This window comes from Ptychodera flava, chromosome 11 (assembly GCF_041260155.1).
Source record: "Ptychodera flava strain L36383 chromosome 11, AS_Pfla_20210202, whole genome shotgun sequence".
NCBI lineage: Eukaryota > Metazoa > Hemichordata > Enteropneusta > Ptychoderidae > Ptychodera > Ptychodera flava.
Genome location: NC_091938.1, coordinates 42547009 through 42799311, shown reverse-complemented (window position 1 = coordinate 42799311; position 252303 = coordinate 42547009). Strand labels below are relative to the sequence as shown.

Below are 252303 nucleotides of genomic sequence, written 5' to 3'. Positions count from 1 at the left end.
TTTGCATAATTAATGATTTTAGAAAAAAAAACGTGTACATTGAGAACAGCTGCACACAATTTTGTGAGATTAACTACAAATGTTGATCACAACAAGATATATCAGCCGTGAAAGACATTAAGGCGTGACATGAAAGATAATTACCAATTTACATATTTAATCAACTTTCCTACCTAGGGATATCTGAATTGACTCTATCAAAATTGACGAAATTTGGTATGTATATTTGAGATACTGTGATTTAACATTATTGAAAGTAAAAAAGCATTTTACCTCAGCCAAATCCCAATTTGCATATTTAATTAACTATCCTACTTAGGGATATATAATTGGATTGACTTGATCAAAGTTGGCAAAACATGCTATGCACATTGATGATTATACCAGGTTATTACAATATTGAAAGTCATTTCGCATTTTCATGTCAGCTAATTTATAATTTGCATATTCAATGAGCTGTGACATTTTGGCATATATAGTTTGAAGGACTTGAGCAAAGGTAATTTTATTTGCTTTATAAAGACTTGAGCAAAGGTAATTTTACTTGCTTTATAAAGAGATGATACAATGACAGCAGTCAAAGACATTAAGTATTTTTATTTCAGCTAGTTACATACTTGAATACTTAATGACCTTTAGCTCTGGTGAATACTTTCAATGAAGTTGCAAACATTTGGCAAAGGTTTCAAATTTACACATAACTGCAATATACAACATGAGCAGTTTCAGTTCATACCTGGTCGAAAAGTGAGTTTCAGATGCCTAGATAGTAAGTAAAATGTCACACAGATTTCTGGAAATCTACTACTATTTTCCCCACTATTGTGAATTGTTTACTATTAAAACACATAAGTTAGTTTTGAGAGTTTTCATAGCACTGCAACAAAATCATTTTGTTATGCGAGTCCAACTTTATCTTGTCAAATTTGAATGCTCAATCGCCACATCAGGTATGCAAATACTACTGTTAATTTCAAAATAGTGTGGCACTTTGTCTGCTCAGCAAATCAAATGACCATCTTTAGTGACAACAGAGTTAGATTGTGAGGGCATTCAATACAGTTCCCAGTATGTCTTATCAGATATCCTGTCCAAAGTTCAGGATTAAAAGTATTTTGGTGCAACTTTTTTTCCCCTTTGCCATAAGCACTAAGCTACAAGTCTCTGCAGTGGGAAAGGCTCTATGGTGTGTCAACATTAAGTTTTTCCATCTATTTTCCCCAACCATTTTGTTTATCCTTGCAAAGAGTGCATAGCCCATTCTGCATGGAAATATTGTGATGGCAGATAGCATAACATTTTGTAATTTATGACATTCCTCGATGTGAGTGTAAATCAGTGCATTGATGTGGATAGGAACATCCGGGGAGTTAGCAGGCCATGAGAACGATGTACTGACCATTTTCCATAGTTACCCAGTCAAGTGAAGCCCTTCAGTGTTTTCAAAGTAGACTTTCCAAAGTCTACTTGTAACACTAGATGTAAAATATCCATGCACCCACTGCTATTTTGACTTACGTTAAAATCTGTGTGAAGCTGGTCAAAAATGGTAAAATTGTTTGAGAATGCCCTGCACGTAACTAAATGTCATATAGCATTAACTGTGAAGTGGCATGTAATAAAAATATTATTGCCTGACTACATTGGTTTATGTGCCCTCACAGCAGGGGAGTATTTCGAAGTATCAAAACGGAGGAGTGAGGGACAAAGTGCGGGACACGCAAACTGTAATTTATGGCACTCTGAGGGACGTCCCGCACTGTGTAAAATATGGGACTCTGAGGGAACGTCCCGCAGAGAGTTAAAACTGGACTCTGAGGGACGAGGGGCGCCCCCAACAATGTGAATTGGTCCGGTACGCGCCGACGGGTTACTTTTCAGTTTGGCATTTTCGTTTGCGATGGATCGCCAACAGCGTCGTCGACATTTTGAATCCTGCCAACAGAACGTGAAAAGAAAGATGCAGCTACGCCAGGAAATCGCTCCAAAGGTTTATTTCGTTTATTTCGTTTTTAGCAAAATCATTAGAAGAAAATATAACTTTCTATGTAGCCCATTCTTCACGATGTCCTGTCTGATGTGGCGCTTGGATTGCCACCACTGTCATGGCGAGAAATGGTATAAGTTCTATAACATCACAAGCAGATCGTGCCTCAAAGTTTATCGAAATGCTTGTACGTAAAATCTGTCTGGAGACGTAATTTCCCGTGTGAGCAGATTATGACATACTAGGTTAACCTCAGTCCCTAAACTTTATAGCCCTGCGTACAATGCTGTGTGTTCCCGGCGTTATGGCCTCTCACATGTATAACGTCGGGAACACACAGCACGGTATGCAGGGCTATCTCTCAACCCACTTATAGAAATGGTGAAAAAAGACTATCGATTGTCCATCAATATCGATAGGTAGTAATAGTAGTCCTCGTTTGTGTACGTTGCACAGGCAGACTCACTTTCTCTGTTATTAGACACACACGTTTGGATTATTTGTCCCGAATTTACTGTGCTGTCTGGAACCCAGCTGATAAGTGCTGACAAATTCTGCGGTGTAACCACGGCACTCGAAGACATTGATTTGGTTGATTAAATGTGACATTGTTGTCGGGTTTCTTCGACTAGGCTTTGACGTGATTTTGACTGAAAAGTTTATCGTCATTTCGTTATGTTTACTTAAGTCATGTGCATGTTATAAAAAGGGTACTTATAAGAACATCGGACTATCGTCAAACCAGAGGCGTCTTACTTATTTCTTTTCCGCATACACGTTGTTAGTTGGAACCTGATTAAAAACACCGTATAGTCACGGTAAAACCAGCAGAATACAGCTTAGAGTAACTCTTCAAACAAATGTCCCGACGCGATCATATCATCTACCGTTGATCTGAGTCAACATCTAAGGGAAAATTTCGATGACAGATTTGAGGTCACACCATCAACTTAACAAAAATCGGTTGAGGAAAGACAAGTATGTCTGATGATTCTGCAAGCTACGACTCGACACAGGGACATTTTACAGAGAAAACTGCTTATGTAAACGTCCAGAGTTAAACATCAGCTCAACATTTGACTCTTGCTGATTACAAAAGCTATCGAGGAAATTGCATTGCGGTAATTTTTTTGGGCAACAGACTCTCGAGGATCTAAAATTATAAAGCGATCATTGCAGCTATGAAGTCAGTGTACTGGCTCACAAAAGACGATGTGGCAATGTTGAAATACGAATCACTGTTTAACCCTTTCACCCCCAGTTCCCTGTATACAGGTCCAACTTTACCATAGAAAACAATGGATTTGGGACAAACCATGGTGGTGAAAGGGTTAAAACTGTTTGAAACTCTAGAGAGTGGATACATCACGGGATAATCTACGATCAGACAGAGGCAGAAATGTGAGATGCAATATGATCGTTCATTAAAAGCAAGCAGTAAACCAGCTCTGTGGAAGTGAATTAAGTGCCCTCTCAGAAAAAAAGCACAGATATTTCTGCAGTCAAGAAACTAATCATTTGTCACAGTCATCGTCGATTACTGTACTCCATGCCACAGAGGCATAACTTCAGTAGCCTGTCAAGGTGAGGGATAGCAAGGCTGAGAACGCTGCTATAACTTTTTAAGTAAACGTCCTTGCGCGTAGCAGCGGACACCTAGTTTCTCCCAGTTTCTCTTGAGCAGTTTATCCGCTTCGAAAGCAACGGCATGAGCGTAATGACCGACAAGAAAAATCAAGTTTGAGTACGACTAAGACGTGAAATAAATCTGTACACTATTTGCCGTTATGTACATGTCAGGGTGCCGATATCGTGGTGTACTTGAATAAATACAAAAAACCTAATTGGTATGTGATTATGTGGCAGTGACACTGATAGACATTATGGAACATTCAAATGCCCTGATATTGCTGTACATAATATCGAGTGTATTAAAACTTGGAACCGTGATTCGATTGTAAAAGTTATCCAACATTAGATATGATTTACTTACCTTAAGTCCAAGTGCATTTCTTGTGTTCAGAGAAACTATTTCGTTCTCTAATTGTTTATTTATTATTTGTATGTTTATTTATCGAAATTTTGACTTTTCTAGTCTTGGGACACAATGTCCCCACCTTCGTGAAAGCTGGCTGCAAGACTGCCCATAGCCTACAGCCCCAACACGGGGAACACGCAACTCTCTTCACCTACACGCCTTTCGATAAATTTTTCACGTAGTACATGCAGTTTCAGCGACCTGCAGTGCAATGTTTAGTAAGCCCGATCCATGGGCCCGATCGTGATTTTGTGCTATACCAATGCACATCGTTGGGGCGCCCCCGTCCCTCAGAGTCCAGTTTTCCCGGTGGTGGCAGTCCCCGGGTTGGTGGGTAGCCATGCGCGCTACCAAATTCACGGAAAAGGGGGTGTTTTTTTTCAGTCATCTCGGAGATTCTAGGTCCGTGAAATCGAGAAAAAGGGGTACTTTTTCAGAGTAACCTCCGAGATTAGGGATAGTCCTTCGTAATCTCCCTAGGACACTAAATCTGGTCTAGTCTCACTCACAAAGAAAATGAAAAACAGTACCGTACGTTTGTATGTACATATGACGTATACATGCCCATCACTTGGGGTCCATCCCCTAGATTGTGAAAATAAGGGTATGTTTTTTACAGCTAATTTCTCCCAGATTTGCCACAAATAGGGGGTGTTTTTCTCAGAAATATTCTAGGAAAGGGGGTACTTTCAAACTTGGGTAACAAGCATGGGTACCCACCAACCCGGGGACTGCCACCGCCAGGCCAGTTTTTAACTCTCTGCGGGACGTTCCCTCAGAGTCCCATAGTTTACACAGTGCGGGACGTCCCTCAGAGTGCCATAAATTACAGTTTGCGTGTCCCGCACTTTGTCCCTCACTCTCCTTTTTTGACACCTCGAAATACCTGGAGGAGGGGACAATTTGCCCTCCCTGCATCCAGCAAATTGTCACCTGCCAGGTATGTAAGGGTAGCTCAAACCCCTAACTGGGACCGCCAACTTGGACTCCCAGTTGGCTTAAAATGCACTCTGGGACCGGTCTTAGTTTGCTTCTTGGACCGGTCCCAGAAATGAACTGGGACCGGTCCTAGAAGCGAACTGGGACCAGTCCCAGTTGGCGTCTAGGACTGGTCCCAGAAGCGAAATGGGACTGGTCCCAATCCTGACGAATACTCCCCGGTCTGATCCTCTACCATTGTCTTCCGCGGTAAACCAGAGCCCAGCAAAATTCTTACAAGCGACTGAACGTTCGCCTACCGTTCCAGCTTCCAGTACTCCGAACGCGTACGCTAACCGGTACCTGAGTCATTCAGATGAATCGAGAGAGAGTCCTTCGCGTCGTGGCAGCGTTGATGAAGCTGTTAATAGGACGAGTTCTACATATCGCCGGACACAGTCTCGCATATCGGGTCCGCATCGTCCACGATTCATTAGAGATGACGGTCGTAACATGAACTGTAATGTCCTCGTATTAGGTGATTCGATTACTAAGTACATTAACACTAGATTGTTATATAAGAATAAGCGTTCTGTTAAGCTTAGAGCTTCAAATATTGATGAAGCTTTTTCATGTCTGAGAAATGTCAATAATATTGATGCAGAGATTGTAATCTTGCATATAGGGTCGAATGATGTTGGTTACTTACGTGATGATGTAATAATTGATGGAATAATTTCACTGTGTAATGAAGTTAAATCATAGACCCTAAATCGTTTTTAGGGTCTATGGTTAAATATGTCTGTCCTAAAGCAATGATTGTTGTGTCGGGTATCTTACCTTTCCATGGTGAATACTCCATTCTAAATAATCAATCCAGTATATTAATGAGAGGGTTAGGAATGCATGTTCTGATATAAATCACTGCGTCTTTGTAGATCATAATAGATTAGGTAACAATAGTTACCTTTATCACAGTGATGGAATTCATATAAATTCACGTGGCACAAGTTTATTGGTGAGTGATATTAAATGGGGTGTCAGAGGATCAAAGAGGAGCAGTGTGATCACTCATTCTCATACATATAGATCCCCGTCAAATTTTAGACGGATGGATAGTAGTGATTCTTTCCAAGTAAATAGGCCCTACAATAGAAGGCCATACTATAATTATGGCAATGGTGTATACACTAGTAGATATGACCATGGTGATCGAAACCAGATTTAGATTGTGACCAGCATATGTTGATGTGCTTTGTTTCTTTTCGTGTTGTTTGTTTGTTTTTAATGTCCTGGAACGTTCTGGATACAGCCACTATGGCTACAATGTTACACTGTGCTTCAATAGAGTTGAGTATCTATTAACATTTGTCAAGGTAGTGCGTAATTTAGCACACCTGTTGTTCTGGCTACTTTTTTCTATTTCTATTTGTAGTCAGCTGTTCATCAAGTTTTCCTTTAATTTATCCAGTTCTGTTAGTCAGCTTTTACACTGCCATGTGTTTTACTTCGCGGAGACAGAGTACTGCTGCTTTAAGAAGAAATTTTAAGCGTTCTTTCTTACGTATTGGAAGTTGGAACATCCGAGGTGGTTTATCAAAAAAATGTGATGATGAAGATTTTCTATCAATTGTTAACCAATTTGATATTATGTGTACTCAAGAAACGTGGCTTTCGAAGACAAACACTTTTGCATTAGATAGTTATAGTTATTTTCGATCTGATAGAAGTTTACAACATAAACGTAGTAAACGTGCTGCTGGGGGATCTGTTGTTGTATTTAAGTCATGCCTTAAGACAGGTATTCATAAGATAAATTCAAAAATTTCTGACTTGCTCTGGGTAAAACTTGATAAGGATTTTTTCTCATTGAGTAGTGATGTTTTTATGTGTTGTGTATATTTACCTCCACAAGGGTCTGTAATGCATGTAAATAATGATTATTTTGAAACTCTTCATTCTGAGATTCTTGAATTTTCTAGTTTGGGAGACATAATGTTAGTAGGAGACTTTAATGCCAGGACAGGTAATTTGCAAGATTATATTCAACATGATAACATAAATCACTGTCCTACACCTAATGATTATATTCCTGACTCTGTACACAATAGAATTTCAATGGATAATGGTAGTTGTAATATCAATTCCTTTGGGAGACAACTTATTGATCTTTGCATTCAAAACGGCTTACAGATTTTAAATGGTAGAACTGCAGGGATCTTTATGGAAAACCAACTTGTTACAAGGGAAATGGATTTAGTACAGTAGATTATGGTATTGTTACAAAGAATTTGGTGAACCGTATAGATTATTTCAAAGTTTATGCTTTTACACATTACTCTGATCATTGTCCAATAGGTTTTTTCTATGAATATAAATAATATTGTGAAGCAGTCAGTTGATGTAGAATGTAAACCATGTTCAAGTAAATATTTGTGGAATGATAATGCTAAACAAGATTTCTTAAATACTCTGCAAAGTTCATCAATTCAAGAAGACTTTAGAAATTTTAATATTGCGTGTCATAGTTCCCATTCTTGTGATAATATTGTAAAAGTATTTGAAGGTATTATTCACAAAGTTTCAGATGGCTGTTTACGTAAGGTTACGCCGAAATTGAAAAAGAAGAAATCAAAACGTGTTTTTCAGCCTTGTTTGATAAGTCTTGTTTTTCACTTCGTAGAGATCTTAAAGATTGCTGTAAATTGTTGAATTGCTATCCAAATGATCCACATATTAGAGGGAGATGTTTCTCTTTAAAAAGAGAATACAAAAAATTGTTAAAATATAAACGGTCAACTTTCAGAGAGAGTCAATTAAGGAAATTAGAAAGGGTTTATTCCGAAGACCGTAATGATTACTGGAAATTGTGGAAGGATATTTCAGGGAGTCGTGTGTGTAAGAAAATTGACTCATCTATCTCTCCTGCTGAATGGTTTTATCACTTTAAGCAGTTAGGTGATTTTTCTTGTGAAGAAACTGATAATGTTTCTAAACGTATCATATCTGAATTAACAAAAATGGAAGCTGCCAATGAATATGATGTGAATTTTATTCTTAATTCCACATTTAGAGAATCAGAAATATTTAAGGCTTTGCGTAAATTAAAATCTGGGAAATCCCAGGTGTCGATGGTATTTTAAACGAAATGCTAAAATATGGTGGTTCTTCCATACTTACTCCATTTTGTTCATTATTCAATGTCATCCTCAGATCAGGAACATTTCCAAATGCTTGGAAAAAAGCATATTTGGTCCCTGTGTTCAAATCAGGTGATACATGTGATCCGTCAAATTACAGAGGGATTTCTATAAATAGTTGCCTTGCAAAACTGTTTACCTCTGTGTTGAATAATAGGCTTATAAACTTTCTTAATAGCAATGGTATTCTTTCACCATTTCAGTCTGGTTTCAGAGCAAAGAGGAGAACTGCAGATAATCTTCTTGTTTTGCGTTCTGCTATCGATCAACATGTCTATGCGAAATTTTCTCAGTCAAGCTGTAGTCCCAGTCGTAGGTACCTTTATTGTTGTTTTGTAGATTTTCAGAAAGCATTTGACAGGGTTTGGCGTACAGGTTTACTTTGGAAATTACAGAAATATGGCATTAATGGTAATTTTTATAGCTTAATTAAGTCCATGTACGACAACATTAAGTATTGTGTGAAAAGTAACAACTGCTTTACTGAAGAATTTGACTCCAATTTAGGAGTTAAGCAAGGGTGTAACTTAAGTCCAACTTTGTTTAATATTTTTATAAATGATCTTCTCCCAGTACATATGGTTCCAGTCAGGACTGTCCTATCAAACTTGGTAAACTCCTTATCAATTGTCTAATGTATGCTGATGATCTTTTATTGATTTCAGAATCTGAAACAGGCTTACAAAGCTGCTTAGATAAACTTCATAGTTTTTGTCGTGAATGGAAATTGTCTATTAATATAAAGAAGACGAAAGTTATTGTGTTTAACAAAAGTAATCATCTTGTAAAAGGAGTTACACTCACTTACAATGGAGTGACTCTTGACTTAGTGAAAGAGTACTGTTACCTTGGTTTTGTCATTACCCCGAAGGGTTAAATTCAAAGGTAATTTTCATAATCTTAAATTGAAGGCAATGAAAGCTCTTTTCAGCCTTCGTAAGGGCCTTCAAAATGGTTCACTTTCTGTAAAAGTTGCATTATCACTCTTTGATAGTTTAATTGTTCCTATTATGACATATGGCTGTGAAATATGGGGACATGAAATTAATGACAAATGTAACTTTCTCAATGATGTTAGTATATCTTTTTATAGATTTATCCTAGGAGTCTCTAAACATGCACCGTCTGATGGTGTTGTTGGAGAGCTGGGTAGATATCCAATTCACTTTCTGGTGATAAAGCACATGCTCAAATACTGGCATAGATTAGTTTTATCAGATGACATCTTACTGAGATCTGCTTATACATCCAGGTTGAATTCAGATTGGTCTAATTATATACAAAGCATTTTGAACTCTTACAGTGGGAGTGATATATGGTCTTGTGTTTGCAATATCAATTCCACAGTTAATAATGTATATGATAGTTTATGTGAAACTTATGATCAAACATGGTTGAGAAATATTCATAATGATACAAGGAAGTGTGGAATGCAGAGGAATAAGCTCCGAACTTACAGACTATTTAAGACAAAATTTGAATTTGAAAGTTACTTGCTAGATATAAGATCTTTTACCTATAGGAGGTGGCTGACAAAACTAAGAATTTCGGATCACAACCTAGAAATAGAATGGGTAGAAGGTCAATTCCAAAAGTTCCTGCAAATGAAAGATTCTGCAAGCATTGTAAGTCTTTAGTTGAGGATGAATTTCACTTTGGAATAGAATGTCCAAAATACAGAGCTTATCGAGATAGTCTATTTTCATCCACTAGTTTGTATAATCCTGGCTTTCATGATTTGAATGATAGAGAAAAGTTCATGTATATCTTTACTCACGAAAACAAATTACCTCTTGCCAAATTTATTTCTTGTACGTTAGTTCCTCCCCCAGCAGCAGCTTCATCCAGTGTTTGCGGAGGTTTGTAATTTTTGCCTTACCGCACTCCTTGAGTGTGTTGTTGAGCAATAAAGTAAAGTAAAGTTGATTAAAGGCCAAAGTAATTTAATTCTTTGTTTTGCATCTGTGTGCACAAACTAGGGTTTTTTCTACTGCCAGTGGCTTGAATAGGATTTTACTGAGTAGCTTTCCTGTTTACAAAATTTCACATCTTGTAGTATAACTTATGATGATCGCAATGAAAGGAAGTTTCTGATGATTTTTGTATAGACACTTATGTTGTTACATGGAAATAATCAAGAAAATATAACGTGTGTTTTGATTTTCTTGAATGTGTTTTAGTGCTGCCTTCCCGCTCATGTTTCGAAACATTTGAGTGGGCGCTAAACAAAGAATTTGATTACTTTGGCCCTACTGCGATGTACTCATTCTTAGCACTAGTAAGTCCTGTGCTATGGTGTGTGTTGAAATCTTACTGCACGGATCACGTTGATAGAGAGACTGTGTACTGAATCCACAGGCGTGATGTTTACTGGGTAGTTTGTATACATGTAAGGGTAGTGCTACGCTCCGACGTTCTCTTCCGTAGCCTAATCACCAGATTAGGCTACGGAAGAGAACGTCGGAGCGTAGCATAAACTACACTTATACAAACTACCCAGTAAACATCACGCCTGTGACTGAATCAGATGAAAAGGAGATGAAAATAACTGTGCAAGACTAGCAATTAACTCATCAAGGCTTTCATTACATTAACCAGATATGAACTGAATATGCTCACGTGTTTTACAAAAGGTTCATCAATAGTAGTACGCTTCACAGAACAATGAGATATATGTTATCACTATATGTAGCAGGTTTTTTTTCAACTTCGCACAGTACTCTCAGAGTTTAATCACTAATTACAAAACTTTATTTAATATGCAAATGAGCTGTTAATTAACTTGACACAGCTCAATGCTTTATGGGACAATTAGATATCCATCAGATCAACATTTGTAGCACGTTTTATTTAATTTAATACTGTAATTTTAGAGTAATGTCACTCATTACAAAGTTCATTAAATATGCAAATAAACCCTAAATTAACTTGACACTGTTCAATGATTCATAGCACAATTAAATATTTATCAAATCAATATCTGTAGCACGTTTCACAAAATTTTGGTGCCGAAATTTCAGAGTTATATACCTAATTACAAAGTTTATTAAATATGCAAATGAACCCTTAATTAACTTTACACTACTAAATGCTTTACAACACAGTTAGATATCTGTCGTTCATTAAATATGCAAATGAACCCTTAATTAATTTCACACTGCTTAATGCTTTAGACTACAGTTAGATATCAGTCGGATCAGTATCTGCAGCAGATTTCATCACCTTAGGTGAAGTTATATCAGAGTTATATGACTAATTACAAACCTTCATAAAATATGCAAATGAGCTATTTATTAACTTGACACTGCCTAATGCTTCTAAGTATAATTAGATACATATCAGATCAATATTTGTTGCAAGTATCATCAAGTTTGGTGCAGGAATTTCAGAGTTATCTCACTAATTACAAAAGTTCATTAAATATGCAAATGAGATGATAATTGACATGACACTCACAGTATCATCATAATGTTCTTAGATTGTCATCTGTGAAAAGTTTCATCAAATTTTGTGCAGCATTTCTTGATATATGTCTTCACTGTCATTACCGTCTCCATAGGGAAACCATTGTACGGAAAAAAACGATATTGCATAACTCCATTAATATGCAAGCCATACTAACCAAAATCTAATCAGTTCTTGCAAGTAGCATATGGTACCTGTGTACCAAATCTGACTTGAATCCGTTCAGGCGTTTTTGAGTTATCATGTAAACAGACAGACAGACAGACAGACACACACACACACACACACGGACAGACTGACAGACATCGCCATGACATTAGCCCACGTGTTTACACACGTGAGCTAAAAACAGCAAACAAAACATTTAAAGAAAACCCGCTGTGTTTTAATAGCATTGCAATTCATTTGCAGTATATGACTGATATCTTAATTTGGACCTAGTTATATTTCTGAACAGATAGACATAGGAGAGGGGCAACCATTAGTGCGTGCATGTACTGGTACAGCAGAATTATTTCATTGTTATGCTTCAAAACTTCAGTGACAGCTAGTAGCTATGTAGTGTATGCTGTCTCAGTGTTTTCTATTTCAGTCTGTATGTCTGTCATAACTCTATGGAGCTACGAGTCCCAGAATTGAAATGAGACCCGACTGTCCTGGATGAAACAGGGAGATGTTAGCTTTCACACACAAAAACATAGTAATTTTCACAACAGCACAGAGAATATGAATAAAACAAGTGCTACAAAAGGCACATAGTGGGATGAAACTTCTTTCCCATTAATATTATGGTTTCGTCATTACAGCATGGAGGTACCTTACCTCCATGGAACAGTTCATTTGATACAAGTGTGTTTCCCCGCAATCATAATGGTCCCAGTTACGTCAAGCTAGTACGCTTCTGGGACCGGTCCTAGAGGCCAACTGGGACCAGTCCCAGTTCGCTTCTGGAACCGGTCCCAGAAGCGAACTGGGACCGGTCCCAGAGTGCATTTTAAGCCAACTGGGAGTCCCAGTTGGCGGTCCCAGTTGGGGGTTTGAGCTACCCTTACATACCTCCACCTGCTCTTGGGCAGATAAACCTATGTATTCAGGTGATAGTATATAGAATCAATGGATTTGTTTTAATTCAGCATGTGACCAATTTAGTTGTATAGTGTAAGGGTAAATCTTTATCAGTGATGCCAATATATGTTTACACTGACACCTCTATACATCCTGTTTCAAAGGCTGTGAACATAATTTTGTCATATTGGGTATCAATTTGTAGTAAAATTTGATCCAGAAACAAAGCTGAGGTTATTTTTTTCATTGTGGAACAATTTTTGCAACTTTTCCATGTAAGATACACAATACCTGAAGAGAAATTTGTATCCAGGATAATTCCAGATGTCATAATCACCCCCAACAATGGAAGGCATTTCACTATCTGTAACCAACTTTAAAAGTGCTGTTTACATTCGAATGATAGCACTCACAAGATTAATTAACAAATTCCCAAGGTTGTAAATACATTTCCTGCCATCTGGCCACTGTCGCTCTTTATGTAAACATGGTAAATACCAAGGGGTGGAACATATGATATTCAGGAGGGGCAGGATCTAGAAGATTGATGAGGTAGCATTACTTTTTTACCAGATCCTTTGTACATTTTTTCTCCACTCTCCAATCTTAGTTTTCTTTTTGTTAAACCTTTCTCTTGCTGATATTTTTGTTGACATTTGTTTATGTATTTAGGATCTGCTTGTCCCATTGCTATAGAAGTTGATATGCATGTTCCTAAAGATGACCTCCAGTATCTTAGTTGCTGACCTTATTTGCTTTTTTCATGCTTGTTTTTCTGGCTTAAATATTTCTTGAATGGACCAATGCAAACCAAATGAGAGCACTAGTGTCCTTGACAGTACCATATTTTTTGTTGTTTATAATAAAGCTTTTCACCTTTTTCTTATAAATACATTCAATAAGGTCTTCTGTGGACAAAGGAAAATAGCTGGCCACACGGTTTTTAGCCTCCGTTTGCCATTGCAACAGAAGCTATAGGTGTAGTAGCTGTCAAATGTCCATAGTCTATCTGTCTGTATCTATGCATGCATGTATATATGTATGTCATTCTGTCCATTCATTCAGTCACGACGTTTTGGAAACTCTGGCACTTGTCTGCTTGAAAATTTGGTGTTTTTGTATATTATGGATTGAAGATGGAAATTCTAAGAACTTAATGTCAGTGCTCCAAAAAATTGCAAGTAAGCTCAATAAATACAAAATTATGATAACAACTCATCGTTGATGACACAGTCCCCACTTGTTAATGGGTACTTCAATTACAAGTCCTCGGAGAGGATAGTCCTGTTCATTAATTAGGTCTGTGATTAAAAATACTGCGATACAGATGGGGCTTAACCCTTTTCCTGCCAGACAGTATCACCTCCCCATCAGCCAAGTCAGTCAAAAGCGGTATTGAGCCCAAACATGACGTACTTTCACCCACTTGGCTTGGTATGTTATAGTATCTTTAGTCCAAAAAAATCAACATTACAGTATTTATCGTTTCAACAGCTTTCAAATATACACCATTATGTTAAATTACACCATATGGAATATGTTGTGTTTCATTAATTTTAACCATCTTGACCTGATGGTGAAATATGGACTTGGCAGCAAAAGGGTTAATGGCCAAGAATGAATTCCATGGTGGTGAAAACATAAAACCAATGTAGGTTGCAATCCTAATTAGAAAAGGTCATTAAATGAGTCAATTAGTAATTAATCGACAGGATGTTGCCAAACATTTTTGCATCCTATCATAACACTGACAGATTATCGCTGGTACCATATTTCATAAAGTTTGATGCAGTGCTTCTGGACATTCACTCTAAAAACAAATACTCGTCATGTAAATGCAAATTAGCAATTAATTTAAATGATACTGCTAAGTGTCATTGAATTGTATTTACAACACTATGAGATCAACATCTGTACCAAGTTCATCAAATTTGATGCAGTATTTGTGGACATATCACTCTAATTAGGAAAGTTCATTACATATGCAATTACAAATGAATTAACATGACTCTGATAAATGTCTTTATTCACTATTAAAGCAATGTGAGCTTAACATGTGTACCAAGTTTCATGAAATTGATGCAGTATTTCCTGACATATTAGCCTAATTAAGAAAATTCAATAATTGACATGATACTGCTACATTTTGTGAAACAAATTGATGTGCATATGTATGATGTAGGTAAATGTCCTTGTACCCATACAATGGTTTCAACCGGGCTTGAACCCACAACGCACGGCATCCAATCACCTAGCGCAGAGGCCAACAGACAAAACTGCTCGGCTAAATCCCCAATCTCAAAAAGATTGGTTAAATAACTGTGAATGATATTGGTGGAAATATGTCTAAGTTATGGCTCTGTATGTGAAAAAAACATAACTAAATGGCCACCAGGCAGCCATATTGCATTTGATTGTGAAACCAATTGATATGCATATCTATTACATAATATGACAATACGTCAATGTCCTTGTACCAACTTTGAATAAAATCGGTTGATACATCCCTTAATTATGGCTGCGGACATGAAAAAATTGTAACATAATGGCCGCCACGCAGCCATTGTATTTGATCACACCGTAAAAAAATCAAAGTGCCTATGTATGACATTAGTCAATGTCCTTGTACCATTTTGAATAAAATCGGTTGAGAGGTGTCTGAGTTATGGCTCTGGACATGGAAAAAAAGCGAAACAAAATGGCCACCACACAGCCATATTGAATCCTATCATTAAACAAATTCACATGCATATATATGACATAGGTCAGTATCCTTGTACCAACTTTGAATAAAATCAGTTGAGACAAGCCTAAATTATGGCTCAGGACATGAAAAAATTGTAACAAAATGGCCACCATGTGGCCATATTGGATCATATCGTGAACCAAATTGATGTACATTTGTATGACATAAGTTAATAATCCTTGTACCAGCTTTGAAGAAAATCTGTTGATACATGTCTCAGTTATGGTTCTGGACATAAAAAAAATTATTACAAAATGGCCGCCACGCGGCCATATTGAATCTTATCGTGAAACACATTAACGTGCATATGTATGCCGAAGGTTGAGATCCGTGTACCAACTTTCTCAGGCCATGACAGGATCAATTTTTTTTCCTTCTATCTCACCTGGTGACAATTCTTTTTTCCTCAAAAAAACTTTCTCAAAATCATATTTTTCATCTACACAACAAATATCAAATCAGTAAGTACTGCAGTTCTCAAGATATTTGAGTGGACGGACGCCTTACAAATGGACATACATACATACATACATACATACAGACTGACGCCGGACGGATACCCATCCCAATAGCTTCTATAGACTATACTCTATAGTAGCTAAAAATGAAAGATGAATAAGTATATTTAGTAAGAGTACATAACTACTTCCAAAGAGAAATCAGGTTTAGTATAATATGGAGACCTTTGACACATGATAATAAGCCGTATGAGTGGGTTTTAAAGGTTTATTTTTTTCAAAAAACCTGACTGTAATGGCTATGGAACCAAACTTTGTTCCTACGTTGCCAGCTAAACCATCAATGGTAGTTTTCTAAATACATAAACAGTCAATATGCTAACTTATTGAATACATAAACAGCTGGCTGGGCTTGACATTTCTTCAAGGCTTATCCTTACACTTTGACAAAGTTAAAATGGGTGAAATTCTAGTCTAATGCACTTCTCTTCATCATCACCACGCCTAAGAGTCCTGAGAAAAATTGGAGAAATACACATACTCCAAATGAAGTTCAGATCAACACTGTGGTGTCCATGCATTCCTTTGGTATTTACTGTTAGTATCCCAGCAATCTACTGATGTCATTGCACAGCTTATAAGGTCACAATAAATGTGAAATGCCAAATGGTAGCTGATACACGAATGTGAACATCCTGTGTGCCCCAATCATAACAGAACAATCTGTAAAATCAAAATTGAAGACAAAGAGATATGTCAATGATTGCAAGGTTGTATCAGTGTTCAATGGAATATATCATGGATGATCAGTGACATTTCACATCATGTCAACAGTCCCCAATGGATGGTAATTAACCCTTTGAGCACCAAAGTCAATTTTTGTCACCTTTGGAAAATATACCAAAGTCAATTTTTTTCAGATTGTTGTCAAAAGTTTGATAACAAACTGTAGCCAATGAAATGTGATGTCCATTTGGTCCAAAATTGTCAAAAAATTACAGATAAGTTCATAAAAATTGGTAAAAACGTTGCACTAAAATTTTGGCGGGAAATTATTACAGCACTCAGAGGGATAATAAAAGCCCTACAGATGTAGAGAAACCGCTTAGAATACTATTTTGAGATAAACAATATAGAATAATATTCTTGGACATAACTGAATGTCTTATCATTGATGAGGACACAATAAATTGTATTGTCCACAAATTGTGATGGAAGTGTTGTAAGTGAATTATGGCGAGAAATTTTTAACCATGGAGAGAAAAGGCCAGGGATTTGGCTGGGTGTTAATATGGCTAGATTCTGCATAATTAGTATGAGTAATAAAAACAAAGTTCATGGAAAAAAATAAAGGTAACTAAGTAAGAATAAATAAAACATTGTGTCATTGACACTGTGCTCCCATTTTACAGAAGTACTAAGTACTACTACATACATTCCTACAGAATGATTACTAAGAAAATTCCATTGCAAGTGCAAATCAATCTTATACCTCAGCAATAAGAAATGATCCACTGCATAATGATCTTTGCATCTACTTTTAAAGTGATGGGATGAAGTTTCAGAGAAGACTTTTTGACCAAAAATGGCAGAAATCACCCAAAAATACAAATATGCAAATTTCACCATGATTTCAGTGGATCCTATAGTCATTCTTGGAAACCAATTTTTAAAGCAATAGGACCATTGCTTTTAGGTAATTTTTTTGACAAGTCATTGACGATGACATAGTCCCCACTTGTAATAGGAGTATTAGTCTTGGTGGGGTAGGGAAATGTGGTCATTAAGAAGTATCACTGGAGTGCATATGTTGAGATCTATGGGCTCATAGGTCTATGTCGTTGTTCCCAATTTGAAACACATGAGGCATGTCTAAGTTATGGTTCTAAATCGGGAAGAAAGATCAGACCGCAAGCTGTATTGGCCAGCCATGAAATACATATGTGCATAATAAATGATGTACAAGATGTGTCATCTTAAGGTCTAATATCCTATCAAAATTGGAGGATATAGAACTTATGGTTACTGAGTTATGTATATATATGTATAATCAAGGTCAATGGTCATTGAGGTCACGTGACATTTTGAAAAAAAAATTGTATTGCTAATTAATTCATATATGCCAAAAATCAGACCTCTAGTTCTATTCGCTTGCCCAGAATTAGATGTGTGCATAATTAACGAGCTAAAGCATGTGTTGTCATAAGGTCTCCCATCCTACTAAAAATGAAGGACATAGCACTTGTGGTTACTTATTTATTGACATAAACGTATATTTGAGTTCAAAGGTCATCGAGGTCACATGACATTTTGTCAAAAAACTTCTATCCTATAGTTATCCTTATATACCAAACATCAGACATCCAGCTCTATTGGCTTGCTCAGAAGTAGATATGCGCAAAATTAATGAGGTACAGTATGTGGAATCATAAGGTCTCCCATCATACCAAATATGAAGGGTGTACCACTTGTGGTTACTGAGTTATGGACAAATATGTATATTTCAGGTCAAAGGTCATTGAGGTCACGTGACATTTTGTCAAAAAAATTGTATTGCTAAGTTATCCCTATACCAAAAATCAGACCTCTAGCTGTATCGGCTTACTCAAAATTAGATATGCACATAATTAATGAGGTACAATATGTGGCGTCATAAGGTATTCCATCATACCATACATGAAGGGTGTAGCACTTGTGGTTACTGAGTTATGGACAAATATGTATATTTCAGGTCAAAGGTCACCGAGGTCACGTGACATGTCAAAATATCTGAGATATCTGCGTGAACTGATGGACGAACGGACGGACATGACCAAATCTATAAGCCCCCTGGACTTCATCCGTTGGGACTAAAAACTGTGTCACTGCATCCTTTTTGCAATATGAATACGATGAGATTTTGATGGCCTTATACATGGGAGTCTATGGAGATCTGCCTTATACATGGGAGTCTATGGACGTGTAAACTAAAAATATGCAAATTTCACCACGATTTGCCCAAATTTGGGAAAGGTCACTCCTATGCACTTCCATACCAAGTTTCAAATCAATCGGACTTGTGGTTTCAGACAAGAAGATTTTTTGACCAAAAATGGGAGAAAATTACAAAAAAAATCATGAAAAATAGCAAGTCCAAGATACTGATCCAAGATGTGTACAATCATTTCATGTCAGCCCAAAGTACTTACATACTAATTTTTCATGTAATCTGCTCAGTGGTTATTGAGTTTTTTCAATTTTGACTGTTTTTACATTTTTTCACTTAATTTGCATATTTTTGGCAATGACAACTTCATTTGAACAAAATCTCATCTACAGCCCATCATCCATGTACACACCAAATATCAAGATGAAATGTACAGCGGTTTTGGAGTTTTTGATGTTGACGGACAGACATACAGACATACAGACATACATACATACATACAGACATTTCCCTAGCCTATAAGAATAGCTTCCATTGCCATATATACATATGGCGATGGGAGCTAAAAATTACCTCAACTTTGTTTTCTGGATCAAATTTCACTACAAATTGATATTAAATATGACAAAATTGGTTCACAGCCTTCGAAACTCTCTCACAACATATCCTGGGTTGGTGTTGGTCACAAACTGAGACATTACCTAAAATATAAAATTTGGGGTTTCCCAACACTTTGAGCAGAAAATTTATCTAATAACATCCCTCGGGACTTTTGTACCAAATTACAAAGCTATCAAGACAAGTAATTTTGAGAACAAGTTTTCCTGACCAAAAATGACAAAATTGTCCTAAAAATACAAATTTGTATATTTCAGGACAATGTCCACATATCTAACTATTGTCATCCCTGGACAACTGTACACCAAATATAAAAGCTGTCTGTCAAGGGGCTTTAAAAAGAAAATATTTTTTAAGATTTTTTGACCAAAAATGACAAAAATTGCCCCAAAACAGTAATATTTCCAATTTTCTTGTAATTTCAACAATTAGGAGGGCAACAACATTGCAAACATCCAATCCAAATTTGAGAGCAATTGGGCTAGCGGTTTCAGAGAAGAATAAATTTTACTTAAAATGAGAAAAACTAGAAAGCATTTGCAAGCAAAAGCGAAGTTCCAGAGACCAGAGCAGCAGAAGAAACAAGAGAATGTGTGACGAAGATAGGTGCAGAATGAAAGAGTGCTTGGGATGTTAATATGCAAGCACGTACCTATAGTTAGGGCTGATAGCGGTAACAACAGAATAGAACTAAAAGCAAGGCAGTCCGGGGAGTACACAGATTACAAATGCCTCCAAATGCCTACATGTACGGTAAAAACGCAACAGATACATACGGGGGCGACAACGCACGGAAATGTATATCAGATGAGAGGAGACATCGGACCTAGGCTGTTGAAATTGAAAACCGAGGCCACATGCATTTTCATTTGATTAAAAGCACTGACTAAAACAATTTTCATTGGTATGTCGCTGTTTTCAAAAGAAACCGACTGTTTGATCTTGGAAAGTTGAGTTGCTTTTACGTGCAGCCAACGCATGCCGGTGTGGTGACAGACAGTTCACTATGCTATACCTAGCTCTGCAAGGCAGGGCTGTGTGTTACCGACGTTAAACGGCCTCCCTCCACAGCCCTGCAGACTGATATAGAAAAAACCACTGGTGGCTCCTCAGAAATACGGCGGGCAGTTTCTCCGCCGAAAACAGCCGATTTTTAATCCAAAACTTGCATTGATCTTTGTTTTCGAGCACATCCACCTCGCCTAGGTACACGATGTGCCCAGCCGCGCTTGTAAACTTACGCAAAGCCTACTTTTCTCTCTCTATGCGAGGGAAGCGTTCGTATCCGCCGCCATTGTTAATCTCATTCAACCCATGAGCACTCGGGCGAAAACCAGCGGTCTAAACCATATGGAAGGCGTATGACATTACAGTATAGCACCACGTACGGCGAGTATTTAGAGAAAAATAAAAATCAAAAAGCTACAAAAAACAAGCGACCTAGCGGCCGATATAGCTCCGCTGTGTTTATGTACAGAATAACTATTTTTGACACATGTTGATAAAGAAGGTGGAAATCTTTGATAACTCAATGCAGTGGCCAGAAAAAAGTGGCTAAAATAAGGTGCAAAAATACAAAATTGAAGATTTCATCATACTTTGAATATATCACATCCGATCATCCCTAAGAATATGTCAACCAAAGCTATCTGATGAGTAGTTTTTTGAGAATAAAATAGTTTGACCAACAATGGCAACAATTGCCCCCAAAAATAAAAATTGCAGATTTCATCATAATTTCAAAAGATCACACTTAGTTCATATATAGAAACCTGTATACCAAATTTCAAAGCTGTTAGACCAGTACTTTTTGAGAAGCGCATTTTTTGACCAAAAATGGGAAAAATTGCCCCAAAAATTCAAAATTGCAGATGTCATCATTATTTCAATAAATATCATTTAGTTCATCTGTAGAAACCTGTATACCAAATTTCAAAGCTATCAGATAAGTAGTTTTGGAAATAAACATTTTTTGACCAAAAATGGCAAAAATTGCCCAAAAAATAAAAAATTACAGATTTCATCAGAAATTCAATATATATTACTAAGCTTATCTGTAGACACCTGTATACCAAATTTCAAAGCTATCAGACCAGTACTTTATGAGAAACACATTTTTTGACCAAAAATGGCAAAAATTGCCCCAAAATTACAAAATTGCAGATTTCATCATTATTTCCATAAATATCATTTAGTTCATCTGAAGAAACCTCTATACCAAATTTCAAAGCTATCAGATGAGTAATTTTGGAAATACACATTTTTTGACCAAAAATGGCAAAAATTGCCTTAAAAATGCAAATTTGCATATTTCTGCACAATTTGAACAAATCTGAAATAGATCATCCCTAGGGACATATGTACCAAATAAAAAAGCTATCTGACCAGTAGGTTTGAAGAAGAAGATTTTTAAAGATTTTTTTACCAAAAATGACAAAAATTGCCTTAAAAATACAAATATGCAAATTTCACCACCATTTGAACAAATCTGATTTAAGTCACCCTAAGCAAACTGCATATCAAATTTCAAAGCAATCGGACGAGCGGTTTCGGAGAAGAAGATTTTTTACCAAAAACACCAAAAAATGCCCCAAAAATACAAATATGCAAATTTCACCATGATTTGAACAAACTGAAGTGAGGTCACCCCAAGTGAACTGCATATAAAATTTCAAAGCAATTGGACTTGTGGTTTCAGAGGAGAAGGCAATTGTTGACGGACGACGACGGACGACGACGGATAATTAACCTATTTGATAAGCTCCGCGTCGCTGACAGCGGAGCTAACAAAGCGAAAGAAAGCTAGAATTATTAATAGCTGAACGCAATATGCTAGTTGTGCAATGCAAAATAAAAAATAAATAAATAAACAAACAAGAAATGCCCGTAAAACCCGTCCGAGCAGAGCTATGACGTCATAAGCGTGTCGCAATGCATTCTGGGTAATTAAGGTAAAATTTGTGTATAGCATGTTCTATGGTAGTAATAGTCGCGCCAGCGGCTTACTGACTACGCATGCGCTTATTCATAATATACTATGCGACTAACCGGAAGTGTACCCGTCTTTCATGGGCGCCGCCATGTTTTTTTTTTGAGTACACGTAAATAAACAAAAACGAAACAATTACTATTATATAACATGCCTTTTATAAATATACCTCTTTTATTAGCCAGTAAATGTTATTATGCACCTTGTCGCTGATACAAAATATCGTTAATATAGATAAAGGGAGAAAACTGTCGTGCATATGAACGGGGGCATACGCAAAGAATGCTGGGATTGAATTAAAGAAGAGCGCCCCCTGTGTCAATAATTAGATTCAAAAATTGCCAGTTTTAGATGGAACGCTATAGTTTTCAGCTTGCAAGTGGAAGGTGGGCAGTGCGGTTACCATTGCAATGATAATGATTGCATAATACGGCCCTTGTTTATTGCAATAGGCTATTATCATTGTAAAATTGCCAATTTTTGTCCAAAATTTTTACACGCAACAGAAAATCTATACCTGCCCTGCTGCAGGGTTTGACGTCGTGTACGTACGTGAACTGCTTTCATCAGAGGGAAACTGGGCATAGTTGTCATATAAACGTATGAAGTAACAATTACAGTTAATACAAATAACATTGCCAGTTCTTAATAACCCCTGGCGCGACACCAAGGGCTGAGCCCTATATAATATTACCTGAAATAGAGAAAGAAAGAAAGAAAGAAGGAAAGTGAGCAAAAACTAACAGTTCCAGAGCTGGTCTCTGGAACTAATACCAAAAAATTCAGCAAAAAATACAAAATTCGAGATATCTTCACAATATTCATAAAACTGATTTTAATCAACCTAAGGAACCTGTATACCAAATATCAAAGCTACCAGATAAGTAGTTTTTGAATACAAACAATTTTGACCGAAAATTCGGAAAATTGCCCCAAAATTACAAATATGAAAATTTCAATTCAATTTGTATAAAATTGACTGAGGTCATCCTGAGGAACATGTATACCACTTTCAAAGCAATCAGATGAGCGGTTTCAGAGAAAAACATTTTTTTAACTAAAAACTGAAAAAATTCCCCCAAAAATAGAAACATGCAAATTTCATCCTAAATTTTAAAGACCTAATTGAAAATACCCAAAGGAACCTGCACACCAAGTTTCAACCCAATCTAACCAACGTTTACAGAGTTCTAGCAATTTGCAGTGTTTTTTCTTTTTTTCCCCTCATTTGCATATTTTTGACACTGATAAGTTCATTTGAACAAATTCACATTTCCATCCCTAGGTGCACCTGCACACCAAATACTAAGACAGTAGGTGCTGCAGTTTAGGCGTTTTATATGTGGACAGACATACATACATACATACATAGAGACATGCAAATCGGATGCAAATGAACTGATTCAGCTTATACGAGAACCTCACATTGGTATACTAAATGTTAGCTAATAATGGGCAATCGTCACCTTCCACTGTTAATGAAGCTGCCACACCTACATGATAATGGAATGTCCCAAACTGCCACCAAGTTAAACAAACATTGCAGTGACATAGACAAATAGGGAAACTTCCAAACAAAAACATATAGCAAGAAGCCTGAAGCATCAGATATGTACATCTGTTTTAAAGCTATTCTACCCGACTTTCAAAGCATCAAACCAGGGATTTGTGTAGAAGCCATTACTTGACTTACACAGACAAGCAAAATAATCGCAATCATACCAATCCATAATCCAATGACAGTAGGTCAGAATTTGTAAGACAATAGTAACAGAACAGACAGTAGATAGACGGTACACAAACACAGTCATATTCATGAAAGAAAGATATATGGACCTCTGGCCAGAAGACCAAGAAGTGATGTCAGGTGTTTCGAAAATAGTAAGCGCATCCTGCCCCACATGTGGCACCCGCCATATATCAATCTATAAGTCAGATAGGTAGTGGTCACTAACTAAGGCCCAATGTCACCGATGCCATCAGTGATCATTTGTCGAAGAGAGATATTGTATTTATCTACCAGCTTGTGATACCTGCCAAAAAAGCATTTGAATGTAGAGACAGGTCTTGCTTTGGTGTAACCTTGATTTAACAGTTTGTAAGAGAGATGGCCATGTCTCTCTACAAAATCACCATATGAACTGCATGCTCTAGCATATCGAATAAGCTGGGAAATGTATACCCCAATAAGCTGGTGAGAGTGGAATATTACTTATGAGGTGTGGAAAATTGATGATACTAAAGTTAAAATCATCTCTCTTGTCATATAGCCTAGTAGAAAGGTGACCATTAGAGTCGAATTCAAGTAAAATGTCAAGATATGAAGCAGAAAAGACCGTTTCTGTAGTTTCTTTAATCTCCAATTCTGGAGGATAAATCATAGCGAGATATTTACTGAATTCAGAGTTATTCATTGAAATATCATCGTCTATGTATCTATATGTTAGATTGAAAGTTCGAGCTACAGAGACCTTTTTCTGTTTGATTAGGTTCTGGATAAATTCTGCCTAAAATAAATGTAAAATATGACAATAATATGACAATATTTCAATAAATGTACAATATGACAATGGCAAAAAACAAAATCCTTTCAAATCAAAGTTGGAACATTTTTTCACCCTAAATTGTCATATTTACATCCACTGTTGTAAAAGTTTGTAACTCATAACCTAACCTTGTTGGATTAAGCAGCAAAGTTTACTGACTATACAGATGACACTTATCATGAATATAATTATATTGTCCTGCATCTTGAAAATTAAAGACTGGTTGTAAAAAAGATCTGTATACCATAACTTCTTTTAGATTCACTCATAGCGACTTCCACGCAACACTTTTTGTACTATGTGATATGTTAGCTGCCTTGCCAAGATACTCTGACCAATGTTTATTCACTAACTTTTCACTTTTGTTGCTCAGTTAGCATTTTAGTAACCCTGACTTCATTTGAACAAATACTAATTTACAGTTGAGCATGTACGCCTACAAGATTCCATGGGATTATAGATAATCATCTAAGCATTCCGAAGCTGGCCACATTTAATATTGAAATTATTCAGTTATGAGATCCGCAAACTTGGTCTACAGAAAGACTGGCAAATGGATTGACATACAGACAGACTGACATACACAGACTGGCTATGATGACATTGGCTTCTCAGTGTGCTTTGGCCCATTGAGAGTGATAAAGATATAAAAAACAGCTGGATGTAATGATAAAATAGTTATATATACAGGCACACTCAGGATGAATATTATACATCAATTTGATTAGTTTCTTGTCCTCTTTCTACTAAGTATGTGATAATGTTTAAGACAATCAACCCACAAGACAGTTATGTGTTGGCAAAACTTAACGTCATTTTTCTGTCATATGCAAAAATAAATGTTTCTCAGCATTATCGGCAAGAACAATGAAATAAAACCTGCTAGTGTTATTATGCATACAAAAAGTCACACTAGTCCTTATGAATTTATGGCTCAGACTACAAGCTGCAACAATGATCACGCATGTAATGACAAAATTTGTCCGAATTTGAGGCAGCGGTGTCCGAAGTCGCGTGTGCTGGTATATGAAGGATATCAGGCATCAGGAGCCAGTGGCTAGAGCAGTGGGCGCACGATCATATTCACAGGTAGCTGTGGGTCCATAGCTGTGATGTTTTCAGACGGGATTCCTGCCTTTTACGGGCTGGTTTTGACTTTTACGATTTTAACCCCGCGTTAAAATCGTAAAAGTCAAAACAAGCCCGTAAAAGGCAGGAATTCCGTCTGAAAATGCCACGGCTATGGACCCACAGCTAATTCACAGGATGGTGAGTTCGAGCCCTGGCATGGCCGTGGTGTTGTGTCCTCGAGCAAGGCACTTTATTCCTCATTGCTTCTCCCCACCGAGGAGTGATGGGTACCTGGTAGAACAGTGGTTGTAATGAGGGCGTTTAGCTCTGCCGTGCTGATTGGCTGCAAATGTGAGCTCTTGTTTGCTCCCCAGGGAGTTGAGTTGTATCATATTAGGTCCAGTGACCAGGGGTAATAATAATTGTAAAGCGCCTTGAGCACATATACTTGTCGATATGTGCACTATATAAGAATACATTGTTATTATTATTATTTATTTAGTAACAAACCTGACATCAAGATCAGCGCAATTGGAATTAGGCTAAAAAAGAAGTTGATACACAAAATTCAGAATAAATAGCCTTTAAAGTTACAGCTGATGGAGCATTTAACTAACAGAAACAGTGCTCAGGACCAGCATTATTTGAAAATTTAAAAGGAGGATTTGTACTCAAGGCTGTTATGATTTGTTCAGCTAACCACTCTTCTTACTGCAAAAATTGTAATTGTATGGAAGAGATAGTAGTTTCACCTTTTACCAAGATGTTTAGCATTTGTTTTCTGAGTGACAACTACATACTTTGTTACACTCATGCAGTAACTTTTGCAGTTTAATATTTGGAATTATCAGGTTTTGCAAGAACACCTTTTTGTTCTAATATGACATTAAACTGGTCCGATAATCATTTTCATTCATGGTAATACATAACCAGGTCCATGGGACATTTGAGATTTACAAATTTAAGTAGGACCATCCTGAACCACTGATAGTTAGTGGTGGTACCAGGTGTCCGGAATGGGTAAGCTTACCCCAACATGTTGAAATTCATCGTGTACAGTTGTCAAAACAAGTGTTACAACTCGTTTTTTCTCGTATTATCTCATAACCTCATCTTGGGAGCATAAGAAACACTGCATTGTACATGTAACAGATGACTTTTCACACTTGTGACCCATAAACTGATGGGAAAGTTTATGCGATTAATCATGTTGGTTTTTTTTCTATGTTTTTTTTTGCTGGCTGGCTGGTAGGTTTTTCAAAAATCCAAGGACGGCAAACAAAGAATTTTCCTTACACGGCCTAATAGAAAAAACAATGCTGGAAAAACACAGGAAATATTCAATCTTGTGATAAAAATTTGCAAACAGCGTATATACTGCAGTACTTCCAGTCGCTCAGAGAAAGAGTTGTTAACGCGATCTGCCTGACCTCTGATCTGTGCACAGTATGGCATAGTATCTTGTACAACACGCTGAAGTCATTGTCGTTGTCGAGTGTAGCTACTGTCATGCAAATTATGAGTTTGTCTTGTCTTTTCATTACCGGATCAGATCTTGATTTGATACATGACTTGAATTGGGCACAACAACGTTTCATGATCAACGCGATGCAGCGCAGCGAGTTATTAGATCAAAGTGAGACTTGAGTGGACGCCGTGGGTCATTAGTATGTATTAGGGATATGGTGCAGTGGCAAAGAATGTGAAATTTTCAGAAGAGTACTTTCAGAATGTGCTTTGGAATACAATTCAGAATAACATTCAGACACTCACTATGTGAGATAATATTCTGTATATTCCAGAAGAGTACTTTCAGAATGTGCTTTGGAATTAACCAAACTTACTAAACTTTTACCATAGTTATGCTATAGGGTAACAAGTCATTGACAATGACATAGTCCCCACTTGTAATAGGAGTATTAGTCTTGATGGGGCAGGGAAATGAGGTCATTAAGAAGTATCACTGGAGTGTATATGTTCAGATCTATGGACACATAGGTCTATGTCATTGTTCCCAATTTGAAACAAGAGGCATGTCTAAGTTATGGTTCTAAATCGGGAAAAAAGATCAGACCTCTAGCTGTATTGGCCAGCCAAGAAATACATATGTACATAATAAATGAGGTACAAGATGTGACATCTTAAGGTCTATTATCCTATCAAAATTGAAGCGTAAAGAACTTGTGGTTACTGAGTTATGCACATATATGCATATTCAAGGTCAAAGGTCATCAAGGTCACGTGACATTTTGAAAATAAAACATTGTATTGCTAATTAATCCATATATGCCAAAATTCAGACCTCTAGCTCTATTGGCTTGTCCACAATTATATATGGGCATAATTAACGAGGTAAAGCATGTGTTGTCATAAGGTCTCCCATCCTACTAAATATAAAGGACATAGCACTTGTGGTTACTTATTTATTGACATAATCGTGTATTTTAGGTAAAAGATTATCGAGGTCACATGACATTTTGTCAAAAAATTTCTATCCTATAGTCTATCCCTATATACTAAAAATCATATATTTACCTCTATTGGCTTGTTCAAAATTAGATATGCACATAATTAATGAGGTACAATATGTGGCATCATAAGGTGTCCCATCATACCAAAAATGAAGGGTGTAGCACTTGTGGTTACTGAGCTTTGGACAAATATGTATATTTGAGGTCCAAGGTCTTCAAGGTCACGTGACATTTTGTCAAAAAAATTCTATTGCTAAGTTATCCCTATATACCAAAAATCAGACCTCTAGCTCTATTGGCTCGCTCAAAATTAGATATGTGCATAATTAATGAGGAACAATATGTGGCGTCATAAGGTGTCCCATCATACCAAATATGAAGGGTGTAGCACTTGTGGTTACTGAGTTTTGGACAAATATGTATATTTGAGGTCAAAGGTCACCAAGGTCAGGTGACATTTTTTCAAAATAATTGTATTGCTAAGTTATCCCTATATACCAAAAATCAGACCTCTAGCTCTATTGGCTTGCTCAAAATTAGATATGTGCATAATTAATGAGGAACAATATGTGGCGTCATAAGGTGTCCAATCATACCAAATATGAAGGGTGTAGCATTAGTGATTACTGAGTTATGGACAAATATGTATATTTGAGGTCAAAGGTCACCAAGGTCACATGACATTTTGTCAAAAAAAATTGTATTGCTAAGTTATCCATATATACCAAAAATCAGACCTCTAGCTCCATTGGCTTGCTCAAAATTAGAAATGCACATAATTAATGAGGTACAATATGTGGCGTCATAAGGTGTCCCATCATACCATATATGAAAGGTTTAGCACTTGTGGTTACTGAGTTATGGACAAATATGTATATTCGAGGTCACCAAGGTCACGTGACATTTTGTCAAAGCGTCCGAGATGTCTGCGTGAACGGATGGACTAACGGACTGACATGACCCAATCTATGAGCCCCCTGGACTTTATCTGTGGGGACTAAAAACTGTGTCACTGCATCCTTTTTGCAATATGAATACGATGAGAAACTAAATTTTTATTTTTCTTGGCCTTATACATGGGAGTCTATGGACTGCCTTATACATGGGAGTCTATGGACTGCCTTATACATGGGAGTCTATGGAGGTGAAAACTAAAAAGTCCTCTAACACGGCCAAATTTGATCGCATTGTGAAACAAATCGACGTGCACCTGTATGAGGTAGAGTACTATCCTTGTACCAAGTTTGAACGAAATCGCTCCAGGCGTCTCTGAGATATCTGCGTGAACGGACGGACGGACGGACGGACGGACGGACGGACGGACTTACGGACATGACCAAACCTATAAGTCCCCCCGGACGGTGTCCGTGGGGACTAATTAAGTATGTGTACAGTCACATCAAATTTGGTTCAATATTTCTTGAGATATGGCAAAAAAGTCATAAAATATGCAAATGAGCAATTAATTAATAAGCCACACCCACCAAAATCTTATCAGATCTAAGTCTCATCATGATAATACCAAATACCAAATTGCATGACATTGGACCTAAGGGTTCTTAAGTTATGAGTGGAACAAAATCTGTCTACGGACGGACGGACAGACGGACACACACACAGACATTGTGGCGACAAAGGACACCTTTGGTGCTTCGCACCACGGTGTCCAAAAATGGAAGCCATAATTGAATGACCTGTCGACGTGTGACGTCATGGCCTTGGTTTGCTAGCGTGGCGAGGCCATGATAGACTTTCCAAGCATTTTAGGCATATTTATGTCTTGATAAAATAATTAAACTAATAATTTTTCAAAATAAAATGAGTACAGTGTGCTCGTGTATGGCATGAACCGAGTGCGAGTGACCACTTGGTCGTAAATAATGACCCGACTTGACCTGTGATGTTATGTATTGATTTCGCTACTTGAACGATTGTGTGATATCGGACTGAGTAACTGGCTGGACTTGCTTAAGTTTACTGGTTTTACCCTAAATGTTACGTCTAAGTCATCTTTCAAAAAACTTTGCCGCCGGCCGTGGCAGTAGCTTGCTTCTGAGGGTAAAATCACGGTCCCTCCTTGTGGAGGGACCGTGGTTAAATATACATTGCGCAACAGATTACAAGACATCATGAAATTGAATAAACTTTTAGCTCCGCTATCAGCGACGCGGAGCTTATCAAATAGGTTGATTTTCCGTCGTTGTCCGTCGTCGTCGTCCGTCTGTCAACAATTGCCTTCTCCTCTGAAACCGCAAGACGGATTGCTTTGAAATTTAACATGCAGTTTACTTGGAGTGACCTCACTTAAGTTTGTTCAAATCGTGGTGAAATTTGCATATTTGTATTTTGGGGCATTTTTTTGCTGTTCTTGGTAAAAAAATATTTAAAAATCTTCTACTTTAAAACTACAAGTCAGATAGCTTTGATATTTGGTACATAGGTACCTAGGGATAATCTATTTCAAACTTGTTCAAATTGTGCAGAAATATGCAAATTTGCATTTTTAAGGCAATTTTTGCCAATTTTGGTCAAAAAATGTATTTCTCAAAAAGTACTGGTCTGAAAGCTTTGAAATTTTGTATACAGGTTTCTATAGATGAGCTTAGTAATTTATGTTGAATTTCTGATGAAATCTGTAAATCTGTATTTTTGGGGCAATTTTTGCCATTTTTGGTAAAAAATGTGTATTTCCAAAACTACCATCTGATAGCTTTGAAATTTCGTATACAGGTTTCTATAGATGAACTTAATGATATTTATTGAAATTACGATAAAATTGCAATATTATTTAATTTTTGAAGCAATTTTTGCCATTTTTGGTCAAATAATTTGTTTCTCAAAACCTGCAAGTTGATAGCTTTGTTATTTGGTATACAAGTTCCAAGGGATTATATTAATATATGATATATTGAAATTATGGTGAAATCTACAATTTTTACTTGGGGGCAATTTTTGCCATTTTTGGTCAGAAAATTTCATTCTCAAAAAACTACTTGTCAGGTAGCTTTGGTTTACATGTTCTCAGGGATGCTACAATGTGATATATTCAAATTATGATGAAATCTTCAATTGTGTATTTTTGCAGCTATTTTAGTCACTTTTTTCTGGCCACTGAAATGAGCTATCAAAGATTTCCACCTTCTTCATCAACATGTGTCAAAAATAGTTATTGTCTCCATAAAACACAGCGGAGCTATATCGGCTGTTAGGTCGCTTGTTTTTTTCAAAAGAGCAGATTTTCGACTTATCGATCCGCGCTAGCCGTAAACTCTGTAAGTAATAAAATACTTTTTTTTCGACAGATCGTTTCTTGTCCGGCATGGCAAAATATGCATTTCTAGGAACACGTATTACTCGGCGTATATTCAAGTCCGAGTAGGCCATGTACTCGGAGTATACAAGTCCGAGTAAGCAGTGTTACTCGGAGTATGCAAGTCCGAGTACAAGTCCGACTCGGTTTTGAAGTATGGTTTGAGATACTACTACATACCTGAAAATAAATTGAACCGCATATATATGCCATAGTACTATATCTGTGTACTAACATTGAACAAAATCAGTTAAGAGATAGTTGAGTTATTATTCAAATACATGAAAAATTCGCAACAAAATGGCCGCCTGGCACAGTACTTTATCATTTGCACACAGTTTGAAGAAAATCGGCTGAGGGGTGACAGAGAAACTGCTATGGGTGGACGGACGGACAGGACCAAATCAATAAGTCCCCGCGGGACACCAATGGTGCATCAGCAAGCAACAGATAACATCACTTGGTGATATGGTGAAAAATTCAAATGTGTTAATGGTGTCATAATACTTACATCAGACAGATCATCTTCTTGATTGCATTGCAATTTAAAATCACATTGCTCTGAGTTTATATTCTGTAAGGAAATAGAATTCGCATGATACTGATAAGTTTCTTTGTTATCTTATGTGAGACTATGCGCTAAAGATCTGTACCAAGTTTCATCAAATTTGCTACGGTATTTCTAGATATATCAGCCCAATTAAAACCAGAAATGAACTGACAATGCTAACGTTTCATTATTATTGCAGTTATGTGTAAATTTGAACCTTTGGCACATGCTTGCAACTTCATTGAAAGTATTATGATCAACATAATGAACAATATTCACCGCCTATTAACTCTAAAAGATCATGATGATGTATACAAATACCTAATTAGCTAGAATAAAAATACCTTCTTTGACTGCTGTCATTATACCACCACTTTATATAGCAAGTGTAATTACCTTTAGCCAAGTCCTTCAAACCATATATGCCAAACTGTGAAAGCTCATTAGATATGCAAATTATAAATTAGCTGACATGAAAATGTGAAATGACTTTCAATATTGTTTTAACCTGGTATAATCATCAATGTACACAGCATGTTTTGCCAACTTTGATCAAGTAAATCCCAGTATATATCCCTAATTAGAAAAGATCATTGAAAATGCAAATTAGAAATTGGCTGAAGGAAAAATGCTTAATGACTTTCAATAATGTTGTATCATAGTATCTTTAATGTATATAGCAAGTTTCATCAACTTTGGTCCAGTCAATTCAGATATATATCCCTAATTAGCAAAGTTCATTAAATATTTAAATTAGGAATTGGCTGAAGTAAAAATGCTTAACGATTTTCAATAATGTTGTATCATAGTATCTCCAATACATGTAGCAAGTTTTGTCAACTTTGGTCCCGTCAATTCAGATATATATCCCTAATTAGGAAAGTTCATTAAATATGCAAATTAGGAATTGGCTGAAGAGAAAATGCTTAATGACTTTCAATAATATTGTATTATAGTGTCTTTAATGTACATAGCAAGTTTCATCAATTTTGATCAAGTCAATTCAGATATATATATCTAATTATGAAAATTCATTTGATATGCAAATTAGGAATTGGCCGAAGTAAAAATGTCTTTTGACTTTCAATAATGTTATATCACAGTATCTTTGATGTATACAGCAAGTTTCGACCACTACAATCAATTTAATTCAGATATATATCCCTAATTAGCAAAGTTCATTAAATATTTAAATTAGGAATTGGCTGAAGTAAAAATGCTTAACGATTTTCAATAATGTTGTATCATAGTATCTCCAATACATGTAGCAAGTTTTGTCAACTTTGGTCCCGTCAATTCAGATATATATCCCTAATTAGGAAAGTTCATTAAATATGCAAATTAGGAATTGGCTGAAGAGAAAATGCTTAATGACTTTCAATAATATTGTATTATAGTGTCTTTAATGTACATAGCAAGTTTCATCAATTTTGATCAAGTCAATTCAGATATATATATCTAATTATGAAAATTCATTTGATATGCAAATTAGGAATTGGCCGAAGTAAAAATGTCTTTTGACTTTCAATAATGTTATATCACAGTATCTTTGATGTATACAGCAAGTTTCGACCACTACAATCAATTTAATTCAGATATATATCCCTAATTAGGAAAGTTCATTAAATATGCAAATTAGGAATTGGCTGACGTAAAACTGCTAAATGACTTTAATAATGTTATTTCATGGTATCTTTAATGTATATAGCACGTTTCATCAATTTTGGTCAAGTCACTTCAGATATATATCCCTAATTAGGAAAGTTCATTAAATATGTAAATTAGGAATTGGCTGAAGTAAAAATGCTTAATGATTTTCAATAATGTTGTATCATAATATCTCCAATACATGTAGCAAGTTTTGTCAACTTTGGTCAAGTCAATTCAGATATATATCTCTAATTATGAAAATTCATTTAATATGCAAATTAGGAATTTGCCGAAGTAAAAATGTCATTTGACTTTCAATAATGTTGTTTAATGGTATCTTTAACCCCTTGACTACCTATGGCGCCGAATATATCCGGCGCCATATTGAATTACCATATACCTTGAGTGCCGGAAATATCCGGCACTCAAGGTATTCACTTACTTTCAACACTCTCTATGTGACCTGATGTAACCGTCTGACCAGTATTGCTTGTTTTTGATGATGCATATATTGTAGTGTTTAATCAATGACATTTGCAATGCATTTAAGGTAGTGACTCAGGTTTGTTGGTCAATTTTAGCGATTTTGTGATTATTTCATATTCTGAACCCCTGAAATATGATCTTTGTACTAGAGAAAAGCGACCTAGCGGCCGATATAGCTCCGCTGTGTTTATGTAGAGAATATCTATTTTTGACACATGTTGATGAAGAAGGAGGAAATCTTTGATAGCTCAATGCAGTGGCCAGAAAAAAGTGGCTAAAATAAGCTGCAAAAATACACAATTGAAGATTTCATCATACTTTGAATATATCACATCGGATCATCCCTAGGAACATGTCAACCAAGCTATCTGATGAGTAGTGTTTTGAGAATAAAATTTTCTGACCAAAAATGGCAACAATTGCCCCCAAAATAAAAATTGCAGATTTCATCATAATTTCAAAAGATCAAATTTAGTTCATCTATAGAAACCTGTATACCAAATTTCAAAGCTGTTAGACCAGTACTTTTTGAGAAACACATATTTTGACCAAAAATGGGAAAAATTGCCCCAAAATTCAAAATTGCAGATTTCATCATTATTTCAATAAATATCATTTAGTTCATCTATGGAAACCTGTATACCAAATTTCAAAGCTATCAGATGAGCAGTTTTTGAAATACACATTTTTTGACCTAAAATTGCAAAAATTGCCCCCAAAATACAAAACAACAGATTTCAAGAGAAATTAAATATATATTACTTAGCTCATCTGTACATGTGTATACCAAATTTCAAAGCTATCAGACCAGTACTTTTGAGAAACACGTTTTTTGTGACCAAAAATGGCAAAATTGCCCCAAAATTACAAAATTGCAGATTTCATCATAATTTCTACAAATATCATTAAGGTGATCTGTAGGAACCTGTTACTAAATTTCAAAGCTATCAGATGAGTACTTTTGGAAATACACATTTTTTGACCAAAAATGGCAAAATTGCCCCAAAAATACAAAATTGCAGATTTCATCATAATTTCAATGCATATCATTTAGTTCATGTGTAGGAACCTCTATACTAAATTTCAAAGCTATCAGATGAGTAGTTTTGGAAATACACATTTTTTGACCAAAAATGGCAAAATTTGCCCCAAAAATACAAAATTACAGATTTCATCAGAAATTCAATATATTACTTAGTGCATCTATAGAAACCTGTATACCAAATTTCAAAACTATCAGACCAGTACTTTTTGAGAAATACATTTTTGACCAAAAATGGCAAAAATTGCCTTAAAAATGCAAATTTGCATATTTCTTCACAATTTGAACAAATCTGAAATAGATCATCCCTAGGGACATATGTACCAAATTTCAAAGCTATCTGACTGGTAGTTTTGAAGAAGAAGATTTTTAAAGATTTTTTTACCAAAAATGACAAAAATTGCCTAAAAATACAAATATGCAAATTTCACCACGATTTGAACAAATCTGACTGAAGTCACCCTAAGTAAACTGCATTTTAAATTTCAAAGCAATCGGACAAGCGGTTTAAGAGAAGAAGATTTTTTTACCAAAAACACCAAAAAATGCCCCAAAAATACAAATATGCAAATTTCACCACGATTTGAACAAACTTAAGTGAGGTTACCCAAAGTGAACTGCATATAAAATTTCAAAGCAATTGGACTTGCGGTTTCAGAGGAGAAGACAATTGTTGACGGACGACGACGACGACGACGACGACGGACGACGGACGACGGACGACGGACGACGACGGAAAATCAACCTATTTGATAAGCTCCGCGTCGCTGACAGCGAGCTAAAAACTGTGAGGTAACATTGTACTGGGAAATGTCTGAAATTTTAGTGAAAACATGGCCTTCTAACCACTGCCCGAGTTATTATTTTCTTTTTGTTTTAATGGTCCGGATTACTGTCAGCCTTATCGTAATACCTTGAAGGAGATTATGTAAATTTTTACGCACTACGTTGCGCATGAGCGCACGTCTTCATAAGAGACGCAATTCCAACATGGCTGACGACAGCCGGCAGTATAAGCGGTCTAGAAAACGTAAACGGGGGCCAAAGAGACTCTATTTAATCTTCACTGGAAAATATGGTTCTAAAACAGCAGCCCATGTTTTGGACTTAGTCTTTAACTTGTCAATCCGACACTGTTATGTCGGTCTAGAGCACAGCAACGTACGCGAAATGTTGCTTCACGATCGGTGCCGGTCTATTTCCATCTGTGGTCAAAAGAGTGTCGCTGGGTGTTGCGACACGTCGCCGTTTCAGTTATACAATCAGTGAATCTGTCGAGTATCGCCTCAGTCGTTTATTTTAAGTCATGAAGAATCGCTTTTACGTGTAACTGAAGTTGATTTTGGTTTCATACCCGGGGCCATAATAGTACATGTCACAGTCAAAAGAGAAATAGCGCACGAAAAACCCGGTATCATTCCTGGTGGTGAGCAAAAAGACTGCAGCAGATCACATGTGAAAACTACAAAAACAAGTGCGACTTACTCGCATTCCTTGAACTTCTCAACTACAGAATTTTTTAGAGCATCGTGAGTTGGTCGTCTCATCTTCGAAAGCAAGCAAGCAAGTGACGCCCTGTACTATAGGCACAAAAATCGGCGCTAAAATGAACTTGACAACCATTTCACTCTTGGTTCGTGCATAAATTAGGGGCTATGAGACAGGAAGTCGAGCGCTTGCAAGCAAGCGAACGTGCGTCGTCGGCAGAACACAGACCTGTAAACCATTCCGGCTGTATTTTTTGAAACTTTTCTAGTTTTGTAACAAGACTCTAACCGTTACCAAACAGTGTACAGTTAATATAATAATAAGCTAGATACGTATTTGACAAACAGATTATGCCCTGAATGATCTTTCTAGTGTTTATCGTGTAAATAGTACCCACCGCCTACGCTGAAAAGCCTCACGTTTCTACGCACAATTTTCATCATTATTAGGCGAACTTGTGTTCAGGACTTGTCAGAAATTCTCTAATCTGATGCCCAATATTTAACCTAGACCCAGATTGAATGAACTTTTTTGTAAACGCGCAAAAATCTGACTTTTTCGGTGATTTTGTGTGAAAAATTGGACGTTTACACAAATCGTCGATTTTCTCAGTTCTGATTGTTGCTATGTATGCGCACCTTCAAATGAGTGTAAGTCGGCGACGCGTGGGCGGATTTCCCCAATTCTTCGCATGCTAACACTTCATGATTGGACCTGAAAAACCGTGTTTTAGATTTTTGATAAACCCCCCTGATGGGACGATAACTTGACAAACGTGAACAAAAGCCGTTAATTTATGCAAAAATCCGGCAGTTCACACTTCGAAGGCTCACTGTGCAGAAACAAAAGCGAATTTCAAAAATCCAAACACCGGTTTTCCCCCAGTATATCCAGCTGTCTAGTGCCGTTAACAGATCACTTAGTGGTGCTGCCAATTCTTACTTGCCAATTCTTTTAGGGTTGGAAGCAGTGGCCGACTGGTTTTGTGTGAGGCCTATCAGCTAGGCGATGTTGCCGTGAGTGTGTGGGGGTTCGAATCCCGTTTGGGTTATAGTAAAAAATTTATATTTATAAATTTATATTACTTATACTTTTTTAAGTGAAAAAACTCAAAATCACACATTTTTGACTTAAACAAACATACGAATGCATGTTTTGACAATTAAACAAAATTTTTACCTTCTTCAAATATAGACCTAACAGAAAATGTACCACATGTTGGGTGTGAGACCCCGTTTTTTATGTGAAACGTTTGATTGAAAATATGTGTCCACGAACCTGAGTCACTACCTTAATCAGCATACCATTGTCCAGACCAACACAGTTCACATCTTCATTATCATTTGTATTTCCTGCTTTGATATTTCCCACAAGTCTTCTTTTCTTCCTAACATTACAAATACAATCACTTTGTTCATTATTGTTTTCTCTCTTTCTCTTCACAGTTTGTCTGTCCGACCTTACTTGACCTGGTTTACAATCTTGATGTCTTCCTTTAATACTAAGACTCTGCCATCTATGAGGTATACCAGTGATTTCTCTGTCAGGAGGTCTGGAATACCTATTACAATCCAGGCCCTGTAAAACACATAAGGCAGACTGAAGACTCACATTGCAATTACAAACAAGGGACCTATACTAACAGCTAACGAGGGACCTATACTAACAGCTGATATAACTCTGATGTGAGCTGTTGCTGAATACAACAGCAAAATCAGAATCACTGACAACTGAAATAGGCTTTTATCATATACCTAGATTCACATGCCTGTGTAATTAAGCTATAGGGTAAAGTGCCCTCACATCCGTGCATCTTTTTAACATATCTTACCGCAGCCCAGTGCCAAAATTTGGATGAACAAGTTGAATTCCAGACCTACTTTTGTATTGAGAACATTTTACCGTAAACAATTAACTGCCCAAGATTCAAAACTTACAGTAAGGCACACTGCGTCCAAATATGGGCAATCATGTTCGTTTCTGAACTACCTCCACTCTGGTTACTATGCGCGTTGCTATCTACAAACATTCCGTTTATACAAAAATAGTGACAATGTCACTGTTTGCTCCCATTTAGTTATCAAAACCAGCCAACAATTGTATGAAACATGGACATACATACACACAGACTGACATACACAGACTGGCACAGAGTGATGGCATTGGCCCTCAAGTGTGCCTTGGCCATGGAGAGTGATAAAGATATAACAAACAGTTGAATGTAATGATAAAATAGTTAAACATGGGCCTACAGGCACTGAGGGTGAATATGTTACAGCAATTTGATTATTCTTTTCCTTTTCTACTTCTGTGATTATTTTTAAGACAATCAATCTGCAAGGCAGTTTATGTACTGACAAATATGTTATCTTTTACAAGCACACAGCAAATTGTTCTTGATTTTTCATTTACAATATTTGACATAGACTGAATTACATAACATGCAACCAATGTTTACATTTTACCCATACACCAGATACATCGAGAGATTTCAACATACAATCATTAACTCAGAAACCCTACAGGGAAAAGTAAACATTGTTTTCTTCCAGAACAACTAGTGCATCCACATCTGGAACAACTTACAAACTTAACAAATTAAACAAGGATGATGACACAAGAGATAAAGTTAAGAAATTTAACTGTGGTGAACTTGACTATTCCTTTCAAATCCTTACCTAACTTAACATCTTAAACTAAAATACACTGCATGGTTAATTACGCACAAAAATGCATCAGGGGTTGACCATTTGATAAAGGGGGTGGTGCCTGGAAGATTGATAAGGTACATGATCTTTTTTATCCGATCCATTGTACATTCTTTTTCCCACTCTCCCACCTTTTCTTTGTGTCAAACCTTCTCTGGCTGATTTTTTTACTGACATTTGTTTGGAATTTATTCAAAATCTGCCAGGAACCCCCAGGATATTAAATGATCCATCCCTTTGTATCACCATAGACCCTTGAGAAAAATCGGGACAGGCAACTGCGATAGAGAACAAAGGGTCTATGGGATTAGCAGCGTGCGATCCTACTTGAAATAATTAAGAGGTGTTAATGGGTCGGGGACGGAATGAAGCTGGACCCGATCAACTGCACAACGTGCGGTTCATAGACACACGCATGCGGGTATACGGTAATAATGTTTTCGAATTACAAGTTATTTCTGATTACCCGCAAGTCTATTTTTAGAATATTTTTAGAGAAGAATTCGTGAAAATGGTTTTAAAGTACTTTTTACATATTGGTAGCGAGATTCGATGCAACTAGAAGTCTGCAGGGAGTTAGTATGTTGCTGTAAAGTGACAAAGTTTTGAATGGAAATCCGAAACACATATCGCTGCAGTTCCAGACTTGACAGCAGTTGACATCACAGAGTAGTTTACATTCTCCTATCGTCCGTGTATCTCCGAATTTTCCCTCGTTTTTGCAGTTTTTTAACCCTCGGAATATTTTCTGTGCGAGGAGTGCTCCATGATTTGGTAAAGTATGTATGTTAACTACTGAAATGTTGTTGTTTGAAAACTGTGAACGGCCAAATTTACAAGGACAGCGGTCAGCTTTGTGTAAGTGCATGTCTACCTTACCGCTTCTGACTCCACCAACCGTTGGAGAGTCCCGATTTATCGCAAAGTTTCTTCTGACAGCGAAAGTCAGTGTTACAAATGTATTTTCTAGTACTTTGCGGATGTAGACATGTGTAGCTTATCCGAACTTTGGTGTTTCTTTAGGCTAAAACAGTACCAAAATGTTAGAGGTCGTATTTGAGCTGTATTTGAGTAGTCATTTTTTGTGTACCCTGATTTTTGTCAAATGTTGTGTGACAGATGAAATAAAGGTCAGATTTTCGTTTTTCAGGACTGGGGAAGTGTAGACCTGTCTAACTTGTAAATGTTTGTTGTTATCGGAGATTTTTATGGTAGGGAATGTAAACTTATATTGTCAATACCTAGCAAGAGTTTTCTGTAGGGTCTACGGCTAAATGTACACTGATTTTATCGTCTGGTTTTTAGCTCCCATAGCCATATGTATATATGGCAATGGAAGCTATTCTTATAGGCTAGGAAAATGTCTGTATGTCTGTATGTCTGTATGTCTGTCCGTCAACATCAAAAACTCCAAAACCGCTGCACATTTCATCTTGATATTTGGTGTGTACATGGATGATGGGCTGTAGATGAGATTTTGTTCAAATGAAGTTGTCATTGCCAAAAATATGCAAATTAGTGCCAAAAAAGGCGTTTTTGGTAAAAAATCTCCTTCTTCATAACCGCTGGTCAGACAGCTTTGATATTTGGTATACAGGTCCCTAGGGATAACCCAACTTGGATTTGTTCAAATTGTGATGAAATATGCAAATCTGTATTTTTAAGGAATTTTTTTGTCATTTTTGGTCAAAAATTTATTTCATCAAAACGCTTGTCTGACAGCTTTGATATTTGGTATACAGGTCCCTAGGGATAGCCCAACTTGGATTTGTTCAAATTGTAATGAAATAAGCAAATCTGTATTTTTAAGGAATTTTTTTGTCATTTTTGGTCAAAAATTTATTTCATCAAAACCGCTCGTCTGACAGCTTTGATATTTGGTATACAGGTCCCTAGGGATAGTCCAACTTGGATTTGTTCAATTGTAATGAAATAAGCCAATCTGTATTTTAGGAATTTTTCTGTCATTTTTGGTCAAAATTTATTTCATCAAAACCGCTCGTCTGACAGCTTTGATATTTGGTATACAGGTCCCTAGGGATAGCCCAACTTGGATTTGTTCAAATTGTGATGAAATAAGCAAATCTGTATTTTTAAGGAATTTTTTTGTCATTTTTGGTCAAAAATTATTTCATCAAAACCGCTCGTCTGACAGCTTTGATATTTGGTATACAGGTTCCTACAGAAACTAAATATGATATACAGAATATATGATGAAATCTGCAATTTTGTATTTTTGGTGCAATTTTTGCCATTTTTGGTCAAAAAATGTGTTTCTCAAAAACTACTTGTCTGATGCCTTTGATATTTGGTATACAGGTTCCTGGGGGTTCTCTTAGTGTGATATAGTGAAATTTGATGAAATCTACAATTTTTGTATTTTTGGGTCAGTTTTTGCCGTTTTTGGTCAAAATATTTGTTTCTCAAAAGTTACTCATGTGATAGCTTTGATATTTGGTATACATTTTTATACATAATTATGATGAAATCATCAATTTTGTATTTTTGCAGCTAATTTTGCCATTTTAGGTCAGGCCATCCTGAAATGAGCTGTCAAAGATCTCAACCTTCTTCATCAATACATATGTCACAAAACGTTGCTCTCTTCATAACACAGCAGAGCTCTGTCGACCATTGGGTCGTTTGTTGTTAGCTCCCATAGCCATATGTACATATGTTTACAAGTTTACATTTTATTGAAAATCTCAATAGCCACTGAGCAGATTAGATGAAAAATTAGCATGTAAGTACTTTGGGCTGACCTGAAATGATTGTGCACATCTTGGGTCAGTATCTTGGACTTGCTATTTTTCATGAATTTTTTTGTAATTTTCTCCCATTTTTGGTCAAAAAATCTTCTTCTCTGAAACCACAAGTCTGATTGATTTGAAACTTGGTATGGAAGTGCATAGGAGTGACCTTTCTCAATCTGGGCAAATCGTGGTGAAATTTGCATATTTGCATTTTTTGGCTATTTTTTTCATTTTTGATCAAAAATTTTTTTTAACTCTGAAACCACACGTCCGATTGAGTTGAAACTTAGTGTAGAGGTTTTTACGGGTGACGTCAGTAAGATTTGATCAAATTCTGGTGAAATTTGTATAATTTTATTTTATTGGGGGAATTGTTTCTATTTGTGATAAAAAAATCTTTTAGCTTGATTTTAGCTTGTTTTGATAACTATATGGGAGCGACCAGTGACATTGTCACTATTTTTTCCCGTTGGCTTCAGCTGGTATCCAAAATGTGATCTTCATCGTTACCAGAACATTCACCATGACTAGTATAAAAAAACCCTCAAATTCTCTGTGTCATTACTCGGAACGTGCCATGCAAGAGCAAAGTGTACATATTAAGAACGTCAGTTTGATCGTTAATGAGATTCAGTGTTAAGTAAGAAGTATTGTTGTCGGGGTCGACCGCTTGGCAAATAAACTTTAATATATTCCAAGATAGATCGCACAAAGAAACCTCAGCAGTTGCCTGTCCCGTTTTTCTCGAGGGTCTATGGTATCACCAATCTTTGCATGAGATATACAATGACCAAATGGCAGGAAGTATATGAACTATTTACAACCTTGATACTCTTAAACATTGAAAAAATTTTGGAATATATTTGTTGGAAGCCAAACCTGCTAAAATCACCTCAGCTATGTTTCTAATGATTTTTTTACCGCATTTCAACACCAACTGCTTACTAAATCACCACATTATATACTCTTAGTTCCAGCAGGTATAAAATTACGTTAAAAAAATCTTTAAAATACAAAATGAAAGATATCCCTGTAAAATTGATAGTTTCGCAGAGTTGCCCCAAAAATTCAAAATTCATTACGGGAAAGCTTCATTAAAGGAATAGTCAACGCAAAATATAATCAGCCTTATACAGGTTTATATTTATATCATAAAAGCATTTATCATTACTTTTTGCTCAGAAACAGCGATTTGTTGAAGTTATCTATGAAAATAAGTATCAAAATCAGGCAATATGGAGACCTTTTTAGCCGACTGTGCGCAGCCATATTGTCTACTTCCTTCGCAAAGCATGCCGGGAATAATGCCCGGATGATGACGTAAAGTTTTCGTGTTTTGGTGCATTGGCTAGGGGCTCTGATCTTGGGAGTCTCATTAAAAGCTTATGCCTGCCTGTAAGTGTTACGGATGAACTATCGTGCGTGTGATTCGAGAAGGCATTCTGCATGATTCGAAACCAGAGGCGAAAACACCGCCTCTTGAAATTGTTGCTGGTAAAGATTGGCACTGACATAAATTTTCAAAATTATAAGCACAGTGCATGTTTTTACGTATGCGAATGCCGTTTCCAAGAGAAGGACTTCGTCGGCAGTTTGACGATCCCTAATCAAATTGGGATTAGGAAAAGACTTCAAGATGATGCTGTACCACAAAATTACACTGGAAAGCAAATGCATTGGTGGAAAGGAGTACATCAAGGGCGATTGTGGGAGAGACTTTCCATAAAAGAAATATGACATTAAACTGGTCCAATAATCATTTTCATTCAAGGTAATACATTACTAGGTCCATGGGACATTTGAGATTTACAAATTTAAGTAGGACCATCCTGAACCACTGATAGTTAGTGGTGGTACCAGGTGTCGGGAATGGGTAAGCGTACCCTGCTAGCATGCTACACCCGTCAGGATTGGTCCCAAAATTGTCTAATATTGTATGAAGTGATACAGTATATGAATCACTGTTATAAGTCAAAGCCGGGAATGCTGTCGCTAATCATTTGAGTGACCGAGGTGTCATATTTGGCCACAATGTCATCATATTGACCGTAGAACTTTTTGAAAGTCCTCACGAGTCTTTTGGATGTATATCCCTGTCTCACTAGTTTTGATACTAATAAGCTGTGTCTCATTTGAAAATCCACGTAGGAATCACAAGCCCTACAATATCTGAGAAGTTGAGACACATACACACCATAAAGAGGTTAATGGTTTAAATATTTATGATTTTTCTGAACCGCCGGAGAGTTTTTTGGGATCATCTTTCCTATAAATAGTTTACTAGTCTTATTATTCTTGTTATTTTGATGACATCGCATTTGTATTTAAACATAATAAAGTTTGCGTGATCAGTTGAAATCAGAAAGTTTTATTTTTGCTCAGGAATGTTTAACCGCATCGACGCAACTAGCACCCATGCGTCACGTCACCGGAAACGATCCGTATGTTGAGCGTTATCTGGAACCAAGAATTGGTGCAAAAGAGTTCGAGAAAGAAGGAGATACGTTGATGACAACTTTCATTGATGTCGGATTTCAGACATAAGCCTTTTCTTCCTTTTAAAAAAAACAGGCACGTCAAAGTAAACTTTATTATTGGACATTCGTGCTGTGAGTTGAATTTGTCTACGATACCACGGCAACAAGCCATATTTTTGTGGCGTCGAAAAAAATAATGAGCAATTTGCCACCAAATTGGTTAAAACATAGGGCCAAAGTCCCTGAAGCTACTACAGACATGGATACAAAATTAAGTATTTCCTGACTGTATGAAATTATCTCACTAAGGTCATCCTAGGGACCTGTAAACCAAATATTAAAGCTGTCTGACCAGCGGTTTTGAAAAAACAAGCGACTCAACAGTTGACAGAGCTCTGCTGTGTTATGTAGAGAATAACCTTTTGTGACTCATGTATTGATGAAGAAGGTGGATATCTTTGATAGCTCATTTCAGGATGGCCTGACCAAAAATGGAAAAAAAAAAATTCCGTAAAAATACAGATTTGCATATTTCATCACAATTTTAACAATCTATGTTGGGTTATCCTAGGGACCTGTATACCAAATAACATTGTAAGTTCTGTTGAATAAGTTGAGACTGTACGTACTCAGAGAAAGCACACTGAAGAGACAAATTTTTGAAACTTAACAAGTTCAAGGTCATCAAAAGCATTATATGGAATCATGTTACACTTTCATTGCACTGTTTACACTGATTGCATAATTGCTATAAATAGCACATGAGGAATGTTACAGCCCAGCTTTACCATAAAAACCCTATCACTTTGACCACTCTTTTAATTGACCACTCTATTTTTTTCCTCAAAAAGTAATCTTATTTTATCCTTACCAAGTCAACCATAATTGGAAATTAGAACTTTCTGTATCTTTATTTATTTGACCACCCTATCATGACAAACTATTATGCGCAATTTCTTTTAGATAACATAAATGGTGGTTCAGAATATATCAAAGTTGGGATTCAGGAAAGTTGCCTTTACATGTTTTAATCCTCAATTCACTATGAACTGTCAAAAAAAGTTGAACTTTCTGATAATTCCACACTAAAATTATTTGGCTTTGATGATTTCCTAATTAATTCAATTATTTAAAATCATATTAATTATTTTTTTCTGGGTGAATTGATACGGTTTATACAGTACAAGAATAACATACAATGTAAGTCAAACTTTGACCAAAAATGACAAAAAAATTCCTTAAAAATACACATTTGCATATTTCATCACAATTTGAACAAATCTACGTTGGGTTTGTCCCTAGGGACCTGTATACCAAATAACAAAGCTGTCTGACCAGCGGTTATGAAGAAGAAGATTTTTTACCAAAACGCCTTTTTGGCATTAATTTGCCTATTTTCAACGATATCAAAAAATTAAAAAAATAGTTTCTCAAAATCATATTTTTCATCTACACAACAAATATCAAATCAGTAAGTACTGCAGTTCTCAAGATATTTGAGTGGACGGACGCCTCACAAACGGACATACATACATACATACATACATACATACAGACTGACGACGGACGCCGGACGGATACCCATCCCAATAGCTTCTATAGACTATGGTCTATAGTAGCTAATAAAAACAAGAAGCAGTAAGTGAAGTTAATTACTTCGTTGCTAGTGCAGAATTACAAGGGATTTTCCAGAAATAACTAATCACATGGATTTCATAAAATGGTCCAAATGAACCAACATTTTATATAAGCACGCTACAAGACTGGTCGTACAACCATGTTGGATTGTAGTGAAAATGAGGCTCTCTGTTGTAAGGTTTCTAGAAATTTCCACGTAATTACGCCGCGCCAAAGATAAGAGTGCATCGTATCATAATTCAAACACGCCACTCAACCTCAGCAGCACTTATAATAACATCATTTAGCTAAAGCCTGAAAACTTGAAGTTCCAGAGTGGAAAAATGGAATCAGATACTCAATATGTATGATCGAATATATTTTACGTTTCTCAGTCAGGCTAATCAGACACCATTACTCTTGTAGCGTAGAGTAACCAGATTCAGATTTTTTTTTCTCAGAGCTGCTTTCTCTCAGTACTGCTATATAATAGTACATGACTTTTTAATTTTGCCATCTTCCCGCTCCCGATCTGTCGAAGTAGTTTATTTCATTCCTTTTTTCTGTAATTTTTCTCTACGACCGGTCGCGAGGTCACGTTCGTGGCTGTAACTTTTTAGTGTTGAATTTTTGCAAACATTTTTCTCTGAGACCGACTGCGAGGTTATGGCTTTCAGGTTTTAGACTTTTTCCACTAATTTTTCTCCACGACCGTGAAGAAGTGGCTTTCAAGTTAATGACTGTTTTTTTTTTATTTTCTCTCCACGATCTGTCGCCAGGTTGTGGCATTTAAGTGCCATTGATCGTTTTTACAATTTTTCTCCACAAGACCGGTTGTGAGGTCGTGATTTTCAGATATAGACGTTTGTCAGTAATTTTTCTCCACAACGGGTCACTAGGTCAAGGCTTTCAGTTGTTTTAGTTTTTTTTCTTTTTGTTTTTTTATGACCGGTCGCCAGTTCATAAATGTAAAGTGTTGAATTTTTTCTGACTATATTGTCCGCGACCGGTGGTGAAGTCGGGGTCAACTTTCACGCTTGTGATTTTTTTTGGTTGCTGTCCACGACCTGTCGCCCGGACGTTGCTGTAAAGTGTTGAATTTTTCCCAAAGGTTTTCCAAATAACTGGTCGTGAGGTCATGGCTTTCAGATTGTGACAATTTTCAATTATTTTTTCGAAGACTGCACCAAGTTTACAGCAGAAAACGGCTACTCGGATTCGCGATCTCTTCCTACCTCCATGGCGGTTTCTAAATACCGGTAACTTACGTTTGAAGTAACCAGACTGTTCAATGTGAGTTGTGAGAATGGGAAAATTTCAGTGTGTTTTATGACTGTACTTTGAAAGGATACATTGAAATTTCATTTAGTGCCCCGAGAACATGAAAGTGTGTTTGAAGATTAATTTAGTGCCCCTCTAACATCTTTGTTAGATGAAGGACACTCCATTTAGAGTCGGACAGATGAGTCGTTTCCGGTCGTCCGCTTTGTCTCTCCTCCCTCTCCAATGGGGAACGGTGCTTGGAATTACCTCGCCATTCGTTCATTCTTTTTCTATATGTAACTGAAAAACTTGCACTTTGAATTGGCAATTTTCGATAACCGTTCTTTGTCATAAAAAGAGTTAACCGTATTTTAAAATCAGCGTTGTAATGGCTAAATAGGCGGAGCAATGTCGTCATACAGTTTTCTTTGGGTGTTTAAAATCCAACATCTTTTTTTTCAAGTGATAGCAGCCAGGTTGCAATGCTGATCAAAATGTTTTGCCCAAATATATAATCATTTTGGCTAAGTTGAGTTTGTTTTGTCACCAGGCGATATTGAAGATGTGTTCAGCCACGGTGGGGGACAGCTCCAAACATGGCCTCCTGTAACGTTGTTACTTATAATGGAGCTATCAAAAGAGCCATGCTTATACAGCTTCCTTCGGTAACTGGTGGAGCCACGTGCCCTTCTTTTACTTCTGAATTTATCGATGTGTCCGTGTATTCGTCGGAAACACCAAGTTCAAAATCCTAGAGTTTGGTAATGCTGAATTCCGGTTCAAAGGTATAAGGTTGGAGGCAAAGTGTATCCATGGGGCAGCAGCTCAATACAAACATACGGTAGCCCGTAACTTCCTCAACCAAACACGAAAACTTTACATCATCAAATGTCAAGCCTCTCTGAGGAATTCCGATAGGTGGCGCTTCCATATCGCTAAAATGGCGTCATACACATCATTTAATAAAACATTAATTTCTAGGAGAATGAACAGCACATTTTTCATCATTTCATCATAAATGCTACAAAAATAATCCTCTTCAACTTTTAAAGGCAGGTTGATATTTGGGTGGACTATCCCTTTAACTCTGGAATACCCTACTTCTCTACTTAGTTATCAGAGGATCAATTTCACAGACCTGCCTTTCCCACAATGGCACCAGCTGGATTAGATAAACATAACAATGGAACATTCACACCTTGGGGCATTAAAAGTCTTCTGTTTGTCACCCGAGTTGGTCAGGCAAGGACCCGGGTTTCAGGTACCATGAAAGTTAATGCAGTCTTTCCCTAATGTCAGATTTCAACCTAATTTTAATATACCATATTAACATAAGCCCTAAGAACAGTCCGGGTCAGCTCCAAATTGGAGACTCATTATGATAATGTATTCCGGCATTCAGCCAATCATCGACCAGATTACATCATTAATAAAGTACAGGTCACGCTGGGTCACAAATTACCCACCAAGTGTGATCGGCAGTTTTGGGCCGCTTATTAAGCCCCTGTCTTGTGAATTTCAACGAATTTCGACAGTCAACATAATCCACGTGTTCTGCAGAAGGTCATGTCCAACAAGGAGTCCGATTAGTGACAAATATTCGAAATATTGACGATTCATTTCTACCCCCAGTTTATCGATTTCGCTCAAGTACCGAGAATCATTTTGTGGATGTTCGTCATCTCTATTAGAAATACTGTTATAAAGGTTATTTGTGTAGGTACGCGTATAACATTTTGCAAGAAAGAAGAGCAATGTCAGAGCTTTAAAACGATACCTGTTTTGTAGTTGTCAAACGCAGACTAAAAATGGTACGCGATTTTGAAAATGTGTTGACAGAGTGGCCACACAACTGTTCCCCATACGGTAGAATTTGTATAGCTGCCATCTCCGATACAAATGGGGTATTCTGAACGATCTGTGTAGGTACACGATTTATATTTCGCAGGACTTCAAGCCAGAGTCTAGGAATCACAGCGATATATGGGGTTTGGTTGTCTTAGCCAGAATAAAACTGGTACGCGATTTTGAAATTGTGTTTTGACAGAGTGGCCACACAACTGTTCGACATTATGACAGAATACGGCGCGGGAGTTCGACACAGTATGGCGTACGTAACGAAGGACGCATGTGGAGGTTGCCAGGAAATACAATTTTACTGATGGCGCGCTGGCCGCTGATTGGCTAATGAGAGGGGGAAAATATTATGGTATAGCGTCTCCAATTTTGGAGCTGACCCGGACTGAAGAACCTGTTTACTAAATATCAAAGCAATCAGACTGGTGAATTTTTAGAAACAAATTTTTTTACAAAAAATGAGAAAATTGCCCCCAAAATACAAAATTGCGAATTTCATCCTAATTTCAATATATCGTATTTACATAAACCCTAGGAATCTGTACACTAAATATCAAAGCTACTATATCAGTACCCTTAGGAGAAAATTTTTTTTGACCAAAAAAAGGCAAAATTGCCCAAAAAGTAAAAAAAATTGCCAGTTTCAACCTAACTTCAATACATTATATCGTCATAAATCTTAGATACCTGTATACCAAATGTCAAAGCTATCAGATCAGTAGTTTTGGATAAAAAAATTTTTGACCAAAAATTAGGAAAATTGCCCCAAAATTACAAATTGACAATATCAATACAATTTTTACGAACTTGACTGAGGTCATCATAAGGAAAATGAATATTGACTGTCAGAGCGATCAGACAAGCGATTTCAGAGAACAAGATTTTTTGACTGAAAACGAAAAAAATTCCCTAAAAATACAAACGTCCAAACTTCACCCCAATTTCTGCACACATACCGGGGGGTAATTTAGAATACGTAAAGGAATCTGCATACTAAGTTTCAACCCAATCTGACCAATGCTTACAGAGTTTTAGCCATTTGTAGGATTACCTTTGTTCCCCTCATTTGCATATTTTTGGCACAGACATGTTCATTTGAACAAATTCACATCTCCACCTCTGGGTGCACCTGTACATAAAATACTAATATGTCAGCCGTTGCAGTTCAGGAGTTTTTGATCTGGGCGGACGAACAGACATACATACACACAGACGCCATTTTGCCACCTTATAAGAATACCTCCCATTTGCATATATACATATGCAAATATAGGGAGCTAAAAAGCAAGCGTCAAATCAGGAAAACGTCTGCTCGCTCAGATAAGTACCGTGATATTTCTGAATGCAAGTGAAATCCAGCATATACTAAGTGCGTGCCTGTTCAGTGTTATTACAATAACTTATATCACGCTTTTGTCCTTCTGAAACTATGATTTCAGCCTGGATCTCTGTTGGTCACATCTGTTGCTTTGAGTGTTCTAGAATTCTGAAGGTAAACAAATGACATTGTTATGTATGTCAATCCACAACGGGCAGTGGCCATCGCTTTTCTGAAAAACTGACTCCAATGTTGATGTATTTTTGATTTTGCACACATTTTTATCTCCAAAACAATGATGAATATTATATGTTAACTACATATTGAAGTGTTCTTATCAGCCTTTCTTACGTGGTTGGTAGTTGAAGCCACCTTAGCGTCAATGTACACGGTGTACATAGACGCCGCCTGAAATTTCTTATTCAGTGCTATCATCCAAAGAGATATAGTATTAAGGCTCACTCGATGCTTTTCGATGTCCAGGTCAGTTTTGTAAAGCTGTTGCTGAATCTGGCTCAGCATCATGCCGCAGTTTCCTGTAGTTTCCCGTCTTCAATAGTGTGCAGCCGGCAGAAAAATCTGTGATTTTCAGCCATACAGCACCTTCATGTCTACCCCCTTGCTTTCGCTTGACTTTGCTTTCTTCGGTGGCATCAGGATTGGTTACCCCAAAGGCAAGATTCAGGGCCCTGATAAGGACCGACGGAGGAAAAATTCTCCGTAATTTCTGAACTGCTAGGGACAAATAACCAATCAGAGGATGGACCAGGGCTTGTTAACCTCAAAGCAAGATTCAGGGCCGTAAAAAGGGCCAATGGAGAATAAATTCTTCGTACTTTCTGAACTACTTGGGGTGAACAACCAACTAGTACTGTGCGACGCCATTGCTGGAACTCAAATGAAAATTTTCCTTTAGTAGCCAGCGTATATGTCAATATATTTACATATGAAAGAAAACAATTAGCAAGTTCAGATTCCATCATATCGCTGTATATTGAGTAAATTTCCTGTTTGAAATGCATCTATTTCACCAACTTTACTCTACCCATATGGCTACAGTAATTTCACTGTCACTGATGTAGAAGACATTTTCGGGTTTATATTATTTTCAAGGCGAGTAAAGTGAAATTTTACAAATTTACCGTCCTTGCGTACTTTACAATGATAGTCATATCAGAACATTGTTGGGTTTGTGTAGTTGGGAAAGGGGTGGTCAAATAACACATAAGACGTAATTTTTACTGTCATTTATGATCATAGTTGTACCTGCTTTCTAATTTACATTTGGAAACCAGTGAAACCACATTTTTGCCGTTCTTCAAATTTCGTATTTTACATTCACTGAGGCCAGTATGAAGTAAGCTGATTTTTTCGCAAAGTTTACCGAGGGGACGCGTAAAATAAAAAATAGTGACAACATCATTGTTCGCTCCCATATAGTTTTCAAAACAAGTCAGCAATTGTATGAAACATGGACATACATATACAGACAGACTGACATACACAGACTGGCACAGAGTGATGACATTGACCCCAAGTGTGCCTTGGCCCATGGAGAGTGATAAAGATATAACAACAGCTGAATGTAATGATAAAATAGTTAAGTATAGGCCTATACAGGCACTGAGAGTGAATATGTTACAGCAATTTGATTAGTTTCTTTTCCTTTTCTACTTCTGTGATAATCTTTAAGACAATCAATCTGCAAGTATGTATTGACAAATATGTTATCTTTTACATGCACACAGTAAACTGTTCTTGATTTTTCATTTACAATATTTGACATAGACTGAAATACATAACATGCAACCAATGTTTACACTTTGCCCTTACACTAAAAGAAATTTCAACATACAATCATCAACTCAGAAACCCTACAGGAAAAGTAAACATTGTTTTCTTCCAGAACAGCTGGTGCATCCACATCTGGAACAACTTACAAACTCAACCAATTACACAAGGATGATGACACAAGAGATAAAGTTAAACTGTGGTGAACTTGACTATTCCTTTCAAATCCTTACTGAACTTGACTAAAATACACTGCATGGTTAATTGCGCACAAAAATACATCGGGGTGGACCATTTGATAAGGGACGGTGTCTGGAAGATTGATGAGGTACATTATCTTTTTTATCCGATCCATTGTACATTGTGTTCCCCATTCTCCCACCTTTTCTTTTTGTCAAACCTTCTCTGGCTGAATTTTTTATTGGCATTTGTTTGGAATTTTTTCAAAATCTGCCAGGATTTTTTTACCGCATTTCAACACCAAATACAGTTTACCATATCAAATGCTTACTAAATCACCACATTATATACTCTTAGTTCCAGAAGGCATAAAATTACAAAAAGAAATCTTAAAAATACAAAATGAAAGATATCCCAGTAAAACTGACAGTTTCGCAAAGCTGCCCCAAAAATTCAAAATTCCGGATTTCAACTTAATTTCAATATATCTTATTTACAAAATCCTAAGAACTGGTTTACTAAATATCAAAGCAATCAGACTGGTAAATTTTGAGAAACAAATTTTTTGACCAAAAATGAGAAAAATTGCCCCAAAATACAAAATTGCAGATTTCATCCTAATTTTGAATATATCTAATTAACATAAACCCTAGGAACCTGTACACTAGATATCAAAGCTACCAGTCTGAGTCAGAAGTTTTAGGAGAAAAAAATTTTGACCAAAAAAGGCAAAATTGCCCCCAAAATAAAAAAAATTGCCAGTTTCAACATACCTTCAATACATTATATTGAGATTAATCTTAAATACCTGTATACCAAATATCAAAGCTATTAAATCAGTAGTTTTTGGATAAAAAAATGTTTTATCAAAAACTGGGAAAATTGCCCCAAAATTACAAATATGACAATATCAATACAATTTGTACAAGCATGACTGAGGTCATCCTGAGGAACATTAAGTTTCATAGCAATCAGACGAGCGATTTCAGAGAACAAGATTTTTTGACTAAAAAACGGAAAAAATACCCTAAAAATACAAACATGCAAATTTCATCCCAATTTTTGCACACATAATTTAGAATACCTAAAGAAATCTGCATATTAAGTTTCAACCCAATCTGACCAATGCTTACTGAGTTTTAGCCATTTGCAGGATTTTTCCTTTTTTTCCCCTCATTTGCATATTTTTGGCACTGACATGTTCATTTGAACAAACTCACATCTCCATCCCTAGGTGCACCTGTACACCAAATACTAAGACAGTAGGTGCTACGGTTTAGGAGTTTTTGATGTGGACGGACATACATACATACATACATACATACATACATACAGACGACATTTTTCCACCTTATACGAATACCTCCCATTTGCATATATACATATGCATATATGGGAGCTAAAAAGGCACTATTTACAGCCAACCATATGTAGACGTACCTGGGCCCATTTTCATGGACGTAAAAGTTTTAATAAGAGACGTCAATGCCGCGTAATTGTTGAAATATAGTGTAGATAAAGTCGTGCCTACCACAATATACTATACAGAGTGATGACTTAGAATACACCATAGACTCAGCGTAATTTTGTCGGAGAGAGAGAGACAGAGAGAGACAGAGAATCATAAGGGAGAGTTCAGTTATGACAGCCAGGGGTGGGCCGGCAAAATCCAGGGGGGGGAGGGGTCACCTTAAACTGCAAATGGGGGGTCATGTATTTTTCAAACAGCTTAGAGGGGGCTACTTAATTTTCATAAGTATCCGTCCCGTCAAAAGGCAGTTTCAGTGTTCAGAAATATTCTGGGAGATAAAAATGATTCGTTGCATGATTTCATTCTCTGAAGTTATTCAACTGTAAATCTGAACAAAAGTATAATTATCTGTCACATGAACATCTTTACTTGGCAACTCTTAGGCTTCTCCTATTGCAAATCGAACTCACTGACTGAGGGCAATGAACAATTCCTATTACTTACATATTAGAGATATAGCAAGTTTTGTCAGGGAAATTATTTAACAGTTACCTGTACTGAGACTACTAGTACCATGAAAAGTTAAATAATACTTTTAGGTGAAATTCCAATATCATAATTGTTGTCTACATCTGAATTTTCAAATACTCTATTTAAATCAAGTACATTTGTATCAATTGTCAAACACCTATAAAAGCACAGATTATGTTAGTTTAGCATTAGAAAAAAAATTATTCATAGTTTTCTCACAGACTCTAGTGTATGGTGAATCAACATTTCGGTGAAATTCCTAAATCCAATTTCTTGCACACATATCATCTTTTAACCATCCTATCTAATCATGTACTTTAAAATTAATTATTAAATGTGTATAAATATACAGATTTAGCTAGTTTTTTATTAGAAAAAAAATATTCATAGTTTCCTCATAGAGTACCATGTACAGTGATCTATATTTGGGTGAAATTCCAAAATCCAATTTCTTGCATCCACATCCATTTGTAACCACACTAGTCTAATCAATTACTTTAAAATGAATATACAAATGTCTATAAATATACAGATTTAGCTTGTTTTGTATTGGAAAAAAAATATTCATAGTTTCCTCATAGACTCCCATGTATAGTGGACAAACATTTTTAGTGAAATTCCAAAACCAAATTTCTTGTACACATAATATGCACCTGTAACCATCATATTCTAATCAAGTAAAATTATGTTAATCATCAAATGTCTTTATATGCACAAGTATAGCAAGTTTTTCATTGGAAAAAATTATTCAGAGTTTTATCATAGACGCCCATGTATAGTCGATGAACATTTTTCATGAAATTCCAAAGTCAAACTTTTTGTACACATACCAGTTTAACAACCCTATTCCAATTAAGTACATTTATGTTAATTATCAAATGTTTATAAAGGCAGAGATATTGCTAGTTTTGTATTGAAAAAGTATTACATAGTTTTCTCATAGACTACCATGTAAAGTGAATCAACATTATCCACAGCTCATTATCAATTGATCCAAATATCAAAATTTTGTACACACATGCTTGCGCAAAGAAATTGCGATCCACCTGTTACCATTTCTGTCATTTCTGAGGGGTGATTTCAAAATTATAGCAAGTTAGAAGAGGAAATTTGAATGCTAACACATTTTTCATTTGTAATGGGGGGGTCATTCGAAAAAATCTGAGAATATTTTTTTTGGATTCCATTGCAAACCCCCCCCCCCCCTCAGAGGTGTTTGTGTTTGCAGCTTTGGAAAGCTATTCGGGAAGGGGGGTGTCATGAAATTTTTTTCATCTTAAAAGGAGGGGTCATCAACTTTTTGGTGCAATGGGTAAGGGTGTTTCATTTATTTTGACTTATTCACATATGAGCTAAAATCAATCGCCTAAGGGGGCTTCAAGGTATATCTGGCTGAGCGCCTTCAATGCCGTGATGCATGTCTTGTACATGATCGTTGAGCAGCCTAATGACTTTATGTTCAAAGAAGATACTTTCTGACTACGAAATTAGTGTTTTGAAAGGGCCAACAAAGAGCAGATACTGGTCAAAGTCAAACGGGATCTCAAGAATGCAACCACGACAGAATCTAAATTGTCATCCGTAAACACTTTCCAAGTAATATTCAATGTAATGACCATTGACTGTATGGTTTACTAACAACGTAAACTCGAATGATTCTCGAATTTTTGCATCTGTAGTGTCATTGTCTGTACAGAACTAATTGACATGACACTTTTGTGATGATGAAATATAATGTTGCATAAAGAGTTGTGGTCCGCTAAAGTCTAAAATATTGCAATATCATGATAAAAGTCACTTGCAAGCAGGTGCATATGTTCAATTTTTGTCCTGCATTGAACCACGTTCAGGCAATGTAGTGCGGGCCAAGTATGTCCATGTCATGGGGCAGCATTTCTCAATACGTATTATTTTACACAGTCGTGATTTGTTTTTGCGAATTTCAGAACAATTTTGCGTAAAATACGCAGGAACTTGCGTTAACGGAAACGGCTGTAGTGAGTAGTGAGACATGCATTTATTTCATGTGTGTGCTGCACAATATCTGATGTGCTGAAGTTAGTTTGTAGGTCACGTTCTAGCTCCTACGTTGACAGTTGACCTATGCATAGTGATATTTGTTACTCGCCGGGTTCAATCATGGCGGTTGGTTCAAATCACGTAGACCCCCTTACCAACATTAAACCTTGTTATAAAGAGCAAGGTGGCTTAACATATCCTTAAAGCCATCCATGGTCACTATGAGGGTCTCCTATCGATTTGACCGGGGATTTTAGTGATGCAAAAATGAAACAAATGTCAAAAGATAGCAATAATGTCCCTTTAAGTTTGCTGACATGTTTATTTTAACAACGCCACATCTACATCATAAATAGCACCACTAGACCAAAAATCAGCTTAACCCATGCAGCTGTTCTCAAGATTTTACTGTGGATGGACATAAATACAGACATGCACATACATATATACAGTGCATACGTACATACATGCATGCATGCATACGTACATACATACATATATTTTTACAACTTTAAATCTCCTACAGCATACCAACCTATAAATATCAGCTTGTTCAACTTGATACTGCTGCTGATAATAATATAAACAAGAGTTAATTACATTCTAATTAAAGTAAACATGCCTTGCTTATTAATCTCACATCATAAGTAAAACGGCATGTCTGTCAGGTTACACAGAAACTTTCGCTGTCACTAATTTTTTCCACGGTATTTTCATTCTATTTACCAAGCATGTTTTTACCATTACTATTTTTTCACAAACTTAGTAAGTCCTGATGAATAAGTTGAGACTCTAGGTAATCAGAGAAAGCATACTGAAGAGACAAATGTTTGCAACTTAAGAAGTTCAAGTTCATCAAAAGTATCATAAAAAATATGTACTGTTGATTGACCAATCAGAGTGCTCAATTCAGGGTGTTTTATTTACTCGTAAAGCCTTGGTCACCAAATTCCAGAAACGAATGACAGCGCTGTAGTAAAGTACTGTCCAATCAAAGTGAACATGTCATATTCTGTAGACATCTGGTACGTTTTAATATTTAAATTTGGTAACACCAGCGGAAAACCAGCTGCAACACAAAATCTGCTGTGCCCTAGGGCATTTATATAATGTGCCCTAGGGCATTTATAGGATGTTCCATTACATTGGAAGGCTATTTCACAAATAAAAGTTTTAATTCATATCCTAAACATGTTACATTGACAAAGGGACGATTGACGTAAACACATTGAAAACGAAATTATATCAGTTAGGGGCGATAGTTTTTAAGTCGGATAAAACCCTCGTACTCGGGCTCTTCTGGTATATAAAGTCCAACCCTACGTAAAAATGTCTCGGCCTGCGGCCTCGACATTTTATCGTTGGGTTGGACTTTATATACCAGAAGAGCCCTCGTACTCGGGCTTTATCCTATACATAAAGAATCATGTAACATTTTCATTGCACTTTTTACACAGGTTGCATCTATTGCGGCTGTCATAGGATCGTGGGGTAGCGACATTGATATAGCGGCCAGTTGAACATTGTCGGTGTCCTTTGTTCAGGTGTGAATTGTTAGTTTGTTCATATCACGGAGTGTCACAAAGAAACTCATCACGTTTCCAGACTGGTGGATAGAGGGACTGTGGAAAAAGGTAAAAGTATCAAGATTTTGGGAAACGTGTCTGGAAGATGTCAGTAAACCTAGTGGATGCTTATATATTCATGCTTTGTGTAAACAGACACTGCTCATTATTCAAAAGTAAACGTTATGTTGAATTTGCTCGAACAGCGGAACAACTGTTTGATTTTTAGTGTTTTTCTGAGAAAGTGTGTCAAGATCATGCAAAGTTACGGCAACTCATTTTGATTGAGGAAATTAAAAGGTGCATTTTAAGTGTAAAGACGTTTATCAATGAATAAAAGGCAGATATGTCAGAGGTTGCTTCACAGTGTTGGCTGATTATTATTCATTGACCCATAAAACTTCATTTGTCAGCAAACCATTCAAGTTCTTTTCATACCGAAAGAGTGAAGGGAAATTTAACTCCTCCTTTTCATCTCAGAAAAAAGCGCTAAGCTTGATGCTTGCATCACGTGATATGGCAGGGCCAATCTTCTGCTGAGCATGGCATTTTCCACTCTATCACTTTCACACCAGGCTGTGTGTCTTTGCATAACATATAAACAATGCAAATGCACAAAGTCTGGTGTGAATGTGACTGGCAATGCCATACCTATCGGAAGATGATCTTTGCCATATCACGTGATAAAAGCGCCAAGATATTCAAAATACAATCCAATCTGAAATTTAAAAGTAGGTCATTACCTTAAGTTCAGTGCCTCCTTTGTTTGCAGGGTTGTCATATGAAATATCATATTGTAATTTCAGTTTCGGACGTATTATAGGACCACTGCCTCCACTCTCACAGGATTGGCCATCACTATCTTCTTGATCTGATTCAAACTTCATTCCAGGTGCACCTCTCTTTTCATCTTGAATTCCACTATACTTTGCATCAGCAGGTGTACTTAATGCTTTGACCTTTCTTCCTCGTCTTTCCTTACAATTTTGTTTTTCAGGTGGATGAACAGTCCTGTTTCCAGTCCCGTTTCTGCTTTGTTTTCTCTTAAACCCTGTACCTGGTTTTGATTTCATAAGACTCCATTGGATATTCCATTTAGCTTTATCCTCACAGCTATCATTCTTGTATCTCATTTGTTTTAGTCTCTTTGAGCTTGACTTAGTAGTACCCAGTGCACATTGTCGATTTGGACATTTCTGCTGTTCAAAGTCATTGATAATTCTGCTATTTTTGTTCACTATGTATGACTGAGATTCCTGTAACTTTATGGTTTCTTCACATTCAGTTATACATGTTTCATGGCAGTTTTCAAAGTTGCTGCATCGTCTGTTCTGTTGTTGTCCTCCCTCCTGCATGTGAGTACACTGTTTGAAATGTTGAATTTCCCCTTTTGCTTTACAGCTGTGTAAATGTTTCTCAGTATTTCTGCCTTCTACAGCCTTGGTCCTTCTTGTATCATATGCAGTGTCTTGCAAATCTTCATTGCAGGCAAGTTCTTTTGATGGACGAAAGTCACTTTGTCTGTGAACACCACAAGCATAGCTATTCAAACTTGAGATTTCATGCATTGATTCCATCATCATGTCTGACTTTTCATTTTCAAATATTACACTGTTTTTAGTGGAACTGTTGACACAGTCAATACTGTGCTGTGATGATCCATTATCATAATATTCCTTTCTTTGAGAGTTCTTCAGCTTGTGGTTGTATTTCCTATTAGAAAAATCATGGATGTTGTGGATTCCAGAGCGTTCCTTTTCCATTTGAAGATCAACTTCCCTAAAAGTCTGCTCATTGTCATCAGATATACAGCTTCGTATTGATTTCTTGTCTCTTTTTATCTTGCAATTGGTCTGGGCACAATTTTTGCTACCCAATCCATTCTTGATGGTTTGCTCAGTGCCAAACATTTGATTTATACAGTTGATGTTTCTTGGCACTGGAAGATATGAGTTTATGTTCATAATTTCCATAGGATATGTAACTGCAGAATTTACTGTCTTGGCAGTTGTGGTTTGCTGGTGTAATATTTCCCTGTTTTCATTAAGATTCACGTAATCATTTGCTGTGTTTGCTGACAAAGACTCATTTGATGTCATTGTAGTAAATTTCCAATCATTTGCTGACATTTCTTTCTTTGATTCTGTAATTTTCAACTGACTGAGGACTTTAACATCTTGGTATTTCCTTTGTAGATGTTTGTTATGATCAGACTTGATTTGATCATGAGTTTGTGAGATCATTGCACAGACTGTTGTTGGCTTGATGACGTTGCACTTAGTACCACGCCGTAATAATTGTACAGAGGACAAATTGTGCCTTCGGACATCATCACTGACAAATGGTGAAACGTTTTGACAGTATTCCTTTTCTGCTACATTTTGTTGTACTCTCCCTGCAATAGATACATAAAAAAAATGTTAGTTACTTATCTCTGTGAGTTAGCTTTGATATCAGTTCAGTTCAATACGAAGGAAGAATAAGATATCCGGTTAGGATAATTTTTACATTCCTTTGGCATAATTGTGGCGCTCATATTGTTGTTTGAAAGCATTTACTGACTTGGCATTTACGATGGCAGGCAGGCTGTTCCATTTATCCACAATCCTGGATAAATCATATATTCTATATCCAGAGCAGTGTTTAATTTGACATGAATTGCACTTTACAAAAAGATAAAATCTACCTTTAAGTCTAGCTTTAGCATGGTGTATGTTAAGAGGTATATGTAGGTTGTCTATATGATAAGTAACAAATCAACATCGGAAGGACAAACAGTCGTCTATCTACATTAGAACGTTGATTATTCGAACACTTAAGGGGTCATGGTATTCGTTCGGATATGCAAACAGTTCTGATATGCGATCTTAGGAGGTATGGGTCTATTGCCGGACTCACAAAAAACACATCCACACAATACAGTCACACCATAAACCATGCACACACGTACGTTCACGAACACATCACACAAAACTCATCTTACGCATTAGAGTTTCTTTATTTCTTCAACAAAATTGAAGAAATCTGCTTACAAAAATACAGAAAACAAGAGACCTAGCAGCCGATATAGCTCTGCTGTGTGTATGTAGAGAATAACTATTTTTGACACATGTTGATGAAGAAGGTGGAAATCTTTGAAAATCTTCTATTGTAGATATGGAGATGTTGTATCAAAATATGACCTGTTTGTTTCTCGAATGATGAGTGACAGCATACCAAATTTTGACTCACAAAAGTAATTTGGTGAATTCACCAAATAACAATGGATTTATTACTTTGGGTCAATCTACGGGTGCGGCTAGCTGGCAGGGTACGCTTACTCATTCCAGACACCTGGTACCACCACTATATCGTGGTTCAAGATGACCTCATTGCCTTTGTCATCATCTATATGTTCCTTGGACCTGGTAAATTTCATAGTTACCTTGAATGATAACGATTATTAGACCTGATTAGATGTCTATTGATAGCTCAATGCAGTGGCCAGAAAAAAGTGGCTAAAATAGCAGCAAAAATACAAAATTGAAGATTTCATCATACTTTGAATATATCACATCGGATCATCCCTAAGAACATGTCAACCAAAGCTATCTGATGAGTAGTTTTTTGAGAATAAAATTTTCTGACCAAAAATGGCAACAATGGCCCCCAAAAATAAAAATTGCAAATTTCATCATAATTTCAAAAGATCAAATTTTGTTCATCTATAGAAACCTGTATACCAAATTTCAAAGCTGTTGGACCAGTACTTTTTGAAAAACAAATTTTTTGACCAAAAATGGAAAAAATTGCCCCAAAAATACAAAATTGCAAATTTCATCATAATTTCAATAAATATCATTTAGTTCATCTATAGAAACCTGTATACCAAATTTCAAAGCTGTTAGACCAGTACTTTTTGAAAAACAAATTTTTTGACCAAAAATGGAAAAAATTGCCCCCAAAATACAAAATTGCAGATTTCATCATAATTTCAATAAATATCATTTAGTTCATCTATAGAAACCTGTATACCAAATTTCAAAGCTGTTAAACCAGTACTTTTTGAGTAACACATTTTTTGACCAAAAATTGCAAAAAACGCCCCAAATTTACAAAATTGCAATTTTCATCATAATTTCAATAAATGTCATTAAGGTGATCTGTAGGAACCTGTATACGAATTGCAAAGCAATCAGATGAGTAGTTTTGGAATACACATTTTTTGACCAAAAATGGCAAAAATTGCCCAAAAATACAAAATTGCAGATTTCATCATACCCATAATTAGGAATTGGCTGAAGTAAAAATGTCTTTTGACTTTCAATAATGTTATATCACAATATCTTTAATGTATATAGCAGGTTTCAACAACTACAATCAAGTTAATTCAGGTATATATCCCTAATTAGGAAAGTTCATTAAATATGCAAATTAGCAACTATCTTTCATGTCACCTCTTAAAGGCATACTGTCACCTGTTCCAATTTTGCCACAGTTACCATGGAAAGAGAAAATCTAACCAATCACCGATTTTAAGCGGGTGGCCACTTTAAAAACAGCGCCCTCACATGGGTATTTTGAATACCAGGGAATGCCCCTTTGACTATATATGGGAATATTAAGATTACAGGTGACTGTATACCTTTAATGGTTCCCACTGCTGATATATCTTGGTGTGATCAACATTTGTGGCAAATCTCATCAAATTGTGTGTTGTCATTTTTTGCTCACGTGTTTACACACGTGAGCATATGTCGCAGCGATGTCTGTCTGTCTGTCTGTCTGTCCGTCTGTCTGTGTGTGTGTGTGTGTGTGTCTGTCTGTCTGTCTGTTGGTCCGATATCTCAAAAATGGCTTATCAGATCGGGTCCAGCTTCATTCCTTCCCCGACCCATTAACACCTCTTAATTATTCCAAGTAGGATTGCACGCTGCTAGTCCAATAGACCCTTGGTTCTCTATCGCAGTTGCCTGTCCCGTTTTTCTCGAGGGTCTATTGTTTCAACAACTACAATCAAGTTAATTCAGATATATATCCCTAATTGGGAAAGTTCACTAAATATGCAAATTAGCATTTATCTTTCATGTCACCCCTTAATGGTTCCCACTGCTGATATATCTTGGTGTGATCAACATTTGTAGTAAATCTCATCAAATTGTGTGTAGATGTTTTTAATGTATAATCTGTTTTTTCTAAAATCATTAATTATGCGAATGAGCAAAAAAGTATACAAGCCACACCCACCAAAAACTAATAAGTTCTTGCCATTTGCAAACTGAATATATGTACCAGATTTGATTCTGATCTGATAAGCCGCTTTTGAGATATCGGACCAACAGACAGACAGACAGACAGACACACACACAGACAGACATCGCTGCAACATATGCTCACGTGTGTAAACACGTGAGCAAATAAAAATCAAAACACAACAAAAAACAAAGCGAAAGAAAGCTAGAATTATTAATAGCTGAACGCAATTTGATATTTGTGCAATGCAAAATTAAAAAAAATAAATAAACGAACAAGAAATGCCTGTGAAACCCGTCCGAGCTGAGCGATGACATCATAAGCGTGTCGCAATGCATTCTGGGTAATGAAGGTAAAATTTGTATATAGCATGCTCTATGGTAGAAATCCGAGAAATAGAGAAAGAAAGAAAGAAAGAAAGAAAGAAAGAAAGAAGGAAAGTGAGCAAAAACTAACAGTACCAGAGCTGGTCTCTGGAACTAACTAAAAGCAAGGCAGTCCAGGGAATTACAGTACACAGATTACAAATGCCTATATGTACGGTAAAAGACGCAACATCAGTTCACTGCCACCACTCCTGCAAATTTGCAGGATTTCCCTTTTTCTTACCTCATTTGCACATTTTTGACACTGACGTGTTCATTTGAACAAATTCACATCTCAACCCCTACATCTACCTGTACACCAAATACTGAGACGGAAGCTTTGGCGGTATGGGAGCCTTTGTGTGTGACGGACATACATCCGCACATACATACCCACAAATATACAGACATACAGACGCCACCGACTCATCATATAAGCTCTTTTTGGTATTTATATATAAAACCAAATATGAGCTAAAAACCAAGCAACCAACAGTTGACAGAGCTCTGTTGTGTTATGTAGAGAATAACTTTTTGTGACACATGTATTGATGAAGAAGGTGGATATCTTTGATAGCTCATCTCAGGATGGCCTGACCAAAAATGGCAAAATTAGCTGCAAAAATACAAAATTGATGATTTCATCATAATTTCAATACATTACATTAAGATAAAGCCTAGGAACCTGTATACCTAATATTACAGCTATCAGATGAGTATCTTTTGAGAAACAAACATTTTGACCAAAAATGGCAAAAATTGACCTTAAAATACAGAAATTGAAGATTCATCAAATTTCAATATATCACACTGAGACAACCCCTAGGAACCATGTAATTGGAACAGCACAATGTTTTTTTTGGCCTTAAGCTCCAGGTGTGGCCCTTACAATATACCCAATTTTTTAATAAATGCCATGGGCCCATTATCAGAAAACACCGGCACAGCATCCAGTCACCAAATTACTGGCAAAGCATAATGTATAAACTAGTGAAGCATATATGCATGTTGCAGAAACTGGTGAATACATCTGTAAATGGAACTACAGATGTGGATGGAATCATGATTTTGTCTTTTATTTTGAACACAGTCATTGAAATTACAAAGTCCATGCGTAAAAGCAGGCAGCTACAGTGGAGTTACCCAAAAACAACGATCCTAACAACTATCACAACTATTTTACTGTGTGAAAATCTGCAGATATATCACATAAAATAAAAGACAAGTTCTGCAGTAGTTTTTAAATGTGAAGACACCACTGATTACTATGGACAATTACAATGATATATACTTGAAATGCATCACTGACAGTTGATGTTACATATTACATACCTGGCTGCACTGGTATCAAGAATCCAACATTTATTTCTGGAGCAATAAAAGGATGTTGAAAAGCCTCCCAGGGAGTCATTCTAGTCTCTGTAATTGAATTAAAAAGCACAGAACAACAAATGTTCAAATTATTCCTAGGATTCCTAAGGTGAAAAAGGACTGCTTTCATCTCACTTTCATCTTACTTAAAATGTAAAGACAATGTCAGATATCAGAGTCAGAGTACTCAGTCTATTAATATGTCAGATATCAGAGTCTGAGTACTCAGTCTAGTTACCATGTCAGATATCAGAGTCTGAGTACTCAGTCTATTATCATGTCAGATATCAGAGTCTGAGTACTCAGTCTAGTTACCATGTCAGATATCAGAGTCTGAGTACTCAGTCTATTATCATGTCAGATATCAGAGTCTGAGTACTCAGTCTATTATCATGTCAGATATCAGAGTCTGAGTACTCAGTCTATTACCATGTCAGATATCAGAGTCTGAGTACTCAGTCTAGTTACCATGTCAGATATCAGAGTCTGAGTACTCAGTCTAGTTACCATGTCAGATATCAGAGTCTGAGTACTCAGTCTAGTTACCATGTCAGATATCAGAGTCTGAGTACTCAGTCTATTATCATGTCAGATATCAGAGTCTGAGTACTCAGTCTATTATCATGTCAGATATCAGAGTCTGAGTACTCAGTCTAGTTACCATGTCAGATATCAGAGTCTGAGTACTCAGTCTATTATCATGTCAGATATCAGAGTCTGAGTACTCAGTCTATTATCATGTCAGATATCAGAGTCTGAGTACTCAGTCTAGTTACCATGTCAGATATCAGAATCTGAGTCTATTATCATGTCAGATATCAGAGTCTGAGTACTCAGTCTAGTTACCATGTCAGATATCAGAGTCTGAGTACTCAGTCTATTATCATGTCAGATATCAGAGTCTGAGTACTCAGTCTATTATCATGTCAGATATCAGAGTCTGAGTACTCAGTCTAGTTACCATGTCAGATATCAGAGTCTGAGTACTCAGTCTATTATCATGTCAGATATCAGAGTCTGAGTACTCAGTCTAGTTACCATGTCAGATATCAGAGTCTGAGTACTCAGTCTATTATCATGTCAGATATCAGAGTCTGAGTACTCAGTCTAGTTACCATGTCAGATATCAGAGTCTGAGTACTCAGTCTATTATCATGTCAGATATCAGAGTCTGAGTACTCAGTCTATTATCATGTCAGATATCAGAGTCTGAGTACTCAGTCTATTACCATGTCAGATATCAGAGTCTGATTACTCAGTCTATTATCATATCAGATATCATGGTTTGTAATAAGCCTGGCACTAGTACTGGTAGAAAATGTCAGATATCAGTGTCTGAATACTCAACTCAGCAAAGAGCATGTGTCAGAGCATGGCAGATATATCAGAGTTTGTACTCGGTCTAACACTGTCCGACCATGTAAAATACTAGATTCTGAATACTAAGTAAAGCACTGATAGGCCATGTTAGATATCATAGTTTCAGTCTAATGTTGTCAGACCATGTCAGATATTAGACACTGAGTACAACGTCTAACAATGTCAAGCCATGTTGACAGGCGTATTATTCACTTCAAAATAAGTTGCAAACATTCAGGACAACTGTTTCTGGAAAACATAAAAGATAGTTATAAGTTTCAAAAACAAAACACATGAGTGAATAAAATGGCAAGATAAATAGTTGAATTTACAATACAATGTCTGTGTGCCAAGTATGAACGAAATCTGTTCAGGGATAGTTGAGATATGGTTTAACAAGTCATTGAGAATGACACAGTCCCCACTTGTTAATGGGAACTTTAACCCTTTTCCTGCTAGACAGTATCACTTCCCCATCAGCCAAGTCAGTAAAAAGCGGTATTGAGCCAAAACATGACGTATTTTCACCCACTTGGCTTGGTATTTTATAGCATCTTTAGTCCAAAAAAAAATCAAGTTAAGAGTATTTATGTTTTCAACAGCCTTCAAATGTACAGTATTATGTTAAAATACACCATATGGAATATGTTGTGTTTCATTAATTTTAACCATCTTGACCTGGTGGTGAAATATGTTTTTGGCAGAAAAAAGGGTTAATTACAAGTCCTCTGAGGGGAAAGAGTCCTCTTCATTAATTAGGTCTGTGATTAAAGCAATGTGAGCTTAACATCTGTACCAAGTTTCATGAAATTCGATGCAGTATTTCTTGACATATCAGACTAATTACAAAATTCAACATTGACATGATACTGCTACATGCCGTTAAAGAAACTGATGTGCATATGTATGACATGGGTCAATGTCCTTGTGCCAACTTTGAATGATACTGGTGAAATATGTCTGAGTTATATAGCTCAGTACATGAAAAAATAGTAACAAAATGGCCACCAGGCAGCCATTATATTGCATTAGACTGTGAAACCAATAGACATGCATATTTATTACATGATAGGTCAATGTCCTTGTACCAACTTTGAATGATACTGGTGGAATATGTCTGAGTTATAGCTCTGTACATGAAAAAATCGCAACAAAATGGCCACCAGGCAGCCATTATATTGCATCGGATTGTGAAACCAATAGACATGCATATTTATGACATGATAGGTCAATGTCCTTGTACCAACTTTTAAAACATAGCGCCAAAGTCAACATAGCACGACTGACGGTATTCCGGAGTATTAATTTGATGGGAGTTTAGCACAAAGGCATGGAAAAGTTGCAATGCAAGCACATTAAAGGGACAAAGTCGCTCATTTTTGACATTATTTTGGTGATTTTAATTTCAGTTGGAATATTATTGATGTTGTTGTGCTAACTGAAGTATGCTTACTCACTAGTTGTTATGGTGCAACTCACTCAAAGCAGAGCATTACGAATATTTTACAAGAAACTTTATTTTTGGTGTAGTAAACCTTGGTACGTAACAAACTTTGGTCATTTTGATGCTCCCCTGAGTAATATGTAACAGAAAAATTAGAATTTCGATAAAATTATTAATATGTAGCTTGCATGAATGAAAAGGTGACAAGTTTTGGTCATTTGGTAACTAAACTTCTGTATCAAATTTGACTGAAATCCATGTAGCCGTTCTTTATATATTGTTATACTATAGACAAACTGCCAGAGTAATGGCCTCTGTTACGTCCGATATTGGAACGGGTTTGTATAATAAAAGCTAAAATGACAAAACTGATCTGCCTAGCAACAAGTAAAAGGGCAGTCTATAACGTCAAATTTCAAGTATTGTGCACATCCATGATCCATGTTTTCTAAAGCTGAACAGTAAATTGTTGAATGAACATTCAAATCAAAACCTCCACAAATAATGGGTAATTCACATTAATATAATGAAAATTTCCTGTCTGTAGACCACGGGGGCCAGGGAGGTAAAAAACAAACAAACAAACAAATAAATAAATAAGCAAATAAATAATCAATATATAACAAACATACAAAAAATACTGTCAAGGACAGTGTGCTCACATTCGGTTTGAATCGGTCCTCTCAAGAAATATTTAAACCAGAAAAACAAGAATGACAAAAGCAAATAAGGTCTGCAACTTAGGTACTGGAGGTTATCTTTAGGAACATGCATATCAACTTCTATGGCAATAGGACAAGCAGATTCTACATACATAAGCAAATGTCAACAAAAAAATCAGGCTTGACAAGAAAAAAAGGTTGGAAGAGTGGGGAAAAAATAAAGAGTGGGAAAAAATGTACAAGGAATCTGGTAAAATAATCGCAATCATACCAATCCATAATCCAATGACAGTAGGTCAGAATTCGTAAGACAATAGTTGTAAACATTGACACAAAACAGCACAGAACAGACCCTACCCCCTCCTGAATATGAAGTGTAAAAGTTCAACATGTAAAATGAATGTGCGATCAAAAAGAAAGCAATTTTCAAGTGATTTCTGAAATCGTGTTGATACCATTTCTTCTGGTTTCTGCTCTTCTGCATGAGGAGTTTAAAACGCCCGGGTCACTGTGTTGTCCGTTGAGCTACACCAATCCTTTGAAATCGCATATGGGGCAATCACGTAATCCGTATCGCGCTAAATGAGTCGATCAACTCTGCTAGTCATGTGTGCTTTGATTTAAACACTGTTTGGTTGCTTTTAGAGAAAGGAAAGGACACCTCACAACCTTCTGTTTATTACTAATCCAACACAACCAAACTGAATTTAATGGGCTTAAATTTAGTTGTCTGCAACAATATTAACAATGCACTTGAGAGTGATTGACTCATATTCAAACTGAATATTGAGTGTTTGAACACGCTTGAGAAGAAACTATGGTTGATACACAGATGAAAAACGATTTATGTATTATCAGTTGCTACAGCTACTGTCCCTTTAATATCATTTTATTTTCAATTTCAAAATGCTACGCGTGCAGACAAACACAGTGCACGGCAGTAACAGTAGCAGCAACATGTGTATCTTTCCTATATTTGTCACTGAAGGTACTCCTTCTGCCATCCTTTGTCTGGACATTTTTTCCAATAGCAAAATCATCTGGCAGTCGATCTACCGGTTCTACAATTAAACAGATCAATCACAAATAACATTGGCACAAAAATGGAGTGATGAAAAAATAACATTAATAGTGCTAAAACAGCCACTCAAACCCTAGTTACTCTATATGCAACAACAAAACAAAATCTTTGGGTATGGAAATTGATATATCTGCATGCGAAAGAAATTTAGTTTGACAACTGTTTGTTCATCACAAGTTATGCCTTCAGCTAGTGGGCTATGCCTAACTCTCAGTAACGTCACTACGTTGTAGTACGTAGGTACCGTCACTCCATCAATTCGACCAGAAAAAAAATAAACATGATTTATGAAAAGACGAACTGACAGAAGAAGTAAAAATTACGAAAACCTGGCCGGTCGAACTGAACGAGTATTTTTTCAACGGTCATAAATTTGCATGGCAAGGATTGTATGTACATTCAGCATGTAGTTTAGGTGACATTTATGATAAACTTTGACTGTTTAAGATGGGGCACCTGTACCTTTTTGTGTGCTCGCTATGGGTGTGTTTTCGATCTTTCCCTTGACTTTTGAGGAAACGCTCGGCACACATTTCAGAAATGCGGAGAGACGTCAAAAACAAGTCACGCAATCAGCGCGTCCAATGACGACACCAATATGCAAATTAGGTAGCCAAAAGTTTAAAACCCTAAGGCTTTTTAAATAATTACATTTGAACCAAAATACCTGCCCTGGGTGTTATTAAGTGAACCCGGCTAGGGCTTGACGCATTCATTTTTTGACCGGAATGATTTGATGTTTTTTTCACTGGGGCACTACACCCCTGCAAAAATCACTGATTTTGAGCATTTTGGGACCTACATTTTTCTTGTTTATCCTTGTTAGAGAGTGCAAGTCCAAAATACGATCCATCAACATGGAGATACATTGACCGTCTTTACTGCTCGAAAAAATCAGTAACATTCGTTGGCTATGAGTAAAGCCTTAGGGATTTAGTGTTGACCACCTAATGTTGGTGAACGAAATCACCAAATTTCTTGCATTTGGTAGAGTTTCCTTGGTTACTGAGCGCCATGGACGTCGTGGAATCGCAGAAGGCCATGCTGAACATACGGACGGCGCCATCTTGACAATGATAGTACTCGAAGCCGGGCGACGTTGGACACGCTGACATTGACTACAAGTCAAATATTGAGCGTCATTATTCAGTTTCACTTGTAAAGATAAGGAAAGTTTGATGATGTTGCTACTTTAGAGGGACAAAGTCGGCCATTTTTCGTAAATTTTGTTTGATACAAGATACTACTTATTGTTTGACATGTTAACAGATACTGAATAAATTGTTGACCATGCGTATATTTGACCCCGGTTTTAGACACGATACATGAAACGATGGCGAAATGATCATGTCCATTAATTCATTTTCGCGATCGTTTCATTGATCGTGTATAAAACTGAGGTCAAATATATGCATGGTCACCATTCATTCAATATCATTCAACATGTCCAACAATTATAAGAAGTATCTTGTATCAAACAAGATTCATGAAAAATGGGCGACTTCATCCCTTTAAATTAATAGATGAGTGTTTTCGATGTGCCTACTAGAAGTTCGGAACACGTACGAATTTCACATCCGAAGTTGTCCAGTGTTTTTACTTCATTTTACCATAAACATAGAATTGCTCCAAGTCTGAGGGCATATAAATATCAAAACAGAATAAATTTGGAATGAACCTCAGCAGATTGAAAGGCTATGTGCCAGCACAGTCCCTGGATAGAGGGATTGTGGAGCAAGGCTGGTGCTTAGATCGTGGAGTGAACACCTTGGCCGGACAATATCTACTAATAAGGGGAAAACAAGCCAAGAGACTGGGGGCCAGTCTACCATAGACAGTCTTCCCCTCTACTGTCTTTAATTTTACTTGTGTGCTGTTGTGTAGTATGATATAACTCCATTGCCACGTTGAGGTCAACTCGGTGACCAGACTCAATATCTGATGATAATCCGAATCACCTTGGGATGGCTGATGTGCCAGGGCTGTGACACGTTATGCTGATAAGCATTGCTATGAGGATGTCTTGGTCGTAAGCGGGGATAAATTGCCGTATATAACCAAATCTGACAGAATATATGTACTTTTCGATATCGAATTGTAAAGTAAAACATTTGAATCAACCTCAGTTTAGATTTTAATTTGCACTACTACACACATGTTGATATGGAAACACAAATGAGTACACAAGTCAAAGTTTTGATGCACCATTGTCCTAATTTGCAATTACATTTCCTATGCAGATAAAATTGTGCAGAAGGAATCAATTTCTTTTTTTAGATTTTTTAAATCAAAATGTTACTGTATGGTAATGGACAATGTGTTTTCCAAGTCATATTCAGCAATATTCTTGTTTTTTACAAATTTCAGATGCAGCTGGCTTAATCATTTCTCATGATCAAGATCATTTCATCACAGCTGCAGAAGAGTATGATACCAGTAAGTTGTACACATTTTATATTTCTTTCTATAAACATGAACTTTATTTTCTGCACTATACAAATGATTGCTGGCTTTTCTTCTGTTATGCTCTAAGCTTATTATAATATGATATAATGATTTGATTGTATTCAACATGTTCCAGCTCCTAAAGTTCCCACTTTAAATTGAATCAACCACAAAAAGACAAAATTTTTAAATTCAGGTCTAGATATTCTGAGTTATCTGACCTAAAATTACTATTTCACAAACACTAATACTACAATGGATTATGAAGTATATAATTATGTGAATTTCTACTCATGGAGAAAGATGTACATAAAATTTAATTTGTAAGTATTTGAAGTTGTTCAGACAAGGATAGCATATATTACTATAAAACTGTAAGGAGTCAGTAAAATATGGAACATGGACAAAAGATGTGGATGTTGTCCTTATTTTCTGATAAACAAAATCAAGAATTTCTGTCATTATTTTGCAGATATATGATGCATATTGGAGTTAACCTTGAAATCTACAGGAGTATCAAAAATTATCTGCCGTATCAGGAAGCTTCAGATCTTGTTCAAACCGGACAGCCTACCAATTGCCCCATAAGATATTTATGTTGATGCTTTGAAACATAGACCCGAGGGTCTATGTTTGAAATTATAATTTTGTTTTATTTTGTAATTACAAAAGAACACATTATCTGAATGTATGAGAGGCATGTGAATAAACAAGTAGGGTATCATTTACAAAAGAGTAATATACATTTGTGACAGAGCCTTTTGTTCCTATAAGCTTACTCAATGTGGATTCAACTCATTGCTACTACATAACACACAGGTAAAATTGTTTGAAGTCTGCTAGTATTATGATGTAAATAAAGCATTCTCAATTCAAAATATTCACTTTTTTCAGTTCTATACGACCTGAAGTTGTTTGTGGAAGTGAGTTTTGTTAATCTCCATTCTGAAACCTGCCGCTGTTTTTCTGAAGATAGAATTCTACAGAATGAAAGTTTTTGTAAATAGTTATGATACAAAACACGAATGATAAGACTAGGTGACCAGCAAACACATTCGTAAATACTATCACAGAAAAAATAACAAAGAAAATATTTTCACCTTTATTACATTTTACTATTAAAGATAGTTGGCTCGTTCATAAGTATAGACTGAATTTCAGGATTCACAAAAATTGAAATAGAAGGAACGAAAAAAATTGAATGTGAAAGTAACTTTGAATGGCTACTAGAGGGAGAAAGGACATCTTATGAAATAAATTGTGTAATGAATCTAAAAATTGACCTCTGGATCATAAAACATGTAAGTTTTCTTGAGAGAGAAAAAGAGAGAGAGAGAGACAGAGAGATTTCAACAATTCTTGTATGCCATTCATGTCAGATAATGTGCTGCATAGTTGTTTTCTGGTTTCGAAGAAAAACTCACCCCTGTCAAAAAGCTGCTGCAATGTCTAAATGTTACAAAAGATCAGTTTATTTCTAGGTGCCCTGCCTGGTATGTGACCATGATCAGGTCGAGGTCTGTGTTCCCGGCGTTATACGGCCTCCACCACAGGCCGTATAATGCCCAGAACACTCAGACCTGTACGCAGGGCTACCGCCAAAGTTGGGAAATAATAGTAAAATTGTGTCACAGCCGCGGTAATGAGGAAAATTTGGTTGGTAAATTGACTCCATGTTCATCTCAAATTTTCGTAGATGAAACGTCAAAATACATTTTACATAGTTTGTGGCAAAAAAAAAGGGAAACATACCATGGCATAATCAGGAAAAACAGTCGACACTCGGTGGACAGTCCTCTCACCGTGCACTACCAAGTGTAATGGCAGAGTAATGATCTGGATGATCCTGAAGCTGGGCCCATAAACTTCGCTGTGAACCAATTAGCTCTGCGTACAGGTCTGTGTGTTCCCGGCGTTATACGGCCATAACGCCGTACGCAGGGCTATGAACCAATGTAAGTACCACAAAGGGGCATGCCATAAAATATTCACTAAAGTCCCATAGCAACGGGGAGGCTTCGATGAAGGCGATTTGTAGAGTTATGTACTGTACAGTTTGTCGTATCTTAAAGTAATTGCGTATCCTGCTCTCCACCGCCGATGTACGGCCAGGATAGGGGAGTACTCAAAAATAAGCCTTCTGTTTAAAGTCAAGTTTCGAGGAAAATCTATACCGCCATCACTCATACTAACTCTCTAGTCGACTCTTGATCCAAGCATTTAATGGGATTTATCGCTAACCTGTACAGCATAGACTTCCACAAAGTACAAACAATACATGCCACAATGTCGGCACCGCTCGGTATTCCGAAAAGACGATGGATCAAACATGATCGATAACGGCCAATCTTTAGTAATTGGCTCGAAATATGGACAATCAAAATCCTGACAGAAGAGTATGAAATTAAATAAGAATTGTACAAATAAAACAGAGCCGAGCATGCAAGCAAGCAGACGGAACTTCTAATGCGAAGGAGAGCATGAAAACAAAGTTGTCATCATATGCATTTGTTGTCCCGTTTGGAATGTTTACAGTGGTGCGCGCCGGGCATGCATGTTCTTCGAACGCCTTTCTCGCAAATGACGTGATATTTTAGCGAGCGCAGCGAGAGCGGCCGAAGGCTGCTCGCAAAGCGAACATTAAGACTAACGTGTGTACAAGAAATTTAGAATGGAATCTCTATATACCTACGAGTTTGAAAAGAGAGCACTTCCATGGAGGCGGCCATTTTGAATACTTTTACACGGATTACGTGAAATTAAAGATATCATCTACCACAAAAACTACTCGACAATGTGTATTGCCGACAAAAGAATCTCTCTGTTCCAAAGAAAGTGTGAAATTTGTTTCAAAATTACTATTTTCAATCACTTTTGAAGGCCCGGATCAGTCATCACTAGGCGCCGCCAATTTGAAACAAGCCTATTCTCGCGAGAACGAACGGTCAACTCACACGAGAATTAAAAATAGTGTGCTGAGAGCTAGCTACCGACGGGAATATCAAGTACGTGTTTTACATTAGACTGCCTCTGTTCCCGCCCCTGTTTAATATAATAAAGTGATCGGAATCATATAATTTACCAGTTTTAAATAATTTTCGTTAGTGAACTTGGTATTTCCGAGTTAAATTGCTATAAATATTATAAGAAAACAATTGACAACAATTCAACCTCAAGGAGTCAATGGCTAAGTTATGCATCATGCATCAAACACAGAAATTAGCATGCTATTGCCTGAAAACATCAATGACGATATACTACGCTGCGCTCGCTCTCAGGTCAGACCTGTTACATATTAGTTCCTGTTGCAAACGTGATTATGCAAATTTTATGCTAATATCACTAAGGCAGAGATACCGGTGCCCCATCTTAAGGTAAAACAGAATAAAATAAGTTAGTTCCAAATACTACCTTAGAAGGTCCAGGCTGCAGATTTTATCTTTAGAAATACATGATGGCGACAGAAAAACACTTGTACATCAAAGACATGACAGCATCGCTTATGCAGGCCGCCATGTTTGCTTGGATATTCATACCATAGAGGGAGCTAGATATATGGAAAATGAACCTCTCCAGTTTTAGAACTCGAAGCCGTACTCTGAGCAAAGGGGAACTTTCTTAATGTCAGGAGAAGATGCCGACGGAGGAAGATGGTAACAGAAAATAAAACAAATAAATGAAAAATATAATTGTCTTTTCTGTTTCTTTACTTGCATTAAACTTGGGTTGCATGAAAGTTATGAAGTCACGTGGTAGGTCTATGACTAAGGGGTGTCCCTGGCAAAATTCATTAAGCATGGATACCGGATCACCAAACTTTTTCGAATGAAATTTTTATGGTTTACAGACACGGCTTTTGTATTTTTTATCTCATTTCCAAATTGCATTTATCATGATGATATTCAAAACGCTATAAATGTTTATCAAAACTTTAATTCTTTCAGAATTTTGTTTTGTTAGTCTAGTGACAGGTCTTTAAGTGTCTCCCTTAGCAGAATTTATTATGCACCCCACCACCAAACTTTACAGAAATGGATATTTTTATTGTTTATCGACACAGCTATTGTTTTTTTTATCTCTTTTTCAAGTGGCATTTATCTTCATGATATTTAAAATGCTGTAAAAGTTTATCAAAACTATCATTATTTCAGAATTTCGTTTGGTTAGTCTAGTGGCAGGTCTATGACTAGAGGTCTTCCCTGGCAGAATTTATTAAGCATGGATCAACCAAACTTTACGGAATGACATTTTTACTGTTTATGGACAAATCTATTGTTTTTTATATCTCTTGTTTTATCATGATGATATTTAAAATACTATACAAGTTTATAAAAACTTTGATAATTTCAGAATTCATTTTGTATTCATATATTTCCTGTCGTACTAAATGCGATAGAAAAACTGTTCCAATCTTCTGATTTCATTTGGCTTTGACATATTAAAACATAAAAGTACATGAAATCAGGCCCTATTTTACTGTTTTCGGTCGTATTTAATTTGGAAGAGAAACTGTTTCAATTGTCGGATTCCTACATCAGAATCAGACCTTATGTTACTGTTTATGGCCATACTAAATTCAGAGAAAAACTTTTAATTGTCGGATTCTGGCAGGCTTTGACATTAAGATGAAAAAGTACCTCAGAATCGGGCCTTATTTTACTGTTACAATGTTACCGTTACCTTGATACAATGCCAACACACTTGTGGTCGAATTATAGAGGAAAAGAAAATCATGCAGTTAAACACTGGTCGAACAAGTGGAGGTTGTAAAATAATTAATTATCCGAAAAATAATGGTTGTCGAATTAATGGAGCAGTCAAACTGATTGAGTGTCCGATCCTACTACAAACTTCTTGACTGAATTCTAGCAGATGATGTGCCACTTTATGCTATAAAACGTGTAAATCAATTACTATTAAATGATCTCAAACGTGTAAATTTGGCGAGAATATTGACTGACGTATCTCACAAATGTTTTGAAAATTCGGTGAATATATCGATACTAACTCGCAAGTTACCGTGTTGCTGACTTTGTCGTAAGTGAAATGTTCCAACTGTCGTCTGCCATGAAGTCAAAAAACGTCCCCTACCATGCCAGCTCTTTGTTTAGTAGTGGATTCGGGATCACTTTATTATCTGTCGCGACACTTTGAACTTCATCTTGGTCATTTGAAGGGCTCATGAGATACGCCTGATTGCCTCACAGGGCAGCCCCTGGCCAAATCCATTCGTGAATACGTATATGCTGATTTATAGAGGTACATAGTCACAACGTACAATTGTTAACTTTGGTGGCAACTGCGCCGCCAACGGGCACTAAAATCGAAACGCAGAAGTAACATCGTTTAAATTCGCGTTGAGATCGCACATTTTGCCATGAGTTATCGTTTCCAAAACTAATACCAATCGAAATGACTGACACTAAAGCATCTAAAGTTGCGCAAAACATGAAATTTTACTGCGAGAGCAGTCGGAGACACTGCGCAACTAGCGCGCAAATAAGCCTTAGCGGGAACACTGATCAGGTGCCAAACCCGCCTTGGCCTTCATCAGAAACAATAATGTGCATCATCATGTACACGTCCGCGCTGTCGATTGCGGCTAGACACGCGTTTTTGCTCTCGTCTGATAACATCATAACCAATTTTACATTTAACAAAAAATAACAACAACAACACGATTTGGTAAGTTCATGTTTATTTACACTGAATTAAATATATTCAATTCTCGACCGTGTACTATATGAAGCTATGCATGGAGACTGTTCACAGTCACCCCCCCCCCCCAATCAAACACCAAGTCACGCGATCTGAAAACCCTAGAAAATTACGAAAAATAATAAAAAACTCTCGATGGTATCCTCCAATCAACTTCATTTGAACAAATCCCCATCTCCGTGTACCAAGTTAGACCGTCATAAACTTTCAATGCCAACAGTTAAGTGGTTTGTCAGTTTGAACGGTTTACGGACACCCAATGTCTACATCCAGACATCCATCCAGACATCCACACAGACAGCCTACTCTACGGAATTCAACACCACAACTATAGCACTGCTGACTCCGTCAGTCGTGCTAAAAAATCAGTTGATACATATCCAAATTATGACATGACAAAATCATAACAGAATGGCCACACGGCAGCCATATTGCATCGGATTGTGAATCCTATTGACATGCATATTTATGACATAGGTCAATGTCCTTGTACCAACTTTGAATAAAATCCAATTATACTTGTCTGAGTTATGGCTAAGGACATGAAAGAATTGTAACAAAATGGCCGCCATGCAGCCATATTTGATCATATCATGAAACAAATTAAGAAGCATATGTATAATATAGGTCAATGTCCTTGTACCAACTTTGAATAAAATCGGTTGAGATGTGCCTGAGTTATGGCTCCGTACATGAAAAAATCGTAACAAAATAGCCGCACAGCGGCCATTTTGGATCATATCACAAAACAAATCGATGTGGATATGCATGACATAGGTCAATCTCCTTGTACCAAGTTTGAATAAAATTGGTTGAGACATGACTGAGTTATGGCTCTGTACATGGAAAAATTGTACCAAAATGGCCGCCATGTGGCCATATTGGATCATATTGTGAAATAAATCGAGGTGCATATGTATGACATATGAAGTAATCCTTGTACCAAGTTTGAATGAAATCGTTCCAGGCATCTCTGAGATATCTGCGTGAACGGACGGACGCACGGACAGACGCACGCACGGACATGACCAAACCTATAAGTCCCCCTGGAAGGTGTCCTTGGGGACTAAAAACATGAAAAAATCACAACAAAATGGCTGCTCGGCGGCCATATTGAATCGAATCTTGAAATAAATTGGCGTGCATATGTATGCCACAGTACTTTATCCTAAGCACACAGTTTGAAAAAAATAGGGTCTTAGGTGACAGAGAAACGGCTGCTGACGGATGGACACACAGATGGATGGACAGAGCGACAAATGGATAGACGGACGAGACCCAATTTATCCGTCCCTGCCAGACTGCATCCGCAGGGACTAACAAATCAAGGATACCCTGACCTTTTATAACATGTAACAGTAAAAAATACAACTCTACCACATAGATTAAACTGCAGGAAATCTATGGAAACCATTCCAGTGACTTCCTTACAATCATCACGCTCACATCATCACACATATACTTTACACAAGCAAGCTAAATACAAAAGATGCATTAGAAAATTAGCCTGCTCAACATTGTCACCACATCAGAATGCCTATGACAGCATCCATTCTCTAGTGTTAAAGATGAACATGTTTGTGAAATACATGCAGAATTTGTAAACTTTACCTCTTCTGCATATAAGCAAAAGTCAGAAGTAACATTGGGACTGACCACAATATGAGATAGAAAACAAAAGTGATATAATTTTATGGTGATGGCAAAGAACTTCAGAGTTGTGGTTTACACAAGAAATAGACAAAGAGAGTGGCTTGTTGGCAGAAACTAGCATGGCAGTGATTGGTATGTAATGATTGGTAGAAAATTTACAATATGGAGGTAGCTAGAATTCAGATAGTAGGTGGTATGTGGAATGGCTCTTGTAAAATGATGATTGATTGTTCTATCCTACTGGCAGCTGTATTTCAGAAGTTGGTTGCAAAGGCATGGGATTGAGATACGTGTAGTTAACAGTAGTTTTATTGTAATGTTTGGTTACATGGTGATTGGTAGAGACAAACAATATTGTATCTATGTAAAACATGATTTTACTTACCAGGATCATATTGTAGCAAACTGAGAAGGAATGTGACAAAATGAGCATCTGCTTGTCTATCCCCAGGATTGGGCCACAACTTTTGCATCATCCTTTGAAACACTGTGTCTGAAAAGAAATACAATCTTTTTACAGAAATTTTGTGGAAAAACACCTTAAAATTAGCCAATGTGTGCAAATCTGTGATTGACATGATATGATCAACAAAGTGATAGTTTATTGTTGTATAATAAATAATCTTGAAACGTCCATTCATGATAAAGAAGACAAGTCATTGCTGATGACACAGTCCCCACTGGATTATGGTGCAGTGTGCGAAATTAACGTCGGTCCAACGGTCTGAGACCAACAGATTTCTCATCAGGCAAAGAGTTTTTTAACAACATGTCGGTCCTTATGACCAGCTGGACTTTGGAATAGATGATGAAAATTTCTCCGTCAAGACCTGTAACAGATCCAGATGATGACTGACTTTGAATCATGTGATTCAGACTTAAATGTCATGCACCTATCAATGTTTTCCATCGTAAGAGTGCGGGTTAACAGGGGATATTGATGGCACTTCGTGTCCTGGTAGTGGGGAATTCAATCTATGGTACCCCAGACGGGGATGGGGGGTGACAATGTCGCAACATAGTAATTTTTTGTCTTGCCACGTTTTACATATTACGAAGAGTCTAATCCTCCGATCGACACACATAGCATGGTGCAGCTGATTACGTAAAGATCAGTATGAATTATGTCCATGCATACAGATTTAGCAATGGAATGGATTGATTTTGGTGCAACAATGCGATACAATATTACAAACATAGGGCCAAAGTCCCTGATGCTACTATAGACATGGATACAAAATTAAGTATTTCCTGACTGTATGAAATTCTCTCACTAAGGTCATCCTAGGGACTTGTGAACCAAATATTAAAGCTGTCTTACCAGCAGTTTTGAAAAAACAAGCGACTCAACGGTCGACAGAGCTCTGCTGTGTTATGTGACACATGTATTGATAAAGAAGGTGGATATCTTTGATAGCTAATTTCAGGATGGCTTGACAAAACATAGGGCCAAAGTCCCTGAAGCTACTATAGACATGGATACAAAATTAAGTATTTCCTGACTGTATGAAATTATCTCACTAAGGTCATCCTAGGGACTTGTAAACCAAATATTAAAGCTGTCTGACCAGCGGTTTTGAAAAAACAAGCGACTCAACAGTTGACAGAGTTTTGCTGTGTTATGTAGAGAATAACCTTTTGTGACACATGTATTGATGGAGAAGGTGGATATCTTTGATAGCTCATTTCAGGATGGCCTGACCATTGAAAGTAAGTTCTGTTGAATAAAGTTGAGAGTGTACGTACTCAGAGAAAGCACACTGAAGAGACAAATGTTTGAAACTTAAGAAGTTCAAGGTCATCAAAAGCATTATAAGGAATCATGTAACACTTTCATTGCACTGTTTATACAGATTGCATAATTGCTATAAATAGCACATGAGGAATCTTAAAGCCCAGCTTTACCATAAAAACCCTATCACTTTGACCACTCTTTTATTATTTATTTTTATATTATTTATTATTTGTTTATTTCGGACAACATTAGTCCATATAAATTACACAAAGGAAATACAGATACTATGATACAAAAAAAAAATGGTGCTGGATATACTATCCATATATAAATTCATTCACTAACCATGAAAGATCGACTTTCTCCACAGGTTACGCAAGTCAGAACTGTAAAACAGTACATCATTGACCATTCTTACAATTGTATTTTCACTGTAAGATATTCTTTTCATCAGACTATACATTTGCTTTCGTAAAAGAGCATCAAAACTATCAATCCTATTAGAAACAAACATAGAGCTTGCACTACTGCGTCTCTCATAGCCAAGAAAAATGCGAGCTGCATTATTGTAACCAACTTTCACTTTTTTCAAGACACCAGCAGTATAATTAACCCACAGATTACCACCATATAATTGGTAACAATATGCTTTGAAAAGGTTACACTTTACATTCAATGAACATAATGAAAATTTTCTCAAAAGCATATTTGCAGATACATATCATGCTCTCTTTTGACGCTCAATGTCTTCATTATCACTAAACTGGTCCGTCACAAATACCCAAGATGCTTTTTCTTTGCTACAAATGTAACTTTCATACCATTAAGATAAACAGATGGATTATATACAATCTGAGTGCGTTTTGAAATGACACAGATGCATTGTGTTTTTCTTCGTATTAAAGTAATGTCATGCAGGTCGCCATAGTGGCTACATATGTCAACCATTTTTTGAGTTCCCTTGACAGAAGGGCTGATCAAGCAGATATCATCAGCGTACATTAAGTGATTTATGAAAACACCACCTATGTTACATCCCACTTTTGAATTAACTAGTCTTGTACTCAGATGATCAACATAGACATTGAAAAAGCTTCGGAGATAAAACTCCTCCCTGCTTAACACCATTGACTACTGTAAAACTGTCAGATAGGCAATTGGCCCAACGAATGAAAATATTCTGAGTTCTGTACCAGACAAGGAGAAACCTTACGAAAAGAATTGGTACATTTCTAGAGATCAGCTTTTTAAAGAGTGTCCAGTGATTAACTCGATCGAATGCTTTAGAAGCATCCATAAACGTAATAATAACATTGCTACCTCGTTTCCTATAATAGCTAATTATTTCTTTCAAAACAAATACACACATGTCAGTAGAATGAGAGGGCTTAAAACCAAATTGGTAGTGTGATGAATCAAGATAGCAATCAATCTTGCCCAAAATAACAAATTCCATGACTTTCGAAGCAATTGTTGACAGTGCAATTGGCCGATAATTGTTTTTGTCAGTAATGTTACTATTTCTGTCTTTAATAATTGGGACTAAAATAGTAGCAGAGAATCTATGAGGACACAAACTATGCAAAGCATGGCAGTAAAACATATACTCAAAAGTATATACACCTTTTTGCTGGCAAAAATAAAATGCTCAGGCGAGAGGAAATCAGGCCCTGCCGATTTCCCTAATTGTAAATTACTAATAGCATTTAATTGACCACTCTATTTTTTTCCTCAAAAAGTAATTTTATTTTATCCTTACCAAGTCAACCATAAACGGAAATTAGAACTTTCTCTATCTCTATTTACTTGACCACCCTATCATGACAGACTATTATGAGCAATTTCTTTTAGATAACATACAGGGCACAATAAATGACGGTTCAGAATATGTCAAAGTTGGCATTCAGGAAAGTTGCCTTTACATGTTTTAATCCTCCAAGATGGTAAGCATTTCACTATGACCTGTCAAAAAAGTTGAACTTTCTGATAATTCTACACTAAAATCATTTTGGCTTTGATGATTTCCTAATTAATTCAATTATTTAAAATCATATTAATTATTTTTTTCTGGGTGAATTGATAGGGTTTATACTGTACAAGAATTACATGTAAAATTTTGACCAAAAATGACCAAAAAATTCCATAAAAATACAGATTTGCATATTTCATCACAATTTGAACAAATCTAAGTTGGGTTATCCCTAGGGACCTATATACCAAATAACAAAGCTGTCTGACCAGCGGTTATGAAGAAGATTTTTTACCAAAAACGCCTTTTTTGGCATTAATTTGCCTATTTCCAACAATATCAAAAAATTAAAAAAAATAGTTTCTCAAAATCATATTTTTAATCTACACCACAAATATCAAATCAGTAAGTACTGCGGTTCTCAAGATATTTGAGTGGACGGACGCCTCACAAACGGACATACATACATACATACATACATACACATACATACATACAGACTGACGCCGGACGCCGGACGGATACCCATCCCAATAGCTTCTATAGACTATAGTCTATAGAAGCTAAAAATGGAAACAAGCGACCTAGCGGCCGATATAGCTCCGCTGTGTTTATGTACAGAATAACTATTTTTGACACATGTTGATGAAGAAGGTGGAAATCTTTGATAACTCAATGCAGTGGCCAGAAAAATGTGGCTAAAATAAGCTGCAAAAATACAAAATTGAAGATTTCATCATACTTTGAATATATCACATCCGATCATCCCTAAGAACATGTCAACCAAAGCTATCTGATGAGTAGTTTTTTGAGAATAAAATATTCTGACCAAAATAGGCAACAATTGCCCCCAAAAATAAAAATTGCAGATTTCATCATAATTTCAAAATATCACACTTAGTTTATACCAAATTTCAAAGCTGTTAGACCAGTACTTTTGAGAAACGCATTTTTTGACCAAAAATGGGAAAAATTGCCCCAAAAATTCAAAATTGCAGATGTCATCATTATTTCAATAAATATCATTTATTCATCTATGGAAACCTGTATACCAAATTTCAAAGCTATCAGATAAGTAGTTTTGGAAATACACATTTTTTGACCAAAAATGGCAAAAATTGCCCCAAAAATAAAAAATTACAGATTTCATCAGAAATTCAATATATATTACTAAGCTTATCTGTAGAAACCTGTATACCAAATTTCAAAGCTATCAGACCAGTACTTTTTGAGAAACACATTTTTTGACCAAAAATGGCAAAAATTGCCCCAAAATTACAAAATTGCAGATTTCATCATTATTTCCATAAATATCATTTAGTTAATCTGTAGAAACCTCTATACCAAATTTCAAAGCTATCAGATGAGTAGTTTTGGAAATACACATTTTTTGACCAAAATGGCAAAAATTGCCCCAAAAATACAAAATTACAGATTTCATCAGAAATTCAATATATATTACTTAGTTCATCTATAGAAACCTGTATACCAAATTTCAAAACTATCAGACCAGTACTTTTTGAGAAATACATTTTTTGACCAAAAATGGCAAAAATTGCCTTAAAAATGCAAATTTGCATATTTCTGCACAATTTGAACAAATCTGAAATAGATCATCCCTAGGGACATATGTACCAAATATCAAAGCTATCTGACCGGTAGTTTTGAAGAAGAAGATTTTTAAAGATTTTTTTACCAAAAATGACAAAACTGCCTTAAAAATACAAATATGCAAATTTCACCACCATTTGAACAAATCTGATTTAAGTCACCCTAAGCAAACTGCATATCAAATTTCAAAGCAATCGAACGAGCGGTTTCAGAGAAGAAGATTTTTTTACCAAAACACAAAAAATGCCCCAAAAATACAATATGCAAATATCACCATGATTTGAAAAACTGAAGTAAGGTCACCCCAAGTGAACTGCATATAAAATTTCAAAGCAATTGGACTTGTGGTTTCAGAGGAGAAGGCAATTGTTGACGGACGCCGGACGCCGGACGCCGACGATAATCAACCTATTTGATAAGCTCCGCGTCGCTGACAGCGGAGCTAAAAAATTTACGTAAAAATTACAGATTTGCATATTTCATCACAATTTGAACAAATCTAAGTTGGGTTATCCCTAGGGACCTGTATACCAAATAACAAAGCTGTCTGACCAGTGGTTATGAAGTAGAAGATTTTTTATCAAAAACGCCTTTTTTGCACTAATTTGCATATTTTCAATAATATCAAAAAATTAATAAAAATATTAGTTTCTCAAAATCATATATTTTATCCACACAACAAATATCAAATCAGTAAGTACTGCAGTTTTCAAGATATTTGAGTGGACAGACGCTTCACAAACGGACATACATATATACATACATACATACATACATACAGATTGATGGTGGACGCTGGACGGATACCCATCCAAATAGCTTCTATAGACTATATTAGTCTATAGTAGCTAATAAACGAGAGTTAATTACATTCTAATTAAAGTAAACAAGACTTGCCTAAATCAAGATTTAGGTCATGAAAAAACAGCATATCTGTCAGGTTATAAAGAATCTTAACCTGCTTATCTTTATAAGCATTTTCATCTGATTAACCAAGTACATTTTAACTTTAAAATTAACATTGTAAGTAAGTTCTGTTGAATAAGTTGAGACTGTACGTACTCAGAGAAAGCACACTAAAGAGACAAATGTTTGAAACTTAAGAAGTTCAAGGTCATCAAAAGCATTATAAGGAATCATGTAACACTTTCATTGCACTGTTTACACAGATTGCATAACTGCTATAAATAGCACATGAGGAATCTTACAGCCCAGCTTTACCATAAAAACCCTATCACTTTGACCACTCTATTTTTTTCCTCAAAAAGTAATTTATTTTATTTTATCCTTACCAAGTCAACCATAAATGGAAATTAGAACTTTCTCTATCTCTATTTATTTGACCACCCTATCATGACAAACTATTAGATAACATACAGGGCACAATAAATGACGGTTCAGAATATGTCAAAGTTGGGATTCAGGAAAGTTGCCTTTACATGTTTTAATCCTCCAAGATGATAAGCATTTCACTATGAACTGTCAAAAAAAGTTGAACTTTCTAATAATTCTACACTAAAATTATTTTGGCTCTGATGATTTCCTAATTAATTCAATTATTTAAAATCATATTATTTTTTTCCGGGTGAATTGATAGGGTTTATACAGTACAAGAATTACATACAATGTAAGTCAAATTTTGACCAAAAATGACAAAAAAATCCCTTAAAAATACACATTTGCATATTTCATCACAATTTTAACAAATCTAAGTTGGGTTATCCCTAGGGACCTGTATACCAAATAACAAAGCTGTCTGACCAGCAGTTATGAAGAAGAAGATTTTTTACCAAAATCGCCTTTTTTGGCATTAATTTGCCTATTTTCAAAAATATCAAACATAAAAACATGTGTCGATCCTGTCATTGTGAAGTATTTCCCGTATGCAGTCATGTCACACAACATACTTTACCCAAACTTGAAAAGTAAATTCCATGAGCTTGCAAAGTGAACAAATGTCAGTCTGAGAGCACATGGATAGGCAATGGCAATGTTTCAAGTACAAGTTGAGTTCCATGAAACATTCACACGGAAGGACTGAGATACAGCCAGTTAGCATATCTAGTGAAAGACAATTTCGTTGTATTGTGAGGCCCTGATTTGACTCTCGGCCGGCCGGAGATGGCACAGCAGGCGCAGTGTATGTTTACTGACCAAAGTACCTCGGTGTTTTCCTAAGGGTATTGGAAGATTGTGAGGGAAATTGATAGGGGCTTATCAAAGTTGACCTGCGGTACATTTTGACGTTTGCTGTAAAAGGATGAGCATGCGTTTTCTGTGACTGAGGGCGCGCTTTGGCCCCTATGGCCCAACCTTAAATTTGTTAGTGGGTTTCGACACATTAGTAGCTTTTGAACCACTCACTCTCTGTTTATTCCTTTCGAATAACCAAGCATTATTTTGGCACTCCTGGGTAGCCTGCTTGGCCAGATCTGGTAAAGAGCCAGCAAACAAATTCTTTGGGGAAAAAGGTGCTAATCGAGCCTTCCCTTTTAACTCATCAGACAATTGAAACGGAGTGGCGACTCAAAAATGCATCGCGTTCAATAAGTTGTAATGCCACATGATTTCGAACAGCAAACTCAGAAAGATTATTCACTGAATTAGCCAGTGCTCTAAGGGATTGCTTAGCTTTATCAGGGAGTTGCAAAGCTTGCAATTCACGCACAGTTATTGCGATCGTGGTAATTGTTGGTACACTGAAGCCCCAATATAAATAGGGAAACCACTGGGAATATCCCTATGTCGCAAAGAGATTAGCTGGCAGCACTATTGCTATGTGCATGAAGTTTGGCAGATCATCTTTTAGTTTGTTTATCAAATTACGGCTGAGAGTCTCATAAAGCAGAGGCCGTTCATTTTGCATGACCGATAAATTACTGAAGGAAAGCACTGACTTCCTATGAATAAAGTTAAATTGCTTTTGTCTATGTGTATCACCACGTCTGTGGTAAATTTCATTGATTTCCTATTTTCCTGAAGTTTTGGTGGCCGTTTTGCACTAATCACAATTAACTCGCAACTTGAACAGCCCAGAATCAATATGCCCGAAACCAACTTGCCCGTTGTCGGAGATTACACGTTCGTACCGCGTACCTTGTGTTATAAATTTGACGCACCCTCCGTTGTAGCTCTCAGAATTTGAAGTACGAAACGTCACTGCCTCCAGGCCAGGCCGCAGGAGACTAGACAACACATTTTCAAACTTTGGGTCAAACCAAGTTTACTTTCTCGATTGATACGTTGAGGTCAAAATACAAACTTTGCCATCGATTTGCGATTAAAAGCTGCGGCATTTCAGCATTCTTTCCAATTGATGATATGACTGTCCTTTTTCGTTTTACATTTCTTGAGAAAACTCTACTATGTGCCCACGTCAATCGGATACCCCCATGAATAATGACATCATCCGTATGACACAACCAAATAAATGTGACTGAACAGTGAAGTATGTCTTCTTGTGTCATGTTAAGGCTGAGACTCGTACAGGGTGTACAAGAAGACACCGACTTTGCCTCAGAGCCGAGGTTGTCAGAAATATATCCGAGAAAAAAAGTCTGGCTTTATCTATATGGTTTACTATATTCTTCAAAAACACGAAAGCCGTCGATGACAGCTGTAGAGGTTATGGCTGACAGTTGAAGAATGTTTGTACGTGACACAGATTCCCGCCACGCTGCGGGCCAGCAGCAACAACTATCCACACTTACAGTAATTTCAACTTGATAATCAGCTCATATACTGAAACCGTCGGAAACCCAAACTTTGTCTGTATTAGTTCTCAGAGAATTTTGCTAAGACATTTCGGATAACAGAACATCGAAGCCTGGAAGTTTTACATGTAACTTTTTAGAAACTACATCGGTGCACGGCCGATAAAATACACACCGGTACCATTATTTACATAACTGTCTATTCTCACTGTCACTCTAAGAATTCGCATCTACTTTAAATCGGTCGGCAAATCGGTTTCTTCGAAATGAGATTATAAATTTAGAGACTTTCAATTTCACTCAAGGAAACTGTCGGTTCAATGGAAAATTGTCAAAGTACATGCTTGAGGTAAGATGACATCACGCGATGGGTGTAAAACATGAAAAGGTTCGTGTACATCATATAGGAAAGATACACACATTGTAAACCTTGACGTTAAAGCTGATCACTTTATAAAAATAAAAGTTAAAAATACGGATTGCACCTCAATTCCGGGTGCAAATTACAGTTTTTGTGAGATAGTGGTAATGACGTCATTTTATATGATGACAATGCCTGTACAACGAAACGAAGCCAAACGGTAGCAATTACATGTACACCCCATGACAGTACCTACCGTTTTCTCTCCTGCACTTTTTCTTCATTTTATGTAAGGGAAAGTCGAATTTGGTTGCTCCAACATGTTCCCTGGTCAATGAAATTTACCGCAGCAATTCAACAAAGACTGCACATGGCAAAAGCAGTAACTTTACTCATAAAAAGTTAATCCTTTATTGTACCATCGTTCACGCAAAATGAACGGCCTCTGCTATAGTGTTTTGTCTAGGAGACACCGCATGTGCACCCGGCAGTGTTTTCGATAAACAAACTGCACAATGATCTGATGCACTAGCGATACTGTTGGCTAATTACTTGGCGATATAGGGATATTCCCAGCGGTTTCCCTATGTATACAGGGACTTCAATGTACCAACAATTACCGCGATAGCAGTAAACCCAAAAGCCAGTCAATATATGACGCTGCACGGATGGTCATATTAACTGTGTCACCCAGCTGGCGAAACATAGGCATATCAATCGGAATGGTCTTAAAAGACGATGACTGATTGTCCACAGTATTGGCGTCTTTATACAAATGCGGGAGTCCCCCGGAAAAGAGAGAGGCATGAGTCTTATAATATTTATTTTTTAAGTTAGACCTTGCCCATGGATACTTACTTGCCAATTGGTAAAGGGTTAGAATCTTGCACTTCTCCTGTTACTTCTCTCCTAACTTTTTCGAGGTTTGAAGTGATAACTCGAGAAATTGGTAACAACCTGTGAGCAACTTGCTTCTCTGGGCCTTTAGACAATTCCGAAGCAGTGACTGATTCAATCTGAGCAGGTGCCTGAGACTTAGGACAGTCATTACCAAAAGCTTCATATACCCAGGAAATGCATTGTGCAAGACTTGATTCCGTAGGTTTAGCTTGTGATTCTGCCACGCTAACCTGATCCTCTGGCAAATCTGAATCTTAGCTATAGTCTCGCTAATGACTGATTGCGTGGTAATATTGTCCGACTGATAACCCTCCAACTCAACATCCACTGAAGGGCCATGTAGCTGGATTATCTCAGGATTGTGATCTCCCCCCCCCTTGAAAGTGAATGAACTGGCCCCGAAAACTCATCCTTACTTTCTACCGGGGAAACATATCTCTGAAGAGGGTCCCGTAAGAGCGAATTCTCCAAATTAGCATCGGGACGAGACAAGGAAGGGTGCGGTTGTAATTCGATCGAGGCATTGTCACTGCCGGATGCCACAAAGTGCTGAGTCATTGTCTGGGCGCCATCTGGTTTTTTCCCTTTTATAATGTCGCGCGACTGGGAAAAAGCACTACTGCTACATGCTTCTTTCCCCCGATTTAGAGTGGCACGTGCATCACACGAAACTCCCACTCTGTCAGAATCATGGGGGCTATGCCGAGAAGGAATTTTCTCATCAAAATGAGGCTGCATAGCTTTACTGCACAATCCAGCATTAATCAGCATTTGCTGCTGCACAGAGAGTGACTCCGCTATGGCATGCAAGCCCCACTTAAGTTGTGGTCCCGTTCAAAATGCCTGGACGCCGAATATCGACGTTTGGACCGCGGGAAATCATCATCGGAATCAGAATAATCAGAAGGATATAACCCTGATTGATGATAGTAACCGGCCTCTCTCTCTGGTGAACGGAAATCGTGTCTAAAACACTTAGGTTCGCGTCTAAAGTTTGATCTCCGGTGCTCGACCTTTGGAACGAAGGTCGGATGGTCTGGCGAGCTCAATCGAACTCCATAATCATCATACCGATTGGGCGATTGACCACGCTCCCTGTAAGTTCTGTAATGGTAGCGAGGACGTCTACCCTCAAAAAGCGGAGGCGGAAAATCATTTCGACGTAAGCCTCGGCTAGAGCAAGAGACATAAGTTGGACTAGAACGTCGCTTCGGCGATCTTTCGCAGCGTAAGTCCTGCCTAACGTCAATGTTAGGTTTGCCTACACCAGTTACCATGACCTCTCGGGCTTCCTTGATACTAATTGCAGACATTTCTATGGTTTTACCCAAACCTGAATCACTTACCTCATCCACGTGACCAATCGTCGAGTCTTCCCAATTACGGGAAGTCGACTGTCGGTTGGAGGGATCAACATTTTTGGTGGTCAGAATCATAGGTACTTCACCGTCATCTGAACAAATGATTCTGCGTTCCGAACTTGCTAGCGTAGATGGAGAATTCACCGACCGTTGGCTAGCAAACGCAGTGGGAGAAGAAATATTGTCCCAATTAAATTCAGTCCAATTGCGACATATGTCACAAGTGTTGGAGCTATTACAAGTGTGGCAAAGATGGCACTTGTCGTGCAGATTGAGGTTCAACATTTCATGTCTGCAAACACCCTCACGTCGGATTTGCAAACTCATGATGTACGTTACGAGAAAGCTGGCCGACGGAAAGAAAAGAAAAAATGGCGATTGGAAAAGAAACAATATGCCTGATAAAACAAAGGACGGGAAAGGTACCAATCGACGGAAATACAACCAAGAACAAAGAGTCTTCAAAAGAAGAACAAAGGCGATGTCAAGAACACAAAAAATGGCACAACAATAGTGAAGATACACTTAGCTGTCTAGTGAGTTCCCGAAAAACAACATCAAAAAGCTATCTAAAGTGGATAAAATCCAAGCATTATCGAGAGCTTCTTCAAAACACATCCAAGTGTAATGAGCGCAGAGAAAAAACTGGTATATCATGGGTAATTATTTATAGACCAAGGGGGTTTGAGGCGAGATTTATCTTATCAGGGGTTAGAGAGCAGTCAGGGAAGAATTCCTATAAGTACAAACAGGTAGGCAATTATATGACAGAATAACACCAATCGAGACTTTTATACCAAATTACAAAGCTATCACACAAGTTATTTTGGGAACAAGTTTTCTTGACAAAAAATGACAAAAATTGCCCAAAATCAGTAATTTTTTGAATTTTGTCATAATTTCAACAATTTGGAAGGGTAACACCTTGAAAACACAGGGTTCGAAATCCCCGTAGGTCATGCGTCAAAAAACCACCAATTATCTAATTATCTAGTCACTCATGCAGCAGTCATGTTGATCTGTTGTGAAAATTTTCAAGTGGATTTACTGGGCATCAAACATACACGTGTAGCAGCATGGTGGCATGGTTCCAGAACCCTGACCTCCACAAAAATTACACTCTGATAATGACTAATTTTTTGACCACCAGAATTTTGCAATATTACTTTGAAGGCAGAGCAGTTTGTGAGAGGATGACCAAAATATCAAAATAATACAAAGATAACCAAAAATACCACAATTATGCGGTGTCGCTCACATTTGATCAGAATTGGTATATACAACTATTGGTACCAAAGATCAACAATAAATGTTGTTTCTATCTGTTCAGTGCAGGAAAATTCTACATTGATGTTATGACAATGATTTCTGCACAATACAACAAGAAAAACAACAAGAAATATTTAAACCAGAAAAACAAGAATGACAAAAGTTGGAGATGCTACTACAGAGAAATAGATGTTTTGATCAAAAAAGGGCAAAAATTGTCCTAAAAACACAAATATTGAAATTTCACCACATTTTTTGCCATGATCTAATGGTCCCTCCCTTAGTTTGAGCAGGTCTGTTAATACTAAGTTCATAAACAATGACAGGAAATGACTCAAGGTCAGTGGAGTATCCAGTTTCAGTCATTGACATGCCACCACTCCTGAACATTTTCAGAATTTCCCTTTTTCTTACCTCATTTGCACATTTTTGACACTGATGTGTTCATTTGAACAACGTCACATCTCAACTCCTGCACCTACCTGTACACCAAATACTGAGATGGTAGCTTAGGGGGTATTGGAGCTTTTGTGTGTGATGGACATACATCTGCACATACGTACCCACATATATACATACATACATACATACATACAGACGCCACCGACTCACCATATAAACTCTTTTTGGTATTTATATAAATACCAAATATGAGCTAAAAATTCATTAAAAATTTGCAATTGCAGATTTTATCACAATTTGGCTATGTTTGACTTATACTACCACAAGGTACCTCTATGCCAAATATCAAAATAATCCAACCAGTAGTTCCAGACTTTTTCGTTTTATTCCATTTTCACTGTTTTTGGGCTCTTTTGCATATTTTTGAAGCAGGCGAACTCATTTGAATAGATTCCCCATCTACATGTACAAGCCATAATGTATCTACATACCAAACACCAACATGATAGACCCAGGGGTTCATAAGTTATTTAAGTGGACGGACAGACATATATACATACATAAATACAGACTTTTTTCCAACCTATAACTCCCCATAAGCATACAAATGGGATTTAAAAATAGCGTCAGTGACACTTTGCACACATTTGCTACATGTGGCAGGCCAAAATTAATGCTTATATATATGCTTTAAAATTAATTGCTTATATATATGCTTATATATATGCTTATATATATGCTTTAATAGCTTCCATGAGCCTCAGCTTGTAATATTCATGTCAACAGCATTTGTATACATTTTATGCGCCATCCATTGGTATATGTAATGGTTGGCAACTGTTGCACTGGACAAACACATATACATTATGTAGCTTTGTACATCAAAATAACAAAGTAAAGGTGTCCCCTTGTAATATTGTATGCATGGAATTAATGTACATACAGTGGAATTTGATCAAGTGTCCGTTTTGCCTTGCAGAGCTCGACAAGTCTACATGTTGCTTATCATTAGAAAAGTAAACATTTGCAACAAATTGAGTCTTTGATGTTAGATTTAACAGCGCGCGCGGCGAACGTTTCCCATACACTGTCTAGTCTACAATCATGACAGTCGTTTCAGCATGCCACTCATGTACAACAAGCTTGACACCGCATTATAGCTATAGCACATCATCAAAGTTTTCTTTCAGCTATTTTTGTACTTTGATTTGGGAAATACAACTCAGACAAAACTCACTGGCATATTTTTCGAGTGTCGGATCTATATCTCGACGAAAGTCCTCAACATCAACCGGACTGACTCTGGGCGTTTTATTATAGTAGAATATTGTATTTCTTCAGCAAGGTAAAGAATATTTTGAAGGCAGAGAGATATCACCGTCCCCTCCATGCTAAACCCGTTGCCGTGTATGATGCCGTCCGGGAAATTAAGTGCCAAACTACAGTGAATTATTTCAGAAACACTGGGTGTGTTATTCAATGGCACAAAATGTACCGTGTTGATTGAATTGTGCTTGCATGTGCAAAATCAACACTTTTCTTCAAGTCTATTTTGTAGCTCAGAGAAGTGTCAATCAAGAAAGTTTAATTTAGCTGAGACAAAAGAGAAAGCGGGATTAAAGTTTCATGCAGGAGTGTTTAGCATTTTCTGGTTGACAATATTCAGTGTTGTATCGTGTCAAATTTGTTGATAGAGTAGACTGCACTGGCAATGCTACAGACTGCATGCTGAACAGTCTTGTGAAGAACTGTTGTCGTGATTGCTGACATCGAGAGGAGAAGAAAAGTTTTTTTTTAAAGAATTTACTTGTTTCTTCATAAAGTTCCCAATTTAAAAGTAAACACCTAAAAGAAAACTGGTGATGTGCATGTAGTGCAGTGTTAAGCTAGTTGTGAGTGACATGCTGAAACGACTGCAGTGACCGTGACGAGACAGTGTATGGGAAACGTTTGCCGCGCACTGTAATCTAACACAAACCAAATACGAAGACTCAATTTGTTGCAAATGTTACTTTTCTAATGATAAGCAACATGTAGACTCGTCGAGCTCTGCAAGGCAAACCGGATTCCACTGTAATAGTCGATCCCTCTACTGTCTACAGTTGCACAATAAAAGATTAAGCTAATACATAAAAGCATGAGCATTCAGCATTGTGCACTCTTAAGTATGAGCATATTGAAGTAAATGTAAAATATAGTGTTCTACATACATGGACACATGGCAAAATGGAAGCTAAAAGGACAGTTTACGTTATTTTCACTAGGTCTGCAAGCCTCAGGACTCCCTTAAATGTTATTTTTGCAAAATGTTCAAAAGAAATAAGTAATATCTCTGAGAATCAAGAAGTCGCATGGTTCAATGCATCATGTATCGATGCAATCTATGAGCATATATAATTGACTTAATTTCTCCTGGGAATTTACAAAATATGGATTTATATACAAACTTACTCGGTAGTGATGGGGTTGAATCAACATATTGTTGTAATTCTGGGAAGAATTTACCAGTTTCTACTTGCTTCTGTGAAATTGGTCCAAGTAGTGAATACATATCACTAACCATTTCTCCTCTAGTTTCCCCAATGAACAGTGGTTCACCCAAAAATAACTGAAAAAAGAAGATTATTGGTAATTATGACTGTCAGATATGAATGACCAGCTTTGAGAATAATATATGTTATTATGAAAATAGCGCAAAGGATGTGCGAGGACATGAGTGCAGCATATCACCCAACATAAAGCCTAGGGAGATGCGTGGCACCAATGTCAGAAAGCATCTTTTGCCATGTTTTCGTAATATATAACCTTATTATTACACATCTTCCATTCATGAATAGGCATTGAATTGTCCCACTTTTGACTGTTTTTTGAGCAATGTAAATAAATTTTTCTTCCAATTTACAGCGCAAGTGTGGAACACTATCTTAGATGCACTTCTGGATAGCCCATGCACTACACATATAGACCGTGAGACATATTCTGGTGCCTCGTCCAATGGATCCTTTGAAACCATTCAACAGTGAATGTACAGGTGCAGCCACAGGGGATGGGGTGCCTGGAAATGGTAAATGTTATGGAATGTGTGTTCCATGTGGTATTTTTATTTTAGAGTACACTAAGTTATCTTACACAGCTTTTTTTTTAGAGTACACAAAATTCTATGGCTCTTGGTGGTAGATGTATAATGTCTCTTGTTTCCTGATAGCGTTGTAGAAAAACAATATTTTAAGCTCTTATGTGTGTATTAAATTTCTACCTGCAATATAAAAAGCGTCATCTGTAGCTCAGTAGTAAACAAGTCTGGCACCTGTGATCCTAGAAGAATTTTAATTTATGGTCTTATTTCAGTCAAGAATACTATAACCATTTGAATGTAGTAATAAGTAAGCATATATACATAAAGCACCCACACAGCACTCAAGCAAGCACATGCTCATTGTAATATCATATTACACTGCATTGTCAATGTGTTCCAGTATTATGATGAAGAGTAATGCAAATGATTATCAGTGGACAGGTTTGGCTACACGTTTTACGTGAACGTGAACACGTAACGTCATGAATTTCTAATGATGTCATCGACCTGTGCGTACGTTCTACACGTACATGGAGCCGACGTCACGTATTTACGTGGAGACAGCTGTTTTCATGTAATTTGTAAACATGTAAATTTATTCTCATCTTTAGGTATCAAACCATGATATAAACTGTGAATAATTCATGCACATTGTAAGTTTGATATATGATAGTGACATCCTCAAAGATATTCATATATTTTCGTTGTTTTTATGCGAAATTTCATCGTTGATTTGCGGCATACTGGGTAACCATTGAGCTGTCTCTGTCATGCGGGAACAGACTACGGGAACTCGAGCCGAGCAGAATCATTTCTTGCACATGCCACACGAACGGGTCACGTAACGCGTAGCCCAACAGATTTTTTAACGTGAACGTGTACGCCAACGCCAACGTGGATTCTACGCGTTCGCGTGCATGTAAAACGTGTAGCCAAACTTGCTAGTAATAAAATACCAACCTCTGCTAAAGTACATCCGAGAGACCACATATCAATTTCAATCCCATAAGGCAATCCAAACATAACCTACATGTGGGTAAAGTGGAATACATATCACCTTTAGAAATTGGTCCTCTGGCGGACATTTGCAGACAGTTACAACAAATTTTCAGTCAGAAACACAGTTAGTATATTGGAAACACAGTTCCTCCACACACCAGTCTTGAATAAGCTCTTGTCTCTTTGTTTTGAATCGTGTTGCGGCTAAATATATCAATTACACAAATCTGATAACCCGTGACACCTTAAACGTAGTGAATATACATCAACCCTTTCCTTCCTATGTTATGGAGATATTCTGTATACCCTAAGGGCCTGAATAAAAAACTGGAATATGACAACATTTAACAACATGGCAGATATTTTGACATGTAAACAAGTCTGGCTACCGATATCAAAGTAGTATATCTTAATCGCTTTTAATTTCTCTTTTGTTTTAACGACAATGTAACAAAATGTTGCAATTTGCAACATTAACTCATTTGCATAAATGTATCAATTCAACTGAACTTTCTCTCTTTTTTTGTAATTTTCTCTGCAGTTTTAAAGTCTATATCTCACCTATTTTTTGTTTGTCTGATCTTAATTGAATTGAATAAAACAATATTCGTTATTTCGAAAAATCCATACTGTTCTCGTGGTAACTTTTTTAAAATAGTGTATTTCAATGTCAAGTGGTGGAAAATCCACCTTGTCTGGAAACGTTCAAGTTCATTTTCATGATGTATTGGTCACGTGGCATGACGTCAGATGTGGCTAATATGTGAGAGCAATCCCTGAGAGCAATAGTCAACACATTGGGTACTAACTTTGAGAAGATCTCAGATAGTTCGCTATGATGAATAGATGCGCGGTTTTGGACTGCAAAAACACAAACCTTGATGGCTTTAGTCTATATATGTGCCGTCAATTTGGTGGGGACCTAGAAATATTTCCATGAGAGCATGGCAGAGTCATGTGTGCCAGCAGTCGACCCCACAACAAGTCAACTGCTGTGTACTGTACAGGAATAGTATGCCAGGACATGGTGCCGACCCACCCAGGATATTCTATGAATGAGACTCAACTTCAACTGCCTTTTATAATTATTAGCTCCCTAAACTGTACTACTTGATAAACTGCACTATGTTATATGGCCTAAAATACTACAGCTGTAAATCTGTTCATCTACCGGACTGACACAGGACGTGGGAGTCTATAGGGACTGTGCATTGGGAGTGATACGTATTGAAAGTGGTCGAATATCAGGCTCGTCGCCTCAGTTAACTGTACTGTGTAAAGTTTGCATTTTTTTCCAGGCTCTATAAACAGTCGTCTGCCAGTTGCATCATTAATTAAATAACTGTATAAGTTAAATAATACAGAACCAAGTAAAGACGAGTTCATCATTTGACAATTCGCTACACGTCATGTGAACTGGACTCTGGCTCAGTGATCCCATGTTGTTTTGATCAACGAGTCGAAATTTAGGGTATATACAAAGCCATGGGAGAGTGAACGTACGACGGTGACCTGGCGAGGAGTACGAAATACACTGCATCAGTCAAAATGTCAAGTTTGGTGGTGGTAGCGTCATGGTTTGGGGATGTTTCTTGGCTGCTGGTGTTGGCTCAGTTGTTCGTGTCGAGAACACCATGAATCGTTGGAAGCATTTAGACATACTCCAGAACGAAATGCTACCATCGGCACTGACGCTTGTTGGGCCTGGTTTTGTATTTCAACAGGATAATGCTACTGTACACACTGCCTTGGATGTCAAATCTTTTCTAAAAACCCCCAAGATTATAGCTATCCATTTGACAATTTTACAACGTTGGATTAGCCAGCGCAGTCTAATGCTTTGAGTCCAATCGAAAACTTGTGGAATTGATCAATTTGAAGGTACATTCTCGTCCAATACACAGCGTTGATGACCTGCACAACCGTATACTTTGTGGAAAAATTGTCAACAAGACGTTTGCCGGAAACTTGTCGATACTATGCCAAGCGGTCTACAAGAGATCATCCAGCAAAGGGGTGGACATACCCATTATTGACAGTTGGTTTGAACGTTCGATTGACCTCATTAATATTCATGATGCCTTAGCATTGCTGTTCCCATAGAGAATCGAAAATAATTTTTAGACTGTGTGATATAGCTCTTTTCACGCAGTGATTGCCTTGCCTGGAGTTATTGTGAGAACAAAGATTTTACGATGTTTGTCTTTCACTTCTCACCTGCTTACAAAATATATTTTAATTTTTCCTGAAAACCTTGTACAGTGTATGCTATTCATTATTTTCAAAACATTTTAACTGCTGAAGCTGGGTGCGTAAATACTTTCTGGCGAGTCTGTATATAATGTTAATAATTTTCTTATTTTTTAAAATGTGCATACTCAAACACCGTGCAATTCCTTCTCTTTTGATCAAAAACATTTTCATTGTTTATTCCCCCATTATGACTGACAAGTCAGTAAAGTTATTTACTCTGAATATTTGTTCATTTTTCCTCAGTATTTGACATTTTCAGAATATCATCTTATTCAATTTGTCATTTCCTAAATGTTAAAATGCTTCTTTGTGTCAGTCAAGCTTTCCACAGCCAGTACATCCAACAAGCAGCAAATGCGAAAGGAATATTGCACAGGTCTTCCTCTAGAGGGCGGGCATCACAAACCGTGTTTGTTTGTTAGTTAGTTCCTTCACCAAGCTAAGCTTCTAGAGGAAAACGCATTGTGAGTTGTAAATATTAAACATGGCCACCGTATATGCTGATGTGTGATTTTCCTGTCTCAAATTTTCACTCATTTTTGTTTGTATGACTCAGAAACTCCAGAAAACAATTGGGAAGAAAGGGTTATCTTGAAATATTGAGGTATTTGCCGATATTTTGCAAAATTAAATGAGAATAAATGCTACAAAAATGTCGACAAGCTTACACGATCACTGTTTTCAGAGGCATATGATCCATCTGCAGATTATGCAACAGGCCCATATCATGTGAGGCCATGAGGGAATATCCAGGCAACCCAGTACCAAACACACCTAGCGCACACAGAGTGAGCAAACACACAGTGAATACCCCTACACTTTTAGCTCAGTAGTCTGTAATAGATCGCAGTCAACTAAGTAACCTTGGTGAAAGGCTTAAGGTATAGACACATGTTAGAGGATACTTATTTTAAACTCACTTTTTCTCAATAAATTTCACTTTTGGACCCCACACATTATATATTTTCTGTTAGCCCTATATATCAACATTGTGAAAAATATTTTTGTTTTCCGAAATCTCTGTGTCTGTGTCCATTTCTCTCAAAAATATGCGTTTTTGAGTTAGGTCAGCAAGGACTATGCCGACTTGAGATCTTTGAACAGAAATCAACAATTGAGTACTCTTGGGAAAAAATGGTGTCCCAGATTTTTTCTATTCCCTTTAGTTTCAGCACAATAAGGTGTGAAAGTAACAACTCTGGGTTTTTGAATAAATTACCGGGTTTCGTTCACTTCAGCAAGAGTTTCTCTTGTTCCAAAAATTTTACCGAAAATCTGAGACACCGTTTTACAGATATGTATTGCTTCTGTGACCTGGTAAAAAATCAGACCGATCGGTGCACCCTACTATGACCTAATTTCTTTTGAAGTTACGCTTGTCAGGCCAAAATCGGAAGAGAGATAATCAAAGATTTGTGTAAACACCCCTATACGTACAAAACTCGATCGTTGATATGACTTTCTGGGTGATTTATATTCATGTTCACGAACTTGCATCAAGCAGGAGACTAGATGTTTTGTATTTTCCATCAAATACCCTTCCGACGATCACAAATAGCAAGAAAATCGGGAAAAACACACACTAACTGTTGAGATGTACGAGTAATGAGGGCGGTTTATTTACATAACAAACACTGCTACGGTTAATCTGTTTTTTCTCAAATTAGAGTCTAAGCTTGTTACCGTAACTGTAAACAGTTGTCAAGCTCTATCAATCCGTATCTCTTCGGTTTAGAAGTATATTTTACGCCCATCGGAGGTGAATTGCGATATTTTGCATTTGCGATAGTCTCAGTGCACACACTGATTTTGACATCACGGCGTCACGGAATGCAGTGACTGTTCAAGTTCGTCATTGGGCCCGTGCGCCTGTTCAGCTTCCGGGGCCTGGAAGATGAAAATTTATGCATACGCATCGCTTGACACGTCCACCAGTTTCATTCACAAATTTGTTCACTTATCGCCGACCTTCGCATCGGAATGAGCGTTCTGTGGTAGAGAGACTCTGTCGCTGACTTTCACGCTTGAGAACTCACTTCAGTGGAGAGAATCTGATAATCAACCAGCTTCGTCGTCAGAAGAAAGACTCGTGTCCTAAGTCAGACAATCTGAGTTTTGTTCTGGTAGCCTGGTCCATGATCTTACTTACTCTCTTCTTACGACCATGCTTACGTTTTACGCGTCTCTGCCTTCCACTTGTCACTAGTACGGCAGCCATTGTTATTGAACGTCATGCACACGGGACACTGGAAAGTATGCGCATGCGCGCCGGACAAGATCAGAAAAATTAACATGATCTGTTGACCCTGCGTCGCTATCCTAACTAATCCGTACACAGTTAAGACAACCAAATATAACAGTACGCAAACCGTAAATTCCCAATTGAGGCCGCACCTCTAATTGAAGCCGCACCCTGACTTTGAAACATTGTCTTGGCTCATTGTTTGCCCATTTTGGGTTTTTGAATTGTACCATTATAGAAGCCGCACCCCTTCTCTGAGCCCATCATGAAACAATGCATGCTGAAATTCACACCAGCTACTGGCTTGCAATGCATCATTGACTTGTGCTAATGATTGACAGGTGTCTTTCTTACAGAAAAAATACACAATAAAAATTCCTTTTTAACACTTCTACCATTGTGCATTTTGTCAATGATAGTAACAAAAGTACAAACAATGCCCCATGTATCGGTACGTTTGTGTGTATGTTTGAACACGGCCGAAGTTTTTGTCAGTGTGGTAAACACCGCCATAGTCAATACCTGATGCAACAATTTTGAAGCAACGGTGTTTGTGTACAAGTTAAAATAGTTGAGAGATTGAGATACCATGTTTCAAATACGTAGTTTTCATTCAATACCCACGTACCTAATACCGATGCCTGACGTACAACAACACCACCTGCATCATATTGCCATAATGAACTGCCATGCCTATACTGTACTGTGGCTGTTGAATGACCATGGTGGGTGCGTATAAGCTTGTACACGTTCCGTTTTTGATCATGAGAAAATAAAATTTAACCGCAAAGTAGTTCACAAAAACATGCCAGTAAAGTTACCAAAGGTCATTCACTTGCCTTTATTGCACTATTCGAGTACGAGCCACCGGTTCGGCAACACAAGACGGCTGTAAATCAAGGGGACCCATCTGCAGTGGACGCTTAATTTATGCTAATTTTATGCACGATTTTTTTTCAACACCATTTGATCTTCTATTGCTTTCAAAATCGACTTACACGTCCAAAGAAATTGATTGTACAATCTCTGAATACAGAAGTGACATTTTTGTGAAATTTCAGCGTCCAAAAACCCTTGAAACCACTTGAAACAAAGACATCATGGCCGCTGCTGATCAACATGGCCGACCTTAGTGAGACTATTCTATTTAGAGGACGGGGGTGACCAGGGTCAGAGAATCAAGAAAGTGCTGGAAAACGTGTCATTTTCCTTACGATGCTGTCAAGGGAACTCCAGTTTCCCATTGTTTTAACATCTTTTAATAGTTTCCTTATTATCTAAAAGGAATTTTACCAAGTTTAACGACCAAATACACTCTCCTAACGTTTCTATATTGGAGTTACACTAGGGTAGGGACTTTTTATGCGGGTAATTTATTCACGCAGAATTCATTGGTATAATTTGCATAACAATAGCGATTGCCCCTGCAATGCTTGGTGAGCATTGAGAAAAATATCGAAACACAGGAAATGTACGTAATTGAAGCCGCACCATGACTTCAGTGCCTGGTCCCAGGGGTCCCTCAAAAATGTTTCTAATATAAGCCGCGGCTTCAATTGGGAATTTTACGGTAGTTCGCAAAAAGTCTATTTTTATTAGTATTTTAAGCATTTCTTAATACAATATTGTCTCGACATTTTTCAACATGTAAAGATCATATGGTACGGACTCCAATTTTGAAATAAAACCAAAATCTCTGTAAAAATGAATTAAACGTGTGTCTATACCTTAACACTGTGGCTAAGCCCCTTTTGATTTTGTTCACAGCACAAAATCGTTCACCTACACCTAAACCCGAACCATGAACACCCCCACAAGTTTATAATTTGATCCATCACAATGGCATGACGTCAACGGATCTTGACAGACGGAAGCAGAAGTTGAGAGGACTCATACTGGTTTTCAATTCTAATAGCTTCTCTGTCTATAAATAGACGAGAAGGTAAAAAGCACTAAAAAATCCTCTATCCCAGAAGCTGACTGAAGCTGAAGAGACAAAATAGACATTTCATCAGGTCTGCAATGGTCCCTGTTACAAAAATACTCTCAATGTCAGAATGGGTATTATTAAAGCTGATTTTTCACTAGGGTACGTTTCCCTGATATCAAATGAGATAAAGAGACAATAATAACACCATCGTTATGCAAACCATTCTGTACTTCGTACAAGATCATATTTTGTTCATTTATCTCATAGCTTGGATATAATGAAAACATAAAAAACAGCATCAATAACACTGTTGCTTCCATTATAGTTTACAACACAAGTATAAAAATGCATGATGGTTAAAATTCTAAAGAGATATGATCTATGTTGACACAGATCCATTTTATAAGCACAAAAAGCTCACCTCCATTCTACCATGACTAAGAATTGTTTCCAACATCTTTTATTTATTGCTTACATGGAAGCCTGCCAATTTCCACAACTCAGCAATGTCTCCAAGACATTCATTGCTAACATACTTTTGACTAGATAGAATTTCATCACATTAGCAAAGTCCGTAGGGATGATGATACGAGGCAGTATCTATTGCAAAGCATGCTAAAAAATCCCTGCACTGTCCAATACCTGTAAAACTCACTTACCTCAGGAGATCTGTACATTAGGGTAGTAAGATCAAAATCATCATGAAAGACTGACATCTCCCTATCAACACAATGTATCGCATTACCAAAGTCAATCAGCTTGGTTTTAATACCATGTATCTTCAAATCTGCAAGGACACATACAATATACAATTAATTCACGTGCTTCATTCTCATTCCTCAATGCAGATGCATGGTACCATCTTTGTAACATTCTGTTCTTAAATTTCAATAAACATGCACAAATTCATATCTGCAAATGCTTTTTCGAAACTTGTAGGATGATCACAGTACTAGTTCTAAATTTTGCTATATTTCTATATCTTAAACACTTGATTTCCTTTCACTGTAGAGTTCAATGAAAAAGGATACTATGTGCTCACATTTGGTTTGAATTGGTCCATTCGAGAAATATTTAAACCAGGAAAAACAAGAATGACAAAAGCAAATAAGGTCTCCAACTTGGTACTGGAGGTCATCTTTAGGAACATGCATGTCAACTTCTATAGCAATGGGACAAGCAGATCCTAAATACTTAAGTAAATGTCAACAACAAAAAATAGACAGAGAAGGTTTGATAAAAAGAAAATGTGGGAGTGGGTAAAAAAATGTACAAGTACTACAAGGGATCTGGTAAAAAAGTAATGCTACCTCATCAATTTTCTAGACCCTACCCCCTCCTGAATATCAAATGTTCCATCCCTTGGTATTACATAACGCTAGATGACAGGAAATGTATTTACAACCTTGGGGATTTTTTAATTAATGCAATGAATGCTATCATTCTAATGTAAACAGCACTTAAGTTAGTTACGGAAAGTGAAATGCCTTCCACTGTGGGCAGTGATTACAACATCTGGAATTATCCTGGATCCAAATTTCTCATCAGTTCTTGTATGTCTTACATAGAAAAGTTGCAAAAATTGGTCTGCAATGAAAAAATTCACCTCAGCTTTGTTTTCTGGATCAAATTTTCCTACAAATTGATACCAAATATGACAAAATTATGTTCACAGCCCTTGAAACTGTCTCACAACATATCCTCACGGTTGGTGTAGGTCATTTAAGGTCACAGACTGAGAAAATACCGTCAATGACGCTGTACCTTCTCTAATGTGTGGCCAGGTCAGGTAATTGGTTGTTGGCATGGAGTTGTTGGCAAATAGTTGATGATGTAGGGGCATGAGGTGGGACATGGACCCAAAGAACCCAAAAGATGATTAAATATATCAATCAAAAAAATTCTAAGTATAAACTGCCTAAATATAGTTCAATGTGGAAAAAAGTTAAATAATTCAGAAATAAGAATTAACAGTCCAAAAAAGTAATGAGGCACTTCCCTGCTGACCTGAGTGTATGTGAAATACACAACCTGGCACCTGTAAATTAAATGTATACCAAGTGAACATTTTAAGTCACTTTTAACTGTTTTTAATGGAATTTCAAAAGAGTCCTATGGAAATGATGAAAAACGCTTAATATCTTGTCTTGTGTTTGTAAAACCTCATGGCTGATAGTTGTCATAGTATTGAAAAAAAATTAAAAGTGAAGAAATTACTGTTTTTAATAGGCATATTTTCCTTGAAATACATGACCGTGTAAAGAATATATGCAAAAAGTGTTTAAAAGTAAATATCTTTTCAAAAAATTACTGTGACCATAAGGATTTTTATTCTTTGAGTTTACAAATTCAAACATTGCAATTCATTCAATCATCTTGTGCAGTGCAAAATTTATAAAATGACTGAAAAATAAAAAAAATTGGCAGAATTACAGTCTTTGGGATGTAAAATTATGGGTTGACATCACGATAACTGTTAATCTGTTTGAAGTACTAATATACTATAATTTAAAAAAGAAAAGTTCATGCAGAAACGGTAACATATATTGTCAGCAATGTAGTGTTAATTTTGACTTTACATCAAAATATGCCTTTTCCGGATACCAAATAAATAGGCGAAATATTAAAATCAGCAATGTTCAGCAAAATCCACACAACAGCATTGATTGATTTGATTTGCTTATGTTATCCTTGTATGACAGTCAGTACAATATGGAACTTGAACACAACACAGTGAATAGGTATGCTGTAAATGAAATGGTGTGGCTGCATCCACATGCAGCAATAGGATTGCATTTGTCTCTCACCCCTCATTTCCAACCTGTCCCATCCCTGAAAAAATAGTTTGGTCTTATATTTATAATGTTAATAATTTCTGTATTTGTTAAAATGTGCACATCTCAAAAACTTTTTATCATAAACATTTTCATTGTTTTTTTATGGCTGACCAGTTAGTTAACCTGTTTATTTTGAATATTTGCGCATTTTTCCTCAGTATTTGACATTTTCAGAATACCTTCTTATTCAATTTGTCATTTTCTAAAAGTTAAAATGCTCCTTTGTGTGGCCAAGCTTTCCACAAGCATCAAATGTGGTATTTCATATAGGAAGGTCTGCCTCTAGAGGGTGGGCATCATGAACGGTGTTTTTTAGTTATTTCCTCCACACATTAAAACTTCTGATTGTACTCGGGTCAGTCACAATCAGGGTGCTCTAGACAGATTTCGACATGTTACGCTCTAATATAAAAAAAAGGTTGAGCAAAATTTAATGAAAGATTGTTCTTAATATGAAAAATAGCGCCAATGGCACTTGATCACAACTGGCACATTGTGAAACTACTCATAATTAATGAGGTACAATATGTGGCGTCATGCGGTGTCCCATCATACCATATATGAAGGGTGTAGCACTTGTGGTTACTGAGTTATGGACAAATATGTATATTTCAGGTCAAATGTCACTGAGGTCATGTGACATTTTGTCAAAAAAATTGAATTGCTAAGTCATCCCTATATACCAAAAATCAGACCTAGCTCTATTGGCTTGCTCAAAATTAGATATGTGCATAATTAATGAGGTAGAATATGTGGCTTCATCCCATCATACCATATATGAAGGGTGTAGCACTTGTGGTTACTGAGTTATGGACAAATACGTATATTTGAGGTCAAAGGTCACCGAGGTCACGGGAGATTTAGTCAAAATATTTGATATATCTGCGTGAACGGAGGGACATGACCCAATCTATAAGGCCCTGGACTTCATCCATGGGGACTAAAAACTGTGTCACTGAATCCTTTTTGCAATATGAATATGATGAGAAACTAAATTTTTATTTTACTTGGCCTTATACATCGGATCTATAGACTGCTGACTTATACATGGTAGTCTATGGTGGTGTAAACTAAAAAGTCCTCTAACATGGCCAAATTTGATCGCATTGTGAAACAAATCGACGTGCACCTGTATGGGGTAGGGTACTATCCTTGTGCAAAGTTTGAAAGAAATTGACCAGGGCATGTCTGAGATATCTGCGTGAACAGACGGACGGATGCACACATGGACGCAGGCACGCACACACGGACATGACCAAACCTATAAGTCCCCCCGGACGGTGTCCGTGGGGACTAATTAGACAGACCACGAAGTCAATGAGCAACATACAGCTGAAAGACTATTTTTCACATTGCGATTTTAAGCCCATTTTTATGAGAAAAGGGACATGTATATGTATATGGAGAAAAAAGCAGAAGACATATTTGTAAATTGTTTGTTAAGTGACAATCATAAATGCATCTCTTGAAATTTTGTGGTTATAAGGTATAACAGTAGTGTAAGAATAATGAGGTTAGAATAAGTTAGTAAAGCTAAGTTGACAGTAATTAAGATTACAAAATTATACACTAAGCTGAGGAAATCTGAATGAAATAAATGTTGAAAAGTAGCAAAGTCATGGTCATCTTTTGTCTAATACTTTGTGTAAGTTCATGAACTTTACTTAAATCTTGCTATAGATTTGTTGCTAATGGGCAATAACTGTGTTTCAGATCATTTGAGAGCAATCCATCCATGACAGGTTTAAATTGTAATATACTTCTATTTAAAGGAGAGAAACATCTCAAATAATTTTTTTCCCTGTAATTTCCTGTGAGAACACATGGACATGCTTAGGACTCTATGCTGGTGCTACCTTGATAACTAACCTACAACTTGTAACGGCATTGTCTAACCTGTTCACCCCAATTTCCTGTAGACAGGTCCACACTCACCATTGATAACAATGGGTTTGGGCCATACCATGGTAGTGAGAGACTGTAACATGTGAGGTTGTGGTTACTTAATCTCAGGAATGTCAAAGTCTGTATATTGACTCAAGGATGTTTACGTAACAAATGCTTAGGGTCATCTCAAAAGTGAGAATCTAAACTATGAAATATGGTTTTTTTTATTGCTTTTGATACCCAAAAGAGCATAGAAATCTCTTATACTTTGAATCAGCCATCCTGCATATTTCTAACATTCATCAAAACCTCATTTCTGTTCCACAACTCATAAAACAGTCCACAATGCAGGATTGGTGTAAATTCCAAAACTACATATATGAAAGACCCCTAAAATCAATTAGTTAAAAAGGGGGGTTAGAAATTTCCCAAAACTTTATAACCGGCGCTCCGTTTAGCTCTTTTTTTCGGAATTGGAACCTTGGAACCAGTCTATGTATCGGTACCAAATATCAACGCAGTCTGTTCAGCAGTTTTTGACTTTTTGTCGTTTACGGAAATGGATGACATCAAACACCGGTTGAAACCACCTCTATATCACAACTTCCAGTTGTGTTAAAAAACCAGTAGCACCAAACAGGCCCCATCGAAAAAATGGAGTTTTTTTTGATGATTTTGAGCTGAGTAGCCAAAAAAGTACCCTAAAAATGGGTCAAAATGGGCGTTACGCTGTTTCATCTGAAAAAGCACATTTTTTAACTCACTTTTTGAAACTGTTAGATTAATTTTTTCGATTATTCAGAATATTTAAACTATCACATAGCATTTCTTCTTTCTTTTGCAAGTTATTTCATCTTAATACATGGATTTGAATGGAAATGGCGTGATAACAAGTGAAATTGGAGTGCCGTTACGCTTTTTATATTTTGACAACAGCATTGATTTATCTCTCTATTATCACTTGGGAAACATTACCCTAGAATGTTTCCTAAAACATCTATTTGATTGGAAGACCAACTATGTTTAGTTGGTACTAAATGTCGATAGGGTCAATGTATTGATTATGAATGACAAATCATGAAAGTTGCCCACATTTTTTGTCCCAAAATTTTGTAGTGTCCGTGACACCCTCATAACTTTCAGCCATATTCAGATAGTAGAGATCTGACGTCATTAGCCAAAATGGCCCTGTTTGCCTTCCTTATGTGTCATAAAAATTTAATCCATTTATCACTTGTATTGTTTCAGTATATCAAAAAGGGGCCAAATGTAGTGTCCGTGACACCAAATCCATACATTACTTGTTACAGTGATTTCAGCTGGTACTTCTATTGTTTACCAGCTGAAGTTACATTTTTATAAGAGAGTAACTTAGTTTTTGAGTAAGACATCAAATGAAATATATTAAACCAGTGAAAGATGTTTTTTCTACCTTTTAAGATTATAATGTTTAAAAACTATCCTATGAAATAACGGTATAGGGGTTTAAAAAAAGGAACAGAAATAGTGTTATCAGTTATTTCCCAATATAACTTTAAGATAGAAATGTTATTTACAGTGAAATTACGGCATAACACTTAACAAACTAATTTACTTTCACATTAAACCACTTTCCATTTGCATCTGGCTTCATGTCACGGACACTACACCTAACAAGTGGTTAATCATTTTTTACTGCATTTACATTTAAATTCACCCGACATCTGAAGTAAACATAGACCATAATAAATCCTTTTAAAAACAAAAGTAAATGTGTTTTTGAATTATATAAGGGTGGAAAGTGGTTGCAAATCTGACTATTTATGATGATGCTGCAGTAGTGTTGGCTCCAGTACAGATCGCTGTCAACAGTGATGTATATAAGGAGAGGGTTTATGTCCCTTCAAATTATTTTTCTGTTTTAACCCTTTGTTTGCATTATAAGGCTGTATTATTAGTGTTTGATGAAATTTCAATCATGTGTTGTTTGTTAAGGGAAAGCTATGGCGATATATAACGGGAGTAAGTGGTTGCACATTTGACTATTTATTATGGCTCTGCAGTAGAGTTGGCTCCGTTACGGATCTATGTCAACAGTGATGTATATGAGGGGATGGTTTATATCCCTTAAAATTATTTTTCTGTTTTAAGCCTTTGTTTGCATTATAAGGCTGTATATAAGTGTTTGATGAAATTTCAATCGTGTGTCGGTTGTTAAGGGAAAGCTATGGTGAGACATAGTTGGATCTATCATGTGGTGTCTATTGAATGCTGTGATCCTGAAATCTGTTTCGAAACCAAAGTGTGTGGTTACTCCTCAGTCGCAAAGTCCTGTCTTTCCTAAGTTGTTGTGTCAGATATTTTGTTGTTTTTGTTATACTTGTTGATGTTAATGTTTCCACGTGTTATTGGCTTCAAGTACTGTCCGTGACGCTTTTACCATACTACAAAAATGACTAGAAAACTAACCAAAAATAAGCAAAATTTTGCTGCAAATACTATTAATGTTTTCTTAAGACTTCAACAATTGCAGTAAAAAATAACTTAAATGTACAAAAGGGCAAATCTGTAAACTAGAAGAATCATAAGCTCATGGGGAGAAAAAAATGAAAAGTTCTTTTTTTTTTGTAACAAAGCATTTTGCAGGAAATCATGCGAAGCTGGATAAAATCCTGATACATTCACCTTATTTTCTACAACAGATGTATATATTTTCTGGTTAAACTTTTAAAAAGAATATTTGTACAAATGTTGTATAGTCTACTATGTTATTTCTCCATCAACTCATAATATTTTGTAGTGTCCGTGACGGTGTGTCAACACAATAAAGAACTGGTTGCCATGGAATTACTGAGAAAGTTTGGTTCACAACTTTTCAAGCAAATATGTACCAAACCTTAAGCTTTGTGAATTTAGTAAATTTAGATATGTGTCTACAAGATGAAATTTTGACAAAAGTGAAACACTCTAGAGCACCCTGATTGTGACTGAGCCGACTATAAACATTGAACATGGCCGATGTCCGATTTTCCTGTCAAAAACTTTCACTCATTTTCGTTCATTTGACTCTGAAACTCCAGGAAACAATTGGAAAGAAAGTGTTATCTTGAAATATTGAGGTACTCGCCGATATTTTCCAAAATTAAATGAGAAAAAATGCTACGAAAATGCCGACAGGCTTACACAATGACCGTTTTCAGACTCAGAGGCATAGCATATTGATTATCTGCAGGTTATGCAACAGGCCCATATCACGTGAGGCCACGAGGGGAAATCCAACCAACGCAGTACCAAACACTAGCGCACACAGAGTGAGCAAACACAAAGTGAGTGCCCCTAACGTTAGCTCAGTAGTCTGTAATAGATCGTAGTCAGCTAAGAAACCTTGGAGAAAGGCTTAACACTGTGGCTATGTCGCCAAGTCCCTTGATTTTTGTCACAGCTCAAAATTGTTCTCCTACAGCTCAACCTGAACCATGAACACCCCCCCCCCCGACCAGTTTATGATATGACCCATCACAATGGCATGACGTCAACGGATCTTGATAGACGGAAGTAGAAGTTGACAGACGGAAGTAGAAGTTGACACCAGCATACTGGTTTTCAAATCTAATACCTTCTCCGTCTATAAATAGACACGAGAAGGTAAAAATTACCTAAAATATAAAAATTTGGGGGTTTCCCAACACTTTGAGCAGAAAATTTATCTAATAACATCTCTCAGGACTTTATAACAAATTACAAAGCTATCAAACAAGTAATTTTGAGAACAACTTTTCTTGACCAAAAATGACAATTATATTGTCTTAAAAATACAAATTTGTATATTTCACGACAATTTCCACATTTCTAACTATTGTCATCTCTGTACGTCTGTGTACCAAATATAAAAGCTGTCTGTCCATGGGTTTTAAAAAGAAAATACTGTTTAAGATTTTTTGACCAAAAATGACAAAATTGCTCCAAAATAGTAATTTTCCCAATTTTGTCATAATTTCAACAAATTAGAAGAGTAACACCCTCGCAAAGATCTAACCCAAATTTGAGAGCGATTGGGCTGGCGGTTTCAGAGAAGAATAATTTTTACTGAAAATGAGAAAAATCACCAAAAACTTCAGCAAAAATACAAAATTAAGGATATCTTCACAATATTCATAAAACTGTATAACGTTCAATCAAAACAGTGGTTCTCGAGTTATTAATTCTTGACCATTTTCACATTTTGTAAGCTCATTTACATAATTTTGGCAATGCAGACTTCATTTGAACAAAATCCCATCTATAGCCCAGGATGCATCCACACACCAAATACCAAGCTGAAATGTGCAGCGGTTTGCGTGTTTTTGATGTTGACGGACATACTGTACGTATGTACATACATACATACACACACACATACATACAGATGCCATCAACTTCAGCTTATACGATAAACTCACATTGGTATAACCAAATGTGAGTTAAAAATTCAATTTTGCATATTTCATCACAATTAGAAGAAATTGAAATAAGAGCATCCCCAGGGACCTGTATACCGAATATTAAATGTGTTGGACTAGTGTTATGTAGGTCATTTCCCCACACTCATCATGACCTAAGTTCAATTAGTCTAGAACATTCTCAAGGTCACTGGCCTTAATGACCTCACAACCTTGAATTCAATTAGTCATGTTTGGAATGTTCTGGAAAGTTAATTAGTTGTGTAAGAGAGATAATTTTAGAACAGTAATTAGCATGTCAATAAAAGTCCTAGATTGTTCTTATATGCCTTTATGTAAGCACATGGGTATAAAAGGGACGTGCACAGCTTCCAGTCAGACTTTTGGGATCGTGTCTCTTGTGTGTTACTACCTGTGTTTCGAAAACTCCAGCAGTAGTCATTCTCAAGACTTTTCAAGACCTTCACTGCCAACGCTGGATTTATACTGTGGACTTTGTGCAGCTTCAAGCCTGCAAGCCAAAGGACTGTTTATTCATCCGACAGACTGTTACAACTCTGAGACTGGAGCTTTGCCGTCCCAGCTGAGATAAGTAGTCTGTACACTTTTAAAGCTTGTACTCTATCCCTGACTTAGCAATTAGTTTTATTTTCGTAATAAATTTTGTTTAACCCTTTTCCTGCCAAGTCGGTGAAAATCCGCTTGAAATTCGGTGTAGCTAGAATCTGAGCAGCCACGGCCGTTATCCTGCCAAGGCGGTGGAAATCGGGCTACTTTTTGGTACCCCCTTTCCTGCCTAGTCGACGGAACTACGTGTAGCAAACCCTTGCTCGCGCTAGGGGTCGTTCGAGGACAGGTTTTGGGCGAGGAACGGCGTTTGCTCTCGAAATGGGTTCACAGAGAGTCCAACGACAGGGAAAGGTGCGGAAGCTACCCAGCCAGTCCCCCACCCCGGTGGGGGACTGGTTTTTTTTTGGGGGGACGAGTAGCGTACTTGGCAGGTTAGCACGTTGACGTATTCTAGCGGAGTTTGGGTTAACTTGGCTCTGAGGCACTACATAGATTGCGGCCGAAATTGACCGTCTCGGCAACGCTAATCTGTAAGGCAACCGCCTAAGACCGCCTCAGCTGGCGGTGCAATTTTTTGCCAATGGTGCGAGACGAAAATCACGGACTTGGTCCTGATTGACGGAAGTGCGACGGATTTGACGGACTCGGCTTTCTCTAAGGCAACCGCCTAAGACCGCCTCAGCTGGCGGTGCAATTTTTTGCCAATGGTGCGAGACGAAAATCACGGACTTGGTCCTGATTGACGGGAAGTGCGGACGGATTTGACGGACTCGGCTTGATTAGTCCCTGACATGGAACTGATCCGAACGGACTTGAGCGACATTTGTGAAGGGTAACCACCGCTTTTAACCGACTTGTTACCTTCTCGAAAAGACTACCCACTCAGATGTCGGACGTTGTCGGCTGCACTTGGCTCTAGACGTTCAAGCCGTGCAACGAAACACACCGCCTCAGCCTTGCCATTCAGGAACATGGCCTCAAAATTTGATACCATTGTTCACCGACTTGGCAGCTGCGGTTAGGTGCGTGAACCGTTGTTCACCGACTTGTTACGCCTATGTTGTCCCTGTGAAGTTCGGCTAACGGCCGAGTCTAACGGGAGTTGGCAGACCTGTGTTTGGTTTATACCGTAGTATGACCGACTCAGGTAGAGGTACCTGTCGGTATATTCCGAGTTTTACGCACTCGGGCGTCAATGACGGGTCGTCATCACCGCTGATGACGTAGACGTGCTGGCCACGTTATTGAAGGAGCCATGTTTGCCCAACGGACGAGGCCGAGACAGCCGTTGACAATTTTGGCATCCTTCATCTTTGACCGCCTTAGTTGGGTAAGCCGCTCGGCAGGCGACGGTTATGACCTAAACAAGCCGCTGAAGCACTGTTCGTTGCCGTACAAGAACGAGACGGCCAGTCCATTACTGCTTAATGGGCGATCTGTCGGGTTGGCTTGTCACCGACTTGGATGACAATACGCCCTGCGCAGGCGTACTTAGAAGGGACATGAGGTTAAAGATACGGGTTTCCCACCCGTACTAAACATGGGCTTGGGCCAACGTCCTTGGGTGGCAGGTGCGCATGCCACGTACCCAGCTGGACGGAATGTCAAGTTGAGATGCTAATGACATTGACTATGTTATGCTAAGTGCTCGAGGGATTTGCATCGCAAATGAGTATTATTAGCATATCAAATGGTGCGGACAGGCAATTTACATGACGGGTAGGAATGTCAGCGCCGGTTGGTGGACTGATTGCCGTAGGTCCATTATAATAACAGGTGGATGCATATATTAACACCCCTGCGTCCAATCATGTCCAGGGCTTTGTTTCCCTGTGGCTTTAAAGGGAGGGACCTGCTAGTCTGTCGACACTGTTCCAGACATGAGCTTGACGGACCGCAAAGTTTTCTGAAGGCGAGCAGACGACTGAAGCTCAAAGATGCAGAGTCTCCGGGCGGTAGTGGTAGCGATCGTTGTGATGTCCCTAGTAAACGTTCTAAGAAGTCGGGCAAGAAACGCTCCCGTAAGGCGAAGCCATCTCCGGCTGAAAAACCCAGTGGTAAGCGTAAACGTAAGAGCGATCGTTCTGCCGATGAGGATGATGACGGGTCACCCGGTTGCCAGTGGTTCTCACCCGGCTGCTCCGGGAGAGACTACTTCACCTGCAGAGACTACATCTGCTCTTGTGGGAGATACTTCACCTGCACAGACTACGTCTGCTGCTGCTAGTGAGACAGTGAGTAATGAGACGGCTGATGCCATTGGTTCTCCCCCGGCTGCTCCGGGAGAGACACCACCTGTTGCTACTATGAGCCCTCATCCTGCGTCAGGAGAGGTTCCTGTGCCCAGTGCGAAAGAGCTTGAGTCCTCGTCATCAGCAGAGGCTGCCGAGCCCGCTCCTGCCATAGTTTCGTGTGCTGCGATGTCCCCGCCGAAAAAGATAGTGCGGAGGGTTCGTTATCAGGATAGCCCACCTGATTTTGAGCCAGATATGATCCTTGATGCCGCTACGGGCGAGTTCAGGCCCAGACGCCCAGACGACGGTGATATCACCGCTGAGTCCGACTCGGAGGTTGACGAGGATGCGGCAGAGGACGATGACTTTTATGACAGGCAGTATGTAGGTGAGGCAAGCTCTGACGACGATGATGACGTTGCTGCTGTGTTGGCGGAGGACGACACACCTCCTGTCTGGCGTATGTCGGAGACTACCGATGCTAATATATTTGAGGAGACCGATTTTGACCATGAGAGAGGACCGACTTTCACCTTGCCTAGCCACGCCCGTGAGCTCGATTACTTTTTTAAGTTTATTCCAGCTACACTGATCAGATTGGCCAAGGACGAGACTAATAAATACGCCAAATTCCACCAGCGACATATCGCTAGGAAAATAGATAAATACTGGCGTAACGCTGACTACCGAGAGGTGCAGGCGTTCATTGGCGTCTTAGTCTGTATGGGTATCGACCGTAAATCATCAGTGGAGGATTATTGGTCTAGCGATCCCTTTCTGAGAAACCAGGGTATTTCTACTGTGATTACCCGCAGTCGCTTTCAGCAGCTTATGCGATACTTCATCTGGCAGACCCAGAGAACGATCCACGTCGTGATCCTGATGAGGCACGCCGCCGACGTCGGTGTCAGGAGGATCCCCTGTATAAAATCAATCCATGGATGGAGCCCATAGTTGACCGGTGCGTAAATAATTATAAGATGGGTAGAGAGATCTCCATCGACGAGATCCATCGACGAGGGCATGGTGCGAATTTAAGGGCCGTTCAAATTTAAGCAGAGATTACCGCATAAGCCTGATCGAGACGGTTTCAAGATATGGCAGCTGTGCGACTCCACCACTGCATACATCGCTAACTTTGCACCGTACCTAGGTGTGAAATATCGGGATCGGACTGATGGGGACGGCAGGAGCGAGGTGTGGTGAAAGAATTACGATGGAGCTGGTCCAGCCATTCTGTGGATATAATCACAGCCTATTCTGTGATAGCCTGTTTAGCACGGTCGTTACTGCTAGAGAGCTGATGGAGACCGGGATCTACATGGTCGGGAGTTTAACCGCCGTAATCGTCGCACCATGCCCCCTCAATTAATTCCGCCGGGTAAGAGGAAGCGCCTTCCTCTGTCTGTTGGGGATATGAAAGCCACGACCAGAACGGACTCTCGTCTTAACATCACTGCTTATCAGGATAGTAACGCTCAGGTGCTGATCTTGAATACGGTCTATCCACCCTTGGAGTGCGTGCCAGTGGGGGAGGGAGACGAGCGGCGACAAGTGCCTCTGTCGCTGTATAATTATCGCCGGTACATGGGAGGCGTCGACCGAGCCAACCAGAAGCGCAAGTACTTTCACACTGGGCGCAAGAACCACAGATGGTGGACATATCTGGCATGTTACCTGATTGATGTTGCCCTGGTAAATGCATATATATGCTTCAAGCATGTACACCTGATAGTAAGCTGACCCATAAGATGTTTCATCTGCGTGTCGGGAAACAACTCATTGGCGGTTATTGTGGGCGATCGCAGCCCAGTGTGAGAGAGGTCGAGGCCACTGTTTCTCTTGCCTCGTACATCAATCCACAAAATCAGCCGATGCACGTTGTCAGCCGTTTGGAGGGGCGGCAGAAATGCTGTAAAGTATGTAGCAGAGAGGGTAAGACCACTGCAAGCGGACGACTGTCTGAGACGTCCAAAGGATGTAGTCTGTGCGGGGTTCATCTTCACGAGGGCGAGTGTTTTGCGGCTTTTCATCATCGCATGATGCTACGAGGTAAGAGGAGCATTGGCGTGCAGACCTCTACTGACACAGCCCCGACGACACCTATCAGCAAGAGAACCCGACGTAAATAACGGACAGGGGACAGCTTCGCCTAACAGTGGCTTGACTGTATTCTTAACACGGACCATGATCACATTTTGAGCACGGTTGTGCCGTTTGTTTGTGCTTTACGATCCCGCTGATTGTAAATTGAAACACGGATTATTTTTGTACAATCCCCCGATTGTAATCTTTGTAACACAGGACCATGCACTCGGACGTCGAGACAGACTCTGAGATTTATTATTCGGCATAATGTAAATTATTCCCGAATAAAATACTATCTATGGATCGCATTTTTCGTTTGTTTTGTTTAGACGGATTATTTTGTACAATCCCCCTATTATAATTTTTGAAACACGGATCTGCCACCCCGATTGTAATTTTTGAAACACGGACCATGCACTCGGACGTCGAGACAGACTCCGAGATTATTGTTCGGCATAATGTAATTATTCCCGAATAAAATACTATCTATGATCGCATATTTTCGTTTGTTTGTTTTTACCCCCACTTTCGTTTTTGGCAGATCCGTAAGGACGCTATAGTAATGGATGAACGTGCGTTGTATCACGTGGGAGGGGCACAGCCCAACGGAGGCTGTGCTCGTGCGACGTAGACGTTGTACCAACCATCTGTCGTTGGGGTTAGTGCATAGAGCAGTTGCACTGTCCAGAGCTAAGGTGGTACAAAACTGCACCTTAGTAACAACTGCACAACTAACCTGTTAGGAAACGGTAACACTAACGAGCTAAGTGTTCACTGAACTGGCCAAACTACGTACACGCCTTCCTTCAATGGCGGAACTATGTCGTTGACACTACGTCAAAGCAGACTGCAATGTGCGACTCTTCCAAGTCGTTCAAAGTACGTGGCCAAGTGACACAACCCAGGGGAAACAGGACAGGTTTGAGGGTGCTCCCGCACCCATAGCACTAACCCCTGGGTCTTCTACTAACCCACGAGAGAGGTGACGTTTCCCCGGTGTGGCCGTGCGTGCCGGCGAACGAGCTTTACTTCCGCGAAAGTAAGCTAGAAAAGGGCATAAAAGTGCACGTCCCCCGGGGCAAACAACGCCCGTGACCTCGTCATTTTCTGGACACAACCTCATCAGCGGTTGCCCCTCTATACGGCATGCAAAAATTTTGAAGTCTAACACGTATATGGTCGGTAATCGTACCCCGAAAATGCGGTATTTTCCCGCCAAATGCCTGGCAGGAAAGCGTGCAGGAGAGCCTATCTTCTGTAGACACGGAAAAGGGGGCCGGTTTTGACCGACTTGGCAGGATAACGGACAGGGGCGCTCGGCAGGAAAAGGGTTAAACATTAACTGCTGAGTTCACCCTTTTGTTCGTTTTCTCTGCACGTAACACTGGTCCGATATGAAAACAGCTGGCCTCTGGATACCAGATTAGCTCAAATTTGTACACTGGTACTAGGAACATAAGACAACACTCCAAATAACTTATCATAACTTTAAATTTACCTTTCACAGCTAGGATGTTCTCAGGTTTGATATCTGTATGTATGATGTTGACTTGTCGAAGTAACCCCATCGCTTGTAACATCTGAACAGCAACTTTGCGTACCATGCTGAGTCTCTGCAATTAGGATGGAATGCGATGATTTTTTGACAAAACAGAAACCATATGGATCAAATTTTTTTATTTGATTTTTATGTGGATCAAATTTAATCATTTTTCTTTTGACTACACAGCAAATACTTAATTTTTATTGGCATTGACATATCAATCAGTTGAAATTACAGGGGTAAATGGGATTGGTAATATTTATTTTATCATCAATGTTCTAATGATTTCTTTGCAATATTAAAATATGATTATATAGTAACATTAGGTATTATATAAAGAAAAGTAGCAGCACACGTACTTACTCTGTTGCACCACCAGATTTTGATAAATACTTTGTTTTCAGAAGGATAGGTGAGCCCTTACACTGATAAACAATGGCAAAACATTTTCAGATATTGAGTAAAAATGGGTGCATCAATACCAGGTATATGATAAAACGATTTCCATAGGATATGCAAAACAATTAACATCATTACATCGAACTCTTTGCCAACTCACAAAAAATCAACTTTCCAAAAGATAGATGGCTATGTGGAAATAGGCGTCCTTGAGATCTATGGGTACAAGCCACTCCCTTGGACGTATTACAGCTAATACGTTTCCTTAGTCCTGTTTCAAAATGACCTACATTACACGTCCTACACACATGTACTGCATGCTCTAATTGGTTAATACACTTCTCTAAGGTTCACTTTCGGAACAGTCATTGCAGGGACCTCATGCGTTAGGTCTCATTATTATGTATTATTCAATTTACAGCTTCCTGATTGATTAATGTGTAGGTCTGGTCCTCCAGTGTTCACTGCCTCATTATGCAATGTCCAATGTACTTGTTTCCAACCACGAAATTTGATATATAGTACTATATGAGGTAGAAATTTAAAAGATATATATATGTGACAGGGTTTTGTGGAATGTTAATTTGAGTGCATATTTGATTTGGAATAATTTCTGTTTAAAGATTTCCAGATATACTCATTTACGTAATAAACAAAAAGTGCCAAACATTCCGACGTTGGCGGCGCCCTATTCGTGTATATATATAGGGTTTCCACGTGTCAACCCTTAGCCTTGCCCACCATTTTGTGTCTTGTAGGTGAGTCACTTTTGTACTCTTGTAATCCGACTTTGTCAGGTATGTAATCTTTGCCATCCGAAGATTTTGACACTGAGCATTTGTACATTGAACATTCATCTTTAGGACTATGTAGTTTTATTTCATTTTGATAAGTAATTTCTGTGTTTCTGAGATATTTGAAAATGTGTGGCAATGTCAGCCATGTGTATGTGTATTACTTGGACAGTATACTTTCATCGTGCCACACCTCAGTTTCTTTACTAGTTTGTGATATTTAAACTGTGAGCCTTGCCCACCATTTTGTGTCTTGTAGTGTTTTGGCGGCCGTCTGTAATAAATGTAATGTGCGACAGCTGACAACCACAATTTACGAACTCTTGGTGTGTTTTTCAAGACGCCCATCTCAACGCAGTTCCCAACTTGCACCCTCACCCTGATGCTTGTTGGCGACCTCACAAATGTTGACCCATGTAGGACGTGATTGTGGTCCTGTTTGTTGTCCGAAGCCCTTTTGAGCCTGGAATGTGTTCCTGTTCTTATTGCATATGGTGACTGTTTCCTGAGCTGATGGGAGTGCTTCAAGGACGACTGCAGAAGCTGTCAAGACCTTATAATTCATCGTTGATGTGTACGTGTGGGTAGAAGTTGGGCAGTGGCTGTTCAAGAACTGTGATGTAAACATTATGATTTGAACTTTGAAATTTTGATGTATTGTCTGTTTTGTTGGAGATGACTTTTGTGGATTGATTTGAAAAAGATATTGAAACCTTTTCAAAGTCTTATTACTCGACCATGCTTTACAATGGTCACTTTGAATATCTGAGTAGAAATTTGCATATTAATGATGAAGTCATATGTTGACTGTAACGATGTTGTACGTTGATTATTGACCTGTCATTTACCTGTCATTTTTGTTTATTTGCGTCAACGAAAAAAAATAATACTGAGTACTTTTGCTTGTGTATAATTTTTTGCAAATATTTATTCATTTCAAATTGTACTGCTACTTTTTGAATGTTGCAGAAGTTACTGTTGCTTTAAATTTTGGTCATTGTCTGTTGGTGTAGACACGTGTACATCCCTACATCTTTAGAGCAAATACACTTGCTTGCTTTGACATGTTCTAGGTCTTGAATCCATGAATATTACCATTTAAATTGACATTTTGATGACACCATTACTTTTGTTTAATTATCGAGTTTAAATGATTAATTTTTGATTGATTGAATATTTTTGAATATATATATTGAATATTTTCATATTTACATTTGTTTACATATTTGATACCTGATAGGTATTGATTCCGTGTTTGGTTATTTTTGGAATTTTTCATATTGGTTGTATCCTGATTTTTGATTGCCTTTATTGATTTCTTGAAACTGAGACGAGTTTTCTAGATTCTCATTGTCTAGGTTAAAACCATACTGTGTATTTTTGAATGTATTGAGTTGTATTTATAGAATTCTTTGAAATTATTTCTTAATTTGCACATATTAATTGGGAAGTGCAGGTGCTACTGAAAGCATTTGTGTTTGCTTTCCCGGATTTTTTCCCTTTTGTGAATTTTGATCTTAAGTTATAGTTATTTATCACGTTGCCGATTATTTATCCCTGATTACAAAAAAAAAAAAAAAAAAAAAATATGGCAACTGGTGGTAGTCCTAGAACTAACATAAACCAGCTCGGTTATGAATCTGGGAATATGCCAACTGCTGTGAGAGTTGAAAGTCGATCGCCATTGCCAACTGAAAGTCAGTTTATTACTATGCAACAACCATTTCCACCCACAAACAATGTCAGCCCCCCTCCTGATATTAAACCACCTTCTTTAGGAGCGGTATCAAAGCATAGTAAACAACCAGTACAAACTCCTGCTATGAGTGGTCGCCAGTTAACCACACCACAGAAACCAGCATCGGTTTCATTTTCTGAAAGCAATGTCCCTGTTGGTATACATAGCACCCAGACCACAATGATCAGTAATATTAAAGGTGGTACACCTCCAGTAGGGAGTCAACCACAAAGCCATAATTATCCCAAAGGTTCTGTCCAGCAACCTAGTATGCAACAACCAATGGCAAGAACTCCGGTGGCTCACCGACCAACTACTTTATCAGGTGCTGTTCCTCAACCACAGGTTGCTCAGTTTGCTACTGTACCTCAAGCCAGCATGACTTCATCACATCAGATTCGAAATGTGCCTTTATTCACTGGAGGTCCAGAGTGTAAAATTTTGATTGAAGACTGGATAAGGGACATGCAATATTTACTGAATGCTGGAGCTACACCTGTACATTTACAATTTATGACTGTTGTACGAAATTTGGGAGGAGAGGCTAGGAAACTGATTCTGAACTTGCCAGTCAGTGAACAAACCCCAGAACAGGCTTTTGAAGAATTACGTGCCGAATATGGGGATGTCCAGTCACTAGATCCCATGGCAGATTTTTATTCACGGTTTCAACAACCAAAGGAGTCTCCCTGTTCATATGCAATTTCACTTGAAGCTATACTACGTTGCATTGAGGAAAAGCAGAATGGAGGATACCCATTTCCTGATCGAGACTACCGTCTTACCCACCAATTCATGAGAGGTCTACAGGATGATATGGTGTATAATCGCCTCTACCCTATGCAGCCATGGCGCCTTAGTTTTAGTAATTACGAAGACAGCTTCGACGTCTGGCAGGTGAAAGCAGAGCCACTCAATCTGTGAAGCCCAAGAAAGCACATAGTCAACCTTTGCTCATCTCAGATAGTAATAAGGGCACAGTGAAGGACAAATCGAGACAAGATGACATGCATACAACCCAGTTTAATGAACTGACTACATTACTGAAAGAACAAGGGAAGAAAATGCTTGATCTTGAACAGAGGTTGGAAGCCATGACAGCCAAGTTGAATGAAAGCTCATCATCTCAAATCAGAAATGGCCAAGCTGCTTATGGAAATCACCCCCGCCGTCAACAAAATAAAAGCCCCATTACCTGCTTTAGATGTGGAAAGGAAGGTCACATCAGTAGAAATTGTCGTGCTGTCATTGGACAAGAACAATCGAAAACTTCATTAAACGAATAGAGCCTGTGACAGAGGGGCAGGCCACAGGCGAGAAAAAGAATACTAGCCCTACCAAAACAAGTTATGTTACAGCCGTTGACCAGACTCAAAAGCCACACCTGTGCAGCCAAGAACAACTGCCTCCTGCAGCTGATATTTCTGATGACACTTATCAACAGTTGATTGGTCCTGCGAATGAAGATCATGTGGTTGTAAATGGTATGTCCTGTAAAGCTCTTATTGATACCGGCTCACAAATTACTTCTGTAACAAAGACGTTTGTTCAGCAGCATCCAGTGTTGTGTAGTAAACCTATAAGATCGAGTAATATAATCATCGAGGGAGCTTCAGCCCAAGTGATGCCTTATGAAGGTGTGATTTCCCTGGACTTAGAATTTCTTGGTCAGTATTACAGTGGTGTTCCAGCTTTTGTGGTACCAGATACTGAATATAGAATGGAGGTGCCGCTGCTTGTTGGTACAAACGTGATTCGGGCCAGTCACAAACACATGAGAGATATGTTTGGGAAATGCTACCTTACAAGAGTGAAGAAAACTTCTTCTGTTTGGTTCAAGGTATATAAAGCTACAGGAAGGGCAGAGGTTGGTGGTCAAGATGGACGAATTGGTTCTGCCAAGTACACTGGTCGTCGACCCTACACTATCCCTCCTAGAAGTGAAGCATATGTAAACTGCCGTGCACCAAGAACTCCAGGGGAACAGCCGTACACTGCATTGGCTGAAGGACCAAGAAACAGTGGAAACCTTGATAACATTGTGACTGGAAGAAGCCTAGGTACAGTAGAACATGGGCGAGTTGTTGTGAGAGTATGCAACTTATCTGCAAAGCCAGTAAAGATATACCGCAATACACCACTTGCCGATTTGTATATTGATACCCAAGTCAAGTCCGTTTTATCAAGTGGTGCTGATGACAAGATGGAGAGGTCAGAAGATTTTCATGACAACCAGAGGGGGAGAGCACGGGAACGAGCTGGATACAGCAATGGAAGCCACAGTCCAAAGGACAAGTTTGAAAGAAGACGGCACAGGTCCCTGTCCCCTCATCGACACATTTCTGCTCAAAACACTGTTAAGTCAGTGTCGAAGGACATAGACTTGAGGAAATGCGCAGTCAAGGAACCAGAACAACTGAGACAGTTACAAGAATTACTTGACCGCAACACTGATGTATTCTCCCACTATCCTTTGGACTATGGTTGTACATCAACTATTGAACATGAAATACCCCTTATAGATGATAAGCCATTTCGGATACCACATCGAAGAATACCTCAAGCCCAGTATCAAGATGTACTGAAACATCTCAAAGATATGGAAGCTTCAGATGTTATACGCCCGAGTAAATCCCCTTATGCATCACCTATAGTAGTCGTTCGTAAAAAAGATGGTACACTACGCATATGTATTGACTATCGGCACCTAAATGCCCGCTCTGTGCGTGATGCCTACCCATTACCCAGAATGGATGAAGCTTTAGATGCACTGGGAAAAGCCAAGTTCTTCTCATCTCTGGACCTGACATCAGGGTATTGGCAAGTCAAAGTGGCAGAGAAAGACAAGCATAAGACTGCTTTTACTACTCCCATGGGTTTGTATGAAACTAACCGTATGCCGTTTGGTCTACAGAATGCACCTGCAACTTTTTCTCGTTTGATGATGTGCTGTCTTGGAGATCAGAATTTTGCAACTGTTCTCATATACCTAGATGACATAATCGTGTTCTCAGAAACCTTTGATGAGCATCTCAGTAGACTACAGATGGTGTTTGACAGATTGAGGCAACATGGATTGAAGTTGAAACCATCTAAGTGCTCCTTTCTGCGTAAAGAAGTCAAGTACTTGGGACACATCGTGACAGCTGATGGTATTAGCACAGACCCTGAAAAGATAGACAAAGTGGGGATGTGGAGGAGACCAAAAACTAGAAAGGAAGTTTCTTGGTTTTGCTGGGTATTATCGTCGATTTGTAAAAGGGTTCTCAAAAATAGTTGAATTGTTTGGTGTCTGGTGACGCTAGAAAGAAGAAAATTGGAAATCAGCAAGCAAAGCTTCCACCATTTCAGTGGACCAGTGACTGTGAATCAGCGTTCCTATTTTTGAAAGAGAGACTTACTACTGCACCAGTCCTAGGCTATCCAGACTTCTCCCAGCCTTTCGTCCTGCAAGTAGATGCCTGTATCAGTGGACTTGGTGCAGTTCTGGCTCAAAAGCAGGATGGAATGGAAAGAGTTATCGCATATGCAAGTCGTGGACTCACTCCATCAGAAACCCGGTATCCTGCCCACAAGTTGGAATTTCTTTGTCTGAAATGGGCTGTCACGGACAAATTCAGAGACTATCTCTATGGTAACAAATTTACAGTATTGACAGACAACAACCCGTTGGTGTATGTAACCACCACAGCTAAACTAGATGCTACCAGTCAGCGATGGATTTCACAGCTAGCCATGTTCGACTTTGATATCAAGTATCGTCCAGGTAAAAGCAACTCCAATGCTGATGGTTTATCTAGGATGCCAAGAGAGGATGTTGCAAGTACTCTGAAGGTGGTGAGCTCAGCACTCAGAAAGGAAGATCAGAAGCCAAGGGAGGAATGCAAGGAGAAAGAGCAGAGGTCCAAAGTCGGTAATGCAAGATGTGAAGAAAATCAGATAGAACATGACACGAAGTATTTGGTTGGTACCACCACCCTGCCAAGTAAATCACATGAAGAAATTAGTCACTCCAGAGAGATGATCCTGTCATTGGAAGAGTGATTACGTACAAGAACGACAGACCAGACCCAGTAGACGTGAAAGGGGAAGGGAGTCTAGAGAGACTCTTTTACTTTTGAAACAGTGGGAGAGGTTATGTGTTCGACATAGTATGTTGTATAGATCTATCCAGGATCAAGATGGAAATACATATTGGCAGTTGGTCTTGCCTGCAGCCTTGAGAGAACAAGTACTGAGTGGTCTTCATGATAATAATGGACATTTTGGCTTTGAGAGAACCATGGATCTTGTGAGGATGCGGTATTATTGGCCAAATATGCAATCATTTGTGAAAGAGTGGTGTAACACTTGTAGACGATGTGCACTGAGGAAGCTGCCCCTGCAACAACTCGTGTACCACTGGTTAATATCCGAACAGCTGAACCGATGGAGTTAGTCTCTATTGACTTCCTGTCCCCAGAAAAATCTAAAGGTGGAGAAGAGAATGTGTTGGTGGTGACTGACCATTTTAGCAAGTATGCCCAAGCGTATGCAACAAAGGATCAGAAAGCAAAAACTGTAGCAAGAGTGTTATGGAAACAGTTTTTTCTGCCACTATGGCTTTCCAAAGAGAATTCATGCCGATCAGGAAGAAATTTCGAAAGCTCATTGGTCCAGAGTTGTGTAGGATCACAGGCATACAGAAAAGCAGGACTACCCCGTATCATCCACAGGGAAATGGTATGAATGAACGCTTTAATCATACTCTTCTGAATATGTTGGGAACGGACCCTTCTGAAAAGCAGGATTGGAAGGAATATCTGGAGAGTCTGACACATGCGTACAACTGTACCCGGCATGACTCAACAGGGCATTCTCCTTTCTTCCTGATGTTCATGAGACATCCACGCCTACCGATTGATTTGGCTTTTGATGTGTCAGAAGAAAATACTAAGGAAGGTGACTATTCACAGTATGTTGATGACTTGCGTTCCAGACTACAGTGGTCATACCAAGAAGCTGTTCGTCGAAGTGATACAGCAAGAGAAAGACAGAAGAGAAATTATGACAAGAGTGTCAACAATGAGTCTGTACTCCAGCCTGGAGATAGAGTGCTTGTGGCAGATAAAACTCCCGTCATAGGAAAACACAAGCTACGTGACAAATGGGAATCTATGCCGTATGTTGTAATTTCAAAGCAACCTGGTGTTCCAGTGTATGTCATACAGTCTGAAGATGGGGTAACACAGCGCACTCTTCACAGAAATATGCTCAAACCTTGTATGTTCCTGACACCAACTGTAAAGGACCCTTCAAGTGAACACCTTGGTGACCTTCAATGTAATGAGGTTCATGGTGACAGTGAGACTGACAGTGTTGTTAGCAGTGAAGAGATGTTAGAAACCCAATGACGATAAACTATGTAGTGAACGATCCAGGCGCAATTGACAATTCATCTACAAATCTACTTTCAGATGAAGAGACGGAGCCACCACAGACTGAATCACGAGTTGGTACAGAACATGGTGAATGGCACCGAGAATCCCTGCCAGCAATAGATCCTGAAAGGAGAACAAGTGTAATGACAGAGACCATGGATTTAGAACGTCCTGTATGTATCACTATTGATGAAACCAAAGGTGAACGTCGTGCTGGTGACCTAAATGGAGGCACAAATGGAGAGGATACTTTAACCACCCAGAACAATGGAGGTGATGAGAATGGCAGGCATGTTACCAATTTGGACCCAGAAATGCCTACCACTGAGCAGAGTTACCCCTCACCAGATGCCCAGGCTGCTGTTGGAACAGACAGGGCTCAGGAACAGGTTGCCAGTGAATCCAATGAACCTTTGCGTGACAATAGTGATGCTGATGAAGCAAGACGTTATCCATCAAGAGTACGAAGACCACCAGATAGACTGACTTACTATAGTATGGCCTTAGTGTGTGAACTCCTGAAGAGACATCGGACATGTATTCAAAAAAATACTTGATGTTGGTTGTTCAACGACAAGGATGCCGTTTTTTGTCAAAGCAGGGAAGGATGTGACAGGGTTTTGTGGAATGTTAATTTGAGTGCATATTTGATTTGGAATAATTTCTGTTTAAAGATTTCCAGATATACTCATTTACGTAATAAACAAAAAGTGCCAAACATTCCGACGTTGGCGGCGCCCTATTCGTGTATATATATAGGGTTTCCACGTGTCAACCCTTAGCCTTGCCCACCATTTTGTGTCTTGTAGGTGAGTCACTTTTGTACTCTTGTAATCCGACTTTGTCAGGTATGTAATCTTTGCCATCCGAAGATTTTGACACTGAGCATTTGTACATTGAACATTCATCTTTAGGACTATGTAGTTTTATTTCATTTTGATAAGTAATTTCTGTGTTTCTGAGATATTTGAAAATGTGTGGCAATGTCAGCCATGTGTACGTGTATTACTTGGACAGTATACTTTCATCGTGCCACACCTCAGTTTCTTTACTAGTTTGTGATATTTAAACTGTGAGCCTTGCCCACCATTTTGTGTCTTGTAGTGTTTTTGGCGGCCGTCTGTAATAAATGTAATGTGCGACAGCTGTGACAACCACAATTTACGAACTCTTGGTGTGTTTTTCAAGACGCCCATCTCAACGCAGTTCCCAACTTGCACCCTCACCCTGAATGCTTGTTGGCGACCTTCACATATATTATATAGATATATTGAGTTACTGTAAATGTTGAACGAAATTGGCATCGGCACCCAGGTCTTGAAAATTAGTAATTTTAGGACCATGCAAATCAGTGAATACACTACAGTATAAACGGACATAATCTTATACCCGGTTGAATAATCTGTAGAGAGTGTTTGTGGATTCTTGCAGGTTAGCTAAATGGCTCTGATAAATTTCTTGATCAAGTCAATGTTGCATTTCTCCAAGAGTTTGCGAGAAATATATTCATACATGTCTGTCCAAAGATCGGTATATGTAGGTTACGACCGGTACGACTGACCCACAAGAATCTATGATGGCTGGCACCAGCTGCAGTCACACGGTGTTCTCACACGGTCACTTGCTTTACTACTTTTGGTACTTCTTTATTACCAGTTGTGGTCATAGAAGGTGTGGATTTAGAATAGAAAACTTGTTGTTTAGGCTTATTGAAAAGCAACATGTTTGGCTTCACTAGCCTTCTTAGCTAAACTAGTGAGAGTGCCACAAAATAAATAATTAAAGCTGCAAGCAGCGTTGGCGGGGCCCAAGCAGTTAAAATGCAAGGATGATATTATGTGCAAAATTTGAGCTGGGAATAGTCTTTTGTATCTTTTACCTAAAGAAGGATTTTGAGCATCATCTAATAGTTACTGTAGGTTTCACTGGTAATCCTATCTTTTACGCAAAATACAAGTCATCGTTGATGACACAGTCCCCGCTTGTCCATTTTGTTATAATCTTTGGTCTCTAGGTAGCTGTGGAATGACATTGATGCAACGGGTGCATCAGGCCTGTGACATGCATAATAAAGTAATCTGAGGAACGTTCAATAAAAGACTCATCTCTGCCGGTGTTGACCACTAAAGGAACTTTTGATTACATCACACATAACGATGCCCTCACTGCCTCTAGTGTCATGACAGCACATACTATACACATGGTTTGGTGGAATTTTCGAAATGGTATGGGATTGGGTATGTTGTTGTAATCAGCATTTTGGATCATATAATGAAACATATTAATGTGCACAAGAATGCAGCCATATCAAGTTTCAACAAAATCAGTCCATTGAAGGACAGTGACCTATGTTTATAAAATTGAAATCAAATGGCTGTCTATTGACCATATGGATCGTAGCACAAAATTAGTAGACATGCATAAGTATGCCATAGTACTTTATCTTTGTCGCAAGTCTCAACAACATTGGATAAGGAATATTTGCATATGATTAAGCCTCAAAGACATGAAAAAATCCAAAATGACAATCTGGCAGCCATATTGGAACATGTCACGAAGTAAATTGACATGTATACATGTATGTGTGCCATAGTGCTTGATCTTTGTGCCAAGTTTGGACAAAATGGGTTTAATGACCTTTGAATTATGCTTCAAAGACATGCAAAATTCCAACAAAATGGCAGTTCTGCAGCCATATTGGCTCCTATCGCAAGGTTAATTGATACATGCATATGTATGCCATAGTGCTTTGCCTTTGTGCCAAGTTTGAACAAAATCAGTTCAAGGATGTTTGAGTTATGGTTCAGAGACATGAGAAAATCGCAAAAAAATGGACGCCTGTCGGCCATATTGGATCATATCATGAAATAAAGTGGGGTTCATATGAAGGGCATAATGTTTTGCTTTTGTGCCAAATTTGAACAGAATCGGTTCAAGGATGTCTGAGTTATGGTCCAAAGACATGAAAAATCGCAACAAAATGGCTGCCTCATGCCCATATTGGATCGTATAGCAAAATAATTTTACATGCACATGAAGGCGATAGTGTTATGCCTTTGTGTCAAGTTTTAACAGAATCTGTTCAAGGATGTCTGAGTTATGATCCAAAAACATGAACGATCCCAACAAAATGGCCGCCTCACGCCCATATTGGATTGTATCGCAATATAATTTGACAAGCATATGTAGGCCATAGTGTTATGCCTTTGTGCAAAGTTTGAACAGAATCGGTTCAAGGATATTTGAGTTATGGTTCAAAGACATGAAAAAATCGCAAACAAAATGGCCGCCTCGCGGCCATGTTGGATCGTATCGCAAAATAATTTGACATGCACATGTAGGCCATAGTGTTATGCCTTTGTGCCAAGGTTGAACAGAATATGTTCAAGGATGTCTGAGTTATGGTCCAAAGACATGAAAAATCGCAACAAAATGGCCGCCTCGCGCCCATATTGGATCGTATCGTGATATAATTTAATATGGATATAAAAGCCATAGTGTTATGCCTTTGTGCCAAGTTTGAACAGAATCTGTTCAAGGATGTTTGAGTTATGGTCCAAAGACATGAAAAATCGCAACAAAATGGCCGCCTCGCGGCCATATTGGATCATATCACAAAATAAATCGACGTGCATCTGTAGGTCATAGTGCTATGCCTTTGTGCTGAGTTTGAACGAAATTGGTTCAGCAGTGTCTGAGAAACTGTTGATGACGGACGGACGGACGCACAGACGGGACCCAATCTATAAGTCCCCGCCGGACTTCGTCCGCGGGGACTAAAAATATGGCGGCCAAACTACTTCACCGATCGAAATGGTTTTTGCAAACTTGGAAGAGATCACACTTCAGATAACACGAATAAAATTTCATTTCTATCAGTGTTTTGGTTCTGGGGTGGAAGATTTTAAAAGATTAAATTGTGATATTCGCAAATTCCAATACGGTGGCCAAACCACGTGACCAATCCAAATGTCTTTTGCAAACTTGAAAGTGATCACTGTAAAGATGGCATGAGTAAAATTTCAGCTCAATCGGTGTTTTAGTTCTGGAGAAGATGATTTTTGAAGATTAAATTGGCATTTTTCGAAAATCCAATATGGCGGCCAAATCACGCGACCGATCCAAATGTCCTTTGTAAACTTGAAAGAGATCACTCTAAGGATGACATGAGTGAAATTTCAGCTCAATCGGTGTGTTGGTTCTGGAGAAGAAGATTTTTAAAGATTAAATTGGTATTTTTCGAAAATCCAATATGGCGGCCAAAGTCACGTGACCGCACGCGATTTTATTTGCAAATTCTTAAGACCGTAGGACATGCTTGCTATGTAAAAAATTCAAACTGACTAGACCCCTAGGTCAGCAGGAAAAGCCATTTTTAAGTTCTTGGAAAATCCAATATGGCCGCCAGGTCACGTGACCAATCAAAATTTGTATACCCAGGTGCAAAAGTACTCATTGGTACCTATAAGCCCTGCAAGTTTTAGTACTTTGTGGTAAGCGGTGTTTGAGTTCCAGGTCGACAAAAAAAGGCAGAAGAACCAGAAGAAGAAAGTTGAACTCCTGTAAAAACAATAGGAGCCCAGCCCATAGGCTTGGGCCCCTAATGAGGTGCAAAGGGGGCAAAGCGTGCCTCCTGTTTCCACTCATGTGAGAGAGTTGACCTGAGACAAGGCAATGTCAGTCATATGCCTAAATGATTCATGAATCTGGTAAAAGGCTGGCCAATCTAAATTAACAGATTTGAAACATAGGGCCAATGTCCCTGAAGCTACTATAGACATGGATGGTATAGAGGACGTACATACATACCATAATACCAGATATAGCAAGTGCAGAGGTCCTTTTGCAATATTCTTATGGCAGAAATATTGTTTCAGTATGGTTCATACTTGCAGGCCCCTATATACACATAAAAGCTGGCAAAAATTGCCCTCAAAACACAAAATGATGTATTTCCTAACTATATGAAATTGTTTCACTTAGGTCATCCTACACTGTATACCAAATATCAAAGCAATCAGACAAGTAATTTTTGAGAAACAAATCTTTCACCAAAAATGGTAAAATTGTCAAAAAAAATACAAAATTGTAGATTTCATCATGATTTGAATACATATTTTAATCATCCCTATAAATCTGTATACCAAATATCAAAGCAATCAGACAAGTGGTTTTGATGAAATAAATTTTTAATCAAAAATGACAAAAAATTCCTTAAAAATACAAATTTGCATATTTCATTACAATTTGAACAAATCTAAGTTGGGTCATCCCTAGGGAACTGTATACCAAATATCAAAGCTATCTGACCAGCGGTTATCAAGATTTTTTACCAAAAAGGCACTGATATTAGTGCGCCGTACTGGCAGCCTCTGCATTTTGGAGCTCCTGAGTTTTGTTCTCTTTTGTCATCAATAGCGTCGTACAAGCTTTTCTGTACACAGTGTGGTCTTCATGAACATTCAGAGTCTCAGCGGTTTTCAGCGGAAATTTCAAAGTGGCCTAGTTTTGCTGTTTTTGTATGACTTTTCTTGTAAGTTTTTTGCTTGCAAGTGTCTATACACCAACATCCAGCGTCAACATTCTGTTGTTCCTTGTTCCTGGACATTCATATGGTAATCATGATTATGCAGTACAGCAGAAATCTTCTACACCTGATTGGGAAGCAAACATCCAATGAGAAGTTACCAGCTGCTGTATGGAAAGTTATCAAGTCATGTGGTCTGCATGCCAGACCATTGACTCACAGAGGGAAGAGAGCAGGTGTTTGCAAGAATCTTCGTTTAGGCAGACCAGTTCCACTCTGGAATTCTTACACCACCATTACAAAGCCAAAACTTTGCACCCTTGCATATACTGAAAACAAATGCATAAGTACAGTGGTGGACATTTTTCAACGCCAACGTTGTGTGCGCTCTAGGAATCCATCAAACCTCATCACTGTGAATAGAGAATCTGTAACATTAAAAGCTCAGAACATTCAGTTCACACTATGGAATGCATGCTCTGTTGATAAGAAGTTACAATCTGTCTCCACTTCTATAATACAAAACAAGACTGACGTATTCGTATTGACTGAAACCTGGTTCAAGGAAAACGATAATACCATAGCAGCACGGTTTTCATCATCACTTACTGGTTATGACATATATCAGGTACCACGTTCAAAACAGAAAGGTGGAGGTACAGCTGTCATAACTAAATCTAATTTAACGTTCACAACAAATAAGAATGCAGCTTTTCAATCTTTTGAAGTCATCGATGGCAACATTATCACTTCATCAGCTATGATTCGACTAATTGTTATTTATCGACCACCGAAGGGAATATCAAAACTTCCTGTGCGAATTCGCCACCTTGTTGGAGACTGTTATTCACTCACAAGGGAGGCTGATTGTTGTCGGCGATTTCAACATCCACGTCGACAACCCCGGTGATAGAGATTCTGGAAAATTCATCGATCTATTGGAATCTATGGGGTTGGTTCAACAGGTGATTGGTCCAAAACATTTTAAGGGTCACACTCTTGATTTGGTTATCACCAGGGAAGACGACCCATGTGTTACAAACATCGAATCGGACTGGCTTCTACCATCAGACCATGCCGCTCTTCACTTTTCTACTTCTTTTTCAAAACCACGCCCTTTGAAAGTCATCAGGTCTTCTAGAAAACTTACAAACATTAACATTAGTGAACTTCAACACAAGGTTGCTTTATCTCTACAATCGATGCTTACTGATGTGGACAGTTCCCTGACTGATCTTGTGCATGCATACGACAGTGCTCTATCTTCGCTTATTGACGAAAGTGCACCAGTCGTCAACAAGGTATTCTTGAATAAAGTTCGCGCTCCATGGTTTAATGAAGGACTGATTAAAGCACGACAAGATCTTCGCCGATTGGAAAGGCAGTGGAGAAAATCAGGTCTCGTTGTACATGAACAAATCTTTAAGTCATTCCGGACCAAATACACTGCAAGTCTTCGTGATGCGCATGCATCCTATTACAATGACCGAATCGTTGGATCTGATACAAAAGGCCTTTTTCGGATCATTGATAACATCACAGGCACGAAAGGCGCACTTGCTTCAGTCATACCGGACTTGGACCCCACTACTTTACCAGATATCTTTGCAGATTTCTTTCGTAATAAGATTGTTAAGATACGTGAGAACTTGTCCTTTGTTCAACCATCTGACCCTGTTTCCATGTCAAGTTTCAGTCTGGTTCTTTTGATTTGATTTCCGTTGACAGTGTCAAAGGTCTTATTAGTAATTTACCTGCAAAATCATCTAAGCAGGATCCCATACCTACAGTGTTGTTGAAACAGTGTTTGTATCAAGTAGCTCCTGTTATTACACATATAATTAACCGTTCTTTTGTCACAGGTGATTTTCCTCAGTCATGTAAATCTGCAATTGTTCGACCACTGTTAAAGAAACCAGGTCTTGATAAGAATACCTTGAACAACTACAGACCAATTTCCAATTTAACATCAATTTCTAAGCTCATTGAAAAGGCAGCTTTACTCCAACTTAATTCATACTTATGTAGTAACAATCTGTATGCCAAATGTCAGTCGGCCTACAGACAGGGACATAGTACAGAAACTGCATTGGTACGGGTGCAGAATGATGTACTACGTGCACTTGATCGAGGGCAAGATGTTATTTTAATTCTCCTTGATCTTTCGGCAGCTTTTGACACCATTGATCATGATATCTTAGTACACAGGCTCCGTTGTAGGTTTAACATTGATGGCACTGTTTTACAGTGGATTACTTCATACTTGAGAGGTAGGACAATGAGAGTTTGTGTTGGATCAGTGGTGTCAGGGGCTCAGTCATTGGATTGTGGGTGCCCCAGGGCTCTGTCCTTGGTCCTGTTCTTTTCAGTCTTTACACGACAACCCTTGAGGACATTATTACAAGACATGGTTTAGAGACAATGTTCTATGTTGATGACTCCCAGCTTTATGTTACTTGTTCTCATGCTTCTGTCCCATTTCACAAATTGAAAATTGCATCAAAGAGATTCGTCAGTGGATGAGTAACAACATGTTGGCACTGAATGACAATGCGACAGAGATATTAAGATTTTCCTCAAAGTTTAGCAATTGGGGACGACCACGAACTTATAATGTTCAGGTTGGCGAAATCAGAATGTACTCCTCGCCAGTAGTTCGTAGCCTTTGTGTAATTCTAGATACATCAGCATCTATGTCTGCCAATGTTAACAATACTTGTAAATTCGCTTCATTTACTTTGTGGAAAATTGGTAAAATACGCAAACTTCTAGATAGTAATTCCACTGAAAATTAGTTCATGCATTCATAACATCCAGGCTTGATTATTGTAACAGTTTGCTTTTGGCTTACCACATTATCAACTCAAGAAATTACAATTGGTTCAAAATTCTGCTGCACGTTTGGTCACACTGACTAAGAAAGCACATCATATTCACCTGTTCTGTATAGTTTACACTGGCTTCCGGTTCATAAGCGTATCGAGTTTAAACTTTTATGTTTAACTTACAAAGTTTTACATGACATTGCTCCTCTGTATTTGAAAGAACTTTTAAATATCCGTGTTCCTGGTCGCACTCTTCGGTCGACTGCTGAGGGTGCACTAAGTTTGCATCAGCCATAACTACTTTTTATGGTTATAGGTCATTTGCTATTTCAGCTCCACAGTTGTGGAATAAGCTTCCATCTGAGTTCCGCTGTTTTAACGACTATGATGTTTTTAAATCTCATGTCAAAACTTACCTTTTAAAGATTGTTTTTATTAGTATTTTAAATCTGTAACTTTTTAAACTTTAGCTTGGTATGTTCTGCGCCTTGAGGTGTTGTTTTTACACGGAAGGCGTTTTTAAAGAAATAATATTATTATTATTATTATTATTTTTAGAGCTAATTTGCATATTTTCAACAATATCAAAACACAGAAAAAATAGTTTCTTAAAATCATATTTTGCACCTACACAAGAATATTAAATGTGCAAGTACTGCAGTTCTCAACATATTTGAGTGGACGGACATCCTCACAAACGGACATACAGACATACATACATACATACAGACTGACGACGGACGCCGTACGGATACCCATCCAAATAGCTTCTATAGACAATAGTCTTTAGTAGCTAGAGGCATCTCTGTCAACTGAATGTGCGTCCTTATCAAGTGGTGGCATCGGGCCAACAAATGGTTGAGTGTGGGTTTTGTAACACTTGGCTGTACGTGTTGATTTAAGCCAAGGAAATTTACCCACTGTTAATGCTGATTGTCCAGCTTCAGCGCCTGTAATCTCCTTGTCTACCTTATCAAATAGGGAGACTAATGCACCCAACAAGGGTAAGGATTTATGACTGGAGAAAGCATTTGGTGCAGTCCTAAGGGGCCGTGGATAATTAAAACACGCGCACAGTAAACGCAACTTCTGTGTTTAGGGGGGAGGGGGTTTGGCTGTATTTCGATTACCGTGCGCAAAAATTGCACTACAAGTTTTCCTATCGCAACATCTCATTACACATTTTTCTGTATCACAAAATATTGTGTGTGACAGGCCAGTACGGCACCGGCGCTACACCAGCATCTATTTGATATACAATGGGAATCAGTGCACAAGTATAAATAGTCATTTTGGATACACTGTTTCATTTCATTCTATTGGTTGCGTCACTGTTTAGTTGGCACTGAACAGAGAAGAAGTGGTAAGCTTATGTGTGGGGGATGGGGGGTTGGGCAGCGTATGCGTGATTTCATAGCGACTTAATCACCGATTTTTGGATGCAGATACAGAATGAGGCTTGGTTGGATTTTTGCACTTCCAAATTTTCGTTTAGGGGAGGGGGGAGGGGGGGGTGAGAACAAACGCACTTAGTTTTGTTTACTGTGCGCATGTTTTAATTATCCACGGCCCCTAAGAGCCGCGAGTGCTAAAGTTTCAATCTGCGCAGGAGCAGAAGGTGATGTGCATTGTGAAGGGTATTGCTGATAAACCCATTCAATGCAAAACTATATTACCTAGTCGGCAACAACAGGCAACTCAGCAGGGCCATCAATGTCTCCGGCCTAGCTGGTAAAATGAATCTGGCGACCAGCCACCAAAGACAAACTTTGAGAAGACTGAGCATGGAGTGTTGTGCTCTCAGGGTCATCTAGACAAATTACTGCAGAATTAGCGGTAGGATTTAGTGGCCACAGTTTCTCAGTGTGGCTACTTTGGTCTTCATTTTCTTAGCCACACACAATTTTTATTAGTCAGATATACTAAATATTGTCTTTTAGTGAACAAATTGCAGATTATATTTTTACTTAAACAAAAAAATACCTAGTCATATTTATTATTAGCTACTATTATTATATTGTATTACTTTATCTTTATTGGAGAAAAGTTTGAACCCATTTTTATATTACACTTTTATTGTCACAAATGTGATGTAAATCCGATATTTACAAGCACGCGTATTATTATTATTATCATTATTATTACTAATTTTATCTCAACTATCAGGGAAAAGGTTTTTCTGAATAGAGGAAAATATCATTGAGGAAAATATTTCATCACAATTACATAGAAAAAATTTTACAGTCAAAAACAATGTTTCAAAATAGGGCTGTTCACAGTTTACGTCACTATTCTCTCATTAATATGCAAAAATAAATATTTGTCAGCATTTTTAGATTACGTTTTTGAAAATTACGCATGCAAAAACAATGAAAAAACATCTTAGTAGGTGACTGCTAGTGTCACAATGAATACTAAAAGTCATATTCACGACTCAGAGTACAAGCTGCAAAAACAGCCACACATGCAACATTGATAAAATTTGTCCGCATTTCAAGCTGCGTGTCCATTGTCAGGCGCGTAAAGCTATATTTAGTAACAAACCTGTGACCGTGAACAGCGCTATTGCTGTATCACTATCAGACTACAACCTATTTATTGTAGGTAGATGTATTCAGGTCGGATTAGAAATGACCTTGAGGGAACATACATGTTGTAATGCATTACATCTGGAATTACATAACCATTAACCTTGACACTCAAAACTGTATTAGCAATAGTAGTATTTACTGTGATAGCTCAATGCCAAACTAACAGTGATGCACTAGAGTTAGGTTTCAATCAAGTTCTCAGATGAATGTGTTAGGAAACAGCAAATGTTTCATGCTCATGCATTTGCAAATGGTGAATTCATAAAAATGGGGTTAAGGATATACAAATAATCAACTTTGATCATTTTACTTTATGCCTCTCTCTACATATTATGCATTGTAGTCTGTTTTGTTCATGACCAGTCCGGATATACATATGTGCAACAGGACATGATACTTTTGCTTAAGCCAAGGAAGTCCTTAAAGGGACAAAGTCGGCCATTTTTCATGAATTTTGTTTAATACCAGATACTACTTATATCGTTTGACATGTTGAAAGATACTGAATAAATGGGGAAAGATACTGAATAAATGGGTAATCATGCATATATTCGACCCCGGTTTTAGACAAATTACATGAAACCATCCCAAAATCGAATAAATGGTCATGACCATTCATTCATTTTCATAATGGTTTCATGTCTCATGTGTAAAACCGGGATCGACTAAATGTCAAACAATTTAAGTAGTATCTTGTGTCAAACAAAATTCATGAAAAATGGCCGACTTTGTCCCTTTAAAGAAATCTTAACCAGGACAAAATGTCAACATCATTGCTTGAATCTATAGGTGTACATGCAAATGAAATATTAACACTTGCCTAGGCATTTGTAATGTCTAACTTTGTTACAATTTCATGTTACAGCAGTTCTTTATTTTCCATCCGCTGTCAATGTCAAATACCATTGCTTTCAGTCCTAAAATTGGACATGTAAACCAAATACAGGCCTTTTAGGCTGACTGTTTACACTTGCATGTTCTTCACACACGCTTTCTTCTAAAGTGTACACAGAATTTGTTGATAAGCCAGACATTAAAGTTGCTGACTAATATAATCAATCACTGGTTACAAAAACATGAGAGTCTCTGGGGTTTTACAAAAGAGGTATCTCTAGTTTGCAAGAAAAACATACCAGTGATTATATGGTCTTGGCAGAGACTTAAAGGGCTGGTGAAGAGTAAAAATGAAATCGCTGAAAATGTGATTTACACTCGTTAAATAATACATGGAAAGGCACAAGCAAAAAATTTACGGCGGAAAAATGATTTAAGTGCGCATTTTCCGGCGAAAAAATGCGTTTTCCGAAGCTTAGTCACATTTTCCAGCGAAAAAATCAAACCCGGAAGTGTGACGTCACTTTAAGCGCAGCCTATCTGTACATGTATGGAACACGATGGCGACTTCTGTCGAGTAGCGCGACCAAGACAGTGTTTAGAGGACGGACAACAGCTAGATTTTGGGCTGTACATGGCAGCTGTAGGTCTCTATCAAATTGTGTCAGTCATACTGACAAAATGCTCGCTGGCTCCACTGTTATGTTAGTCCTACTGACAAAACGCCCACTCGCACTGTCCGTATTATCCATGGAGGTAGAACTCTTCTGGTACCGCCGCGCCGTGGTATTATCGTACTGTCTTCCATGTCAGTCCTGACAAAACGATATGGGCTGCGCCGCTGATAAAGGCCGAAAAGGCTAGGCTGTCATCGCCGAACAAACCAGGGTTTTGAACATTTACCAGCCGAAACAATTTGGGCTATAAAACCTACAAGTGCCGAATTAAAACAGCTAGAAACCTGTTGAAAGTTGTGTATCATGTACCTGTGTATCATTTTATGATCTGTTGCAAGACAGTGAGCGAGCTGCGGTGTTTTCGAATCATGTACGCCTGAAAATTTCTAATCTTTGACATAGTTTTGACGTGAGATTCAGAGCCCATATAAGACGTGGAAAATTGTGTTCTCCATAATCATTACTCAGTATCTCAGTTTATATTATTCCGATCGATCTGTAAACGTTGATTGACCGACTGTCAAAGGTCACGCCTTCACGAGCTACACAAACCAACGGCACATACGTTTTTTCAATGAATCGTTGTACCGCACACGTTTTTAAATTCAACTGTAAATTTCTGATATTTTTCACAGAATTATTTCTTCGGCAATGTAAGCTTAGGTCTGTTGTTGTTCTAATTCTACACTGAATACATCGTCAAGTGTGAACGGTATGATATTTAATCACCCCTACATACATCAGACGATCGATTGCGCAACACATGGTTTGGCCACATAGAAATGCTTGGAAAGCAAGCACTGCAGTCGTCTGAGTCGTTCGACATCTTCGGTTACGTAGAACTCGTGGGGTAGAACTACACCACCAAAATAGTCCAGCCAATCACTAGTTTTATTGATAATCTTATAAATTACGGCTTGCCTTCTGGAAAATTCATGATCGTATTCCGCGAAAACAATCGTCAGTGAAGTGTGTGTAGCGAAGTACATGTACGCGCCTGGCTAGCTCTGCATGGCAGGGTGTATTAAACGGCAGATCGTCTATGTAGCCGACACAAACACGAACTGTCTGATACCGGCTACCAAATACTATGAAAAATAGCAAAGAATGAGCTACAAAATCACTATCAGTTTTAAGTTGCAGGTAGAATAAGTCTGTGCCTTTGTATAAAATACCTGTTATTACGGCCTCAGGAGTAAAATTAACCCGCTTTGCTTTCACAAATTAGGTCCATTTTCTGGCCAGATCTTCATCCTTTGGCCATTGAAACAATTTTGATACTGACTGAGAACAATGCAGAGCGACACAACGCTTAGGCGCTGTTACAGCTTTTTACGATGGATTTCGAGAATGCACACAAAAGCACTGACGTGAATATCGCTGGCGGTCAATGTGCTGTAAATTACGTCATACCCGACATTTGCCGAAGTGTACCGAAGATTTGTATCTTTGTTGCCAAGGGCGTCGCTAGGGCCTTTATTCGGAACTGGGAGCGCAGTTTTGAAAAATTCCAATGCAGATCTTTTTTTGACCATTTTATTCATCAAAATAAACAAGCAATAAAAAATTCATTTTTTCTTTTCACCAGCCCTTTAACACTAATTTCCAGAACACAGGGTGCCAGTTTATGATCTCTCTCATTAAAACAGAAAGGCAATTGACTGCACACACAGACACAGGTTGACCACTCACACACAATGATTATTGAGTCAGCAACGTTAATGTCTGGCTCATCAAATTCTGTGTGTAATTTAGAAGAAAACGTGTGTGGTGAACATGCAAGTGTAAACGGTCAACCTAAAAGAGCTGTATGCTACCAAGGAGCCTTGACAGTTCCACAGTGATATTTGAAACTAAGTCAACAATAAACCTTGTTACGACAATGGACAATGCTAAACAGTCATCATATATATATTACCTTCACACTTACTACAGAGTTTGGGCCACCTCTCATCTGAGTCAGCCCAGGTTTTAAGAAACCAATGTAGACGTATATGTCAGCCCTGGACTGGATGAGTCGGGTCTGAGGCATGGGTTCAGAGGCAACACAAATTTAAACTGGCTTAAATTGTATTTGTGAGCAATTCAGGCTGGCCTTGGACCTAGTAAAGACCTTTACACTAGTAACAGGTAACAGTTTGCCTAAAGTGAGGTAAAAGTGACACAGAGGTGGGAGATTCAATAACAGTGAGAATATTGACCAACATTTTCTTCTCTTATCACAATCTTAGCTTAGGCAAGACCAAAAGGCTGCCTTATAGGGCCAAATTTGAACCTAGCAATAAAGATTTTTGTATTTGAAGAGTACAGGATAATTGACATAAGAGCTGTAAACATAATACTTTGATGAACAGTGCTTGCATTAACAAATGAATAACAAAATACTGCTACTGCTAGTCACGTTTTGCAATGACATGGGATGTTATCCAAGTCACATAAGTTGTGCCTCCAATGGCCTTCCAGCCATTTTATCAGCCATTTCCAATAGCATAGTTTCTGACTTTTAGTGTTGACCACATTATCGGTTTGATTACCATAACACTACTGCTACCTTGTCATCTTCATACATTTCTTCAGTACAATCATGCCCTACAAAAACTTATGATAAGTTCAGAGGAATTATGATATCCCTGGACTTGTGATTGGTCTAACACATCAAGAGCTTGAAAATCATATAATAAAGTACTCCTACTTGCACACAAACATACACGTACATTAAGGTGCAGAGTTAATTCATATCAACCACCATGCTGTCACACAATCTTTAAATTATTTCCATATCTTGATGCTCTGTTAATGATGACATCATTTAAAACCATCTTTTATGACCCTTGATTTTGAAAACTTGATTACTACTGTTTATGAAAAAATTAATATACAAACATACATTATCATAAATCGCATGTGTTCAGGAATCTTGTACAAAATGTGAATATTGATACATCAATGTTGAAAGGTTTCAATCATGACCAAAAACATGTTCTATGACTATAGCAGTTGATCAAATTCAATTGGATGAACTTTTTAACCAAACAACCATTACCTTCTTGTAGAGTTGACTGTCATTTCCATTATTGTACATATTACAGAGTTTGAAAACCTGGTACGGATCTTTGTATGTTTATCACTTAATTGCACGAGTAGGTGTGCTAGCTGTTACAGTTGTATCACCACACTTATGGTCAGGAACTTGTAAACATCACGAGGCCGAAGGCCGAGTGATGTTTACAAGTTCCTGACCATAAGTGTGGTGATTACAACTGTAACAGCTCACCTACGAGGTGCGATTAACGACTTATACCACGAAAAACAGGCCAATCTTCTCTAAAATTTGAAAATTACTGTCAATAAATCGTCTACTTTTGATTTGAATACCCACAATGGAATGGAGTGACCCATTGTACGTCGAAAGGTTCACAGAGGTCATTATGCACCTGGCATGCGAGTTTGGGAGAATGACCTATCCCAGACAAGTAGGACAAGGGCTCTGGTCAACTGCAAATCTGCATTTGAATAAGGGCTACAGAGTGGTATAATGCACCTGTGTAGAAGGAAACTATTTTAGTCTGATTGGTTAAACAAAATGGCTTGCCTTACTCTATCTTGTTGGCTATTGGCTAGCGAGAAGGAATTCAATCTGTAGATGCATGTGATTGCCTCGTGGATGCATCAGGCTTCCAATACCATTTTCGTGTTTTCGACTGGTCAAGATGGACCTTATCAACTTGTCTGATCTGATGACCCAAGAGACTTCCTAGAGTTCCATGGACGGCCATGTAAAAACAACCAAAGTGGATTTTACACGAGCAAACTGCCCTATAAGAGCAGCCGCTACTACGGAGCGCATAAAATCCACGATGTGTACTTCAACTTATAAAAAAGTACTTGATTGTACTATTGGGACTACGGGACTGTACTATCGATGACCCTTGCCAAGGGTTTATCAAGTTCTCCTGCCAGAAAATATACGTATTTACACAAAGCAAATGTGCAAGATGGCTTGGTCAGACTGCCAGCACACTGGATATTCTGGCAAGGTAATTTATTCTTTTACTAAAATATTTATACACAAAACGAATTTTGTAAAGTTATAAAATTAAATTCATTGACCCAAAACAATTTGTTGTGTGTGCGGCAGTATCACAGAATTTCTTTCGACTATTCCACAAACGTTACCAAAAGGCTGTACTTATTTCCATGATATTTGTCACATATGTCTTGTGTTTGATAATTTCAGGTGAATGCGGCAACATCTCTGTACCATCAGGGATTCGATGAGCAGCTTATCAAAGAACAAACAGGTCACAGATCAGATGACGGTTTACGCGCCTCAAATGTATGTCTACTGCACAACAAAAGCATGTGTCGAATATATTACTACCACCTCCATCTAGTGTTAAATCAGAGGAATCTGTAAGTAAACCAGTTTCTCAAGTTACGACAAAATAATGTAACAAAACAGACAAGATTGGTCCAACCCAAGAAGACGCCGAATCTAAAGATGGACAGTCTTCATTAACAAATCATGTTGCTTACATTGAGCACGGTCCAAAGAAAGTTATAAAATGTGATGCTATAACATATCAGTTGAACAAATTGTCTTCATTTTGTTATTGAATGTGTGTGAATGCTTTAGACATCTCGACTTGACCTATTGTTCTCTTGCAAATTAGTAATCAGTCATACTTTTTTTCATATTTAAATAAGTAATCACTACACTTTTATTGATATGATAATAATTTTCTTTCATTAAAGTGTGGTGATTACTTATTTACATATGAATAAAAGTATGGCTGATTACTTATTTTGCATAAGAACAATAGGTGTCAGTCGTGTTTTCAGGGATAAATGGATGGCAAGAACAATAGGTCACATGACCTGGAGTGGTATAAATCACTTAAATAAACCCCATGAGATTGCCAGCCAATGAACCATGAAAATCATAAATGGCACCAGAATAAGTTTCTAAATGAGTTTTGATCAATGACAACAGAAAGAATTGCTTGCCAGTCTTAAAATTGTGTTATCTGCTGAATTTTACATCGCACTGAGCAGTGATTAAACCACTTTGCTCTCGCTGTCGCTTGTAATGTTCGTAAATTACGAACAAAACTGAAAATTTACGAAAAAAATAAATGCATGATATCGCCCATTTACGAACAATTTTGTTACTTTTGAAGCCTGATTTTCGGTTAACATTATGAATTCTTGGGAAGTACTCTATCATATCTCATCTTTCAAAAACTACTCTGTCCCTATCATCGTGATAGCTAGCTTTTGACTTTGACCTGTGCTAACATGAGCATGTGCAAAAAGGTTTCAAGATACCCAGGTCGTGTACTCTGATACTGGTAGTTTCGAGAAACCCAAACACTCACATGCTGTCAACAAGACGGTTGAAGTGGATCGAGGGAAGCAGGCAGTTACAAATGCTTTAGATGGATAGTATCCTCAGCTGGGAAAGAAGCTTAGGGATAAAAACAGCAACTGATAAGAAAAAATTGGAAACTTGAAAGACAGTGGAACTACAGTCCGAACGGCGCATGGTTAAACAACATACCGTAAAGTGTTAATTTGTCTGTGCATGGAGGTAGAAGCGACATTCCATGCTATAAGTTTAAGATTAGCCAGGAATCTTAGTTGTCATGAATTTGTCATTTGACAGTCTGCAGAATGAATTTTTCAGTAAACTTGCCAATTTGAAAAGGTTTCCTTCAAAATATTTTGTAAGAAACTGTCTCAGCAAATGTTATGAATACTGATACGCTGTGCAAAGTGGCACGACGAAAGTCTATCCAGACCAAAACAATGACAATCATCTGCAGTGTTTTAAAAACATCACTCTCTCTAAGAAGAAAACATTAGCAGGATCACCAGTTTCAGTTTGCGCACTTAAATTTGCAGTTATATTGAGACAAAATTTGTGCGAAACCACACGGAAGGAAAGGTCAAATGTTTCGATCAGTGATTAGAATTATAGAGCTGAACATGGCATAATGACTGCAGCTATAGAGACACCACCTAGTACCCATGGATGACATGCATACTTTCCAGGTAACAGAGCTTTCCAAATATGAGAAACAGGGGACAGATTTTTAGGCATCTAAAATTGTGCATACACTGATAAACACTGATAATATTAATAACCACTTATACGTTAATATATATAATTATCAACCGCTGACTACACAGAGGGAGTTACAATTTGTGTCACAATATACTTGAAAATGTTATGTATGAAATAAAGATTGATTAATTGAATAACATTCATGGGCCAGTTGACCAAAATGACACTTTATTGAGACAAGGAAGAAATTTCAATATTCCAAGCATTCATGACCCATGATGTACCTGTACTGTGTTATGCAAGGGATATTTTGAAAATGCGTATCAAAATATGAGTGTTCATTATCAAAAAAAAGCTAAAAAGGAATTTTTCATTTGTCTTTATCTATCATGAAATCATTCATCATTTCTATCCCCTTAAAATCATTCATTGAGTACCAGAAGTGCTTGTTGAAAATTGGCAGGCTCAGCATTACATAAATTGTGCTTACTAATATTTTTTGAATCGGATTCATAAATTTTAATAACAATTTCAAAAGGCCAGGGAGAGCACAAAACCATCAGCAAACACGCAGATAGTTCAAAAGAACAAAAGGCTTTATTTCTTCAAATCAAACATGCTTGCTTTCAACAATAAGCAGAATGTTGCATTTTGACAAACACCAAAATGAAGCACTATCATTCAGATTAAAATAACCAATAATGATTAATATAAGCAAACTGTACAAAGCTTGCTCAATAAAACAATGAAGTTTGACTTAAAAAGCTAGCTCATCAAAAAGTGAAGTTTGACTTCAGTAGTTTGCCTATGGCATGTGTATTTACAGGAAAGCAGTGTGGACAATGCATGTGTATTTACAGGAAAGCAGTGTGGACAATACAGGACCAAGGACAGATTATGCCTCTTTCCTTGCTCAGGGTCATTGCACTTTACATACTGTCTGTTGTCTAATTGCAATGATGCCTTTGGGAAAATACTGTTCCAAATTATTGGTCAAGCGCAGAAATGACATGAGGGTTCACTAAACAACACAAAATACCTAGTCATTCTTGCGTATGTATTGTCAGCTAGATAATGTTCTAAAAAACTTGAAGTGACTGGGCAGAGCTTAAACCTCTAACAAATATTTGCAGCAGCTGTCTGTCCAATCACAGTCATCCAATCAAACCAACTCCCTGCCAAGTACTGAAATAACCTTCAGTGTCAGAGCAGAGCACTAATGATAGTGACATTACCCATAGGCAGTAGCTGTATTAACTTTGATAATTTTGGCAATATTTTTGTTCAGTTTTACAACTGCGTTCTAGTTCTACTCCCTACAGCATGTTGAATTGTCTAGTATTCAGCTTGCTATCACAGCCTGTGTATGTGTACCATGTATTTGTATCACTGACAACTGACTGTCAGTCTGGACTCCAATTAAATTTTTTATATTTATATATACAGGCTTTGTCGACAAACCAAATATTGTGTGTTTGAGCATGCTGTAGGGAGATAGCAAGAAACTGTAGTTGTTATATTGCATAGAAATATTGAAGAAATCATTAACAGTTGCAGCTTCTGCCCTGTTACTGGGCTCAAGTTTGTTTTTTTACGACAAATCACACATTTAGATTTTTTTCGAGATAAAAGTCATGGAATATGACAAAATGGTTCAAGATTTTCTTACATTATTACTAACATTACAACATTTTGATGAAATAAAAATGGTATTCATTTTTCATTGAATTACCTACAAAAACTTGCAATTGGAAAATGTAAAACACAAAAGGGAACAAAAATGTTCAAGTACCCCCCTACAGGTAGAGCAAAATTTTCAAGTCCCCTCTACTACCCCAAAAATTTTCGAATCCCCCTGAATCCCTCCAGCCCCCCCCCCCCCCCACCGTTTTTTGTGAACACAGCCTTAAATATTGACAAACAGCCAAGAGTCAGCCATCATTTGAACTTTCAATGAAAAATAAAACTTTCAATGTGTTTGGATGCACTTTCTACAACAAATAGCATTTGAAACTGACAAGTCACAATGTCATTTGAGAAAATTCACACACAAAATTTAAGATGTTGCAAAATAACTTTTAAGTAGAGTGTAATTTTTAATGCAAAGTAATGGATCCAAACTATACGACTCTCATAAATTCCAAATGTCCTAATTGACAAACATGATTCCATGAAACATGAAAAGGAACAACAAAATTACACCTACAGCACCCTATCAACATAAATGGTGCAGAAAGGGCACATGTTTGCATATCACTTGACAATACAACATAGAGTTCAGACTGTTGCATCTAGTCTACACATGGATGACTGTAAGACTATCGAGTCAGCAACACAGGTTCCTCCACTTTGCATACACATTGATGGATAAAACTGCAGAGTCCACAAACTATGATGTACTAGGCAAGGACCTGACTGCGGATTTCTTTATCGGCAATCTTTGACTTCAATTTTTGATTGAAAAAGACCACTTTTCCATTAGTGATTGTATGGAGAATGTGGAAATCTTCTACTTGATGTATTTGAGTACTATGTATTTGACAGTGTTGATGTTACATTTTTCCAAGACTTTCCAAGCAGTACCACCCTTGAATTGTACTCTGTCAAACTGTGTCTGATTGACACACGGTTTTCAAACTTTCGTGTAAGCTCCTTATCAAATTCACACTGACAGACAAAGACTATCATACGAATATGTACCCACACAAAGAAAGGGCAATTCATTGGTTGAGGCACACTATGGACAACATCATTATCTAATGACAAAAATTAACTTGTGAATACACAGTCACCGTAATATTCTAAAAATTAAAATTTTTGTAATCAATGAGTAAAAAAAATAAATACATTGATATCAACAGCAGTTAAATCTTCCTGTAAGAAATTTGTTAAAACTGTCTATAGGCTACAAACTGCCTTTTGATAAAATGAGATTTGCATCAGATTTTTGAAAAGTGGAATATTTTTTCGCTGTGTACACTACTTTCTTTGTATGTTTGTGTGTTAAATGTGCAAGTCTTAATATGGATGTTACTTTTCAGTCGAAAAGATATCTTATTTGCAATGAAGTGATTTTTTAAAGAAATCAACTGTTGCAAATCAGCCACAGGACTAAAAATTCATAGGGAAACAAGAGAGTCATGATTACATAACACAATAATTTTTAATTATTAACATTTTTATTGTTGAAAAATTAAATGGTTGTTGATTTTATATGGTCTTTTGCTGTCACTCCAACACTACACACTAAGATAATTCAGAAGTTTCTTGGAGTAACAGCAAGTAACACTGTTTTATACATCTGACTGCCTTTTTTTACCATACCTCATGACAAAATTACTCACACACCAAAAAAAGCACTTCTTGAGAAGTAAAACCTTGCAATTTGATTATGCCACACTGGACAGCTGGCAGTAACTTACTCTTGTCAGACACTGCACCTGCTTGACTCAAATACACCAGACAGTTGAATCAAATAGAGGCCTTTAAAACAATAACTCATTAACATAACAATACTGGAACCTTGTGACTGTCAATGCATTGCATGTAGGAACCATTAGCTAATTAATTTATAACAGTTGGAGTATAACAATAAGCTTGCCTGGTCGCTGGCTATACATCAGAACAAATGACTCACAATAAGGATTTAATGTAACCTTGAACACACGCCTGCCTCTGAAACACAAATAAAGTTTTTTTGTCCTTTGCTTTGGGACCATAATATTGCTCTGAAGAAAATTCTCTCTCTTTATCTGAAGGAATTACAGAAGTTTGATACAAGATATATTTTGCTATCTTGTATCTTAAACTTTGCAATTATTCGATAGATTGGTCAACATCAATTATCAATCTTCATTTTAAATGAAAAGAGGACTAGAACAGATGAGCAAACATGAATAGTTGGTTTCTACAGACTGTTCAGGCTGTTCATCATACTCAGGTATGTTACATACTTTAAACTTATCAAGAAACCAATACCATTTCATTTTGATACAAAAATATGGAACCAAGCCGTGTTCGTTGGCAACTCCAAATGGAACAAAAGAATATGAATGCTGGTATTGGTAGTAAATTATGAAATGCTGCTGTTCTTAAGATCATAAGTACCATTAGAACAGTTTGCTAAATAACAAGGTCAAAACATAGACGCCACTTAGACTCATCATATAAGCTCTTTTTGGTATTTATCTATAAAACCAAATATGAGCTAAAAAAGCTCCTATTTTAATACAAAGTTCCAGTGACATGCATTTCAAAGGATAAGAAAAGACCACTCACTAACTCAGTATTGATAAGTGCAGATGGATAATTCTATTTATGTGTGACAACTTGGGGGAAGATAAGATTGCACATTTTAATCACCACTGAGATGGACAAAACATCTACACTCTCTCCATCATTTCATGGACCTAGATAAAAAAATCTTTCTTTGCATTTCACACTGAAGAAACTGATTCTCTTCCCAGGCTTATACCTTAAGTACCAGCTGTTTCCCACTGTCCAATCTACCAAGTAAACTTCATACACCACAAACAAACCATAATGGATAGTTACATGATGGCTAGTCATGTGACCAAAATTATGACCAATTGTCAAACTCACTATCTGTAAAAGCGAACTTCTTTATGCATGCATGTACACCGTCAGGGTCAATTACACTAAGCTGTCATATGGTTTGGATACACCAGTTATACAAATGCAGAAATGTTCCATCACAGCTACCCACGTAGTTATAGTTGCTCACAGGTGGTACCAATATCATTTTTCAACCATGCAAGGTTTCTGTCTACTGTGTCTGGGAGACATGGCCCTGAGATCTGTCTCTGTAAAGGTTTTTGAATGGAAAGTAGCCACATGGAAATATACCAGTAGAGCCGATAGGTGTTGTTTGGTGAGTACAACTAGGATATGTCAAGATTCAGTATCAGGACTACAAAGGAAAACATGATGATAGTTCACGTAAGTGAATCACTGAAGACAGTCTAGTTTGAATGTTTGCAATTTGAATTTCAAGGCCACAGACACGCCATAGGCTGGTACTAATACAGCTGAAGAAATGATTGATCAATTGGGATGTATCAGCAAATAGAATTTGAACAAAGATATGTATTGTTCTGACCTTTGGCTTTTGATGAATTGTACAGACACCAATTGCAGAAGGACACTAGTAAGGTAAGTGGAAAATAATGCTTAAAGACATCCCTCATATAGCAGAATGAAATTTTACAGTTCAATATATTTAAGACATATATTTATGTAAATTGTAATTTGTCAGTACTGGAAATTCCTTGAAAAACAAGACATGATCAACTTAGATTTAATAACACTATGAATTGACTGCAAACCAAAAACAACTGATAATCAAAAGAAAATATTGCACACGGTTTCAATGAAAAAATGAACGATTAGACTTCTTTATTGTGAAATTTAAAAGAACAAAGGCAATTTTAATTTTACGTATAATGGATCTCCACAGAGTTTAAACTTTCCATAGAAAACTTGAAAATAGACGGATTGCAAAAACAGAAACAGTAAATTGCAAAATGTGGTGCAATATTTATGAAGAACAAAAACACCTCTTTTTTGGTGAATATGTTGAATTCATCATTTTTAAAAGCTGATAAAACTCTGAGTGCCAGAATCTGTATGTCTTCAAAGCTCATCACTCTTATTCAGGATTTGAAATAACATTACACAAAGAAATGGCAACTCACCACAAAAACTGAGAAAAACCTGATGTGAATGCAACGAGAGGATATCTGGAGCAAGATTTCAATTGAGTATTCAACATTGAATCTCACAGCAGAGAAGGGGAAGTGTTAAGATGTCAATGACATATATACCTTGGTTAAACACCTCGAGGCCTCAATAAAATGTGTACTTTAATGACTATTTCTCACATTAATTATACACTTGGAATATACCAAAGTATGCTGATTTCATATCTTAGTCTATGTGGCAAAACCTCAGCAAAGAGGTGACATTAACCTGAGTTATACTACAAATTACCACAATGTACACGGCTCCACCAACAACTTGAAATGAAATAACCAACATTTTAAAGATGAATGAACAGGTTTGGTGTCCTTGAATATAAGAATATATTTGATAACACGAGGAAACCATTGTAAATGTAGTAAGACTACTGCTATCTAGTGCAAACATACATCTACTACTCCATCGATGATGGCAACTTCTTCCTGGTTGAATGACCTAAAAGTAATGTGCCATTAACATGTGGTGTTTACTGTACCTTGTTGTCATCTTTCCATCTGGTAAATACCTGTGTCAGCAGCTTGCAATTCAGCAGTTCTGTTACAATACAAAAATGCTTGTCAAACGTGAAGACATTCTGAAACAATACAAAAACGGGGAAATGGATCAAGGTGAAAATCTCACTGTTAAGAAAACTTAATTAGATTTGCCTTCAGCAAAATGATTTTAGTCTTAAATCACAGAGGAGCAATTAGTAGTGAAATCTGTCATCATACCTGACTCTATGATTATTGTTCAGCCTTGTCAAGTTTCAAGGCTGAAGCAGGCCACCAAAGGTTAATATAATACATGAAAGTAGACCAAATTGCTGCTGGTATACGGACAAAGATATATGAAGCAGTAATAGTTGATTGAGCATGTGTTTCTTTGGGCCATAGTGTGTTTTATTTAGGCCAACATATCACTCTACTTGAAAATATATTATGCCAACTGCCTCACAATTTGCATTGCGGGGTGGTGGCATTATGGCAGATGGGAGGGCCATAGAATGTTACATTTGGATCAAACATATAGAATATCTTACCAAAAGTTTAACGATGTGTGAAGTGTTATATGGATCTTCTCTATTCATTTGTTGCAGATTATCCACTTCCTGTTTAAATAATATAATAAATTTGTCAGATATGTCTGAGCCATCTATAATGTATTGAATACATGTTGGTACTTATACCATGAAGTTTACAAAATTTCTAGCATCAAAAAGCCATTCAAATGCACCAAAACATATTGATCTGTCAAATTCATGATTTAGTTTCAACCTTAAGATAGGTACCTCAGAAAACTACATCATGTGAAGTCCATTCACTCAAAATTGGTGTTCCTTAATCATCAATTGCATATTTCATAGCATTTTGATTTTAGTTTTGAAAAATAATTATCAACTTTGAAAAGATCTTTTCAATCAAACAAAAGGGAGGAAGTTGATTTGAAATACTATGATATTTGATGAACTCATCTTAATACAATAACTGTATTGCAAAATAAGATGTGCATAACAGTATTCGGCAGATCATCTATTTTCTGTTCCCAGTCTAATTATACGTCATACAGTGTCACATTCAAATTTTCAATTTAAGCATACATGGAAATGATATTTGGAAATCAGATATTGACTTCTGACTGATTTAGAACAACTCCTTTGATTGCAATGAGTTGTCAATTGTTAGCATGTCGTATATCGTCCATCAATTTTTTGTTGGTCTGCTGCTCTTTCAACTTGGCACTAAGCCAATTCTGTCTGGCATTGCAAATTGCATTCACAATGTACAGAATTTCAACTTGGCCAATATCTGCAATGACATGCAGCAATAATTTTTTTGTCAAATCTCATCTGTTACCATCATCTTTTAAACTCCTGTCTGTTTAAGTCTTTTGAACTTGAAACAAAAAAAACACACAAGACCCTGAACAAAACACATTAAATAATTTTTCTTGATTCCAATGGTGCAAAGACGGACAGATTAAAAAATTGCAATACATGATAAAACCATCTAAGTTACTTTTTAGAGTTTTGAGACAACACAGACAAACAAAATTTTATACCAGAAGAAATCAAAGTCAAACTTAAGTTGCCTATGTGGCAATAGTTAAAAAATGCAAAATTAAATACAACATACTGGTTTGAATGATAGAATTTGTCACTGTAAACATTTACTGAAAGAAAATGATTTGTGCACGTATGATGTAAAAATAGTGAATACTTCACTGTTCGTTCCCATATAGTTATCAAAACAAGACAACAAATGTATGAAACATGGAACAGACTGACATACACAGACTGGCACAGAGTGATGACCTTGGCCACAAGTGTGCCTTGGCCAATGGAGAGTAATAAAGATAAAGATGATAAACAGCTGGATGTAATGATAAAATAAACAAATACAGGCCTACAGGCACTAATGGTGAATATACTCCATCAATTTGATTAGTTTCTTTTCCTTTTCTACTTCTGTGATAATTTTTTAAGACAATCAATGTGCAAGGCAGTTTATGTATTGACAAATATGTTATCTTTTACAAGCACACAGCAAACTTTTCTTGGTATTTTATGAACAATATTTGACATAATTTTGGACTATATTTCAGCGTGTTCATTTTTAACCGGATGACAGCCAAATTGACCAGCTACTTCCGTATTTTGGCCGGCTACTTTTCAGCACTGTTTCAAGGGCCTGAAAAATTTAATTTTTATCCACTTGTCCCAGGACATGTAACCACTATTTTTCTACTTGTCTGTAGCAGAAACTCACTTGCCCTGAAATTTTCTATAAAAAATCATTATGCTACACAGTAGTATCACAGAAATGTATCTTTGATTTATTGCAGTATAACACAACTGACACATGATTATAAGTGTTTAGATGTCTATCATGTCATATAAGCTTCAATAAAGGTGTTGGTTCACTTTGCAGATTTTTCAAATTCAAAATCTGGCTGTGTGTTAACACGTGGGCCAGGCAATTTGTGACCCTCTACATGTCTGGACCTCTCACAACTCACTAGCCACCTTGCTATTGCAGCATCAGGGTTGAAGGACTCAAGATCTGGACCTTCTGACATTACAAAAAGTTGTCTCTGAAAATTTTGTTGATTCATGGTGGTTCTAAATTCTGTCTTGATCACATTGACTTTAGAGAAACCCCTCTCACATGCACTGGTACTGGGGGAGATAGCAAACATGTAATCAAGCAGCTTTTTCATGGGGTCACCCACTATGCTGACTGACTGTAGTACAAGTGAATAAACACTGAGAAGAGAGTTGGCTCTGAACCTCCTGCAGTATAATTTGAGGGCCGACCAATCTTTACAAACAGAATCTCTTTCAAACTCTGTGAAGTATGAAGATACACAAGTATCATACATCAAATCATGCATATCATCATTTCCATAAACATATATTTCCTCACTACCCAGTGGCCAGTTGTGGAAATTTAGACACTGAAGTTGTTTCAGTGGTGGCTCATTCAAGTTATCGAATCGGTCATTTATATAGTTTACAGTATTATTAATCAAATCTGTATACTCAGGGGTGTCTGTAAATGTGGTAACTAGCCATAACGACCAGTAACGACCAGAAACGACCAGTAATGAGCAATAACGACCTTGAACTGGACAGAACGAGCCAATAACGAGCCATAACGAGCCAAACAAATTATGATCTGTCCATACATTAATCTGCAAGGGCAGTTCCCGCCAATCTTGGAAATCCCGCCCTCTACGGCCTGTTTGGACATGGTGCGGCTCGTTACCAGTAATGAGCTGCAACGTAACAATTACAGTCAATAAAGACAGGAAACAAGCAGTAACGAGCAATAACGAGCAATAAGGGGCCAGAACAAGATAGAAAGAGCCTATAAGGGGCAATAAAGAGCCCCCCCCCCAAAAAAAGATCTTTTCCCCAATGGATTACTCATGCTAAGGGACAGAAAAGAAATTATAAGGCGGGAGGGCTGATGTTTTTCAACATGACGCTGAGGAAAAAATAGTGAATTGTGAACTTCAAACGTGTTTCCATGAAAAGTAGTGACGCACATCAATTTACGTGCTCAAAAAAAACCATACCGTGAACCTTTTAGAGAATAGCTTTATCCTTTGAAAATATTCAAAATAAAATCAAATAAAGTAAACAGTTGCACAAAAACCCTCCCTCCCCACCCAAGGGGACTGATTTCTTCCCCCTGTGGTTTTGTAAGGGAAAAATTGTTTATAGTTTATCCCTGGATTACCATGTGAAGTGAGGTTGTAGTTTTTGCCCGAAATTCACATATCAATTTTTAAATCTCACATCTTCACTTCCAAATACCACATTGTATTTGACAAACATTTACAAATGCAAAGACATAGTCAGTATTGTATCGCAAAAAGAGTCCATGCTTTTCTCATAGATTGCCATATAGTAGCTCAACAGCTTGAGTAAAATTAGTGGCAAATCATATTTCATGCACACACATGCACTTCTTACCTCCAAATTTCTATAAAATACATATATCAGCTATCAAACATATATAAATGTAGGGATATCGCTTGTTTTGTCGGGGAATTTATCAGTCGTAAAGTTTCTCACATACTCAGCTCATACTACTGCACAAGGAGAAATGCACTCAACTATGATTGCCTCAATGAAATACAAGTAGTGTTTCCATCCAAATACGGATCAAGAGCACCCAAGACTCCGGATTTAATTTTTAAAATGCGGCCCTCCCCTCATAATCTCTCTCCAGTCCCTTACCATGATCACGGGCAAGGGTCAGAGTTCAGGCAAACGTGGTTTCATGAATGCAAAACGGATACTATGCGTGCTCAAGTTTATGAGCGGTCTGGGAATTGACTTTTCTGTCTTTTTTTATCAACAATACAAAAATAAATGTGAATTTTTCTTTTTATTCGAAAAATGTTTATCAGGCTTCACTCGTACGCCACATGTTTACTGAGCACTGCCGCAGAGGTTTCGAGATTGTACAAAGCATGTCGTAGAGGGCGGGATTTCAAGGACAGGCGGGAAGTGCAGTTGTAGTTCAATTTATGGACAGATCATTTTTATTTTGCTCTTTATTGCTCGTTATTGGCTCGAACTTTCTATTTCTAGCTCGTTATTGCTTACTGTATGAGCACTGTTGCACAATTTTTTAGCAATACCAAACGTCATAGAGGCCGTGATTTCTAAGCTTGGCGGGAACTGCACTTGTAGTCCAACTTAGGGTCAGATCAAATTTTTTTGGCTCGTTACGGATCGTTATTGGCTCCTTCTGTATAGTTCTAGGTCGTTATTGCTCGTTACTGCTCGTTTCTGGTCGTTACTCATCGTTATGGCTAGTTACCATATTTACAGACACCCGTATACTCAGACACTGTGTACTCAGGTGGCAATGCTTGACCAACAGCAACAGATTTCAGAGCATTTAATCTGACTACAGTTTCCTCAAGTTTATCCGGAAGTTCAGTTATGAGCAAATCTTCAAGTTGAAATGCTCTAGATAGATCTGATACAATGGGTAGGTAGTCAAGCAGAAAGAACATCATCTTCAGAAACTGGACAGACGTAATTCCTTTCAAAAACCCCTTTGCACAGTTTGCATCATCAGCACGGTTTCCGGCAGTGGCGTTGTGTTGTAGATGAAGTACAACTGATCTCAGATTTCGAGATATGGCTTTGACGGCCCTTTCTTTACTCGCTAGCCAGCAAACTTGTTGGACAAAAGAGAAGTGCGCTAAATCTGTCTCAAAGATTCTCGAGATCTCGGCTAGTTCTCGGGGACGTTTCGGCGAAAAATGATAGAAAGAAACAATGCCCTTCAGTACTTCTTCAAAGTCCGTCATTATTTTCAGACGTCTGGATGCATCTAAAATGGAAAGCTCAAGCTTATAAGCAATGCAGTGAATTCCAACTACCGACAGTATTATTCCTTTGATTTTGGTAAAAACTCCAGTTTTCTTCCCCATATTTATGGACACGCCGTCGAAATTAGCGCAGACAAGAGATGGCCTCTTTCCGCTGTCGGGGTGAATATTCAGATCGACTTCCGCGAGGCCTGCCACCAACGCATCGAACACTCCCTGAGACTGCGCATTCTCCACTTGGACAACGCTGACTTGTCGTGTTATTGGCAATTTCTCCTTTCAAACATAGCGAATGTACGTTATTTCTTGCTCAACAACGGATCTATCGGTGCTACCATCAGCTAGTGCATTGACGAAATTTGCGTCTTTGATCTCTCCAGAAATCCGCCGTTACAAATTATCTGCGATACACTGCATAAACGTTGTGCAACCGTGCGTATTTATGTAATTGTGTCCGAGCGGCAAACCATTTTTCAGTTGAACACGGCACAGAAACTTGAAATCTGAAAATGGCTTTCCAGCCTTTATTACAGCATATGCGGTATTGAACAAATATCTCAATTTATCCTTCTGTTGTGCGTCCATTTTCGCGAACGACTTGGCAATTGGTGTGTCGAGCACACTGCATGAAAACTGAACGTCTTCCACAGACGAGCGGAGTGTTGACTGCGTATCAGTTTGTTGTCGGTAATATTGGCGAGTACTGGACAAATGCTCATTTGTGATATCGTGTGATTTCAGCGCGTCGATTCTAAAACTTGAAGTACCTCTCACTAAAGCACTGTTTTTGTCAGAAATATACGGAAACTTTCGACAATATGCACAGTACATCGTCTCGTTGCCTTCATCATCCGTCACCCATGGCCATGATGTCATCCACTGTTTTTGAAACTTACGTACACGTTTCTCACGGTCATATTTCCGATCTTTTGAAAGTTTTTCCTCGCTCTGTGGGCTCTCTTTCTTGTCAGTTTTCATCCTCTTATTTCAGTTTTCGAAAAGTTCTTGACCAATTTCGTTACCGCCAACTTTACGGGTAACGGTAATTCCAAATCTGAAGAGACTCATCATGGAGACGCCTTTGGCTAGAGACGATGTTCTTCTGAACAAGTGTATGGCGAACAATGCATTGCCGACAAAGTACGGCATTTTCACAAATTGATACAGATTGATAGAAAGTTTAGAAAATAAGTGTCGCCGATTTTATTTCACTTGTAGCTTTTAGGTATGTTTTGACTCGGCAAGGTCATGTGTTGCCAAGCAATTTGATCATACTATGCAAATTATATGAACTTCAAACTGTGACAACGCACAAAGTCAGACGCTGCAGAAATTCTACACCGTGATCTTTCGTCTGCCCGCAGGCAATCGAGGGTCTTTTTTGTACTAGTCCGTATCGGAAATTAGTCTGTCCCGGGCATTGGGCAAGCGTATTTTTCAGGCCTTGCTGTTTCGCTCTCTAGCCCCAAAATTCTGGTTTTGATAATAATATTTTGATATTTTGGTTGTCTTGCAAGCCGGAGATAATATTTCAGAAGTGCTGATGTGGCTATATGTAGTCGAGCAATTTACGCGGTGAACTTGTTGCTATCAGTGTAGTACCGCGATCAGCGAACGTGTGTTACTGTGGGGTTGTTGGATGTGGGTTATATGATTTTTTGGGGAGCTTGTTTGAGCTTGGACATTTGTTTCACATTTGTTTGTAATGAATTGAAAATCAGATTCTCTATTGATGTCAGCATGTATAAATGATGTGGAAGTTTTGAATTCTCTACACAAATTATGATAGTTAGGCTATGAAGAGAAACTGATGTAATTTCGAAAGGTACGGTTTCAAGTGGTTCGTCTGTTAATGTGCAAACCAAATGTTGTAAATGATTACCAAGCCCAGTCAAAGAGTCAACAATAACTAGCATTGCATGTCCATTGTAGTGTAGATAGCCTTCATCATTTCTGCTATGAGAATCAAATACATAGAAAAAATCATTCTGCTTAGATAATGCCATGCCATATTCTTTGATGATAAGGATTGCTTGTGTAGACATCTGAAAAGTAGTGTGGAGAGTAGAGTATAATGTATAAATGACATTATCAATTGTACAGAAGTTATCCCCAAAATAACCAAACATGGATGAGGTTGGATCACAAGCAAAATGCCACTGTCCAAATGAAAAGCTTGTTTTCAAATCTGTTGCTTGTAAATATGCACATGAATCTTACAATGCCTTTGTGGATACAATTTGTCATACAATGACTTTCCTACATAAAGAATTGAATCAATACCAGTTCTGTGCCAAAAACATATGTCAAATTTTTGTAAATATGCTATTAGGCTATTGGCCATGCATGTGCTGGTATCACCAGCACAGAGTGAAAATGTAGGTGACCCCGATGCAAGTTGCTTTAAGATTAATAACCTTTTTCATCACTGCCTTAGTACATACTGGTGCAGTGTCAGGGCTTGGATTTGTTTCAATATCACCTCCCAAAACAAGTAGTGCTTTCATATATTGATTACACAAAAAAATTTGGATGATCTATGTTATAGAAAAATAGTGTTGTTGTGCCATTTTTAAGATAACTTTACAGTGTCACTGAACACAATGAAAACAGCCAATTGATATTCTGTACTGCTGCAACGAGAGACTTATGATTGTGATATGTTTAAAGTCGTATCAAAGATATTTGTGAAGGAAAATATCAGATTCTTTCTTTTAATAGCTCACACTGTTGTATATTTTATTTTTGAAGAGTTTTTACACAGGAAGTATTATACTGGTATGTTGTTGTTTCTTTGACTTTGTTGGTGTTATCAGTCAGTAATTTGTGTTTGGCAAGTGACAAGTTGTATCAGTGACATGTGTTTCGCAACTCCTTGTTTCAATTCCTTATATACCTTGCTACTGACTCCTCCTTAGTTTTTATCTCCTGTTATGCCTTGTTTTTGACTTCTTGTTTTTGGCCTTATCTGGCCAGTGACTAACTTGACGTGCTTGCCAAATCTCACTTTTAACTCCAATGAAGAGAAAAACTCATGCTTTGAGTAGTGTTTCATATTGGTGTCTGTGCTGTAGAATATATGTGTTGTATGATGTTTGTGTGGATGTCAAGCAAGACCAGTTACCAATCACTGGAGTATACACCTGCAAAAAATAAAAAGTGGAACATTAGAAAATTGAAACTATTTGAAAATTCATTTTGTCCTTAGCTCATTACCGTATGTTGGCCTTAAATTATTTGAACCACGCTTGCAATGCTTGAGCAAATCTACAAATCAGAAAGGTTTATTTATTATCTGAATTTTAAAAAACTCTGTATAAAAAACCAAATTGTTCAGGAAATGATTCACAATTTCTACTATCAGAAAAGCCAAACATAGATTTGGATGGACTGGCAGTATGTCACAAACATGTTGTTGATATTAAAACTATGCTACTTTGCTGTGTGCATCAAATAGGACATCTGATTACATACATACAATGTCAGTGATGTCAGCCAAAAAACTGGAAAACTTTTGCAGTGCCAGAATTTGTTCAGGAAATCATTCAAAATTTCTACTGTGAGAAAAGCTGAACTTGTACGATATAGAGAGGCACTGTGTTACTAACATTTGTTTTAGCTCATCATGATCGTAAATCAGCTGCTTGAATAAAGTTAATTTTTACTAATAAAAAATGCGATGTTACCACAGGACCATACACGATGAAGCCATGCATATTTATATTGGACCTTTAAATTTGACCTGATAGTACAGGCTAATTAACGCCTTTACAACTTTTCACTGCGAAGAATCTTTTCTTAAACCTTGTAAAGTTATCTTTTTTTAAACGTTGTAACCGATTCAGCATTTCCATGGGATGACGTGTGTTAATAAAGTCACGGTTACTCTACCCCACAGTGTAACTGTGATTAACTACCGCACGAAAGGTTTAGACAGTCGATGTTCATTTGTATCGATCTCGCATAGCAAGAATCAAAATGGCTGCACGCATCGATCCATCTGCCGCTTAGAGGCAGTTTTTCGTTGTTTTTAAGTAAATGAAGATGTTGTTGTGATCGTAACCCCTTTTCGAATATATCTCATGCCCATACGGATAATCCTACCTAGGTTTCAGGAACCAATTTGCTAATTTGGTACACCGTCACATGTTATCGTTGCGGTCCCGAATGGGACTGCAAATCTCCACTTTTTGGCCTAGGCATTTGTATGGCAGAGTAAATGGGAGGTGGCATAGCTTAGCCGGACACTCTTGCCATACTCGTAGGGCTGATTTGTTACCGTTTGTACGCATTTTGAACAAAGATGCCAGGATAGTAGGAAACCTAAACATAAAAATAGCGTCAATGACACTGTAGCTCCCATCCTGGACTATTTAGTGTTTGTTCTCTGGTCAGATATTTCAACATGTGTGAAAGGGATAAAGTGCATGAAGTGAAAATACTTAAATGTAATGTACAGAAGACAGTGAAATATGTTTAATGTATTTATTCAGAATATAAAATGGACAAAATACAGAATTAGAAATATCGAATACTGTGATACAACCATTAACTCAACAAGTTATTAACAATGACATAGTCCCCACTTGTAATAGGAGTATTAGTCTTGATGGGGCAGGGAAATGTGGTCATTAAGAAGTATCACTGGAGTGTATACGTTGAGATCTATGGGCACATAGGTCTATGTCATTGTTCCTAATTTGTCTAAGTTATGGTTCTAAATCAGGAAAAAAGATCAGACCTCTAGCAGTATTGGCCAGCCAAGAAATACATATGCGCATAATAAATGACGTACAAGATGTGACATCTTAAGGTCTAATATCCTATCAAAATTGGAGGGTATAGAACTTGTGGTTACTGAGATATGCATATATATGTATAATCAAGGTCAAAGGTCATCGAGGACACATGACATTTTGAAAAAAAAATTATATTGCTAATTAATCGCTATATGCCAAAAAATCAGACCTCTAGCTCTATTCGCTTGCCCAGAATTAGATGTGTGCATAATTAAGAAGGTAAAGCATGTGTTGTCATAAGGTCTCCCATCCTACTAAATACAAAGGACATAGCACTTGCGGTTACTTATTTATTGACATAAACATATATTTTAGGTAAAAGGTCATCGAGGTCACATGACATTTGGTCAAAAAATTTCTCTCCTATAGTTATCCCTATATACCAAAAGTCAGACATCCAGCTCTATTGGCTTGCTCAGAATGAGATATGCACATAATTAATGAGGTACAGTATGTGGTGTCATAAGGTGTCCAATCATACCAAATATGATGGGTGTAGCACTTGTGGTTTCTGAGTTACGGACAAATATGTATCTTTGAGGTCAAAGGTCACCGAGGTCACGTGACAATTTGTCAAAAAAATTGTATTGCTAAGTTATCCCTATATACCAAAAATCAGACCTCTAGCTCTATTGGCTCGCATAAAATTAGATATGTGCATAATTAATGAGGTACAATATGTGGCATCATAAGGTGTCCCATCATACCATATATGAAGGGTGGTAGCACTTGAGGTTACTGAGTTATGGACAAATATGTATATTGAGGTCAAAGGTCATCAAGTTCACATGACATTTTGTCAAAATATCCGAGATATCTACGTGAACGGATGGACTCACGGATGGACGAACAGACGGACATGACCCAATCTATAAGCCCACTGGACTTCATCCATGTAGACTAAAAATTGTATCACTGCATCCTTTTTGCAATATGAATACGATGAGAAACTAAATTTTTATTTTTCGTGGCCTTATACATGGGAGTCTATGGAGATCTGCCTTATACATGGGAGTCTACGGACGTGTTAACTAAAAATATGCAAATTTCACCACGATTTGCCCAAATTTGGGAAAGGTCACTCCTATGCACTTCCATACCAAGTTCCAAATCAATCGGACTTGTGGTTTCAGAGAAGATGATTTTTTGACCAAAAATGGGAGAAAATTACAAAAAAATTCATGAAAAATAGCAAGTCCAAGATACTGACCCAAGATGTGCACAATCATTTCAGGTCAGCCCAAAGTACTTACATGCTAATTTTTCATGTAATCTGCTCAGTGGTTATAGAGTTTTTTCAATTTTGACTGTTTTTACATTTTTTCACTTAATTTGCATATTTTTGGCAATGACAACTTCATTTGAACAAAATCTCATCTACAGCCCATCATCCATGTACACACCAAATATCAAGATGAAATGTGCAGCGGTTTTGGAGTTTATGATGTTGACGGACAGACATACAGACGGACAGACATACAGACATACAGACACACAGACATACAGACATACATACATACAGACAGTTCCCTAGCCTATAAGAATAGCTTCCATTGCCATATATATATATGGCTATGGGAGCTAAAAATGATGTTACCAAAGCGACTTTGTTACCGTGTACACATTTTGAACCACGATGTCAGGAAACGTAAACGTAAACATGATTTTACCAAAGTTAACGGATAAATACACCTGAAAACTAAAGGTCGACATCAGATGCACATGGTTTTCAGGCCGCGTAGTTACACTCACTTATCACACGTTGATCTTATGGTAGCTCCATGATCATATCATCATTCAAGACACAATCGATCGTCTTCGCCATGTCCCAGTTTATATCTCCCATTAAACAATTGAATGAAATGATCTATATATACTAAGGCGAAGCATTGCCAATGTAAAAAAAACCACCTACCTTTTTATCCCTCGAATTTTGGGTAGAATGTGGCGCGTCCTTTGTACAGATACAAACTGGGATCCGAGTGTCTTTTCACGTTCAGGAGAGACGATTCAACATTCATTTTGGAATCAGCGTCAGAGAAAACATGTCTGAATAATACCAGACACCAAGGGCAATTTTAGATTCTGATTCAGGGGTTGTAGCTCGGAATAGCCCAAATGTGAATCCTTGGTAGCCAAATTGGGTATTTTGTGAAGACAACAGGCGTGTATTGGGAGGCCATAGGGTACTATACTTAAACCAAGTTGTTGACAAATCGCTTTAGAAATCAACGTATTTTTACATATTATAGTGAAGCACACCATTCAACTTCGTGGTTTGATCACTGTATATTCACATCTCCAGCACATAACTGTATTACAGATATTAGCATTTTACACGAGTATATTGGATCCGATCACTTCCCTCTTTGTGTCATCTGTAACCTTGATGATCTTCAAAAGTATGACTCAACTCCCATCGTTAACTCTAGTTGTTCTCACATTGACTGGTCCAAGGTGAATCATATATCAATGCATCGTTATCTCAACAGTTCATGTAATAACCTTAGAGAAATTAACATTGGTAAAGAAGCTTTCTTTTGTAGAAATTCAAACTGTAATAACCCCTCTCATTTGCAATCAATTTCAAAACTGTATGATGATATTGTTGAAGCTTTAAAGGATGCTGGTTTGCAAAGCATTCCTTCTAATATCCAGTGTAATAATGGGGCTAAATCAATTCCAGGCTGGAATCAACATGTTAAAGATTATCATGCCATTGCTCGTGATGCTTTCCTGTTGTGGCGGGACTCTGGCAGTCCCAGACAAGGTCCGATTTTTGATCTCATGAGGACATCACGTGCTAAGTTTAAGTATGTTTTTAAGATCTGTAAAAAGAGTGAGTCTCAAATGAGAGCTAACGCCTTAGCGGACAACCTCTGTAACAATAATAACAAGGAGTTTTGGAAGCGTGTTAATAGTAAAAAGAAGTCACCTCTAACATCAACCATTGATGGCTGTAATGGGCAACATGACATTGCTAATTTATGGCGTGACCATTTTGCAAGTTTGCTTTCCTCTGTCACCAACAACGGTAATGAGTGTTTTGTGAAAGATACTATTTCGAGTGTTTCATTCGATGAGAATATGATTGTCACTCCAACTGCCATTAGAAATTCCATTACAAAATTGGCCAGTGGTAAATCTGCTGGTCCAGATGGCATTACAGCTGAGCATTTAAAGTTTGCGCGTGCACGCCTGCACGTTCTTCTCTCAGTGATGTTTACTGCAGCGCATATTCATGGTTACTTGCATCTCGCATGATGGACACCACTTTGGTTCCACTTGTAAAGAATAAAAATGGTGACGTTACTAATTCTATGAATTATCGCCCTATTGCTATTGCCACTGCCATTTCTAAGATGTATGAATTATTCATTCTTGATAAGTGTGATAGTCTACTGTACACAAGTGATCATCAATTTGGTTTTAAAGAAAGTCATTCAACTGATATGTGTGTATTTTTAGTAAAAGAAATAATTGATTTTTATAAGCGTCATAATACCCCTGTTTTCCTTTGTTTTCTTGATGCGACAGAAGCCTTCGATAAAGTGAACCATTGGACGTTATTTCGCAAATTGATTGATAGAGGTATTCCTAATTTTATAGTTCGTATGTTGGTTTATTGGTATAGGCATCAAGAATTTGCTGTAAGATGGGGTTCTGTTTTATCTAAACATTTTAAAACATGTAATGGTGTGAGACAAGGAGGTATACTTTCTCCACGCTTTTTTCAGTTTATGTTGATAAACTTAGTAATTTACTTGTAAAGAAAAATATCGACTGCTTCCTCGGTGGAAAGTGCATGAATCACCTGTTATATGCTGATGACATAGTACTGATTTGTCCAAGTGTAAAGGGTATCAACAACCTCTTGAATATTTGTACTCAATATGCTAATGACCATGATATTGTCTTTTAAATGCTTTGAAATCTAAGTGTCTTGCCATTTTGCATAATATGCTTAATATTTGTAAGATTCCGCATGTGTACTTGTATGACAAAGAGCTTTCTTATGTAGATAAGCATTCTTATCTTGGTGTCATTTTCAACTGCAATGGCGATGATAATGATGATATCAAGTGTCAAATGAAGTTGTTTTATGCCAGAGCTAACATGTTAATCCGTGAGTTTTGGAACTGTTCGTACTCTGTCAAAACGAGACTTTTTATAACATATTGTACTTCTATGTATTGCTCACATCTTTGGAGTAAGTTCACAAATCAGTTTATCAATAATGTTCGCGTTGCTTATAACAATGGTTTTAGAATCTTGTTTGGTATTGACAGAAGATTAAGTATCTCTAACACTTTTGTTCAGAGCAACATTTTGACTTCCGAAAGTAAACAGCGCACTTTATGCTCGAAATTTTATATGAGGCTGATGAATAGTGAAACTTCTCTTATTAGTGCTGCTATCAATACATATATTATGTGTGGTAGCCTGTTCTGGAAAAGACTGTTTTCTGACTGCTTTTAAAGTTTTCTCTGTCTGACAATTTTAATTTCCATCATGATTTAGTTTTTTTATAGTTTTTATAGTTTATCAGTCCCCCTTTTTTTTCTGTACGTTTTTTGGTGTATGAGCTGGCTCTCGAAATAAATAAATAAATAAATAAAAATAAATAAAAAAGAAATGACTCAGAAATGGCTGGTTACAGATGACGGATGGACATGACTTCAGATTCGGATTCAGAAAATACAAGTCTGAATACCAGATGTCAAGGGTAATTTTGGATTCAGATTCAAAGGATGTAGCTACAAATAGCAAAAAAAACTGAATTTTCGGTGGTCAAATTTGATTTTTTTGTGAAAAAAAAGTGGCGTGCATTGAGTGGTCATAGGGTACTATACTAAGGCCAAGTTGTTCTAAAATCGCTTTAAAAATGACCGAGATATCATTGGAGACGGATGCACGGACGGACGGACAGGACCTAATCTACTAGTCCCCTGCGCTATGCGCACGGGGACTAACAAGCATCGATGGCTTCCAATACATCTCTGAATTCATATCTTGTATGCTTTTTGTGTTGAAGACGATGCATTTTTGAGTGTGGTTTCCGATGGATCCATGCCTTCAACATAAAACAAACACTTTTTTACAACAGCTACCGTTGATGATTTGAAAGTAGCGGCACTGTGATTCAGGCTATCTAATGTTGGTCCCTGATTGTTTGAAACATGTAAATAAAGTAGAAATGCCGACCGACTGGAGGCTAGTGTACTAAGGTCAAAGTCAAAATTCATAGAAATTTTCATACTCTTCTACCAACAATCATTAGAAATGACTATTTCAGTGGTGAACTATAGAGGCAAACTGCATCCTAAATTGTACAAGTGTGATTACAATAGCTGCTAAAGTTCTTTGGCCGGATGCAGATTCCATTGTAGATGATCATAATGACATATTTCTGAAAGCAATGTATGAAAATAAAAACGTGACTTTAAATTTGTGATTGATGAACTGTTTTGTCCATTTTTTATAGCTAATTTGGAACCATATATTGGTGGGCAAGGGGGAGGGGGAGGGCGGTTGGTATGGCTTGGCCCCCTGTAATTTTCATATGCCCCCCTGTTGCAAAACTTAGTGAAAGCCATGGGAATTTACACAACAACTACTAGGTAAAACAATAATTCTACCATATTATACGCTTTACTTCTTAATGTCTACCAATTAGACAAACCACAACTTTGTGGCATATACCTTGCTCTGTATTCAACATTCAACTACAAAATGTGGAATAAAGAACGACAGACAACATTGTTTACAAACATAACATATAAATGCTATAGGCAACACATCACCTGGTAACCTATTGGGAAATATTGTGTATGAAGAACCTTGATGGCAACCATACTATTTGAAGACTGTTGAAAGATATCCTCTGCTTCAATAAGTATTGCTGAAACACCTTCACCCAAAACTTTGACAAATCTGTAACGCTTTGCAAGCAAAGGAACTGTAAAAAGACAAAATGTATTTATATGTTACTGCAGTGAATATAACTATATGACTATGTGGTGAAATGTTGTCTTCACGTGATCACCTACACCAAGGAAGCTTGAATCCAGTACATTTTCACATTTTTTGCTCACGTTTTCACACACGTGAGCATATGTCGCAGTGATGTCTGTCTGTCTATGTGTCTGTCTATGTGTCTGTCCGTCTGTCTGTGTGCTCGATATCTCAAAAATGGCTCATCAGATCAGAATCAAATCTGGTACATAGATTCAGTTTACAAATGGCAAGAACTGATTAGTTTTTGGTGGATGTGGCTTGCTTACTTTTTGCTCATTTGCAGAATTAATGATTTTAGAAAAACGGATATATATTGACAACGACTGCCCATAATTTGATGAGATTTGCTACAAATGTTGATCACACTAAGGTATATCAGCTGTGAAAGATATTAAGGGATGACATAAAAGGTAACAGATAATTTGCATATTTAATGAACTTTCCTAATTAGGGATATATATCTGATTTGACTTGATCAAAATTGACAAAACTTGGTATGTATATTGAAGATACTATGATTTAACATTATTGAGAGACATTGCAGCATTTTTACTTCATCAAACTCTTAATTTGCATATTTAATGAACTTTTGAAGTTAGGGTTAGGGGGATATTTAGTTGAATTGACTTGACCAAAAATGATGAAACTTGCTATGTACATTAAAGAAACTATGATATAACATTTTTGAAAGTCATTAACAGTTTTACTTCAGCCAATTCCTTATTTGCATATTTAATAAACTTTCCTAATCAGATATATATATCTGAATTGACTTGACCAAAGTTGATGAAACTGGCTATGTACACTAACATTATTGAAAATCATTAAGCAGTTTTACTTCAGCCAATTCCTTATTTACATATTTAATGAACTTCACTAATTAGGGATATACATCTGAATTGACTCGACTGAAATGTTGATGAATCTTGCTGCATATATTTAAGATACTAAAAGACATCATTATTGAAAGTCATTAAACTTTTTCAGGGCCTGAAAAGTACGCTTGCCCGATGCCCGGGACAGACTGATATCTAACAAGGACTAGCCCTCACTTGCCCGCGGGCAGAAAGTTCAGAGCCAACTCAGTGTTTTGCACAGAATGCGTTCTTTCGTCTTTTGACGCAAATTAGAAACAATGTCCCCCAAAAGTACCAGACACGGGTCACTGGGACGCACTCAAATCGGGGCTTATTTTTTTCGTCTCAACCGAAACACTAAAGGAAAATCAGTTACTCTGTTACAGTTTGCAATTCATGGTATGAGCAAGTCAATGTGCGTCCACTAGCCACTGGACCCTAGGGCAAATGCGGGGCCACGTACTTTTCCATTTTACATGTAAAATGTGACGAGATAATAACCAGACAATGATGTTTGAAGCGGAAGCCTACTAGATCATTTTAAAAAGAACAACTAACTTTTCACCAAACAATTTGGACAGTGAAACAGTAAAGCAAACTTTATTGACAACCACGGTTACTCTAACCCACTAACCTGCCAGCTACATGTACATGTATAGTAGTACACAGTGTGTACGGAGAATGAAATTTCGAGCCACACTGCACGGAGCATCAAACAGAATTGATTGCACTTGTATGAGCCAGCAATTCCTCCAAAAGGAGTCTCATGCCACTCTTTGATTGTACGCAGCAAGCTTGTGTAGGCCACCATACTGAATTCCTTATATGGTCAAGACCTCCTATCTTGATTGTCGCGGACCTTAAGAAAAGCCACCTCGCTTGTCAAAACCGAGGTATGGCAAGTTGCCATTGCTATTATGAAGAGAAAGGAGTTCCTCTCAGATATTTAGTGTTTTCAACCGGTTTTTTTTGCAATTTTAATGGAAAAGTATCAGTCATTTAGGCAATAATAACAATGAAGTGAACTTTACAGCAGTAGTAAAAAAACATCTTAAATGTGTGCATTAGACTATTGTCTTCGATCACTTCTATTTTTGTATTCATAAAAGTATGATGAAACATCGTAGTATTTATTTCTGTTGAACACATCTAATGCGGTAACTGGCAAGAATTCCCATAAACAACGAAAGCATATTAAATTAGTTTCATTATGGTAATGTACTGTTTTTACGATTAAAAACAGTAAATACCACCAATTTATCACAAACCATTGTAGGAGAAGTGACACAATCTGGGTAAGAGCAGAATTATTTTTTTTTTGAAAATTTTTCAGGGCAAGTGAGTTTCTGCTACGGACAAGTAGAAAAATAGAGGTTACTTGTCCGGGGACTAGTGGATAAAAATCTTATTTTTCAGGCCCTGTTTTTTAATTCAGCCCATTCCTAATTTGCATATTTAATGAACTTTCCTAAATAGAAATATTTACCTTTATTTACTAGACCAAATGTGATGAAACTTGCTATGTACATTAAAGATACTACGATACAACATTGAAAGTCATTAAGCATTTTTACTTTTAGCCAATTCCTTATTTGCAAATTCAATGAACTTGCCTAATTAAGGATATTTATCTGTCTTGACTAGACCAAAGCTGACGAATTGTTTTGTACATTAAAGATACTATCCTACGATATTATTAAAGTCACTAAACATTTTTACTTCAGCCAATTCCTAATTTGTATATTTAATGAGAACATTTCAGTCAATTCCTTATTTGCATATTTTAATGAACTTTCCTGATTGGGGATATATACTGGGATTTAGAGTTAATCTGTGGTGAATATTGTTCATTATGTTGATCATAACACTTTCAATGAAGTTGCAAACATATAGAAAAGGTTCAAATTTACACATAACTGCAATATATAATGAAACACATGAGCATTTACAGTTCATGTCTGGTTTCAATATTAGAAGACAGAAGTAGTGGTTTTCATACAATCACAGTTCTTACATGCATGATCTATGTTCATAAACCTAAGCTTCATGTAATTACCAATCACAATACAATATTATGTTATAACAAAACACATCTTTCAGATAAAAATTGTGATTCTTGAGAGCCAGAACTTTATCAATACAACTTTGCCCCTAAAAATCTTGACATGGTCTGGACAACAGATCAAAAACTGAAGTGGATATTATTGTGAACCGCTGTTACAATAACTGCGTGTGAACTGACTATTTTTATGACCAGTCATCATTGATGACACACTCCCCGCTCACACCATAAATTGACATGTACATGTACATTACAATACAATGTCTGAGTGCCAAGTTTGAACGAAATCTGTTTAGGGATAGTTATGGTTCAAAACATTTTTAACAAGTCATCATTGATGACACAGTCCCCACTTGTTAATGGGTACTTTGATTACAAGTCCTCAGAGAGGATAGGGTCCTCTTCATTAATTAGGTCTGTGATAAAAATACTTTGATACAGATGGCGCTCAATGGCCAAGAATGAGTTCAATGGTGATGAAAACATAAACCAATGTAGGCCACCATCCTAAAGTTCATAAAATGAGTCAACTAGGAATTAATCAACAGGATGTTGCAAAACATTTTTGCATACTATCCTAACACTATCAGATTATCACCGGTACCATATTTGATAAAGTTTGATGCAGTATTTACAACACTATGAGATCAACATCTGTATCAAGTTTCATCTTATTTGACGTTGTATTTGTGGATAATATCACTCTAATTAGGAAAGTTCATTACATATGCAATTACAAATTAATTAAAATGACACTGATAAATGTCTTTTTCAATGTTAAAGCAATGTGAGCTTAACATCTGTACAAAGTTTCATGAAATTTGATGCAGTATTTCTTGACATATCAGCCTAATTACCAAACTTCATTAATTGACATGATACTGCTACATGACGTGAAACAAATTGACGAGCATATGTATGAAATACGTCAATGTCCTCGTACCAACTTTGAATGATACTGGTGGTAATATGTCTGAGTTATGGCTCTGTACATGAGAAAATTGTGACAAAATCAACGCCACGCCACGGCGTACATATGTATAACATAAGTCAATGTCCTTGTACCAACTTCAAATAAATTTGCTCGATACATGTCTGAGTTATGGTTCCGGACATGAAAAAATTGTAAAAAAATGGCCACGCAGCGGCCATATTGGATCATATCACAAAACAAATCAATGTGCATATGTAAGACATAAGTCAATGTCCTTGTACTAAGTTTGAATAAAATCGGTGAATAAAATCGGTTCAGATGTGCCCGAGTTTTGGCTAAGTATATGCAAAAATTGTAAAAAAAAGGCCACACGGCAGCCATTTTGGATTGTATCACAAAACAAATCAACGTGTATATGTATGACATAAGTCAATGTCCTTGTACCAACTTTGAATAAAATCGGTTGAGATATGCCCAAGTTTTGGCTATGTAAATGAAAAAATCGTAATAAAATGGCTGCACAGCAGCCCCATATTGGATTGCATCATTAAACAAATTGATGTGCATATCTATGACATTGGTCAATGTCCTTGTACCAGCTTTGAATAAAATCGGTTGAGATATGTCTGAGTTATGGCTCTGTACATGAAAAATCGCAATAAATGGCCGCCTAGCAGCCATATTGCACGGCAGCCATATCTATCATATCATATGTATGACACATGTCAATGTCCTTGTACCAACTTTGAATAAAATCGGTTGAGATATGCCTGAGTGATGGCTTTGTACATGAAAAAATCTTAACAAAATGGGCGTACGGCAGCCATATTGGATCATATCACAAAACAAATTGATGCGCATATCTATGACATAGGTCAATGTCCTTGTACCAGCTTTGAATAAAATCGGTTGAGATATGTCTGAGTTATGGCTTTGTTCATGAAAAAATTGTAATAAAAAGGCCGCCTGGCGGCCATATTGGATCGTATCACAAAACAAATCAACATGCATATGTGTGACATATGAAGAACTCCTTGTACCAAGTTTGAGTGAAATCGCTTGAGGCATCTTTGAGATATCTGTGTGAACGGACAGACGGACACACGGACATGACCAAACCTATGTCCCCCCCGGACGGTGTCTGTGGGGACTAAAAATACCACCAATGGCGCTTAGACATAATGACCACCTAGTATTATCGGCATTTATCAACAACCCCACTCACTGTGATTGTGAATTAGACAGACCACAAAGTCAATGTGCAACATATACATGTAGCTGAAAGTCTATTTTTCACATTGCAATTTTAAGCCAATTTTATGAGAAAAAGCTTATGTATATGTTTATGGAGAAAAAAGCAGAAGACATATTTGTAAATGGTTTGTTGAGCGACAATCATGTATGCGTCTCTTGAAAAATTTTGTGGTTATAAGGTATAATAGTAGTGTAAGAATAATGAGGTTAGAATAAGTGTAGTAAAGCCAAGTTGACAGTAATTAAAGCCCCAATAGCTGCTAATTTTATGCATTACTTTCATGATTTTATTTTCAAACCAGAGTTGGTTCATTTAAATGTACTTACTGAAGGACGTGTATTGAAGTATCACTGCTCACTGATTTGGACCATGCCTTCGCGTTTTAATAGGTTTAATAATAAATGGGTGCCACACCCACAAAATGTCGCCCCACGGGAAAATACAAAAAACAATATTTCCTGCACATATACTTCGTGATCATAACAGAAACAAGCATGATGCCATTTACTTGAATGCATAACACACGATGGCTAACATTTTGTTGTTGTAATCTTTATTTTCTCTGTCATATGATTAGTTTTGAAAACGGTGGGAAGTCTAAAATGACGTTAAAACCTTTGAATTTACATGCCACCCTCGACACTCATGGCAGCGTTATACACTTTTTCAGTCTCTCATGGGTCTTATTCAAAGAAAACTCTTGGAAAACTAAAACTAAACATATGCAGCTATTGGGGCTTTAAGATTACAAAATTATACACTAAGCCAAGGAAATCTGAATGAAATAAATGTTGAAAGTAATAATTGAAGCTAAGATAGGAATAAACTGAATAACTGCTAAAAGGTTGGTAGAAGGCCACCACAGGAATTGGTCCTTACCATGGTGTTGGAAACGTAAAGCCAATCTTGCCTGCCACCCTTATTACAAAAAGGTCTATATATATTAGTCAATTTAAGGGGGAGAGATGATCAAGTAGGGCAGCAAAAGTCATGGTCATCTCTTTGTCTAATACCTTGTGTAAGTTCATGAACTTTACATAAATATTGCTATAGATTTGTTTCTAATGGGCAATAACTGTGTTTCAGATCATTTGAGAGCAATCAATCCATGACAGGTTTTAATTGTAATATAGCTTCTATTTAAAGGAGAGAAACTTCTCAAATAATTTTTTGTTCCCTGTAATTTTCTGTGAGAACACACGGACAGATGCTAAGAACAGATGCTGCACAGTACAATAAATTACCCACAATTCAGTTTGATTTGTACACTCGACATTAAAATTTTTATAACTTTTTCAGTACTGCCTGAAAGCATTAATATAAAACCTCTACATACTTGATTAATTATGCCTATTAAAAGTACGATTAGGTATTTCAGTATAAATTTCAAAGAAACCATTAAATAACAGTAAAAGTCACATTCTGCAGGTACTACAAATGCCATACTTTTAGGCAGCAAGTTATGACAAATTGAAGGGGTCATTCTCTGAGGAAACTTAGCATGCAAATATCTTTTGTCTTTCTTCTGGAAAAAATCAATATCCTTTTGTCTCATAAAACAGGTGCAACTAGTCTCCCTACTTTCCATCACATTATTCTGTATGGCTGAAGACACAATCAGTGGAAAATTTTACAAAAATGCTATCTCCTCTCTCAATCAAGCATACTTTTCTAAATCATTTAGAACAGAAATTGAGAAGAATGGTGTCCTCAAAAGAACGATTTCAGAATTTAAAAAACTAGACTGTGAATTTGTCTACACATGGGAGACACAGTAGATTTCACTGAGGAATTTCTGAGTGTAAAAATCGCGATGAATTATGGGAAATCTTCAGTACAGTGTGCTGGTGCTAGCTTGATAACTAACCTAAAACTTGTAACTTCATTGTCTAAGAGTAAAGACTGTAACATGTGACGTTGTGGATTCTTAATCTCTGGAATGTGAATGTCAAAGTCTGTATATTGACTCAAAGATGTTTACTTGATTGAAGTGAGCAGATGTGAGATAATGTTGGGACACAACAATAAAAAGGCTTTTGTTGTCTCAGGCCGTTGTCATGGGAGACAAGAAAATATTCCTGTGTAGCATGGGTCAGTCCACTTTCAAATCATCACCATTATCAATGAGAAATGAACTGAAGTCACAAACAAATCTTATTTCTAAGCCAGCAGACCATGTTTGAGCGACACTACAAATCTCTGCCACTATATCATCTACATTGAACATCTGGTCTTGAAATCAATGCACGTATAAATAGGTAAAGAGGTTAGTTATGTGACTAAGTCATGTGACAAATGCCAAGGGTCATCTCAAATGTGAGAATCTAAAATATGAAATATGCTTCTTTTATTGCATTTGTTGCCCAAAAGAGTGTGGAAATCTCTGATACATCGAGTCAGCCATCCTGCATATTTCTAACATTCATCGAAACCACATTTCTGTTGGACAACTCATAAGACAGTCAAAAATGCAGGATTGGTGTACCTTCCAAAAATACATGTATGAAAGACCCCTAAAAATCAATTAGTTAAAAAGGGGGGTTAGCAATTTCCCAAAACTATCTAACTGCTACTCCATTTAATTTTTAGGAATCGGAACCTTGAACACAATCTGAATATCTGTACAAAATATCAACACAGTCTATTCAGTGGTTTTTGACTTTTTGTCGTTTACGGAAAATTTTCACTGTCCGACGCCAACTCAACCCATCACAATAACATGACCTTCAGTCATTATGTTAAAAATTAGGTACTAGACAGTGTGATAACAGATCAATCTATTGATCGATCAATCTATCTATCTAAAAACCAATTTATCACATCTATCATTCTATCGAATTGATAGATCCATTGTTCTATCGATCAATCTACCCATTAATTTATCAATCAATAGATAGATTGATCAATAGCTCTATTGATCGATATATCAATCATCTATCGAACATCGACAGATCAATCAATCAATCTATCGATAGAGTAATTGAATTATCTATCGATAGATTGATTGACCAATCTATCCATCAATCTATCTATCTATCTATCAATCGATTGATCGATCAATTGCTCTCCATGAATCGCTTGATCAGATAGGTTGTCGTTAATTGATATGTTATAGTTGTTTTGATGCTGTATTGGTGGACTTTTCTATGTTATCAGTTTATTTAATCCATTATCAGTTCATTGATACGTTATTGGTAAATTTGTTTATAAGTTATCAGTTAGGAAAATCTACTACATTATCAGTGAGAAAAAAATTACTACATTATCAGGTAGTTGCTACGTTATCAGTTGTAACATGCATCAACAGAAATATCTTATGCCATCAGTCATTGAGCACTGGGGAGGTTGAACAGTTTATGCTGTTTGATTTGCTGTGCTTGGAAGATAGTTTCATTCTTGCCAGAGATGGACTGAGGTAGTCCCAGACAAAGTGTCAAGTACGACAGCTACACAGCAATTGAGCAATGTTTGAACAAGATATTTGATATCCAGCTGGTGCAGGTAAATACATTTCAAATTCTCCTAAAATACCTTATCCAGTAAAGTCTGTTCAAATCCTACCGACACTGCAATTGAAAACCAATTTCATCACCACTTGCCATAGGCCCAATGATGCCCCGTATTACTATAGTCTATGTCTGTGTGTCTGTCCATCTACCTGGCGTCCAAAGCACTGATAACTTGTAAACTGTTAGTCCAAATGTCATTTTATTTGGTAGGACGTTGTCATGGTTTTTTTATATCTGATCATATTTTGGTGGACTGAAAGGTCTCATGGTGAACCTGACTGCAGTTCCTGCTTACACAGTCACAGTTACATGATGTATTCTTATTTTCAGTGTATAATTAACCACCTGTACCGGTCAGCAGCAAGCACTCCAGATGGAGATGGGCCATTGATTGTTGCAATGTGCCAGTCAGTCTTGTACCATGTCCAAAACCAGCACACTGGACATACCAGTCCACTGTTCAAGGAATGTGCACATGGCCAACTGAATGACTTTCAGCATAAAAATACAGTGGTTGACGCCAAGTTAGTTCAATGATCCGTCAGGCTGTAAGGTATTGAGTGATATTGAAACATTTTTATTCTGGAAAGTTCAGAAAGTGTAAGGTGCCAAGATATTGTTAAATCAACATGACAGACTTTACCTTGTCCAAAATATGTCATATTTAAGCACTAAAGCACACCCAGTGACAGTATACCACAAGATTTTGACCAGTTCACGACATCTATGCACAAGAGATAGCGAGTATATACTGAGTGAACTGGTTAAAAGTGGTATACCATTGCTGGTTGTGCCTTATTGCTATTGTATCATAACAGTATATTGGAATTCTGAAATGGAACGTCAAAAATGATTTTTGCTCTCGGAGAGAGTTTGCGCGTGTGCCAACCATGGTATATCGCGAATATATCACAGTTCTTTTCATGTCTCGAGCAATCAGATCCCTGCATTTGTGCCATCAATATACTGGTATAATATAATTATCATTAAATCCTGTGAATATTGGTAACATCATTTTCAAAGAAAAGATATGTTATTAAAAAGTGTTGCGATTCCATTCACAGTCTAATTTGATATATTTTCAGATTCCAAGGCATCAGTGAAGTTAGAGACAAATGTGATGGCACAGAACTACCTTAGAGACATAGAAAAGTTATCTCCGCAATTTCAAGCATCAGGCTTAGAGGCATTCCATAGCTTTGTTTTGGTGTTTGTGCCAAAGTACAAAGCCTTTTCCTACATTGGGATGATTTGCAGGTACTGTATCAGTAACTCGCATCAGTATCTTTTCAGTATTTATGTCATATGCGTCTAAGAATGGTACGAGTAATTTTGAAAGTATTTACTGTGGTTTTACGATTTATCCGGACACCAAACTTGCAAATTACCCAGCAACTTCGCTGATGATATTGAGACTTTGATTGGTAATTACCAAAGCACTTCGGTAATTCACCTCAAACTTGATATTTGATCTGGCTGCATGAGTGTATACAAAGTCACCAATGAGTATCACACGAGTGCCATAAACTAATTTGTGACCAGGGGTTGGCATTCCACTGAACAGCATTCCTCAGTAAAACCAACATACATGTATGTATATGTGTGCAGTTCATCCGTGTTACATGTAAAACTAAACTACGGAGAGGTTAGGAGAGTATAATGGGTCGTTAGAGTTTGTTAAATTACTTTTCAGAGCAGAAAAACTATTACTGACGTTAAAACAAGGGGACATTGGAATTCCTGTTACAGTATTGTGAGGAAAATCCTACGCTACTCAGTTTATTTATAATCCTATGACCCTCTGTCTCTGTCACCCAAATAGAATAGTCCCACTCGGTAGAGTTGACTTTTCAGATCCTCAGATTCAGATCCTCAGTTCCTCAGATTCAAATCCTCGGATCTCAGATCTCAGATCCTATAACTTCAGATACAGATTCGGAATTCAAATTTCACAAGTTACAAAGTTTGATGTACTATACTGAAAAATAAAATATAATTTAGATTTTAAAAGGCTTTAGAAATTATTTTATTTCTATCTTGAGTCTTACAGAGAACACCACATTAACCCGTCAAGCCATTTAGCAAAATGCCTAGTGAGACAGGGAGTCATTTGGCCAGATAACAAATAAATTGGCGATCAACTTCACTGGTTGGGTACAGCATTGCAAACACTAAAATCAGCGGGTAATCTCAATCGGTGTCAATTGTGAATTATTTTTCATTCGATTCAGTTTATTTTCTAAGATACACCATGAGAGAAATGGTTTGTACCACTGTGCAATGTTTACGCAGCCAGTATCAATTTTATGGCCAGAGTTGGGCTTCCTGCTGACTTTTGTATTACAATCGCTGTACCAGACCACTGAAGTTGACCGCCAATTTACTTGTTATCTGGCCAAATGACTCTCTGTTTTACAAGGCATTTCGCTAAATGGCTTGACGGGTTAATGTGGCGTTCTCTGTAAACTTAAAAAAACTTCGATCTCAGAATCAGAACATCATCAGTCGAAGACAGGGTGCGCAATGATTCCACTTGTTATGTGATCACGTGTGTAGGCAATCAGTCGAGTCAACATTCAAATGCCAGGGGTCAGTGCAGACTGGGGGTCAGTGCCGATATACCCCCTATAGTCAATACACAGAGATAAAAACACGAGCTATCAAACGATCAAGACCGCGACGATCATGTAAATGCCGGCTACTGTCCATATTTTACCATCGTTCGTAATATTGATGGCGAGGGAATATAACTAATCAATGTTGGCGGCTAGTGACCCCAGGCTAGATCAGGAATTTAGGGGTCGGAAGAAGCAAGTTAGCTAATCTGTAATTGTAGACCCGCGTTCGTTGAAACTTGCTGAGCAAAAACGTTTATGTAAACATTTCCCCCCCCCCCCCCCCCCCCCCCGTACCTGCCTTGTACACATATACATATTATTATTTTAACCCTTTCACCACCATGGTTTGTCCAAAAAAATCCATTGTTTTCTATGGTAAAGTTGGACCTGTGTACAGGGAACTGGGGGTGAAAGGGTTATTGCTGGCGCAAATAAACTTGGAACACCGAAGTCCCTATATACATAGAAAACCGTTGGGAATATCCCTATGTCGCCAAGTAATCAGCCAACAGCGGTATCGCTAGTGCATTGGGTCATCTTACACTTTGTTTATCGAAAACACTGCGGGGTGCCCATGCTGTGTCTCATAGACAAAACGCCTTAGCGGAGGCCGTTCATTTTGCGTGAACGATGGTACAATAAAGAATTGACGTTTTGAGTAAAGTTACGTTGGTAAATTTCAATGACCAGGGAACCTACATCTGATTTTAGTCATATTGGCACGAAACCAACTCGCCCGTTGTTTGAGATTACACGTTCGTTCGTACCGCGTTCCTTGTGTTGAAATTCACATCCCCCCTGCCGATATAGTCTGTAAATATTAATTATGGATGGTATAATCGAGACTGTCTATGATTTTATCAGTTGGAACAAAAATATTTCGATAGATTGACTAACACAACCAAAATTTTAAGCATTTTTCTTCAACTTTAAAAATAAGTCATCGCCTAGACATCGCCGTTTTCGTTGAAAATGCTCCATTTGGCATTAGTCGAATATGAACGCTCAGGTTTACCTTGGCCGTGTACTGCCTGAGAGGTGGCTACTTCTTCAGCCATTTTTTTCAGTTTTGGTAAAGATATCGCCAACTATTCCTTTCAGTGCTCAGTGCAAGTCTGTTTACGTTTGCAGGAAAAATATATCGTTGGCTCGCCCAACAAATTGTCAATGAATTCGGGCGAGTTGGTATCGGGAATCTGGGTGGTTTGAAAAGGTCCCCGTTTTGAAGCAAAATGTAGGGTTATCAACATCATTGATGATATGCCTTTTTTCTCACCGTGTTGTCTCATTTCTCTGTAATTTTTTGGTGATAGCGATTTGAAATAGTAATTTCTTGTCCGCTGACCGTGGCGATTTGATGTAGCTCTCAGAATTCGAAGTACGAAACGTCGACGTCACTGGCTGGGCTGCAGGCCATGCCGCGGGAGATCAGAAAATACATTTTCAAACTTTGGGTCAAACTAAGTTTACGTTCTCGATCGGATAACGTTGAGGTCAAAAAATAAACTTTGCCATAGCGATTAAAATCTGCAGCATTTCAGCGTTCTTTGCAATTGATGATATGATTGAAACATTTTTATTTAGCCTGTCCTTTTTCATCGTACGTTTCTTGAGAATAGTATGTATCCACTTCAATCGGATACCCCTATGAATAATGATATCATCTGTATGACGCACGCAATAAATGTGATTGAACTATGACTTTCTTGTGTCATGTCAAGCCGAGACTCGGACACGGTTTACGTCGCCTTTGCCTCTGAGGAGAGGTTTTCAGAAACAAAGCCGAGCAAAGGTCTAGCTTTATCTACGGTTTAGTTTATTCTTCAAAATCACGAAAGCCGTCGATGGCGACCGTAGAGGTTATGGCCGACAGTTGGATGCTTGTAACAGAGATTCCCCGCCACACCACGCCGTGCGCCAGCAGCAACAAGTCGGACCATCCGCGCTCGCGCTTTATTTCAACTTGATAATCAGCTGATACACTGAAATTCTCCGAAAACCGAAACCTTGCCAGTATTAGTTCTCACAGAATTTCGCTACGACATGTCGGATAAAAAAACGTCAAAGCCAGGAAGTTTTACCCAGCAACTCGCACGGCCGATAACGTACCGGTAACGTAGCGGTACCATTGGTTATGTTCACAACCGTCTATTCCTCACTTTAACGCATCTACTTTACACCGGTCGACAAACCATAGATCCTCGAGAAACGAGGGTCTATTGACAAACCGGTTTCTTCGAAACGAAATTAGAAATTTAGCGACTTTGAATTTCACTCAAGGAAACACTGTCGCTTTGAATGGATATTGTCGAAGTACATGCTCGAGATATTACATCGCTCGATGGGCGTATTAAAAACGTGAATAAAGGTCCACAGTGTACAAGAAAGAGACGCACATTTTAAACCTCAACGTAAGCTGATCAGTTTATAAAAATGAAAGTTAAAAATACAGATTTAACCACAATAACGGGCGTAATTTACAATTTTTGTGAGATAGTGGAAATGACGGCATTTATGATGACACGCCTGCACAACGAAACGAAGCCAAACGATAGCGAGCTCAATGACAACACCTACCGTTTTCTCACCTACACTCTTTCTTCATTTTGAGGGAAAGTCTGTCAAAACGGTTGCTTCAACAGGTTCCCTGCTCATCGAAATTTACCCAAGTAACTTTACTCAAAACGTCAATCCTTTCTTGTACCATCATTCACGCAAATTGAACGGCCTCTGCTCTATGCTTTTTGTCTATGAAACACATGCAGTATGGGCACCCCGCAGTGTTTTCGATAAACAAACTGTAAGATGATCTAACTCATAGCGATACCGCTTTGGCTAATCACTTGGCGATATAGGGATATCGCCAGCGGTTTTCCTATGTATATAGGGACTTCGGTGTTCCAAGTTTATTTGCGCCAGCAATAAATATTGTAATCATACGGGTATTGTAAAGGGCTTGTAAATTTGAATCTGCTTCTGAAGTTATAGGATCTGAGATCTGAGTCTGAAGGGATCTAAGGATCTGAATCTTTGTTTCACATTTTTTAAGATATGATTCATGTGAAAATTTTACCAAATGTTACTGATGGGATTGTGTTTTCAATTTAATTTGATGCAGGGATATGAAATACTATGTCAGTGTAGCTCGATATCGTTGCTGAGTTTTGCTGCCTTTTGGCAATGGTTGTCTATCAGCATAAATGTGATCGAGGAATGCGTTCATGGAGATGGAGAGATTGAAAATCTTTTCTGTATTCTAGCTTCCTTTACAATTTCTTCAGGTGTAAGTCGATTTAGGAAAGTGATTGAAAGTTTGAGTGGTGTTCAATAATTGTGCCTAAATCAGCACGAATTGAGCGGAAAGATTATTTAAGTAGGACTGTTGTATTTGTCCTGTGCCATTCTCATCACTTTGTTCAGCAATTTTTTGTATGGGTACACTGTTGAATACTTCGAGTGCAAACTCATGTCTCAAATTGGTTTATGCTATCACTGTATGCACTGTGGCTGTCAGCGGCTGTGTTTACAATTTGCCACCCATGGAGTTACTGCAGCTAGATCAAGTATCAAGTTTGAGGTGAATTACCCAAGTGCTTTGGTAATTACTCATCAAAGTATCAATATCATCAGCGAAGTTGCTGGGTAATTAGCAAGTTTGGTGTCCGGATAAATCGTAAAACCACAGTAACCTTTAAAGTACTCATAAAGTACTCACTGTCAGAGGACGGTGAGTTCAAGACTCTAGTACGGTGTTGTGCCCCTGAGCAAGGCACTTTACTCCTCATTGCTCCATTGGGGGAGTTAGTGGGTTATGCATACCTCATCATGTAATTGGGCTAACGCCCGTTGGATGATGGACTGATAAAAAAAAAAAAAAAAAAAAAAATTTGCAGTCAATAAAGAAGTATTTGCAGTTGGGGGTTATGTGCAATAGTGGAATAAATCCCTTGGTTGTGACCAAAATGATAATTATAAAATTTGAGATGTAAATATTTGCTCAAATTTCAGGCTATCTCTTGCTGGTCTTCAGTACAATGAGAACAGTGATAGAATGCAAGCAGTTTGCAGAGATGGCCGATTACAGTATAGCATCTACTTTCTGAAGTTTAGGAAGGGTGGACACACAGTATGCATACTCAAGACCAAACCAATATATGGTGAGAAATCATTGTTTGCTTGAAAACTTACAAACTAATCCCTTTCTAAATGTTTTACCTCGTTCATGTATGTGATATTTACTTGGGGACGTGTATTGAAGTGGATTAAATATCTGTATGTTGTGATTTCAAATTACATATCACACCTCTATGTATATTTAATTGATTTATTAACATTCAGATGCTGCCTGATTAAAGCAGTATTTCAAGTGCATAAGTGGATAGTCTAAATGCAGGCTATTTCAGTGCCAATCAACAGCGCCACCACATCCTTCAGTTTAACTGAAGGATAGCTTCAGTTTAACTGAAGGATGTGGTGGCGCTGTTCACCATTCTTGTGTCCAACCATGACAAAATGTCAGTAACTTCCTACTCCAACCATTTTGATTGTTTCAAGACTGTTTTATCTCTTTGCCTGACAGAGTTTATCAATTATGGCACTGGCATCCTTTTCAATAAGATGAAGGTTTCCCCCACAGTTTGATCGAACTTGAAAGTTGTCGGTCACACTGCAGCTATACAATACTAGCGATGATGAGTGTCTGTCAGTTGCCACTGCTTCCTTCACTAATAAATACGGGTTATGGCCACAAGAACTGCATCTTCATTTTTAGTTTCATACATAACCACATTGTGATTTCTTTATTGGATTCCTGAAGTTTCATACTTGCAGCACACCACATTAGTGTGGATGTCTTAAAATTAGTGCATCCTTTCTCTCAGGACAATGGAGTTATTTTACCAGCTTCTTGACAAATTTTGTACAACATTCCACAACCTTTTGTGTTTTTTCTAGCCAAGAATAAGTAGTTAGCCAAATGTCTTGCCAAACATCAACTTTCTCTTCTTTTCATTTCCGCAGGGTTACCATTGGTATCTGCTGTATCAGTCTGAAAATTGGCAGAGGTTGAAACAAGATCATCATAATTAGCATCAGTGGTCAGCAAGCTCCGATGATGTCATGCGGAAGGTGGTGTATTTTCACAAGCAACCTTAATGTTCACAGTGGCTGCATTTTCTGAAATATCACTCAGTTCACTGGTGAAAAAGACGTGATCAGACAACGTTACCTTTTCATGCATCAAAAAACAAACAAAGAGTACACGTACAAATTAGACATCATGTGAGTCTTTAACTGTTCCAATATTTGTACACAATGGCATTTGGAGCTCATTGTTAATAACTTCATCATGAACGACATTGAAAGCAGGGTCTTGGGAGGGGAATTTATAGTTGTATCTGCCAGTGGAAGGAAGAACATGCCTAGAGTTTGTCTATACAATTTGGCTATTCCAAATACTGTCTATTACCCCAATGAATCTTTCATTAGGCAGTACAGTGAATGGTGTGACAAATAATTTAGAGTTTGTCTATACAATTTGGCTATTCCAAATACTGTCTATTACCCCAATGAATCTTTCATTAGGCAGTACAGTGAATGGTGTGACAAATAATTTAGAGTTTGTCTATACAATTTGGCTATTCCAAATACTGTCTATTACCCCAATGAATCTTTCACTCGTCAGTACAGTGAATGGTGTGGCAAACAATTTAGGGGCGATTTTCGCCCCTGAGACAGTCTCCAAGGGGCATGTCAAATACATCAGGCATAGGTGGGGAATCATGCAATCTCACACCCTAGAGAAAACACTGGTACGGAACCTTCAATCCATTAGGGGAAGGCTGCATTAAGTTGCAAGGTACCTGAAACCCGAGTCCTTGCCTGAGCAACTCGGGTGACAAACAGAAGACTTTTAATCCCCAAGGTGTGAATGTTCCATTGTAATGTTTATCTAATCCAGCTGGTGCCATTGTAGTGCCATTGTAGGAAAGGCAGGTCTGTGAAATAGATCCTCTAGGGAAGTCGGGTATTCCTAAGTTAATGGAGCTTTCCCATAATGCCAGGAATTAAAGATTGGGTCACAGGTAAATTCATTACACTAACACTTTAGTGAAGTTCAATATTTGTACGTTCAGTTTACGTTGATCTGTATTTTACTTCTAGACGATTTAAATTAATCAAATGTATAGTTTGCTAAGTTGGTAATTTCAATAAATATTCTGATAATTTTTCATTACATGGAAATTACATGTGTCCTCTTGTCTAGGGAAACACCTGTGAGCAAACTGTGTATTTGACATTCATTACTCCCCTTCGTTCACAATGTTTTTCACATCCTATCACTGACTACAACAAAGTGTTTGACACTGTGACAAGATAGAACTGAAATTTACAAAAAAACGTCACAAACCGTGTGCTCACATTCGGTTTGAATTGGTCCATTCAAGAAATATTTAAACCAGAAAAACAAAATTGTCAAAAGCAAATAAGATCTGCAACTTAGGTACTGGAGATCAACTTTAGGAACATGCATATCAATGTCTATAGCAATGGGACAGGCAGATCCCACATACATAAGCAAATGTCAATAAAAACCAGATATGAACTGAAAATGCTCACGTGTTTCATTATATATTGCAGTTATGTGTAAATTTGAACCTTTGCCACATGTTTGCAACTTCATTGAAAGTATTATGATCAACATAATGAACAATATTCACCACCGATTAATTCTAAAAGGTCATGAAGTATACAAATATGTAATTAGCTGAAATGAAAATATTAAAGATCTTTGACTGCTGTCATTGTATAACCACTTTATATAGCAAGTGTAATTATCTTTGGCCAAGTCCTTCAAGCCATATATGCCGAAATGTGAAAGCTCATTAGATATGCAAATTATAAATTACCTGACATGAAAATGTGAAATGACTTTCGATATTGTTTTAACCTGGTATAATCATCATTGTACATAGCATGCTTTGTCAACTTTGATCAAGTGAATCTCAGAGGAAAGATCACCAAAAATGCAAATTAGGAATTGGCTGAAGAAAAATTGCATAATGACTTTCAATAATGCTGTATCATAGTATCTTTAAATGTGTATAACTTAGGTCCAGTCAATTCAGATATATATCCCTAATTAGCAAAGTTCATTAAATATGTAAATTAGGAATTGGCTGAAGTAAAAATGCTTAACGATTTTTAATATTGTTGTATCATAGTGTCTTCAATATATGGAGAAAGTTTTGTCAACTTTGGTCGAGTCAATTCAGATATATATCCCTAATTAGGAAAGTTCATTAAATATGCAAATTAGGAATTGGCAAAAAAGTGTACGTTCCATAAAGTTACCGTGCAGTCTGTACAGCTGAAGTGAGCTGGAGAGAGTCTTTTTCATTAGAAGTTGGGGGTTAAATTTTCGTTTGATGCGCCTGCTCTGTTACCTCAAACAATAAGCTGGGGGGGTCTTAAGCATCAACCTTCTTTCTATCTCCATGACGATGCTGAAGTTATTTTCGTATTCCTCTCCATATTCATTTTCGTATTCGTTTTTGTATTCGTATTCGTATTCGTATTGAAGTCACTGACAGAAATTGGTATTTTTAGTCCAGGTTTCAGGTATGAAATGTGCAATATACAATATTTACTGAGGTTTAAATATTGTAATAATATGGTTTGTAATTTCATCTGCCAAATTTTGTTAAATTTACATAAATTTGCATATGTAGATTTTAAAGAATTTTGTTTACCTCATTTTATTTGAAAAAAAATTTCTTAAAACAGGTTGGGATGTGTCGCCTTTCACAACAGCAAGAGAATACCGCGTACGCAGAAGAAGACGTCGCCGTACTCTGCATCTGATTTTAATCAGATTGGGTTTGCCCCTAAAACTTCGACTTAGAGGCATGCAACCAACTGAAAATATTAACTTTGAGCCCTGCATTCACTGTTGTTATGACGATCACTTTTACAGAGCTATCAGTTTAAAACAAGAAAATTATCTTTACAACGTCAAACTGGGCGGGTCAGCTAAATTTCCATTATCGATACTAACGATGTCAACATAGCTGCAATAATTGTAGCCTTAGTTGGCTGTGGGGCTTGGGCTTCTGTCGTGTGGCTCACGCCTTGCATGACAGTGGTCTGATCATACATGTAGAGGAACAGTGGTTTGCAATGAACACCTTTGTAGCATAACCGTGAATGAACCTTTTCACTTGCAAGCAGCTGTACATGTTCTATTTCCATTTTCAGGCCAGCCATGTGATGCAGTGCAGGCCGAGTATTTCATTGTTACAAGGGGACGGCTTTTTTATATGAGTATTTATAAATTACGAAGACATCAATTTCTCTGTGTATTTTAGAATAATTTTGCGTCAAATACCAAAATGTCACTTCTGTATCAAGGGATTGTTTAATAAGTTTGGTTTGAAACAGCGATATAAAATACTGTGTCAGGTAAGCCCAGAAATCACTGTTGAGTGTTATTATAGAAATAACGGACGACGCTGGCTGAGTCCGTTAATTTGGCTTTCCTCTTGCCCGTGCCCATAAATAAACGATAATGGTCAGCGCAGAATCTGTTATTTCAATTATATTATCAACGAACCCCCAAAAATCATCAAAGTTTACAAAAATTTCCCGTGTGAACGACAACTTGGCTCAGGAACATGTTAGTGAGTAGTGCGTGCACTGCAAAAATTTTGCAAAGCCGAAGATCTTTTTGAAAAGTCATCGTTGATGACACAGTCCCCACTTGTTAATGGGTACTTTGATTACATGTCCTCAGAGAGGATAGAGTCCTCTTCATTAATTAGGTCTGTGATAAAATACTTTGATACAGATGGCACTCAATGGCCAAGAATGAGTTCCATGGTGATGAAAACATAAAACCAAAGTAGGCCACCATCCTAAAGTTCATAAAATGAGTCTACTAGGAATTAATCAACAGGATGTTGCAAAACATTTTTGCATACAATTCTAACACTTAACAGATTATCAGTTGTACCATATTTCATAAAGTTTGATGCAGTATTTACAACACTATGAGATCAACATCTGTATCAAGTTTCATCACATTTGACGTTGTATTAATTTGTGGCTATATCACCCCAATTAGGAAAGTTCATTACTTATGCAATTACAAATTAATTAAAATGACACTGATAAATGTCTTTTTCAATGTTAAAGCAATGTGAGCTTAACACCTGTACAAAGTTTCATGAATTTGATGCAGTATTTCTTGACATATCAGCCTATTTACGAAACTTCAATAATTGGCATGTTACTGCTACATGACGTGAAACAAATTGAGGAGCATATGTATGAAATAGGTCAATGTCCTTGTACCAACTTTGAATGATACTGGTGACAATATGTCTGAGTTATGGCTCTGTACATAAGAAAATTGTAACAAATTCACCGCCATGCAGCGATATTTGATCTTACTGTTTAAAAAATTAACAATATATGTACGACATAAGTCAATGTACATGTACCAACTTTGAATAAGATCAGTTGAGACTTGCCAGAGTTATGGCTCTCGACATGAAACAACCATAACGAAATTGCTACCATGTGGCCATATTGGACCATCTCGTGAAACCAATCGATATACATATGTATAAATAAGTCAATGTCCTTGTACCAACTTTGAATAAAGTTGCTTGACACATGTCTGAGTTATGGTTCCGGACATGAAAAAATCGGAAAAAATGGCCACATGGCAGCCATATTGGATTGTATCACAAAACAAATCAATGTGCATATGTATGACATAGGTCGATGTCCCTGTACTAAGTTTAAATAAAATCGGTGAATAAAATCAGTTGAGACGTGCCCAAGTTTTGGCTAAGGACACGAAAAATTGTAACCAATATGGCTGCCATGCAGCCATATTGGATCATATCATGCAACAAATTGACGTACATATGTATGACATAAGTCAATGTCCTTGTACCAACTTTGAATAAAATCGGTGGAGATATGCCTGCCTTATGGCTCTGTACATGAAAAAATCGTTAGAAAATGGCTGCCTGGCGGCCATATTGGATTGTATCACAAAACAAATTGACGTGCACATCTATGACATTGGTCAATGTCCTTGTACCAACTTTGAATAAAATCGGTTGGATATGCCTGACTTATGGCTCTGTACATGAAAAAATCGTTACAAAATGGCCGCCTGGCGGCCATATTGGATCGTATCACAAAACAAATCGACGTGCATATCTATGACATTGGTCAATGTCCTTGTACCAACTTTGAATAAAATTGGTTGAAACATGTCTGAGTTATGGCTCTGTACATGAAAAAATCATTAGAAAATGGCCGCCTGGCGGCCATATTGGATCGTATCACAAAACAAATTGACATGCATATCTATGACATTGGTCAATGTCCTTGTACTAACTTTGAATAAAATCGGTTGAAACATGTCTGAGTTATGGCTCTGTACATGAAAAAATCATTAAAAATGGCCGCCTGGCGGCCATTTTGGATCGTATCACAAAACAAATTGACGTGCATATCTATGACATTGGTCAATGTCCTTGTACCAACTTTGAATAAAATCAGTTGAAACGTGTCTGAGTTATGGCTCTGTACATGAAAAATCGTAATAAAATGGCTGCCTGGTGGCCATATTGGATCGTATCACAAAACAAATTGACGTGCATCTGTATGACATATGAAGTAATTCTTGTACCAATTTTGAATGAAATCGCTCCTTGCATCTCTGAGATATCTGCGTGAACGGACGGACGCACGCACGGACGCACACACGAACGGACACGACCAAACCTATAAGTCCCCCCGGACGGTGTCAGTGGGGACTAAAAAATGTGTCTGAACTTGGCCCACAAATGCTCCATTTTATTTTGTGGTTGATTATGATCATTGTACAAATCACAATTTTTGTTTTAGCCGTAAAGTTACTATGTTTACGATATTATTCATATTCACGGGCATGAAAACAAACCATTACTGTGTATTTGTGGGCAGTCGCATGGTTCAGCTCGACCAATTAAAACCCAATGGACAGGGCATGGTAATATAATTAGATATGCACATAATTAATGAGGTACAATACGTGGCGTCATAAGGTGTCCAATCATACCAAATATGAAGGGTGTAGCACTTGTGGTTGCTGAGTTATGGACAAATATGTATATTTGAGGTCAAAGGTCACCAAGGTCACGTGACATTTTGTCAAAGTGTCTGAGATATCTGCGTGAACGGATGGACTCATGGATGGACTCATGGACGGACATGACCCAATCTATAAGCCCCCTGGACTTTATCTGTGGGGACTAAAAACTGTGTCACTGCATCCTTTTTGCAATATGAATACGATGAGAAACTAAACAGTGTTCGAAATAATCGGTGGCAATGGTGGCATTTGCCACCAAAAACTGTCAATCTGCCACCAAAATTTTTTTCTGGTGGTATTTTTCTGCCACTAAATTTTGGGTCATCATGTCATCGATCCTACGGCTTGAATGAAGGAACACAGAAGGAGCACGCGTTGTCGGACGGCGGAAAAAACTCATTAGTAAAAAAAACAAACAAACTAATTGCGACATTTTGGCATGAATGAAAACATAGCGTGAAGCCAAACTTGTGATTGGCTAATCTCCACATCGATGACAGCAGCTTTTGTACACTTGACATGTTGTTGTTCTCTGTGATAGCCGCATAATGCAGTCATAGGGCACAAGATAAAAGCATGTTGTGACATTTTGAAAACAAAGCCAAAGTGCAGCATGCGTGAATTAAATAATAATAAATACTTGCAATTCATTAGCCAGTACAGGCTCAAAAATTCCTATCGCCCGACGCCCGTTGCTAGTGATTTTGCGGTCGGGCAATTAAAATCAATATGCTTCCTGTCCGACGGGCAAGTCCACCAGCGGTTGAATTAACTAAGCTCTTGACAATTCAAGCTTGAAAACGTATTTCATTAGGTCTGTACACGTCTACAATCATTGTAAGTCCTTCAACTCTCAGAAGTGTTTTCTGAAAACCCTTGAAAATCCGCCCGACATCGCAAAATAATCGTTCTTGCTGTTGTAAAACACAAAAAGTGTAAAAATAGAGTTTTGCGACATGTTTCTCCTCCGACGACACGGAGTGAACTCACTGTTTTGTATGTGTGCCGTAAAGTGGTATGCTCTTGACAGTGGTCGCCATTCTCTTTGTGCAAGCGTATGAGTTGAATGACAGTCGATCGGCTTCACGCGATAGTGTAATTGCACCATGTGCTTTGTAAATGGATGTAAACTTATTCAAAGCCATAGATCTCGGCAATGCTTACTGTTCAACGTAAATCAACACCCAGATGAAAAAGTACAAGTTTACATCGTAGTCGAGACAGGCTCAGTCGACCATAGCTGTGGGTCCATAGCTGTGTGTTTTCGGACGGGATTCCTGCCTTTTACGGGCTGGTTTTGACTTTTAAGATTTTAATCCCGCCACCACAAAAGTCAAAACCAGCCCGTAAAGGCAGGAATACCGTCCGAAAACACCACAGCTATGGACCCACAGCTAAGTCGACCAAGGAGGCCACATATTGCAGCTACGTAGTGCGTGAGATGCAGACAGTTTCAAATTACGTGACCTTGGTTTTTAGGGATCGGCTCTCACTTACAGAAAACAAATCTGCACTGAAGAGTAACGAAAACGAAACTTGAATCTGCTCTCTTGACGAATACATTCATCAATAAACTTTGAAAGACTGCTGTGCTCAGTGAGCAAACATGTAAACAGGTAAAAGAGTTGCAGATGTACATGTGCATATGCATTGGCAGATAAACACTAGCAGAGCAGTTGTTTGTGATCTCAGCTTGATAATAAAGAGCAGCAGCCAGCCATGCACATTGTAAATCACACAATCTTATTACTCTTATGCAAAGATTTTAATTTGGACTAGGTTGTGGAAAAATTCCAAATTCAAAGATGTTTTCTAAATGGCCAAAATCTACAGAAAAGACTAAAGTATTCTCACATTTCTTCTGGGACATTTCAGATTTGGTAATAGTCCTTCATTTTAACAAGATGTAGTTCTTGTTTGAATCTGTTTTTTCCCTCTTTGAATTCACTTCATATGGCCAAACTCTTGCTCTCTGTTACAAATTACTGGTACAGTTATTAGAAATTTAGGGCAAGTAATTTTTCCTCTCGGCCAAGTAAAAATGAAATTCATGTGTCCCACGGTAAGTTTGAAAATTTTTTTTTCGAGGCCTGCAGTATGGGTTGACTTTTTGTGACGTGTACTCACCATATTTTCAAGAATTTATAAATTAGAATGAGTATGTGGCAATGACAAAATGTTGTATTATACCGATCACATAATGTGTTAAACTGCCACCAGATTTTTCATAATTGCCACCAGATTTCATATCCGGTGGCAAACTTTTGCCACAAGAAATAAAAAAGTATTTCTATCCCTGCTAAATTTTTATTTTTCTTGGCCTTATACATGGGAGTCTATGGACTGCCTTATACATGGAAGTCTATGGACTGCCTTATACATGGGAGTCTATGGACTGCCTTATACATGGGAGTGTATGGACTGCCTTATACATGGGAGTCTATGGAGGTGAAAACTAAAAAATCCTCTAACACGGCCAAATTTGATCGCATTGTGAAACAAATCGACGTGCATCTGTATGAGGTAGGGTACTATCCTTGTACCAAGTTTGAACGAAATCACTCCAGGCGTCTCTGAGATATCTGCGTGAACGGACGGACGCACAGACGGACGCATGGACATGACCAAACCTATAAGTCCCCCGGACGGTGACGGTGGGGACTAATAACCTCACATTGGTCTTTCCAAATGTAAGCTAAAAAAGCTTTTCCCCTCCTGCACATACACTTGTTTTGATTAAATGTGCATAAATGAACTCTCATATCACTATATTATAGCATACAAACCTGGAGCTTTAGGGCGAAAATGTCCATTCGCATCTGTCTGAGAACCAGTCTCTGTAAAATAAAAAAAATAGCGCCAATGACACTTTGTTAACATTTGGTACATGTGGCAAGTCGGAGTGAGTGTGTACACAATATTTTATAGCTTCCATGGACCTTAGCTTGTGATATTCATAGTAAAGTGCTTTTTGATGCACCGTCCGTTGAAGTATGATGAAATGGTTGGCAACTGTTTCAACCACTGATCATGCACACTTGTACAAAACCATACATCATATTAGTGAGACAATCTGCTATACCAAAGGTGTCCTCTTATAATATTGCATAGCATAGAATTAATGTGGACAATATTTGGTCTCTCTACAGTCTATGGTTGCACAATCAAAGACTGAGGTAACATATAATAATGAGCATTCTTTAGAGCTTCCACTGTTAATGATGCTGCCACACCGACATGATAATGTTATATCTCAAACTGCCACCAAGCTAATTGCAGTGTCATAGACAAATTGGGAAACTTCCAAACACAAACCTATATATACCAAGGAGCCTGTGACATCAGATACGTACATTTCTTTAAGCCCTTCTAATTTAATTTCAAAGCATCAAATCAAGGATTTGTACAGAAGCCGTTACTTGACTTACACAGACAAATGATTCCATAAATATACAAGATGACAATGGAAAGAAACAAAACCTTTCAAACTGATTTCCAAGCATATTTTTCATACAAAATTGTCATATCTACAGATGTAAGAGTTGGTGATTAATAACCTGACATTGCTGGATTGAGCAGCAATGTTTACTATGTATACAGATGACACTTTTTATGTTACCCTGCATCTTGTAAATGAAAGCCTGGTTGTTTACAAGATCTGTGTATACCACAACTTCTTTCAGATTCACTCATGGTGACTTTAGTGCAACACTTTTTGTACAATATATTACATTGACTGCCTTGCCAAGACAATGTGACCAATGTTTATTCAGATTTTCACCATTGAAGTTTACACTTTTGTTCCTCATTAGCATTTTTATGTAATACATAGGTAAAATGTGCATTACTTCTCAATTTTTTTTCAATTGGACCAGGGACTTCCAGAATGTCATATTTGGTATTTTTTTTAATAAAACAGGCAAAACTTGGCCAAAATTATTAGATCTGTACCCCAAAACTTCTTTTTAAACACAACATAGACATTTCTATGCTAATTATATGAATGGTTTATTATATAATATGTGGTATTTCAACTATCAACTGAAAATAGGCACACATCGTAACCCTTAACCAGTCAAAATGGCATGCACAAATGGCATCATATCATATTTCTTGACAGTTTTTCCACAGCTATTGATTTTCAATAAGCAATTGTACAAGAAGTTTCACAGAAGTTGAAAATTTCACTACAATCTGAACAAACCTAACTTGGGGTCACACCTAGTAACCTGCAAATCAAATTTCAAACCAATCAAAAAACCACTTTCAGAGATTATTTTTTGACCAAAATCATGAAAAACAGCGCAAATGGCACTTAGACATAATGAACGCGTAGTATTTTTGGCACTTATCAACAACCCCACTCACTGTGAATTAGACAGACCAATGTGCAACATATAGCTGAAAGACTATTTTTCACATTGCACTTTGAAGCCAATTTTAGTGAGAAAAGGGATATGTATATGTACATGGGAAAAAAAAGCAAAAGACATATTTGTAAATGGTTTGTTGAGTGACAATCATGTATGCATCTCTTAATAAATTTTGGGGTTATAAGGTATAACAGTAGTGTAAAAATAATACGGTTACAATAAGTAGCAAAGCTAAGTTGACAGTAATAAGATACAATAAGTTATTTTGACTGTCCGACATCAACTCAACCCAACCAATCACGATAACAGTATGACCTATGGTCATTATGTTAAAAATTGCCCCAAAAATTACAAGTGTGCAAATTCCACTACGACAGGGTTCTCCACAAGGGGATTTGTAGGGGTGGGCCATCCCTCTGTTTTTAGAGCAATCTATGCATATGTTAATAACTGCACAAAAGAATACAATTTCACAACAAAAGAATATGCAAATTATACATTGTTATGTAAATTGGTGGCCCCTCTGTTTTTCCAAGCTGTGGAGAACACTGCTACGATATGAACAAACTTAGTCAATCCAATGAATCTCAATACAACTTACAAAGCAATCTGATGACTAGAAAATTTTCTCACCAAAAACTGGAAAAATTGTCCCAATATTACAATTATGAAAATTTCACTACAATTTGAACGAAATGACTTAGATAACACCTAGCGCCCTGCATACCATCAAACCAATCTGACAAACACTTTCTAAAAAGGACATCAAAAAGCAGTTTCAGAGAAGATTTTTTTACCAAAAAAGGGGGAAAATTGCCCAAAAAATACAAATATGCAAATTTCACTACTAACTGAACAACTCTGAGTTTAGTCACCTCAAACAATCTGTACTTAATTCAAAGCAATGGAACTGGTGGGGTCTGAAAAGAAGACATAAGCTGACAGATGACAATGGAAAATCAGCCAATCTGATAAGTTCCATGTCATTGACAACCCCTGTACTTGTGCTACCAATACGTGTATTGCTTAAGAACTGACACACTTAATAACTTACCATGCTGTACATCATCTTTTACGTTCAATTGATACAGATGAGGTATCCTAACAATACCAAAGGTTGCTGTATGGAATCTTGGAGGATCTAAATTTAAGTTCTGTAGATTCCTGATAATAAATCAAATATGCATCAAGGTAATATAATAATATAATAATATAATAAGGCAACAAATACAAATTATTGTGATTAAGATTCCTTTCCAGCAAATATAGCAAGTGTAAAATTTTCACCTATGAAGTTTGTAAATCTCATAACGTAACATTGTCTTTTAATTCAAGTGTATATCATGAGAATGCAACAAACACAGAATTTTTACTTGAACAACAATATTTATTATGCAGCACTTATAATACTATAATCTCTTGTGTCGGTTGCATGCACAAGAATAAACTATCAACACATCAACCTTGTACCCACTTGTCATCATTTTAACACTGGAATTTACATGATTCAGGACTGCAATGCAAATCAACAGCAACACTGAACGTTGAGACCACGGTTAAAATGCACTAAAACACGGAATGTCGGGACTGCTATGCAAATCGACAGCAACATGGAACATAAATGGGGACTGCGATTAAAATGAACTGCAACACAGAAGGTTGGGGCCATGATGAATCAACAACAGCATGAAAGCATCACCGAACGTTTGGACCGCAATTGAAATGGAGAAGTTTGGTTACACATAATTACGTTCCATCAGTACACTTAGCATCTTTATTGATAACAAGTCGTCGCATACATGTGGAACAGACGTTCAGAACGTAATGAAACGACACTTCTACACATCCAGTCATAATTATGTGTAGCAATTTTACGATTTTTCTTGATGATTTCCGTGAATTTAGACAGGAAATCTCGTAAAGTATCATTGTAAATTAGCAAACATCTTTGATATCAGAAAATTCCCTGGAGTTTACATCAGTACCAGACCAGACATACGTGCTATGATTTCCTGCCATTAAAACAAGATCACGATTAAACTTACACGAATTTTGTATGTTTCTGAAAAAAAAATACTGCAAAATCATCAAGAACGCACAACTAAACCAAAATATTCACACGTCAGCGCGGATACGCATACACCACTGCACGCCTTCAGACATACACGTAATTACCTTTATATAACTAAACCTTTCTAATGAACAACAACACGGAACGTCAAGACCGCTATGTCTACTGAACATCAAATCTATCAGACAAGTACTTTTTGAGAAAGACATTTTTGACCAAAAATCCCAAAACAGGGCCAAAGTCCCTGAAGCTACTTTAGACATGGACAGTATAGAGGACGGACATAGCATAATACTGAGTGCAGTAGTCCTTTGGCAATACCATGACAGAAACCCATGGCTGGTGAGTGCAAGCGCGCCCTACTAGCGGTATTTGCATGAGTGCTGCGGTGTATTCTGCGGCAGTCCTATGTTCTATCTTTTATTTGCATCATTTATCGAGAGAATTGACGATGAGTCATGCGTACTACTTGTCTGTCAAAGCTTCAGGGCGACCCTGTGGAGTTATATAACATTGAAATCACTGTAATGAGGCATCGAATCAGCTTTCACTTTTCATTGGTCAATGCCGCCACACCCTCTAATTTAATTGGCTTAACTATTGTTTGCTTGTTTATCAAGGATGACGTAAGAGGAATGTCAGAGGGCTCAAACTCTGCTTGCGATTGCTCACACATACATACATAGCCACAGAAAGCCAAACGAAGAGAACTTTGAACATGGAACGCTTTTGATTTTTTAACATTTTGAGCTTGAAATTCTAAATGATCGATACAAATAACAGTTCGAAGATTTTTAAGGGATATTTAAGAGTAAGATACGGCAAACGTAACTTGTCGAACGATCAAATTTCAGTGGTCACCAAGGCACACAAGAGCTCACTGTTATCAGCGTGTAGGACACACAAGCACAGAGTAAACTGCTTGCAAAAGTGACTTTCTATTGTAAACAGGGAATGTCCAGTGAGAAAACTCCTGGCTAAAACGTCTCTGAAAATGCTAACTGTTTAATTGGCTCCGCTGCGTCCGCAATTACGTGTGTTTCGATGTATGATGGCCGCCGTGTATCCATGGAGCTAGAAACGGATGTTGCCAGTTGTCAATGTTTTTGCTTCGCTGACAAACAAACTGCTCCTCCGGATAATAAAAATCATCCTCACACTATAATAAGTACATGCAATTTTCTTTGTCGTAGTTTTTATCGGTAATGTCATGCATTTTACTATAACACGAATCGAACCAAAGTGAAATGAAATCTTGTAGACGACATCTTTTATGTTTACAAACAAAAATAGTTCCGGGTCAAAATTGGTGAATACTCATTTACATAAATTCGGATAGTTTTCAATCGGATTCGAACCCGCAACATATGGCATCAGTCGCCTAGCTGAGAGGCCACAGACAGAACCACTCGGCTAAATCTCCACTCCCAAAAAAGAGTGGTTCAATAGCCGGCTAAGTTGTTACATTTTTCTGACTGAGACCGCTCAACACGTTGTAGAGTTCGTGAAGCACTCACGCACGCATGCTCACTATCATACATCGCACATACACACTTTATCGAAGCGAAGAAACGAATTTCATCGCTTTAACTGGGCGAACGATAACCTCGGGGACAATTCTGTCCACCAGCAGTGTTACCTACCCAGGGTAAAAATTTGGATAGTTTTCAATCGGATTCGAACCCACAACATACGGCATCAGTCGCCTAGCTGAGAGGCCACAGACAGAACCACTCGGCTAAATCTCCACTCCCAAAAAAGAGTGGTTCAATAGCCGGCTAAGTTGTTACATTTTTCTGACTGAGACCGCTCAACACGTTGTAGAGTTCGTGAAGCACTCACGCACGCATGCTCACTATCATACATCGCACATACACACTTTATCGAAGCGAAGAAACGAATTTCATCGCTTTAAACTGGGCAAACGATAACCTCGGGGACAATTCTGTCCACCAGCAGTGTTACCTACCCAGGGTAGAAAATTCGGATAGTTTTCAATCGGATTCGAACCCACAACATACGGCATCAGTCGCCTAGCTGAGAGGCCACAGACAGAACCACTCGGCTAAATCTCCACTCCCAAAAAAGAGTGGTTCAATAGCCGGCTAAGCTGTTACATTTTTCTGACTGAGACCGCTCAACACGTTGTAGAGTTCGTGAAGCACTCACGCACGCATGCTCACTATCATACATCGCACATACACACTTTATCGAAGCAAAGAAACAAATTTCATCGCTTTTGCACTGCAGTGCTAATACCACTAGTACGTGCGCTTCGATGCAAGTAAACTTGTGTTTTAAAAATGTTACCAGGTTGGAGTGCCTCTTTAAGGGATGCTGCACTTAACACAGTGTATTTTCCTCCAAAATCATTTTTTGCAAATATTCATTCAATTTTAATCAATTTGATGACCCATGATTAAAATATTGATTGTGTTCACCTTTGAGCTTGTAAAGCAGAGATAAGTTGTGTGATAAAGAAGTGTTAAATGTATGCAAATCACCCAATTACCAAGCTTCTCTTTTCTCCCAATTTCAATGTTTCCAAAGAATTTAATCCATTCAGGCTGGATCAAATTTTGTGAACTTTTCACATTATGTTCTTTAAATGTTATAAAAAAGTCATTATTTTCTACATGTTCTATTCTTTCAAGTGAAATATTACATTTCAGAAAACAGTGTCCAGTTTTTGGCTTAAATTATTTTTTATGTTTAATACCAAAATTGGATATTTTTACCTGAAATATACATCCCCTTCATCCTTCGAGTAAACTATTGCTACCATGCTAAACTTTAGATTCTTTGCCTTTTGAAAATATAAGTTAGTATGAGGGGGTTTCCTTGTCATCTAAGATGAGGGTGTTTCCTTGTCATCTAAGATAAGAAATATTCCTTTGAAAAAAACTGTGTTGGCAACATGCAGCTTCACCTTAATTCACAGGATGTTGCTAAACGTTTTTGTATCCTATTATAACACTGACAGATTATAAACTGTACCATTTTCCATAAAATTTGATGAAAATTTATTAAATACACAAATGAACACTCAATTACCATGATACTGCTAAATGTCTTTGTACACTATTTGAAGATCTGTACCAAGATTCTTAAAATTTGCTGCAGTAGTTCTAGACATATCACCCTAATTTCAAACATTCATTAAAGCCGCACTTTTCAATCCCAGGTTCTCGCATTAGTGGCGTTCTCCTCCCAGTCAAACATTTGGCCAGTATGATGTTTGATTTCTGTAACATTGATTACACAAACTGATCTCAACCTTTTATCACATTTTGCTAATCATGCAAACAGAGTTTATACAAGCGTTTGATTGATGGTCTGTTCAAATCGCCAACGGTCATGATTCCCCACCACAAACGCTTGGATTTCCTAAAAAATTGTCTTCCAGTGGCGTTAGACTTTGAATGTAACCACAGAGTTTGATCGGCAGCAACTTTTCGCTGACCGCTTGGCAGTCTGTCTGTGTTTTTGCAGCCTGGGAAAACTAAAAAGTGGCATTTTCTGGAGCGTGTGCCCGCGTGTTGCCTGTTTGGTGTCCACTTACACAATGAACGCCGCCATAGCTTCGCGTCCTTTTAAAGGGAGGCTCCGCCTTTAAATATATTAAAAGCAATAATTGACACAATCCTGCTAATTTTCTTGTACGCTGATTGTTTAATGACACAGTGTGCAATATTTGAATATCTTACTTGGAGTCAATGCCTTTGCCAAAATGATAAAGTACGGTGGCCTTGAACTGCAAAAGCCAGTCGGTCACTTGTCGATGCTGGTCGGAAATTCTGAGTGCCAGACGGGCTCGAGCAGCACCGACCGGCGTGGGAAGAACCCTGGGCGGCAAAGTGATCTTTTTGTCTAATACCTTGTGTAAGTTTATGAACTTTACATAAATCTTGCTATAGATTTGTGGCTGAGGGACAATAACTGTGTTTCAGATATTTGAGAGCAATCCATCTATGACAGGTTTTAATTGTAATGTATCTTCTATTTAAAGGGGAGAAACTTCTCAACAATTTTTGTCTGGGACAGACGCTCGTGCTAGCTTGATGACTAACCTAAAACTTGTAACTTCATTGTCTAAGAGTAAAGACTGTAACATGTGACATCGTGGATACTTAATCTCTGGAATGTAAATGTCAAAGTCTGTATATTGACTCAAGGATGTTTACTTGATCATATTCGTAAGCGTGACCTTTGCGTTCTGACCAGTACATCTATATGTGCATTTTGTGTGACTTTTGCCGTGCCGTTTCGGCACCGCTTTCAAACTTTTGCCGTATCGGCGGCTATTACTATCGATAAACTTGTGTCACAGATTTGAAAATATTATGATGATTTTTTTCTTACGGGGTTTTACCATGTTCTCACAAAGATTAAAGTATGTAAGTGCATGGAGCTACCAAAAGATCTTTCGGTAGCTCCATGGTACGTGAATGTTGATACTTTTGTGCTTTGATTCGTAACGTGTAACATTACGTTCTAGCACTAGTTTTCCGAGGTAGCCTGTGGTAAATAGAGCGGTGCTGAGCTGTTGGGTCGCGGTGCCGAAACGACTTGGGTCCAGAAATTAGGAGTCCGAAACGTCTTGGGCCAAAACGACTTGGTGCCGAAACGCCTGGAAACCCAACCAACTTTAACTACTGCTACCTTCTCGGATGTAAACATTGCATATACTGCACTATCATTTGCCGGCTCTCGCACTGCCAACCGTCTACGATCTATGCATTCGTCGTTGAAACTCAACCTGGCACGTACAATTGTAAATTGAATGATAAACAATATACATAAAATTCAAACTTACCCGTTTGGCGCCTTAAATGCACTACACTGCATTTTCCCAAGTTGACTTAGCAATAATAGTGTCTGTAAACAGTTCAAATGGCCGCCTCATTGTGAAATACCCAGCATTCATTCCGATCTCAGCAATGTCCGCTAAAATCTCGCGAGATCAGGTACTGACCGTAATGAATATTTCATGTGGCTACCTTGAATTCAGAGGCCATGCGAGGACACACACCTGTTTATTTGGGCGTGGACACCTTTTGTCAACAAATAATACTGACAACCCTGTGACGAGCGCTGAAGCGGTGAACGACGCGTGCCAAAATATACAGGACAAAGGAGGACTCGTGCCAAGAAACTGTCAAAGAAGGGGAGACGGCATGGGCTTGCGACATGCCCAAACTTGTTCCGTCAGCAAATACATACGGTGATTTGATTGGTCCCGTTAAACGATTGACAGCTGCGAATTGGTACCGTTACAACCATATTTGGTGATTTTGTTTCCAAATTTAGTTGCCCAATTGCATCACCAAACTAAACAACATCATCACGTAAACATTCCGGGGTCCGAAAAGTTCGCGGGAAATCTCTGTTGCTAATCAGACAGTGACTTCGTTCTACGTACGCAGGGTAGGTAGATACTTTTATGCTGTGATATTCCGTGTTTTTCTTTTTGTGGTGTATAATTGAATCGCCGTGGAGATCAATGCCAAAACATTTTCCGCAGCCAGTGCTGCATTGTAGCCGTAGAAGACCCATAGACATTCATAGTAGCAACTTTTACCCAACACTTCCTGCGGAAATCTGCGTGGGCGTACAAAAAACAACAACAACAACATCTCCACACGCTATCAATATGACCTCAAATGACTCCTTTCCAGCAAATTATGCATATATCATGTAAATATGGGCATTTTAGGTGTGCATTGTGAGTATAATTTCGCCGCTATGTTGTAACGTTCCCCAGAATTTGCCCGTGTTTTCTCGACGACTGTCGGGCATAAAATGCTTGAAACTGTTCATATTCGACCGTTGCCGACATCTCTGTTACAAGACATATTAGTTGGCTGCAAGCCAGATGTACAGAGGGACCGGTGTACTTCGCCATGTCCTTGGCAATTTGTATGAAATGTGTACTGGTCGGTATCCGATGCTGAAAACGAAAACACAACACATAAAAACATTTTGTAGATTTTTAACATGGTAGAAATCAGAGAAAAACCCAATGCATGGCCTCAATATGTCTACAACATGGCCAGTGCGTTGTATTGTCTAATGCGGTGGCCACTTTCACAACGACTCGATTTGAGGCGTGTTTTACTTAAACGGTGACCACGAAAACGTCACACACTGGGCATTTTCTCCGTTTTTGGAGCGGGCTATCGTTATTTCGACACGATTGAATATCATTTTCCGTTCATGATCGAGTGTACTTCGAGGTTCGGGTGGCTTCCCGTCGCTATTTTTACCTGCGTCATCACGTGTGTGCTGAGCGCGCACCTGAATCGGAGCGAGTTAATTTCACTGTATGCTTGCTACATTGTCACAATTTTCAGAACAAGAAGTATACTTCCAAATATTGCTAGTTTTAGGAGGAATTCACCAAAAAATGACTATAAACTTTGACCGTAAATTCTGCTTGGGTAAGTCTTGACATATATGTAAAGTTACTTGGCAACACACTTTCGTCTGACGTCTTTAAAGAGTGATTTTTCGTAGCGCATTAGATCCAGGGTAACCGAAGCTCGGCTTCCCAGTCAAACAGAGAAAGCTTAGTCCGTTTTCTATGTAAAAGGTGTATTTTTCTGTCGTCCAGCATTTCTCCTCCCTGCTTCCGACCAGCATGTATCTTATGGTGACTTATAGTTTATCGAGGTAAATTAATAGTCATACTTTACCCTCACTTCTGTCAAATTTCATTGTTTCTGGTTCGTGTACATCACCATCCGAAAACTACGCGAAAAATTCACGAGATATCTCACCCTTTGTTACAGTTGTCGGAGAACACGGCATTGAAAACGAAACAAATTTTTTGAAGGGAAGCAAGTTATCCATAAACTTTGAGTTTGAATAAGTTTTTTATAAATTTGGGCAGCTCGTGAAACGTTTAGTTTTAGATTTTGTAGGAACAAAAGAGTTTTTAGCCCGTAGAATAATAAATGAGATGATCTCGGGCTTCAAAATACAAGCGCTATGTAGGCTGCCCTGAATGTGGCGCCTTTGAATTGCTGTTTCTTTGTGGCCCCACGTACGTATCTCGTCATCGCCAATGGAGCGCTCTGTTTAACTTGATTCTCTTTGTATCATATCACTCTATGACATGTTAATACTAACTAAAATTTAATTTTTATCTTGAATTTTCGCAAGAATTTCTTTGAGAATGAACATTTTTATGGAATCAGCGTTTTATGCTAATACATATGTCCGCATCCTCTAATTTATGCAGAAAATTTTGTCAAAAGTATGTCTACGAACAGAGTGACTTTCGCTAAAAATTCTGAAAAATATTTTGAAAATGAATTAGAGTTTCATGCTTGTTTGTTTTCTTCACCATTTTACCAAACATTTGGTTTGTTTTTCCAAAACATTCAGTGCAAATGCAAAATAATGAGAAACCCCAAACCTAGGCATATGCTTTTGAGAGGTAAAGTTGTCATGGTAACTAGGAGAGTGGATTGTGCAAAATATCCCGTAAGATTTGCCTCCTTGACCAAAGTGTGATCTCAAATTGGATACTGTAGGTCATGTAGCATTGACTCTTGTGTACTCATCTTCAGCTTTTGCCAGTTTCCTTCAATGTCACCTTGGGCTTTTTACCAGCTATCTAATTAATTTAACTTCAGAGTACATATCAACAGAGAGGATTGTTCGTTTGTATGTTCATCAGTGCTATTCCTTCATTGATTTGCACAAATATTTTATGAATTTTCATATGCTTATGATAGATAGTGGGTGTGTGTGTGTATGAGGGTTAAGTTGACGACCATATACCAAACACAGGTTTCAGGTGGATGTGAAACAAGGCCGTTCAAGGTGAGGTCACTGGTTCACCTGACATGAGAGTGCAAACAGAGAAAAATAAAGGAAAATTATGCTAATGTAGTTGATGAGGTGTAGATGGCAAGCTGACCACAGCTATATATAGTCAATGTATGGCATAGCACTGTACAGTTACTGTTGTCAACATTTTCTAGCTGTATGTATATCTACACCAAAATTGCAGAGTGCTCGACAACTGGACAATATCCTATTGGCAAGTGATCTTTCTCTTTTTTTTTCTGAAGGGATGAGGTATATTGTTGTAACCATCTGCATACAGTTTCATAATGTATCACATTTTTACTGTGTTATTAGAAATGCTACTGTATTTTTCTGTCTTCCAGTATCTCTTTAAATCCACAAATTTTCAGTAGTACTATTTGTGTGCATGTTACCATATTGATGTGACCACAATGGTAATTTTTTGTTACAAGAGCAAGTGTGTCAGTAAAGACTGGCATCACTGCCAATTTTTGTTTTGATGTTTACTTTGTCCAAGGACTACCACCCTCTGATTCTTTACCATTATTTTTATCCTAAGAATTGTAAACAATATATGGTAGTGTTTACAGCTTTACTATTGAAGCAAATGTTTTTCTAATGTCACTAATTGTTTTACCACATTTACGTCCTTATAAAAATTGTAATTTTAGAAATAGTGATACAAATGTAGACTGGTTGAGTTTTCAAACATTATTGGAATATTTTGATGATGGGTTTGTGTACATGGTACTCTGAAAGTTCATGTCAAATATATTCAATTAGATTAAGGTTACCATGTAGAATATATTTTCATTCATAAAAACCAAATTGAGTATATTTTTGCTGCAATAACGTGATAATGATAAAAGTGGTCATTTATTATTGCATAGAGCCGTGTATCTTACAGTGATGCTTACCTGTTATTTCATACACCTAGCATGCTAGTGCTTTGAAACGCTTTCTATCACAAGCCTGTACTTCCCCTACCTTCATTCAGTTCCAACTTAACAGTTTTTCCAAACATTGACAAGATGGCTATTGAACTAAATCTTAAGAAACTGTATATTTTCCAACCTTAACATAGGTATGGTAGCATTCTACAACCATGATAATTCAGAGATTGTGATCTACTTATTATAGTCTGTCAGTTCTTTGTATGTGAAATACATTGTCATTGATATGTTTGACTTCCTTATCATATTGCTATATTGGTCTCCATGTTTGTAGTCTCTCATTTCAAGGTTACACAATACAACTTCTAATGCTCTTTATTTCTTTGGAATCTATTGCTACAATTATGCTAATATGGCTGCAGTATGTGTTTTATTTTTGTCCAGCCTTTTTATTTTTGTTTACCTGTATACATTGTTATGCAAGATAGCTTACACATTTATTTAAAATGACATTTTGTGTTTATCTTGTCAGTGACTCAACATCAATGTGCAAATTTTAATGTCCTGACCTTTTTCAAAGTCAAGGTCATTTGTGTTATTGACAGGCAAGTAACATCAATAACTATTTGCTAATATGTTTCATTGGTTCAATTGATGGAGCTTGTTAGTCAGTGTAGGCTTGGACGAGGACCTTTTACTCCTTATTTGTGTGTTGTTTTTGTAATCTTGCCTTTTTAACATGACGATGACACTACTGAATCAGTACATATGGTTTGTGGTCCTTCCATACACTAATACTTGTTTGTTTACTCATATGTTTTTCCAATAATGACAGTATTCTTTCATTTTTCATGAAAGATAATTTTGTGTTCGGAAAGTTGTATGGATCCAATATTAATGCTATTTCTATGGCTTATTGAATTTTTAAACAAAAGTGACAGTGTATGTTTTTCTGATACTGGATTTTTCTTGCAGTCAAGTTTTTAGAGCATGTTCTTGGCAGTTGGCCAAGTTTTGTATTATTTATTTTCTATTTATGTTATTTCTATATTGCCATTTTAAAATGAATTAACCATATGATATTGCTGTTTAAGAAACAAACATCTGCAATTATCATTGGCCGTTAATACTATCCAAAACATTCATCTTATTCCAAAATTTAGGAGCAATTTTACTGTAGTTTTAAAGATACAGTTTCAAGCATTTTTCTCCCTAATATCAAACTTACGTTTACAGTCTTTATCCATTATCTTCAGCAGTAATTTATGATAATATTTTTCAAAGTACTTGGATTTTCTCCAACAGTATTTCAACACATAATTTATTATACGTAAAAATATAGTGTAATGGTTAGCTATAGAAACATGAAATATTATGATCAGTAAATATGCTATCCAATACCAATAATTTCAAGGTTATTTGTCTAATAGTATTCTGATTTTTTACAGCCACCATGTGGTAATATTGTTTTGATATTCTTGTTGTATTGTCGCAATTATTCAAGTAGTTGGTATCTATTTGAATGCATGGTCAGTGTGATGAAGTAATGACTCCCTTATTGAAGACTTAAGTTCCTCCATAAGCAATAATTTACCCAGTTATTTCAAGGACGTTTCTGAATATTTGATCAAAATGCAAAAGAATCTGAAAATTTCTATGCTAGTTCTTCAAATGTTATTGTATAACAAAATCATATGGCTTTCCCAGCATCAAATTTTCTTGAAGATTTTGTAAAGTTTATAAAAATTGAATATATAAATGTAAATAGAATTCAGTGTCATTTATTGTTTATAGTTGGATTTTTGGTGTATGTACCTGTCCTTTTATCTTAAGCTAGACTCTCTACACCTGATAGTTTGTGATATCTATTCTCCTTCTTCAATGAGTTATTCATGATATTTTGAAACTATCAAACTACTTATTTCAGAAAATTCACAAAATGCATGCCAACAGTACTTATTGTTTACCTTTTTGAAATCTCTACTTTTTTGTAATCTTTTGGTAAAAGAACTTCCTGTATCCCTATACCCTATCAACCATAACCTTAATTCTTGCCAATGAAAACCAGATAAATCTTTCCCGTTTCCTCCTAACTTCACTTTCAGTATCTTATCATTCTGAAAGAGACAGTTGAATGAATTTTGAATGAATTTCTTTTGAATTTATTATGGTGTTCTTCATAATTACATGATAAACTGAAGTTTGTATCGGTGAAGATCTTCATACTACAAACTATGAAATCTTGTCTAGAAAAAACTCAGATGTAAAGTAGATGATTAAAATAGGTCCTTGATCAATCTCTTTATATTCAACATCTTTTAAAATGAAACATGATGCAGAATGCACACAGTGTGAGACAATTTTACCTTTGTCAAGGCCTCAGACCTTGACCACATTGATTCAATCATGTTTACAAACTGCGTCACACAATCTCTCACATAAGGAAAACAGTCAGTACAATACAGTATTGCAAGCTTTCAGTAACATTTTCATTTTTAATGGTAGTATTTTACTTTTTTGACCTGAAAAGCTTATCATTGTACCGAAATGATTCAAATTCTATATTTATGACATAGAAATGCCTCCATCGTCTCTGTGTGAACATTATTATTTCATTACCATGGTTTGTTTTCTCATTTTTTTCACATCTTTTCTTTTGCATAAAAACAAAATAATTACTATGCACACCATCTTATTTTAGGGTTGTGTTTAATTCAGCTGATTGCTTTTGACAAATCTATTTGATGAGCTGGTTTTTATTAACAAGAAGAAGCATGTCCTATTCTGGATCTATCTGGTCGGATGGCTCGTACAAGGACAATTTTTCCTCAAGTATTAATCTGCAGTTTTAAATGTGATATTTCATTTGAAAATATTGAAATAAAACAACCATGCGTCACTTTTGAAAGACAACATCCAATCATACCTGATTCATGTTGATTGAAAGGAAAACTAGAGTTGGAACGAAAAGGAAGACTGTTTGTTGGTGAGTCAGTGTGACGTGGGTATGACATTGCATCATTTGTATTTTGTTTTGTTGGCCATTACTGGTGAAGATCAGGCAGCCATTGTGCCAACGACGTTAGCCTTGTGGTTGTGTAATATCCAACAACAAACTTTTGTTCAAGGACAAGTGTTTCAGGTGTGTTTGTATAATGTTTTGACTATTCTCTCTCAAACAAAATTAGGGATTATTTCATATTTCCATAAACTTTTATAGAAATACTAGAGTTCTTTTTTTGGAAAAACAACAATATTGTTGGCATTCAACAAAGGAATAGAAAAAAACAAGACCTGGATTTTCAACAAAAGTTGTAATAACATCAGCAGAGCGGTTTGTAGAACATGTGAAAGATGTTTTCCAAATCTTGTACAATATTTTGTAGAATATTATCCAACAGTTGAAGAGATACACAAAACACCAAGTGATTTTGTGTTGTGTAGATCCGTTCCATCCTATGGTACAATGTCGTCCTTGCATTTTGTCAAAATGGCTGCATTTGTCATCATCAACTACAAGAGTTAACTTTTCTGAAATGTGTCTACAAATGTTTCAATTTAAAAAGAAGCAATCGTTAATGCTGCAGTTCTCTGTAAGTGATGCCTAGTAGTTACATTTATGTGTTTTTTATATCAAGGACAAGGAAAAGTGATAAAATGGGGCCAGTTGGAACATACTTAGATTTTTTCAAGGTTTTTGTCTGCTACATCTCCTTGTTATGTCATCATACGAAATCCTGACAGATATTTTACTACTGTACTTTTTAACTTTTTAAAATTATAATGGCAGTCTTGTTTAGAAATGGCTAAAATGAAAATTTTTTGTCTTACATTTTACCCCTGAAAAATACAAGAAACTACTTCAGAATCACCAAACAATTGTAAAATCAATGTGGAGACTACAGTTTGCCTTTTATCTCACAGTAACGAAAAAATGTAGCTTTATTAACTACTTAGTTTGACAATTTTCTTCTCAATGAGACTTAAACCCAGTAAGCTTAAATGATGCTGTTCTGTACAGCAGCCATGTTGTATTCAAAACAGCATCCATTATTTTTTTTTTCTGTTTTGATTTTTTCTTTCCAACTCAATTCATTTGTGTTAGTATCAGTAAATTTATCCAGAAAGACTTTCGACCACAAAACTTTTGAAGTTTAAAATTTTTTTGATTGTAGCATAGTACAGATTTCACTTTAGCATTTTTTCTGACCAATATTTTCAAATTTACCAGACGACAGGGAGAGTTCTTGATATCACAAACAAAATGGCCGTTCGGTGAAGAACATGATCAACTGGCGAAGTCGCCTCTTTTTCAACAGGTTTTTCAGAAAAAAATTTTCTGCAAATTCTTGAAAACATTTAGATTCAATCTGGCCAATTTGATGAAGTTCCTCTCCATCTCCGTTTTCTTGTTTCTATTTATTTGTACTGAGATAATTCACATCTTGTACCTGTGCAGTATACATTAAAGAAAATCACCAGTGTAAGAAAGATATGTATCATTGCTTCAATCCTTGTTGAAGAGGTATCAGTGGAGCTGTTATGTTCCAAGTTCACAAATTTTGGTCATTATTTAATATTTCCGTACGTGTACCGTACGAAAGCACCTTAGCTGTTCATATATGTTCATTTTCTTTGCAAGGTATAAGATGTGTTTCCATTCATTTGATACCAAAGAGGTTTCCATCGTTTGAAAAGTTTGTATTATGCACTTTCGAAAAAATTGTCTTCCAAATATAAATAAATTCCATGATGTATGACTGTCGACTGTAAACCAGCTTGTGGCCAGATTCCGATTTTGGCTTTTAATAATCACTGATAGTTATGAAATGTAAAAATAATGTCATACAATTTTTGCCTGTTATGATATTTTTAAATGTGCTGTGCTTTTCAAAAGCATTGAGCTGTTACAATCAAATTGTATTTCATTCATTACAGGACACTTTGTTGTTAAATACTAAATGCTATTGCCATCATGTTTGATATACTGTCAATGCAAATAAATTGAGGACTGGAACTATGTAATCTATCACATAAATGTTGAACTTTTCAGAATAGTGCTATTGGAATATCTTTTCAATGTGTAACATGTATTTGTGGACAAAAAAGAATTCTAGAATGAAGAGGTAGAATCCTGTGATTTTGTACCCATGATTCTCTTTGCCGTGAGTTCAAATATTGTATTTCAGAGTTCAGCAGTTAAGAATCTTTATGTAACCAGGGTTTTTAGGCATTCACAAGTGTTGTCATTTCTCTATTATGGCTTCATTCTAAGGTATATAAATTATAAAAAGCTTCATTGAACTAAGATAGCTTCCTCACTGCTTATTTTCTATCCCTTTTCATTTTTGCCAAAAGATTTTGATATTTTCCATGATCAAGATCAGAAAGCAAGGAGTGTCATGATCTCTGTTTGCCTTCTGCTAAAAAACAGTTTATAATTCTACAATTTTAGATAGTGTTTAAATAGTAAAATATTTTAGACAGCATGTTCTTTAGGCTATTAAAACATGAAAAGTGTAATGAAATCAAGTTTTAGGTAAATGATTGGTATATATCTCTTGTAATGCTATGAAATATCACAAAAACTGTTACTGTAATCAGTGTTTAGCTAAAGTTCATAAATTAAAAGTTCCCGTCATAGAAACATAGTTTTTGTTGTTGAACCCTTCATTATTTACAGTGGAGGGTGTGGTACACAGTCAATAGAATGCAATTGACATTGTCAACATATTAGAACACATTTGCATGTCAACCAGACAATAAAGTAGCTTGATGACATCATGCCACTACACAGCTTCCTAATATGGAGCATTCTTGGCTACTTTCCCAGTTTCCATAGTAACTCAGGTAGCATTCACCTCTGATGGACTTTCGGATTATTGACATGCGCAGTTATTTTCATTGCTGGATTACAGACATGAATGCTGAAAAGCAAACTTCATTACATTTGATCAAATTTCAGAAGTTTAACATCAGTGTTATGGGTAATCGTGATTAGTCTGTAAGGTTTTGTGATCAAAAACAAAGGAAGTCAGCAATGCAATGTGAAAACAACCATTGGGATCTAGCTTTTTAGTGTAATGACTAATACTACAACTGAAATGAAATTAGATGACAAAGTGCAGAGTGAATCAAGACCTTGATAATGACAAAGATGGTCTTTTATGTGTTGGATACAGAGTACAATTGTTCATTGATAACACAAAGCATTTGATGAACCACTTGTCTTTAACACTGACCAATACAGCAACACTAGCTGTTTCTCCTGCATTGGTGATGTAATACCAATAACTCAATCCTGTCTTACTGTAGTTCTAACATAAAGATTTCTCAGTTTAATGTTTCTTGCATGTGACATGCCCAGCTTTTCAGAAGTTTTTCATTGCTGGCCTATAAGAAAATGGTTTTGTAAATTTCAAATGCTCATGAAGTAGTAATTAGTTTGCTTGCAAACGGTGGTAATCATTTGAAAACAGAGTCACCTTCAGCGGGTGACTACCAGTTCGCTTTTTGAATGAATAGTGAGGATTTGAAAAGACATTGCTTCATCTCACATTTCAAAGTCACTCCACATAATACATTTGTTAAACACAGTCGTTGTGAAAACCAGCAGCCAGCTTTTCAAAAGCAGTCACCCTCATAGTCAGGCCAACTTGTACTTTTTTGTTCTGTCGCAATATCGCCCCCATTCAGCTATTGTTCAATGAATCAACTCGTAGAACATAAAGGGTGCCTAACTCTTTATCATCACTCATGTAACAATGTAACATTCACAGTGAGGCCATCAATTGTCGGGTAATAAAAACCATTCTTTACTAATCATAAAGCCACCATGTTTGCTGAGATAGTATGTAGCTAACTTGATTCTTTCAGGAAGTGTGTAGGAAGTCTTTTCAAGTCCAAAAACTTGGCTAATTACCTTGTTGCCTTACTGTAAGAGTGGCTGGAAGATAACCACTGTCAACTACGCATCTTGAACATTTGCATCAAGAAAAAGCCAACAACTTAGCCTAGCTGTGCAACGATACATACAGTCGAGCACAAATGTGTGGATCCAAAATGTAGATTCAAAATTGAACAAATGAGCAACTGAACTAAATGCTGATTTTGCAGTTTTTATTTAATTTTCACAATTCACAAAGTACTTGTGTAACACATGACAAGAGTTATCCTCATCAATTCAAAGCCACAAAGTACCTAAGCCATATGCATCAGGGCATTGAAATTTACAAACTTCAAGGACAGTGAGGTCAGAGGTCACAAAACTGCCTTGCAGAAAATGGTTAGTTCTGTATGGTCCTAGTGAGATGTCAATTATATATCCTGTTTTTCTCATATAACAGACTTGTGTCAGGCCGCAATATTGATATTGACCATCACAGGTACCAGGTCAAAGTTCAAATCTGTCCAAGCATGTAGACAGGGAAACAATAACATTGCATATTATGGGATATTATGCATGATGTCATCACTATTTTGAGGTTGGTGTTGGGCTTCCCCAATCAGTATAGGTAGTGGTTTTCTCAGCTCCTAGTGCGCTTCGACACCTACCATAGCATACCAATTGCATTACTTATAAATGTTGACATTACTAAGAGAGGACAGCAGAGTTGGAAGTTATTACACAGTGTTCTGTAAGGATATTGAATGTGTTTGACCAACCCTGACAAGTAGCCATCAGCTCTTCAGTATTTACAGTCCAGTGTGTGCTGAATTAGTAAGTTTATGCCTAGCCTCTAATTCCATCTCTGACTCGACTGAACCGTCTTAGTCATCATTCATACTTGTTTTACACAATCTTTATCTATGCAAACCATGAAAATCACAGCAGGTGGTATGCCTCTATGTCTAACCTTCATGTGCCAATTCTAAATTGATCCTTCAGACAGTCTCAAAAAATGGCCATTATACAGGCTAAAAGTATAAATGGAACAAATTGTGTAACAGAGACTTTTGTTTAGGTAGTTAAGCCAAGTAAGACAAGTTATAAATTGTTCAGCATGGTAACAGTGGTGTAAATTGACTAATTCTAACATCAATAGCAACATAAAGACCAGTGATATCTTCTATTAATTTTCAATTGTGTCTGCATGTGACTAGCCCTGAACACAGTGTAAAAAACCCTCATTTGCAGTCATAGTCACTGTTAGCCTCATTAAATAACATCAATGTAAAATCTTTTGATAAGAGAAATGGCAACAGTGTTAGTGACATAATTTGCATTGCCATATGTATTAAATGGGAAAACCATTTACCTTATAAATGTTTACCGTTGATGATAAAAAAAAGGTGTCTCCTGGTAAGATAATAGAGACTCATGAATTCTTTGATGAAAATGCTGTCAAAATAAATGTAGAAAACTGTCATGTATTGGATGTTCTATTAATACAGGATTGATGTTGGTGAAGACACCACTTCACCTGAAACGTTACTTTGTTTAATTTTTGGACTGTGTACACTGCAATTAACAAATGTGTGTTTTGGGGCTGTGAAATACCAATATGCCAAGTGTATAAATGTAGAAATTGATTATTTTCATTGCATTTTTTGTTCTGTGTCTGGACTTTGGCTGTGTTACTTTGGTATATGTGCAACATATTTGTATCAGCTACTCTAGTAGTTTTGAAGTCACTTAGTACTCAACAATGAAATGGTGAAGGTTTGATGTTTCAAAACTTTGAAAAGAGAATCAAAATTGATAAACCCAAACCATTGTCTTATCAAGGAAACCATATAATTCGTTTACATAGATTGAAAGGAAAGATCTGTACAGTAGAAGCAACTGTCACTGAAATGAAAGCCTTTTTTACTCTTTTCAACAACACTTCATAAACGAATTTGCAAATTAACCGCTGTTTTAAAGTTAGTACCAAATATTCATGTTGAATAAACATGTCAAGACTAAATTTAGCATTGACCTTGACATGGCCTTGTATTGATTTGCCCTGTTTTACAAAAATGGTTTCATATTGTTGGTAATGTTAAAATGTTTGTACATGTACTTCTGTGACACACACACACACACACACACACACACACACACACACACACACACACACACATATATATATATATATATATATATATATATATATATATATATATATATATATATATATATATATGCAAATTACTTAAATACAAAGTAATTGTATCTGTCACTAATAACTAAAGAAATTGATGTTATTATTTGTAAGGCTCTGCTGGTAGCATTTTGCACTGTAATTTCCCACAAGGACATCAGTATTCCTAGTTATATATATGGAGAGAGAGAGAGAGAAGGAGTGATGAAATCAACAGAGATAGAGAGATGAAATGGACATATTCTTCAGAGAGGTTTTAAGAAAGATGATTTAACGGTGTTGGTGTGAACCTTACAAACTGGTTGAAAGTAAAGATATGTCTGTCATGTCAAGATCAAGGAAGGACATAGTATCTGGAATCTGTCAAAGAATTTGAATGAAAGAATCCTGCCATTTCATTTTTTCATGTCAATGCTTGTATTGATTCTCTTCACAAAATAACCTTGGTATCTGCCTGAGTCAACTCCACTAAATGTTAAATGTTATTGTTATTTCCTTGCATGAACTTGAATAAACAATGAGAAAAGTATTGCTGCTTTTGTGATATTGAGTGCAAGTCTTTATTGAAAGAGTGGCATGAACATAGATTATCATGTCACAGAGTCTGTATGTAAGCACTGCTTCCATTTGCGGTGCCCACTGTTTAATTTTTCATTCAGTAAATCAATTTGCTGCCAAGGTAAAGCTGATAATGATTAAGACCTTGGAGTGAGAATTGATGGCACATATAAGTGTAAACATCCTTCAATACACAAATCAGCTCTCCATGTGACTTATCTCTCTTTGTCATCTATTCTTATCCTTCACAGTGTAAGAAGTAGCATGAGTAGAGACAAACGTGATCTCATAGATGAAAGCAGTAAAGTGGACATGTCTGACACTTCATCAGCCAAACCAACTTTGAAAGTAGAATTTCAGATAGGTGCAGATTCGGATCCACACAACCAAGTCAGAATGCAGCACAGTGATCAAGAATTGGCCAGTATTGATGAGAATCTACCACAAGATTCCAGCTCATCACATTCCATTGGTGATAGTGATATTAAGACACGTATGGGTACTTCTGCACCAGTTGCAATTCCAGGGTTGAGCCATACAGCTCCACACTTTGCCATTCAAACCTCACCTGTATACAGTTCACCACAGTCTTTCATGATGCGCCAAAGTGTGTCATCACCAACATTGAACACCTGCTATTTCTGTGGTAGCAGTCCCAAAGTATGCCAGAGTGCATCAACACAAACAACAACAGAATCAGCATTCTTGGAAAGAGAACCACCAATGGAATTTGAAGAAACTGATGAACTGGATGATACTGATGATGATGATACAATGGATGATGAAGTAATCTACGTTCCCGGTAAGTGTAACATCAAGGAAGCCAACTCCAAAGATTCTGGTCACAAATCAAGAATGTTTATCAGTAACTTTTCACATCTATTTCTTTGCTTTGGTCACCTTTGGTCATTCATTATGAAATTCAAAACACCATACCACCATACTTGGTACAATCATAACCTACCAATACTTAAAGGAAAGTGTGCTATGTTACCTCAAAAAATTCAAAGATACTGTATCTACATATACAACAATACTATTGAAACTTGAAAATTTGAATTTATACCGGTAACATAAATGTTTGGGACACCCAATGTTTCATAAAATTATCAATATGATGAAATTATCATAAAAATACTATCTATGGTGTGTCATTTGATAATTGGATCCTGGATATATGTAGTTTGGAACTATCTAATTTTTGTTACTCAAGTTGAGCGTTGCTGTATGTTATGTTTCATCATAAAAACCATCTGTGAACTGACTGTTATGTTATGGTCTTGTTCTCTTCAAATATTTCTTTTCTCAGTATGAAATTTTTAATCAACTGCATTACATTGCAAGTTCACAAGACAGAATGATAGTAGGAATTTCAGAACAAGGTAACATTTTTTCTCCACAAAGACCATTGCAGTAAAATTTGAACAAACTCTAGTGATAAATGACAAAAAGCAGCATAAGAAACTCATGTCTAATTGATAATACACATTTAATTTGATAATAGTAAATAAAAGTATATATTGATCATTTACTAAGTTATCAAACTAGTTTGGGCCAAGTTTTTTTCTATATTTATTTAAACTGCACTTTATGTCTCATAAAAAAAACCAGTATAATATAAACTTGATTGAATGGCAATTGGGGATGCGGAGGATGCTTAACATGGATACCAGAATGACTGCTTTGTTTTGTGGTGCTAATCAATATGATTTAATGACAAAGTCACAATAAAATATCATTATCAAGTCTCAATGACCTAGTATAAATCAATTCCCTGAGGTCACTGTACCTGTCTACTGTGCAGCCATTAAAACTTTAGTGCTTTACTCCAAGTATTTACCTTTTATTGCTTGTCTAATTCCGGACAACCATAGAAGGGTTGTGTCTCTTGATGTTATTAACTCAAAACTGGAAGATTTCTCAAAATAATCAGAGGGAAACCAACAATGATGCATTCCTATAAAGATTCAGTGAAAGCCTAATCACTTGCTATACCCATTAATGTTGTCCTCAAAAATGAATTGCAATTTTAATGACCAGCCAATGAAGTTTAAATGTCTGTTGAAACTGGCAAATTGAAGAGCAACAGCAGACAGAGGTCAGGGGTCAGACAATTGTTAGACAGTTCAAGGTACTGCTGAGTGTTTCTCTCTATCATCAGTTGAAGCTATCGTACCAGTTAACTGCAGGTTGTGTGTTGTATACTACGCTTCACAACAGTGTTGTGGATAGTTTTTAAAAATCTATGTTGTATCACTCATATGTCCAATGTTAGTTTGTTAGCAGTATCCATGTAGTATGTCATTGTCAATGGACTAGTTAGTTTGTCATAGTGTTCTGTATTATATACTTATCAGCAGTAAGATATAATATTTTTTAAATGGTCTCAAGTGTAGTTAGTCGTTATTTACATGTAATGCCTAGTTAAAGGGGCAATAGCCACTACTTTTGATGAACTTCTTTGCTATCTTTGTTTTGTTCTTGTTCTACTCAAAAAAGTATGTTGAAATATGAACTATTCACCTTGTCAAGACAGTATGTGTACAGAGCATTGTTTGTTGTGAACATTTGATTCTTTAAAGTTAAACTCCCATCAACAGTAATAATGCAGTCTACATATTTACAGGCTGAGTTGACAAAAAACTTAATGCTGTGTATCTCAACATGCTTTAGGAAGTAGAACAAAAGTTTCATCTAATATCCCTTCAGTAGTGAAATTTCTTCACTATTTCAGTCATAAATGTCCAAATGCTATTTCCTTCAGCTACATTTTTTGTTCTATTAACAGCATGATTCAGTAACTGATAATTCACATTAAATTATTCTGTTTAATTTTAGTCATAAATGCAACTGAGTATTTTTTGATCTCTTAACGAAGCCAACAAGTCATTCTTTCACCTTTGTCACACAGTCTCAGTTCAAGTATTAGCAAAGGCCATCACAAGTTCAATCGCAGTCTCAGTTCAAGTATTGGCAAAGGCCATCACAAGTTCAATCACAGTCTCAGTTCAAATATTGGCAAAGGCCATCACAAGTTCAATAGAAACCCTATCACATCTTTTCTTTTATGTAAAATGACTCCATGTCAGGTTTTCTACTCCTCCAATCCACACAATACCAGGTGAATTTGCTACACTTGTTCTGCTACCTTTAAATATTTGAGGTTATTTAATTTTTGTGCCTTCCCAACTAGATGATATAGATTTTATTAAGTGAAGTATAGTCCTGTATGTGAAAAATTCAAATATAATATAACAGTATGGTGTTTAACCTGTTCACTTCCAATACCTTGTAAACAGGTCCACACTCTCCATTGATAACAATGGGTTTGGGCCAAACCATGGTGGTGAAAGGGTTAATACAGTGTTTCAAGTTAGCACATGATGGCATATGTCACAGGAAATAGTGTTCTGTTGATTTAGTTTGCTGACTTTATGAAGTGTCTGTACAAAAAATTAGCCAATAATCAGAATGAAGAAAAGTTCAGTTATGGATGAAGGCTGAAGATCAGGGACTCTTCAGTGTAAAGTTGAGTTACAAATATCTTACATTAGCCCCTGGATTAATTTGTTAAAGATCAAACACACCATGGAATCCACATTCATTTCGGCATGTGGATGTAACAATATTATTTTATAGGAATGAATTGCAGATAATTACCCATAACATGAACTGTGGCTGTCCTTATTCACTTTCTGATAATGATGCTGATGTTAAATCTATGTAGTGACAAGCCAGTACTGAAAGGGATGTTAAATCTATGTAGTGACAAGCCAGTACTGAAAGGGATGTTAAATCTATGTAGTGACAAGCCAGTACTGAAAGGGATGTTAAATCTATGTAGTGACAAGCCAGTACTGAAAGGGATGTTAAATCTATGTAGTGACAAGCCAGTACTGAAAGAGATGTTAAATCTATGTAGTGACAAGCCAGTACTGAAAGGGATGTTAAATCTATGTAGTGACAAGCCAGTACTGAAAGGGATGTTAAATCTATGTAGTGACAAGCCAGTACTGAAAGGGATGTTAATCTATGTAGTGACAAGCCAGTACTGAAAGAGATGTTAAATCTATGTAGTGACAAGCCAGTACTGAAAGGGATGTTAAATCTATGTAGTGACAAGCCAGTACTGAAAGGGATGTTAAATCTATGTAGTGACAAGCCAGTACTGAAAGGGATGTTAAATCTATGTAGTGACAAGCCAGTACTGAAAGGGATGTTAAATCTATGTAGTGACAAGCCAGTACTGAAAGGGATGTTAAATCTATGTAGTGACAAGCCAGTACTGAAAGGGATGTTAAATCTATGTAGTGACAAGCCAGTACTGAAAGGGATGTTAAATCTATGTAGTGACAAACCAGTACTGAAAGGGATGTTAAATCTATGTAGTGACAAGCCAGTACTGAAAGGGATGTTAAATCTATGTAGTGACAAGCCAGTACTGAAAGGGATGTTAAATCTATGTAGTGACAGCCAGTACTGAAAGGGATGTTAAATCTATGTAGTGACAAGCCAGTACTGAAAGGGATGTTAAATCTATGTAGTGACAAGCCAGTACTGAAAGAGATGTTAAATCTATGTAGTGACAAGCCAGTACTGAAAGGGATGTTAAATCTATGTAGTGACAAGCCAGTACTGAAAGGGATGTTAAATCTATGTAGTGACAAACCAGTACTGAAAGGGATGGTAAATCTATGTAGTGACAAGCCAGTACTGAAAGGGATGTTAAATCTATGTAGTGACAAGCCAGTACTGAAAGGGAAGAATAACATATAATTCATAATGTAGACAACAAAGTTTGATATTCAGACAGGATGATTGTCATCAACACTTCAATGAGTTGCTGTCGGTTTTATGACTGTCAACATTGTGACTGAGACAGCAATAGTTTTTAAACAAATGCTGTATCAATGTGTTTTAAATTGTGATCATCTGAGGTTTGACTTAACACTCAGCCAATCAGTGACTCATTCTCTATCTGTAAAAAGTTTTTCAGTGAATTAAAGAAATTAGTAATTATGAATAAGCAGGTTAGCTAGTTCCTTTCACTGAATGATGAATCAATGCTAAGCCTAGGTCAGCATGACATTGCCAATACTTCTGTCTAGACATATTATCATAAGCAGCCTTTTGGACTTTCGCCAAGAAAAATCATACAATTTGACAAGAGTTTGCCAACTAGTAAAATATCTCCATGTGGAGGACTATTCAGCACTATTTTTAGAAGAGCTGCTTATCTTCACTTAATACTGCCTTTTAAATTAAGCAGCCTAAACAGTGACTAAATTTGTCCAAACTGTAATAGCATGTCCGAAAATTTCAGAAAACCAAATATAGTGCAGAAGTGCAGATAACAGATATTCTCATCAGATAAATGTTCTGACTAATAAATAAACAAACACAAAATTTGATTTGAATAGGGATGTAGAAACTGTAGCAAGACATAGTGATATCACCCAAGTGGTCATGGCAACCTGCTTGTAATATATAAGCATATACTCAGCCATAATAGTGGTAAGTTCAAAGTTCAGTGAGTTATCTTCTTTAAGACTTACATTTTTGTTGTTTTTGCTATTTTGAGACCAGCATATTGTAATTCTGCTACAGGATAGACATAGGTCTCACCCCCTCACATTGTCCTCTTTAATAGCAGAGCTCTAAGTATAGTTTACTGTACAGCTACCATGTGATTAATATTGCAATACATCTCTTTTGAAAGACTGAAGAAGATGACCAAAAGTGAACAATTTTACAATATAACATGATTCTAGAAGGTCCATGCAGTTGCTTGACAAAGCTATTGCTGTGCCCCTTAGGGAAACACCCCCCAGCCCCACCCGCCCCTTAGGGAAACACCCCCCAGCCCCACCTTAGGAAAAAGTGCACCAACTGTTGCTGTTCATAATCTCATGCCTGGTGAGGCAAATTTGCAATGAAGTTGTAAAGTCAGGGTTAAGAAAGATTAATATGGATGATATCATTGCTTGTACTTGAATACATCTGTAGATACCATGGGATTCAAGGGGAGTGTGATTTTACTTGTTTAGGACAGGAAACCTGTAAATAATTTCTTACAAGAATGCTGGTCACAAGTGTAGGTTTACAACAAAACATAGCACAAGCAAGTGACTTTCGTAGCTGCCAAATGAAATTCACTGAAAATGTTGTCTTTGAGCACCCGTATTCATTACTGAAGCTTGTGGTCAGATCCTTTGACATGTATTTTCCAACATTTTGATGAGAACATTGGTCATGTCAATATAACAAAATCTCCATTCCTGTAAGAATAATTTCTGAAAGTCTCATCAAAATTTTCAGACAAATTCTATGCGTATTAATGATTGAACTGTGATGTCATTAAATATCCACTATATTGTTTTGGTGGGTTCCCCTTGGTGTAGCAAGGCAGTCATTTGACGGGATGACAGAAATAGTATTTCAGTTCCCGAAACATCAACAAGTACCTTCCTACCTAAACCTAGGCAAACTGCAGTGAGTAGGCTATTGCCTTCAGATGAGGAACATTTCTGCATTAGTTGTTTTCATCATTCGGTTAACCTACTCAACAACTGTTTTCATATAAATATTCTCAATCGTGATGTGATGCATTCTACATCCATTGATCAAAATTTGTACAATGTAATTTGAATATTAAGTTTTTGTAGTAGCTAAACAATGTGAAGTGATGTCAGATGTGAAAACAGCAAAAAGTTACATTTGTTGCTCACACGATGGAGAATTTATATAGAATTCTCAGATTTATTCCTTGCTGAGAAATTGAATTGAACTATGTATTTTTGTCACTTAAATTTCTACGTCACTGTCTTTTAAGAACCTGTAAAATCCTTTCAATATTTTAGTCATGTTTAATTTAAATTGACTGATCAGAGTGACCACATACACTTTGTCAGATTTAGAGAACACATTGAAATTCCATCATTTTGGTTTTTATTCTGTGATCAGGACATGGTAGTAACCGTTGGCGATCTCGATCAGAATCTGATGAGTCCAGGAATCAAGGAAGATGTGATCCCCTGCCAGACCTGTTGGAATTTCGTAATCGGTCACACTCTGAACCAGCAGACGTTCGACCTGAGATAGAAGTAGGTCGTGAATTACGCCGAATCAGTGATGAGTTTCATCTCTCTTATCAAGAATGCCGGGTAGGTTTGAAATTATACTTTGCTTTTATCAAGAATGCCGGTTAGGTTTGAAATTATACTTTGCTTTTTGCAAAACTGTTGGGTAGGTTTAAAATTATACTTTGCTTTTATCAAAAATGTCGGGTAGGTTTGAAATTATACTTTGCTTTTATCAAGAATGTCAGATAGGTTTGAAATTATACTTTGCTTTGCTTTGCTTTTATCCAATACACTTGTCTAATAACAAAGTCAACTTAGCAAACAAAGGAATGAACAATTAATGTAAACGATGTAACTATTGTGACACCTTCCATCAATAACATTTATCTAGTGGTATGGCACACTAGTAGTATCCACCTACAAATAATACTTACATTATGATTTTAGAAAGCATTTTTGAGCAAATTCTTTGTCCTAAATTCAGGCAATAGATGATAAAGGATTGCCTGACAAAATGGTTACCAAATAGATATATCAAGGCAGTATCCCACGGACAATCGCGATCATCAGAAATGTGGAGAGTATTCAACTGTTTCACCTTCACCTCTAACCTATATCTTGAAGCCAACCTATCAAAGATTATGTAATCTTTTTTGTGTTCTGTTTTATAAGGTGCGGGCAGGCTGAGTTGCATTATGAGGATTGTGCCATATTTGCCACCATCATTAAATATCAAATAAGAGTTTTTAGCTACTATAGACTATAGTCTATAGAAGCTATTGGGATGAGTATCCGTCCGTCGTCAGTCTGTCTGTATGTATGTATGTATGTATGTATGTATGTCCGTTTGTGAGGCATCCATCCACTCAAATATCTTGAGAACCGCAGTACTTACTGATTTGATATTTGTTGTGTATGTGAAAAATATGATTTTGAGAAACTATTTTTTTAATTTTTGTTATTGTTGAAAATACACAAATTAGCACCAAAAAAGGCGTTTTTGGTAAAAAATCTTCTTCATAACCGCTGGTCAGACAGCTTTGTTATTTGGTATACAGGTCACTAGGTATAACCAAACTTAGATTTGTTCAAATTGTGATGAAATATGCAAATCTGTATTTTTAAGGAATTTTTTTGTCATTTTTGGTCAAAACTTTATTTCATCAAAATTGCTTGTCTGACAGCTTTGATATTTGGTATACAGGTTCCTACAGATGAACTTAATATGATATTTTGATTATATGATGAAATCTGCAATTTTGTATTTTTGGTGCAATTTTTGCCATTTTTGGTCAAAAAATGTGTTTCTCAAAAACTACTTGTCTGATGCCTTTGATATTTGGTATACAGGTTCCTAAATTTGATGAAATTTTCAATTTTTGTATTTTTTGGTCAATTTTTGCCATTTTTGGTCAAAATATTTGTTTATCAAAAGTTACTCATCTGATAGCTTTGATATTTGTTATACAGGTTTCTAGGCTTTATCTTAATGTAATATACTGAAATTATGATGAAATCTTCAATTTTGTATTTTTGCAGCTGATTTTGCCATTTTTGGTCAGGCCATCCTGAAGTGAGCTATCAAAGATATCCACCTTCTTTATCAATACATGTGTCACAAAAAGTTATTCTCTACATGTGTCTACAGCAGAGCTCTGTCAACGGTTGGGTCGCTTGTTTTTTCAAAACCGCTGGTCAGACAGCTTTAATATTTGATTTACAGGTCCCTAGGATGACCTTAGTGAGATAATTTCATACAGTCAGGAAATACTTAATTTTGTATCCATGTCTATAGTAGCTTCAGGGACTTTGGCCCTATGTTTGTTCAATTGATGTTTCTTCCAGTTCACCATTATTGATCCTTGTGAACCAAAAATATGTTATCCCTATTGCATAACTTGTTGAAAGTCTGGCTGGACATTTTTCAATAGTATAGGTATCCAGGAAACATGAAGCACTTTTCCTAAGCCCAAATCAATGCGAGAAAAGTAAATTCTATAATGTCACAATTTTATTTTCACAATTTTGTTTTATTTGAAAAGAAGATGACAAATTCTTGGCCAATTTACAGGAGAAAATTATTACTATCAAGATGAAAGAAAACAAGTGATAGAGTGAAATCAGCCCTAGTGAAGGCTACAATTAATTATGACAAAAAGTGGAGGTTAGTTTGTGTAAAATGTCCAGCAGTAATAACCTAGCATAACTTGTGGTTGGGAATTCAAGGTCATCCTTACAATGTGTGAGTTGTCTTCAAAACAATATAGACATCACTAACATGTGACTAATGGTGAATAAAGCTGAGTCAAACAGATATATTCAAAATTCTGTAATGAGATTAATTTCAACAAGACAAAGACAAGGATCAAAAATCTAGTTACGGTGTTACCTTGACAATAGTTTATATTGACATCACCAATAAACATGGTCATAGCACATAATTAGTTTGTATATTTCAGCAACTATAACCCATTATCCAACCTATTCTACTGAAACCTATTTCTGTTTCATGTTCATGCATCTGCCCTGGCAAATATTCTGCCCTCATAGTTCTTCAATTCTGCAATAATTTTTTCTTGTTCGTAATATGAAATTTCAAATTCTTGCATTTTAAAAATTTATTGAATTCAAACATTTATGGAATATTTTAGTAATACAGTGTTTCAGTGAACAAAGAGATTAGGGGTTCATATATGTGTGTGTTTGTAAATATCATTTATAATCCCAAACAATTCTAATATCATAACATTCTCCTTACATTATGACAATTATTGGTTAACTTACTAACTATGGTTACCTTTCCAATATTCTTGCAACAAACTACCTTTGTTCAGCCAGCATTGCAACATAAATACACTCAGATGTTGTAGATTTATCCTGTTTTGATTATTTTTATTGGGAAATCTATTTACAGCAGACAATCAGTTCCTGAAAACTAACTTATAAAGATTATATTCAAAATAATTTAGTCATATCATCGATCATAAGTTTTGTATTTTCGTTATCTACTCAGTTTATCTAATGTTCAAAAAATTCAGATTTTTGAAAATTTAGGCTCTGGTTTCCTGTTTGAGTAATTTTCTTTGATGTATTGGATGTGTTGTGTACAAATGATGTCAAGGCCACAATCTAGTGACTCAATATGCTTTAACCAACAATGCTTGCCTACAACCTTGTGGACTGAAATAGCATAAAATATAACCAGTGTCTGTGAATTTTATTTAATCAATGGAATATATATTTCATACCAAAATTTTTCCCAGTCTTGAATGAATTAAAATTCAGATGTATCATGTTTATAAATTTATTTATTAACCAATTACTTATAGAATAGGTTATACCAATTTTAATAATTTATGTTAAGTGTAATGCAATGCATTAGAATTGGTTGATGGCATGGAGCGTGCACATTAGCTTGCTGTTTACTTCGAGGCTTGTATTTTAATATACATTATCAACCAACAGCCTTAGCAAAGATCTCAACCAGCTGTCATTAAGTGCTGCACATGAATTTTGTGTAGCCTATCCAGTAATCAAACCATAAGATAATTTTCTAGTATTGCAATGGAAGCAACTACAGAGCAATGATACAAGATATGGATCATACAGCACAAACCAAAAATACCACAGGATATTCTGGAATATATTAAGAAAAGCACTAAATATATTTAACAGGAATATGTTGTCCTATTCTACATATTTATAATCTCCTTTAATTTGACAGTTTCTTCAAAGTATATTATATCAGTGTTTTATGCATAAACTTTGAAATATTCTAAATGCTAAACTAGGTTCATTGACTGGCCTACTTAGCTTATATTTAGAATTTTAATCCATTACTATTTAGCATATGTTTCTACTCCAAATACAAGTTATTTTCCTGTGAAATTCAAATCAAGATTATCAATGAAAATACCTGTTGAGATTGAATTTTTTACTGTTTATATAACTGTCAAATAATAATGTTTACTAATAGACAGCAAATTTACTATAACTAGATTTGATCATTGATTTTAACAACGTTGATGATAATTTATTTTTTGAATAATTTGACAAACTTACAAATTTAAATTCCTTTGAATTGGTGGAAACAATTGATAGTGATCTTAAATAGAGAAATTTTCTGATATTGAGAGTCAAAAATTTTTTTAAAGGGTTACAAATAACAGTCCAGTATTTATATAACAATAAATGTGTTGCCGTTTTATGACCCAAACATGGCAATGAATCCAACTTCATATCCACAACGTGTTTACAAATGAACATTGACGTTGTCCAAAGAATTGAGTCAAGACAAGTATTTTGTAGTGACCTGGAGCAGAGTATGTTCTTTTTCATGGTACTGTTTTGCTTTGAGAAAGAGCAGAATAAAAAAAGTGTGAATTGTAGAGAGCAAGCATAGAGCATTAGCAAACCCTGGGAAACTGGGTGGAGTTAAGTGACAACCCTGGATTCCAGCAAAATACATGAACTGTCTTCTCTAGCATACACTCTGCTTCTGTTAATCTTATTCCTCTTAAACGTTTTACCAAATAAACCTAAGAAAACTTAATATTAACACAATTCTGGTCAGTGTTTTGTTAATATTACCCCTTTCTAAAGTATTATTGTTTCCATGGTTGGTAATGGACTAGGCTGAACCTCAGCATTTTTACTGAAGACTCAGACACTCAATTTTGGAAAACCTTTTAATAATTTCCTGTTACTGTTATTGGTCTCTCATGGCATTACTTCTGTTTTTTGTTCTGTTTTTATAATTGCATTTTTCCTGTAGGAACCTGTAGAAATTTGTGTTTCTTCTTACAATCCCAGCTGTACCTTAACAGCAGAACTTGCTTTGACTTCAATATACCAATATCTTGCTGTTGAAAGAAAACTTTAGAAAGTTTAGTCATTCCAATGACACAATATGTAAAACCAATAGTAGAGATTCCCAGGCAAATGCTTTCTATGCCTGCCAAATATCCCCCGAAACTGTAACTTCTTCTTGTTGGAAAAGAATGTCACAAAAAAACATGGTCTTAAATTGATTATGCTGTATTCAAATCTAAAGTGTCTTACAAAATGTTTATCTGGTATAATGGCTGTGATATTACATGACTTAGGCTTACCTGCAAGTATGTCAGCAGATAATAGTTATGTAAAGTTAAAACCTTAATGTCTTGTTTAAAATATTTGAACATGATTGAATTTATAGCACACAGACTGTTCAAATTATGAAATCGCAGCCAGTAATTTTACAAGCCGAATCAACACCAGTCTTTTTGCCCCAATGCTTCAGTTATCCTAAACTATAGCGGAAAGTTATATTTCCTTTTTGCTGAAATAGATGACCTTTGCTAAACATCTCTTGTGCTTTCCTGTATTTTGTCTTAAGTGATAATGACTTTATCCTCTGCACAAGATATATCCACAAACAGGTAACATCGCACAGCTTTGTTTAGAAGGACCCATAGCCTATGAGATTTACAGTGTGTACAATATTAAATATTAATTTAGATAGCGGTAAAGATGCTGAATAGTGTTTTCTTGCAGCTTATCTTCATAACACATGGAAGAAAATATGAAACTTTAAGGAATACCAATGTTTTGATTTATTGATTATTTGAATATTGGAACCCTATAACAATGTATGTATGTATGTATGTATGTATGTACCGGTATGTCCACATCAAATCCTTGAGATTCACAACACCTATTGTCATAGTATTTGGTGTGCAGGTGCATCATAGGGTAGAGATGTGAATTTTTAGCTATTATAGACTATAGTCTATAGAAGCTAGTTGGATGGGTATCCACCCCGCGTCCGTTGTCAGTCTGTATGTATGAATGTATGTATGTATGTATGTATGTATGTACAAGGCTTCGCTGCCTACCTTCCCGTTTCAATGTCTGGTATGCACATATTATGTGCACAGAACGCATTTGGTTTTTATCTTACATAAACAACAGGATGCAGTACAAGAGATGCCGCTGTAATTAAGAAATGAGGTCTTTAGCAGCAGACACACTTCAGATTACAGCTGGCATGGCAAGAGAATAAATAACAATTGACCACCAGTACTTATGATCAATAAACAAGAATCATTCAGTCAATATGTTTCTTGTTTGGTGCATTCACTAGTCTTTAAAAGTCACCACCAATAGTATCAATAGAAGGGAATATCCTCAGACAGTAATTAGTCTAGTGTAATCTGAAGAGAGATATCATCACTTTTAAGAGACCTTGTTGTTTGTGTAAGATAAAAACACCATGCGTTCTGTGCACACAATGTGTGCATACCAGACATCAAAATGGGAAGGTAGGCAACAAAGCCCTGTACGTTCGTTTTTGAAGATGTCCGTCCACTCAAATATCTTGAGAACTGCAGTAATTACAGATTTGATATTTGTTGTGAGGATGTAAATATGATTATGAGAAACTTTTGTTTTTATGCTCCCATATATGCATATGTATATATGCAAATGGGAGGTATTCGTATAAGGTGGAAAAATGGCGTCTGTGTGTACATGTGTGTATGTAAGTATGTATGTATGTCTGTTAGTCCGTCCACATCAAAAACTCCTAAACCGCAGCACCCACTGTCCTATTATTTGGTGTACAGGTGCACCTAGGGGTGGAGATGTGAATTTGTTCAAATGAACATGTCAGTGCCAAAAATATGCAAATGAGGGGGGAAAAAGGAAAAATCCTGCAAATGGCTAAAACTCAGTAAGCATTGGTCAGATTTGGTTGAAACTTGGTATGCAGATTTCTTTAGGTGTTCTAAATTATGTGTGCAAAAATTGGGATGAAATTTTTATGTTTGTATTTTTAGGGTATTTTTTCCGTTTTTAGTCAAAAAATCTTGTTCTCTGAAATCGCTCGTCTGAATGCTATGAAACTTGTTATTCATGTTCCTCAGAATGACCTCAGTCATGCTTGTACAAATTGTATTGATATTGTCATATTTGTAATTTTGGGGCAATTTTCCCAATTTTTGATAAAAAATTTTTTAATCCAAAATCTGCTGATTTGATAGCTTTAATACATGTATTTGGTATACAGGTATCTAAGATTAATCTCAATATAATGTATTGAAGGTATGTTGAAACTGGCAATTTTTTTTTATTTTGGGGGCAATTTTTGCCTTTTTTGGTCAAAAAAATTTTCTCCTAAAACTTCTGATCTGGTAGCTTTGATATCTAGTGTACAGGTTCCTAGGGTTTATTGTTGATTAGATATATTTAAAATTAGGATGAAATCTGCAATTTTGTATTTTGGGGGCAATTTTTCTCATTTTTGGTCAAAAAATTTGTTTCTCAAAATTTACCAGTCTGATTGCTTTGATATTTAGTAAACCGGTCCTTAGGGTTATTTTTAATAAGATATATTGAAATTAAGTTGAAATCCGGAATTTTGAATTTTCGGGGCAACTTTGTAAAAGTTTCAATTTTACTGGGATATCTTTCATTTTGTATTTTTAAGATTTTTTTTGTAATTTTATACCTACTGGAACTAAGAGTATATAATGTGGTGATTTAGTAAGCATTTGATATGGTAAACTGTATTTGGTGTTGAAATGCGGTAAAAAAATCCTGGCAGATTTTGAAAAAATTCCAAACAAATGCCAATAAAAAATTCAGCCAGAGAAGGTTTGACAAAAAGAAAAGGTGAGAGAGTGGGGAAAAAAGAATGTACAATGGATCGGATAAAAAAGATAATGTACCTCATCGATCTTCCAGACACCATCCCTTATCAAATGGTCCACTCTGATGTATTTTTGTGCACAATTAACCATGCAGTGTATTTTAGTTTAAGATGTCAAGTTAGGTAAGGATTTGAAAGGAATAGTCAAGTTCACCACAGTTTAACTTTATCTCTTGTGTCATCATCCTTGTGTAATTGGTTAAGTTTGTAAGTTGTTCCAGATGTGGATGTACCAGCTGTTCTGGAAGAAAACAATGTTTACTTTTCCCTGTAGGGTTTCTGAGTTGATGATTGTATGTTGAAATTTCTCCATGTATCTAGTGTATGGGCAAAGTGTAAACATTGGTTGCATGTTATGTATTTCAGTCTATGTCAAATATTGTAAATGAAAATCAAGAACAGTTTACTGTGTGCTTGTAAAAGATAACATATTTGTCAATACATAAACTGCCTTGCAGATTTATTGTCTTAAATATTATCACAGAAGTAGAAAAGGAAAAGGAACTAATCAAATTGCTGTAACATATTCACCTTCGGTGCCTGTATAGGCCTATACTTAACTATTTTATCATTACATTCAGCTGTTTGTTATATCTTTATCACTCTCCATGGGCCAAGGCACACTTTGGTTCAATGTCATCACTCTGTGCCAGTCTGTGTATGTCAGTCTGTCTGTATATGTGTGTCCATGTTTCATACAATTGTTGACTTGTTTTGATAACTATATGGGAGCGAACAGTGATGTTGTCACTATTTTTTATTTTCTGATACTGTCAAAAATATGCAAATTAGCATAAAAAAGGGCGTTTTTGGTAAAAAATCTCCTTCTTCATAACTGCTGGTCAGACAGCTTTGATAATTGGTATACAGGTCTCTAGGGATGACCTAACTGTGATGAAATGTGCAAATTTGTATTTTTAAGGAATTCTTTGGTCATATTTGGTCAAAAATTTATTTCATCAAAACTGCTTGTCTGACAGCTTTGATATTTGGTATACAGGTTCATAGGAATGATCAAAATATGATATATTCAAATTATGATGAAATCTACAATTTTGTAATTTGAGGCAATTTTTGCCATTTTTGCTCAAAAAATTTGTTTCTCAAAAACTACTGAACTGATAGCTTTGATATTTGGTATACAGGTTCCTAGGGTTTATCGTAATGTAATATATTGAAATTGATGAAATCTTCAATTTTGTATTTCTGCAGCTAATTTTGTCATTTGTGGTCAGGCTTTGCTGCAATGAGCTATCAAAGATATCCAATCCTCCTTCGTCATCAACATGTGCCACAAAAAGTTATCTGTATTTTTACGGAATTTTTTTCCATTTTTGGTCAGGCCATCCTGAAATGAGCTATCAAAGATATCCACCTTCTTCATCAATACATGTGTCACAAAAGGTTATTCTCTACATAATACAGCGGAGCTCTGTCGACTGTTAGGTTGCTTGATTTTTCAAAACCACTTGTCAGACAGCTTTAATATTTGGTATACAGGTCCCTAGGATGACCTCAGTGAGATAATTTCAAACATTCAGGAAATACTTAATTTTGTATCCATATCTATAGTAGCTTCAAGGACAATTTGGCCCTATGTTTTGAATGAGCATGATCACGTTGGAAAGTTGCAGTCAAAATGCTGAAACTCCGGAACTGTTGGCCAGATTTTGTTAATATTTTGTACAAAGGTACCTTACACAAACTCTTTGCAAATTTAGTCATTTTATTGCCATGTTTGCCACTCTGTGATCAAGATGTCGTGAATATTAAAAAATGAATTATAAGAAAAATTGATTGATGGAGTCACTTTAGTAGCAAAACGACTTTTAGTGTGTTGTGTATTGTGTGATGGTATGTTGGAGGCCGGTTCATTTTTCAGCTACATCCGGAGGACTTATTGATTTGACTCTGACCATCCATGTGCTCAGAGCCACTTATCCTATGTACATGGATAAAATTCTCTTAAACCTGACACAGTGACATATATATATATGTACGTGTCAATTTGTTTTATGATACAATCTAATCCAATTTTGCTGCCAGGCGGCCATTTTGTTACAATTTTTATCATGTCCAGAGCTTATATGCCTGAACAGATCTGATTCAAAGTTAGTGTACGGACAATTTATGATCACAATGTACCGGTATTTGTGCCCATCAATTTAGGTCTCCATAACACCCAATATGGCTACCAGGCGGCCATTGTGTTACAATTTTCATGTTTAGAAACATAAATCAACATCATATTGCAGCCTTACGTAGGCCAGACTACGCTATACATATTTCAAGTGCCTCCATATCCATGACAAACTGCAACCAAGTCATCAACCTTTGAACATTGTGTGATTTTTTTCATCATTTCAGCTTTTAAATAATGCAGAAATTTTTAATGATTCTTGGATCCAAAATTTTAATCAGTGGCATATTGTCAGTGATTCACCAAACATAGATCAGAACTATTGTCAGTGATGGATCACCAAACATAGACAAGAACTATTACAATCAAAACAATTCCATGAAAACGTTTTATATCCAGCTGGCACTGTGTCATCAATGATGACTTGTAAAATGAATTCTTTGTCATATGTCAGTTTTCAGTAAATTATATGCTAGTTTGTCAAGGAATGTAAATTCTAGGACACAAATTTTAAGGCAGATGGACTTATATTAATGTTTGCGCATTAATATGATATATCTCACCACTGTGACAATAATTTCTATTTTGTTTTCATGGTCTTACAGGTAACACGTCGTCGTTCTACTAGCCAGATAGAGAAGCAAAGCTTCTTTTGGGAATTGGTTGGTACAATCCGTCGTCGTGCCTCATTCTCTCGTGGCAGCTCAGTGTGAATATGAAGTCACCAGATGGACAAAAGCCTTTCTCAGTGATGAGAATATTTACGAACAGTACTGAAAGATTATTGAAGTGTATTGGTATTTTGAATTGGTGCTGTGGACTTGAAGTCTAATAGTCACTTCTAAAATGGCTGCAAACCAAAGACAATTGGAAGGGGTTCCTAATGAAGAAACATGCTGCCTCGTGCCAACCCTTGGCTTTATATGTATTTTTCTTTTCAACCTTGGTAGAGATTACCAAAGAGCAAGCATTTACAAATGTTTATATTTCTTTTTGTGGAAGTCAGTCTTTCAAAACTACCTAAGCTTACAGGTGAATCAGGTATTACAACTTAGCAGTTCTTGCATCATATCTTGAAGAGCCTTCCAACCTTCCATTTTTCCTTTCCCTGTGGAATTCTTAAAAGTAAGGGTATATTCTGCAGGTGAGCATTTTTGAGTGACTCAAAACAATGACCAAAGATTTTTTTAGAAAAAAAAACAAAAAAACCAACAGAATCCAAATTGACAATATTTCCAAATTTAAAATATTCATAATTTTTTAAAGAAATGTTGAAAAACGAAAGTTCAGAAAGAGACAGCAAGAGAGGGCAATAAGTTTTGTGAGTAAAGTCCAGGTTAAAAATGTGCAGGAATATACAGTGACTTAGAGATAAGCATTGATATCTAATATCGTGAAACATGTCCTTTGTTTGTTTGTTTGTTCGTTAACTTATTTCAAAGTGTGAAACCTTGTTCCTAGTCAAGTTCAAATGATTGTAATAATGATATCTATATATTACCATGACTACATCAAAATCTTACTATGCTGCACATAAGTGTATTTAGACATTACAACAAGTTCCACAATGACTCTAAGATTTTCTCAATATTTTGTGTCAGTGATGTAGAAGTAATGTATGCAATCTCCAGGGCAACTGAGACTACTTAGCTGCAGTGTTTTTAACATGTTCCTTCATGTATGCTTATGCTGCAAATAAGAATAGCTTTAAACTCTCAGTTCTTAAGGCAATCCCAGTCACTGAGATCGTGAAAAATTGTATTTGTTTCCAGACATTTTATCTCAAATGTGACAATAGACCAAATATTAATTAAAATATCACTTTTGGCAGAACAAGGAGGACCTTACTTAGATGAATTCAGGGACCACAAAAACGGTCTTCTGGCTGCCCTTGTCATTTCATCTGCCCATGTCTGACCACAAATATGATTTTTGAAGTCAGGATAAAGATAGTTATATGGACACTGACAGTAACGTGGTGGCAAATATAATGTTTAAATCATGATCAAAGCAAATCGAGATTGTAAAACAACTCTGAGATATCAACAACTCAATGACAGTCAATACAGACTTCAGCTACAACTTCTAGACTTGTTTGCAAGTTCATTTGACTTGGCACATTTTTCAGCAAATTGTCTCCAAGCAATTGGGGAAACAATAAAATATTTTCATTTTGCTCTCCCAGAAAAGTACTTCAAATAGGGAGACACGAAATGCTGCAAATAAATGATAACTTTCTATATTTTTTGTAACAATATGTTGAAATTCGTGTGTGCTGTCACTGCCAAGTGTTACCTGCTGGGATCTGTGCCTGAACATTTCATTAATTAGACAGGCAAACAATGCAGACTCTTACATAACCTCTATGTCTATCAATGGAATTATACTCAGTTCTACTCAAATTGTTACTGAAGAAATATATGCTATTATGTGCTATGAGATACTTGTAGAAACATGCACAGTATTATATTATGGCAGTATATGTTGAGTTTTGTATATCAGTTTGTTTAGAAATCAAGCCATTTGTAGCCCGTCCCAATCTAAAACTATTGCCTTTTTGGTAGCCCACCTAATCATATTCAGTATGAAATGTTACCATGGTGACTAGTATCTTTTAAGAGTAGTTACTAGTTTCTGCTGTCTTTGACTGGTATCACAAATTATACAACTTTTAATCTCAAAAAATAAAAGCAAAATTATTTCTAAGAAATGAAAGCAAAATTATTTCTATGTATTGTAAAATGATTGCTGTATATATTGTCAAGCTTGTGAATTTGGGTACATTTTGAGTACATGTTTTGCTTTTGAAACCTCAATACTGAAGGTAGTTGAGTGTACATGGCATGGAATTCAATCAACATACAGATACTGAAAGCAGCTTTCCTCAATTTCTATCATTCAAATTAAATATTTCAAATTTTATCCGGAAAAGGTAAATGAAATAGGAAATCACAAGTACATTTCTGCATTTCAAAGTTTTCAAACAAGTATGGCATTATTTGTAAAATATCAAGATGTAGTGTGAAAGTGAAGATAAAAAAAACAGTACTTAAAATTGAACTCTATCACCATAAAAACTATGCATAGCATCCTGCCATGTGACCAAAATAGTATTTTATGAAGGATGCCTCCAAGTTCTCAATGCTCTAATTTTGAAATTGAATACTTTCATATGCCTTTGGTCAAGATATTTATTTTTGGTCAATAATGGATGAAAAATTTGACATTTGCATGGCCACAATGTTTTTTTTTTTACTTTTTCATTGAGTTGATATGACATGATATTTGAAATAAAATTCAATAATATGAACTTTGCATGTATTCCCAGTGAAACTTCAAACCTATCTCCTGCCTTTCCAGTGAATCAATTCTATCTCAGTTATTGGCTGCACTCAAGCCATACATTACTCTGGCCCAGTAGGCTCTTTCTCCAAAGCTACAATTCCTATGGTTTTTTTGGTATTCTTTCGGTCGATCTCTATAGAATGGATTCCTCATTCAGAAAAATCTGGAAGTCTCAAAACAAAAATCATTCGGAAGATATTAGAAAATACATTTACAATGATTCCATTTTGCTTATCATAATCTCAAGGAGTTGCAATATGGCTGTGAACTTAATCAGCTTGATATACAAGACATTGGGCATTCTACCAAGCCAAAGATTGTTAAATTGTCAACTACTTTCAGTATCTGTATTGAGATGTGACCACACCTTGAATCTAAGATTTTTATGAATTCAAGACAGGGTGTTTTGATCTCACAATGTACCTCCTTATCATTCTCGTCAATTTCTTAAGCTGTAAATATATTTATATCTTTAAATATCTCAATTGTGAGTATTTTCACTGACTGCATGGAGTTGTGTATGAGAATCAAACTCAAAGTTACTGCCCTTGACTTTGATGTACTAGGGATACAAGAGTGATACCAAACTTACCCTTCACTGGCAACCCTTCCCTAGCTATTTTTCATGATTACAAAACGGAATTTTAAACTATTTCTGCGATATACAATCTACGTAATGTACGATAGGTTTCTGCATTTTCTGAAGACCAGTATAACCCACAGAAAGGACAGATGTGTCGACCAATAGCATGACATGGATATGACGATATTTCCCGCCTCTTTCTTTACCCTTGACTTCGACAATCATGATACCAAATTACACGTGCCCCGTCAACCGGAGATTACCGCCATGAAGTACTACTACCACTAAAACTCTCTCAATTCGAGACAATCTAACTTGGAGGTCCCATGCCAGCTTGTTAGATCTGTGAGACAAAACGCTGAGACCTAATAATTTGAATAAAGATCATCATCATCATTATTATTATCGTTGTTACTATTGTTATAAAGTTACATGTCCTGGTATGCCCTTTCTTTGTTTCGAGCAGTTAAAGTTATTGGATGATAGCATTTGATGTGAATTTGGTATTTCCTGGTGTAAATAGTGTCCATGGTATGGCCAATAATTGGTCTGTTAGTGTATCAAATGTGCTTATCGATGGCATCACAGGTCGTTGTTATGGTAATGACGTACACCACTGGCCAATGCTGTGTTTTCATGACACCAATAAAGCAATTTTAGGTTTCACAAATTGATCGTATCGTAAGCAAAGCCCACCACTCAGGATAACCGGTGGAATTTCATTGATTGCAGCTGATTTGTCGCTCAGATGCGTCCCCTTTCTCTTTATTCATTCTTATCAAGTTAAATCGTGGTCTTTGTAGTGACTTTTACTCCAAAATGTCATGCATATCGTGAGTTTGTATTTTCATCTTGAAGTTAGGTTCAATGATGTCTGTTGTGTAGTTGTTATTGACGTAAATAAAAAATGTGAATCAAAGTCTAAAATAAATCGTGTTGTCATTTATATTTTTCGATGACTTCAGTTGATGCAACTACCACGTCACATAGGTGTCTGTTCCTGTCCTTAGAGACTTTTTAATCTGCTCGATTTGTTTTTTACCTCGTAAGTGCACATTCACGACGGACGTCCAATCTCGCCTGTTTGCAATATGACAACTTTATTGACTTAAGACACCAAAAGAATGTTCAAATAGATTACTTCTCTCATCAAGAAGAAACGCCCACTTCCTATTTCACGATCGAATTCTTATTTCTTGCTATCAATGATTGAAAGTGAGCGATGTCCAATTTGTAAGACTGCACTGCATTGATTGAAATCCAACGAAGAAGTACCAGAAACGTACGGTTGTCTCCGGGTCCAACTCTCGTTTACAAAGCTGTTAATGGCTGCAAGTTACCTCAGGCTAACATTCCTTGAAATTCTTTTCGATTCCACGAGAAGGTCAGGTTTCGATTGTTCACCATCGATGACACTTACCGGAGCAATAATAACCTGTTTAGTGGTAACCTTACTATCAAACGCAATATTTACACGCCATGTTTCGATGATAGAAGTTCCACTTTGCCGTATGAATTCAATCCTTCAATTTTCCTGGTTAACTTTTGAGATCACCACTCTGAAACGCCACAGTTGGCAAGGATCCAAACCATTTACAAAGGTCATGACAGAAATAGCGAGGTCAGAAAGAACTGACAATGGATCAGTGTGGTTTGTGTCCCAGTAAACTGACCGAGTAGAATCTAAAATTGTAGAGTTTTTCATTAACTTATGTGATCCACTGATTGTGTTCATTTCTAGCAACGCTACATAGAGGTTTGCTCAAATTGAATAATATAATGAAAGGTAATATGAACTTCGTCAGTTTGTCTTTGTATTCCGTCAAGAAATGTTTGTAAATGATACCAATGGTGACATGGTGAACATGGTCAAGGCAGTACTCTGAGCTGTAACAACTGGACCAACATACAGAAAGATCCAGCACTCACTCATTTGTACATTTTCCAGCTACACCTAAAGTGATAATTTATTCAAAAACATCCATTAACGAAATGCTACTTGAGAAAATAGTTCGAACATTTTAAAAGGCCAGTGTAACCAAAGAATTCCAAAATTCATGGCCAATACCAATCGTGGTCGTCAGCGCAGGGTTGTTGGCAACAAGTATCCGACCCGAGTTTCACTGAAAGTGCCGAAAAACGAGTTCTGCTCTTGACGTTCTGTAATATAGCACTTCTAAACACGATAAATATGTATATAATGTGTCCTATTGTAATATAACTTGTAAATTATGAACACGTAACTTTACTCATTAATAGAAGACACTTCCCTGTGGAGAAGTATACGAAGTTTATATTTGTATCAAGTGTGAAAACCCGTCAAATATTGGCGACATTTATACAATACTCATCCGTTAGTATTCCCAAAAATGTATCTTGCATTTTTGTTTTCTTGTTGTTCTTTCAAACTCACTCAGTGCCATTCCTACTGTCGGCCGACAGATCATATAATTAGCCTGTAACTAAACACCAGAAGGATATCTGGTGCATGCAGTATGTCCATGTAAGCTGCATTGTACAACCACAGTCCCTCCATTCATTTTGGTACAACGAATCTCCGCTTTGGCTAATTTTTTCAAAGAATTATGTTGTAGTTCCATATTTAGGTCCCGTGAAGTTCAATGACAATTGATTACTACACATTGATTACGAGAAATTTGAAAATTGGGGCATCAAGTTCATGTCGAATACTCCTGTCATCGTCAATGGATGGGTAGGTCGATGCATGGGCCGTCACTCGATGTAATATATCGAAATACAAACTCCATAACATTGACAAATTCTATCTAAAGCCAGAGCAGAACACAGATGATAGCCACTTTGTAGTAGTTCACTGTATATGCATAATAGTATACCGATATTGCTTCCATACATGGCGTGGTTATCCTGGCTGCACTGAGGACGTCTGAATGGGCAGCTTTAAAAGTTGTCATTTTGTTGTCTGTGTTGACAGTTCTTTTGCGGCATGGGGCTTTAATACATGTAACTACGTGAGTTAAAATGGGCAAAGGGTTGTATTTAGGCATATACCAACAATTGGTTGTTCAGAATTGAGAGGAACCGCTCTACCTTGCCGTTAAGTGTGTTTCACACTGATTTCTCTTCTATGACGTCACATTTCTAACAGTGGTCATATTTAACTGTACAACATTGGGTTCTCGTATTTGATACTACCGAACTATTGGTGTTGCTCTAATCACTTACTTTTCGCCGGAAACCTTTGAAAGGCAGTTCAAAGACATAATTCAGTTGGCTACCCTATTCCGTGTCAACGTCTTACAACACAGTAAGGTCAAAGTTTAACATAACGTTCACATTTCACTCAATGCAAACATTCTGTCTGAGTGTGAAACTCAAGGCTTTGTCAAGCCGTTTTCAATCTACCTCATTATGTCACATTGTATATTGCGCTTTTATTTCATAACAAATGCCTACATCATTGTTAATCAATCGCAACAATTCTGCACAACTCGTTTTTTGACCGTCCTTGAAGAAACTTATCGAAGTAATCGTCATACTATATCTTGTCCGATAATGACGCCGTGTGGTTTGAATAAAATTTGCAGAACAGAAATGAATTGTTCCCGTTCAGAGATGTCGTCGTTCAAGGTCAACTGATTTGTGGCGTTGTACACGTTGCGCTTGCGCAATGAAGGGTCATGCTTGAAATACTATACAAACAAAGGAATTCATGGTACGGAGACCTTGGATTTGTTGTAGCCACAACGAACATTTGACCGTTTACACTTGCATGTTCATCACACACGTTTTCCTCTGAAGTACACACAGAATGTGTTGATGAGCCTGACATCTACGTTGCCGACTCGTTTAATCATTGTGTCTGAGTGGTCAATTTGTATGTGTGTACAGTCAATTGCCTTTCTGTTTACATGAAAGAGGTCATGAACTCAGCTGGCATCCTGTGTTCTGAAAATTAGTGTTCGTCACTGCCAAGACCATATAATCCCTAGTATGTTTTGCTTGCAAATTAGTAATACCTCTTTTGTAAGACCCCAGAGACTTTCATGTGGTTAAATGAGTCAGCAACTTTAATGTCTGGCTTATGAACACATTCTGTGTGTACTTTAGAAGGAAATATGTGTGAAGAACATGCAAGTGTAAACGGTCAACCTGAAAGACCTGTAGGTGGTAATGAATTATGACTGAAAACGTTAATACTGCAAATTATTTGAATTGTTTGAAACGTTTTATTTTCATTGACAATCAAATGCATACTGAGAGTAAAAAGTGTTAGCATTATTTTGACTGTCAGAAATACAAATATAGTTTAAAAATGATAGCTTGCAACGTTATCAAGTGTTATAAGGAATTTTATCAATTTCTATAACTATTCTTAATTACAACGGTATAATAACCCCATACAATGCGCCAGTACTTTGAAAAAAGTATATGAATATCGCAAGGTTACGTTTTCAGAGTATTCTGGCATTTTCTCGCAAGATGCCAGACAAAGTCAGGTAAGGAGTCTTTTGAAATCATTTCGTTTTACTTTCCTTGCATGCAGATTCGACACAAAAAGGCTTTTCTCAACCTTTTTAGGTGTATATCAAGGGTTAAAATGTTTTTATCATAGAGAAATAGCTGAAAACCTCGTCAAGTTGGACACTGATTTCGTGTCATAGATCCGTCATTAATACACCCAGCGAAAATTTGTAGAAACTTGCTTGCCGGAAACTAAAAGTTTCAATGAAAAAGGTGGATATACAGGTGTGTTTTTCTGACACGGAAACTGGATGACAAACGACGACCTTTGAAGCCCTAATAACAAATTTACTAAGTTATTAACAGAAATGAAGCATTTACTAAATAAAATGCCTGGATTGCCGAGTAATGACGGTGTTTAGACAAGAGAGCAGCACTTGTCACTTTCTAATGCTGACGAAGTTCTCCCAAGAAAGGCTCCTATTGTGTAAGAAAAGGTGCAAATTCTCAATTAATACCACAAATTCATTCAAGTTCTCTCATCAGCCTGTAGTTAGTACATTTACTACCTACACGTTTAAGCATGAGTTTCATGTGATAATTTTTCGATGAGATTAATCTTTCTAGCAGTTAACTTTCTTCTCAAGGTTATCTTGATCATTCATTCCACGTCTAATAGCCGCAACACATTCTTATTGTCAAAATACATTCCGGTGTGCACCTGTAATTCATCACTGACCCGATCTTGCATGGCAGATGAGTTTCAACATCAAGAAGAGTGTAATGTTACCAAAGCCGTTACAAATTCTTTGGGTAATTATGATCAGATTAAAGCCTAATCTGCTTTGTATATGAGTATGACTTGCCCTACTTTGAGACTTGAATCTTCTGAGAATTCGAATTCTTTCGTCATGAATCATTGTAATTAAAAGCCTCAATTATTTGTTCGAAATCTTTTCAAAAGTACGAAGTATTGGACTTATGTATAATGTGTAGTTTGAAGGGCAGTCACATTATCCCCAAATGAACATTGGATGAAGCTAACATGATCTCCAAATGACTACAGAACGAAACTAAGTATTTGTTGCGTGTCTGCAATACTGTTCAGACTTTTCTGTAAGTTGTCGTTATCAAAGCACTGTACTTCATTTCAACTTAAGTTACTGTTACTAAAGAAAATGTTACCAATACAACAACTTAACTACAAAAAAGTTATCGTTATCAACATTTGCTTTCGTGGTATAAATGTATATATATTTACAATAAGTCCATAAGCAAACAGGAGCAAGTGTCATGCAAACAAAACTGCACAGAAGTCTAACATCATCCTAATTTCAGCGGCATGGTGAAACAGTATGATACAGCATTATTGAAAGTAATTAAGCATTTTTTCTAAAGCCAATTCCTAATTTGCATTTTCAATGATATTTTCTAATTACGTATATATACTGGGATTTACTTGATCAGAGTTGGCAAAACGATCCATATACATTGATGATTATACCAGGTTAAAACAATATTGAAAGGCATTTCACATTTTCATGTCAGCTAATTTATAATTTGCATATCTAATGAGCTTTCACAGTTCGGCATATATGGCTTGAAAGACTTGGCCGAAGGTAATTACACTTGCTATTTAAAGTGGTTATACTATGACAGCAGTCAAAGAACTTTAATATTTTTATTTCAGCTAATTACATATGTGTATAGTTAATGACCTTTAGAATTAATCTGTGGTGAATATTGTTCATTATGCTGATCATAATACTTTCAATGAAGTTGCAAACATGTGGCAAAAGTTCAAATTCACACATAACTGCAATATATAATGAAACACGTGAGCACTTTCAGTTCATATCTGGTCTTTATATGTTTTACCATATCAACACGTAAAATATCCATTATTTGCCAAACCAGTGACGTCATACTGTGTGTCATTGTTCCGAACGTTCTTCGGGTCCGATACTGTTCCTTTGAAACTGTAGTATAAATGGATGGGATGTGGGATGAATGACATCGGTCACTGACCTGTACAGAAACTTGGAATTTGACTGTCGCTTCTGATTTTCGAACTATTGTCTTAATTTGTACAATTGTACACAAATAAATTAAAGGGATACTGTAAGACAAAGACTTACGGGCTTTAGGCCCGGTGATAATAGGGCAGTTTGTCCCAGCAAAACTAATGATTTACTTTGTATGGCATTGACGATGGAACTTGCTGTTATTGAAATTTCTATACCCCTGTTTACTATCTTTGGTTTCTCTTCTAAGGCATTAACATTTTTTTCTGAGTTAACTAAAAACCCTAACATTTCGTCAAGGGAAATAGAAGATAACTGGCATGTGAATGTCAAAAGTGCGCGTGTAGGAAAGGATGATTAAGTACAGTGACATATGCAGATAGGGTGTTGTCAGCTGGCACTTGAACATTCCGTTTGGAATCATGGTAACAGAAAGTCTTACAGCCAGAGTTACGATTGAGAACAATGTAAAACTTACCACTTGGACTGAACCTGGCCTCGTCAAACATTTTACCCCGTCATGTTGGATCATCATGTGCAATGTTGGCCAGGATGTACGTCAGACGGGATAAGGTCAGTGATTCCACCTGGGTTAGTCACAACCATTTCTACATTATTATTACACGCACGTCACGCACACCTGTTATCACGATTCAGTGACAAAGGCATGCCTGGTGACCTTGACCTTTGACTTTAGTTGACATCCGATCCCTTGTTTTCATTTCGCAGTCACTTTAGGATCGATACAAAAAGAATCGTACTGGCAATAATGTTGTTTTCCATTGTTTATACAAGACATCAATGTTTATCTCTTCTTTGTAAGTTTTAAACATTTAAACCTACCAAGATACTTTTTGTCCTGTGCAAAACGTAATGCCGTATTTTTCATAAAGCAATTACCAACTACAACCATCATCATCAACATCATTTAAAAATATTGCAAGTCTTTACAAATTGGACCACAGAAACTCTTCGATTTGAACACAGTAACCTTCCGGACACACAGTGTTTAATAGGAAATTCTGAAAACAATCCTGAAGACCAAAAGCTCGAAGAAAATCTCTATCAACCTTATATTTATTTGTTTGTTTTTTCTTTTTTTTTGCAATCCATTCTGCTTTCCGTTTGTCAAAGTCACACTGAGGCAATCCTTGTCAATATTTAGTATGTCCTTAAAAGTTCTTTCAAAGTTTCTTTCATACTGGATTCTGTAATAGTCTATTACTGTATAAAGACTAAATGTTGCCAATCTGACAACCGGAGTGAAAAACATAATTCTAATCCCCCAAACCCGTTTCAACTTTTTTGGCGTAGTTTTCCTCTGGTCCCTTCGCTTCAACGTTTTTATCAAATGAAAACACTTTAACATGACTAAAATGGACATATGGTACGTTGAAAAGATCCAAGTGGAACCCGATAAGGGACATTTAAAATGCCTGTTATTGTATATCTGGTAATACAATGTTTAAATACACTATTACTGAACACAATGGACGAACAAGACCCCATCTGCAGAACGCCCCCGCACAGATTTTACGATATGAGAGATGACAGATGAAACTATATACAATCAGTACGGTCTTTTTACGCATTATTAACTTCCTACCACTTTGTATAAGTGGATGTGGTAAAAGCAGTAATTGTTTGGGCGGGCTGTGTGGAGTCATTCTATCCAGCATATCAGCCGACTTTATGCAATCCTGTTGAATAGAGAGTACAATCAGTTTGTATAATATATTGACAAGGGGTTCATTGAAATTGAGAAAAGCAAGATTGACTTTTGATTGACTAAAAAAGGGATCAAACACACAGCCAAACGAAAGGTGTGAAACTGTTGTTTCCAAAATAAAAGATTTTAGAGGGGTATAGTTGTTAGTCATGCCACTTTTAATTCGACCTTTGCTCGCCTGCTTTCTTGCTAAGACGAGCAATACGTGCCGTGAATACTTACTTAAAGAGGATCAAACAAAACATTGAAGGGTTACGAATGACACACACTTTTATATAGCGCAATAGGTTACTCTATATATAACACGATTGGAACTAATTTGGGATAATTGGATGGTGAAGTAATGTCGGTTTAATCTGCAAATGTAAACTTATCAGCTTTTCTTTTTAAGTTATATGCTTGTTTTATGAGTAATATGTAATATTGCAACAATAACTGTAGGGCACCTAACACTTTTAAGAAATTTGAAAAATATGAAGATCTAATTATCCCAAATTAGTTCCAACCGTGTTATATGAAGGAAAATATTTTGTTGTTTCCGGGGAGTCACAGCTACAACATGAGTTTAAGTTTGAAATGTTATTTAACAATGCGAGGAAAACCTGACAAATAAAACAAAGTTTTGCGACTCTTGTCTTTGCTGAAAACTGTAAATTAAGTTGTCATGCATATTTTAATGCAAGCTCATCAGAACAAGTCAGGGATCAAAACATTGAAATATTCAACAAATCTAACTTAGCCCCGTTTCTGTATGATTGGTGTCAGGAGATAAACTTGGTCCAACAACAACAGGGAAACCATTTACACCGCAACCTAAACTTGCCACATCTTTTCCTTATTTGTTCTGATGCAGATCACTCGGCCGGCCATAAGGATTTGGAAATACTATCGGAGAGACAAGAAATCCAGCTGTAAATCCGAACATGGTAAACTTTATTTTGTTTCTTTTCCATAATTTTTTTATCTCTTTAATAACCTCCTTCTCCAGCTTGCCGAAGAAATAGCATACGACAATATATCATATTAGATGTAATTTCCACTACTATCTCAGAGCAAATTATCCCCACTCTTTTTTCTTTCGTTCTGTTGTTGAAAATGATATTCTTAAACACATCCAAAATATCGATCCCTGCAAAGCTATGGGACATGATCACATACACCCTAAGCTAATAAAGGATGCCACATCCTTTATATCCCGCCCATTGGCCCATATTGTCAACTGCTCTCTCACAAAAGGTTGTTTCCCTAGTTCACTTAAGATGGCAAAAATTACCCCAATCTACAAAAAAGGTTCACCCCTTGATGTTAATAATTATAGACCGATTTCAATTTTACCAGTTCTCAGCAAAGTGATAGAATCTGTCGTCAAGGACCAGTTATTGACTTTCCTTGACAAATTCGAGATACTTATAAACACACAGTATGGCTTTCGTAAACACTACAATACTAAACTTGCCCTCGCTGATCGGGTGTCAGATATTACCGATAACATGGATCAGGGTCTCATCACCTTTGGTATTTTTATAGATCTTAAAAAAGCGTTCGATACAATAGACCATGATATTATGTTACAAAAATTGTCGCATTATGGTGTTCGAGGACTACCCCTGCAGTGGTTCAAAAGCTACCTCAATAACCGTCATCAAGCAGTCAGCATCGATGGCACCTATCAAATCCAAGACGAGTTTTATGTGGTGTTCCTCAGGGATCCATACTCGGACCAATCCTATTCCTTCTCTAAATCAACGACATTACCAATTCTACTGATGTATTTGATTTCTGCCTCTTTGCAGATGATACGAACCTTTACAAATCCGTTAACACTAACAATATAAACCTTGATAACTTACATGACGACTTTTAAAAAGTATGTCAATGGTGTAATGCTAACAAACTTACAATTAGCGTAGAGAAGATCTGTTACTGTTGATGGCAGATTGGGTGTCGGTAGCACACCTATAGAGGCAGTGTCTTCTGCTATTTATCTTGGGGTTGCTATTGACTCTTCACTGACTTGGAAATCGCACATAGATAAAGTATGCAAAAAGATTAGCCCACTGGTTGGCATCATCTCGCGGCTACGACACTATGTGCCAAAATGTGTTCTTCTTTTGCTCTACAATACTTTAATTCTCCCTCATTTGAGCTATTGCATTGAAATCTGGGGTAGCACCTACTACACTATTCTTAAACCCCTTCTTCGTCTACAAAAGAAAATTGTCAGACTTATTTCTTTTTCAACTTATCATGCTTCCTCATCCCCTCTCTTCAAGCAATTCAACATCCTAAATTTTCTCAAACTATGTAAATATCAAATGTGCATTTTTTTCTATGATCTTAAAAATTTCCGTTTTGCTCGTACTCTAAATAATTATATTGAAAATCATGTACCCCATAGCTATCATACCCGCTCTAAGACTAAGGAAAATCTATAACCAAAGTGAAGCTTACAATCAGTCAACATAATATCAAGTATGCTGCAGTAAAACATTGGAATTCCCTTCCACATACCTTCAAAAACTTAACAAATCCGCACTCTTTCAAGACGCAACTCAAGAAATATCTACTGGACATAAATTGACTCTGTACTCCCTTTACTATTTCCATGCAATATTTTCTCCCTCCCACTCGATGTATTTCTGTTGTGTGCCTGTTTCATTTATTATCTTAAATGTTTCGTCACTTTAAAGTCACGTTGTATTATTCCTTATTATCAGTATATTTGGGCCATAGACTTGACTAGTTTGTAAGAACTATTTCCATGGTCCTCACCAGGGATGTTAAAACATTTTGATGACAAACACTGTAATAACTTGCTATTACCATTATTTATGTCTATTGTTTCACTGTACGATGTCTTGTAACCTTTCCCCTGGTGAAATAAACAAACACATACCAACACATACCTGTATGACACCGAGCGTATGTGTACATGTGTATGACTCCGAAAAAATGTCTAAAGTGCAACTACACAATGGACAATTGTCGACGAATTACATCTCTTTCTTGACACATCTTACCAGATAGAGACATCTTACGAGAGAGAGAGAGAGAGAGAGAGAGAGAGAGAGAGAGAGAGAGAGAGAGAGAGAGAGAGAGAGAGAGAGCTCATATCGGGCGCAACTCGTGTTGTTCTCGTTATACCTATCAATCAATCGAGCAATCAAATAATAAGCGCCGGTATCTTATGTATCCATTAATTAAAGAGGCGCTGAACAGTTATGAAGCGAACGTTTCAGTAAACGAGTAAGTTTGAGGTTCCTTGAGCTAGTGGCTGACCTTACTCTAAGTTTGAGAGGAAGTTTATTCTACAATCGGGATGTGGCGCATGAGAATGCTTGGTCACTATATGATTGAAGATTGAAGCTTGGTTCCTTCAGTAGCCATTTCAACAGATGAACACAGAGTCCTTCCAGTTTGCTTTTCCTGGATGAGGTCGGATATGTAAGTTGGTGCCAATCCATAGAGTGCTTTGTAGGTTATATAAAGAACTTTGAATCGTATTCTGGACTGCACTGGCAACCAATGAAGCTTTCAGAGAAAAGGTGTAAGATGCTCACGTTTCTTGGTACAGGTGATGACTCTTGCAGTTGTATTCTGTGCATGTTGAAGAGTTTATTTGTCAAAATACGAAGTATCATACTTTAGAAAATTATCATGGATGTCGTAAAAATCTGCCCATCAGCACTCCTACCCACTTGAGGGTCTCCTTTTCAATCCATAAAATTCCATACAAATCATAGTAGATGGAAGGGGTAATGTCTGAGATACTTTCTGCCAGACCTGGGTCCCCAATTGCCATAGCTGACCAGAGAGTGGCGTGCCCTGGCAGCATCTGGTCATCTATCCGAGCCCAAACATCTCCGTATCGCAGAAAGTACCCTTTCTCTCTCTAAGTACATGTCGACTCGGATCATAATGCATACAGGAATCATCGAAGGAGGGATACATAAACACATGTAATCCCAATAAATTGAATATACTTGAAGACACAAGTATTTTTAACATATTTCCCTGTTCCATTAGTCTAGCATCTCAACGTCGCTTTCGGCCTTCGTCCATAGTGTAGATTTTGCGTATGTGCGTAAAGACAGGTTGGTATCCTCCATATAAAATAAACAATACAATTTCCTGAAACCAATTACACATTTAGGCGTTTGGAATGAATCTTTTTGCTCTAAACAGATGAGACAATTATGTTGCCCTTTGTACTGCTAAGGGACAGTTGGAAGATTTCCTTAAAGTATTGTCATTGAGGGACACCAAAGAGAAATGCGGTTATCTATGACATTTCAAAGTCGTAAACATTTCCATAGAAAAAGGGTTGAAAACATCAGCTCAATAATATTTTGGATAACAAACCAAGACGGCAGGGCTGTTGAGTTTAATGATTGCCCTTCAGTTTATGCATTGAACTGCATGCTTCTATAAAAGAAAGATGCCATAATATAAAAAATACCGTCAAGAACAGTGTGCTCATATTTGGTTTGAATTGGTCATCAAAACACAAGAATGACAAAAGTAAATAAGGTCTGAAACTTTAGATACTGGAGGTCAACTTTAGGAACAGGCTTAGCAGAGGAATGTTTCAACACACAAGCTTCTGTGACAGCCAGCAATCTTGAACTTTGTATTTCACAAGTTAGGTCCTGGATGTCTGCAAATTTCCTTTGTTTGAATGATGATAAAACTGAATTTGTAACTTTCTCTGCATCTTCCAGTAATGCTTCGGATGATAGAATACAGGGGATACGGGTCGGTGACACCCTGATTCCTGCTCAAAGTCACGCAAAAAGTCTTGGAGTTATCCTGGATTCTGGTCTTACGATGTACCCTCATGTCAACAATATCTACCGCTTAGCTATTTTTCACTTACGACGCATTGCAAATATTCGCAAATATCTTTCTAGATCATACACGGAACAGTTGATTCACGCTTTTGTGACATCACGCACTGATTCATGTAATTCGCTTCTTTAAGCTTATGGTCTTCCGAAATAGTCAATTAATCGCCTTCAAAGTATCCAGAATATAGCTGCCAGAATTGTAACTCGCTCAAGAGTCACTGAGCATATCACCCCGATTTTGTTTCAGTTGCATTGGCTGCCTGTTTCTCAACGTATTGTTTTTAAGATTCTTATCTTCACCTATAAATGTATCCATTCACTCGGTCCAACTTATCTTTCTAGCATGGTTAATTTGTACGTCCCAACCCGTAATCTAAGGTCCGCTGACCAATTTAAACTGTGTCAAAGCAGGTCGCGCACAAAGAAATATGGGGACCGTGCCTTCAGTATTGCCGCCCCCTTTTTATGGAACAATATTCCAATTGAAGTTCGTGGCTCCCCAAGCCTGCCAAGTTTTAAATCAAGTCTTAAAACATTTCTTTTTAATTCTGCTTTTAACTGAACTCATTCATTGTATTTTTTTGTTTTTAATTCTTGTAACCTTTTAAAAATTGATTGTATTTTACGCAGCATCTCTGATCACACTATTTGTGTGGATTTAGTCGCTTTATAAATGAATAAATTATTATTATTATTATTATTATTTAGTGGTTTCAGCAGGTCTGTCAATATGTATCAGTTCATGAACAATGACAGGAAATGACTCAAGGTCAGTGGAGTAGCCTGTTTCAGTCACTGCCACCACCAATCCTACACATAATAGGTACACTGCATACAAATAGGTTCGAGATTACAGAACCTTCAACTCAGATGTATGGGCTGTTTCAGTTAATGTCACCATTCCCACACATTTGCAGGATTTCCCCTTTCTCTTACCTCATTTGCATATTTTTGACACTGACATGTTCATTTGAAGAACGTGACATCTCAACCTCTTGGTCTACCTGTACACCAAATACTGTGGTTGTAGGTGCGACAGTTTGGGAGCTTTTGCATGTGAGGGACATACATCTGCACATACATACAGACATCACCGACTCACCATATAAGCTCTTTTTGGTATTTATATACATACCAAATATGAGCTAAAAACAATTATACACAAATTTACATTATCTATTCTGAGGCAGAACAAAATGATAAACACTCCAACAGGGTACCTCTGCAAACACAGCACTTTGTACTGCAAATAAATAAAATGGGGGAAATGATTTTTAATTCTGGCATGAAGAATATTCATTTAGACTTTTCATGAATGGCAGAATATAAAAATATTACCCTTCTACCAAAACAAAATCATATCCATCCAAGATCTTCATCAGAGCACTCTGATTCAAGAGGTGCCAAAGAAAGATAACTTGAAATTATTTATAATTCTGATACTTTGTAGGGAGCAACTATATACTTGACGTAGTTCATCACAGAAGACACTAGTTTTGATTTCAGAGTTTTAACATGTCATATATCAGTGTATAGATGAGTGGAAAAAAACTATTACATGGGCACTACAGAGGTTTGTTTCCTTGTAGTTACGAGATATAATTGATAATTGAAGTCTTCTTGCCGGACTCCATAGAGAAGTTCGAGATGATGAATGATTGTGCTGTTTATATTGAAGAACCTATTCTGAAGGTGAAGGCACAACGTAATCCCATCAGTAAGGGAATGTTTTGGAGGGCCCACAGGCATTAAGAAATGATTCACTTAGTGATGGTGAAGTAAGTACTGTGTTTTTACATTACTTGTACTCCGGATGGCCACTATCAACATGAAAAGAAAGTACACACATTCCTGATAAACTTTCAGCACCTCAACTGTGTTAAGTATGGACAACAGTGCCTTTAGATTAAAGAACTGAAAATGGTGCATAATATAGAAAAAACTATAGTCAAGACAGTTGTGTGAACATGTCTACGTGGTCTCCCAATTGGGAAAAATGCTCCCATTTGGTCTTGTGTATGCTGCATCTTGCCCCATTTGGTCTTGTTTATGCTGCATCTTGCTGCACACACAACATACAGCTGTCTGTGTAGACAAATGTTATTTAATATATTTTTATTTAGACTAAGTCACCTGCACTTCAGAATTTAATTTGAAAATTTAAATTTTTAATTAAAGATAAATTTAGTGTAAAACGTTTTACTTCTACGTGCGGTTACTACTTGTAATTTACAACTTTTGTTCTTGAGGTTTGTTGCAAACATTTCTTTCCAAAATACTCAATGATGAAACAAAAACTGTCACTTAATCATGAAATAACAAAATCTTGCTCCAAGAAACAAAGCCTTGATACAACTGCTGCTTGAACAACTTAGGTAGGTCAAATTGGTAGTTACTGCTTTGTTACTGCCCATGAACTATAACATTTCCATGTATACATTACTTCCTACTTAACAATTTTAATCACAATTTAACTGCTTACAATCCAATTTATTAACTATTGAATGTATGTGTTATGGTAATGAAACATTTACTTAAGTCTCTGTTACTCCCTCACTTCTGGTCACCAAGTGCAAATTGTCATTTCTGACAGAAATCATGCATGTACTGAGAAATAGCTGTTACAGTTG

At 37.1% G+C, this 252303-nt stretch overlaps 2 protein-coding genes across 14 annotated transcripts; one reads left to right on the top strand and one right to left on the bottom strand.

The window, feature by feature from the left end:
• Positions 1–16131: 16131 nt before the first annotated feature.
• On the bottom strand, positions 16132–243708 carry LOC139144566 (uncharacterized). 10 transcript variants are annotated; one of them, XM_070715277.1, is made up of 16 exons: positions 202252–202431; positions 196419–196528; positions 193778–193828; positions 168391–168545; positions 152974–153042; positions 152428–152526; positions 119258–119372; positions 104385–104512; positions 97262–97327; positions 95677–95833; positions 80290–80397; positions 65504–65590; positions 59318–60969; positions 38303–38602; positions 32320–32382; positions 16132–16600 (listed from the first exon to the last, which is right to left on the bottom strand). In XM_070715277.1, the coding sequence occupies exons 1-16, from the start codon at positions 202281–202283 to the stop codon at positions 16586–16588; spliced, it is 3207 nt and encodes a 1068-aa protein (XP_070571378.1). In that variant the 5' UTR covers positions 202284–202431; the 3' UTR covers positions 16132–16585. The 10 variants fall into 10 exon arrangements, with proteins under 10 accessions (XP_070571378.1, XP_070571379.1, XP_070571384.1 ...); XM_070715278.1 differs by having other exon boundaries at positions 38315–38602; XM_070715283.1 differs by lacking the exons at positions 168391–168545; positions 202252–202431 and adding an exon at positions 243576–243708.
• On the top strand, positions 202711–236532 carry LOC139144569 (uncharacterized). 4 transcript variants are annotated; one of them, XM_070715290.1, is made up of 4 exons: positions 202711–202862; positions 216042–216592; positions 222754–222953; positions 233308–236532. In XM_070715290.1, exons 2-4 carry the CDS (start codon positions 216055–216057, stop codon positions 233413–233415), a joined length of 846 nt encoding a protein of 281 aa, XP_070571391.1. In that variant the 5' UTR covers positions 202711–202862; positions 216042–216054; the 3' UTR covers positions 233416–236532. The 4 variants fall into 4 exon arrangements, with proteins under 4 accessions (XP_070571391.1, XP_070571392.1, XP_070571393.1 ...); XM_070715291.1 differs by lacking the exon at positions 202711–202862 and adding an exon at positions 205127–205485; XM_070715292.1 differs by lacking the exon at positions 202711–202862 and adding an exon at positions 209117–209288.
• Positions 243709–252303: the final 8595 nt, after the last annotated feature.

Coding starts and splice junctions, on each gene's coding strand:
- LOC139144566 (XM_070715277.1), bottom strand. CDS start 202,283: ATGCAGTGTAGTGCATTTAAGGCGCCAAACGG. Junction 60,970..65,503: donor CTTGATACCAGTGCAGCCAG/GTATGTAATATG, acceptor TATCTATTGCAG/GGAGAGTACAACAAAATGTA. Junction 32,383..38,302: donor TGATTAAGGTAGTGACTCAG/GTTCGTGGACAC, acceptor ATTTCCTTACAG/AATATAAACTCAGAGCAATG.
- LOC139144569 (XM_070715290.1), top strand. CDS start 216,055: ATGAGTAGAGACAAACGTGATCTCATAGATGAAAGCAGTAAAGTGGAC. Junction 216,593..222,753: donor TGAAGTAATCTACGTTCCCG/GTAAGTGTAACA, acceptor TTCTGTGATCAG/GACATGGTAGTAACCGTTGG. Junction 222,954..233,307: donor TCTCTTATCAAGAATGCCGG/GTAGGTTTGAAA, acceptor ATGGTCTTACAG/GTAACACGTCGTCGTTCTAC.